The sequence below is a fragment of the Micrasema longulum genome, unplaced genomic scaffold, assembly GCF_059751315.1.
Source record: "Micrasema longulum isolate JH-2025_06_02 unplaced genomic scaffold, ASM5975131v1 h1tg000047l, whole genome shotgun sequence".
NCBI lineage: Eukaryota > Metazoa > Arthropoda > Insecta > Trichoptera > Brachycentridae > Micrasema > Micrasema longulum.
Genome location: NW_028277254.1, coordinates 429,746 through 660,210, shown reverse-complemented (window position 1 = coordinate 660,210; position 230,465 = coordinate 429,746). Strand labels below are relative to the sequence as shown.

Genomic DNA, 230,465 nt, shown 5'->3' with positions numbered 1-230,465 from the left:
AAACTAATATAGGTATACAGTAACTAACATAAACTATAAATTTGTGGAGCAGGTGATTTAATATTGGTTTAGGCGAATGAGACAATCCAATTAACTTCTACCCAGCTCCACTGTCCACTTTTTATAGCCTTTTTGAACATTTTCTTGTCACTAATTGTTTTAATGGACAGCGGAAGTAGGTTTTAGTTTTTAATTGCGTAATACTCAAAATTCTTTTGTCCGAAAGTGGTATTAGTTTGTATTTTTTTAAGTTGTCTTGTGTTGAGGATCTAATGATTATATTATTTGTATTTGTTATATTGTTGGGGTTTTGTCTTTCGTTCAAGTAATAATAGTTTTTGAATCTGCAAGCGAGTATTGTTATTGGTTAAGTTTATAGTTAAAAATTAGAATTAGAGATCAAGGATTGATTTCCATTTATCACTTAATAGAACTATTTGGATGTGTGCCATTCGATCAAACAGTTATGTGACATTTTTTATTAAAAGTTAAATATTTATACATATAAGGCAAAACAAAGGGCTGATTTGGATGTTATTTCAGCAGTTGGAAATAAATTCCGTGTTTTTTTAGAAAACATATTGTATCTTCCTAAATCTCTTTTATGTATATTTTTTAAGATATGTAAAAAATTGTGTGTTTTTAGACAATTATGATGTACTTATGTTTGGCTATCTATCTTCTTCTTCAGCCTTCTGTCCTCCACTGCTGGATATAGGCCTCTTCCATATCTTTATAAAGTATCCATATACGTGCGTATTTTTTTAATTAAAAAAAAGTAATAACTCGCTAAGCTTCTACTTTTAGAAGATTGTCAGCAGGTGGGAAAGAGAGGGTATGGAGGGAAGTACTGAAAAATACACCACAACCAACACCCAGATCAATTGAGAAAAAAATCTTTCATGGATTTTTTTTCTTGCAACTGGCAGGAATCGAACCCGCGCCGCTAGTTTCACAGTTGGCCGTCTAAACAACTGCGCTGCGGCGCCTGTCAAATAAATCATTATACTTGGGGTTTTTTGATATTTTTCAAAACTGTTTTCCTCTTTAAAAAAGGTTACAAACGAGGAAAAAAATGTTCGTTTCTTTTCAAAATTTGGAACAATTTTATACTTTTAATTTTACTCTTTAAATGAATGATATTGATCATTGATCGAAGCATTTTTTATGTAATATGTTCATTTTTATGAATTTACATAAATATTTACACGATAGTCTTAAAATGAAGGTCCTGCTGAATAGTAAGCGTACAACTCGTCAGTAGGTTCTTATATATCGCTTCGATTGTTTCACCCCCTAAATTATAATAATTTTATTTGAAAAACTTTACAAAATATTATATCATATTTTAATAATAAAATAAACTCAATGTTCGTATTATTATTAAATCGATTGGTGATAAGTACTTACTTAAGATTTCTATAGTAAAATAGTAGCTTTATATAGTCTATTTCACAAATTATTCACGGCCTATGTTTTATTTATCGATGTAATATTATATAATGAGGAGAACGTACATGATTAATACGCATAATTGTATTGTACCCCTATAAATACAATCAAAATCTCATTAAATCCTTCGAAGCGGCGCTTTCACGTGTGTATAAATCTACGGATTGTGGTGCTTTGTGAAAGTTTATAGTTTTCACAGCCGATTTTCGCAATTTCCACCGAAGAAAATGGCTGCAATAACTCCATACGTTTTCAGACACTATGATGTTTGCTTATGAATTCTCGTCGTATCTCGCCACTTGATAAACCTGCACAACACAATAAAAGTGTCCCTTGCACTAGGCACCGGGTACTAGGCGCTAGAGGAAACAAAACAATTCTTTGCTTCTAGTTCATTAAAATGGTTCTTGGTTTGATATAAAGTTCCAACTTAACGTCTTAAATCTTTTGTTGTTTGTTAAGTTATTTGGTGAATAAATAATTTGAATTTGAATTTAATTCATTTTATATTAACACTATAATCTGATTACTCGACGGCTAAGTGTTTATAGTACTGTTAATTGAATCGTCATTCACTTCGTAACACTTCATTATAAATTATTATGAAAGTAAAACTTTGTTATTAGTGTTACACAATTTTTATTATTTTACAAGAACACTACTACAGTTTCGGGGAGAGCACTCCTCCAATCGACGGGTGATATAAAACTAATAAATAGGGGCTAGATTTCTTATTGTCCATGCGCTCTGTAGCAGCAAGACGTTCTGTTATCTAGCTCATATATATCATAATTGTAATATATCATAATTGGAGACGAGGAACTAGAATCCCAACCGTCCATGCGCTCTGTAGCTGCAAGACGTGTTGGGATATTTATTTATTGTACAGCGCCCTTGAGGTGATTTTCACAAAAATGGCGCTATATAAATTATCCAAAAATTATCATTAGTAAACACAGAATATTGTTCACAATGTCATAGAATTTAAACAAAATATAAACAAATTAATCAGTGAAATTTCGAGCAGGGGGGTATTTGGTTATCTAAAGGTTGATGGTTATCTAAAGTACAGATATGAAAACATGATCAATGAGGGAAAGGACGTTAAGTAGAATTTATTTCTTAAAATTTGGCACATAAGTAGAAGTTACATTAATTTTATATCACCCGTCGATGGGAGGAGTGCTCTCCCGAACTGTAGTAGTGTTCTTGTAAAATAATTTAAAAAAATATGTAACTAATAACAAAGTTTTATTTCATAATAATTGTTTATAGTACTGATGTAATAACTTATATTTACACGTAAGTTATTAATTTAAAAGTACTTAGTACACTTCCACTTATTTATTTGACCAATTAGCGCTTTCACCCTCTAATGGGCATCTTCATGTTTATGTAAAACAATGTTGCATGCAGGTTTCTTCTTTCGAATGTAAAAATATTTAAGAATGGCAATGTGAGATCAATGCAATGCAATCTTCGAAGGTCACACATTAAAAGACAAACTAATTTCCTACACTTTTTAAAAAACTTGGTCGAATGTTTTTGATTTTCAGCTCTTTTTTTCGGAAAAGTCACAAATGACACATCTATTTTAATATTACCATTGACAAAGCTTTATCGTGTTTTTTATTCTAGTATTAAGATTTCACGTTGGATAAAAATACACAAATTCACAAATTGCTTCTAAATTTCTCTGTCAGCTGACAGCTCCTGTGTGCCCTCTCGCGCCAGGTCCAGCTTCCGTGGCTCGACGATATGAATTTCCGATGATCTGTAAGCAGCGGACTTCCAGGGCCCCGATTACAATGGGAAGTTAACAGAGATATCTTCGACTGTCTATAAAATAAAATAGAAATTTTCCTACATATACCAAAATGCATAAATTTGTGCGGCATGCAATTCTATTTTCAAACAGAAAAACTTAATTTTATAGCTAAAATTGAAGATAACTGTCAACTTCTCATTGTAGTACAGGCCCGAGGCTAAACATTGTTACGCGTCGAATAAAAAAAAATTGCGACGATGATCTTATTGAATCTTTTCGTAAAGATAATATTTGTAAAATGTTTTTATTTAGTAACAGAAAGAAGTATGCAATCTACCATACTATATTTTATGCATACTATTTCTTATAATGTGTATTATTGTTTTTTTTATTTTTTATTATTTTATTCAGAAAACACACAGTCATACATAAAAAAGTATTGAAAACAACGATTTCTAACATTAAATGTGACAAAAAATAAATAAATAAGAAACTGAAGTGAGAAAAGAATACTAATTATTTATACACACAGTGTATTACTAAGTTCCTCAATTATCTCACTAAACTTGGGTATGTTTAAGATAAACAATTTTTTTAAGTAATTGACGGAACATTTTCATGAAAGCTTATTTTACCCGATGAATTCCAGTTGATAAACTATCTACGTACTGAAAATGCGTATGTGTATGTAGTATGTACATACAGTGCTACATACATATTGCCTTCATTGTTAGTACATACTTTACATGAACCAATCCACGTGTAATATTCTCTCCTTTGTTATAGTACACAGAGAACATAATATTATTTTAAGTTTTTCCATAGAGCGTAAACGCATTATACATATTACACTTTCTTCTTTGTATTGTTTCGCATTTATGTGTTATTTTCTACAATGGTTTTTTAACGTAATCTAGTTTTTTCAACAGAATAACCTTATTAACACTGTAAACAATGACTGTAATTTTTAAACTAAAGTCCGTCCCATTTTAAAATATTATTTATAAACGGTTATAATTTATTATTCTTCGCGTGTCAGTCTAACACCCAAATATAATTTTCTGTTTAAGAATCACGTACAGATCATAAATTTATGTAGAGTTCACGGAAAAAACGATAATTAAAAACGTATATTCTGTGCCTTATTTATAACACGGTCACCTAAAATAAATAAAAGGTTTTAAGAGATGAGTATTTATTATTATTTATTTTTTTAAGTTAGTTAATTAACTATTACCATCTCTACAATCACCAAATTTCCTCGTAGAAGAAGGCAGAGAAGATGAAACGCCACACGCTTCTACATTGATATTTCTTGTTCAGTTTTCGTTATACCTTGGCTTTTAATTATGTAAACTCTTGGCATGACAAGACTTAATTATTTAAGATTTTGATTTATCCTATCTTGCTTTTCTTTCTTGGGCGTCCTCGTTTTACGTCCTATCCACACTGACCATTTACTACTTATTTAATTATTCCATCATCCATCTGTTCCAAACCATCTCGTTTGATACAGTGATACATATGCATTTATCTTTGCTTATCCGTGTCTAAAATTATCATATTTTCGCTTTTCATAACCCCGTTGTTATGCGTTGACTTTTCACGCAAAACATCCAAGAGATTTATATTTTTACGCCGTATAAAATATAAAAATCATTATGTCAATCCCACGGCGGCTCTATTAACGTTATATATATTTGTTTTTCTTGTAGTATCAACGTGTCGAGAGATATTATTTTATCGATTGTTGTCGTACTCTGTTGATACTAAGTCAAGTTATATTATTTCTCTCGTCTCGTTGTCGAGTGTCACTTTCTTGACTTAATTACATACGGCATCACTATATCATATCGACTTTCTTATTTATTATTTTCTCGTCTGTTATAAGGAAAACCTGTTTATTTAGAAACCATCTAAATTCATAATATTTATGAACATGTTTTTTCAAAGACCGTAATGATAAATATACATTTGTTTTTTTTGCTATTTTAGAATCGCAACAGGTCAAGAGTTTCAATTGTAGTGCCAAAATACAGTATAGAACACACTGATGAAAGACACGTTATCTTTTCCTAGCTCCGTCTTAGATATAGCAAATATTGCGTTGCCCTCACAATAAAAAAAAAAGATAATCATTATATCCATGCAAATATTTATTAACAGATTACAACAGAGATGAAGAACTTTTTAGAGATGGCAATATAGAAATCCAGGCATCTACAGGCCTTATGACCTGTCATTGGCTGATTTAAGTGGCCACTTTACACATGGTGTAATATTCACCATTCTGCCCACATTTGAACATCTATATTCCTTCGATTCTTTCATCTGTCGATGTTTGTGAAGTTAATTGAAATTAAAAAAATAAAATTTTCAGGCGTTGCCTAGTATGATGGTGAAATAATTCAATCACATGAATCTCACCCACATAAATAAAGGTTTCAGCTATTTACCTTCACAAACATCAACAGATGAAAGAATCGAAGGAATACAGATGTTCAAATATGGGCAGAATGACGAATGTTACACCGTGTGTAAAGTGCCCACTTAAACCAGCCAATGACAGGTCATAAGCCCTGTAGACGCCTGAACTTCTATATTGCCTTCTCTAAAATTTCTTCATCTCTGTTGTATATGTTAATATAAATAACTCCCCGGGGAATTGAATCCAGGCCATGTCTACAAAAATTTGGACAAACTCAAATATTGTTGGCAAATATTTTTGTTAGAAAAAGATACAACTACCTACGAATTGAAATGCCATCTGTAAGCGCTTGTAACGTGTATATTTAATTATTTATTTATTTATGTATTTCACAGTTTTATAATGTACAGAGTTTCTTTGATTCAGGTCCCGACTAGCTAGGAAATTCCTGTGTTTAGAAAGGACCTTATTTTTTACATGTGTTTTTTTAAATCTGTTATTTCATTAAATGATGCTTAATAAATTCAAAAAATAATAATAACATTAGAAAAAATCAATATAAATATAAATCAATATAATTATACGTCATTTACCCAGACTTGAGAAAATTTACAGCCGTAATTATTGCGATCTCGCGCTTAGCTTTAAAACTCATGTTACACCGAAAAGTCTATTGATTTAGTGGGTCACTATATTGATAGGTTACTTTAAAAATGACAAATTAGAGCTGTTCTGCAACACCGATACTTAATATTTCATGTCGAACCCGAGACCTCTTATGTATGCTAAGCAAACGCGCTGATGGCTAGATCACGAGGCGGACAAAAAGTTAGCATTCAGAATCCCCCAACGGCCCAGCGCAGATTCGCATTCAGTCGAAAGCAAGAAGCCGAAAATTGAAACTCGAGTTAACAAAAGATTCAAAGCTCGCTGAATAAAAGATTTGCTCGTTGGAATTTGTTTCTGAATTCAAAGTCTCTTGTTCCTTGTTTCTGGAAATACATTTTACCAAATGCCTTGGGGTAAATACAAACTACGTACAAATACCTGCATTCCGTAATAGTGAGGCTACACTTTTGCAGTTTTCCCATACTCAGGTGCTCTTATCAGAATGCTTACAGTTTGAACAGGTCCAAAAACTTAGATTTTACATCAGGGGACCAGTTTATACAACACATTATCATGAATCTGTATACCTGTGTCCAGGCGGATGAAGAATACAGTTCTGTGTGAAATAGAACCGGAATCGTCGACGAGTGTTTTTGACTCGATGGCTGCTCTGAGGTAAAAATCCTGAATAAGGAAATCGAGTAAAGATAAGCCCGCCTCGTTCCGCGCGTTCGCCTACCATTCTTAACCCTTCCCTTACTGCGCCAAAAACATCCACGCGTTACGATACTGTGTAAATGAGAAATTTTAAATCGGAAATATTGAATATTCACAGGCTATTGCTTAAATGATTGATAGTTGAAGTCAAAGGTGATAGTATTTTTGATCTAATTGCTTAAAAACATAAAATAAACCATTTACTGACGTTCGCAGCGCGGACAGAGAGACCGCTCCTCGCAAAGGCCCGAAAGCAACGCGCAAAACTAGTTTACTGGCCTGCGTGACGCGTGAATTTGTCTCTCTCGCTCTCGAATATACCTTTAGCATCGAGAGTGAGACGTAAAGTGCGTGTGAGACAACCGTATATTCGGTACTCTAATATACGATATACGTCCCATTGGTAAACTTTTGAATGTATTAGCGATTCATCTCTGATTCGTTACAAAATGCTTTTTCTTTGCTCAATAATTATTTATTCAGTTACAATAAATTATTTCAATCAATACGTAATTGTAGTGTAGTCGAAAATCTTAATCCAGTATTTATTATATTTATAGAGATATTAAAGTTATTAGATGCAATGAGTACTAGCTACACATCACCGGAAAGGGATGGTTATGGTCCTGTGCTCGATCCCTGACAGGGCGGACGGGAAATATTGGTTTTAAAGGTTGTTTAAACTGGAATATTTCATTGTTCCTGGATTGACACCTGAAGCGTAGGACTGATCATCTTACCTCCGTTTAAAAAAAATAAACGAATAACCCGCTAAGCCTCTATACAAAGGCTTGTCGGCAGGTGGGAAAGAGGGGATACGGAAGGACGTTATGAAAAATACACCACAACACCCAGACAAACTAAGAAAAAATATTTCTTGGATTTTTTCTTGACTGGCGGGAATCGACCCCGCGACGCCATGCGAGAGATGATCGAAATCTGTATTTGGTCTATAAATGCAGCGCTCTATGCACCACTGGGTGCGGATAGGGGAATGGTGATGATTATTATTTAAAAAATTATAACTTCCAGAATAATCGCGACCCCATTTTTGGGCTAATAGTATATTTCACAAATCGGGAATAACGTTGTAAGTGTTGTAAATATTTAGAGCGGATTTTAACGATTCTAATTATATAACTATCAACGGTTTTTCGTGTTTTAAAAACGAGCTCATACAAATATGTATTTATTTAAAACGGCTCGCGATTGGCGTCCCGTCGCTTTGACGGCCATGCCAGGAAAGTGCGCTTCTAACAAACATTGCGTACCCGTATGGCACGGTAACGTGGTAAGCGCTGTTTGTCCTGTGGTGCGAAACGTCTCACTTTCAGGACCCCGATTACAATGGGAAGTTAACAGAGTTATCTTCGACTGTCCATAAAGAAAAGTCGACGTTTGTGCACGAAAATGAGTACATTTGCATGAACATTTAAAGTATCTTCATCGGTAACCTATAATTGAACATGTTTTTAAAAAAATGTATGCATATTCTGCTTTTCATACAGAAAACTAAATTTTTCTTTGCATGTAAAATTGAAGATAAATGTTCATTTCCCATTGTAATCGGGACCCTGGTAGGTTAAAATATGTATATTTGAAAATTTATACGTCGCACGTAACAAATAATAATACCGTAACCATCGTATTTTCGAAAAAGTGAAAAGACCCTATCGCAATAGCCTATTACGAGTAGATAAAGTAATAATGATCACTTTATTTTTTTAATCGGCTTTCTCTACGTGACACGTCATATTTTTTTCTTTAAATCAAAAACTTTTATTTTTAGTATTATTCTATAGTATGAAAACAAAATGTTTCATTCCATAACATCTCTTGGAGTTTAAAAGTGTTTTCTTCAGATTGATATTTAAGTCTATTCATTTAAAGTGCTGTATGGCCTGTCATTGGCTGCTTTATGTGATCACTTTACGAACTGCATAGTATTCACCTTTCTACCTATGTTCAAACATTTATTTTCTCAAAATCATTTTTTCTGGGACATCAACAATATTTTAAGTGTGCCAAAATCTTTGCTCTGGATTTAATCCTTTAGGCAGTTAAGTAAAATTGACCGACTTCAACAGATTTTGTTTCAAGCTTGTTTTCAACAATTTTTAAATTGTTTGAAAAATATAACTATTTTTAAAGCATGTGTTCAAATTAAATTTATGGAAAATGTCTTAACTGTAAATAATTTAATTTTTATGTCATTATTTTTTTATTACTTTGTTCACTGAAACATGGTTTTACACGTTTTTTTACAGGGTTTCGAAATAACACGGTCCAAAAATTTAATAAAATAATTTTTTTAACATTATTTAAACACTGTGTAATAGTTATATAATTTTACTATTTATTTGACTTATTTGCCGTATAATATCGTCGCTGTTCAGGCAAAAGTCATTAACCCAAATAACATCATTTTGAGAAATCGCAATTTGTAAGTTTGGAGACCAAGGAAAAATCAGATTTTTGTGTTTTGAAGGTTTTATGTATACAACATAATTCATTCGTGTATTTTCAATAAATTCCATTTGTAACTTTTTCCTTCTGATAGATTAATCCAACATTTGGTAAAGTGGTTTTGGCTTGTTTGTAATCTGGACGATGCAAGCTGTAAAAGTCAGTGTTAGGAAGGAAATATTATAAATAATTATTATAATGTTTTGTTTAAAAACTTATTTTATTTTATTTGAAGAATTTATTTTTTTACTTGTTTGTTTGTGTTTTAGTATATACATAATAATATAAAGTCACGTAGTAAAAAAACAAATAATTCAGATTTGCGCTACTTTTTTCTAAGTTATACACCCTGGTGACGTTTTCAGTACAGTTGTGTGCCGAAATATGGCGTTTATTGTCAAAAATAAATAAAAGTACATACTCGCATTACAAAATAAGTGTTTAACATGTAAACATTGCAAGAATTGCCTCTTAAAGAACATAATTTTACGCTTCAAATGGGACATTTAACTGAAATCTCTGTCATTTTTAGTCCTGTGACTTTTGTCCGAAATGCGACTAATAATGATGGTGAATAATCTTTGTTACGGTTTTTAAAGCAATTTGATGTAATGTTTGTTATATTTAAGAATAAATTAAGCAATGTAATTTTTTTGAAATCCTAAATTGATTTTTGTACAAGGAAACCTATCCAGCATTTCTATTTTTTAGTATACTTTTTTACACAATACGTCGTCCATCTTTCAAAAAGGCGTATCTCGGTCTTTGTCGAAATTGAGTTATGAATATTTTAACAAAGGATAAGTTATATTTATGGAATAAATGGGCATCGTACTGTCCTAAAATAATATTATAATTGAATCGGGTTGTGGTCCCGTAGCTAGGTTGTGGACTCATGGATCAGAGGTCCGAGGTTCGAACCCCACTCTACCCCAACTTGATTTCCATTTTCTAATTGTGAGTTATTTACAACTCGTTGAAAATGGCCACCAAAATTGAAATATTTTGGTAAATCGCAAGAACGCTAACATTTTTTTTTGTTTTATAAAAAAGCAGCAAAATACAGTAAGATTATTTTTAAAGGCGAAAAATTTCCAAACAAAAAAAAGTCGTCTCAAAAATTAACAAATAATAGATGGACGACGAATATTGCGTGGAACGTATTCCCCGTGTAAAAAGAGGTTCGCAAACCGTAGAATAGTAATGTGCGCGCTACCGCTTATAGAGACGCCAAAAGCACAAACATTGAATTTGGCGCGGCGTGCTCATTATTACTTATTAAAGTGCAAACAAAATAAATATAAAAATTACGAAATCCGAAAACGTATATAAGAAGAAGGAAAATATAGAGTAATGTATAAATATTAGTTGTACATAGAATTGTTTTTGTTATAAATATGTGTACTGCATAGTGACCGACCGGAACAAGATTTTCAGCCGTAACTGAAACCAAATTTCGGCTTCTGTTCTAGTTTTGGCCGAAACCGAAAATAATTTAAAAATCACTTCAGAACGCCCAAAATTAACGTTTTTATTGTTAAACTTAACTTAAATAAAATACACAATGAAATAAAAGCTATAAAATTAATGAGTACATTTGTTTATTTTTAGCGCTTTTTGGTTCGTAGTTATGTTATATGTATAATTTACGAGTATATGTAACAGTTCTTCGATGTGCGCTATGGGAACTTTAACTTATCAACTATAAAGTCTTGGACGCGCATAGTCGCTCAATAGAAATTGCACAGAAAAATATAATTAAAATAATTTAAAAAAACTTAGACTATTTCCTAGTAATAAATTATACGTAGAGAGTGGACTCCTTAGTTTTAGGAAACTATATATATTTCAGTGCATAAAATATGTTTACTTGAATGGAGATTTGTTTAGTAATAATTTAAATCGTATTAGTAATAGATCCGATAGTGTACTGTCAGTTCCAGGATGCAGAATTAAGTTCGCACAGAGGCACTCCTCACATGTTGGTCCAAGATCCTTCAATTTTCTAACCAAGGAACTGCAAAACATCAAATCACTGGTACATTTTAAAGTAGGTTTGAGGTCTTGGATCAGCATGGAAGGAACAGATACACATTCTTTAAAAAAATAATTAAAATTAAAAATAAATGCATTCTGCAAATAAATCATATTTTCGTAATATCAGTGTATGTTAGTTTTTCTTTTCTTTTCTTTTTTTTCGTGTTCATGTCATACCATATATATATATATATATATATATATATATATATGCTATTAACTTTTAAATAATTAAAAAAGGAATGGCCCACGCTCAGACGCTGAAGTCTTTGTGAGCATTTTTTCCAATTCATGTTATAGCTTAATTTTAAGATGTATTTTTCTAAAATGTATTTTTGTAATTGTATTTCTTTGTAAATAATATGTGTATGAAAAAATAAACTAAAATAAATAAAAATATTAAAAAAATAAATTACAACAATAGAAATATTAAAGATCTTCGAACTACTAAATATATTGAACACATCACCAAATCAGTCGACTTTGTATTTTTATGTTAGACAATGACAATACAATAACTGATTATTATGGACAACAATCCAATATCTCTAATTCAGGACGTAATCTTTAAAAACGACAATGTCCACTTACGTTAAAATTGAGTAAATGTGACTTAGTTTCTGAAGTTTCTATATTGAAGCGAAACAGTGAGGGACTTGACCAAATTCGGAATTTAGCAATTTAAAAACTGTTCATTTTTATGCAAATAGAAGTAATATTGATATATTTAAAGCAAAAGCGATGCTTTAAAATAAATTTACTAATTTTTTTTTTTTGGACTAAACCATTTTTAAAGATTACCTCCTGAATTGTGCTATTTTTTAGAAATATGAACTAGAGTACAGCCGAACGTAATCCTACTCGTCCCGACCGCAGGTTTCGGCTGGGCCGAAGTTTCGAACAATTTTTGGCCGAAACCGTGGCCGAAACTGGCCGAAACCGAAACTGAAACTTCGGTCGGTCACCAGTACCAAATGAAGATTTTTATAATCAAATAATTGAAAGGGCTCAAATAGTTTAACTAAGCAAGTATAGCACTGTTTGTCGTGAATGTGAATTGCCTGAAAAAGTATAAATAAAATTCTGCTGTCTTGTGCTGTGCTATCCTGCGCTGTTCTACTATACTGTGCTTTATGTATTATTAAATACGGTTTTATCTCGGAACAGGCATACTTTCTTAGATGGGTAATTGACTAATTTAATAAAATAATGTATAATGAAATATTTGTATGTTTTTGTTCAGGTGATCGCGCTGATATGTGGCGTGCTGGTGGTGGTGCTCATGGCACTGGGGCTGGGCAGCGCTGACTGGCTCATGTCCACGGGCTGGCGCCAGGGTCTGTTCACACACTGCGTGAAGGAGAATGCACCCACGCCGCTGCCTTTCAACCTTGTGGAGCTCCCGGGCTGCTACCCTTCCAGGGATGTGGGTGAGTGTGGCCAGTGATAATCTTAATCCCCGTAAATGCCTTAGCTCGCATATTCCTCTCCGAAACAGGTTCTCAATCCCTGTTAAATTATAAGTTTACCTTAAAAGTTTTGTTTGACATAAATCATTCAGCATACGGTAGTAAATGAACATATGTAAGTTGTGTCTGTATTCTTCCAGCCTACATCAGGGCAGCGGCAGCACTGTGCATCCTCACCCTGTGTGCGGATGTGGTGGGCTCCATCCTCACAGCTCTCGGGCTGCACGCCACGGATCATCGTACCAAGTACAAGTACTACCGCATGGCTGTCCTTGCCATGGCGCTCGCACGTGAGTAACAAACGACTGTTTACGGCGTCATAGCTAGGGGGCCGACTCTCGGGGGGGCGCACTTTGCAGACCCTCAGCTTTCTTTTCTCATTCTCTTCCTAGATAATAAGTCTCGGGGGGCCTAAAATTCTAATTTCGCCGGGGGCTCTCATGACCCTAGCTACGACGCTGACCGTTTATCTTATCATCGTGTCGTCCATACCACCCGATCCGCGTCATTTGCATGTAAACATGCGAGCCCCTGCGAAGGTTCAGACCGTCATTCTGTGAAAGTGTGTTTCAAAAGCATAGTATGTGGGAAAGTTTTACTTCTTTTATAAAATATTTTTTTTTTTACTAAAATTTGTTATTAATTCCACACAATTTGTTTATTCCATAGTGGCACATTACATACTAAAGAACATATCTTTCGGAGCTGAAGTTTCACTTTTTGTAAAATGTTTCCCTCCTCACGGGACACCCCAGTGAGGGAACATTATTCTGTATAAAAAAAGAATACAAACATTGTAAAAGTATAAAATTAAAAATAAAAAAAAAAACAGGAGAATTGAGGATAATGTTACTCAAAATCATGCGGAACTTCAGCCCCACGGGATATTGGATACAGTAAATGTTTTCTTGCGCGCGGTAAAAATTAGAGCATAAAATTGTGCTGCAAAGTTTCTTGAAAATGTACAAAAAAAAAAGTAAAATAACGAAGATTTCCAGTTTACTTACCGTCAACGGACCAATCGGCAGAACTAATCGAGAAGAAGCGGAAGAGAACTTGAGACATCACACGTGGAGTAATTTCAGAAATCCAAAACTTTAAAAAATGATAACACAATGCATAAAAATTAAGAAAAAAAATTTGGCTTTGTTTAATAGTCCATTAAAAAATTTCAAAATGCTGAACTTAAGTTTTTATCACTTTCTAAATGGGAAAGAGATATCTTCAAATTGATTTGTAAGCACTAGTCTTACTTCTACGTATTAGAAAAAAAAAACTGATGAGAGTTTGTACTTCGGATATCAAACTTTAAACGATTATTAATATATCTAGGTTTTTTTTGTTTTTTTTTTTTTTAATAATTTTAATACGTTTTTTTATTTGTTTATAGACCATCAAACTAAGCCCAATTTTTTTTTATGTATCGTATTATCAGCGCTATGATTTTTTATAGTTTTGTAATTTTGAAATCACTCCGCAAGTGACGTCACAACTACTCATTGCAGAGTTCTGCGGATTGGTGAGTTGGTGTCCTGGAAATCGGAAATCTATCATAACACTATCATTGGTTTTCCGAGTGAACTTGTGACGTAGTCCTAAGTAGTTAATTTTTTTTGTACATTTTTAATAAACATTGCCGCACAATTAAGCACTCTAATTTTTATATCCAATTTCTAAACTTCCTCATTACTCAAATTTAATTAAAATTTCAAATTTATATGCATTTTTATTTGTGTGTGGATTTTTTTCAATTTTGTTTATTTTTATTTGAAATATTTATAAACCCTTACAGATTACATTTACTATTCTTAATAATATTTTTTACATCTTTTGTAAAGGCGGTCTGAGTCTCCTGTCCCCGGCTTATTAGTCTCGACTGTCCTTGTCTGGTTTTAGAGTCTTGTATATGATATTCTCGTATTGTGTCCATGTTTACTACAATTTTTTTCAAGTTTTAGTTCTCCGCCTACAATTACATCAGTTGCTTATTTATGAATAAATTTTAAGGGTTCTAGTTGAAAGAGTTCAGTTACATTTCATTTTGTTTGTTTGAAGAGTTCTCTAGTTGCTGTTAGATAAGCGAGGTCATATTCTAATTTTCATAATTTATTTTGCTGTCTTTGTAGTATATTTATGTCATTTTGATTTCCCGTTCCTCATAGTAAATAATATTTGCTTTAAATGAAACTTTTTTTACCGACCGTATTTCATTGTTTTCATATGTTTAATTTTTGTTTCCAGTGATCTCTATTCTTGTCGCACTCGTCATATATCCAGTATGCTTCGCTGCAGAACTTAATCTCGGTGAGCTGATTTCCTTTGTTACTGTTCGGATACATTGGGTGTTGTTATTTATATATATTTTATACAAAATTTACATTGTTGCAAAATACTGAAAGCCTGAAGTTCTCATTATTCACCCACCATTGTGTAACTTGTAACTTGCTTATGCATAGAATTATTTCTAAAGAACATTGTTGTTATTCATGGTTAAGAATATATAGATTTTAAACAAAACATTTTTGGAAATATGCTTTAGTAATATACATGTTTTAGTTTTTTTTACTATTTTAATTGCATCTCATTGCGTATATAGGTAGTTTGTTACATGAAGGTAAAAAGATCAGCCATCAATGACCTAACCCAGGCGGCTCCTGACCAAAAACACTGACAGTGCATTTCTCACAGATTTTAAAGGAAATGGCATTATCGTCATTTCCATTTCCGCACCCAGTAGTGCATAGGGCACTGAATTGGAATTCTAAATGCATTGTATTTTGAACATCTGTCAAGGTAGGGTGATTGATGTTACGCTTCGGGTGCCAGTCTAGGGACAGTGAAATATTGCATTATAAAACCACCCTACACACAAATATTCTATGTCTATCCTCTCAAGAATCGAACCTAGGACCTCGATCGCGGTAGGGGAATGTGCCACCCACCGCCCTGCCCCGTGAGGCGGACTTTTCTCCATTCGATTTCCTTTTACCTGAGAGTAGCTACCGATTCAAAAACATTTGTCCAGAATTCTGATTCTATTTCACAGTTTTCGCACACAGAGCTCTATACTTTATCCACCCGGACACGGACACTATATGGTGTTATATAAATGATCCTAAATAATAATTTGTGCCTACAGGTAACCGTACAGTGTGGGAGTTTGGGTGGGCGTACGGCGTGGGATGGGGCGCCGCCATCTTCCTGTTCGGGGCCGTGATCCTGCTCCTATGCGACAAGGAGAGCGAGGAGATCTACTACAAGGAGCGCAAGGTGCAGCGCCAGCCCCCGGGGGGCCCCTAGGGCTGCCGCCGCCTGCCCGACCTCGTGCCATAGAGCGCCGCGCATTCCCGCCACCTCCCCATACGTGTTTACTTTCTTCCCCATTGTTTGATCTTCTCTAATCGATCCCGGATTCCTGCAAAACCCCCCATTTAGTAATCACAACTGCTACTCTTGCACAAATTTATTTACGTTTTTTTTTGCACCACTCGATAGACACGAAGTTTGTATTCACTACATTGATTGCAAAATTCTAATTCAAACACTGAAAGATCAATTTGAATTATTTACATCACTGATGTATAATAAATAGACCCGTTACTGCTATACTAGCTACATCCAAAATATAGCAAACATTGCATTGCCCTCAACATAAAAAAATGGTGGCATATCACAATACACATGGAATCATTTATGGTAGAAAAAAATATACAGGTTTCTTTATTCGGTATTATTTTAGTGAAATTCGTAACGTAAGATATGACATTAGTTGACAACTGTCAACATTTTGAAAAATTTACCTGCTTAAAAATATAACTAATTATCTACTCATTCCACAAATTGTGTAAACACATTGGTAAACCAATGAAATTATATATCTGTTTTTTTTTCATAGTTGCAGTGCAATTAAAGCATTTTGTTATCATACACGATTGCATATTTCTGCGTGGTATCACGTCTGATCATGATGAAAGTCAGTTAAAGACTGAATTGAAATGCCATTTTCTTATTCTTGTAACGTGTCTATTTAATTATACATCATTGTTTTACATTAACACTTAGTTTGAAATTGCTACAGTATCTTTGTTAACATTTGACGAACAATTTCAAAACATGTCATGTTCCTTCTACAAGGCGTTATCAACGTAACATAATGCCTTGAAAAAGGAACAGGTATTTTGAACAATGTATTTATTATTTTTCATTGCTCGAAGTTTTCATTTGATCTAATGATTGCAAATTTCCTTTTTAAACAACTGAGAAATTATGATTACAATATTTTTTGTGCTCGAGTGCTGTTATGGGACTTTTTCATGTTGACAGATCATTATTTTTGTAACAACAGCTGTTCTATTTTTACTAGGGTATCAGGAGCTCAATCACAGATGGCTATCGACATGCTAAAAAACGTGCTAAGTATTTGAGCAATCACCACGAACAATCATGAACACGCTGAAGTTATCGCGGTCGCGTTGCAAAACGAAATTCAACTTCGGTCAGTTCAAGAGGATTGGTTGAATCTCGCACACGCCTTCTTTCAATTTTTCTCGATGCATTTAGCCGGCGGTCGGCAAGCCAAATAAATGTTAAGAAAAGCAGTCGCCATAGTAATTGTTTGTAACTTGAAAACGAAATAACAAACCGGCACGAGATTACACGCGTGTTGACTTTTTTGATTTGACGTTTGACCACGGACTACGGATACGGAACTTATCTATGGCGTTTTGCAACGCGACCGCTTTAACTTCAGCGTGTTCATGATTGTTCGTGGTGATTGCTCAAATACTTAGCACGTTTTTTAGCATGTCGATAGCCATCTGTGATTGAGCTCCTGGTCTGGCAAGACTTCCAAGAAAAAATTACATGGAAGAAAGCAGACATCATTATTTAAACACTACAAAATGTTACACAAATGTAATTTTAAAAATATTGTCCAAGCAATAATAACATTTCATGATTGTGTATCCTTTTACCAGAGATTTTAAAAATAAATGACAAGGAATGGAGCAGCTATTGTTGACAATTAAATGTGTAACATCATCTACCATTTTGAACCAGCGCGTTCAGATTAGTGTAGAGTTGCCAAGTCACACATCATATATTTCATATTTAATGATTCAAAGCTGAATTTCTATTGTTACTTGGCAATTCTATTTAAAATCGGATACGTAGTTTATTATTTTTAAGTTGACTTTTTCTCTTTTACTCTCCTTTTCGGGCTGTTTACTTTATTTTGCTTGCAAACTAAACCTTTCTGCTGCCATTAGAGGAATTATTCTTCTCTGTTGGCAGAAATGATTGGTTTGAGTTTTTTTGACACTGCATTTTTTATTAAGTAAAACGTACTACATTGTTCTTTACGTGCAGCTTTATTTATAATTTTGGTTAGGTATTTATTAATTTGGAGTGTTGCGATGTTACAAGTACAATAAATATTTGAAAATAATCCTTCCGAAATCGTTTGCTTAGTAATGTTAGTTTCTTGATCATCTCCATAATTTCTGTTTTTTTATTTTCACTTTGAGGGTCGCTCTATGTAAATATTTTCTTTTATTTGTGGAGATGGGTTAAATAATTGAAGCTAATCCAAAGCAGACTCGATATTAATTTAAGTAATAGTATTTATGTTTTAGTTTTTAACGCATTTTGTAATTTAAGTAATAATTAATTGATTTGATATGGTAGAGGTGGTGTTCTCCGGATACTCCTGTGCATATTCACTGATACTTTATATCAATCGATTCACTAAATATTTGTGTTTTATTTCAAGCTATAAATGTTGAATCGAGAGTTTTCACATTATATATAGCTAAATGTATTCGGTGTGTACTCGCTGTTAGATCAAATTAAATAAAAAACTTAGTATTAAAATAAGTATTGAACGGATAACCTCGGGAGAAACATTTCGTGCACAATATGAAGGTTTTGGAATTAGTTTTTTTTTTTATGGACTCTAATAAATATGCCAGATATTTCTTTCCTTATTATTTCCATTACATTTGCTGTTTATTATGTTAATATTTTAATTTGACATTGCATCGATAGAACATCATTTACTAGATCTCTCCAGATATTCAATTCATTTCACATCTCCTTTCATCCAAAGTTCCCTTCTCTTTAGTTTCACACCAACATTATCCAGAATTGGTGTGATCGCTCCATTAGCCGGGGAATATGTCGGTCGTGAAGAGAGAGCTAACACCGTCCACACATTATCCGGCTAGTGGCTGCGGTCGCAGAGTATGTTCCGGCGGTGGCGCGTGCGATAGGTTTAGTAAAGGGCAGGCGACTCCCACCGCCCCCAGACACTGTTGCCAGTGAAACAAACTGTCGAAAGACTTAGACTAAGTGACGAAGGACACGAGTGGAGTGCGGATACAATGACCGCCTTCCCGCGGAAGTTGGTGAGACAAAGTGCGACACGATTCCAGTGAGTGGTAGTTCAGACTATTCGGATGTGCGGAGAATCCTCGTCAGGTACTCCGTGAGAGAGTATCGCTATGTTGTATGTTAGAAACTGTGCCATTTATCTATTTTATCAATAACATGTTTCGCGATGTAAGTACGTATATATTTTTATCAACATTATATGAACCTCCCCCACATGGGGAATTTTCTTAAAAGCGTCAAATTTATTATAAAATTATGCCCACAGCTTGAGGTCATCTGGGGGTTCTTTTTACTATGTTTATGCAGTCCAGAAACTGATCTGTAGTTTTTGAACTCGATAAAAGAGAAAGTAGCGCTCCCAGATTGTTCCTAATTTAAATTTACATATATTTCGATGCACTTCCGGAGGCGAGTAGATTATTACTGTTTGCCTTTGGCCGGTATGCGTGATAATAAAAACGCTGTACAATTAATTATATGGTACATATTAGATTAGATGACATTTTCTAGCGGATACATTGTTATATCAATAGACTTAAGAATTTTAATAAATTTGCTTTATATGTACACCGATGCTTGCACCTTCAAAAGCAAAATACAAAAGGTATTATTTCGGACTGTTGACACGTCTCCGGGTACTGAGGGTACTCGTAACTAACGCAGTCGGTTATTAACTTTTCATATCATTAACGAGGTTTAAATAAAACCCAGATATGCGATTGTATCGCTACCATTGAAATCAAAATGCTACTTTACAATTATTTATACGATTTAAAAAAATATATTTATTATAATATTTGACCTCTTCCTATATTGTACATATTTACATAAATTATGTTACGTATTTATATTTTATTGGATTAATATATTTCATATAAAATGAGATTATTTTATGTAACACTAAAATTGACTGAATTTATTTATTATATTGCTTATTATTTTACTTCCAATAATCGCGTTAAACTTGAAATCAATCTTATTTCTCAAACCAACAGTAGTATCATCATATCAATAGATAGTGTGTGTGTGTGAGTACTTGAAACTTAAGTTTGGAATGAACAGAAATTAAGTCCAATGTTTTCTATCTTTGCTACTAAGTTTTAATGGCCTCAATCATCACAGGATTTAGTGCACATTCAATACTATCTCTATCGGGTATTTTATTTCATTCCAATCAAACTTTAATTACTTGGATATTTTTTAATTGAGTAATTTATAAGTTTACATATGTTAGGGTACTTATTTCGATGTAAGGAATTAGTTTTCGTTTCTATGTATTTACATGTTAATCAAGTTTTTTAAATCGTTACCAATTATTATACAATATTAGTGTTAGATATACATAAATGTAAAGTACTGACCTACTGATTTTAATACAAAAACACTGCCATTTTCAGTGATAAAAAGAAGTACACTTCAGCAAGTATAATTTGGTTTAGTTTTACGCATTTTGTATAATTTACTAAATAAATGCGTACACTTCAGAAACAGAGCTCACCATTAACTAAATACTTACTGCAAAAATTAATATCTAAAAATTAATACATTTTTAGATTTCTTTTGATATCCTTTGTAGCTTTTTTATATAAATATGTTTTACATACTTCTTTATATACATATAAAAATTTGGTATTCTGTTATTACTAAAATTTGTTTAAATAAGCGGAAATATTAATAATTTAATAGTGAATATGGATATATTTCTGTTCCATTAAAATAAACACCATATTTGTAATTCAGAATAAAACAGTCAAAAGTAAACAATATCCCCATTTCCATATTATTCCTCGCTTATTCAGTGATTCTGCAGACTTTGTATAAAAAAGATAAAATGCATATCTATGTTTAAGTGACTGGCTGTTGGCTGTAGATAAAGTAGATATTAAAACAAATCTGTTTGATATTACTATCTTATAAAATATATTTAACTATTTACCTTTTATTTTTAACCGAAATATAGGTTACGTAGGCTACTTTTAATGAAAATTTGGCAAAGTCTTGATTCTGGACCAAAATTAAACAGCTCAAGTTATTCAATTATTTGTGTATTACTAGCCATATTCAGTTTCATGGAATTCGACCGTTCATTAGAAATTTACAGTGTCACAACATTCTGAACATAGTATTCAATATTTTATGTATAAGAAAAGGAACTAATTATGTGTGAAGTTCAGAATGTTTTTACATAAAAAAATTACTTTGATATATTTTTAACATGAAAATATTTGTGTATTTACTTTAATACAAAATTATATAGAACCATTATACAATATTTTAGTGTGATTTATTTATATCTGTAATTAGTAATAGGATATTAAATAACTATCGCCGGTAATTGTTGGTTATTTTAACTGCTCTACTATTTTTACTCTCCCACATGACACAGCACAGACACAGACACAGACACGGGAAAGGTAATTACAATTAAAACAAATGTATTTGATAAAGAGAATGGTTTATTCTTCATGAATATAATTGCATACAAATAACTGTGAAAAATAAAACATTGACTAGAGATAAACAGTTTGAATGCATCTTATAAAGACAGATCAAATTATACAAGATATATATTTCTAATATAATAAAACTAAACATAAGTACACAAATGATATAAATACACGATGCAATATTTGGTGACTTCCTTAGCTCTCAATGTTCAATAATATTCTAGAAAAATACTATTTTCATCCATTCATCATGCTGTTAGTTACTATTTCCAATGAAAACCAAATACAAAACTAAATGTGCATTTTGAGATGAACTATTGATAATTTCCATTAATCACGATCCATTAGTAAGAAATCAATACCTAAAACAAAAGTAATGAAAATATCATTCTATTAGTAAAAGCTACTTATGTACAGCACTTTTGTGTTACAGAAAATAATATTTTAAAAGTTTAATTTCTTTCCATTAAATACAATAGTTTTCTTACAGTATTATGCTTGTTTTAGTGAGTAAAAAGGACGATTTTTTGAGATCAAAAGAAAAATGCGATATATTAGTATCTTATTGATTTTCAAATATTATGTTACAGGTCTCAACACGTGCCAAAGAACACTTCTTTACTGAAGGAATGTTAAAATAAAAATAGTGGAATATGAAACATATTATGCTTGTTCCTAAATTGAAATGCATTTTAATAAATAGTTAACAATTAATTAGTTTTTATATGGCAGTTTGTCGCAACAAATCTTAAGAAGTTGGACTGTTTTGAAGAGCAAACGTTGGATCTTAAAGATCGCTGATTCGTTGGGCCGACTAGACGGGTTATTTTATAAAAATAATGCTAACAATTCATACATATTACAATCTACGTACATTACAAGCAAATTTAAGATACCATACACAGTAAAAACAGAAAACAGAGATTTGTAACATCCATTAACATTCGGCTATTACTCGACATTTTACAAAACAAATATCTCAAAGTAACCGATGCAACATAATGCGTTAATTTCATCTTGTTTACTATTTTGCCATAAAAATGAAAGCTGTAGTCGGAACCTGTACCTGTCTTGCATTCAAATTTACCAAAAAAATGAGCTTAACTCTTTTAAATAACATACTAGATTGAAAGCAGTGGCTTTGTTTAAAATAATTTTAACTCATCAGTCTTGATTCAAATTAACAAAATCAGAAAAGACTTTGTCTAGAGATCTGATTCATAGTTTTTTTAGTGTCATAATTTTAAAATAGCCGGAGTTTTTAATAATAAAAATTAAAGTGCCGCATAAATGTGGTTACAATATTCAAATCAGATGGCACGGTTTTAAAACACATTGAAATTGCGAATTAACTGTTAAATTAAGAAAACGCTAAGTGACAATACCGTGATTGGATTATAGGATATTTATTACATGCACGCTTAGTCATTACTCGCTAAAGAGGATAAATAGTAGAAATTTTTCGCGCTTTGTACGACTAACTGATAATAAGATAATATCAATAAAAATGACATAATATCTACATATATATATACCTAATGTATTTTCAAAAATTAAATTTAATCTACACTTACTTCCAACTGAATGAGTTGTTTGTAGACCGTTGGAATATAATTATACCAGCATACATTGGTAAGATAGATATATGTAGCTAATTAAATCACAGAATTTTTACATACTATATAATATGAATATCACTGTTGAACAGTTAAAATGAAAAAAAAAACTGCAAGATCAGAGAGATCAAGTTTTGATGTTAAATACGCTAAAAAAATTATGCATTTTTTTTACCAACCCTTTCAGTGATGATTTCATAAACTTTATCTCAAAATTCTTTGCAGATAATCAATTTTAACTGTGTGGCAATGATATGTAATTAAACTATAAAATAATTCTTGTGACAGCAGGGTTCACATTACAAATATCTTAAATATTTTATTTTGATCGTTAATTACTCACATAAGTAATCGCACAGAAGCTATACTTAATTATAAGAACGGTATGAATACAGTAAAGAAAAAACTTTCCAAGGCTTAAGGTAATGTAATGATTTTTTTTCTATCTATGAACACAAATGAGTGGCCCAAAACATTGAAAAATCAACATTGTGTGTATTTTTTGTTGATAATTCCATCAACTAATAAAGAACTAAACAATTGTTTGTTAATTTAGTCATGGATTGTAAGCAAATTTTAGAAATCCACAATAGAGCTTAAACCGAAGGCACATAATCATTTTTTAATTCGGATTATTGTATATGCACTTCCTATGTAATAAAATTTAATAGTAATCGATATAAGTTTATCAGTGATAGATAATTGATAAGTTTAATCCTATTTTTTACAACCCTGAAGCATAGAATATTCAGTGCCTTCATTGCTAGAGAATCTTACATTTAAAATGTGTCTGTTTTTAAAGGAAATAAATCTTTACATTTCTTCAATATGTACATCAAGTGCTGGTAAAAATCGACTGACAGTGTTTAAAAAATACTGCGTGTTCATTCATAGTACCTACACATATTTTGTGGGATATTTTTCTTGCTACTCGTAAAAGCGAACTTCATTTAACATTATTAATTTGTAAGTCAAGCTTAAGACAATAAAACATAATATTTATTCTATCAATCCTATAATTTTTTTAAAGGTTATATAACGTGTACAGTATTTACAAAATTGAGTCTAAACTCCTCGTTTTGATATCGGGCACATACAAAAGTCTCGAGAACTTGTGTGTACCCAAAAAATATACCCATCAGCTTTTGTCAAAAAAATCCCAATTTATAGAAAATGAAGTCACAAAAAATTGTGACCTTACAAAATAGAATTTTAAAAATATGTACCATAGTAGTAAATGTTACAAATTTTTAGCTCCGTTAAATAAATGCTAGCCAAATATATTTGAATCCATTTTTGGAACATTACCTTCCCTATTTCAGTGTTAGAGGCTATGCTGCAAGCGATTAAGTTCATTAGAAACATATCAAATCAATATTTTATAAAATGTATCTATTGAAATACAGCTATTAAATGTGGATAAAAGAGCAGTTTAGAATCCGTCTTTAGGAAAAATTTGAATCCTAAACAATTACATATTACTGAGAACTTTAAGATAGTGATAAACAACTAGTGTACAGTAAGTCATGTTACTAACTCTTCTTCAGTTAGTTTCAGTTCTGTAAAGAGTCGATATGCCATAATCTCCACTCCAATTTCCTGTCATGCGGGTTCACTCGTCAGTAGAATAAAACGTAGTATGCGTTTTATTTAGTGTAAATTGAGCGATAGCACTCGAGTCATTGTATTGCAAAACCAGCTCTGGAAAAGTTTTAAGAACAAGGTAATTAAAGAGAGGCTTGTAAAATCAATCAGGATGATCGTGAGTCATGTATTGAAATATCACCGTTTCACTGGGTTGAAATAATAAAAATAATATCCCAGAAAGTTGCAAAATCTATTCGGAATCTCACATTTATTTAGAAATCATCGGGTGAATTTCCAATTCATGTCTACCAAAACACAATTTTGGGATGTTTAAGTCTGAAGTTCCAAACTAGTTTTATAGATCCTAATGAATTATACAAACTAGCTTCAAAACACAGTTAAATTTGGTCTCATTACATAGTGATAATAATTAATCGGTGGTTTGTATATGCAGTTTTCAAAAAATATATTTATTGTAATATAAAAATTACATAGGTATATAGAGGGAAATTAAAGAAAGTGTTTTAAAATAGTATGTAATTTTTTTAAAAATAATTTTGATGGCGTGTCAATATAAAGCTTTCTATATTGTGTATGTATTCTCAATTGTAAAGTGTCTTCAGCGTGGGTTACCGCAGCGAGGACACATTATGTCTACATGTCTAGTTTGTAAAAAATAAATAAATCGAACTCAGGACCTCAAGCACATTAGGCAAACGCGCCAACCACTATACTACGAGGCAGACTCATCTCCACTCAATTTCCCCTTTCAGAAAGCCATCAGGTCAAAAACACACAAATACATAGTATAATATCGTCATCTTAATTTGAATGCAACCTTAATAATTTAATAATAAAAAAAAATGTACTTGAGATTGTGATTGATTAATTTTCACCATAGAAAATAGAATCTGTCATTTGAATGAAGAAATTGTTGACTGAAAAGAGATAAAACACATTTTTCAAATATGTAATGCTGTCTCACGAAAAATACAAACACTCACTGAAAAAATACACATTCCTTGGAACAACAATAAGGCAGTAGTACAGTAGTTTACATTTTTTGTTTGGATAAAAGGCTTCATTCATTTCACAAATCATAAATACAAAAACAAAATATTTGGTAAAAAAAAACCACTAAAGTTTCATATAAAATTACCGATTTATAAAGTCTTTATTGTCTCCTGTAAAGTCATTGACTTATGTTGTATTCAAATTAAGGTGACGATGTTATACTTTTATAGGGACCATCGATGAGCAGAAAAATTTTCCAGGGCGGATTTTATAATGCTATGACTCAATTCGGTATACACGGTTCACCAGTAGCGGTACTTGCGGACGCAGTCTCCGGCGAGGTCGGTGATGACGGCCTCGCGGTCGGGCAGCACGGCGAGCGCCCCCGGGCGGCGCAGGCGGGCCCCCAACTGGCACGAGGTCAGCACCTCCCCGCCCACCAGCTCCACCACCACTAGCCGGGTGCGGTTCTTCTCCCACCGGAGGGCGATTATACGGCCTTCGCTGTCCACGTCGATGCCGCCGTATGATCCTTTCCCTGGAATAAAAACAAAAAATATTTATAATTGCGGTTGGTATTTAACTAACAATATTTTTAGTTTGTCAAAATATTTGTAGACAAATACTGAATATCATCCCGTACGGAGTAACTAAGATTAGAGAAGAAAACTACTACACGGTGTGTAAAGTGGTCACTTAAACCAGCCAATGCCCTGTAAATGCTTAGACTTCCATATTTTCTTCTCTAAAATGTTCTCCACCTCTGTTGTAATATGTTAAGCAATTTAATTAGTCTGTTCGGACCAGCTCTCAACAGCATTTATATTTTCCTTCCTTCTCATTTTCCTAGCGCAGCTCCACGCAACAATAAAAATGCGTGTAGTGTGCCTGCAAAATAAAATTAAAATTCGGTACTAAACTACCGTCAAACAATTGAAGTGAGCCCTAACACCAACTACAACAAACGAGCTGTGCCAGCGTCCACCCGGATCGCCAGTACCCAACACAAGCTGTGTCAGCGTCACGAGACCGCCAGCGTCTCCATTGGGTTCCAGCACCACGTCACGCCTCAACACGACACCAGGATAGTGGAGTTGCGCAACCTTCCCCTTCAACCATACAGTCCACTCCTCAACATAGTCTATAAAACAATTAAGTAATTCACCATCATCAACATCCCCTATCCACATCCAATTTAAAAGATATATGAATGTAGAGCAAGGAGGTCTGTTTGCAAGAACAGAGTGTGGAGGATTCTATCCTCTCTGCCTACCCCTGCGGAAATGGCTTGATGGTTTGTTTGATATTTCACTGAGGAATTATTAATGACAACTGTAAGTATTATTATAATTATTTATGCACTAGCAGCTTTATAAACTTAAGCGTCTTAACACACTTCATTTTAATAAATGGGTTTTTAAACTGTGGCATAACGTCGTCGATACTGCAATGTCACGTAACTATCGATTGATTTTTTTGGCAGGAGAACCTAGAAAGTGTTCTGTTAATATAAAACCTAAGGTTTCAATCAACCAAAAGTAGCGCTGGAGAACCAGAAAGACTATCATTATTTAGAGTAAAAATAGGAATAATTTAAAACTACGGCTCTAAGTCCCTATAACGAATTTATTGCAGTATCACCGACAATATGACAAAACAGAACACTTCAGCTGTCATCTACACTTCTGATACAACGAAGATGATAATTCACACCTTGCATGTCTCCTGTACCCTGCCGATATTGCTGTCTGTTCCTCTACGATCTGATTACTCGTAATGTAGATTGAGTACCTATGATATTTGAATAATTAATAAACCTTTACAATCAAGCGAGTACTTTTTAATTGCACATTTCTCACGGTAATTGATAGATGACAATAATTCCTACAGGACCATCAACATCACTTTCTACAGGAAAACTATTCTAATGGATCACAACTAAGTTGGTAGCATTTTCATTCAAAATAAATAAGATGGGGTTACCTTTGGGTATTTGGGCGTAGGTTGCAACAGGATCTCCCTTGGCGCTGAATACATGTATGGCGGAATCAGCTACCAATAGTTCTCCGCTAGGAGATACACACAATCCACCGATGAGGCCGAGTTCTGATGCATTTCCACCAACCTACAAATGTAAACAAAATATTTAGACATTATAAACATACTTTCAGAAAACATTAATTTTTACATTATATTTTTATTGAAAATGCAGTGTTTTAGTAAGCAGGAAGGAGGATTTGCAACAAATAGTCTCTAGAATGTATGATGTATGACGGGAGAGCGAATTGCTGATGAACGAAAGTAAAAAAATTATTTGGTGCATAATAAATGTGAAAAACGATTGTCTTGAACAAGAAGAATTTGTGTATCTGGGAAGCATGTTTATAAGTGATGGAAGAGTAGAACAATATGCTAAAACGGGAGTGAATGCAGGTGATAAAACAAACAGTGCACTAAGCACAGTAATTGTTAATAAAAACATGTCAATCGAAGCTGGACTGGCAGTGCACAGTGGAGTTTTAGTTCCAACACTTCAACATAGAAGTATAAGATAGAAATGGAAAAGGAAAGATAAAAGCAGAGTAAACGTATGGAAAATCAATATATGACAGGATTACGAATGATGAATTCAGGCGAGTGCTAATCTGTGACGGGTATAATTGATACATTTAAGAAAGATCACTAATATGGTTTGGTCATGTAGAACGAATGAACGGTGAAAGAATGGTCAAACAGATATATGGCGAGAACGAATGGTAACGTAAGACGAGGACGACCAAGAAAGACAAATCAAAATCTCAAATCTGGTCATGTCGAAAGCAGACAAAATAACCGAAGGGCATATACATGCCGTATAACAATCGACGAAATACGACAAGACGTATGAATGTGAAATAAGCTAGGAATATGCGGTCAGAGTAGTAGTAGTATATATTATATTGTAAAAATATTAATTTGCACCTGGAAGAGATATTTTCCCTCAGCGTCGAACACGAAGACACTCCTGGCGCCGTTGTCGGCCACCAGCACGTGTCCGTAGGTCGGGTCCACGGCCACCGCCACCGGTTCCTGGAAGGCCTCATGTCCCCAGCTGTGCAGTGTCTCCCCGTCCGTGGACATCTCCGTGACTCGCCGCGTGCGCCAGTTCACAGCCACCAGCCCTCGCTGCGTCACGGCTATCCCCGTGCAACTCCGACCCACTAGACCTGGGTTTTTGAAAGATCAATCCATTATTCCACAACTAAGCCTGCATTTTAAATTAATTCCGTTATAATTTATTACAGAGAGGGAAAACCTTTTAGAGGAGGGAATATGGAAGTCTAGGCATTTACAGGGCTTATGACCTGTCATTGACTGAGTTAAATGGGCACTTTACACACTGTGCAATATTCACTATTCTGGACTATTTTTAAAATACATTTTTCTTCAACTCTTTCATCTGTTGACTTTTGTGAAGTAAAAAAGCAAAAATTTTTTTCTTAATAATATCCGTAGGGAGTGAAATCCAGCCTGTCTTTAATTATTTGGACACACTCAAAGCACTGTTAATTTTTTACTGTCTATTTTAAGTGAACTATTTTTTGGATGAGATGGAAAATTAATGCTGTCCGTGATATCGCAATATATTAATATTATACAAATAGGGTTGTTTTTACGAAAAAAGCCATGCGTTGGTTTGGACATGTAGAGCGAATGAACAGCTAAAAATATTTATAATGCAAATGTTGATGGATGCAGAAATAGAAGAAGACCAAAAAAGACACGGCAAGACCAAATTTAACAAATACTTGAAGATGGACATGTCAAAAGTCAGAATCATCGGCGCGCGCGAGATTGCAAATATGCAAAGATACGAGCGATGTGGCATTACGTTATAGGGAAACGGCTTGGTAGTTTGTTTGTTTATTTTGTATATTTTTATACTAAAGCTTTCATTCAACGCAGCGTGTACTGAATTTTTGGAGTATGGTCTGTTTACCTTCGTTCTCGATGTACCCCTTGCTGTAGAGCCCCTCGTCGAGTACGTGCACACGTGAGTTTCCCGCGTCCAGCAGGTAGAGGGTGCCGTCGGCGCGCGCGGCAGCCAGCGCGGCGGGCTGCACGCAGGCAGTGGCGCCCGCACCGCGTCCGCCCCAGCGCGCGCGCGCCTCGGCGCCGCCCGCTACACCCACCTGCAGCGAGCCCCCGCCGCCCATCGCCCGCCCCACCACACTAACACTGAGCACGATCGTGCCAGCGTGCAGCGGCCGGAACGATATCCTAAAAGTAAATTTTCTCATTAATAAAATGTTTCGACAAGATGCTCGACTTTGAGGCTACTCTCAGGCTGGAGAAAACCAGATTTAACCTAAACCATTAAACCTGAAGCATTTTTTTAGCAATAGGGTTGTTGATAGTTGGAATAAGCCGCCACAAGAGCTGGTGTCAAAGTGTAGTCTCAATACATTCAAAAATGGGCTAAATTTGTTTTGGAAGAGTTAAAATATGCCAACAAGTAACTTTCGTCAAAAAATATTTGAACATATCAGCTCTTTTTTTCAATCTTTCTCAATACACATATATTAAGTATAATACCTTGTTATTAAGTATGGAGTGTCAAGACAATCGAAAATTGGGACATTATTACACTTTTACAACTATTGTAAACTATCTATTATATTGATGATTTATCTCGGATTTTTGGTAAAATGCTTTTTCTGTTCCCAATAAGCGTGAATTATTTAACAACAATATATTTAATTGATTCGTAATTGTATAATGGAGGAACACAAAAAATCTGAACCCCTTAATTGATTATATTTATGGAGTTATTACAGCTATTGGATGCAATGTGTACTAGCTACACATCACCAGGAAGGGAGAGATCAAAAGTTTACAGCAACAAAAAATAAAACAATTCATTGAGAAGTAGCAGTATGTTTGGCAAAGGTACATGACGCAATGGCACAAAAAGTAAACGGTAAAATACTATAGACATAAAACATGTCTCAACATATTATGGTTAACAAGATGACGAAACCGATAACAATAACTGAAGGGTAGGTATTGTAGGTGTCCAGCGTCAGTTGTCTTCTGCCTGGTAATTGTAAAACATTTCTTGATAGTGAGTATTTGGAGCCACTACTACACCTGACTAGAAAGGCTCGTGTCCAAACGAGGCTGGATTTCATTAGCTTTTTACAATCTCACGTGTGTTGATTAGCTAGCGACATATATTATTGAAAGGGCTAATGTTTTATAGACCTGAAATCTTTATATTGGATTGGTTTCAATGACAGACAACAGCAAGAATTTTAATCCTCAATTTTTTATTAGTTAGAATTATTTTTTCTTATTACTAATCTTATTATTTCCTGATAGTTTTTTTTCCAATGCTCTGATTTTCCGCATTGTTTCAACTCAGAATAATCTGTAAGTTCCATTGGTTTTCCCTTCCGTACCTGTAGGTGCCATCGTCCAGGTCGTGCACGTCGCAGGGGACAGTGGCGGGGGCCCCGGAGGGAGGAGGGGAGGTGTAGCGCGCGCACACGCTCACCGGGTCCCCCCCGGAGTCCCGGGGCTCCCCGTGGTAGTCCACAGTGCGCAGGAGGACGGTGCTCTCCAGCCCGGCCACCGATGCGCCCTCTGGGAATACGAACACAATTTTACATTTTACACTCCAGGAATAATCGTGGCTCAGTTCCAAAAACGCATTTTTACAAGAGACCAGTTTTATCCTCTCTATCAGTAAACTAACATTCAATCGCAAAACAAAGGCACAACTTAAATTTTCCTCACTTATGAGCTGTATAGTTTTAAATGGTTTAAAAAACAATGGCATAACAATCATCGTGCTAACCAATGCAGTGTCCTATGCTCCACTGGGCGTAGATAGGAAAATTATATTTAGTTAAATGGCGGACTTATTACAACTGACAATTTCTGACAGTCAAACCAAACATACAAATGTAAATTGTTTTAACATACCTAGTGCTTACAATATTCACTTTAAATATATTAAAATAACCTAGTTATGTTTTCACATAACAAAATATATAAAATATATTGTGTTTAAGACACATTTCACAAATTAATAAGACTACAAGCCAAAAGAAAAATAAAATTGAATTGAGTTGTGCTTCAGTGGTTAATGTTACGGACTTACGGATCAGAGGTCCGAGGTTCGAACCCCACTTTACCCATTTTCTGATAGTGAGGTATTTACAACTGGTTGAAAATGGCCCAAAAATTGAAATATTTGGGTAAATTTAAGAATGTTTCTAAAACAAAAAAATTAAATTAAAAAATACTATATTTACCTAAGGCAGCGTTACAGAGGGGCGGGTAAGTGGTGGTAGTTCTGACACGTCCTAGGGTGGGTAGCTCCGCCAGGATGGAGGGCAGAGCCTCGTTGTGGCGCACTTCGAGTGCCAAGAAGGCGTTCTCGCGCGGCTCTGCAAGGGCTGCAGCCCCCGCCAGGTGAGCCCCGAGGGCCGCCATCCGTGCTGACATGTCTCGCGCTTCCACCTGGCTCTGCAGACCCACACACTCTTGTTCTACCTGCAAAGGGTGTTAAAATCAATAAGAATTTTTCATAAGCGGTATTCCACAGGGATTCGTATTCGGTCCGGTTCTCTTCATACTTACATTTTAACAGTAACCATACAGTCAATGTCCAAAACTTTTGCAGATGATACAAAGCAGTATGCCCACCCACTTAATTACTCAATTCAACTACAGCAAGACCTGGACAGTATTCATGAATATACCAAGAAATGACTTCTCGTTAATAAATCCACAATTCTTCAGATAGGCCCGAAAAACCCCATTGTATAGTCTAAATGATATAGATTTGAAAGCTGGGAAACAAGAAAAAGACCTCAGAATAACAATAACAGATGTTTTAAAATGGGAATGTCACATACTAAACATAACAACAATAAAAAACCAATTCAATTATCAACTTGATTAAAAAAGCCTCGTCATATATAACATCAAAAATGCTACTGAAAATATACTAATCCTGTATTAGACTAACTCTCGATTACGGGTTTCAGTTTTCAGGAGCCACAAATAATTAAACAAACCAATATTTGTGGAAGAAATGATGAGTGATATCATTGTTTTTAAAACCAGCGCCGATTTATTGTAAATGTATTGAAATCATAAAACTTTAGTGCACATGAAAAAAAAAATACACAAATTATTATATAAAATGAGACACAAAGGGCTATGTAAAGGAGAATGCTGGGTACTTAGACAGGAGAACTAATGCATAAATAAGAGCGAGATCCAAGGTCACCGATGTGGTCCACGGAAATGCAAACCAGAAATTGAGCTCGACTATTCATATAGCCAGAACCGCAGACTTTAAATGGACTAGAAAACGTCCTGGAATGGAGAACTAGAACAGGCAGAAAAAGTTCTGATGACCAAAGACGGGTTGCAGGAAGTGGTTGGATTCGGTTCGCTCAGGATAGGATGATGTGGAGATCTAAGGGAGGAGAATCTGTTTACCATTGGACACGGCAGGGCTGATAATGATTAAATTGTAGCGCCTTTAAAATGACAGAAAAAAATTGAATATACATATCTAGTACAATTTAAAAAAAAAAAATCTAATGTAGGTCTCCGCGGCAATTTGTGTTTAACCAAATAAAAATTAGAGGGTTAATATTTAGTACTTGTTCAAAAATATATATCACTCACTCACTAATACATAATTTTTAGTAATAACATGGCAGCAGTAGCCTTTGCGCATTCCCGGTCGATTAGCGCGAGCTGGTGGGGCACCCCTGAGAGTCTCCCGTTTCTCAACCCGAGAGCTAATAAACAACATGGCGGCAGTTACCTTGGCGCGCTCCCGATCGATGAGCGTGAGCTGGTCCTCCAGCAGGCGGCGCTTGTGCTGCGCCGCGGCGGCCAGGGCGGCCAGCAGCTCCTTGTGGCGGCGCTCCACGGCCGCCGCCAGCTCGCGGGCGCACGCCCCCGCCGCCTCGGCCCCCGCCTCCCGAGCCAGCTCCAGCTTGCGCAGTTCGTCGGCCACGCCCTCCCGGGCTGAGCTCAGCTGAAAACAAATACAAACCGGTATCAACAAGCGGAAATTTCATATAGACAACATAAAAATATTTTCTAATAGTGTTGTAGAGGATCAGAACACGACCCAGTGATCGCTATCGACTGGCAATACTGGAAACGTTCCTCAGTTGGCAACATTGATTTTGACATCTTCGATACGACCCCGGACAACCGCTCCGTTTGCTTGTCGCATTTTCTATACATTCTGATGGCTGCATTCAAAACTCAGTTGGTGTTTTTGGTCTTATATGCGGGGTGCAGTATTTTGCTTACTAGGCCTCCGCAGTCACCGGAAAAGTGGCTTGTCTTGGCTAACTTCAAATTGAGTGCTACATCACAATTGTCTTCCAAAGTCGAGCAGAACAGCAGCCGAATTTATTTAAAAAAATTAAAATATAGACTAGCTAGGTGCCTTAATGTTCATCATCATCATGAATTATTTCCCTTTCCACGAAGGTAAGGTGATAAGTCTTACGCTTCAGGTACCAGTCAAAGAACAATAAAATATTGCGGTTCGAAAAACCTTCAAAATCAATATTTCATGTCCACTCAGCCAGGAATCGAACCTAAGACCTCAAGAATATGAGGCAAATGCGTTAACCAGTACACAGCGAGGCGAACGTATCTTCACTAGATTTTCCATTCAGGATTTTTACCTGAGAGCAGTCATCGAAAACACTCGTCCAGGATATTTACGACTCAGTTTGTGTATTTTGCTCAAATGCGGGACGCATAGACCTCCAGTCACCGCAAGAACTGCTTGTCTCAGTTACCTCTATCTTCCAAAGATAAACAGAACTGGCATCTTTTAATTTAAAAAAAACTAACCAGGCACAGATACCTAAATGTTCAAGGTATTGTTGATTAAAATATTATTGATTCATACCTTTGAAAGACACTCATTAGCTTTGTAGAGGAGGATTTCGGACATGCGCTTAATGGCTATGGAAAATGGTATGATGGTGTGGTCGCAAGGAGAGTCGCTGTGTGGGCCTCCAGTGCACAGGGCACAGAACACACAGTCACAGGTCTCACAAAACAGCAATTCCTGCAAAGGACAAAAATGTGGATATATCAAATAATATTTATTAATGACCTCTTATTGATTTCGATCTTTTACGGTTTTGACAGAGCAAGGACGAAAAAATTAACTCCAATATTAATTTCAATGGAGATAGGCGACTCTAGCGTTTCGAAATATTCCCAAAGTTTCATTGAATTACAGGGAAATTTAAATACTTTGAAGTGATTTGAAAGCATTTAGAGTATTGTTTAACTTATTTTATCTGGGATTATGGAAGGATGTTTATTTTAAATGTCTGTAACGAGCGAACGAAGCATGACAGAAAACAGATTTTTGCGAATTGTTATGTAAGTTCCGGCATTTGAGGGAATTGGAAGCAAGGATAGCAACATCCAAAAAAAATTTTTTTGGTAATGATGTCATTCTGTAGTTCATCAACTTTATTTTTATAAAAAATCGTGAGTTGAGTTGCAAATGTAGTTTAAAATCATACTTCTGATGGTTTGAAAATAAAGTAAAGCAAACATAGCAATATCCATCAGCCAATTAAATTTTCAAAATGGCCGTGCCATACAAATATTAAGAAAGTTTTTTGAATTTGTGTTTCTATTATAGCTAATTTATTAGTATCTTAAAGTAAAAGTTCAGTGAAAATAACATTTCTAACATATAAACTCTCTTTGGCATTAGTGTGGCAATTTTTGTTATTTTTCTCGAAAACACCAAAACAGGAGTTCACTATCTTTGCTTCCAATGCCCTCATTTATTTCCTACTGGATTTTTAAAAATTCCATTCGAGATTTCAATCCCTGTATATCTTAGATATTTACCTAACTATTCGTATAAAATTAACAGTTTCATCATCAGCGCCCTTGGGGTGAATTTCACAAAAATGGCGCTATATAAATTGTCCAACTATATATATCAGTAATATTGCTTCTGCTGGAATGATGCGAAGTGATGTTTCTAATATCCGACTCTTAAAATCATAGTGCTTTTTTCCGTTCTTTCACTCGGGTTCGCGAGGAGTGAGTGTCCCGTGCATACTGATGAATTCTTGTACAGCCAAATTGACCATCTAAAGATACAAAAATGCGAAATTGCATTCTTTGGTCGAAGCTCCCGATTTTGTGATGATGGCATCGATTTATGGCCGATGCACAAAATGAATGTTTGCGCAGTGGCAGACTTACCTGATTAGTGTGCGTGCTACATTTGGGTACAACTTCTCTTCTCTGCCGGGACATGAGATCTAGTAGTTGGTTCACGAGGAAGGAAGGAGGTAGAGCGGCCACACCACCTCGGGGGATGGTAATCAGCTCACGGCAAATCGGACATCTATAAACAGATGAAATACTATCATTTATACAAGTGGGTAACTACACTCAAATTTTCAATCTGTATTATAGACCATATGTACCGATCGCCGCCCAACGAATAGGCATAAAGTTAGCCAGGAGCCAGATTGGGAAAAGAAAGCTCCGTCTATAGAGGCCTCTCAGAAATATAATCAAACAGAATGCAGCTTTGCAAATCGCCGTCTTCTTCTACCACCTTCAGTTTTGACAATAGTAATGTATCCTTCAGTATAGTGTTTTCGATTCATAAATTCAAATCACTAGATATATGCTGTGATCATAGAATTAAGAATAGTCCAGAAGGAGCGTAGAACCATATTTGAATACATCGGACTGTGTCCAATAATTCCCCCTCTTAGACACACTTTCGCCGCGCGCATACTTGAAGTAACCGAGTATTATAGCCAGAATGCGAAGAATATAACCATAACACAAATGTAAGGTAAAAAAAACAATATGTTAATTTTTCTAAAATTTTACTGTGCACTCGGAAAAATTGATTGACACAACAGAGTAGATAAGTAAAGGGTCGTTTAATAAGAGTTATTGAATTAATGAACTTTGAACTTAGAATATTAAACAATTTTTTTTTACATAAAACGAATATTTTTATATCATGTTAAATAATATTTTATGTAACATTATTTTTTGGTATGTGTATTTTTGTACATACACAAATCTGGATTTCTCCCGAGGGGAAGTAGGTATATATTTTTAAAAATATTTTTTAATATATAAAATATTTTGTAAAATAAAGTAATATGCTAATTAAAAATACTTAACTTCAATATCAATACATAGATGGTGCTCCAACACGCTAGTGAAAGCTTTCTCATTTAATAAGATATATACAAGAATCAAAATGATACCATTGTCGATATTCGCTAATAAGCGGAATGGGGAATGTTGTACGTAAAGTGGCCACTCAACCCAGCCAATGACAGGTCATAAGCCCTGTAAACGCTCGAATATCGATAATCCTGAATTTGAAAAAAAATCTACCTCATCTCTGTAGGAATATTGATAAAAAAAAATATTTTATGTTTTAAAGATAATGTTGGCCAAATGTCCACCACGGCGTTGTTTAATCCGAGGTTCAATTTTCATTATTTCTCTTATTATATGAGCAAAGTAGGGTAAAATTTTTTACTACTCTGGCAACAATAATGAAATTTCCATTTTGTTTCTTCGACAATCTGACACATGGAAAAATTATTCAATTTTTAAGTAATGCATTTGTGACAAACACATTTATTTGATAATTACACATGAAATGTGATTGCACCCTGTTTCTTCAAGATCCTAGCAGTATTTCTACACTTTAAAAGGACATAACACGGCATGGTTAAATTCGAATCAGGATTTGCGTACTTAGCGACGTCTACAAAGAAACTAATGGGTCAAAACGTAAACCCTGTCACATCCGAAATCACAATGATCAGTATGGGCAAGAAGACATATTAGCATATTTAAAAAAATATTTAGAACCAAGAATTTTTTTAAAATAAAATATTTAAAAAAACAAATGGTTGCTTACTTCTGCAAGGGAGAAGTGAGGGGAGCGTGGCGCAGTATCAGATTCCCCCTCCCCTGCAGAAGTTAGCAACCATTTGCTTTTTTTTAAATTTTATGTTTTTAAATTTTATTATTTCTAAAAAAATAATTTAATGTGCCAATATGTCTTCTTGCTCATACTGATCATCGTGGTTTCGGATGTGACAGGGTTTAAAGAACACCTTGTATATAAATATATGTAAAGCATGTAAAACAAGGCGTTTAAATTAAAATATAAAAAATATATTTAGATGTCACTTCTATTTCTTCATTAATTCTTTGTTGTGAGCAGTTGCCATAATATAACCGACAAACATGAAGATAAGCATTTTGTTTTGCTGTAAATTAATTTTCTACTGAGCAGTACTTGTTTCTTTTCTTTCTATGCAAAATATAATCCACGAAAGGGCTGCTTAATTCACGGTCAATCATCATCATCCCAATAAGTTTACAGTTCAGACGATAAGACAACAAACCGAAAGCTGCCGACATCCCTCGTGTGCGCCGCGGCGATACGGCCGAGACAGTGGAGACACACGGAGTGGGAACACGGCAACAGCTTGGGGGTGTGTTCGCTGCCATCGTACGTGCCTGGGGACAAAAAACATACAATTTAACACGAGGATGCTTAGTGCTGTCCGAAACGGGCAATTATCATGGATTTTTTTATTAGCTAATAAATTAATCTAAAAAATCACAAGCCGATCGGTACTATTCTTATTAAAATCTGTTAAGAAATAAGGGATTGAATTCTAGTAATTTGAATGGTGCCAAAAACAAACAATTCGTGACGTCATCAAGTATGACGTCTTCGGATGTTTTGTGGCGTCATCGGATCAAAATGGTGAATGTTACACAGTGTGTAAAGTGGCCACTTAAACCAGCCAATGACAGGTCATAAGCCCTGTAAACGCCTTGACATCCATATTCCCTTATTTAAGGTATTCTCCATCCCTGTTGTAATCTTCACAACAATAAAGGTTTCAGCTTTTTAACTTCACTAAAATCAACAAATGGAACAATTGAAGAAATATGGATGTTCGAACATAGGCAAAATGGTGAATGTTACACAGTGTGTGTATAGTGATAATTCAAACCAGCCAATGACAGGTCATAAGCCCTGTAAACGCCTTGACATCCATATTCCCTTATTTATGGTATTCTCCATCCCTGTTGTAATTTGTTAATGTTGTACTTTCGTTTTTCCAGATGTAAGGCACTAAGTTATATAGCTTTGGTCCCGTAAAAATAAAAAATCTTTGAAACACCGCTACCCGAGCTCTAAGCATCATTAGGTCATTCCTCACAGAACCTCGTGTTTCGTGTGCATGGTGTACCCTGTACCCTGTACCCTGTACCCTGTACCCTGTCTGGGGTATCCCAGTGTTTATGGGTTTCAATCAATTTTTTTCTTATATAAGATTGCCTTATTGCACGGATCACGATATTTGTGCACCTGTCGTACATAGTTTTGCCATACATTCGCCTGAGACATCGCAAATTAGATTTTTTTTACTGAAAAACTAAATTATTTTGTGTATTTTAATGCTCCCAGTAACACAATGAGTACCTAATTAAAATCGGTGTGAAATGAGGTTTGACAAATATTCACGTAGAAAGGTAGGTCCACGGACCATAAATAAAATAATTTTATGGTTTTATTATTTTAAAAAAACTGGTGGTGATTTAAAAAATATTAAATGGATTTAAAAATAGTAGCGCTGCAGCTGAAATTGCGATTGAAATTAAATTATTTCTTGAAAGGCAGACAATTACCATTCAAAGTGGTTATAGAAACAGGTAGTGTGTGCATTGAAGTGAAAATTATATTCGTTTCCAGAAATAGGTTTATTTAAAGATTTACGTTGTACAGAGTCAAGGCTCCACCGCACTCGTAACGGATGCGGTCGATGTAATTATTATTATCAAACGAAATTATAACCATTCGATGTCATGACAAATTAACTGGAATCGTTCAATTATTTTTCATTTCGTGACCAAGTCAAATTAAATAATCATTCCAGTATTTTTATTATTTTGCATTTCGAACTGTAAACATAGTTTTAACTCTCCTCTTCCGGCGATTGGTAGCTAGTACACATTGCCTCTAATAACGTTAATATCTCCATAAATATAATAAGTTATGAGATTTTCGGTATTCCTCCGTTATACATTTACGTATCGGTTAAAATATTTTTTTTATTAAATAATTCATGCTTATTGCGTACGTAGTAAAAGAGTAATCCTAATATATATAATTGTCTCACACACTTTTTACGTCTCACTCTCGATAATACAGGTATATTCGGGACTGAGACAATTTCACGTGTCACACGCGCGAACAGGGAAGTTTCTCGTACTTACCTTACTATCCCAGACGCCCGTTAGTAGCTGTCCGATTTTCGTTAGGAGCGGTTCTTTTGCCCGCGATGAGAGCATTGAATAATGATTTTTTCATGTTTTTAGCAATTAGATTAAAAATATTATCACTCTTGACTTCATCTATAAATAATGTAATGAATTGCATGGGAACATATTTCCGAGGTTAAATCTCTCATTTTTGCATCTGTAATGACTACACAGTACCGTAACGCGCGTATGTTATTAGGACAGAAAGGGAAAGGTTCAATTGGGAGAAACGTTATGTCCATTTTTCAATTTGTATATTTGATTAAACTATTTATTTTATTTACCTCTCTGAATTTCTTGCAACTACATTTAAAAAAATATTTGATACTACTTTTGGCCCTCAACCAGAGCTTGAAGTTTTCGAAAAAATATTTTTTTTGCGCTAAACAGGCTGTCATTTCGTATTTAAGTAATAAAAAATCAGTCCAATGAACTTTTATAATGTGCATTAAACCTTATTAAATAAGCATCTAAGGGCGTAAGTTGTATTTTGTTTTGTAATAAATGGGTAGCATTGTTTTAATGAGCAATTGTGTTCGTCGATATTAGCCAGGCGCTCAACGGAATCAGTTCCGTGGAGTGTAAACTTTTTGCATTTCGGTAGTTTTAAAACGTGTTCGAATTTGTAGTGTGATTAAGTTATATCTTTACTAACAAAAAAATAATCTTATCAATATAGATAATTAATAAAATATTCAGACAGTTATAAACTTCGAACCTCGGTTGAGGGCCAAAAGTAGTATAGAATATTTTTTTAAATAATTTTTAGGTTCAATGTGATCCAAAATGAAACTTTTTAGACCCCTTTCACTTTGATGTCTAAAAAAATAAAAAACTTCATACATCATCGGCCCACTCTATTGTATAGCTTTGAAATCGGTCGGTAGAAAAAAAAGTGGTTAAAAACAAAGTTTTTTTTGTTATTTTATTATAATTCAATTGTAACTGGCCCTTATATTGTTTATTATACGTTGTGTACAACCTCGTCTTACTGTAAAAAGTTTAGTTAAATTTCAGTACTCAAAATTCAAACATTGTATAAAGCAAATACCCAGTAAGTGGCATGTTATGGCAGGGAGATAGACGCTAATGTGTTAGGTAGGAAATCGTTTGGCGGACTGTGCATATCTTGTAAATCGGATCTATTGTGATCGTTCTTTCAATAAGATAATATGACGAAGGGTTATATTAAGCTTGTGCAGTTACTTGATTAGATTTATGCATTATAACTATTTACAATTAGCGTCACACGAATCTCAAACCGTCGTGACCAACAAAAAATGTATAATATGTGAAGTAATTAAAAACAATATTTTTCTCACGGTACTGAATAGATCAAAAGATTCAGTTGTACGCAAAGAAATAGTAGATTAGTTAGTATGGTAATTAAAAAACTTCTGTCAATTTTACAGACAAAATTAATTTACTAGTACAGTAATAGAGTTTACTAGTAGAGGTATGTATGTAACGTGGGTATTTATTTATCTATTAATTACATATGTATATTATCTATTTCAAGGGAATCTATATAACACTAGAGCATTTTAACATCAATGTGGAGTGTTTTCTGGGCCCGTATTACAATGGGAAGTTATCAGAGTTATCTTCAATTGTCTGTAAAGAAAACACGATTTTTTTGTATGAAAACCTGTATAGGTATTTGTAAATGTATGAAGATTCGAAGTATTTTACCAACGACGCAGTAACCGGTAATTGAAAACGTTTTTGAAAAAAAAAACAAAAATATACACATTTTCGAACAGAAAAAATGATTTTACTTTATAGACAATAAATTTAAGTTAGCTCTGTTTACTTCCCATTGGAGTCGGGACCCTGGGTCCGTATTCTAATGGAGAGTTAAAATTTATCTTTAATTTTATCTACAAAGTAAAATTAAGTTTTCTGTATGAAAAATAGAATGTGTTAACATTTTTTTTTTATAAACATTTTCAATTACAGGTTACCGATAAGTATACTTTGAATTTATATACAAATATACACGTTTTCGTACATAAATATCGATGTTAGTTTATATCGTCTCGATATGTGCCGATGAAAATAGCGTTCATAATCGCGGCCCTGAGCCCGTATTCTAATGGATGTACTCGTATCTTCAATTTTATCTACAAAGTAAAATTAAGTTTTCTGTATGAAAAAAATTTTTTTTTCTTCTCTAAATATGTTCAATTACAGGTTACCGATTACGATACTTAGAATTTTCATACAAATATACACATTTTCGTACATAAACATCGATGTTATTTTATAACGTCTCGATATGTGCCGATGAAGATAGCGTTTGTAATCGCGGCCCTGGTTAGATTGGTCACCATGTAACAGCGTAGCCCGTTCTAAGGTGGATTTTTCTTTATGTAAATTCATTACACTTTTTAGGGTTTCTTTTTAAATATCGATTAATGGTAATGTACGTAAATGGTTTCTTTGTGGCTTTGATAAAAAAAATAAAGGCATATTTTGATTTAAATTCGAACTTAGACGTCGCACTTTTGAAAAATGCAATGCGACGCTTGATTTCTACTTCATATTTCCCTTCGTTGTCAATTTGAGATCCAAGGTGCAGGAACTCATTCACAACTTCTAGACCTTGGAATGAGTTTCCGAGATTACCAAACCTCTGAAACCGGTCAATGACCATTATTTTGAAATTGATTTTCCTAAGGGGTTCGATTGATTGAATCGTAAAATAAACCGATAGATGTAAAATTAGTCATTTAAAATATGCGAAAATGAAGAAATATTTGCGTTCGTACCCAAACATTTAATTTTGAGGGCCATTTTCAACGAGTTGTAAATAACTCACCATTAGAAAATGGAATCAAGTTGGGGTAGAGTGGGATTCGAACCACAGACCATTGGTCCGAGAGTCCGAGACACTAACCACAGGACCACAACCCGATTTTAACCACTTATTTTGTATTTTATCTACCAGTGATCAATCGATTCAGTAAACGCTGAAAAATTAATGTAGGATAGAATGCATTAGTTAAGTATACCTTGGTAAAGAAGCTTGCGTAGTTTTGAAACCGGTCTGTAGAAAAAATATATCACTTACTTTAATTTCTATGATAAATGATACCTTTGTTCGCATTTCGGTACGGCATTATTTATTCGGTGTATATTGAATTATTGTAGCTTCTTATTTAATATTCCTGTTGATCGTTATTTGAAACGAAAAATAAACAAACCATAATTACCCTCATCAACAAAAGGTATTATGGCTTAGAACTCTTGCTTTGTTGAACGTAGAAACAATTTTAATAAGCCGCATTAGAACGACGCAATACTTGCTAAAATATTAAATCGAGGGTAAATAAAGAGAAAAATAATAAACACACAACTTCAAATAAATTACGAAAACACTTATTTTTTATTAGTAAACATTATTTTTGAAAAAGAAATATAACGACCATCCACCCCATCCTATCGCCATATGACTCTTCATTTGCACACATTCATATTTATTTATTATGGATATCATAGTCATTTTAACAAATGTTTTTTGTATGTAGAACTGTTGGCTTCCCAAATAAAACAAAATAAAATAATAAACTTAATATACAAGAAAACAATTTTAAAAAGTAAGACAAATTACAGATGTCACATTAATTTATTATGAAAACAAAAGGAGAGGGGAAAAAATTATTACTAAAAAAAGAAATATTATAAAAATTACGTAAAAGGGAGAAGACATGGTATAGTCCCAACTCTAGTCCCTCTCTCTCTGCTTCCGTGAACATTTATGTGTGTTACTAAAAATTCACAACCAAAAATAATTCATTAGGTACAGGTAGTAGATATTTGTAAAAGTTAAAAGTTAAGCAGGAGATAAATTTAAAATTATAAAATAAAAGCTTTATAATTTGTAAGTCCAAACCTTGATCAACTTACATCAATCTGTTTTCGGTTGGTTGGAAGATAAGATTTTGGTAAATTATAGTAAAGTTTTTATTACTATCAGAGATATTTGGGGGCATTTTCAAAGAGTTGTAAATAACTCACTATTAAAAAATGGGAATCGAGTTGGGGTAGAGTATAGTTCGAACCTTGGACCTCTGATCAGTGAGTCCGCGACACTAGCCACGGGACCAAAACCGAATTTAAATATTGCAAAATAAGAGACCCGTTAATTTACATACATATGTACATAAAATATATATTTTACGAAAAGTTCAATAAAATAAATAAATAAAACCGCACTCCACATCTATAAATCGCGTGGGTATTGAAGGAACGTTAGAGAGTTAGTTCAGAAGACGCGTGTTATTACAGACGATAAAACTGAAGTATATCCGAGTTGTGGATAAAATCGTGATTCAATTAAAATGTCATGTGATTTGGTAAATAAGCCACATGAAAGGCTAGGTAAAAATCTGCGGCAAATCGCAAAAGGATGTAAGACGTGTGTGAAAATTAAATATTTACACAACAAATGCTTTGATAGCATATTTCCAGTGCAATTCGTATGATCTTGCCATGTGAACCGTTTAAGATTCATACATTACATATATGAAATAATCACAGATGCCAAGTATGTTATTGGTATTATCAAGTATGACTAAATCGACCATATTACAGGAGAGAAAAGGCAACCTTTTTTAAATTTATTCATAATCGTAACTCAATGCATGTTGACATTAAATTTGATATATGGAGAACATATAAAGGGGACAGTTAAGTAAAGCTTAGAAAACACCGGGCTTTAAACCTTTTAACGATACACAGACACTGAAACATTATATTTTGCATACATTCGCAGTATCCTTGAATGTAGTATGGTCTCCAAAAAATTTTTAAGCACTTAAATTATCGCAAAAATGTGCATTTTAATAACTATGAAGAAGCTGCACTACCTCACAAAATCGATACTTTGCAAATTAGAAGAACCACTACTGATACTCTTTTCCTTTACAAAATAGTCAATAACAACTTAGATTGCCCTAAACTCCTTGAGAAAACTAAAATTTGTATCCCTCAACGTACAATTCGGCTGCAATACAATTGTTGAAACAATTTTCATGTTACAATAATTGAGTTTGTCCAAATGTTTGTAGACAAAATACTGGATTTCACCCCCTCGGGAGTCATTAAGATCAACAAATTACAAAAGGGTTGGAGAATACCTTAAAGAAGGGAATATGGAAGTCTAGGCATTTACAGGGCTTATGACCTGTCATTGGCTGGTTTAAGTGGCCACTTTACACACTGCGCAACATTCACCATTAGTTAAATTAAATTAAAATAGCGTGAAATATAAATTTTAAAAGAGTAACTCGTTTATTGACAAAAGCAAAGCTTTTTGTAAGAGTGAAACCGATTCGAAAACCCACGGCCTTTAAAACGGTTTAGGGTATGTGGAGAAATGTACTTTCACTGAAGCATCGTAATTATTGCAGTGTTTTACTCGATATTTTACTGATTTCGAAGAATACAGAAGTTTGTGGTTATTACTTGCTAAAAAAAATCGTAGATATAAGAGTGTTCTTCTAAAAATATAAAAGTATGTGGCCATACTCATGTATTCATAGCTCATAACTCATAACTGTATTCATAACTCATATCAGACAGATTTAGATTTACGACAGTGTACTTCTGGGGAAGCGATAACGTATAGTAATATTATTATTTTATGCATTTATGTCGACCTCGTAGTGTAATGGTCAGCGCGTTTGCCTACCATGCAAGAGGTCTCTTTAACACTAGAATATTTCATAGTCCCTGGACTGGTACCTGCAGCGTAAGACTGATCAACTTACCTTCATGTAGCAAAAATGATCAAGATAAGCGGCGATTTATGTACCGATGCAATAGAAAGAGAATGAATGATAAGGTATTTTTCCATTTCCAGGCGGACGAAGAATACAGTTCTGCGTGTGAAATAGAACCAGAATCCTGGACGAGCGTTTTCGACTATTTGTTTACCAGGTAAAAATCCTAAAAAGGAAATCGAATGGGGTTCGCCAACCATTCATGAGGTACCGGGTTTGATTCCTGGCAGGGTCGACGTGAAATATTTGTTTTAATTGTGGTTTAAAATTGCAATATTTAATATATTAAAATAAAATAAAATAACTTTGTTTTTATGTACCAATTATATTTTTTATAATTTAACAACCAACTAGTTTTGGCAATACTACGCGTTTTAAAGGGTTAATTACAAACTAACATAACATATATAAATTTTTCACAGTGAAGGTAGAGTGGGCGTGGCTACGAAAGTAGAGAAAAATGTATATATGTTATGTTAGTTTGTAATCAACCCTGAAGAAGGCATAGTATTGCCGAAACTAGTTGGTTGTCAAATTATAAAAAATATAAGTGGTACATAAAAACAAAGTGATTTTATTTTAATATATTCAATAATAATGTTCCACAAAGTAAGTGCTTCGAACATCAAAAATATTGCAATATTTCACTGTCCTTAAGTACCTAAAGTGCAAGACTGATCACCTTACCTTGCAAGTAACAAAATGATCTAGATACACTGCGATTGGAGTGCTGGTGCGCCCTGTGCAGTCTGTGCACCACTGGGTGCGGATAGGGAAACGGAAATGATGACGATGAATGAAGGTATGGCTTAAGGACAGAGAGAGACTTTGCCAATAAATCGTGGAACGATATGGATTATAAATATAAGTTGAGTACATTACAAATAAATCTTCGTGTCAAGTTTGAAATTGGAAATATAATTTACCTCTGTTTATTTCAGTCCGAACCAGATGCAGCACATGTATAGTCGGGGTCTACGCTCAAGGCGTATTAAAAGTGTGCGGTAGTGAGTTGTGAAGCTGTGCGGTTGATTTTAGACAAAATTAAGCTGGTCGCAAATATTTTATATTCTTGAAAATCGAAGCGCCAATTTTCATCGAAACTCAATCGGGCAGCGTCAAAACACCTAACCGCATTCCTTTCGCGCGCCTTGAACGTAGACTCCGTATATACGCGGTCCTATTTTACAAGCTAAATAACAAGTTTCCTATCGCAAGTTACCATTTGCGGCCTATTTTCTCGGCTCGTTTAATTTTCCTCATTATGTGTTGCATGCTCGCGGTGACGGTGCATTATTCCGGCGGAGTTCAACTCGTATACTGTGTATTTATATACTACAGTACCTGTGGCTTTCAGTCTCGACACAATCTGAGTCTCGAGACCAAGACGAGACTCCGAGCCCAAGGCCTCGATTATGATGGGAAGATAAAGACATCATACCTTCGCCTTGACGGTATAGTTGAAGACAAATTCTCTCGGGCGATTACAAAGATACACTACCGACGCCCCACCTTCAAGTTTTGGGTAGATACATCGATATGAAACAAGGGAAAGCGTACGTCGCGGTACACATATCTACGAACTGAAACGACATAGCTTCAGTATGACGTTATAGTTGAAGATAAAATCTTAAGAACTAATATAAACTTATATTAAAATTACTTTTTTTTTTTTAAATTTCTCAAGAACATCATCATTCCCTTTCTGCACCTAATAGTGCATAGGGCACTGCATTGGTACACCAATCGCGGCGTATTTTGATCATTTTTTGTTTCATAAAGGCAAGATGATCAATCTTACGCTTCAAGTACCAGTCCAGGGACTATAAAATATTCTGGTGTGAAAACATATTTTTTCAAATTAATTTGAAATAATTCGATTCTTTCTTTTTCTTTTATCGCTTGAGGTAACTCATTGTACAGCTTCAATCCCTAGTACAATGAGTTTTGAGATTCTGATTTCTCCTCATTGGTAATCTTACACCTTTTTTTATCCCTTGTTTCATATGTACGATATTGTTGGTTAAATTGCATAATTTTTCATCCCCTTAATTTATGTAAAAAAACTGCTACATTATATTTTATTTGCTGCTTCACTGTGAGCAAGCCAATTTCTCTGTGCATTTGAACCAAACAAATACAGCTCAAATGTAATTTTTGCACATGCTCAAAATTAAAAATACTATTCATTTTTAATTGTGTGTAATGGACGTATTTCGCATTCTGGTAAATGCAATTAACTAACGGAGTCGCACCAAATTGCATCGTATTTATAAACAAAAAGAGATATGTACGAATTTCGTTTAGACTTATTATTTGTGATTCTCTGTAACGTCTGGAATTTGTCTGACAATTCGCTCCTTTCTTCTCGGTGTTGAAACATTTTGATTGCAGAGTTTAAAACGGGACATGTTTGCTTTTAGCTGGTGTATTTATTCATCTTGTGAATTTACAATGTAACGAGGATTGTTTACTTTCCGTTTATCGCAAGTTTGGACAACCTACGAATTAGGAGTAGCGTACTTTAAAAACGTGGCTAAAGCTCTCCGGAATACCGACTAATATTTATATAAACTATTGCATTTTTAGAATTTGTCCAGGTAATTTAATTTTGATGCCTTTTTAAATTGGTATTTAATAACAATGCCAGAAAATGATATAATTGTGATAGAGTAGGGACCAAGCCTTAACCCTCTATTTCAATACTACCAAAGTAACACACCCCAACCCAAATACTTTTGTTGGATAGGCGGAGTGATATATTTATTACGAGAATTATCTTATAAAGTTTGCTTGCTACCTTGTACATATTTTTATTTTATTTATTTTTTACACATAATAAACAATAATTAATAATGTGAACTCACAGGGGTCACCCGTGGCAAGGACACTTAACAAAATACTTTAAAAAAAAAATTACAAGTGAGAATATACAAAGACTTATTCAGAGATAATAAACAAAATGTTCCGACAGTTTCAAACCCTACATATTTATGTATATATTTCAATTTATATATATTTATATTGTAAAACGCACAATAAAAGAATAAAAACAAAACATAAACTATACATTTGTGGAACAGTTGATTCAATATTGGTTTGCGCGAATGAGACAATCCATTTCTACCCAGCTCCACGATACATTTTTTTATAGCCTTTTTGAACATATCTTCTCGTTCTTCACGTGTCGTGTCAGGTTCCCCCCTGACGTTGTCGACCACTTATGAGAGAGCTCTCCATAGTTATGTCTTGGGGAATTGTCGACCGAAGTGGTTTCCCGTTGCCTCCTTCGGTGGAATTTTCTGTCAGGGCTACCTACCCTTAGCTGGAGGGATCTGGTTTTATGGCGCCGGACAGTCGCCATTCATTCTCTCTGCTTTGGAAATGATGTTAATGCCAGTGGCCACCCTGATCAGGGCTCGCGGGGCCTAATATCCCACTCATGGACGCTAGGCAGTAGGACCAATGGTAGTATAGCTAGCAAATATTAACTTATTTTCGCACCTAACAATTTGAACATAACCAGAATATAAAGTATAATATTAATAAAATCATTACTAATAATTGGACGATTCATTGGCGTAGAAGACATTCATAGTAAATAACTTACAATATTATAGCAATTGGATAAATAAAAAAAACCTTAGTATCATTTACCGTTAGGTACGGCTGGGAATCTGTTGGGTCACATCGGCTCTACTGATCGCCAACAATAAATGCTACTGGGGTAAATGACGAAAATGGCAAAATCGTGAAAGTAATATATATGTATTTTATGTATTTATTTTTTTATTTAAGAAGGTAAACATGAACAGAAAGTATAAAAGGAAAAATTATGAAATACACTAAACCGCTAAACCGGCTTGTCTGCAAGTTTCGTATTTTTCCTTTACAAAGAAATTACATCAACTTAAAAAGTAATATGAACATTATTAAGAACTAAAAGCATACGTATTTTTTTAAATAGTTGACTGTTAACATAAAATACTAATCAATATAAACCTTGTTACATATTAGCCATTGAATTATTTTTTTCTTAAATGTTTTGTCAACATTTTCTTTTAAGATCTACTTAGGAATGTTATTGAAAATTTTAGGATTGTATAATAAAGTGTTCTTTGGCCACACTTGTTTTAAAACCTAGGTATAAGCCTTCACGTTGTGCTGTGCTAGCCTCGTATTATGTATATGTATATACCTTTTCTGGTAGGTACTATCAAACCGATAATTAAAACATTTTGAAACTGACCACAAACAAAACCCGTGAAGTACACCAGTGGTCTATGGTCTAGGTACATAAAAACATGATTCTACATGCGGTACCTGACTTGTGATGATTATTTCTCTATATGTTTCCATTCGCAAGCAACTTGCTTCATATTACTTTTCTATTATGTCTGCAGAATGGCCTTATGCGTATTATGGCACTATCTGCAATAAGAGCGCTGTGAACCTAGCAGGCAACATTCTCAGCGAGACTGGGTAAAAAAATAGCTCGCTCCTTGTATGAAATTACATCCGCGGAACGGCCGAGTCTAGTCTTTAGTCCATATTGGACTTGCCCAGTAAACAGTGTTGTAACTGGTAACGGATACGGTGCCGGGGCACAAAGCGAGCGTAAGGGGAAACTGAACAATCGGGCCGGGGTAGTGTCACTTTACCGAGGAAAATCGCCCACGCATAGTAGGCCGAGCACCCGAGAACGTATTACTAAATGCAATTCGAGTGAAAAACAAAAACAACGCATTTGGTTGAATTAGCAATGAAACAAAAAGGTGGAAATTAGAAACCGCGTACGGCAGAATGAAAAGCGGCGACGCGTAGGGTTTGTTTCTAATACAACCATTTTTTTGATGAGTTCGTTTTTCGTCACGTCATGTGAATTTTAAGTACCGCGAGAAATCGGATGTAAAAAAATGTTTTTTCACGTGATAAATATAAGAGCGTCTAATTATTGTAAGGAGAGTTTCTCGAAAACGTGTAAAAATTTAATTAAATCGCAGCGTATCTTGATCATTTTTGTTACATGAAGGTAAGATGATCAGTCTTACGCTTCCGGTACCAGTCCAGGGACTATACAATATTCTAGTGTAAAAATACCTTTCTAAATAAACGTTTAATGTCAACCATGTCGGGAATCGAACCCGAACCACGAACCTCTCGCATGGTAGGCAAACGCGCTGACCACTACGCCACGAGGCCTTGTATTATTAGCGCTATGTTTTTTTTAAGTTTTGTATTTTTGAAATAACTCCGCGTGTGGCGTCTCAAGTTCTCTTCCCCTTCTTTACGGTAAGTTCTGCTGGTTGGTCAGTTGACTTACCGTAAACCGGAAATCTATCTCAACTTTCTTATCATTGGTTGATTCGGAAGAACTAATGACGCCTTTAAAGTAGTTTATTTTCATTTGAATCTTTTTTTTTTATGCATTTTCAAGAAACCTCACTTTAATTTTTACCGCGCGTGAGAATACATTTTTTAAATCCAATTTCCCGTAGGGTGACCTTTTTGTCTTCTGATGTTTCTCAACTAGAATTTTCCACAAGAATTTTATAATGTTTGTACAAAAATTTTGTGTATTTTTGAATTACAAGAGACAATAGGGAAATATCACATACTACGCATACCGATAAAAAAATATATGAAATGGATTAAGAATGATTAATTGTATTTTCAAAATCAATATGGACATTGTGGAGAAAAGTTTTCATACATTAATGTAAAAAAGAAATTCAATACAAATACGTTCCTAGAAAAACGCGACGTGTTTGGCCTTGGTTGTTGTGACGTCAAGATTCGTGAAATTATTCTACACAAATTCAATGGCTAGGAACAAATAAACATGAATCGTAACGTATTAGGGGCGTCGCCAATGGAATCACCGTTTTTGTGGGAATTCAAAATTACAAATTTAAAAGTATTTTTAATGCTACTAATAATTAGCAAAAAAAAATTAGACAGTATTTCAAAGACCTTTTTAAAAATGTGTTTAAAAACCTGACGATTCCCTATTATTTCAGTGGAAAATTACATCACTATGCCACCGAGGCTTGAGAAAAATGTTGCACTCACAAAGCCCACTCCCATACCTACGCACCCTCAAATACATACACCCACATACCTATATTGTTATTTTTAGTGTGTTTTGTTTTCCATTTCCTAACTTCACTGGATTTTTAAAATTATATTTCTGCGGAATACTTTACCGGCTTTATTTTATGCTTTGATACAATACTGTACGTTAACAAATGAAAAAAAACACATTTAATTACAGTATAATACGCCATTTTCCCGTGGGGACAAGCTGACAGAATAAAACGACACACCACCACATCATTTTTACACACATACCATGCTTCCTCAACATCTATTTGTTTATGCACGCACGCCGAATAAAACGACTACTTACCTACGAACGAATTTTTTTTTTAAAAATGTATTTGTTTTTAAAAATTAAAATAATTTTCATTGGGGTGTCCCGTGCCGAGAGAAACATCATTTTGAAACGTACCCTAAATACACACTCAACAAAATTATATTAAAGAATTTATTAAATTTTATCATGTCATATTTTCCTTGTTTTCTGCATACATCAACATTCAAACCGTAAATATTTTAAGCAATTCTTTTGCAACATTATTTTGAGTATGTCCAAATGATTTAATGAACCACTTTACCTTTTGGGTTATACGTCGACCGGCTTCGAGGTTACTTCCTAATCATCAGGACTTAAACTAACCTAGAATTACTCGCGTTGCTATTTATACATATTATAAAAAAGAGTTAGAAAGAAACAGAAGAATAAAGGAAAAAGAGAGAGAAAGAAGATAGTGTCAATCAAAACGGGAATATTTTAAGAGGACGCGAAGTTTTAACTTGTTTAGACAATCTAGAAATATTAGATTAGAGATTAGTAAAGGCATTAAGCAAATTCTTCCTGTAATTAATAATTAATCTAATTTATTTGATTAAAGCCAGTACTTATCTCTAATCTAATATTTCTAGATTGTCTAAACAAAGACCTAAGAAGATCGAAGGCGAAGATTGTCCAGGCGGTCACCGCGGTAAAGTGGTTGAGACGTTTAACTAACGCATGGAATGCCCCGGGTTCGATTTTCGGTGAGAACACAAAAATTTAATGTGATTTTTCTCAAGCCTGGGTGTTATGTGCTGTAATTGCGCCTCCTGGCCTGTTGTGGTTTTAAAAAAAGGAATACTATGTCCATTAACATGTAAAATGTCTACACCCGTTCTTGACTAAAAGCGTGGCTGGTAGACAAGGCTGAATTTTGCTTTGAAACAGAGAGGGAAAACATTTTTGGAAATGGGAATGTGGAAAGTCTAGGCATTTACAGGGCTTATGATCTATTGGCTAGTTACATTCACCCACATCAATATATACTATTAAACGTGTTCAATTAAATTGTTGTCCAGGTATTTATTAAAATTTATGTTCATGATACAATTTTTATTTTTAGTATTTTTCAATAATATGCATGCTTCCACTTTCTTTCATGTTGTATCCAAACTCAACACAGGGCTATTGGCCTCATTGAGTTAGATTTATTAGAGTTAGAGTTATATTTTTTTGTAATATGTATCTTTGTATGAAAAAGGGAATGGCCCACGCTCAGAGGCTGAAGTCTTTGTGGGCATTTTTTCTAATTTATTTTATAGCTTAATTTTAAGATGTATTTTTTTAAAGTGTATTTTTGTAATTAAAATTCTATGTAAATATATAGATGGAAAAACAACTAATAAAAAATAAAGATTTCAGCTCTTGTGCTGCACTAAATCTATTTTATAATGAGGAACTTCAGCCCTACGGGAAATTGGATACAAAAAATGTTTTCTTGCGTGGGGTAAAAATTAGAACATTAAATTGTAGTGTAAAGTTTCTTGAAAATGTACGGAACAAATAATAAAAAATATTTTAATAAAAACGCACTACTTTGAATGACGTCACTGGTTCACGTGAATCAACCTATGATCCGAGAGCTAAGGAAGATTTTCGGTCTGTTTGTCGCTTCTGGACCAATGGAAAAAGCTGAATGAGAATAAGCGGAAATGAACCTCTGACGTTACACGCGGAGTTATTTCAGAAATACAAAACTTTTAAAAAATGTAGCGCTGATAATACGATATATAAAAATAAAAATTGACTTAGTTTAATAGTCTTTAAACAAATTTTATTCGCCTCTAACGCTTTACTGTATTAACGGGACTATGTTGCCTAACATGGGGAACAGGAGTTACGAGGCAACCTTTACGGACCGATTGATAGGTTTGGTCAAACCATATAAACAGGATTCTGCTTATAGTCAGTCGCTAGGACATGTTCAACATACGGAAGTATTGCGAACAAAACAGAAATGTCAATCAGATAAAAACAACGCCAAAACAATAGGGTATTGAGTACTTTGTGACGCAGCATTATTTACAACGGAGTATATTTTTCACTCAACTTTAATTTGTAAAAGATTTCCATTGTGATGTTAGTCCTCGTTTGCTCTGTCACGTTTGGAACAGTATTTTTAAGTTTTATGCAATTGAAGACCTCGTTCTAAAAATGTAAACTGTCCAAACTTTTCCAAAATGATATTTATTTATTATATATACGGCCTAAGCTAATTACAACAGTTACACGAGGAAACATAAATGCAAGAAACTGAACAAAAAGAACATAAAACTATTTAGCAAAGACAAACAAGGGCAAAACAATAATTGTTTACAATATATTCATAAAAACGAAAGACCTAAGACTTCGAGCTAAACCATGCCAATCCAACTTCATCCCACACTGTTTATTCGCGAAGAGATCTACGAAAGCCGGAAGATCTATCCCAAAGAATTCCAAGTCGTGTGATGAATTGACCAATCTACACATTCTAGACATTGGGGCATAAAAACCAAAGTTGCTCTTAGAAGATTTTATAAATAGCAGATTTTGACTTCTGGTGACACGGTTGGGAACATGAAAAGAAATTGATTGCAACAGAGATGGAACATCACTTAATGCCTTAAGTATTTTGAAAATGCATATAAGGCCCATCTCAGTTCTACGTCTCTCCAATAAAGACAGATTAAGAGATTGCTCTATTTCAAAATAGGAATAATTACCCCTTTGTAATCCGAGCAACCATGCCATTTTTCTTAGAAAACGGTGTTGGACAGACTCGATATGGTCAATATGAGTTCTGTAAAATGGAGACCTAACAGGAGAAGCGGTTATTGGATATTATCTTCATATGTCATCCACGGATCACATACGGAAAAAAAATATTTGACTCTTATCATTGCATAACGAAAATATATTTATTTACACATATAATATTTGAAAAGGCTTCAGAATCACAAATGAATATATATATTTTTTTTTAACAAATTACAACAGGTATGGAGAAGATTTAAGAGAAGGTAATATGGAAGTCTAGGCAGGGCTTGAGACCTGTCATTGGCTGGTTTAAGTGGCCACTTTACGCACTGCGTAATATTAACCTTTTTGGCTATATTTGAACATCCATACGTAATCAATTCCTTCATTTAAAAAAAAATATATATTTATATTATTTTCAAAAGGATTAACCCGATAAGCCTCTATTTATGGGCTTGTCATCAGGTGGGATAGAGGGGATATGGAAGCAGATAATGAAAAATATACCACAACACGCAGACCAATTGAGAAAAAATCTTTCTTGGATTTTTCTTGAGACTAGCGGGAATCGAACCCGCGACGCCAGTTTCACAGCTGGCCGTTTAACTAACTGCGCTACAGCGCCTGTCTGAACTGATTAACATCTGTGGATTTAATATTAGAAAACTATTCGATCATATTAGGAAACAAGTGGTAGAAATTAAGAATTATACTTATGCAGAACGAATATGTATTAGTGTCTAGTTCAAAATAAATTAAAAAAGAGAGAGCGTTTCGCCAAAATATAAATAAGGCAACCCTTAGATCTAATTGACGATGATTGACGAGAGTTTGTTAGTGGACTCGGGGAGAGTAGAACATGTTAAGAACGACAATGATGGATAGAGAAAAATAAAACCAAAGAGATACATCCTACATACACCCAGCTAACAAGGTTTTAGAAGAAGTGACAACTGAAATCTCTTGTTGATGGATCGAAAATTTCACAAAATATGTTACAATGTCGTTGCTTCGAGTATAGCCCGAGTCTAGTAACGAAGATGCCCGGAAAGAAGTACGATAGGGTGGTCAAATCTCCACAGAACTGCCTACAAAATAATATATATTGTGCATAGAGTGCGGTATAGCGGAATACTTGAGAGGATCAATCGGTTCCTATATAGGCAATGCCTGTTCTAAAGAAACGATATTTTGCGGCAAAAAAAATAATAATATAGTGTCGTATTTGCAAACGTGTACACAGAAATATATATTGTTTTGTAAATCTTTATAAGTGTTGTGAAATAAATTTATAAATAATAAGCCTGAAGTTTATTTTAACAGTTGTGGTGTGCATAATTTCCTTCTCGTGGTGCGTAAAATTGTGAACGTAGTCGAGAAACGTGGCACAATGAGAGAGTCAAACAAGGACACAATTATATTAACTCAGTAACAACTAGCCTAGCCGTATTGGTTACTAACTTTAGCCTAATCAGGATAGTGATTGTTTTGTATGACTGAGCCTTTTGTTCTAAAAGAACGGGTATATGTATTAAATGCCGTAACCGCGTATTCGATGGAGGGTATCAATTATCAATCACACTATCAATACGGATCGCGATACAAGTGGGTTTATATCGTATCACTTTATTATGATACTGTCAATATTACTTCAATTTGGACCGCGTGATAATATTGATAGATATAATATTAACTAAGAAAAGAACTATAGTGTAATTTAGTAATTTTTGGCGATGAATTTTCTAATGTTCGGCGACTCGTAATAAACATAAATATTATGAAAATAATTCATTTACTGGGCCCATTTTAAAATGCAAACTTAACATATATCTTTAATTTCATCTTTCGCTCAAAGATTTTTTTTTTTTTTAAATAAATAAAAAACATCTGCATTCTTATGATTTACCCAAATATTTAATTTTGAGGGCCATTTTCAACGAGTTGTAAATAACTCACTATTAGAAAACGGAAATCAGGTTAGGGTAGATTGGGATTCGAACCACGGACCTTTGAGCCGCGATACTGAGACGCTAGCCACGGGACCCAACCCGATTCTTCTGTGGCCCCAAGAGTGTTCAATCTCCGGAACGAAGTTCTCCCAGACGAAAACCATTTTCAGGAGAAGTGCACAAGTTTGGATTTTATCTAAGGGAAGATACCGCTGCAGGAGACAGCTGCGAGATATTGCATATTTTTATTTTTTAAATTTATTTTATTTTTTTTGGATAACCAACAGCTATAACTATCTTATACATGTATAACAAAACAAATAACAAATAAGCCAATTACAGGTTTTCACAAGTAGCATCACAGTAAGTTAAAAAAGATTCTCGAATATAAAATGAATAGTAATTAAATGTAAATTCAAAAGAAAAGAAAAAATACTACGAATTATTTCGAAAGCAAACGCCGTACGTCATTAAGATTATTTGCAAATAAATCTATGTTAAATGATTTATTTATTATTACATTAAAATTATTAAAAGTTCGCCACAAATATGAATTTTGCCTATAATTAGATGAAACAAGAGGTATGTTAAAAAGAGGGTTATTTCTTTGGAAGGAACATTGATAGAAAGTTTGCATAGTAGTTCAGGACAGTCAATTGAACCAGAGGCAATTTTTGGTAAATAAATTATATCCGCTATTTCAAGACGTTTTTGCAGAGGCAATAGGTGATATTTTTTACATATATGAATATACTGGTCGGATTTAAACTCAAGTTTCAACCGGAAACACATGAACTTCACGATTTTTTTTTTTGAATATTTTCAATGCGTGATATCTGCACATTGTACATAGGATTCCATATTTGTGATGCATATTCTAAGTTGCTTCGCACTAATGTACAGTAAAGGATTGTAAGTGTCTTTGCCATAGTGAACGACGTAGAGCTACGCATAACAAAGCCAAGCACACGCGATGACTTTTTTATGATGCTGTCAACATGGGCGTCGAAAAGTAATTTACTATCATGGAAGACACCTAGATCCTTTACACGTAATGAGCGTTGGAGGTTTTGACCCTTAAGCACATAGTTAGTACGTAAAAATTTTACTTTGCGACTGAATGTAATAACTGAACACTTAGAAGGATTAAGGTCCAAGCAGTTGGAGTTGCAGTAATCCTCTAGACGGTCGAGATCTGACTGCAGATCAAAGACATCAGCTGGGGTCTTGATTGTTGTTAAGCATTTATCAATGTCATTGCCAAAAATTTTGAAGAGCAAAGGTCCCAGAAGAGACCCTTGAGGCACCCCGCTGTGGACCCGTACCCAACTAGAATAACAACCAATCTGAAAAACTTATCATTGTTTTTTTTGTTTCGTGCGTCGTAGTTAATAACGCAAGAAAAGCATACGTACGACGTACGTGCCTTTGAAAAAGTTTCCAAACACAGTAGGTATTAGAAATTTTAGAAAAATATCAAAAATTTGGTTAATAGAGCTTTTTGCTCGGAAGCTTTTGCTATTGAATACAAAATTAAAAACTATTTCAATCACTATATCTGTATCTTAGGGGATAAAACACGGGAGTCCAGTTTTTGCTGTTTTGGAGTTAAAAATGCAGAAATGATCGTTAGCTATTTTATACTTTAATAAAACACCGAAATCCACTTTCGTCGTAAAAATGCTTTTTTAAGTTGAAATAAAAATCTGAAGCCCACAAGTCAAAAATTATCAGTAGTCCCAGACCGCTATTTTAATGTGTACTATAATTATAAACAAAATCATTGTTTAACATTGAAAGTTCTCTATAAGCTGAAATTATCTCATTTGGTTAAAAAATTCAGATGTTTTGAAAATTGTACAATCACAAAAACTAGCTTTCTGAACATTTGAATGTGACTTCCGTGGTTTATCCTTTTAATAGCACTATATAAGTTATGCATAATAACAATAATAAGTGCCATTGGCTGCACCCCGTGCCACTACCGATAGTTAAGAGCCACGGCTCGGCGCCTGTCATGAAATCAAATCTTAATTTAGTTATTTATTGGAAGAGAGGCGAGATTCATTTCCGGGTTCATTTGGAAACAGGAAATACACAAGCTCCCCCACTGTGCTAAATTGATTAGTCCCCCGGGAATACACAGAAATTAATCAAATAATACATAACGAAGGGATCGTTTATTTTGGGAGTTAAATTAGTCAAGTCAAACATAAAGAATAAAAAATATGTTGTCAAAAATAGTCGATGAATGCTGTGTCGATGTTTTTTGTATTCATTTTGAAAACGACACCATAGTTAAATAATATTGTCCGTGTACAGAGCAATTTATGTTTGACCAGTGCATCATTTGGCACCATAATACATCATATTGCCATTCAAATGCTAAGTTCCAATGTGATAAATGCCACTTTAAAAATAATTATGCCTCAGTTCATACCCAAGGACCAAGGCCCTGATTAGAATGGAAAGTTAACATTTGTCTTCAATTTTACCTACAAAGTAAAATTAAGTTTTCTGTATAAAACAAAGAATATGCATATATTTTTTTCTTCTAAACATGTTCAATTATAGGTTACCGACGAACAGACTTTAAATGTTCATGCAAATATACTCATTTTCGTACACAAATATCGGATTTTCTTTATAGACGCTCGAAAATAACTCTGTTAACTTCCCATTGTAATCGGGGCCCAGGGGGGCAATTACAAAGGCTATCTTCAGCGGTACATACTGAGACGATCTACCTCGGTATGCTCTCCCGAGTTGTCATCTCGATTTCATATTCGAATTCAACCAATAAATAACGCCGAAAATTTACTCCGCATTCCTTACGTAATTAAAATTTAAACTAGTTCTCTTTCATATTTAAAGTAGGCTTCTACGATAAAATGTGGCCACTTCAAAGTGATTTAAACTCAAATAAATCCTAATTAAAGCAAAAATGCTCGCTTGAACATGATTTTAATATGACTTTTGACAATTATTATCAAGATGGTATGCTTAACTTTCGTCAGTATTTATCTACCGGGGTATTGCAAAGCCGACTCTTTTGACATCTCGATACATACCTACACTTTGAAATATAGTTTTAAAAAAAGGTGGAAAGAACATAATAACTAAACATTTTATTTTTTATATTATTAGTTTTTATTTGCACCACGTTAAGCAAGAAGGCCGAATTACAGTGGTGAATTACAGCATAGAACACCAAGGCTTGAGAAAAATCACATTTAATATTTGTGTTCTCACCGGCAATCGACTCCGGAATGGTGGCGATGTTTTCACAGCTAGATATGCTCTTATATGTTAATAGGGTTAGCATCTAGCCACTGCATCCAGCTGTTCGAATTCAAAATGTATATTTTTTTCTCTCGTATCTTAAATAAGCTTTTAAGAAAAAACTGTCCACCTCAGAACGATTAAAAAAATTATTTGCATCTAAAGCAAAAATTGCTCTGTGGCACAAAAACTGTGTCACTTTCAATGAGTAGTAGATATGTATCCGTGGTGTACTGACCCGTCGGTACATATCGATGGACCTATCTCAAAACTTGTAGTGTATGTTCGTAATCGCTCGGGAGAATTTATCTTCAACTATACCGTCATGGTAAAGGTACGATATCCATTGTAATTTTTTTTAAATTGCGGGAGTGTTAAAAGTGTTTCTATTAAAATAAATTAATGTTTCTATCTTGTAAATAATTAAATATTTGGAAGATGCAAATTAATAAATATAAAATGTATTAAAAGTAATTAATGAAAGCAATGGACACCATAATCTTCTAAGTATATTGTTTTTAACCGTTCGTGTTTTCTTCACTTATTAACTATCTTTTTTTTTTTTTAAATAATTATTGTATTTTTTATTTGTTTTTGGTCAGGCTGTAAGAAATTGGTAGTGGCAATAAGTCCGCCATTATACTCTTGTTTTATTTTTGGATTTATCACATTGTATATTAATTATGGTTAGTAAAGATTTATTATTATTATTCATCAAACTGCTCTTTGACCGCACATCCTGGATGCTTTCAGACACATAGTTACAAGTAGGTATCTAAATTTTAATATCTAACATTGTATTATGTACCATCCGATGAGACCAATAATTCGAGGTCAATAGATGGTCAATATTCTTGCTCTTCGGGTGTGGAGAAGAGATCACGTGGCGTATTGCTATTCAAGCAAATGATTGGCCTCCGGAATACATACACAATATTACACACATAGCGTTATACAGACGAGGGTTGGCCAACCGGTCGATCGCAGCCATTAGAACTGTCCATCGCGACAGGGCGAAGAAAAAATAAACAGTTCACAAAAAGACTTTCGAGATTTTTTTAGCTATCTGGCTCATGTAACAGATGATCGAAGTACATTTGGTGTTCCAATGTAGTGCCCTATGCAACACTAGGTGCGAAAAAGGCAATGATAACGATGAGTTATTTGCATGCGTAAAGAAAAGATTTCAACAATGTTTGAGTATGTCCAAATGCTTGCAGACTGGCTGGATTTCCTCCCTAGGGAGTCGTTCATATTTAAATTTAAGTCATAAGCTCTGTAATTGCCTAGACTTCCATATTACTTTATCAAAAATGTTTTCCCTCTCTGTTGAAATAAATTTTAAAGATTTTTTAATTAAACGTATGGCAAAGTTAAAAAATTCAGTACTGAGGGTGAAATACAACAAGGATCCTTGATGAGAATTTTCGGCTCCTTGGGGTCCAAGGTTTGAATCCTGGCAAAGTCTATATAATTTAAAATAAAATAAATGTAAAGCAACTTTGTTTTTAACCACTTATTTTTATTTTTTCTACCGACCAGTTTCAAAGCTACACAAGGTTACGTAACTAATGCATCTTATCCTATTTTATTTTAACAGTGATTACTAAACATACGGAACTAATAAATCAAGTCGTTTTGTCATGCTGCTCTTGTAAAGATGGGAATTATAAAGTGAGATGGATACGATTTTACATCTATTTATTTTTTCACTGCAATGTCATAGTTTCTGGACTGAATCATAAAGCGTATGACATAAATTACTTTCTTATATGTAACAACAACGGACTAGATACGCTGCTATTGGAGTTCCAATGCAGTGCAGGTGGGGAAGTAATGATTGGTCGATCGCACGGACACTGGACAGTAACGAGCAGACCTCAGGTCGGATATAGTTGGCCACCCCTGATATAGATAATAGGTAGGTATTAGGTACTAGGTACTTGATACCGAACTTGTCTTTGTATTGGATGTGAAATATTCGGTAATAATTATCTACATGCATAGGTTTTATTCATTTGCGTTCCCAATTCAAAATAACAGATTGATCACTTTTAACCCTTTCGTGTAAAGGACTTTTTCAGTGTTTGAACTCAAGGAATAACAATACATAAATACATGCTTATAATTTTATTTTTATGTTTATTTAAAATAATGATACTCAGTCGATTATGTTTGTGTTATATTTTGTTATGATTTTTTAGACTATAAGTTTTATCTACCTATGAATGTATATTTATTTATCTATAAGTATCTCTTTTCTGTTAAATATGCACTGTCAGGTTTTTTGTGGGTTTTTTCTGAAAGTCCTTATTTTAATTTATGTTATTATTGTATATTATCATTATTTTTATGTTTGAGTGCATTTCTTTATTCTTTGTCTTTTCTATTTTTGTTTTTTATATCGACGTTGGAAAGGAAAATGTTACCAAGCGACATGTAGCAATTTTACAGATGGGCCAATTGAAGTTTTTTTTACTAGCAAAAAAATCTCATTTATACGTATTATTTTGGCGTGATTCCTAAAAAAATTAAATAAAATTTTAAAATACAAGATTCTTTATTAATAAAATATATATATAAATATGTATATATATATATATATATATATTATTATGCGTCGCTTGGTAACTTTTTCCTGTAAAGGACGCTGTAAGGCGTCGATATGGTTATTTTTTCATGTTTAAATGCATGTAACTTGTCTTTCATGTTTAAATGCATGTAACGTAATAAAGAAAAAAAATAATCTTCCACATTTTTATTTGACCAATAGAGAGATATCACGTTTTTATTTTTACATTTTTAAAGTAATAAAAGTCTATGAAATACTGTCCAATAAAAAAAAGCTAATTATTAGTAGCACCAAAAATACATTTAAATTTGTAATTTTGAATTCCAACAAAAACAGTCATTCTACGTCACGATTCATATTTATTTGTTCCTGCCATTGGAATTTGTGCATAACAATTTTATGAATCTTAACGTCACGACAGCCAAGGCCATTCGGGCGTTCAAGCTATAACTGATACTCGGTCGGTAGATCCATTAATTGTAGATATTCAGAGTAAAATTAAGCATATAAAAATAAGAGGGAAGATAATTAAAATATGCTGGAACAAGAGCCGCAACTTGTAAAAGAACGGCACATTTCTTCTCAGAATTTCCCTTAGCTTTGCTAAACGCTGTAAAAAACAAAATACGCAGCAGCGTTAGGAGGATCATTACCGCGCTTCTTCGACAAGTAAAATCACTAAAATGTTTTTTCCCAACGCTGGCTGATGCAGCAAACTTCCGTCATCAAAGTACTTTCGAAACGACCCAAATTTTTACCGGACACGGAGTTATGAGAAGTTATCTATATAGGTTTAAATTAAGGAATGATGACTATTGTCCATGCGATGATATTTCTTCGCAGAGTATCGAACATCTGTTATTTCAGTGCCGATTTTTTAGTTTACAACGCCATAATCTTGAAGCAGAATGCAGGAAAGATGGAATATCCGTAACAGATATCCGCACTGTAGTTTAAAGTAGTTATCACGAACGAATGATCAAACATCCCATTTCCAAGACAAACAAAAACGATTTTTTCCGAGTACCTTAGCCTTGTACATGACACGTAAGGCTACTAAATACAGGGGTCTAAATACATGTAAAAAAAAAAAAAACAACAACTAAGGGCAAACACGTTCTACTAAAATATTTTAATTGAATTTCTTTTTTACATTTATGCATGAAAACATTTCTCTACAATATCCATATTGATTTTGATATACAATTAATCATTCTAAATCCATTTCATATATTTTTATTGGTAATCGTAGTATGTGATATTTCTCTATTATCGCTTTCAAATTTTACCGAGGGATAGCGAGGAATTTCGTCCAAGACTGAAGGTATCTACTTAGGCGAATGCGCTTTTTGATAAATAAAGAAATAAGTCAAACTAAACCACGAAGTTTGATAAATTGTATTAAAACGATTTTCTGTTAAAGTTCCTCTAAAATAACATAAATGCGATTTTAAAGGTTATTTAAAGTACAGAGGATACAAGAGGGTTAAAGGACAGCTGATAAAAGGGCCACTAATGTGTTTATTGATAATATACTCACATACAAAAATACAAAGGAAATTGAAACTCAATGTCACAAATCACTAAGTGGTTTTTGTATTGTCCATAATTAAAGCGTGTAAAATGACGGTGAATAGAGACGGGTAGATTATTTTTTAATGATAATGTAAATTTAAACTGCAAATAGAAAAAGCTTTGTAAATGGTAGCAAATTAAATTTATAGATGTCGACTCACATCACATTGATACGTTTACAAGTTGAAAATTGTGGAATAATGGAAACGGTATGATTTACATAATATACTGTCGCCGTCCAGGCAAACGTCACTAACCCAAAAAACATCATTTGAGAAATAGCAATTTGAAAGTTTAGAGACCAAGGAAAAATCTGTCTTTTATATTTTAGAGGTTTTGTGTACACAATATAATTCATTCGTGTCTTTTTAATAAATTCCATTGATAACCTTTTCCTTTTGATACATTAAAAAATATCTGGATGGTTTTTAATGAGGCAAGGTGGTAAACATTTTACTAAATGTTATTAAATATTTGTATATAATCACTTACCGACTTTTCTATGTATACCGGTTTCGAAACGTACTTAATTCTTCTTAATGTGGAAATATTTCACATTAGGAAAGCTTTAAAAGATAATGTTCCTTCGATCAATAACCAAACAACCTTTCAATATAGTCCTTTATACGATATCCCACTGTAATGGTGACCCTAAATCTATTAATCTCACCCCCTCCCTCCAACCCCTCTTCCTTTTTTCAACTATTTCTTAAATAACACATAATATTTTCTTAATTTAATCAGTGCATGTTTGTCCTAATCAGTGCATGTGCTTATTAACATGCATGTCGTGTTGGCTTTATATTTTTGTGCAACAACTATGGTGAAGGTGTATAGTGGGTTTTGCATGTTGGTTAAATTGGTGTCCTGACGAAGAGACGGGTACGTTTCGAAACCGGCGGCGGCCTCCGTGGTGTAGTGGTCAAGACGCTTGACTCACGCTCGGAAGGTTCCGGGTTCGATTCCCGGTGAGAACACAAAAATCAAAATGAATTTTTCTCAAGCCTGGGTGTTCTGTGATGTAATTCACCACTGTAATTGGGCCTACTGGCCTGTAGTGGTGCAAAAATAAATGAAATAAATGAAATGAAATGAAATGACATAGAAAGGTCGGTAATTGGTTATATACAAATAGTTAATAACATTTAGTAAAACTTTTTTGAACTTGTTTATTTTTTTCGTGTTTTAACATACTATATATTAGTATAAAGTCACATGGTAAAAAACAAATAATTCAGATTTACGCATTTAAAAAAAACTTATTTATCTTGGTGACTTTTCCCTCTTAAAGAAGATAATTTGACACCTCGGATGGCATATTTAACTCAAAACTGAACTTTTTGGGGTTACTGACTTTTGCCTGAACGGCGACGATATAATGTTATATTTTCTCAATTTTTAAAATTGTTTAATTTTTTATTTATTTTATTATTTTGTTTTGCATTTTTTGTTTCTTTTTTATGTTATTTTGTAAACTTGCTAAGCACAAGAGCTAGACTCTTTTTTGGCAAGTTCAACCTTAAGTGTTCCATTTTTTTACTGAATGTATTGTTTATTTATGCTAATAAAGGTTTTTTATTAATAATAAAAATAAAAATAAATGAACATTTACATGATTATTATATTATACCTAATCTCCTCTAGGGATGCGAATCGTGGCACCTCACTAGTGCCAAAAACAACAAATTACCGAGTTTTGAGAATAAGTGTCTCGGAAGAATCTTGGGTGTGCGTTGGTTTGACTCGGTGGGGAATGAAGTCATAAGAAAAAGAGAACGGACGCAGCGAACTCCGGTGACAACTGTCATCAAGCGGAGGCGATACGGTTGGCTGGGTCATATTCTGCGAGTGCCTTCTGAGATCCTCAACCACTTTTGCCTACTTCACAAGGCATCAGGGCCTCGATTATGATGGGAAGTTAAAATTTATCTTCAATTTTATCTACAAAGTAAAATTAAGTTTTCTGTATGAAAAATGGAATATATTAAAAAAAAAATCTCAACATGTTCAATTACCGGTTGCCGACGAAGAAACTTTGAATTTTCATACAAATATACCCAATTTGGTACATAAATATCGATATTAGTTTATAACGTTTCAGTATATACCGATGAAGATAGCCGTTCATAATCGCGGCCCAGGTTCTCGACGTCCTGGACGTCCACTGCTGACTGTTCGTCGGCAGTTTATGTCAGAATTACGGGACGCGAACCTGACTTGAGAGGACGCACGGGAGCTGGCAGCTGATAGAGATGGATGAAGGCTCTTTGTGGACACCATATGCTCCAACGAGGGAGCAGACATAGAATGATTTTTATGTTAGGTACATTTGTTTTTATAAAGTAGATTTGTTGTCCGACATTTCGTAGGTTTCACTTGTTCTAAAACTCGACAGCTTTAGCGGCCCCTATTATTAAATTAATAGTAATAAAATGACATGTTTATTAATTATTATTATTTTTATTATGGATACGGCGCTGTATAAGTACAGCGCCATTTTCGGAATATAATACCTCAAGGGCGCTTTACAAAGTGATTATATAAAGATATAAATTTAATGTTAACTTTTTAATTTAAGAAAAATAATGTACTTTGTCACGACATGCTAAGAATTTATTCAAATGATTTATGGGACAAGTGGGTTTTAAGTTTTTTCCGAAACTTCACTTCACTCTCACATTTTCGGACCTCTGCCTGGGAGAGCATTCCATGCCGTAGGGCCTGCGACCGCAAATGCGCGTTCGCCGAATTTAGTGCGCTGTTTGCGTAGAGGTATAATAACTTCCTTTCGACGTAGATGTAGCTGATCTAAGCGTAAGACGTATGTCAGCTAGTTCATCTGGAATGCAGAGTTCCCTTAGATATTCTGGAGCAGAGTTGTGCAGTGACTTATACCTAAGCCAACAGAGTTTTTATTCCACCCTCTGTGGAAAACGTAGCCAGTGTAATTCCCGAAGTAGTGAAGTGATATGACTGAATTTAGAGATTCCAAAAATAAGTCTCGCTGCGGCATTCAATTCAGAGTGTAGGCGAGTCATTTTATTCATTGGTAGACCTGCGTAGATACCATTACAGTAATCGACTCTAGACACTACAAACGCATTTATTAATTGACGGGCGGCATCATATATATGTAAAGTCGGAATTATTTTACAGGTGAAACTCATATAACGCAGGTATATGGAATGATTAAGACAGAAACAAACTGCACTCTAAGATCGAAATCTAGTGACAAGTGACACATAAATAACATTTTGCCAAGTTTTTGCGCTGGATAGAAACGAGAATCCTAATCAGGTTATGACCATTATATTGGTAACAAGAGTTACATAGTATTATTGCATCAGTCGCGCGACTCGACTGTCGACTGTCGCATGAAGAGGACCGGTTCGATCACATACAAGAAGGATTGACAGAATAATAAAAAAAGATATAAAATTATCTGAGAGACATATCCATCACCGAAGAAAAATTAATTTTAGATTATTAATATTTTTTTGAAAAAAAGTCTCCGCGAGCAATGCCAGCATAGTAAGCCCACAATCATAATCATCAACCATTTATTAGTACCCGATGGTCTATAGGGTACAATATTGTTAAATCAAATGCAGAAAATCTTGATCATATTCCTACGCTCCAGGTGTCGGTTTAGGAACAATACAATATTTAAATGTACCACCTTTAAAAACGAATATTTTATGTCACTCTCCCCAGAAATCACACCCAGGACCTCAAGCATGGTATACGAACGCGCCAACCACCATACTACCTACATACCAGGCAGACTTTTATCTACTCGATTTCCCTTTTCAGGATTTTTACCGGAGAGCAGCGATCGAGTCAAAAACACTCGTCCAGGATTCTGGTTCTAGTTCACACACTTAGTAGTATTCTTTATCTGCTCAGACACTGAATGAATAGTCGAATTCCGAACGTGTTTAAACTATAATTTTGATTCTGGTTAATACAATCCTTTTAAATAACTTATCGTATTGTTGTCGAAAATCGAAGGAGTGAAAACCGTTCGCAGTGATTACTAAAACAGCGCCGAGATATGGATTTCATTTTGGCGAAAAAAATGAAATCCATATCTCGTGAAATCCGAAATCGATGTACCTAATATAAATTTGGGTAATATTTATGTAGACTTACAGAGGCAGGTTCCACAGGTGAGGAAGCTCTCATTGAAGTCCTCATAGTTGATGGAGACGGTCTCGACCAGCGTAGAGCTCATGCCGGCCATACCGCCCCCCCCGAGGCGGGCCCTGGGGAAAAAGAAAAACACAAGTTAATATCAACAGAACATGAGATTTACTGGAGATTAAATCAAAAAGTGAACATTTTTTTGTTGGATGATGTGTACCGGCAAAGCAAATTAATGAGGGACTTTGATCAAGCAATTAGAGAATTTGGATGGGTTTCTACATGCGCGAGTGGAGGGCGGAGGGCGGAGCTATCAGCGCATACTATCAGCGTTTCAATTTCAAGACTTCAGAACAGGGTTCGAAGGATACATTTGGTATCATCATATTAATTGATATCAATGATATTTATAATTAAGTCAGCGATTTTCTTTTTACGTGACATTCACGCGTTTCTCCGTGATTAACTTTACTAAAATTCCAGGGGCACCATAAAGTCACGTTTATTGCGTGTTGTAGACCAGAATGGGAATTCACCCGGAGTAGGGAAGCAGAAAGACATGGGATGACTAAATATCCAACAAATACTTGAAGACGGACATATGACATATCATAAATAGGCGGAAGAATCGGCGCGCCTACATGACAAAATGAATAAATGTAGCGGAAGCGAGTTATGGTATGCAAAGACAAAGTGATATGGCGTTCTATCCTCTTTGTCTATCCCCACGGAGAAACAGTATGAGGGTTTGAATGTTTATTTTGTTTAATGGCTATAAAGTTCAAAAATGTTTTGATCTCGTCGTCGTATGTAAATGCTCATAACATTTTGCTTCTAAACTAAATATATGAATCAATTATACGATACGCTATAACTTCCTGGGGGTTATCAAATGAAACTAATATTAATTTTATTCCAATTTTGCACAATTCTATGATCAAATTGCTACTACATAAAGATGTATACCGCCAGAGACACAATATTTCAATATCATTGATGTATAAATCTGTAAATAAATTATCTGTTAGGGCTCTACTTTGGTACAAATTAATTTGTCAGCATGCGTCGCACTTCGAGTATAAACACAAGTTGGTACATGATTACAACACCAGGTTTACTAGTATGGAAGGACTAGCTGTTCCTAGATATTGTAATAAATGTGGCAAAAGGACACTGCAATACAGTATACCTAAAATATTTAACATGTTACCAAACAATATTAAAAATACTAAGTTAAATACAGGAGTGAGACGTTTGCTCAAATTATGGTTATTAGAAAAAAGTTTTTTTGTATTAGTGATAGTTTTTAATTTTTCATAATGTAATATGTATTGTTTTTCAAGTAAAATTATTGTTAATGTAAGCTAAGTGTAAATAATCGATGTAATTTATAAGAACCTGCTGACGTGTTGTATGTATGCAACTCAGCAGGCCTTTAATTTAAGACTATTTTGTAAATATTATTTTTTTTAATAAAAAAATGTTATACACGTAGATCACCGAATGTCTCTCTCTTCGAGCTTTAATTTACACGGAAACATAAAAATCGCAATTGATTTCATTAAATTTAGCGCAAGCCATCATTGATTAACAGCTTTTCCAGCAAATTTACGCAACTTACACAATTTCGATTTGTTTATCGGTCACAGGATTAGAATTAGTACTCAGAAAGGGAATGCTAAAATAAATTACGCGAACACAAATGGCAAACAATAAAATTGCACTGGCACAAGAGCGCCGTTTAGTGGTTTGATTTAATATGGCGAATGTACATTGTGAGCCATAAATGATTCACATTCGTGCAAGAATCATAGTTGATATTTATACTTAACCAGGAAAACATACATGAATACAATACACAATTTTCTAAAGTACTAAGCAAGTTCAATCGCCATTATTTATCAAACAATGCTAGACATGTTGTGATTCCTAGAACAGTAGCTGAATAAAATATCAAACGATCCAACAATATAATGAAACTGGAGTCAAAAACAAACAATAGAAAGAGTAATGTGAGTCGATGGTAATGTAACTAAACGTATAAATATATCAAATAAAAAGGGGAGTAGATAAACATGCAAAGATCTGTGGCTTTTATTTTGCTGCGATGCATATTGAAAAATTGAATGTATAGTTTTTTATACAATTTTGAAAAATGCTAGTTGAATAATTAAAAACACCGTTGAAACACATGAGTTAGATTGTAGATTGATTTGTTTTATACATAGTCGAATTGATTATTGGTTGTGGTTTTTGTATTCAAAACGCATTTATTGTCATTTAACGACCATTTTGATGTCAGCAGTCAGTCACTCCCACCACAGTTAAATTATTAGTTAGTCAATTATTATCTTGGTAACAAAAGTCTACGATGTATGCAAGAAAAGCGACTTGCTTCTGAATGTTGATAAATCGAAAGTGATGAAAATATAACTAAATGTGAGATCAGTGTGAACGGAGATATTCTGACTCAGGTAGAAGAATTTGTGTATCTGGGAAGTATGTTTACTAGGGATGGAAAGGCCGAGAAATATATTGAAAGGAGGATGAGGGCCGGGAGCAGGGTAAACGGTGAACTGAAATCTACTTTGGCAAATAAATATTTATCGCAAGAGGCTAAACTAGCAGTTCACAATGGAGTTCTAGTGCCAACTCTAATGTATGGGAGCGAAGTATGGAATTGGAAAAATGATGATGAAAGAAGGTTAAATGCCGTCGAAGTGCGATCCCTCAGGCGAATGTGTGGTAAAATGATGCAGGATAGGTAAACAAATGTCGAGATCCGTGAACTGTGTAAGGCTGAGATATGCATTATCGACGGAATCAACAAAGGGGTGCTGCGTTGGTTTGGACATGTAGAGCGAATGTTGATGGATGCAGAAAACGAGGAAGGGCAAGAAAGACATGGCACGATCAAGTCTATCAAATACTAAAGATTTACATGTCAAAAGTAGGAATAATCGGCGTGCGTGTATGAAAAGATGTATGAATGTAAAGCAAGCGAGGTCTGTATGCAAAGATAGAGTGATATGGCGTTCTATCCTCTCTGCCTACCCCTACGGGTAAACGGCGTGATGGTTCGTTTGTTTGTCAATTATTTCAAAAATTTAATATTCTAAATACCCTCTCTACATTTTACGGTATTCAAAAGTAGGTTTATATATACTACGAAGTGATAGATTGTACAAAATAAACAAATACAAATGGGAAAAAAAGGAATAAATAAGACCAAAAAAAAAAGTGAGACTCGGTACACAAAATGATTTAATGAGTCAATAGCTTGGCGGCCTCCGTGGTGTAGTGGTCAAGACGCTTGATTCACGCACGGAAGGTTCCGGGTTCGATTCCCGGTGAGAACACAAAAATTAAAATGTGATTTTTCTCAAGCCTGGGTGCTCTGTGATGTAATTCACCACTGTAATTAGGCCTCCTGGCCTGTTGTGGTGCAAAAAAAATGTAAAAAAAAAAAAAAAAATATCATTTTACCTCAAGTATTTTTGTTTATTTATTTTGATTTTGAAAGGCAAAATATATCAATAGAGCTATATTCAATGTCAAATTTGTGTAGTCTCTGAATAGGCAAGTAAATATAAATAAAAAATAGTCCAAATTTGTTTAAGTACATAATATGCTTATGTTTGTCGCACAATTCAGGAAAAATTCAGTTATTTAAGAGAGATATTTCATAAAATTTTATTGTAAATGGTCATGTCAAATGAACAACACAAATTATTAATAAATAAAAAGAAGAAATATTTTCAGGTCCAGTAGATTTATGGATCCAAATATTGTATTTGACTTTTAAGTCTGATTTATCTAATATACACTAATTAATATCCAAAACTGTGTCATTATTATTAACATTAGTTGAGAATCAAAAGTACTAATATGGAACAACAATAATGTTGTAATATGTTAATATTAACAGCTTCCTAGGGAATTGAATCCAGTCCATGTCTACAAAAATTTGAACAAACTCAAAATGTTGTTGATAAATCCATCTGGTCCATGAAGAAGTATAAAAATTTAATAATAAATATTTCAGGCGTTGCCTAGTATGTAGGTGATATAATTCAGAATCTCACCCGCATAAATAAAGGTTTCATCTCTTTAACTTCAAAAACGTAAACAGATGAAAGAATTGAAGGAATATAGATGTTCAAATATGGGCAGAATGGTGAATGTTACGCATTGTGTAAAGTGACCACTTAAACCAGTCATTGACAGGTCATAGGCCCTTTAGATGCCTAGACTTCTATATTACCCTCTCTAAAATGTTGTTCATCTCTGTTGTAATATGTTACTTATATAAACTTTAGCAAAGCATTTAAAAGAGCTTCGATAGTGGAGTTTTGTGTCTTGCATGTTAAAAATACGTTCCGCAAACCATCGTAAAACATCCCTAAATACATGGAGAGGGCAGTGAAGTTATTTCATCACATTACACAAATGAAGGCATTAGCCCCAGTCAAACCAGAAAAAGTAATTGAGGGAGGTAGGGGTCATTCTGGTCGAAAACTTGGGGTGAATATACCAAACGTTATTATTATAGATACAACGAGTAGGTACTTCAGATAATTACATATTCGTTAAATCGTATCGATAAAATTATAAATATAATCAACCAACAAGTTTGTGTCTTGTTTACCTGATTTCAATTTAACGATAATTTAGTAGGTAATTGCGCTCGGTTCACACGATACAGAAAATTGAACCGAATAAATACAATATAAAGTCTGATTTGGGACAGATGTGACTATAATTGCAGTTTCCAATTAATTCAGTTTCCGCCTCATCAGGCAAGTGGGATGGCGTTCCTAGATCTAGTTCCCAGTTCCAAGCTGAATGGTTCTACTCTAAACTTGTTGAAAATTGAATCTCCGTCACGCCAGACCAATTAAATCTCCGGTCTTGTTATTCGATTTGAAATTCGATGACCGTCTGCCAATTGTAGAAAATCGCGCCAATTCAATTCAACATCTGCTTAATAGAGTCTGGTGGGAATGTGAGATTTAATATCGAGTACACCATCGGATCGTAACGTAAATATATACGGGTAAACCAGACTGAGGTAGTATCGGAGAAGCTGTGTGTGCTTAGATACTGTTCAAACTTAGATAGAAAAAATACAGTATTACATCACTACGCACGTGTAATTTTAAGTACCTACATAGTGCAAACGGTACGCACCGAATGCATTTAATATGGACTGAAACCTGTATTATGATCAGTTGAATTAATCAGACTGGTCTGTATTATTATTATACTAGCGAGTTAGTATTATACTGATTACTGATTAGATTGCGCAGTTACACTTAGCATAAAATCGCGCGACTAGACAAGATATTAGACACCACAAAGGACGCAAGACAGTTTCTGAAGCTAATTTGACCTATTTAATCCCATCGTTTAAAACTAAGATTTTCTGCGCCCAACTTGACCTAAAAAGCTTTTAAACGGAAACGAATACGCGTGTGTAAAAAGTAATATAGGTATATACAAACAAAATATTTACGCAATGGTGATGTAATATTGCCTACTTACTACTTATACTTGCCAAGGCCCATTTGAATAGATTTAGATGAATGTACTTCTAAATTGAATACTTGTTTATGTTGCGGAAGTGGAGGGTTCTAAATACAATTCTAGTAAAATAACATACAAAAAGTTGATGCATCAATAAAATTAATTAACTCACTTTAAAAAACATAACTTATTTTATTCCGAAAGATGTTATCAGTTGGGGGCGTCAAATTAAAACTATTATAGTCCTTAAAATGTAAGATGATTAGAGTGACAGTTGTCAGAAAAACTGACGACATAACTTTGTAGCAACGTCTAAGGAGTGATTTATATTGACACACGAAAAATCATTCGTATTTGGTAAGTTAATTTATTTTATTTACACAATTCTTGACTTATAAATCAACATAAATATATAAAATCAGGTTTAAAACTTAAAAAAAACTAAAATAAACCTAATTATTAACGATGTTCTTACAAGGATATATCATTTTGCAAAAACGTTAGATATGGAACAAATTGATCAATGTAAATTGATCGAATAAAAAAAAAATCGTTTGATAATGTTCACGAAAAAAGTAAAAATGTCTTATTTTTGGTGAATAATTGTATTCAACACACTATAATAGGCTTGTTTTTGCGTTTTTTCATCAATTTTCGGAAACAGGGTTTCATGTTTGCATGAAAAAACTGATAAAATCGATTTGATCGGTACATGATCAGTGATCAGTAATTTCTCATCACTATTGATTTGAGTTTAACAGCTGTCATTCTAATCATCTTACATTTTAAGGACTACAGAGACACAAAATTTACTCTCTACGCATAAATTTTAAAGGAAAGCTGAGTTCATATATTCATCGCCATCATCATCACGCAGTCATTTCTGTCCACTACCGAACATAAGCTTCCCCCATATTCTTACATATGTCCCTGTCTTACACTTTCTGTATCCAATCACCAGCCATTCTCTTTATATCATCTGACTATCGCGTAGGGGGTCTCCCTTTATTTATTTTGTCTTCACGAGGTCTTCACTCAACTACCCTTTTAGTCCATCTTTGGTCTTTTAATTTGGCAACTTAGCCTATTTTTCGACTACGTCCGTTACTCCCGACCTTATACGTATCTCGGTGATTCTTACCGGTCATAGTTTTATATGTAGCATGGCTCTTTCAAGTTTTCTCTGTGCTGCCTGGACCTTCCTTATAGTTGATTTGGTGAGTGTAAGCGTTTCGGCTACATATGCCATAACTGGAATTACACAGTGGTCATACATTCTGCGTTTAAGACTTTGAGGAATGTCGCTATCGAAAACTTCTTCAGATTGCCATATCCTGCCCACCGAAGACCGATTCTCATCTGAAACTCAGCGATCTGGTTATCTCCGGAGAGTAAATGTCGCGGCCGAGATACTTATATTCATTAGATACTTCTATTAGATGATTGTCAATATCTACGGCACCACCGAGGATTAGATTTGTCATTAATTTGGTATTGCCTGTGTCGATAAGGAGTCTCATGTATTGAATATGTATTCAAATAAGGTAAATACAATGTCTTTCCATATTTTTTGTTCGTGTTGAAAATAATTAAAAACTGTTTTATTTTGTGTTATTTTTTGACAACTTTGATTATTGAATTACTTGCAATTTTGATATTCTTGTTATAATTGTAGGGTTCTTTTCTAAAGTGGACTATTTCCAAAATACGGAAAAGTGAGTTTTACGTCACATCATATAGAATTGGGTACGCAAAACATGTTGATGTACTTAATTTTCGCCAAAACGCACAAAATTTTTAATGATTTTAGGTTTAATAATCAGTTATTTTTCAAAACGAACATTGAGAAAACAAATTTAAAAAATTGACGATTTCCAAGAATTAGTCGGAGAAAAATTCAAAACAATTTTTTTATGTATTTCGTAGAAAGGCCCAATTTTTTTAAGGTAATAAAAATATTCATTACAGCTTCTTAACTATATTCAAATATTATCATAACAGTCCATAATTAAAAATAACGATTTTTAATAAATATACAATTTGGAAATTGTTTTGGAAAATAATTGTTACGATTATTACTTGCGTAATTAATGTTACTTATCTTCGATTTTTTTGTTTAAACAGGCGTTCGTGGAGAACTAATCAGTAAATGATGAAGACATCGTCTTCATCATTCCCTTTCCGCAACTTATGATGCATAGGGATGCATTGGTACACCGATCACAGTGTATCTTGATCATTTTTGTTACATGAAGGTAAGATGATCAGTCTTACGCTTCAGGTACCAGTCCAGGGACTATGAAATATTCTAGTGTAAAAACACCCTTTTAAATAAATATTTCAAATCAACCATGTCGGCAAATCGAACGAAATTGCATGGTAAGCAAACGCGGTGACCACTACGCCACGAGGCCGAGGCAATAAGAAAATATATATTTTCATTTTTAAAGTAATAAAGGTCTATAAAATACTGTCCAATAAAAAAGTTATTTTTGTTACTTATTAGTAGCATAAAAAATATTTTTTAATTTGTAATTTTTAATTCCCGCAAAAACGGTCATTCCATTGGCCACGCCCCTAATACGTCACGATTGATGTTTATTTGTTTCTGACCATTCAAATTTGTTTAGAACATTGTCACGAATCTTGACGTCACAAATATCAAGACCAAACATGTCATGTTTTTCTAGTGACGCATTTATTAAAAATTTCCTTTTAAAATTTATAAATGAAAACATTTCTCCACAATTTACATATTGATTTTGAAAATACAATTAATTATTCTAAATGAATTTCATATATTTTAATCGGTATTTGTAGCATGTGATATTTCTCTATTAAAAAGAAACTAAATACAATGATTAATATCAAACTATGATTGGGTTCATTTAATCTATTACGAGCATATACTCAAATCTAGCAATAGAGAATCAATGCCGGGTTCAGCTCGTATAAAATGTTTTTTAAAACGGAAAAAGATAGTTAAAAAGTTTTAAGCATGTTCGTACAGAAAATATAATTTATTTTACAGACAGTTGAAGATAACTCTGTTAACTTCCTATTGTAATGTCTTTGTCGGTTTTCCTCGTTTTCTGCATCCATCAACATTTGCGTTGTGAATGCTTTAACCGTTCTTTCACCACCATTCGCTCTGCGTGTTCGAACCAACTCACTACTCCTTTCTTGACAGTGTATACATCTAATGCTTGTCTCAGCCTTACACAATGCACGGTTCTCGACATTTTTTGTGATTAATTTTATTTTTATTTTTTATATATTTTTTTTCCCCATCGTACATTAATTTGAAAAAAACTTTTTTATTGATGCATTATTTTTTTACATATTTATTATTTTTTAACATTTATATTTTTATATGTAATAAAACCAACTGGTCCAAGAAGTTAAAAATTGGATAATTGTTTTCAGGCGTTGGCATGTGAAATAATTCGATCAGATGAATCTCTTCACAACAATAAAGGTTTCAGCTCTTAAACTTCACTAAAATCAACATTGAAAGCATCCACCACATACCAAAATCTGTTTGAAAGACTAATGCCCGTATGCAGAGACAAAACTTAAGGTAAGGAAAGTACATTCTAATTTCAAATGCTGAGAATAACCCGAAGGTGAAGACAATAGAATGTACTTTCCTCACCTTAAGGTTTGTCTCTGCATACGGGTATAAATGTCTTTCTTCGGATTCATTAATACAAGCAAGCATTTTTTTTTTCATTACGAATTGATTATATTTCTTCCTCTACTACTGACGTCTGCTGAGAATCTTGCTTTTAGAACGTGGTTTTGTATACTAAATATTTTTTGGGTTTTTCGTTTTTATTTGGACTTTTTGTTTCCGATGCACATATTTTCTTTTTTTCCAAAGTAATAAGAGTTTTTATATGTTTATAGAATTTAAGAATGAGATTCTGTATATATATTAGAACTAAACTATAAGCAACTGCTGACGAACTGCATGTTATGCAATTCAGTAGGACTTAAATTTATATGTTAATTTTTGTATGCTTTTGATAAATAAATTTTCAAAAAACAAATTCAGTAAGGAAAAGCGCGAACAAATATTTACATTTACAACTTTCAATGACCCTTTCATTGTCGCCTCGCCTTCATCGTCTACAAGGTAGGGACAAGAGGAAGTATAAATAAAATAAATAAATAAATCCATCACCTAGTTCAAACCCCGTTATGTCGACAGTGATAGGAAACGTAAGTATCTACTCTTTGGAGCACCAGAACGCCCCCAGGTGACACTCAAGGCCGGTCACCGGCGGTGCACCCAAAAGCAGCAGACTTACCCAAAGACTACTGGTTGCAAAATAACTTTTGCCACCACTCATACCTACTCGACAGATGGAAGGATTGAAGGAATATGGATGTTCAAACATAGGCAAAATGGTGAATGTTACACAGTGTGTAAAGGGTCCACTTAAACCAGCAAATGATAGGTCATAAGCCCCGGGAACTGCCTAGATCATCCATCCCTGTTGCAATTTGTTAAATTTATATTTTTGTTGCAGTTTCCTAACACTTGATAAAAACTAAACACAATTACAATAATTCCATTAAAAATTATTCAATAATTATATGCATCAATTGCTAACCTAAAAACAGGTAATATTTTGTTTACGGAAGAGATTGAAGCGTCACGCTTCGCCAGGTACAAATGAGTTTTTATTGGTATAGTACTTACCTGTGCACCATTCCGACGAGTGAGGACGCGTGACATGACAACTTTATTAATTTATTCTGCCCTGCCGGAAATACCTGGAAACGGAGATTTAACATAGCATTTCTGTCCGTAAAATACCCCTCATTCTGAAAACTGTCGGGGTCGCACCCTCGTGAAACGTTACGTAAAAAAATCCACCCCATAATAATAATAATACCCGATATATTTTCTTCCATATTATATTTCACCCACCCACGCATGCACGTACGAATCGTAAATGTTGCGAATTTAAGCAACCTCTATCAAACGTATGTTTTCGATATACTTTGTTGGCTTTAATAATATCAATACTTGTGAGACTGGATTGTATGACGAATGGCTCTTAGAAGGACAATGTAAAAGATATTTATTAGTATTTAATCAAATTAAGTAGCTTCTCCGTAAATCGGAAATCGGCATTTATTATAAATTATCATGAAAACAAAACGTTGTTAATAGTATTACACTAATATTGAAATGGATTAAAATAAGAATTGTGTAACACTAATAACAAAGTTTTATTTTCATAATAATTTATTTTTGTAAATGTCAAACTCTGCTCTTTTTGCCAACAGGGTTGCTCTTAATATGGGAATATGATTTTTTTAAATGTATTCATTGTCAGTTGATATTATTTTAGTATTATCAAAACTCCAGTAAAAAAAATGCATAAAAATTGTAAGGAAATTAGAAACGAATCTGATGGGAATCCATGAAAAACGAATTTTGTTTATAAAGAGTCAAATACATTTTTTTAAATACGAAAAATAACATACTTCCATTTTTTTAGTATATGCATTTTCGTCGAATGCAACCCCGGTAGGACGATGAATAAAACATTTACGCTCCAAACTTTTTTCTACAAAACAGATTGAAGATTTTAAAAACTATAAATATACCCACGGCAAAGCTCTTCATTTTCCTAAAAACCGCACATAAATCAATCCAGTAGTAATTCAGTTTATCGAGAACACGCATACGAACATTGCCTTTTATATATATGTAGATGAATATTTGAAAAGATTATCTTCGAATATCTCGAGTATCGAGTATAGAGGATAGACAATACCTTAAGAGGATACGCGGTGGCAGAGCAGCTTGATGAATAATAATAATAATAATAATAATAATCAAAGTTTATTAAAAAAAATAACAACAACTTTATCTACCACATAAACACTTAGGTAATAGATTTCTCTGGATCATGTCTAGTCTGCCTAACTAGATACAACCTGTTTTAAGGCAGACATTTTTATGCAAAAATAAACAATAACATTTCTACCTACTTGTTAATATACTTAACAGTTATACAATATTAATTAATTAGGAATTTATTTTTAGTAAATTTTCCGATTTTTCTCGACCTAAATCCAGTAACCATTTTTTTACAAATTTGTTAAATTGAATCCGGGTCATGGTTTTGCAATCTTTGGGTAGCATATTTAATAGGTTTTGAACATAGTTTTTCTATGACTCTTTCGCAGATGCTTCCACCAATACTGAACGATGGTATTTGTATACCGTACGCTCAAAGCCGGCAGACATTAAAAATAACGTAAAAATTGAAAATAGAAGAAGGGAAAAAAGCAATAAGGAGTTTTTCTACCCTTAAAGGGGTATGCGGAGGTAAAGCGCATTGATAAATAAGTATTTGAACATAGTTTTCTGTCACTCAGCGCAAAAAAGACAACAACTGCACGTCGCCGTCGAGCTGATTATGCCTAGCTAAAATCGACAAAATAGAGGTCTCATAGTCCCGTTTTCCGCACTCCAAACTGAATCGATCTTAATTTTTTCAAATGGAAAAAGTATTAGAAAGAAATTTACGATGTCGACGTGTTATGCTTTTTTTTAATAGTTATTATATTTGAATACCGTACGTCCAAAAATGGCAGATAAACCTTGGCGCTTTTAAGGGTTTTTGGATGGTCCTAGCTTCCATAAGAAAAAAAAATCAAGTTTATCACTGCTCTAGTGTCATAATCCAGGGTGAAAATAGGGGAATACGTTTGTATGAAGAAAAGTCAGACCGCATTCCTCTTAATACGTATTTTTTAAATTATATTTTTTAATCTAAATTCGAATAACCAACAGCTACAATTAGCATATATTAAAAAAAACAAAACAAATAAGCCAATTACAGGTTTTCACAAACAGAACCACAGTGAGTTAAAATTTATTCTCAAAGTATTATTAATACTTTCTCTACAACGCGACCCACCCCTTTAAAAACACATAGCTTTTAAAAAAAACAATGTACAACAATAATTCCAATTACCACCCATGAAGCAAAGTCTTTTTTATTCAACACTAAGTAATATTATCCGTTATTATTACACCCTCGTGTGTGGCTTAATTGTTATTGCTTCGGTAATATTATAGCCATTGTTGGAAACACGGCCGTACCGCTGTGAAACGTAATGTTACGGAAATTTACAAATGGACGGTGTTATGGAAAATGTGTCAAGCCACAAAATAGAAAAAAAATTGATAGTGTCAGAATCACAATCCAACAAAGATATTCTTACATTGATAAAATAGTTGGATCAGTTAAACTTACAAATTCTCTGTAATACCTCGATGTGTTGAACAAAAACCATGAAACTGGACCGAAAAAATGTAACACTGCTTAAGGATGCTTAACGTATTGTTGCGAATTAAGATTAATATGTAAATGTAACTAACATGATGACAATATTGCGAAAATGTGTCGACTCCGCAATAGACACTTTCTTTGCTAGAATTGCTGACAAGTATTGTTAAATACAAACGGCAGCTATTTTTTTTTTGAAATTTAAGAATTCATATTAATAGTAAATCCCAAGGTCATTTTAGCGCCTGGTTTAGAACACGAAGCTTTAATTTCAATTATAATTATTTTTTTAATTTTATTTTTTTCTTCATTTTCTTATATTTAACTAAATCACAAAAAAATAGTTTTATGCCTACGATTTTTTTTGGAAGTAACATTTTTTAAAACGTTTTGGAGTTATTATTTTAATACGAATATGCGTTTTCCCACTATTTGTTAAATTTTTACAATAAAAAATAAATATAAAAAAAATTATCACCTTTCATTTTATTATTTAAAAAAAAATATTAGCATTCTTATAATTTACCCAGATATTTCAATTTTGGTGAAAATTTTCAACAAGTGGTAAATAACTCACTATTAGAAAATGGAAATCAAGTTGGGGTAGTAGGGTTTGAACCTCGGATCCGTGAGTCCGCAACACTAGCCACGGGACCACAACCCGATTCAGATTAATTTATAAACATGTGATCCCATGTAAGCCGGATTCGTTCCGACGTTTCGGCCACCATTACAGGAGCTATCTACAGGGTAAACTGTGTATTTTGTAGAAAGAAGTATTTATGTGCTAGCAATTAGTACCGTGTCGCAGTTGGCAGTTTTTTCCATCTTTTTTTGTTCTGTTAAGTACTTTGTACATTATAAACTTAACAGCTAATCGCGCCTGATGTTAAAAATAAATTATTTCAGTTTGAGATTGGTGTGGCTTAGAACAATTTTGCATACTTCCATCGAAATATGATACGTTAAGTTGACGAGTTAGGAATTTGTATATATTCATTTGCGCTTTATTTAGTTAGTTGATAAAATCAAAATTTACAAAAACACGTTAAAATTTAGGATACTTTTCAGCGCTCATTTTAAATATTGAGTTTAAAATCATTTTATTTGTTTTAATTTTACATATATACTGGGTGTTCATTAAACCCTGTCACATCCCAAACCATGATGATCAGTATGAGCAAGAAGACATATTGGCACATTAAAATATTTTTTTAGAATGAATAAGTTAAAAAAAAAAAAATATCTATTACGGGTTCAGAAACCGCACGAATTCAACTCAGAATTCACCCATTAACAGGACAATTCGCTAGCTGAATACGGCTTCTGCAGTCTGCACATGATAAGGACATATTTTTCTACACATATCGGTAGTTTAGGAGTTTAGCAGCTATCCTTGACTAGTATACAATGCATAATATAATGTGATTCTTCTTAAAACTTTTTATAATTGTTTTCATGTCCTTATGAAAAAAAAAAGATATACTTTAAGTGCACCGCATAGAAATTGCATTTTTGAAAAAAAAAATCTACGTATACTTAAATAGTCAATAAAATCTAAGTATGGTATTTGCTATTTTTAGACAGTATTTGAACCTTGGTTTTTAATGAAAACTAAACAAAAAATAGTATCAAGAGTTGACATAAAACGGTTTTTCAAAAATGTATATTTTAGTTACACTCTCTATATTTAGATATGTAAAAATATTCAGTAAACACTGCTAAAAACCTATATAAGAAAATCCAGAACACCTTTGAGCTAGCAAAGAATAAGTGACAGTGGTGTTGCAAAGTGGTAGAAATTCTAATTGAAGGATATTTTTTGTTAATTCATACAAATTTATGTGGACAATTGCTGCTGTACCCACGATTTTTTTTTATAAATATTTAGAAAGAACGATTGTATGGACGCGTAGACAGAGATTAATAAAATCGAATAATATCGTTTTTGAACATTTTGGGCGTTTGATGTTTATAAAACGAGGTCTTCAATTTTTAAATAGATAAGTAGTTAAATAGTAACCGTTAAAAGTAAAATTGTAAATACCTTTGTAAATATTGTTAAAATATTATGTTTGTTCCTAAATGAGTTATTATGTACATATTATGCTTCCTAAATAAATAAGTAACTAATATTAAAAAATATGCATAGTTATTTTTCAATTCTCCCCATGGGACAAATACATAAAATTTCATCATAATGATGCAAAATCAGTCGCTTGGCAACAGCGACACGAACGGTGGTAAAGGTTAGAGTAATTTGATTAGATTAACATTAAACAAGACTAATGGTATTTTTTAATCGTAATCATCCTCCGTATAAGGGACCACCATCTTTGGCCATGGCGTGTTGCAGAACTAAATACGGCCGTCACCATGACGTAGTCACTGCACTAGTACCTAGCCATGGAAATGGAAAATCATGGTGCTTAATCTTCCCTCGCATTATTTGCTTATGAGGGTAAGAGTATTTAGTAACCCGCGTGTCTGTGGAATGGAAGCATGCTGACGTGAATGGGAAGCGGGTGAAATGAATTATTTTTAATCCACTATGTTTTTGGTGTGCTCAAAAATTTTATGAAACGCATAGGGGACCTAGGTTGTTAGATTTCCATTTATGCATCTAAATAAAACAATGAAGGTAGTGTAGGAAGCTGAAAAAATAGTCCCGACTTAAAGCAGGAAAATCCCAGGAATATAAAGCGTCTTTTTATTTTTATTTGTAGTTTATTTTATTTTATTTATTTATTATGTACATACAATATTACATTTTAGTTATTTTAAGACATTTATGACATTTTTTTTTTTTTTTTACAGGACTCACCAAGCCAATGAATATGGCTTGTCGGTAATAGGTGATTTTCACGAATCGGAAATATGTAATACAATGTAATATAATTTTTAATGTATAAAAATAAGTTTTTAAGCGTCGCGTTTTCAGGTAATTAAAAATAATAAATAAGTAGTCTTTTATTTCATTTTTTACTTTTGGATTTAGATCATTATTTTTTTGTTTGAGAATATATTCTAACTTACTCTGGTGCTATTTGTAAGAATCTGTAGTTTGGCTTATTTGTTATTTGTTTTGTTTTTTATACACGAAAATAGTAGCTGTTGGTTATCCGAATAAAGAGTAAAGTAGAAAATTTAGCTGACGTAGGACGAAAAAAAAAATACCGTTACCGTAGTGTTTTATTACTTATTTAAAAAAAAAAAATTTTAAAAAACAAAAAAAAAACGTCATTTTTCGATCAACACAAAACATTTTTATTCGTCGAGACTTACAATGAAACTGACAAACGAAAAGTCGTGTTCTGAGCTCGGTCAGTATAATATACCATTTTTGTGGGCTATTTGATATTATTATTTCATCACAATATGATGCGAATCGTGAAAATAAGTGCGGTAAAATTTTTAGTATAATTTTTCATGATTTTATTAAAGAAAATGGCGTGTAAAAATGACTGTTCACATGATCGATAATTCACAATACTACCGGGTCTAATCGGACCCATCTTCGGTAGGTATAAGTGAACGTTTAATAATCCCCTCCCTCCCGCCTTTTCAAGTATAGGCGACATAAGACGATTAGGCAATAAGCCAGTGTTTGCATGTTGGAAAAGTTTATACCCGTGCAATATTATGATTTACGGGTGAAAACATGTTCCTGCGCCTTTTTCCTCGTAACAAAAAGCATAAAATCGCGACTCATGGAGCATTTACTACACAATGGAACGAGAAATTCCGCAAATACACGTATCCAGACGTCAAAACAATATTATTTATGAACTGAATAGAAAGGAAATAAACATATTTTAAGTAAATAAATAATACACGTTTAGTTCGGCGGCATACTATATCGATTTAAATGTCAAGGATTACGTAGTAAAATTATATATTTGTTTACATACTTATGAAATGTTTATGAATCTATTAGGCATTTATAATATTCATATGGTTTACATTAAATTTACGTAAATTTACTAAGATCAGCACCATTAATACCCATTTAAAACAAATGTGTAAATAAGAAAAAAAAGTTCATTCGTAAAATAGTGCGTACAATTAAAAAATGAACAGCTGAAAACGATATAAATCTACTAGAATGGGGCGACAAAACTTAGGAATTATATGAAAAATTGTAAAATTGATTACATGTTATTTTCTATAAAATATGAATGCACTTATTATGTGCGAGGTATATTCGAGTACCTACTATCAAAGTTGTCGAATAAAAATATGGGAATGTATTATTAAGTCCAAAATGAAAAAAAAAGTAGTTAGTACTCAACTAACGATAAAAAAAAATTGTTGGAAATAATGATTACTTTGTTAAAACAGTGTCATTTATTAATGAAAATAATAATAAAAAAAAAACACTTTTCTAAAAAAACTTCGAGTAAGATTACATTTTATTTGATTTACAGAATTCGTATTAAAAATGACAAATATTTTATCTCACTGGTTACCATTTCTGTGTATTCTTGATTATTGATATAATATAAAATGTTGATTGTATAATTCTGCTATCCACGTGTCGTGTGAGATAATTTATATAAAATGTCAATAGAAAGGTCACCAGTTTACCATAGTCGGTACCCGAGTTAAAAATTTCGCAACGGGGTCAGTCGAGATTACTTGTGTCAGATCCACGCGACCTTCGCGAAATATGTATCTATTAGCAGGTAATGAAATAATTATTGACTTTTGTTATGTGCGTTGGATGTTTTGAATAATGTTTACAATTAATAGGGATTCCGCATGTTACTTATTTGCTGGAAAACTATTGCATTTATAAGTAGCAATTCGTAACGTTAAGTAAGTGGGGAAATCACTGCTTTCAACATGTTTTTTTTCTTTTAAATTTTAAGTATGTGTGCCCACACAAACATATGTGTACTATAATAAGAGCGATGTACATAATATATTTTATTTGTAAATTGTTTAACACGTATTTCAACCTTAAGTTTGAATTTTGTTTTTTTTTTTCGTGAATGTTTTTTCCTAAATCATAATATTTTTTTAATGCCTTATATAAAATAGAATTTTGTTACTTCGACTTTTTTCTTAATAAGAGTCCGATTTTTACCTTTTCTCTGGTATTGTAATAATGATCATGTCGACTTTGATATATTTTTTTTCCTAAATTCTGTTTTTTTTAGAATTAAAAATATTATTCACAAACATCAAATATAGTACAAAAAAGTATAAAATTGTACGTATTTTTAAGTATAAAATAAGCAAATTTAAAGTATGTTAAAACTTTTTAAAAGTTTAACTCGCTTTGCTTAAGTTTAACTCTTGTCTGGCTAAAGTGTCACATAATTCTAAATATAATAAAAGACTTAAAATCTCTTTTATTTTATTTATAAATAACGAAGTCGTATTTTGCTATAACAGGCCTAAATTATATTATTATTTTTATAAATTATGGAAAATAGATTATAAAACAGTTTATACAATATTTCATGCATGTTAAATATGTCTTATTTTCGTATCTAGTCTTTTGCTTAAGGCTGACACGACGTTACAGCACCGTTTGCAAAGGATTTTTTTTAGCACAGTCTTTTAAGAGTTAAAAGGTGTGAAATTCACAAAACTCTAGATCAAGCACACGCGTTTTAAATACAATAAACATATCAATAAACTAATAGTTATTTTTTTCTTTAGTTTGCAATTTGCACGAAACTGCATCGCAACCAACGAAATCATATTCACATTCGTACAAAACAGAGAGCGAAAAAGAGATGTTGTTCTCAACCCCCGGGAGAAAGTTCAGAATAGCACTGCTGAGGTATTAAGAAAATATTACCTTTACGATGCGAAAAATAATGTTAAATAATAAATTTTAACTCGTTCTTCTAATCAGCAGCAAATCTCGTATGTCGTTTATTTTCGAATGCGACATTTTTGTCCATCATTCGAATTGTACTGTAGTCTGTGGGATTATCAACATCCACAGACTCGAGAGACGCTCTTGCCAGTTTCCGAAAGGATATTTTTATCTTCACCCAAGAAAGCCAGAAGTTCCTATTTTAAGACACGGGTACATAAAATGGACTTGTGCTTTTCTTATTTTCCATTGCTTGACTAAATGTACGGCTTGAGCGGAATTGTCACGCTATGCCCGAGCCATAAACAACTAATAATACGTTTTGACTTCATATTTAATAACACAGGAAGTAATCAGAAGTTATTCTACTTTTATTATTAATCTGCCTCCCTTAGCTGCTGAATTGGATTGTACTAAGTAATGAACTTTAGCGAAACTAATAATTGCACTAGATACATAAATATATTCATAATTACTTTTTCTACAGAGTTAAATTTAGTTTTATTGATGTATTATATATTTATTATTTTTAATTATTATGTTTCTGATCCTATATAATATTTGTTGAGATATAGTCGTATCAGGGGCGAACCGTGTATAGAAGCGATTATGCGCAGCTTACCATTATATTCGACTTACCATAATAATGTTTTATTTTAACTTTGTTTACAGAAAAACAAATAAATAATTACCATTTATTTTTAATCATTTCCACCGTTTGTATTTTTATCCTAATATAAATATAAATACTAATAAAGCGCGCCCAGCGCCTGCGGTGAGCCAAGAAACTAGCCGATTATTCCAGCTTCTTTTTTTATACAAATAAGTTTACTATATTTTGAATGTCTTAATCCCAGTGCGGGTTTTTTCTCCTAGATTAAACTTGCAGATTACACAAATTATTCGAAGAGTTTTGATTTGGAAAACAGCATTTCAAACATTGTTTCTTAAAAACTATTTTTCGTTGAGATTGTACTTTTGACAAAAGACTATAATTACTTTCATGCGTCATATTGCAGGACATATAGCGCTCCACGCGGCCGTTTTTAGTACTATTAATTACTAGAACAATTCGGCCAGTTGAAATTTCAATTGAATACCTATTATCGACTGAATTCATAGTTGTATTTTTTATTTATATTTTAATGAATTATATATTAAAGTAATGGATAATATATCTATATATTATAATATATCACGAAGTTACATCGCTTGAGTTGATTTCATGGATGAGAGTTGTTGTATCACGCAGAACCACAGAAAAATATCAATTTATAGTATATATTATGTACCTCCTATGTAGGTACAAATACATTGTAATCCCCCGGGGCCCAGGGGCCGTATTGCTATGCGAAACTAACATTTATCTTCAATTTTATCCACATAGTACAATTAAGGAAGATAACGTTTGCAATGTGTGGTCCAGGACCCCGATTACAATGGGAAGTTAACGGAGGTATCTTCGGCTGTCTATAAAGAAAAACTGATATTTGTGTATGAAAATGAGTATATTAACATAAAATTTTTAAGTATCTTCGTCGGTAACCTATAATTAAACATGTTTAGAAGAAAAAAATGTATGCATATTCTGCTTTTCATACTGAAAACTTATTTAAAAAAAAAAAAAAAAATATTTACAAAATATTCTTAAATTAAAGTCCTGCTGAGTTGCATACATACAACTCGTCAGCAGGTTCTTATAAATTACATTAATTATTTACACTTAGCTTACATTAAAAATAATTTTACTTGAAAAACAATTACAGGTTACATTTTGAAAAATTAAAAACTATCACTAATGCAAAAAACTTTTTTCTAATAATTTTCTAATATTTTGTAGATAAAATTGAAGATAAATGTTAACTCCCTCTTGTAATCGGGGCCCAGGGTTCGTATAAGTTTTCTGTATGAAAAATAGAATATGTTTTCATTTTTTTTTCTTAACATTTCAATTATAGCTTACCGACGAAGATATTTTATACTGTCTCGATACGTACCGATGAAGATAGCGTTTATAATTGCAGCTCATTAAGAGTAGCAGGTATTAAGAGTTTTTGTCTCTCTGTGTTTTGGGCGTAGTCGTACATAAAAAGATCGGGAAAAAAATCGTGAAGTCATCATGTCTCTACGTCCAAAGATTTCATTGCGCACAATATCTTTCAAGCATTGCTGTTATTGTTAAAATACTAGAGTGAAATTGAAAGCACTACAGTAAAATTACATGAATCATAGCGTATAACACGGTAACATTTCCATAAAAGCTGTGTTCCTAGAAGCCATCCAAGTAAATCACCCGTGAACCTAAGGATATTTATTTTTTATTTTTATTATATTAAAAACATATTATACATAATTATATACAATATTCCCAAGGAGTTTTTTAAAAAAAAAAACTCATTTAGGGACATACAGATAACAATTTTTTTAAAGACGTTTTTAAATTTTAAACTATTATATTATTTACAAAAGCAGAAAAATTAAAAATTATGATATACTACAAATGAAAAAGGGTATGAAAAATACTTGAAAATAACAAAATAAACAGAATACTAGGCATGGAAATAAATTCAAAATAATGTTTACATTATGCAATCTGGGAAAGAAAATTGAAAAAGTTTAAAAATTACATGCATGTATATATACATACTGAACTAGTACAAAATAAAATCATTTTTTTTAATTAACAAAATATGCGCACACCCAATACAGGTTAATTTTTTTTTTATCAAAAACGTATTGAAATTATGTATACAAGCCAAAAAAAGTATATAAAAAGAAAAAAACACAAATAACATTTAAATAGTATTAAAAATTACATATACAAGCAAAAACGGTGAAATATTAAAAGGTATATGTTCAAGATGCGCATTCTCTATAAACTAACATTATTTATTCAAAGTACTTCTGGAAAAAATAATTCTTCAATTCGCACGTCCTGTTTCTATATTTTGAAATAGGTACTTTAAATTTTTGTGGCAATTTATTAAATTCCTTGAAACCTATGTATTGTAAAGATCTAGTACCAAACTTCGTAGACTTCACAGATCCAATATATATATTGTTTTTTGATCGAGTACTGTACCGATGGATGTCTCCAATGAAAGCTGGCTTTATGTTACTGTGCATTGAGTCGAGAGTAGTATTAATGATAGTGTCAGTTATCTCGAAATAGGAAAGCATGCTAAAAGGCATGATTTTTGTTTCAAAATAAATGTCCCTTACATGTATGTAAATATTTCACACCCTTCGCTACAGCGCATAATATTAACCTTTGTCTTGGCAGAACGAAAACATATTTTTTCACAAATTTGATGGTAGGAAAAAGGCTTCAGAATCCCAAACAAAGTTTTTTTTTTAAATTAAAGTTTATTATGAATTGTGATAATTCAGTTAAGAATGAAAAATATGGTAAATCAGTTTTAACTGAATGCTGTTTTACCCGTGTTAGTTCACGAGAAATGAAATCACGTGTATCCTATAGGATACATTGCCAAAAAAAGAATTCATTTAGGCTCTAGGTATGAGCTTTATGAACCGCAAGTATAATGTACCTAACTCTTTATTATGGACTGCGCGAAACATGCTGTCAGTGCGGCGCAAACAGCTTCGTAAATATTAAGGTGATTTTAAATGAACATTTGAAACTTATTATTCCATAGATGACGCTTTTATAATTTTTTATTGAAAGATGCCATTTTTACGTTTATTTTCCATGGAAAAAAGATAAGTGGTTTTTTGTTTTGTACACCATTTTGTGAAAAGGACTTAAATTATATTGTTATGGTGTTTGTTACAATCAATATAGTGCAAAGTTTCCGCAAACCAAGTTTTGTAAAATTTCCATTGAAAATAAACGTAAAAATTGCATTTTTCAACAAAAAATTATAAAAGCGCTCTATATTAATAATTAGTTTCATATTTCTGTTTAGAATCGCCTTAATCCAACAGCTCCAGTATCGTTTCACCAGTTTTTTATTGCGGTGACCGATTGCCGAAGTTCAACATTTAACTACTACTACCATCACGCCATTTCCCCGTAGGGGTAGGCAGAGAGAATGGACCGCCACACACGTGCCAGGATAGCCTGGCATACAATCCTAGCCTCTTCCACATTCATACATCTTGTCATACATGCCCTTCGGTTCTGTCTGCTTTTGACATGACCAGACTTAAGATTTTGGTAAAAAAAAGTTAAATGATACACTTATTGCGTCATTTTGGGCGTCGCTCAAGAAACCAAAAAAAAATATTTATGTATATAATTTTAATTTTATAAAATCTTTTTTGTTATAATATTATAAAGTTGTGCAAAGTGGGAGAAGACCTTTGCTAAGGCTGACTAACATATACGTTTATTTCCATATTTCCATATACATATACACATACGTGTGTACACATATAAACATACAAACACATAATACTATAAAATAGATAAAAATATTGAAGTGTCATTAATTATCGAATTAGTAGTTGAATCGACTGCGCCTGCGCAGGATAATAATTATAAACTCGGGGAATAATTATAAACTTTTGACGTGGAAAAGAGCGCATTATTTAATAAAAGATTTCGGATTCAAATCCTAGGAAGGTCGACATAAAGTTAATATTGATTGAAAAGGTGCTAGCAATGCAATAATTCATATTCCAAGACTGGCAACTGAAGCGTAAGGCTTATCCCCTTACCTTCCCTATCCGCCATCGGGCGCGGACAAAGGCACGATAATTATGATTTCGCGGTACTTCTTTATAACCTAAGAAACAAATTTTACGTAATACCATATTTTATAGAAAAAAAAAAACAGAATTCCGATTTAAAATATTTTTTGTTGACTTGTATTAGATATAACTGTTCTGTAACATCGAATACAAGTCAAGATTGATGTGAATTGATTTAGTTTCAGGTCAACGATTTCATCACGTGGTATATTTTCCACCCGAGATTTTCATTAAACCCCATTTGCCGTTATTTACCATGGTTCGTCGACCCCTGTTTCAGTAGGTTTAACAAAAAAAGATTGATTGGCAAAAGATCGAATATCTACTTATGCTGAGCACACGCTTACTGGAACAAATCCCAGCGGGAAATGGATTCTGCGATAAACATTTTTTCTTCCGATTCATTTGAATTACAATAATGTATCCAACGCGAAATAATGCACGCTTCTTGTGGTATGACCAATAAATAAACGAGGGAGGTGAAATGTAAATGTGCACTTGAGTTGTTTATCGCCCCCTTGAACGGACCAATTATCGACCCCCTCCTTTACGAAAATAAATCTTTCGAAATGTAAGAAAACAGCGCAAATAAAACACATTGTTAAAAACGTGTAAACGACTGTTTTGTAAAAATCAAAATCATTTTTCAAATAGGGCGTTTTAGTCAGTAATTTTTTTTTCACTGATCATATAAAACAAAATATATTACAAAGTATAATACAAATTATGTATATTCCCAGGAGCAAAACAACAAAAAAATAGAGCAAGTTTTAACATATTTATAACTAAACATTTCACAAGAAAAAAAAAAGAAAAAACTTAAACAGTTTCATAGACTAACAAAATAAATAAATAAAAACGCTTTCAAGAATGGAGGAAAAGGCAAATCTAGGACTAAGGGAGATAAGGTCGTTTTTAGATTGTAAGCAAACAAGTAAACGAATAATCATCATCATCATTGGTAAACAAAATGCAGCGTATCTAAATCATCTGCTACATGAACGTAAAGTGTCCTATCTTACGCTTTAGGTGCCAGTCTAGGAACAATGAAATACGAATATTGCAGTTCAATAGGTTAAAATAACCTTTAAAATCAATATTTCACGTCCACACTGCTATGAATCGAACCCGGGGCTCGAAGAATGGTAGGCGAACGCGCCAACCACTACACAATGAGGCATATCTCTACTCGATTGAATTTTTCTGATTTTTTACCTGAAAGTAGTCTTCGAATCGTAAACGCGGGTCCAGGTTTCCGGTTCTATTTCACACACATAACTATTCTTCATCCGCCTGGACTAAGATCAACGTGTAGTAATATACGAATAATGCATATAAAGGTAAATTGAAGACCTCGTTCTAAAAACATCAAATGTCCAAAATTTTCCAAAACGAAATTATTGGATTTTATTATTCTGTCTATGAGAAAATCATAGGTACCTCAAAATTCATTATTGAATGTTTATTGTTTTGTGAAAACAGCAATTGTCCACATTAATTTGTATGAATGAACAAAAAATATTCTGTAATTTTAATTAGCAATTCTATCACTATGTAACGCCACTAACACTCATTCTTTGACAGTTCAAAGGTGTCCTGGATATTCTGGATTTTTAGCAGTGTTTACAAAAAAAATACAAATCTAAATATGGAGAGTTAAACTAATATAGATGTTTTTGAAAAAACTTTTTTAATTTCAACTACGCACACTATTTTTTGTTTAGTTTGCACTAAAATCCGAAAAGGTCCTTATATTTTCTAAAAATATTAAATATCACACTAAAATTTTATTTAATATTTAAAAATACATGCAAAATTGTTCATTCCAAATTGGGCTTAAAGTACAACTACGATTTTATTGCAATAAAAGACATAAAAACAATGGTAAAACCGTGGTATGCAGTTTAAACACTCTCCTGAAAAAATGTTGGTTAGTGACATTTGAGGTTTTTAAATAAAGACTTCAATTATAACATCAAACGAGTAGGTACGATGATATACCAATTAATAAATACACATCGATCAATGAATATAATACTTCATTTTAATTTACATAATGTACATAATACTTATTTACATCATGACAGGATTACAGCACGAAAATTAAAACCGGGATTCTAATTTTTATTTATTTATTTACTCATAAACAGTTTATTACACATTTTTTGAGACATAATTCTCAACTCCATGGGACTAAAAGTCCTGTGTTGAGTTGAGACGAGTAATTGAGGGGGTTAAATGCAAAACCGCCACTGTGCGTGAGCAGCAAAAATACTATATCTTTTAAATTCAATGTGCAACTTGTGCATGGTATAACAGGTAGCGAAAAGACTATTCATTATATGTTAATATATGTTATGAAAAGAAATAGTCATTTGGCTACTGGTTTTGTTGATCTTCTTATAAATAGTGATCATGCACAGTGGCAAAATATTGTACAGGTGTTCTTAAAACCCTGTCACATCCGAAACCACGATGATCAGAATATTAAAATTCTGAAAAAGAAAAAAAAAATTAAAAAATATATATATATATATTTAAAAAAAACAAATGGTTGCTTACTTCTGCAGGGGAGAAGCGAGGGGGGGCGCGGCCGTGCGGTTGACAGTGTGTCAGACTCCCCCCTTCCCCCTCCTCGTTTCTCCTCTGCAGAAGTAAGCAACCATTTGCTTTTTTTTTTTTATTTTTATTTTTTTAATTATATTTGTTCTAAAAATTATTTAAATGTGCCAATATGTCTTCTTACTCATACTGATCATCGTGGTTTCGGATGTGACAGGGTTTAATGAACACCTGTATATGTAGGATCAGAATATTTATAATAAATATTTCTCTTTATCATTTTTTTTACATCATTGTATATTTTTCTACATAAACATATACTATTTACCTAAATATTAGTTTTCAATAATAATACATATATATATATATTTTTTTTAATGTTATTCAAAATTGTCTTCTTTGTTATTTTTTTAACTGGTTCAAAGTATTTCTAATACCAAATTATCTTTTTTTATCGATAATTCTACAACTGGTAATATTTTATTCTTTTTATATAGTTTATATTTCTTAGACTTTCTAAATTAATAATATTGTTTTAAATGCTCTGTATTACTTAAATTAAGCTTACATGTATATATATTTAATTGTATTTGTAACTAATATGTAAAAGGCACTAAGTGCCGTTTATTTCAATAAAATAAAATAAAAAATAACAATAATTTAAAAAAACAAATATATATTATATTAATATGGTAAACAGCAAACTCGGAAAATTTAAAGGAAACGATGTCTGTATGCGACAACAGAGTGAGATTGAGTTCTATCCTCAACGTCGCCGTCGGCGTCGTAATGATTTGTTTGTTTGAATGAGGTTACTACTTCCCACTCATTAAAAACAAAGCATAAATATGTCGGTACAAGGCATAAGCGTCAAGTTTTTCAGAACTTTCACTGAATTTTCTTCAACGATGTATTAGCATTCCCGAGGTGCAGCGTGTAGGTGCCGCATTGTTTTGCGTTTTTGTCTAACACCTGTGCGCTTCGCATCGAATAGTCTCATTCTCAGCTTCTCCCTCTGCCTCTGCTATGCAGTATAGAGTATGCCTCGTGAATTTGTGACGGGATTTAAGTTCCACGCGGAGAAAACGACACTAGCAAGAAGCGTATGAGAACTTTTGACTCGAGAAATGCAGAAGATACACGATAAAAAAACATGTAAAAATATTTACGTTGGCAAAATTTTGACCCTAATAAATCTGGGAAATACAACGAGGAAGTGCAGTTTTTTTTTGTTAATAGACATCTAAACTAAGCCAAATTTAAAAAAAAATATGTATAGTATCGTAGTTTTTTTAAAGTTTTGTATTTCTGAAATCACTCCGCGTGTGACGTCTCAAGTTCTCTTCCGATTTTTCTCGGCCAGTTCTGCCAATTGGTATATTGACAGTGAGTAAACCGGAAATCTTTTACAGCTCTCTCATCATTGGTCGATTCGTAATATGAACTAGTGACGTCGTCTAAAGTAGTAAGTTTATATTCAAATATTTTGTATTATTTTTTTCGTACATTTTCGAGAAACTTTGCTATAAAATTAAATGCTTTAGTTTTTACCGCGCGTAAGACAACATATTTTGTATCCAATTTCCCGTAGAGCTGAAGTTCCTCATTAGAATCGTTGCCGAAGTGTGGTATTTATATCAGTTTTATTTTATAGTTTAAAACAAATTATTTCGATTGCACAATTAATTAAACGCCGCTAGATTACTGAAGTAAAATTAAAGAAAAGTTAAATTACATACTATTTTGTTTTTGCTTGAGTGAGGGTATACATTTTATTTTAAATTTCATTGAAGGCTTCTTTTATGTCAAGAAAAATGAGAAAATTATATTAAAAGTACATGCTATTCATTTAAAGAAAGAAGCTATTTAAATCGGCTTATTTTATCCATAACTTCAACAAAAATTTTAATCGAAACCAATTCAAATAATTAATCTCTATCATATTGTCCTTATGAAATGCATTGAACAGTTTTAGAGCTATGAAAAATATGTGTCTCTGCCCGAGTCTGGATTTATAAGGGATTACAAGTAAACTATTCAACCTTTGACTAGATCTATTAAAAATTTTAGGAAATAAATGTTGGCGTATAAAAACATATTTAAGACATTGCTGGCAATAGATTTCTCGTAGCTTCGAAAGTTCAGCTTCCTGAAATAATTCGTTGTCGGGATATTAATGGCTAGATTATTTTACAATTGAGCAGCTAGAGGTCGACCAGCCTTACGTGGCAGTTGACTTGACCTCCCTGACACCCCCCACCTTGCCGCTCCCCGCACCATTGAACTTAGTTGCAAGTTCGGGGTAAAAAGTTGTGCGTGATTTCTATATTTACTTCCTATTATTTATTAAATAATATGCCGCGATCATCAAAAGTAGCGCATGTTGATGTTAGAACAATTGCTTATGCACTTTTACATAATTTTGAAGCAGAAAAGTTGCAGAAAGGGCCAATCGCATTTGAAAATTCGATAAGACGAGCTTCCGCCATGACAGCTTTGTTATTGGATTATTTAACTGAGTGCTGCCAGGATAGTTATTTTAATTATCCCTTGTTAGTGATTTTTTTTGGGAAAAAATCTAAATCTGCCTCTACCATTTTTTATTTAATGTTTAAAAAAGGATTATTCAGTTTCTGTTAAATTAAGTATTTTTGTGTTTGTTTTATTAAAAATAAAACTATTTGACAGTTTTCATAATTTCATATTGTTCCGTTTTTCAGGTTTTCATTAAATTATTTTTTTAATGTATGAACTTTATCAGGTATATATAATGTACTTTTTTAATAGCAGTACATTGTTCAATCGTACAAAGCTTGTCGTTGTAATTCAATTCACATTTATTGAAAAACTACTATAGTAAATAATAATAATATAATAGTGAACGGGAATTTTAAAAAAAGGGTCGTAGTTTTGGAAATGTCGAACGAATAGATGGCGAGAGCACGGCTTAAAGGATTTACAATGTTAATATTGATGGATGCACAAAGCGAAAGACCGAGAATGACGACAATCAAATCCCATAATTACAATATTTCTTGAATTTGATTATGAATAGAATGCTTATTATGCATTCACATTAAAATTGTCACAATTAAATATTTTTGCTCAGAAAATTAAATAAACAAAACATTTCATTAGCAATTATTTCTACACCTGACAGCATTGTCCATATGTACTATACTAGCGCCCTTACCAAACTGCCAAGTAAGGCTGGTCTACCTATACTACACTGTGAAAGAGGAGACAAAAAAAAAATACTATGCCGCTAGTATAAATAATAAGATATTAAAAAAAATATTTCCAAGCTCTTATGATATTTCATGTACGTGGGTTGATAAGTCACATTTTTAGGTAACAGTCGTATGACAAAAAATGTTTATTTTGTTATTGACCACTGATAAAGAACTTAGTATTCAATTCACACTTGGCAATGGTCACTGAGTCACCGCACCATTGTTTATTCTCCTGTATCTGCACGCAGGTACTGTTAAAGTTAAGACAGGGTAAAAACACGTGAAACGTGACTGTTGCCTTCAATGGCCACGTCACGAGCGGGGTGATAAAGAGCACCCCGGCATCAGAGTAAGATAGTGTATTCGGGACTGCGAAACCCATTACCACGTTACAAATCTGCTAAATGGACACGAAGCAAATTCAAATATAAAATTACAAAGCAAGAAGGTAGGACGAAACTAAATAACTTGTAACACACGAATTTGTATCATATTTATGTATGTAGGAGTCAATATAGTGCGAATACTAACATATTCCTAACTCCATTATATCAAGAGCCCTGTGTTAAGTTGGGATACAACAAAATAGAAAGTGGAAGCATGCGCTTATTTAAAATACTACAAATAATAAATATAACAAACATAAAATTCAATAAACATCACTTAATAGTACCATATATAAATATATGCAATGTCTCGCAGCAGTCTCCTACAATGGTCTCTTCCCTTAGACAAAACCCACACTTCTAAAAATGGCCTTCGTTTTGGATAACTTAATATGTTCATCCAGGACATTGGGGCACTCTTGGGGCCACAAAAGAGAAATTTGTATGTGTTTTCGGTATTACATAATTCAAATTACAGGAAAACCTCGTATGAGCATTCTGCTGGGATCTGTTCTTGTGGCCACATGATCAGGAATGTGTCAATGACTCTTCTGACATTCTGTGTAAATGAACGAAACATTTGGATAGTTTTGAACACAATACTGTTAAAAATGTTTTACAATAATATTCTGTTCAAAATAATCCAAATATTTCATTGATTTATAATACGGAATTTTTTTTTTTAGCTAATGGAAAAATACTTAAATTTCAGTTATTTTAATTTTAATTTTATTTATTTAAACACCTTTTAGGCTTTTACATGTTTTACATACATATATACAGACAGACATCTATTTTACACAGAAGTAGCAAAAAATATATATAAATGATTTTTAGAAGAAAAAGAAAAATATAAAAAATATCATTTTTACATGTATAAAAGTGGAAAGAATAGAAGTGAATTTTTAAATATAAAGACAGAAATGCATTTTACACAAAAAAAGGAGCAAAACATAAAAATGAATTAAGAAGAGAAAGAAAAATAAAAAATAAAAATCATTACATATTAGTAGAAAATATATGGGGATGCATAATAATACATACCTATATTGCAGTAGAGAACCGGAGTAAATTTTTTCATATGGGATATATTAAAATAATCTTAAAATTAGAAGAAGTTAGAAAAATACTAATTTAGAATACAGATAATACAGTTAAAAAAACCCTTCAAATGTCTTTCTAGTTTTTATTTAACAAAAAAATATATTTTATTATAAAAATAATACATTTATAAATACAACATGGAAGTGGGGGTTTGGTGCGTTTCATATTTCTTTAGTTTGGCTTTAAATTCTCTTATATTTTCCATACTTTTTTATTCGTTAGGTAATTTTTTAAAATTATTTTAGTGAAGTGAGATTGAAGGATGTAATTCGTAAAATACGTTAAGCATCAAAAGTGATTATTAATTAAGCGCAATGAAACGAAGAGAAACTAAATGAGTAGGTAATTTGAAGAACAAAATCATTTACCTACTTTCGACTGATGCGAGGCGCGATTCGTTCAATCTCACGAGTGAATGACTTGTAATGTTTAAAAAAATAGATTATGCTGCTGTCAATATAACATGGTTCGCTAGAATACCTACTTTATAGCAGAAGCGAATCAGACACCTCATCAAAATAGCTATTGATTTTTATGGAACAGGCTCAACGAAAATAACGTGTGTTGAAACTTATCCAGTAGTTCACCAGACCAAAGGAAAAACAACTTGCGTAATGATTTTATTATTTGTGGTTCCGAGAAGTATTCGGCGAATTTCGCACGTAGGAATGTGCTGGTGATGCCGTAGGTGCACGTAGAAAACTTGTGGTGTATTCGTTGGATAAAAATATTTTTATGCTGTATTGCTACGAGATTTTCAATAAAAAAATCGTTTTCAGGATACTGTGATGTTTATTGTTAAGCTATTTTTTTTTAACAACTCACCGTCTTGTGATTAAAAACTTGAGACGTGGGTATCTTTTTACCAGATTCAAAATTACACTCATATATTATAATTCGGATTTTTTAATAAAAATAAATATTTGCGTTCTTATGTTTTACACAAATATTTAATTTTGAGGGCCATTTTTAACGATTTGTAAATAACTCACTATTAGAACATGGGAGTCAGGTTGGGGTAGAAAGGGATTCGAACCACGGACCTTTGAGCCGTGAGTCCGAGACGCTAGCCACGGGACCACAACCCGATTACAAAATTTTTAATTTTATAACACAAGATAGATCGGATTAAAATATTTTAATTTATCTTATTTTCTTTTTAACATCGTTTTTAAAATAATAACATAAGACTTCCTTTTTATACGACAAAATTAAAAATATGATAAAATAACATACGAGTATAAACTTTACTGGAACTATGGAAATATGTTTTTAATACAAAAATCTTCAATAATAAGCAATACAATACTGGTTTCAATCACCAAAACATTTGTGAAATAATATTTATGAATCAAACAATGAAATACAATGTATTATTTTAGATATAACTGTGTATGCTTAGAAAAAATCTTATTTACATATTAACAAAACATGTTATTTAAATGTTTTATTCGATTCAATAATCTAGCAACAAAAAAATACAAAACACACACTTTTTAAAGATTCACATTTTTTTGTATGCGTCCACCTTACTGGACCACAGGTACGTTCTAGAGTGACAAATTATTTTTTTTGTTTAAGTGTATCATCAATTGTAATCTAATTTTAGTATTGATACTAGTAACTATATAAGTTGAAATTATTCATTCGGACGATAAGTTACCATTCTTTCGAGGATACAGAAAAAATGAAAGTAAGAAGAATAAAATTGCCACAAATATTGCTGTTACAAGACAGATTTATAACATGGGGGTAAAAGTAATCGAGAGTTTTTATAGAATTGGTGGCGACTAACAACCAAATGTAAAAATGGATGCCGCAGTTTTTACCTCCATAAACGAGAGGAACGTGACCCTAATACTCTTACGTACATGGTGCTAGTGGTGTGGTGGTTTGAGGGAAGATCGGGCTTAATTATAAACAATATTTAGAGTTTGTCCAAATCTATATTGGATGACTGGATATATATACCTATATAAATTGGTGAAAACTTCAAAGAAGGCGGGAAACTTTTTTGAGAAAGTGGATATTTAATTATTTTATTCGGTGTCCGGGGAGATAAGGAAACCTTAACTTTAGTCGAGCCTTTGTGACTACAATCGAACCTGGATGTTAAATTCCGGGACATAAGAGAAACCTCTTTAAAAGAGCGCTGGCTTAAGGTCCCGTCATTTTACCCCCGAAAAACTCTGTAAAAGAGAGCGGGAAAAATTCTGTGTAAGAGAGTCGTTCTATCTGAACTGACCTCTATATAAGAGAGAGCCAAAACCGTGACCTCTATAAAAAAGCGTTTGGTTTGCAGATGTAGCCGCAGCGCCACTGCTTGTGCACGTGCTGAAAAGTTGACAATTTGTACAATATATGTTTGTGTATCTCTTTATCTAATACATACATACTCGTAATATGGCATGTACTCGTTTTTTTTGTACCTCCTGTATTTACCATATGATCAAAATAAACGGGAATTTCTAATTTGAATCCCCCCGCTGTATGTATACTGTATCACGTATTACACATTTTGTAGCCACGTTGACAGCAATTTTTTTGACAATCTGTCAAAATTTGACGGCGATCGGATGCTTAGTGTTCTGTCAGCGTCTGTTTGAGTGAGTCACAAAATTGCTGTGTGGAGATTTTTACAATATATACGAAATTGGCACAACGAGGGTGCCTCGAATTTTGTTACACTAATAAAATTTTGTAAGCCGAATCATTGAAAATTAAGAATAAAGCTTTCGGAGAATCGTGTATGTCGAAAATACGGGCATACGAATGGTATAAGAGGTTTAAAGACGTTTATGAATGCTTAGATGATAATAAACATACCGGACGTCCAGCAAAGTCAAGTACCGAAGAAAACATTGAATCGGCAAAGCAAACTCGTTGAAAAATCGATGTCTACCAATCCGAGAGCTTGCTGTATTATTGAGCATCTCATAATTGAGATGTTTTGGGTATGAAACACGTCACTGCTCCCCTCGTCCCAAAAACACTGGAAAGAATGTGGAAGGACAACTCGTGGATTTTGCACCACGATAAAACGCCGTCTCATACAGCGGTGATTCTTTCGGAGTTTTTGGACAAAATTTGACTAATCTCATCAGCTAAGCGCCGTATTCTCCAGACCAGGCCCTGTCTGACTTTTTTCTTTTCCCAAAACTTAAATTTTTATTAAAAGGAACGCGCTTTGAGACGATTGATGCCATAAGAGAATTCGCTGCGAGAGCTAAAGGCCATACCTTTGCAGACCTATGAAAAGTGCATGAACAATTGGATTAAGCATTGGTATCAATGTATCGTCGCAAATGGCGAACATTTTAAAGGGGATAGTAAAAAAAAATGAAAATGATTTTTTTGCGTTTTTTTGCCAAATTCCCGTATATTTTTTATAATAAGGTATGTATATATATATGTAGTAGTATATACATAATTGGAATAGGAAGCCCGGTTATGTTTGTAGACCTCTGTAAAAGAAAGCATGGATACAAGAGAGACCTCTTTATAAGAGAAAAATGTCCGGGTCCTTTGGGCTCTCTTATATCCTGGTTCGACTGCAGATGGCTACATATAAAAATATCGTCGTGATCATAGAACAACGACGAGGGACATTGACTTTCTTTCAAATTTGATCATGAAGAGGATATATAAAGGCTTTATATTCCGGGTTGAAAATAAATACAATATATATAGGTTGTTCTTTAAACCCTGTCACACAACAGTTAGGATGTTTTCGACTTTAACAAATGATAAACAATGAAAACATTATTTTTTATATGACAAACAAGAATCTAATTATGTACTTGACCAGATTTAATGATTTTTAAAGAACCGTAAGATTTTTCTAGTGTTGTTGGTGTTTTCTGAAAAATGAAATTTTTTAATCAACGCCATTTTCAAAAGGTGATTAATACAATTTTTTGTATGAAAGCGGTCTGGATGTTTTTAGCAGAACATTGAATTGACCTTACTGCACCCGATAACAACAATATCTAATTTTCTCAAAATTGTGGAATGGCTGCTTTCTGCATAACTACGTTCAATTGCAGTGGCCTATGCACGGCTGGGTGCGGAAAGGGAAATGTTGACGTTGACGATGACATACTTGACTTGAACCCATTTCCCCGTGAACCCAGAATGATGGGCAATCTCTTGACATGTTCCGAGATATTGTGCCTTTATTTATGTAGAGTCGAAGCCGCGCGGAGCGTACATTCTTCACCGCAAGAAGATAATAGGGATCGTACCAAATAACCGTTACGACTTTAGCAAATTGGCCGAAGGAATGCACCTCCGTACTTCATTTACATGCCCATTCTGTGTGCAAACATAGTCATGTAATAGATAATCACAACCAATGGGAGGGTATTTCATTAACCCCCTAACCATCGTTCGTGACTTAAAGCAGTATGACACGGGAAAACTGATCAGATTGTCTCGTGTAATATTATAATTATTATTATTAAATCATAAAAAAATAAAAATTGTACTCCCAGGGGTGATATTCAAAACGCTCTCGCGGCCGTAGAAAAAGCTTTTATCTCGCGTATTTTGTACGTAAATAATAATAACCTTTGAGATCAATATTTCACGTCCACCATGCTCAAAAATAGTAGACGAACGCGTCAACCACTAAACAACAACAACAAACCATCACGCCGTTTCCCCGTAAGGGTAGGCAGAGAGGATAGAACGCCACATCACTCTATCTTTGCATACAGATCTTGTTTCCTCTACATTAATACATCTTCTCATGCACGCGCGCCGATTATTCCGACTTTTGACATGTCCATCTTCAAGTATTTGTTGGATTTGGTCATGCCATGTCTTTCTCGGTCTTTCTCTATTTCTGCATCCATCAACATTCGCGTTGTAAATATTCTTAGCCGTTCTTTCGCTGTCCATTCGTTCTACATGTCCAAACCAGCGCAGAGCTCCTTTATTGATTTTATCACCAAACAACGAGACGGAATTATCTTTAATCGATTTCCTTATCCGGGACTTACCCGAGAGCAGCCTTTCAGTCGAAAACAGACGTCCAGGGTCCTGGTTATATTTCTCAAGCAGAACTGTATTCTTCATCAATCTGGGCACAGAGAAACATTAACAACTAACGCGATATTATTAACTTTGAACGAATATTTTATATAGGGTTAAAAAAAGACGGGTTTCTAAGAAACATTATCTTTTTCAAAAAATGCAGACTATACGAGTAAGAAAATCGCAAAGAAGGTATCCCTGTTAGGAAGGACAAGGAATAGATTAGACATTAAAACCTCTCTGCTGATATTTAAAAGTATTATCGTTCCTCACATTGATTATTGCTCCAGTATTTTATATTTAAGTAATGAAGGAGATCTAAAGAGACTCCAAATAATACAAAACAAAGCGATGAGGATAATATTTAGATGTGGGAGACGAACAAATGTTAAGAAAATGATTCAACTTCTAGATATCATGACAATTGATCAAAGAATCAAATTCAATGTTGCCAATGAAATAAACAAAATTATTAAAGGAATAGTTCCGAGATATTTTCAAAATAAACTAAAAAATAATGAGTTCTTTCATAACTATGCAACAAGAGGATCTAAAAATATAAGACTGGAAAAGAAATCAAAAGCAATGTCCCAGAACTGCCTTATGTACAAGGGAATACAACTATTTGAAGAAATGCCAGAAAGCATAAAAAATTAAATTAATGTAAATATATTTAAAATTAAATGTAAAAAGTATATATGTGAAAAATATTAGGTAGTATATAGTGTAAATAGTGAATATAATTAATGAAAATGTACATATGAAACAGTTAATATTATAAATTAGGATATTAAGTGTATAATAGTGATAAATAATGTTAGAATAAGTATAGATCTAAATATTGTGTTGTAAATATATATTAGGCTATGTTACATAGAACTAAATAAATAAATAAAAAATATAAAAAAAACAAAAAAAAAAAAAACAAACTGTTGTAAGATGAGACATTTAAGATATTTTTAGTGGCCATTAAAAAGCAAATGATATTCTAGTATTGCCCGTTATAAAGCACCCGGAATGGGCTAGTTTGGTAGCTTAGTGGTAACATTATACCAATAAGTCTTTTAACATGCTCATAATTACTCTATAATGACGTTTTTGTTCAAGCAGGGGAGGGCTTGGGAGTTTTATTTTACTTGTCGGGTTGTATTCTAATCCCACTGCCTGACTTCTAAAGCTCTCTTGTAAATCCTAAATCCCCGGGACATTAGAGGGAAATAAACGTGTGCAACCGAGCAAATAGAACAAACTAAATAAAAGAAATGACACCACGATGTCCGGTTCAATTTACAAAATATTATAGGCTAAAAATTTTAATTATCGTCAACAGATTTGTTCTCTATTACACTGGTTAATATGTTTTTGTCTCACGAGTACCAATCGGTGCACTCAATGGAGTTTTTTAACCCGTTTTTTAAAAAAAAAATTGTATTCGGAATTTCTCCACAAAATTTTGTCAAAGCCATGAACCATAGAATTAAGAATAGTCCAGAAGGAGCGTAGAATCATTTTTTAATACATCGGACTGTGTCCAATAATTCTGCCACTTAGACACACTTTCGCCGCGCGCATACTTGAAGTCACCGAGTAATATTGCCAGAATATAACCATAACACAAATGTAAGGTAAAAAAAAAACAATTTGTTAATTTTTCTAAAATTTTATTGTGCACACGGAAACATTGATTGACACAACAGATTAGATAAGTAAAGGGTCATTTAATAAGAGTAATTGAATTAATAAACTTTGAACTTAAAATACAAAACATTTTTTTTTACATAAAACTGATATTTTTATATCATGTTAAGATTTTTTTTGTTTTAAAGATAATGTTGGCCAAACGTCCACCACGGCATTGTTTTATCCGAGGTTCAATTTTCATTATTTCTCTTATTATATGAGCAAAGTAGGGTAAAAAAATTTACTACCCTGGCAACACTTACGAAATTTCCATTTTGTTTCTTGGACAATCTGACAGATGGAAAAATAATTCAATTTTTAAATAATGCATTTGAGACAAACACATTCATTTGATAATTACACATGAAATGTGATTGCATCCTGTTTCTTTAAGATCCTAGCGGTATTTCTACACTTTAAAAGGACACAACACGGCATGGTCAAATTCGAATCAGGAGTTGCGTACTAAGCGACGTCTACAAAGAAACTAATTGGGCGAAACGTAAACCTATTGATTTATGAGTAGTTGAGTCGCCTTCTGTTCGATGTGCGTATGCGGTTTCTGGATTATTCTTAATTCTATGCCATGGACAATACTCCTGGTAACATGTACCTCAAACAGAGGTTTCCTGAAATTAGTGATGCAAAAATTAAAGAGGGAATATTTGTGGGTCCACAAAAAAGATCACTAATGCATGATTTAAAGTTTGAGGAACTATTGAATCCACTTGGGAATGCAGTTTGGCAAGCATTAAAAAATGTTACTCACAGTTTCTAAGTAAATCTACATGAAACAAAAACTTTATGATTTTCTTTTATATACCTATATTAATCATTTAAAATATTTTATTATTTCATTCGATTTTTAAATTTATTTAAGCTTCTACTGAATGTGTTATTTAACTTTAAGGTTTAAATTTTGTTTCTTAATCTTGGGTAAAAAGAAATGTATGTTTTAAAAAAAATATTGCATTACCTTTGAGGTCAAACATTTTAATAAATGTTTTTAAATATTTGTGTATAACCACTTACCGCAAGTGGTTATATACAAATATTCGATAAATATGTTCATATTATAAGTTTCGTTAAAGGCAATTTTGGCATACATGTAAATAAAATAAAATAAAATCAGAATGTTTAAATATCATGCAGTTAAGAATGGAGAAAATATTGAAATGTTTGAAATTATAAATGCCAGTATCTTAGGAACCTTGTGTGATAGGGAAAAAATAATACCATATTTGAATTCAGGAGATTTATCTTTCTGAGACAAAAAAAGTTTTTTTGTTGCCCAGTGGCTTTAAATTAACGTAAATTAGGGAAAAAATTACGTAAAATCGAGATTAATCTGGTTCATAAAAATGCGTCCAATGATTCTAAGATTACTATGCACAACATATATTTTTTAAGTTTTTAGATTTTTAATAATAAATAACGATCAATAACCTGAAAAAGTTTAAAAACATTGTCGAAAGTAAAAAGTGAAACAAATAGATATATTTTTTGAGAAAAAAAATATTTGCGTTCTTATGATTTACCTAGATATTTCAATTTTGGGTACCATTTCCAACGAGCTGTAAATAACTCACTATTGGAAATCGTCAAGTTTTTGTAAAGTAAAGTTCGAACCTTGCACCACTGTATCTGTAAGTCCGCAACAGTAGCAACGGGACAGCAACCAATTTCAAGCTGTATTGACAGCTAATTATTATGTCAGAGCTTTAGAAAAATGATTTGACGATATTATGACAAGTTTATTATTATTTCTTAATCAGAAAAATGATACGATAATATTATCCTACTATAAAGGGAGGGAAAAGTAAACATATACAGCGCGGAAAAACTGATGGATCTATCAGGAAGAGCTTTATCGTGTAATCGGAAATGAATTTTTGATTGTGTATTCAACGTCGGAAAATGCATAGACATAAAATATCACATTTTCCGCTTCGATTTTAGGGCAGAATCTTTCATTAACTTTTCATTTGATGTATAGAAAAAACTTAAAGGGAATGGATCTATTTGAAAAACTAGAAATAAATCTAACTAGAAATAAATTCACAATTTCTATGTTACAAGCATTCGAATGAATCAACAGAGATGTATAACCTTTTTAAGATGGTAATATGAATATCTAGGCACATTAGAGGCATACAAGGATTGTGACCTGCTGATGGCTGATTTAAGTGATAAAAAGGTTTCGCTCTGCTCTTTACCTTTATAAAAATCACCAAACGGAATAATCGAATAAATGTGGATCTTTAAACAAAGTGGTGAATGTTACACTGGACGTAGTGTGATCACTTAAACTAGCCAATGACAGGTCAGAAATGAAATAAAAACCGAGACATTTATCATTTTTTCCCCTTCTTAAAAGTTTTTAAGCTCTCTAGAGGGTTTAATTAACGCCTTATTGATTCAAATAAGTTAAATTATAATACAAGTATTGCCCCGCTCTATTACAACCTGGACCTCGATTATGATGGGAAGATAAAGACGTCATACCTTGACGGTATAGTTGAAGATAAATTCCCTATAGCGATTATAAAGACATACCACCGACCCCCCACCTTAAGTTTTGGGTACACATATCACATATCTACGCTCTAAAATGACATAGCTTCAGTATGACGTCATATTTGAAGATAAAAGTCTCCTGACCGACTACAAACGTATAGTACAGATACCCCCACCATCAAGTTTTGATGCAAGTACATCATTTTATACCGACGGGTCTAGAACCCCTCGATACGTTTATCTACGCATTTAAAGTGTCAAAAATATTGTTCCACCGAGCAATTTTTCCTTTAATTATGATTTATTACAAATTTTAATCGTTTGAAGGTTGGCACTTTTTTTCTTAAAAGCCTATTAAAAATATGAGAGAGAAATAAGTCAGTTTTGAAGTTAAATTAAATTCCAACGTAACTGTCACTTTAATAAAACGAACGCATAGATGTGAAAATAATGTCGCTAGGTTCTGTCCTATTAACAAATAAGAGTATTTAGGCGTCGGACACAGATTATATGCGTCAGAAAGTTACCACTCTAAAAAAATAATTAATTTTTTATATTTTTTCCATCTGTTTTACTATCTTTCCGAGTGTATGCATCGAGACGTTACAGGAGCCGGCTTTGTAGTCGATCGGTAGATACATACAGACGATCGTTCAGCGTACAGTCTAGGTGATTTCCAAAAGTCATGCAAAATTCATGTTCAAGAAAGCATTTTTTGCTTGAATTGGGATTTATTGGAGTTTATAATCGCTTTGAAGTAAGCACTTTTTGTTACAGAAGCCTATTTAAAATATAAATCAGAACTATTTTTAATGTTAATGGCGTAAGGAACGCGGACTAATTGTTTGCGGTCATTCCATTGGCTTGTTTCGATCATATGGTGTCGATATGACAAGTAGGTAGAACATACCGAGGTTAGATATAGATAGTACAGAAGTTAAGTATACCGTCTCGATATATACACATGAAGATAGCGTTCATAATCGAGGCACTGAAAACAATTTTCTCACACGTCTATTTTTTATTTATTTACAACTAACAAAAAATAGCCATAAAACTAGAATATTTTGCGACTCCCAAGAACGTACGTAAACTTTATAAACATAGTTTCCCTTTATACTCAAGCCTTGGTAGTTTTCTTACCCGCTTGTCAAAGATTGGATGTAAAGATATCGCGATGTTTTATTATAACTGTGGGCTTTGTTTATGCGCCAGTCACCGTCACCGCGTTTCCTCCAGAAAAGGGCCCGCATAAAAAATAACAGTGACAGGAAATATGGCCACACGGGCACGTGTGGGAACAAAATACCGAATAATACGCAGAATGTTTTATGGGAAATGACAGGTGTCTATGAAATTTAACCGCTGTTGATCTCGAGAAGAAACATGTTAAAACTTTATTCAAAATTACAAATGCAATCAATTTCATGCGTAAGATATCATGTTCACGTTAAATTATGAATCAAAATAACTTCGTATAACTCTGTGGCACGAAGTAGGTATTAGGTGTCCAACTAATCAGATAAGAAAGATAATTTTGATTGAAATGTTAAGTCCCATAGCGAATATATTCTAGTAGTAATAAAATTATAGATTGAGTTTTTCTACTGACATTTCTCGGTGAAACTGCATTTTAATTATAATAACAAGTTTGATTATATAGTTTTATTACACTTGTATTAAATATAAAAAAAACAAAAGTGGAATAAAACTACATATATACGTATTTTTATTATTATAATAAAATTGTGTTCAACAAAAGCAAGAATAACTAAATAACACGTACATACTAGCACGTTGTCATTTTGAAATATTGTGAAATACTCTAATATGAATTACCTAATGTAGATATTTATTTTTTCTTTCTCTTTTTCTACTTAAATGCACTGCTTTAATCGTTATTTACATAAAATTTCTTAAAAGCGTTTTTTTTTTGTGTAAGATTTTAGGCGTATATATTGTTGTATATTTAGTTTTGTTTTGCTTCTTTGTTGTTCTCAATAAGTGTTATTTTCTAAATGCTAATATTATTAATGCCCGAATTGAGTTGTTGTAACTCCTGGGAATGTTATTCAACGTATTTTACTTGTAAAATACTCTGTGTTATATGATTTATAAATAAATAAATAAAAATGAAAAAAATCTATTCGTACATGCATAAAACTATAACAATCCACGGGGTGATTTTTACGAAAATGGCACTTTACAGATTATGAGGTAGGTATGATATTTTAGTTTACAGGCACATAGGCTCTTTTATCTCACTAGTTACATCTAACTTGAATAGGCTAACTGGTAACCACTGTCAAAAGACAAAAGGCCGCATGAATTGGCTACATATTCTGTGGGGAAAAATATGCCCTTCTACAGCTCATAGTGAAAGGGACGATAGAGGGTATGAGACGTAAACGAGCGTCGTCCCTCAGGAATCTTCGGCGGTGGTTCGGAATACAAGAAGCAGAAACGCTCATCAAAATGGCTGAGGAGCGATAGGAATTTCAACTGTTGGTCGCCAACCTCGTATAGGAGCGGCACGAGAAGAAAAACAAGAAGTTATGTAAATCTAATAGATCCACTGGCATTGCGGGAAATGGGGGTTTTCGGGTTATTGTGCCGTGTGTCGTTCGCACTCTCTGGCAAAGGCAGAGATTGGGAACGAAGAATAATACAGGAAAACTTCATTCGAACGGCTGTAAAAATCTAAGAAATTTAAGTTACGATACATTATTAAGAAGGTGATATAATTGGTTTTACGTTTAAAAAGAATATGTAATATATTTTTACAAGACTTCAATACAGCGAGTGACAAACAAGTTCTAAAATGACGAAACCAAGATGAATTGTAGGTTTAACTAATATTGTTGCACAATGGCCATAATCAAGATTTCTCGCTTCATAATAACCGTATCGAGGCAGTATTGAATTGTCAGGTAACTCAACATCCGAGCATACATATTTATATTAAACTCCATTAATCATAGCGGTCCATCAAAAGTCAAGGGGCGTAGTTGCGCGTGAGATTAATGTAACGAGGCGAAATAAATTAGCATTGTCTCTAAACACGTATTTTAGCAGTGTTTATATACAAATACTCGATAGAATAAATATTTTACTCACCTTGACGCACCTTCGACGCCACTTAGTCGAAAAATATCCGCTAGCCGCGAGGATTCCGCAACATTTTGTATTAATAAACGGGAATTACAATGGCGCTATTGGTATTCTAGCGACCTGGCGATGACGGTACACGATGCCGCCGTGCCACTGCACAGAATCATAACAAAATATACAATATTAACGAGCTTAATACGCGAAGACAAGACACCAACGAGATATCAAGGTTCTATGAAAGATTATTATGATTTATGGATTAATACTGTTCGATTGACCTTCTTTGTAAAATGCGTTAAATATTGAATAAATGATGCAATAAACTCATATGTACACCTTTGTATAATGTTGAAAAACAAATAAAATCCAGTCTTTTGTCTACAAACCTTTCGACAAACTTAAATATTGTAAATAATATACCTTTTAAATCAATCAAATTAGTTGTGCATTGTTCAAAAAATTAATTCACGATTATTATAATTTTTACAAAGTTAAACCCCAAAACTAATGCCATAAATTTTAATTCATATTAAAAAAGACTAAAGAAACAAATCATTTAAAAGATTAAAAAAAAAAAAACATTTAACCATTAAATTACTCAAACATAGACATTCGAACTCGAGACCTGAGTATCCAACTCGCTGCTTTTGATCAGTGAGATATCAAATATCAATCAACTTCTATATACTTTGGATTTTTTTATATCGAATACCAAGCATTTTTTATAAGATTGGAATTAATTAAATTTTTCATACTAACTAAATTAAAACATGATAGTTAGGTATTATTTAAACCGATATATATAGCGATTTTAAAATTTTGCTTCGCAAAGTAAGAATGAGGTAATTTTTTCAGTATTTGAAAAAACTCTTGTTGTTGTAAATGTATTATTAATTATAATGTTTTCACATTAGTCAGGTAAAGTAGCATTCGAATGAATTATCAAAATGTATAATATCGCTGTTACACAATACGATATCGTATCGTATTAAAAAAAATGGAATCTAATTAAAATAATAGTTACAAAAGCGCAATTACATCGAATATAAGATAACGAATGAATCTCTTCACAACAATAAAGGTTTCAGCTCTTTACCATCATTAAAATCAACAGATGGAGGAATTGAATTAGTAAGGATGTTTAAACGTTGGCAAAATGGTGAATATTACACAATGTGTAAAAGGGGCCACTTAAATAAGCCAATGACAGATCAAAAGCCTTGTAAATGCCTAGACTAAATATTCCCTTCCCTAAGACGTTCTCCATCTCTGTCGTAATTTGTTAATGAATATAAGCTAAGTAAGCACTTAAAAACTTCGTACTAGCTGTTATCTTATCGGCGCAATGTCAATCAAAAATCAATAACGCCGCATTCATTTGTATAATATCATCAGACAAATGTATCTGATACGCGGTGATGCGGATTTAATCACTTTAATATGCGTTTAAGGCTCAATAAACTACCGCGCGCCGCGAGGCTAACGAGCTACTGAACACTGAACACTGAACTCGACAGTACAGAATACAGATGGTAATAGTATGGAAAATGTGACGAAAAATTGTAAGCGGATGGCTCGAGTAGTGAAACCTACGCAGGCGGGAGTGCGGGTTTAGTTTACACAGGGAATAGAGGACGGATATTACTGAATGCTGAATGAGGAAACACCATTATTAAGGTGCGATATCCCGCGTCATTAAGATTAAAAAATCATAAACGTCCCTTGTTAGACGAGATTCAATATTTGAACAAGGTTTTCGTTAGATTTTAAAGTAGGGAAACGGGAACGTCACGAGGACAAGTTAGGAGATAAGCTGTGTACTTGTTGGAAAAGTAACTTCACTCATTTATTGTATTTTATTTATTTATTTATTTAAGAAAACAACAGCCATTACAACTAAAAAATAAATATTTACAAATAAACCAAAATTATAGGTCAATTATAGTTTTCTATACATTACTGGATACAATGCCAAAAAAAGAAGAATAAAAGCGTACATTGAAATAGCCACTCCGCATCATTCTACACGTAAAAAATAAATAAAATATTACAATAATAATTAAATAATAAAAAAAATAAAAGAAAAGGTTTTTTGTTTACTCGGACTTAAAAATCCTTTCGCCGGCGGATCCATACGGAGTACTACGGAACTATCAGTCCTCCTTTTTTTCCAGTGGCGAATGGTGATTTTTTTTACAGGTAAGATATAAAAAAATCATATATTTGTACCTACATAGAAGGTAAATAATATAATGTAAGTAATATATACTATAAATTGATATTTTTCTGAGGTTCTGTGTGATACAACAATTCTCATCCATGAAATCAACTCAAACGATGTAACTTCGTGATGTATTATATTATATGTATATATATTTTTCATTACTTCAATACATAACTCGAATTCAGTCGATATTAGGTATTCAATTGAACTGGAAATTAATAGTGCGAAAAACGGCCGCGTCGAGCGCCATACGTCCTGCAATATGACGCATGAAAGTAATTATGGTCTTATGTCAAAAGAGCCATCTCAAAGAAAAATAGCCCTTAAGAAGTAACGTTCGAAATACTGTTTTCCAAATCAAGAATCTTAAAATAATTTGTGTAATCTGCAAGTTTATTTAAGGAAAACAAACCTGCACTGGGGTTAAGACATTCAAAATATAGTATACTTATTTGTATGAAAAAATAAGCTGGAATAATCGGATAGTTTCTTGGCTCACCGCAGGCGCTTGACGCGCTTTATTAATATTAATAATTATATTAGGATAAAAATACGAACGGTGGAAATGATTTAAAATAAATGGTAATTATTTATTTGTTTTCTGTAAATAAAGTTACAATAAAACATTATAATGGTTAGTCAAATATAATGCTAAGCTGCGCATAATCGCTTCTATACACGGTTCGCCCCTGCTTTTTTCTTCTTTCAAACAAGAGAAAATAATGACAATATTAAAGTGTACAAAAAAAATATATTAGGTAGGTACAGTTAAATTAAATTATAATTATTATTTTTAATTAGGGTTCTAGCATTTTCTTTAAATTTGCTTAAAGTTAGGAAATATATATCTATTTCAGCAAAAAACGTGTTGTAATTATTTAGAATTCTGGGCAAAGATGCATTCTTATTATTATTCGTGCTTGAAATACCAACATGAAATAATTGTTGCAGCCGAGTTGTACGTTGAGGGATACGAATTTTAATTTTCTCAAGCAGTTGAGGGCAATCTAAGTAGTTATTGCTTATTTTGTAAAGGAAAGCGGTATCATTGATGATTCTTCTAGATTGTAAGGAATCGATTTTGTGATGTACTGCAGCTTCTTAATAGTTATTGAAATGTAAATGATGACGATAGTTTAGGTGATTCAATTATTTTTTTTAATTCTTGAAATATATTTGGAATATTAAGGAGACCAGACAGTGGAACAATATTCAAGGATACTGCGTACATGTGCAAAATATAGTATTTAAATGTCTGTGGATTGTCAAAAGGCTTACAGACTCTTATTATAAAGTAAGTATTAAGTATAAAAATAATAGTGTAAGTCCTACGTGCATTGTTTTAGAAACGTGGTTCTGTGCACTTACGCGTTTTAAGGTGCAAATAGTTTTATTGATATTGTACATAATATTATATCTGCTGTGCCAAAAAGCACGTCAGTTACCTAAGTGAAAAATCGAATATCGACCTACGCGAAAAAATAGTACTGTGCTGGTATTCCAAACGCTCTTGCGGCCGTATTATCTCGTGAATTTACATGCAAAATACATGAGAAAAACTGTTTTCTCGTGCCGCGAGTGGTTCAGAATAGCCCCCTTGCAGTGCCATTCTGAACACGCTCTCCCTAGAGAGAACGCTACCCCATGTTAGAGGAAGCGTTGCTAGCACGTTATTAGTACGTAAATTAGGTGCTTGCAAAGCGTTATCTACCTCCTAGAGTGTTCAGAATCACACTGCTATATTGTTAGAATTCATCATTGAAACATAAAAGTTATGTTCATTTTTGATCAGCGGATTCATAATGTATGATCATTATTATTTTGCAGAACGCCAGTATTCTATATGGGTGCGAATCCCTCCACCTTACCCAAACTAAAAACACGAAACTTCTGAATTTTGAGAGTAACTCTTAGATGTGAATATTAAGTGGTTCGATTTCATTACTAATATTAAAGTCCGAGAACGGACGCAGCAGCATCCTATAACGAACGTTTTGAAGGTGTACCTGGCTTGCACACGTGCTGCGGATGCCTCAGGAAAGCCTCAACTCAAGTTGCCTCTTCTTCACACCCGCGGGCTCCCGCCGTCCGTGAAGGCCGTCGATGAAGATCTTTCGGCTTTATTTGGCGGAACTAAATTACGCGGGATTAATGTGGGAGGAGGAGAGAGTCCCGGCTGACGATTCCTGCAAACTTCTGGTCATGCCCCATACTCCATTTAGGAGCAAATTTGAAAAAAAAATGTTTAACGCCATTTTTGTGATAAGCCTTAAGGGCACTTTACAAAAATGATTATATTTGAGTATTTAAAAAAAATATTTTGTCAATAGAATCGTATATGCCTTACGGATGGTAAGAATTTATTTGAATTATTTAGAAAACAAGCAGGCTTAAATATTTAACTCTTAAGAATGTTAGACAAGCGCTGCGCCGTGGCACAGTTGGTTAGACGACTAGCTGTGAAACTGGCGTCGCGGGTTCAATTCCCGCTGTTGCAACAAAGAAGTCCAAGAAGGATTTTTTTATTAATTGGTCAGGGTGCTGTGATGTGTTTTTCGTAAATTCCTTACATATCTTGTCGTTACCACCTGCTGACAAGCCTCTTAAATATAGGCATAGCGGGTGATTCTTTTTATTTAAATTCTGAAAATAGTTTACATTCTACATACAATTTTAAATTCTACATAACAGTAAGGAAAACGAAATAAAAACGTATATATGTACTAGTTGCGTATGTATATAACACATTTTTTTAAATACCTAATACGCATGTAAATATCTTTATTAATCTCGTAATTCTAAGAACTCCCAAGAAAGGACAACCCTACCATACAAATATGCTAGAGCCGATAATAGCCTACGGAAAATCGTTACATAAAGGAGGGAAGATCCAAAAATAGTATCTGCTTTACATAAAAAGCCAATTCGTGAAGAGAATTTTGCAAGGTCATCGCTTTCATAACTGTTTCAATAACATTATATTTGTATTAAAATTAGACCTTATGTAGGTATGCGTAGGTTATGTAAACTTTTAGTACATAAATGCAACTAAAAAAAGAGCATGAGATTTTTCGAGTTTACCTTCCCTAAAATTGTAGGTTTTTATGGACTTGAATCATCTACAGTATATTCAAATCTTTAATAATTCTTTGCTAATGTGTGCTTGACAGACCTTTCAAAATAAAATATTTTAGTGTGCCTGCTAACATACGAAATGTGTATGTTTACAAAGATCGCAACTGATTAAAAAAACTCTAGCACAATTACTTCTTTAAAAAATCATCACGAAAATGAGCGGTAACGTAGGACGAGGAAGACCAAGAAAGACGTGGTATGACCAGATACACGAAAATAATAAGACTGGTTATGTTAAAAGCAGACGCAACCGAAGGGCATGTATGCCAAGATGTATGAATGTGGAAGAAGCTTCGAATGTATGTCAGGATAGACGTGTGTGGCGGTCCATCCTCTCTGACCACACCTATGGGAAAATGGCGTGATGGTAGTAGTAGTAGTAGTAGTAGTAGACATGCTAGTAGAAATCAACGTGTAGATTTTTCTATACTAATAAGCATACATATTCAGGTTCCAAAAATATAACAGACCTAGCATATATGGAGATTTAAACATGTGCAAATTGGTCAATCATCATTATTGTCAATTCACTATCGGCACCCAGTGGTGCATAAGGCACTGCATTGGTACTTCGATAGCAGCGTTTTAGCATTTTTTGGTACCTAATATACATGAAGGCAAGATTTATCAGTCTCACGGTTCAGGCGCTAGTCCAGGGCTGCGATTATGGACGGCTAACTTTATCGGTATAAACTAATATCGATATTTATGTACGAAAGTGTGTATATTTCTATAAAAATTCAAAGTGTCTTCGTCGGTAACCGGTAATTGACATGTTTAGAAAAAAATTGTAAACATATTCTATTTTTAATACAGAAAACCTAATTTTACTTTGTAGATAAAATTAAAGATAAATTTTATATTCCCATCATAATTGACGCCCTGTGCATCGATTATGAACGCTATCTTCATCTGTATATATCGAGACGGTATACTTAACTTCTGTACTATCCATATCTTACCTCGGTATGTTCTACCTACTTGCTATATCAACATCATATGACCGAAATATAAGCCAATGAATGACCGCGAAAAATTAGTCCGCGTTCCTTACGTCATTAACATTTAAAATAGTTCTCATTTATATTTTAAATGGGCTTCTTTGATAGAAAGTGCCCACTTTAAAGCGATTATAAACTCCAATAAAATCCCAATTCAAGCAAAAAATGCTCACTTGAACATGATTGTTAAATGACTTTTAACCATTGCCAAAACGATATGCTTAACGATTGTCTGCATCAATCTGCTGAGGTAGTACGTAGCGATTACAAAGCCGGCTCTCGATACACGTCGATCCTGCAAAGAATTGAACTCCGGACCTCAGACATGGCAGGCAAAGGGGCGATATTTTGATTTTGGAACATTTGGACAAACACAAAATATTGTCTACAAAATATCATAACTGGTCCAAGGAGGATAAAAAACGATTTCCTTTTCAGACGTTGCCTAGTAAAGTAGAACTCCAACTATCCGAATCAATAGAAACCGGACCCAATTCGGATAGTTGGATTTTTTCGGAAAAAAGAGTCTAATTCAAATAATTACTGTATGTATGTTGAAAATAAAATGAATGATTAAAATGAAAAATGAGCTTTTGATTAATTGAATGAAAAGGCAACACTTTTTCATGTTAAGCGTAGTTACAAGTGCTGTACACTAGTACAGTACGTACGTACCGTACTGTAAATGAAAGTCATTGCTTGCTGAACACCTCGGTCAAAGACAGCCATGTCGTTGTTTTGCGAATCGCAGTACGTTTCCGTCTTTATTTATTTTTTTCTGAAATTCTGAAAGCGATTTGGATGATCGCAGTTCGGATAATTGGAGTTCTACAGCATGTAGGTTAAATGATTCAGTCAGATGAATCACACCCGCATCAATAAAGGTTTTAGCTCTTTAACTTCGCAAAAAATAACAGGTGGAAGAATTGAAGAAATATGGATGTTTGAAGATAGGCAGAATGGTAAATGTTACATAGTGTGTAAAGTTGCCATGACAGGTCATTATCCCTATAAATGCCTAGACTTCCATATTCCCTCAATCTTAAAAAGATGTAATAATCATGAATTTTCTAGTTCGCTGACAACAAAACAGGCGAATGTGTTAAGGTTTGGGTGGTGTATATTGATTTTTAAGTTCATCACCCTCTTGGGAAGTTAAAAGCCTGAACGTACCTCCATTTCAGTTCATCGAATGCACATGCATCACATCAATAATTTATTAAAATCTGACCACTATTGATCGTGCTTTTTATTTATTTTCGGGATATTTTTTCACTCCGAAAAACATACAGCTACTAATTCCGGTTTTTAAAATTTATTATAAAATAAATCGTTGCGTTTTTATGATTTACCCAAACAAATAAATTTTAGGGGCCATTTTTAACGAGCTGTAAATAACTCACTATTACAAAATGTAAATCAAGTTGGAGTAGAGTGGGGTTCGAACCTCGGACCTCTGATCCGTGAGTCCGCAATACTAGAAACGGGACCACAGCACGATTCATTTTCATCATCGTCATTCCCTTTCTGCATCTGATGGTGCATAGGGCACTGCAGTAAACCGTAACCGAATATCGCACGCAACTACACTGGCTCAGTATCAGGCATAGAAGAAACATTCACATTCTATCACTTCTTCATAATATTTTAAATAACCCCGATTCGCCTGTTTATCTGAGAGAGCTCTTCCAACCTCTATCACAGCATGGGCTAACTCTTCGTTCCGGTAATGAGAAAACCCTTTCAATACTCATACACAGCTCTATTTTTTTTGCCTCTTCTTTCACAGTAGTTGCTACTCGATTGTGGAATAATCTACCCACTGATGTCAGAGACGCAGACATTTAAACCACGTATGAAATGACACTAAGCTTTTCCTCTTTCTTCCCCCTTTCCTTCCCTCGTTACCCCTTCTTCTCTTCATAGTATAGTGTAGATATTTAGTCAATTTTGACATCTTAAAAAAATAAAAATCAATATTTTGTTCTATAAAGAAATTATTACAAAACCAACAATATGATAATTTACCACTGATTTTCTCAAATTGAACGATTTAGGTAGGTAGGAAGAAATTGCCGTAAGGCAATATGCCCACCCTTATGCATATGTATGTAAACTGTATATGTATGTAAACTGTATATGTATATAAAGTGTTTAAATAAATAAATTGACATAAACTCTCAATATTTCCGTTACGTACGTGTGTAAATATAAATATATTTATTTTAAGAAAACAGCAGCTCAAACAGCTCATAAAAATACAATATGCAATAATAAACTAAAATTATATGCCAATAATTATAGCTTTCATCATTCCCCTTTCCGCACCTAATGGTAAATAGGGCACTGCATCGGTAGACCAATCGCAGCGTATCCTAATATTATTTTGTTACATAAAGGTAAGATGATCAGACTAACGCTTCGGGAGGCAGTCCAGGGATTAAGAAATATTCAAATGTAAAAACACACCTTTGCAAATAAATATTTCATGTCAATCATTTCAGGAATCGAACGCGAGACTTTTTGCCTGGTAGGCAAACGCGTTTACCATTACACCACGAGGCAGACAGAATTACGGTTTTACTCATCTTTACTCAGAATCCGCAGTTTTGCAAAACAATGTCGATTATTTTGGCGACAAATTATTTTCGCGCTTTCACTGAATAAAATTAAAATATAATTTATTTTATTTATATTTTATTTTACGTCTCTACTGTTACACCATGCCATGCCTGTGGGATTTTGTTACAATAAATATATTTATCAATGGAATAAAAAATGTACTTAAATGTCAACAAAAATATTATAAATAAATCACTATTACTTGTTACTTTATTACTATTTGTTGCTATATTATTGTTGTTAACATACCTATGTGTGAATATTTTTCTGTCCCAAAATGAGTTTGTTGTAACTCCTGGGAGTACAAAAAAATTTTTTGTATGATTTAATAAAAAATAAAAAAAAAAACAATAATGCTCCTTTTGTAATAAATCTATCTTTTCAGTTCTGGCATTTGAAAAAAACCGATAAATTCTTATTTTGTTTTTTTTCTATGCACGTCCTTTTTCGATAATACTGAAGGTATATAACAATTTTTTTATATATTTTTTTAATAGGTCGACAGCGAACAAAATAATAATTATCAATAACGTCGTGAAAAAAAACTTTTAAAAAAATATTTCGACATGTATTTTAATGATTGCACATTATGCCTGTGTCGAGGCAGATGAAAAATACAGTTCTGCGTGTGAAATAGAACCGGAATCCTAGACGTGTGTTTTCGACTCAATGGTTGCTCTCTGACAAAAATCCTGAATCAAGGAGAGAAAAGTCCGCGTATCGAAGTGATTGGCGTGTTCACCAACCATGCTTGAGGTCCTGGGATCGATCCCAGGGGAGGTTGCCACGAAACATTTGTTTTTAAGGTGGTTTTAGACAAGGATGTCATCTTCCTTGAACAGATGATCGAAATACGCTGCATTTTGTTAAAAAGTGCAGTGCCACATGCACCATTGTATGCGGATAAGAGTTTGATGACGATGATGATTTCAATGGGTGTGGTGAACCTCTCATCTAGGTATTCATAGGACTAATGAAGTAATCAATTTGAACCTTGTAATAACTGAACATTAAAATTTTAACTTTCATTGGATACTTGTATTTTTAATCTTGTATCAAGGTAGAAATTTCCTTTTTGAAAAATGATTTGATAAATAATTTATATTCTGTAATTTGTTTTTTTTATTTTTTTAATAAATATTTGCGTTCTTATGATTTAACCAAATATTTAATTTTGAGGTCCATTTTCAACGAGTTGTAAATAACTTACTATTAGAAAATGGAATCAAGTTGGGGTAGAGTGGGATTCGAACCACAGACCTTTGGTCCATGAGTCCGAGAGACTAGCCACAGGACCACAACCCGATAAGTTGATTTTACTCTTTGTAGAACAAATATTTTGTGATAATTTACGTCTTACAAACCTAATAAAATATGTTCTTTTTTGAGATATTAAAACTATTGCATTTAAAAAGCTGAGTGGAAGACTGATTTACCAGTGTACGCTATTACGATACTCATGTGACATAAGACTTATAATTAATTTGAAATATTAGAAAATAAATACCTCAATTCTGGTGGTATGTGTATATATGTACCACTTAATTCTAGGTGTCCTATAAAGGTTAAGCAAAATAAATACGCTGAGACCGTAATTATTGTGAATATGAATGTGTCGTTCGATCTACTAGTTTGCATAGCGGAATTTAGATTTTTATTAAAATATGTGTACGAAAAACTATACGATATGTCATAAATAATCGATTTAGGTTGAATGTTAAGTGAGATAACATAAAATTTAACTTTTTACTAGGTAGCTAAAAATTATTAAATAAATGTAGAGTACATTTATTTTACATGTAATGTACAGAAGAATTGTTTTGATTCCTGAATTTTTCAAAATTTCCCTTAAGTTACTCTTCTCTCTTCCTTAAAGTTTCAGTGGCAGCGGGCCCCGCACACGCGCACGAATCAGTACAGTCGTAACCGAGCTCAGCAAGGAGTAAGGATGTCGTAATCCAATATAAACTCATGCATTATGAGTACACATTATTAACGAGCCCGGTAAGGGCACACGGGTACACAAAGGAATTCTTCAGCTGGCTCGTGAATAATGAAGAGGAAATGAATCCTTGTGTGGCGCTTGGTAAACGAGCGCGAGTCGTTGCCACGGGACACGGCGAATAACCACCACAACTGGCACGGACGTTGCGAACACCACCGATCAATTCTTGTCGCTTATTATACTTGCACGCAGTGCCTACTGCTGTTGCAGGCAGATATTGATTAAGGCCCTGCATTTAAAGCGGGTATTGACCGAACGAAGTTTCAGTTCCGGCCGAAAATTCGGTTCAGCCGAAACCCGCGGTCGGGATTTATCGGATTACGTTTGGCTGCACTCGGGTGCATCTCGTGGCTGGTGACTCTTCAAGTTTTCGTGAGTTCTAAAATCTCTCATATTTATATTTTTGTAATGAGTAACTTCAGCCCTACGGGAAATTGGATACAAAAAATGATATCTAACGCGCGGTAAAAATTAGAGCATTAAATTATACGGCTAAGTTTCTTGAAAATGTACTACTTTGAACGACGCCGACGTCACTAGTTTATATGAACCCACCAATGATAAGAGAGTTGTGGAAGATTTCCGTCACTGGACCAATCGGCAGAACTAGCCGAGAAGAAGCGGAACAGAACTTGAGACGTCACACGCGGAGTGATTTCAGAAATACAAAACTTTACAAAAATCATAGCGCTGATAATGCGATACATAAAAATAATGTTTTTTTAGCTTAGTTTAAAAGTATTTTATTTTTTTTAATAAAGGAGTTGCATATGTTTTGCCTTGCTTATTATGTACATGGCTTAAAGTAACTGCAAAAGGTATGTTCCTTCTAATTTTTTTGACTATAGTGTGAGGATCTGGAGGTGGAAACTCATACAGGAGAATATAGTTTAATAGTCTATTAACAAGTAAAAAAAACCATTGAACTTCCACAATCCTTTAAAGTTAATAAGTTTAAGTTCCTATAGCGTACATTGAAGAACTGTTACATATAAGTTGCGAGGAAGATGGAACCAACTGAGTTTGCTCGTCATAAGCATTACTCGTTACACCAGAGAGGTTTTTTTTAATCCAATCGCCATTGCATATTGTCACTAAGTTAACAAATATATATGTATATTTCATACAGTTAATTAAAAAATAAAACTGTTAAGGAAAATTATTATAAAAGCTTACAAACATACCATTTTCTAAACATCAAATGCAGATAAAAAGCATCCTATTTTTTTCACAATGTTCAAACCGAGGATAGAGAAAACTTTTTACACACTTCAACATTTTTACGCCACGTTCTATTTAAAAAATAATTGCTATTTTTTCACGAATTCAGAGACACTTTCTTTTGTTAGTAGACACGTTTAAAATTCAAGGGTTAGTTTTCAAGTGATCTGATATCACCCACTCGTAATGTTTATTATGTATTGACCATAAGACAATTGGAATAACGGGAAAACATTGTAAAACCCCCCGAAACAAGGGTATCATTCATAAACTACAAAATAAGTTGTAAATTGTAACGAGGTACCGAGCTGGTACTTACTGAGCTTGGATTTTTAATACGCAATTTCAGACATGTGTTTGATGCTTTTTCTATATTTTTTATTGTCAGCGAAATCACCAATCAGGTAATTAAGACACTTAAATAGTGTCATAACCGTAAACCGATCGCGGTACCCGGCGGTGTCGGTCTCAGGTTGGATGTCATTACTTGGGTTCTTATTTATATAATGATGTTTTAAGGGATTAAAGAGTTTTTGGTCAACTGATGAAAATATTTCAGCACCTCAGAGGCAGACGGATGCAAATCCAAACGTCAAATGTTCAACAATAGCCTAAAAAATCTGCTTTCTCTAAGTGATTTCAAATAATTCAGTAAATTAATTTGTATGTTCAGTACCTTAATACATTGGTTCTTTCATATAAGACTTACATTTCTTCCAAATCAATGGACACGATCATAAACTAGATACGGAAAACTAAATGTCGCTTACTCAAATTCTGGATTTGCATCCGTCTGCCTCTGAGGTACAGATTTTTGTTCGGTATGTCCGAGAAGCCTTTTATTCCATTATGTCATTTATTTAACACTCATTTTTAAGAAGTCGTTTAGGTTTCAAAATAGAACAGAAGTCAAAATTTGGTATCGGTTTCGTCTGAAAATATTATTTCAATTGGTCATCAGTAGCGGGCCGCCGAAGCTAGCTATTTTAGGTACTTACACAGTCATATTTCCCCTTATACTTTTCAAAAAAATTACAATTCAAACCGACGTGTGCCCAGCTTAAAGCATTTCTCAGAACTGACAAATAAATTAATATATCGTTAGAATTACTTCGGCGCGCTGCCGTCGGCTTTGTTAATTAAAATTAGAAATTCTATGGAGACAGGCAATTTCAGCGAAATACTCTCAAAGTTTGATTGAATTACGGATAAAATTTAACTACTTTAAAATGGTTTTATGGATTTAGTGTATTGATTTTTAACTTATTTTATCTTGAATTACGAAAGGACTTTTTAATCAAATGTCAGGCGCACGGATCATGACAGAAAAGGCATTTCCACGAGTTTTTACGTAAGTTCCAGCATTTATTTCTATGGAATTTTAAAAATTTCAATTTGAGATTTCAATCACTGTATACCTTAAATATTAAAAGCGCTATTTTCGAAATATAATACTCGAGACATTATTGGCGCTATATAAATTAATAATATCCGTATATAATTAACCGTTAAATCGTCAGTAATACTGCTTTCGTTGGAATGATGCGAAGTAATGTTTCTAATAATATCTTACCTTTAATGTGAGAATCTCAAATGGCAAATACACGGTTTGTGATTTCGTCAATCGATATCCTCGAGTGCCTTGGGGGAATTTCAATAGGTCATAAATACAGAAAATTTCCCGGAGTCTTTTCCCAGAATTCAACTTTGCAAGATGCGATACGGCTGGCTGGAAATACTGCGAATGTCTCCCGAGGGCCTTAGCCACGCTTTTCTACTTTACAAGGCATCAGATTCTCGACGTCCTGGACGTCCACGACTGAAAGTTCGTCGGCAGTTCTCTTCTGAACTGCGGGACGCGGATCTGATTTATTTAAATTTTGAATCGTTCTGAGGTAGCCACTTTTTTCTCAAACCATAGATAAAATACGAAAGAGAAATAAGTCAATTTTGAAAGCCAAATAAATTCTAACATAACTGTCAGTTTTTAAACCGAACGGTTAGTTCAGAATTTCACAGGCTAGATCAACGCTGATCTACCTCGGTGTTGGCTAGATGCTGCTATATTAACATATATTGTCGGCCTCGTGGTGGTCAGCGCGTTTGCCTACCAAGCAAATGGTTTCGGATTTAAGCCCCGACACGGTTGATATGAAATATTTATTTAAAAAGGGATGTTTTCGCACCAGAATATTTCAGTCCCTGGATTGGCACCTGAAGCGTAAGACTGATCATCTTATCTTCGTGTAATAAAAATTATCAAGATACGCTGCGATTGGTGTACCAATGCAGTGCCCAATGCACCATTAGGTGCGGAAAGTAAATGATGATGATGATGAGCATCTAGCCATTCGGTTTGAAAACTCAAAAACTCGAGCTAATTATAGCGCATGCGAAAGGCCACGAGACGAACGAGAAATACTCAAATTTTCATTGAAGTTTCGGTGACACTCATTGGTTGAATTTGGTCATATGACGTAATGAAAACACGTATCGACAGCGCGGTAAAGCATACCAGGGTGGATACTAAAAAATTTAAATATACCGACTCGATATGAACCGATGAAGATAGAAGTTTGTAATAATTGCGGCCCTGGGCAGCGAATACAAACGCTATCTTCATCAGTACATATCAAGACGGTAAAATTGATATTTATGCACGAAAATATGTATATTTGTAAGAAAATTTAAAGCATCTCTATCGGTAACCTGTAACTGAACATACATATTTTATTTTTTATACAAAAAACTTAATTTTACTTTGTAGATAAAATTAAAGATAAATGTTAACTTTCCATTGTAATACGGACCCTAGTATTCAAAACGTTTAAATAAGCACGCAGATATAATATGAAACCGCAATAATATATCGTAAATAAAAGCGAACAAAAGGCAATCATAATAATTATTTGCCTTGCGTGAAAATACCATGAGTATGAGAATGAACTTGTTTGAACTTTGACCATTTAAAATGTTTAGCACTAAAACGCTTTTATCGCAGATTCAAATAAAAAAAAAAAGAAAATGCCTGGTATTCAAAGCTTTGAAATAAGCACATAGATGATGTAAAACCGCAATAACAGATCGTAAATAAAAGCGAACAAAAGGCAATCATATTTATTTGCCTTGCATCAAAATATGTCGCCTCAGTTAAGAAATGAAAACACAGAACACATTCGGTTTATCCGCACAAAGGCGATTCCAGCCACAAAGGCAATGCTAAAAGAATGTACTTTGAAGTAAAAGATAAAATCAATAATCATACTTTGACTTTAAACAATGAGAGGAAACGCAAACCAAACAATCGGACACAGACACTCAGATAAAGTCTTGCGAAATAGTGTGATCCCATCCACTAAACTAAAAGGCTGATGGAGTTTAGTCACTAACTCGGCATGGATAAAAAAATCATCAAATACAAATCAACATGAATACTAATCAAAATAAATAACTTTTATATTGTAAGCATTTTCATTGCACCACAACAGGACAGGTGAATATGAAATTAGAATTAGAGAAAAATTATTAAGAATTATTTTATTCTCACCGGGCAAGTTAAGTATCAAAAGTATAAAATTTGTATTTGAAGCGCTAACTTTGTAACTCATTATAATTACAATTAAAATTAAATTAAACAACTTTGACCACATATTTTTTTTTACTGACTGGTTTCGAAGCTTTACAGGTTTCCTTATCAAGGTATAATCTAGTAATAAACATTATTCTATTTTATAATTTTAACAGTGTCAAGTAAATATTAAATCTAAACATACGGAGGTAAAAGTCAAGTCTTGTGTTATGGGTCTTGTATTTTGATTTAAAAGGTGGAGGGGGGAGTTGGGGTTAAAATTCGATTATTTCTATTTCTGTTTCTAAAACAGGAGTGGACTACAGGAAATATAGTTTATTCGATTATTAACAACAACAAAAAAATCAAAAGATTGATTAATAATTTAGTGTCCTGCACGGTCGAGGCTGTTCACGGAGCTGGGACAAGACAAAATTGTACTGTCTATTGTATTGCCATTTGACACTACACATTGGGAGGCAGTGTAAACATTGTGGTAAAATATAAAGTAACTAAAGTTATTAGTTTTTAAATTGCTTTGTTAACACCACAGATTTGTTTTGATATATATTAAGAACGAATCATAATATTAATTTACAATTTATGCGCCTACATCTGAGACAGGAAATGATATTATTATATATCTTCAGAATCCTGAACTCCCTGAATTTTGATGTTTTTTTTTATTACTGTTAATCCCTTTTTTACCCTGAATTCCTCTGTATCTATCCTTCTAAACTCATTACCTGATTCCACATTCTTCATCATTTAATATGTGTACATAATGTACTTTAACAAAAAGTTTATAGTGCAATCCTTATCTCCCAATTAAAAAACAGCTTTTATTTTATTCATGAATTTTTATGTACGAGTATATTTATGATTTGTTAGTACAAATTTTTGAACACTCTTCTTTTGACCAGTCTGATTTTTGTTGGCTGGAAGATATTGCTTTTAGAGATAAGTCCACGAAAGTACTCATTCTTTGTACTTAAAGTTTTAAATAAATAAATATATTTTAGTGAAACGGTGAATACAAATGCTTCTTGTAAAAATTCATTATAATTACGCTGTTTTTAATAAGCAGATTTTTTTTAATAAGCTATGTGGATTTGATAAGAAAGTAGGAAATAACATATTATCTACATACATGCGTTTTTCTGCTTGAAAACACATTTTTATATTTAATTAATGCATCTAGAGCGGATATACATAAATAATAGCAAATATGGACAGGCATGAGAAACATTCAGAAAATCTAAAAAACCTCGTATCAGAATGTAGACGACGTATTTACATATTATTATGATTCTGTTGACATAACACAGCGCCATGCCAGCGGTATGCATTATGTAGACGCTGGCGGTAGTAAGTAGCAAGTGTCTCCTTACATCGTCCATTGTGTAACGTCTTCGTGCACATGGAGTATTGAATAATCATGACTAACGCTGATTACAGAGCCCATAATAGTGTGAGATACAATCGTCCTGCACTATCACACTCCTGTTTACAAAGTATGTAATAAGTTTATCTATGCATCCCGTCGAGATGCATTGAAATAAACATTTTAAAAAATATTTTTTATAATAGTTTGAGTTTGTTCAAAATTTTGTAGACAAGGACTGGATTCAACTCCCTGGGAAGCTGTTTATATTAACATATTACAACAGAGATGAAGAACATTTAAGAGAAGGTAATATAGAAGTCTGTGCATCTACAGCGCTTATGACCTGTCAATGGCTGGTTTAAGTGGCCACTTTACACACTGTGTAACATTCATCATTCTGCCCATATTTGAACATCTATATTCCTTCAATTCTTTAATCTGTTGATGTTTGTGAAGTTAAAGAGCTGAAACCTTTATTTAGTGAGATTCATCTAATTGAATTATTTCACCTACATACTAGGCAACGCCAGAAAATGTTATTTTTTCAATTTCTATATTTCTTCATGGACCAGGTGGATTTATCAAGTCCTTGTCTACAAAAATTTGGACAAACTCAAAATATTGTTGATAAATCACGATTTGCTACCGCATAATATAGTCGCCGTTCAGGCAGAAGTCACTAACCCAAAAAACTCATTTTGAGAAATCGCAATTTGTAAGTTTGGAGACTAAGGAATAATCAGATTTTTGTTTTTTTCGAGGTTTTATGTACTTAACATAACTCATTCGTGCGTTTTTTATAATTTCCATTGGTAACTTTTTTCTTCTGATACAATAAAAAATATCTGGAAGGTTTTTAATGAGACAAGGTGGCTAAAATTTGGTTAAGTGAGCTTCGCTGATTTATAATCTGGATAATGCAAGACAAAAGAGTTAGTGAAAGAAAAATTAGCATATAATCAAATATTTTTGAAGATGGTTTTGTTTGTTTTAATATATAACGATATAAAGCCACCTAGTAAAAAACAAATAATTCGGATTTACGCAACTCTTTTTCGAGTAAGTTACCTTGGTGATCTTTGCCTCTTAAGGAACATAATTTTACACTTCGAATGGCATATTTTACAAATTGTTATTTTTAGAGTCAGTGACTTTTGCTTAAACGGCGACGATATTATGTTAGTGAAAATGGTACGGTAGCATGTTGCAATACTTACCTCCTGCCGTGGTCTAATTACGTTCGCGTACCACGCCAGAGGTCTTGGGTTCGATTCCCGAGATTGTTAACATGAAACATTTATTTAAAATTGTGTTTTTACACTACAATATTCTATAGTGTAAGATTGATAATCTTTCCAAATATCAAAATTGTTTTTGGTGTAATAATACAGTGTCCCATGCACCATTAAATGCCAATAGAAAAAGTGTAAAAAAAACTCGCATTACACATGTACAACACTTCTCTTTGCAGTGGGTAATTGTTGATTATAAAATACATAGCTACTGATATAAAAGTAAGAATTCGCTAGCTCCTTTTACAGCTTAATCAGTGCACTTGTGATACAATATATTCCTGCAGCAAATGTATTTTATTACACAGCCTGAGACGGGTATTAAATCAGAAACTGGTCTTTTAGTAGGTAGAGAAGGGCAGAACGTAACAATTTATTTATTTATTTATTCAAAATTACAAAATTAAATATTTATGAACTTATTAAGGCTTTTTAGGCTATGCCCGTGTCAAGCCACAATAAATAACAATAAAAATACAGAGTAAAATTAATTAGATCAAATTGTAATGACAGAACAATAAAAATAAAAATATACTATTTAAAATAATTACTAATTGACGTTTAATCGCGCAATAATTGGATATTTTAATTGTGTTTTCTTACAAAACGCAGAAATTTCTTCATTTTCCAAGTAAATTTTTATTGGTACATTTTTATTTTGACTTTTTAAATGGGTTGCCTGGTAAGCAAAAAAGATTACTAATTTATGTGATCTGTTTTCAGTATCTTTCAGTATTTTCAGGTCGATAGAATTTAACCTTATATTAATAAAAAAGTGTTTGAAATAATAATCAATCGGCCAATTAAATTGAATACCCAAAGATCGGCCTTTACCAGCCCCTTTTCCTCTAGTTTTCATCGAAAATATTTTATTTAGATACGTCCTGATTTTGAGTCAGCGCTGCATTTAACTCTCGAGCATTTAATTACTAAAACGGTAAGCCGAGAAAAATGGATGTCTAGGTGTTTAAAGAGTATTTTTATTTACCTATGACGGATCTAGAAAGACATCTTTGTTTGGACAATTTTCTTCTTTGATTTATTCATCACGTTTATGAATAATGGAAACAAGTCATTATCGTAAGTCTCATGAAGGTAGCTTGATTAATTGTGTAATAATAACCAATAATTTGCACCGTCACTAGAATTATTTTCTCGCAATATTCCCTGGTAGAGCGTTCGTTCCTCCATTGGCCCTCCACCCATGGTTCAGTGCCGGCTGGCGCTGCTTGATGGCGCAATGGCACGCATTCCCAGAATAAAGTGGCTCGGTTCGATCCCAGGTAGGTACGGCTCACGAGAGATAAATGCCTCTTAATACCCGCCCGCGAGATTGGGAAACCGATGATTTGTGTCCCCGATATGTTCGAAGAGGAAATCTGAACGTATGATTCATGGCGAATTGGGAAATCGTGCGACGGTGTTCATATATTGGTATTACGCGGGATTCGACCCTTTGTTTAGGTATCAACTGCGAATGATTTAATTGTTGACGTTAATCAGGGATAATTTACTCTTTTATGAGATAAAAAATGCATTTAGATTAGAATGATTTGTATTAGGAGAGTGGGTAGTAGGGAGACAATAAATTACGCGGAAAATATTAAAAATCAATTTCACATCAAAATTATTTGTATTTTGTAACAAAAAGACGCGCATAAACCTAGTAAGTTACTCAAAAGTTTTGAGAGAGCACTTAAAAATTAAATTAATATTTATTATTTCTAATGTTATTGCTACAATGTTATTGCTTCGAACATAAGGATAATTTATAACATCATAACGTACATTTGAATATAAGTTACACATTTTTAAAAATCGTTACATTTCCACTTATTTGTTTGACCAATAAGCACTTTCACCCTCTAAAGGGCATCTTCAGACAAGTAAATATTGCATAGTGTTGAGATCGTCTCAAAGTGATTTTAAAATGTAAGTTATATTCAAATATAAGTTATCATATAATTACAACGGAATTCAAAACAGAATTGACAATAAATAACATAAATCAAATTAAATAAATATATTTTCAAAAATTTATAACATTTTGGAAACACTAATCTTTCAAATTAAAATAAAACAAAAGAAAATGATGTTTTATTTTAATTTTCAATAAATTTTCACTTAAAATACTTCTATAAAAATGAATGGTTTAATATTGGTAATATACTTGCGGACGGACAAAAACGCGACTTAAAATAGTTTTGCATCCAGCCAACTGTTTATGTCGATTTAAAAAAATAAACTAACGTAAAGTAAAAGCTTTTGGTTCCGTAGCATAAAGATTAATGATATCTGAAATTTATTGAAAGGGGTAAAGCTTTATTGAATGTTTAAATTTCACACTTACAGCATAATATTCAAGATAATAATTTGTTATAACCTGTTAGTATAATTTACTGTCATAACTTTCATAAAATTAATAGAATTTAATTAAGATAGTTAATTAAAATATATATACATATATGCATGTGTGAATTATCGGTTACCCATACCTATATTATTATTTTGACATATTCAAAATACTGTTGATCAAACTAACCGTTATAAGAAGTATAAAAAATAAAAAGTATTTTCAGGCGTTGTTTAGTAGGTAAAGTAAATTCAGCCAGATGAATCTCACCCACATTTATAAAGGTTTCAGCTCTTTTACTTCACAAAAGTCAACAGAAGAAAGAATTAAGAAAATATGAATGTTTAAACAAAGACAGAATGATTCACCATTCATGTTACACAGAGTGTAAAGTGGTCACTTAAACCAGCCAATGACAAGGTCATAAGCCATGTAAATAACTAGACTTCCAAATTTAGTTCCCAAAAATCTTTTCCCCTTCTGTTCAAATAAAATAAGTCGATTCGCATTTACGGTTGGATCGGCATTTCAGTCGGACGAGTCACTTACCTTAATCCGAAACTAAAACAGACACTTAGTACTTACAAGAACATAATGAGACCCAAAATGCATTCACGTCCCGCTATGCATAAAAATAGGCATTTTCGTAGGTATGCAACTATATCATGTAAACTGTACCATAAATCACGTGGACGAAGCACGTTAAACCTCGGATTAGCTAACTAATTTATGATACACAATACACATTCACTGTAGCTGTTGCCTAATTCTCGGTTACATTAACTGGCAGGTAACACGGCATACCAACTACCAACCGAAATTCTCATTTTTTTAGAGATAATGTCATAAACTAAAGGTACAGATAATACCAGTAGACAGATACAACACCACAGCCATTCTAATGAATATTTCATCATGTTTATTTATATATGCGCCCAGTGGGCAGTTACAAGGACGAAATACATAATAACAAATGATAGAAATAAAAAAAAGAAATTATATTACATAGTAAAAGTACAAGAATATAGACAAAATCATAAATATGTGGCGTAGGGAAGAGAGAGAAAAAATTGGACAAGGTAGCTATATTCGTTGGCAGACATAAAACTGAGGAAGTTCAGTGGTTTTTAAATTTTTTTTGTTTGTTAAACAAAGCTAATAAAAAAAATATTTTTTAATGTATCGTATTATGAGCGTTATGATTTTTATGTTTTGTTATTTTGAAATTACTCCGCCCGTGACGTCTTAAGTTCTCTGCGGTGAGTTATCCTGATTGGTGGTTTGGCTTCCGGGCAACCGGAAATGTATCAAAACACTATGCTATTGGTTGATTTCGGAAAACTAGTGATGTCGTTCAACGTAGTTCATTTTCATCAAAATAATTTTTGCGAATATTTTCAAACATTTTCTAGAAACTCCACCGTACAATTAAATGCTCCAATTTTTACTGCGCGTAAGGAAACATTTTTTACATCTAATTTCTTACTGCCCTAAACTTACTCATTCTAGGCAAGGCATCATTATTTCAACTGTAATAGAGAATATTTGAAAGGAATATGGAATTCTAGGCATGTACAGGGCTCATGACCGCTCATTGACAGTTTTAAGTGGTAACATTACAAACTGTTTAATATTTACCATTCTGCCTATGTTTGAATATCCACATTTCTTTCATTCTTCTATCTCAGCCATCAACATTTAATACGGAAAGTCTATATAAAATATTTAAGGTTCATACAGAAGACACTCTTTATAAAATAAATTCTATTATACAATATAGATGAATAAGTCATTCAGATACCAACATAATATTAAAATTGTAAAAAATTATAATAAACTTCCGAACGAACTAAGAAATATTAAAAATAATATTTCAATAAATAAATTTAAAGGAAATCTAAAGAAATTTTTTGAACACGTGTAAAAACTACATTAAATTTTAATTAGTATGAATGTATTATTGTTATATGTTTTTTTTTTTATTTATCCTATGTTTTTTTTTCTCATGTACTCGTATTTAAAATTATATAAACTCTAATAAATAAACAACTACAACAGTGTAAGTCACTCTCCAAGCACAAGAGTTAGTCTCTTTTTTTGGAGAGTTACTGTGATGACATTTACTAGATGTGTAAAAGTAGATATGTATAGAATTCAAAAAAACATGTACCTTTTATGAAATTTATTAAAAAAAAAATTATTTTTATATCTGTTGATTTTTGTGAAGTTAAAGAGCTGAAACCTTTATTGATGCGGGTGAGATTTATCCAATAGAAATATTTAATTTTGTAAATATTGTTTTTTTTTAATGGCAGTTGTTTTCTTCAAATAAATAAATTTATGTTTGCACACGTATTTCATTTTTTTTAATGGCAGTTGTTTTCTTCAAATAAATAAATTTATGTTTGCACACGTATTTCATGGAAATTCATTGAGAGTTTATTTTTACTAAAATACAATAAAAATTAAGTGTATAAAATTGAACATTAGGTATAAGAAGTACCGAAATGCGAAAGTTAAGAAATCATCTAAGCCCTGAGCACATCTTTGACCGAAGAAGTACCAATTACTCAAATAATTTAATCGACACGTACGAGGCATAATCCATTATTTATGGTCATTATCATTATGATTACATGCGGGTGAGTATGAATACATTACATATTCCCAGTACTGAGTGGGAATGGACTATCCATAAAGAATAAACTATTCATTTAACGTGAGTCGATCATTAAAAAAAGAATATACATTTTTAATGAACTAAAAAGACGATTCCAGAAACGAGTCAGCATTTTACCATATAGGCTTACATTAAATAGTTATTGAAGGAGTACGTAAGTAAGAAATCATTAAATTTACATAAAATGAGCCCCTTTAACGAATAAAAGGTAAAAATACTGCATTGTTTTGGTTATCAAACAATATGTACATTTTGTGGAACATTAGAATGTTTAAACGTTTGGTAATGCTGTTAATTGAATCGGCATTCACTTCGTAACACTTCATTATAAATTATTATGAAAATAAAACTTTGTTATCAGTGTTCCACAATTTTTATTATTTTACAAGAACACTACTACAGTTTCGGGAGAGCACTCCTCCCATCGACGGGAGATATAAAACTAATATAGTAAACACAGAATATTGTTCGCAATGTCATAGAATTTAAACAAAAAATAAACAAGGTGTTAGCATATAAATGGATAGTTATAGATAAGTGGAAAAAAACCCCCCTGCTATAAAATTCACTGATTAATTTGTTTATTTTTTGTTTAAATTCTATGACATTGTGAACAATATTCTGTGTTTACTATATTAGTTTTATATCATCCGTCGATGGGAGGAGGGCTCTCCCGAAACTGTAGTATTGTTCTTGTAAAATAATAACAATTGTGTAAAGTTTTATTTTTAAAATAATTTCGTTTGATAATGCTTATTTTTTGTTTAAATTCTGTGACATTGTGAACAATATTTTGTGTTTACTTTATTAGTTTTATATCTCCCGTCGATGGGAGGAGTGCTCTCCCGAAACTGTAGTATTGTTCTTGTAAAAAATAAAACTTGTGTTAAGTTTTATTTTCATGATAATTTAGTTTGATAGTGCCCTTGTAAGGCGAAATGGCCATCACAAAAAGTTAAAAAATATAAGTGGAAAAAACCAGCTTGTTTTTATTTTATAAAAATATTGAAATTCAATGTATTTTTTAATCAAATTATAATAATATATCGTCGATGTCTATAGATTTCTAATTCAGAAACTTTTTTTGGTCAAATAATAATTAAAATTACAATATTACTAGGCAGTTTTCCAAATATGACAGACAATAAATACCTACATTTAATATCTCTAATAGCATGATAAATAAATCATTTTAATGCGTATAAAATAGATGGGATGTATATTTTTAGTATTACATATTAGTATTAGTCGATTTAAAAAAAACCTCAACAATGTTTTGAGTAAGCACAAATTTTTGCAGACAGGCTGGATTTCCTCCCTAGGGAGTTATCTAGATCTAAATTTGTTGCGTAATGCCTAGACTTCCATATTTCCTTCTCAAAAATGTTTTCCCTCTCTGTTGCGACAAATTTAGATCTAAAAAAACCTGTTTATACTATTACCTAATATCTAACTCTCTAATCCCTGTTTTGAGAAATCAAGCATTTAAGTTTTGTTCCAATTTTAATGTTTTATATCTTTTTTGAACATAGTAAGATGTTAAGTGCTCATTTAAGAACATGTTCTTAATTTATCTGTATCTTAATTTTATATTAAGCTGTTTAAAGCCTTTAGCCTGAATAAAATACCGGGTATTCGACTTAACCTTAAATTTATTTTGAAAACTACAGATATGTTCAATATGACTAAGTGTATTTTGCCAGTTTGTAGAGCGTTAAAAACTTTACAAAACTGCATCATTAAGTCAAATCCGCATATTTTCGAGTTAACGTTTTTTGCCAGTATACCCACGATATATATAAAAAAAGCTTTCAAAGTATCGACACTCACATTATAATATATGTAAATTATGTATATTATTGCTGAAATAATATTAAACAAGCTGACAAAAATGTCGCGTCAGTTTCACAACTCCGAGCTTGTAGAATATTGGCCAATTATCAAACCAATATTTTATTTCGGTACCAAGTTAAGGTACCTACCTTTAAGAAAGGGAAAGGATGTTATATCTCTCACAGATCTGCAACTACTCGACCTAATATCCTCGACCCTCCCAAACTAGGTCACCTCACTGCGCTTTTGGTCCGAAATCGATATTCCCCTCGGTACCGCGCCATCTTTATTTAATAACGTGGAAGGTCTTATTTATTATTTGGTTGAAGCGGACAAAATTAATTTTGTAAACCCAGTGGTGATTAGTTTCGAGTTTCGGGTGTAAACTGTTTAGTAGTAACATGGTTTTATTGATTTGGAATATTTAATAAATCGTTAACAATAATTGTTGTATGTTAAAATGTATATAAACAAACAAATTCCTAACTTTATTCGCACCTAATGTTGCATAAGCCACTGCATTAGTTCCGCAATTGGATATCAATGATCAGACCTTTATCTGATAGAGTTAGATAATACGAATATTACTAAATTAAACTAAAATACTTTTGGAGCGTGTCAAAATTTAAGGATTTTACACTCCGGGGATTTTAATTAAGTACGGTAAATAAATAGCTTAACAGATTCAAAGAAATCCGCTGAGAAATATAAACAGAAATTTAGGTTTTACAAAGTTACCTTTTTTTGTTGGTAATTTGTGATTTTAATAACCCGCTTGGGTTATTAGTGCATATAAGGATAAATCTTATAGGCGGTTCGTAGAGTAATCATGTGCTTTTAATACAAATTATTAATTAATCATGTAAGTCAAAGCAACGTTTTATTGTGTAGTATTTTTAACTGTCCTTCACAAATGCAGAACAAATCCCTGCTTTTGTCATTGGCTCGTTTTCCTCAAATGTTCATCCAGTACTTTTTTTAAAGTCCAGTACAGTATTAATCCAGTACCTACTTAAATATTGATAATAATAATGTATCTTATTTATTAATAATTTTATATGTATTATATACAAACTTGAAGTTTGAAAAACTATCAAAATGGATAAAAATGATTTATTTATTTATTAGTAAATGACATCTATGACAAAAATCACTTTAAAAAATACATTATTTACTGCCTTAGAACGGAGAAGCTATCCCTAGATCGGCAGTTTAGATGACTCACCAGCAAAAAAACAAAAATATATGTATGTGTACTTATACTACTCAATTAAGCTACTGTGTAAATAATCAAATGTAAATTGCTGCAATAAATATGTAACAATTAAACAAAATTTTAAATATATATATATTTATATATACGTATTTACTAAGTCCATGTCGGGATCGAATCCGAGACCTCTTTCATAGGAGGCAAATACGCTGGCTATTTGACCACTAGATGGACGATATTAGGATTGATTAAAAATGTGTTATTAAACTGGAATATTTTATAGTCTCTGGACTAGCACCCCAAACGTAAGATTGATCACCTTACCTTCGTGTAACAAAAATGATCAAGATACGCTGCGGTTAATGTACGTAATGCACTGTTATGTGTAATAATGCACTATTATGTGCGGAAAGGGACAGTGAATGAAAGATTGACTAAGTATTGACGATTTGAATACGAATGGTATTTTACTAGTCAATGCTTAATATTAACGATAATGACGATATAGTTTATTGACTTCTACCGAAGAAATGAAATTAATTGACGAGAAGAAAGCTTCAGGCTCGGGACAAACACTGACTTAACAGGGTTAATAAAAATATTATGATGTCTTAAATGAAATGGTTTAAGGAAATGGATATGGGTCGACCAGTTTAGCACGTGCGCTGTTCGCTCCATCTCCACGGGGCACTGCACGAATGCCATAAGTCCAAAATTTCAGGTACTTCATTTCAACTAATTAAAATTTAAATCTAAACACGTAGCCACCTAGTGTATTAATAGATTTATTCGCCTCGCAATTATTTGGAACGGTGTTTTTCACTGCAATATTTCATAACCGCCTAGTAGGATCTTTTTATTTATTTTTTGCACAAATAGGAACAAAAGGCCTAATTCCAAAGACACGTGATTATTCTTCTTTTGCACATTCGCTCCAAAGTGGAGCACGTGGACAGCACAAGGCACCTTCGGCGGACCCTCAATCAGTGCCTGATACATCATTACGTCGTTTACCAAAGCAAAAAATATTAATAAAATCATATCCGACCAATTCATTATAGTGGGTGGAGGGGTTGAACATTACGCGTAGATTGATAATTCAGTAGGGTTAAGAATCAGAGTGGGAATATTGAAATCAGCGTTAAGTTAATTTGATAACAAATATTGTCAATTCATAAATGAATATGCAGTTGATTTATACTACTTAATGAATGAGCAGTAGAACTACCCGGTGTTAACAATCAAATATATTAAAAATAAAAAAAACATACGTTTTCTAAGTAAAAGAGAAGTGTTTGCCTTATTTTCTAAAATTTGGTATTCGCACCCGAACCGACATCGGCGCGCTAATATCAGCAAGGACGGAGATCCCAGGTGGGAAGGTAGTATTCTTTTTCCAAATCAAAGAACCGGGAAACATTGATTTAAACACTTTATAATACTCTCAGAATAATAACGCACTATCACTTAGGCAGCGCATACGCACAAAAATTAATATATTTATAATCACGAAGTTAACTAGAGTTTGCAGCAAAACAATGGGCTGTAGGTACTCGAGAATTCCAAAATCGATATCAATTTGCATTATAATTACTTTTAAAAATACTTGGTTGCGAATTATGTGGAAACGTATTGTTAAAATATTGTCACACTCCAACATCCCTTTTACCCACAACAACCGTTCACTTCCTACACTAAGACCTCGGGTAGTGAATCGCGCGTTTGTTTTGTTAAACGTGTGCCGCATCATATACTTTGTTTCCACCGAGGATATTAACTTATCTTATTAAAATAAAAATATAGTCTACTCCGCTAAATAATATCGTAGAAGCCCTAGGGCTTCACCCTCCGCAATTCTCGAACCGTTCCTAGCGTAGAAATTCGTTTTCCCACCAATACTAATGAATTTATTTTCTTAAAAAGCAGGTTGGTATAATATATGTATTACTGCAGGGTTATTCCAATTTACATTTCTATAATTTTTCGTTTGTTGTTATTGTAGGTAAATTTACACGTTTTTTATGAGCAAAAGCCAAACACAGCGATGAAAGCGTCCGTTACACGTCTTTTGGTGAACCCAAAACCAAATCGAAAATTAGCAACACTTCTGTTCTGTGCAACAGGGCGAAATGGCATCTCTATAAGCGGACAGCGCGTCATTACTCTGTGATTTAACCCAACAAATATTGTTAAAAATAAATGGGTTAAGACCTGAATCTCCGGCCTGTATCTGGGCTGTTCAGATTCCTAACTTACGTATTGCGGTATTTTGGAAGCAACAGCTGTAAAATTGTCATGTTGGAGATATAGCAGTTGGGCGGTCACCCGATGCTCCTATGGCAGATGGATCTATTCCGAGACAAGACAGTTCTACAGTTAACTGCATTAACTTCGTATGGCTGCGGCAGCACCGAAAGTGACTGACCGATAATACAATTAATTCACTTTGATGGATTTTTTATTACCGCGAAGCGACGCTGACGAAGGAAATCAAGGATGTTTAAATCTAATGGATACGGTTTAAACTCGTTTAATCTATGAAATTCAGGAAGCCAATATGTTTTCTCTTTTTGATCTCACTTGACTAATCGCCGGCAGCTGATGGCCCAAACTTGCATTGTCGATTTTATATTACACTACCTATGTTCATAGACTATTGAATTAATTAGCACTGTCTACTTTAAAAAATTCGAGATTTTAATAGAAATAGAAAAAAAATATACAAAATAAATAATTATTTTTGTTTAATTTTTGTTTTGGATGAATTTTTACTGGATTTCATGGGAAAAAAGGGGTTTTTAAAGTCATATTCTTAATGAACCACACATCAAAAAAGCAATTAATCAGATTACGGCTCTTCAAAGTAAAAAAAGGTCGACGAAAAGCTTGGCTCACATTCTGAGAAACACCCTGAAAAATCGGTGGCGAAAAAACGGCAAAAAAAGTTAGGGGAAAATTATTTCAAGTTGCGAATCAATGAAGATTTTGAATTAAAGATATTAAATTTGTAATATATTTTATTTCCGCGATCAATTAATTTTTGTGACAGATTAATTATAAACAGTACTATTTTATTACAGTTTTATTAGAAAATATCAGATACCTACATTTATTATGGCCTTATTTTTACTTTTAAATTTAGGGCTATTTAAAAATATATTTTAATCAAAGAAGAATTAATGAATGTCACGTAGAATGATTTAAAAAAACAATTTAAGAAAATTAAGAAAAATATTTACATGGCTAAAGATAAGGTAGGCATAAATTTTAAAAATCTCAAGAGTGAGAAATAACATTATAGTCCGTTTGCTCAACACACGAGACACGAGTCGAGAATGTCGAGAAGCGTCGAGCCGCATAATTTGAGACACCACACAGTATCGCGTATTGTGTACCTACTGTGGTGGAGCGGCGTTTTTTGTAGTTCTTAGACCTGGAGCAGCGATGTCAAACAAAAAACAATAAGCAAGTTGAACAATTTAAAAAATATATTTTGCCTGTTAATAGACTATCAAACCAAGATTTTTTTATTTGAATTTTCGTGTCAGTTTTGTAATTTTGAAATAACACCGCCTGCGACGTCACGGGGAAGTCGGTGAGTTTTGTTGACATTTTAAAGTAGAACCCCGTACCCGACAAAATACGCTAAACGTCGAAAAACATGGCATCCCGGAAACCGGAAATCTATCACGAATTTATTGGTTATTGTTAAAACTTGTTCACGTGAACCTGTGGTGTTTTAAAGTAGTTAATTTTCATTATAACAATTTATTTTTTTAATTCATACATTTTCGAGGAAAATTACCGTACTACTCTAATTTTTACCGCGTGTAAGAAAACATTTATACATTCAATTTCCTGTACCACTGACCTTCCTTATTCAGCTAGAAATTTATTGTATCTAAGTAAACACATACAACATAAATTATTGTAAAGCAAAAGTATCATCAAAGAAAAAAATACATTTATAAATTATTAATATACGAGTAAGTACCTACATTACTTTGGATTCGAACAGGCCAACAAGATGAGCAGATAGCAAAACTTAAACATTAAAGCGATTTTGTTTGATTAAATTTCCGTGAACTATCTTTAAAATTAAAATACAGTTGTAATTACAACGTAATTTATGAGCACTTCTTGTTGAAATCAAATTGTAATTAGATAATAACGTATATTTTCATTATAACTTATAGCTAGTGGAGATGAACCGAGTATTTTAAATAACACATTTTTAACTAATTGTGACAGCCGTTTCCCCTTGTTACTTTTTAAAATTAAAACAAATACATCGAGTGTCACTCAAAGTAAACAATATACAGTTAAAAATAAAAAGTGTTTTTATTTAATTTGATCTGCAATTATTACAAGTTATCGTCCAATTAAAAATTTTAAAAATGAACTACTCACTTAGAAGGCTACAAAATTTCTTACCCATTAACCAAAAACATTCACTCAAGCAAGCACAAGCATTATTAAAACCTTAGAGTAAATAACACAGCACTGGCTAATAGAGTCGCCTATACGGACAAAAACTATTCTATGATTATCAACCACGAAGGCAGCTACAATTTACAGCAATACAACGAGACGTAGGTACTAAGGTCAAGAATTGCAAGCGCAAATCTAAATCACTCGTTACACGTTTGTTGTTAAATTAAAAACCGAATTAATAATTTGAAACGCTTTTGTTCAATGCAATAGAGCCAAAGGGCTTATCTAGTGAATTATTACTGGAAGATTAAAACCCATACTGGATAGTGCTGATGTTTCTATGACTGGTTTAACTAGTGAATTGATTGATAAACTCCAAGGACTTCAGAATACATGCATTTAGTATATATTTGGTATTGGGAAATGTGACCACTTATTTTATTATTATCGTAGGCAAGTAAATTGGCTCAAAATTAGACAGCGGAGAGACTATCACCCCCTCTCACTTCTATTCACTGTGCTTCATAATCCTAACGCTCCAATACACCCCCGTTAAAAATATGGAAACTTTTCAGTTCATTGTTCACCTCTTCGTTCTTATTCTCAAAGCATCCCCTTAATTTATATCTACAATTCATTCTTCTTCAACTTATAGTGTCCATGCGGCTCGACTGTGGAATCATCTTCCATCCACTATAAAAGATGTTATGTTTTAATCACGCTTAAAGAAAAATATCCTTTCTCTTACTTAATCTCCCCTCTTTTCCTTTCCCATTCCCTTTTTCCTATTAAAGACTAGGTAGTATCGATATGAATTAATTTATATGGCCGTTTTGCTAGTACTATTAAAAAATAAAATAAAAAAACTATGAATATTATTCACGCATGTATACTCGTACTTGGCAAGTCTATGAATGGTTTAAAAATTGTAATTTTTTTGGTAAAATTTCAAATTGTTTGCCCATTTTTAACCGTATTTCCGCTATTCGAAGAAGCTATTTTTGCACAGAAGTTTCTAGGAATGAACGTCTGGGAGTCTTATAATAAACAACAAAGTAAACTTGTGCATTTAATTAACTTTTTTTTAATATAAAGCCATTAATTCAAATGGTAAAATTATATGCACTTCGAATAAATGTTTTAATTAGTTACAGTTGATGATATTATCTAATTGGGAAAAAAACAACACCTGCTATAAAATAAAAACAAACAAAATATATATATATGTATATATATATAGTTTTTTTTTATAAATCATATTGCACAAAGTATTTTACAAGTATAATACGTTGAATTACATTCCCAGGAGTTACAACAACTCAAATTTGGGACATAAATAATATTACATTTAGAAAATAACACATATTGAGAACAACAAAGAAAAAAAGCTAGTTTAGCACCTTTATAACTAAATTATAGCACAACAATATATACGCCAAAAACCTTTTCTTACACACGCAGAATAAATATATATAAAAAAACACTTTTAAGAATAAAAAAAAGTAGTGAATCTACTAAGGGAGATAAGGTCATTAACATCACATGCCATGCAGATGATGCTGCCATAGTGCTGATGAGAACATACCCATCTCAGTTAGTAAACAACTGGATGCCTAAGAAATGTCGTCCATAAATTATCATTCTGATAAGGCATTAACAATTTTCTGCATCAAATAAATAAAATTAAAATATAAAAAAACGGATAATCTACTAAATAATATGCACTTCTGCGTATTGAAAAATGATGAAACTGAGTTTTTAGTGGTGCCGTCCGCACTCTATCAACGTTTCGGATCGAATTGCAGATTCCGCCGTTAGGGTTGAATAAACTAGAAGCAAAAATACAATGTGCTGACAGGACACATGTCGTTAGTGGCCAACGCCAGCGTGCACGTGCGTTTAGATGTTTGCGAGTTCGGTGAATTATTAGTGGATGGACGCTTTAGTTGTTGTTATTGCGGCGGAATTATCGGTGATGCTGAAGCTGTAATTTATCATTCGTTACTATTGTTCTTTTGCTTATGGTTTGTTATCTTTTGGTGCCAACAATTTTAAGTAAAGTTATTGGCTACTGCCTTAGTTTTTCTTTCTCCTCAAATAAATAATTAAAAAACACCTAGTGAAGACGACAATATATAATGACATTGAATGGTTCAGTATCACTTAAAAGATGAGATATGTATATTATCATGTCCCACTTCAATAGTCGACAAAGAAGTCAGTTCTTGGGCCGTGTTTGCCGAGCACTCTACGCGTGTCAATACGGAAACTCTGTTTCGGGTTCAAGTTACACACGGCTACAATGTCGAGTGGAGGTGCTGTACAGTACAGATACAGCGAGCAATCCACAATCCGGGTGTTTCATTATCAAATCCACCTGAGCAAGCCGTGTACAAGTGTACTAGCGACACGTGTGAATAGGTAATGGCGGTTACAAAAGAGATGGTCCACACGTGCGGCGTTCGTTGGTCACATGAGAGAAAATATGTAAATGAAAACATTCAAAGATATCAGCAATATTTTGAGCTTGTCCAAAAGTTTTTAGAAAAATATTAAATTTCACCCCCTGGGGTGTATAAGGATTAACATAATATTACAATAGAGACGGAGAACATTTTAGAGAAGATAATATAGAAGTCTAGGCCTTTACAAGGCGTATGACCTGTCATCGGCTGGTTTTAGTGACCACTATACACACTGTGTAAAATTCACCATTTTACCTATTTTTACTCGTAAAGGTCCGTATTTTTTTTGTGACTCTTCTATTTGTTCATAAAAATCAAAAATGGAGGAAATGAAGAAATATGAGTATTAATGTTATTCGTCTGTGTTGTAATATGTTAATTCGAAGATATAATTAACATAAGCCAGGGAATTAATTAAACAGGGAGTTGGTTACACGGCCAACTGTGAAACTGAAAATGGCTCGATTTCCGCTAGTTGCAAGAAAAACATGAAGAAATATTTTTTCAATTGGTCGTTGGGGTGTATTTTTCATAACTTCATTCAATATCCTCTCTTTGCCACCTGCTGACAAATCTCTACAAATAGAAACTAAGCGCGTTATTTATTTAAAAAAAATATATAATAAGTAAAAATACAAAAAGTATGTAATACTTCCCTCATAAGCGAAACGGCCGCTTTTTGACAAAAATCACAAAATTGATCAAATGAGGTAAGAAATTTCGAACCATTCAATATATTATAGCAGAAAGCAGTTTAAAAAAATTGATATAAAATCGTTTCTTCAAGTTTTTTAGTATTTTAAGCAATAACACAGTATATACAGGTGTTCATTAAACCCTGTCACATCCGAAACCACGATGAGCAAGAAGACATTGGCACATGAAAATAAATTTTTAGAACGAATAATTTTTTTTTAAAAAAAATATCAAAAAAAGCAAATGATTGCTGATTTCTGCATGGGAAAAAATAGGAGAGGGGAGGGGGAGTCTGATACGCCGACAACCGCGGGTCCGCGCTCCCCTTGCTTCTCCCCTGCAGAAGTAAGCAACCATTTGTTTTTTTTAATATTTAAAAAAAAAATCTTTGTTAAGAAAGCTAGCCATTTGGTTAGTAAAAAAACTATTTTTCTTATTGTTAAACTTAACCCAGCCTGTTCTCTAAACCGGACCTAATTTCACATAACATAATAAATTTAAAAAAAACAAAACAATTATTACTGTTTTATTAAAATGAAAGAGGCTAAGCGACGTTCAACCTTTTCGTTAAACAGTCATTCAGCGAACGACCTAACCATTCAGTTGAATGCCGGCGTTTAATGAACAGCCTAGCCGCTCAGTGGAGCGGATGATTGAACTATTTGGCTGCGACATAATATGTATATAACATAAGAATTGGTTAAGTCTCCCGACAGTATGATGATATGGGTCACGTGGAAACCCGGTTACCGATGAAAATTATAAATAAAAGTGGAAAAAACGAAGTAAATAATATAATAATTCTTATCATCAGATATGGAATTGGCAAAACCATTTAAAATTAAAATATTCGTATTTACCGAGTTACTTGTGTTGGAACTTAGCGATAAAACGCAATTAAATCGTCGTAATTATTCTACGCAGCAAAAAAATAATTAGAGAACATAATAACAAGAAAAATAACTCAAATTTTATCGACACAAAGAATGCTGAAAAAAAAAAAAGAGAAAACATGGTACCATCTATTACGGAACATAATGCAGGTTCGGTAGGTAGGTAAACAATAAACGCTTAAGCTAGGGTTTCCTAGGACAGCGGTGCCCGTATTTTAACGGCCGTAGTGAACGGTGATGCAGTGGACAGCCATCGTAAAGGTGATTAGAGAGCGGTTTCCTAGGAAAACGGTGTTAAATGGTGTTGATAACACCGTTTTCCTAGAAAACCACACTCTAGTCACCTTTACGACGGCTGTCCACTGCATCACCGTTCACTACGGCCGTTAAAATACGGGCACCGCTGTCCTAGGAAACCCTAGCTTTACAATATCGATGATTTGTTTTGCACCTTTTATCATTTCTACCTACGACCTATATAGGCGAAGGACTAGGGCAGGATTGCCCAAACCTTTTCAGCAATATTCAGCAAAACAGAAAATTATAACGGAACACGTATCTAATCTAATTAAATTTAGTATAATTATTATCGCAACGCATAAAAATACATAAATAATTGTTTTAAATATCAGGTACAATATTGGCGAGTTGAATTATATCTGTTGTGCCTGTTGCGCTTTGATTTTGTTGCAGTACAATTGAGGACCGTTTTCACAAAGTGAAATTTCTACAAAAAAACCAAATGCGTTTTTTTATTGAAATGGGTTCTTCCATGTGAACTTTATCGATTGGTGAAAAAAAACTTTAACAAAACGATATATATGCGAAGTAGTGGCGGTTCAAATATCGTGATTTTTTACTAAACGAAATAACTACACTAGGTACATAGAGTTTTCACAAAGCGAAATATCTACAATCTACATATTTTTTTGGGGTGTTAGGTTTTTTAAAATCGAAAAAAAATCACAAACAAAACATGATTTCGGCCAAGAAAAAAGAAATGTAATAATAATAACAAAAATAAAATAATAGTATTTAAAATATATTTTGTTATTACTTTATTTGAGCTATTATGTATGTAAAAAATATATAGGAGGTAAATACTTATTTGTGTATATTTACATAGGTACTTAAATATGTCAGTAGACGTATAATTTTCCGAAAAAATCAGTTTAAAATGATTTCATGCAAACGTAAACTTATTTAATTCCCAACATAAATCAATTTTCCATACATTCCTATCACAAAAATACGCAGATATTCATTTTTTGAGAAAATTCGTGAATTTAGAACATTTTTATAAAAAATTTTACTGATTCTACATTGTTGATTTTTAGTACATTTTATATATCTATAAAATGACATTTTTATTTTATATAAAATCCCAATAGTTTTATTTTTAACATGAAAAAACTTTCTCCTGAAAAATTTACATTTTGTAGATATTTTTCGTTGTTAAAACGGTCCACAATTAGAAAATCCTGCTTTGTATAAATAAGTGGGTAGTAAATATGGAAATAAAACAACGATAGCTTGTTTCGACACACGGTAGGAATTCCTCTGACAAACTCTCCTAGAAATCATTTATTGATTTATTAATATAACTAACGGCCGTAGCCCATTTGTACAAAATTAAAGTTATATAATAGAAATAAAACATAGTTAATTATTATGGTTAAACTCAATAAAAGTAATGTATAGTAAAAAAATAATAAAAGATTTATAGTAAAACAGTGAAGTATAGTATTGATGGCTGATCTTTGCATTTTTTGTGTCAAATTATTTACTGTTTAAATCAATAAGATTTTTATAATTACTTACACGTAAGCCTATTTGAAGTCAACAAAAATGGATTACAAACTCAGAAATCGTCCTTATTTACTACTTTTTTGGAAAATATTGCAAAAAAATGTTTTCAAGTTATGTATAGTGTAAATAATTATGTATACGTCATAAACATCAGTAGAAGATCTCCTTTCCCTATTAGAATAACTCTATTTTTTTGTGTGTGGAAAACCTATTCAGGCTCCGCAAACGCCAGTAATCCGCGGAACATTGCTTGGGAAACCCTATACTAGACTATATCCTATAATTCTTATGGTATGGTGTGTTGTACCTAAATGCCGCCAGCGTTCGCTTTGCCCAACCACATGCCATAATTTGTTCAAACTGACATCACACCTCAGCCGCTTATATTGTGAAATACATACATAAATCAAACTGTACACTATGCGAATACGTTCTGAGTTCGGATAATCCGTAGATACGAGTATCATTAGAACAAGGCAACGCAAACCGCATATATTTTATACGTTCAATTTGGCTCAAGTATCATAATATACAATATGGTAACCATATTGCATGAATTGCGAATTATTATAGAACTAATTTGCCATATTTCAAATACAATCTAAAACAACACGGAGACCACCACGAAGGAACCTTAATACGAATGTAGATGTTTATATTGAGATATTTACAAGCGTTTATTATACTTAGATTAGCGGACCCGACAGACGTTGTCCTGCCCGAACTTTGGCAAAACACTTTTCATTAATAAGTAGGTACCTAGATACTTGTTTGTGATTGAATTCCAAAACTAAAAATGGTTAACATTCAAATATTGAATTCAAGTAGGTACCTTGGTACTTGTTTATGGTTGAATTCCAAAACATAAAATAAATATTTTTTCAAATATGACATTCTTTTTGCAAACGTCAAACTCTGGTCTTCTCACCAACTGAAAGGCGTACTTATGTAGGAATACGATTTTAAAAATTTATTGAATTGAATATTATTTTAGTATTGACAAAAATCCAGTATAAAGGAATAAATAGGTAGAAATTATAAGGGATTTAAGGAAAGAATCTGATTGAGACCCACAAAAAACAAATGCTGTTTGTAAACATTCAAAAACAAACTTTTTTTATACACAAAAAACCAACATCTTTTTTGTAAATGCATTCTCCTCGAACGAAACCCTGGTAGATCGATGAATAAAACATTTATGCTCCTTACATCTCTTTCACATATTAGATTGAAGATTTTAATATCTACGAACACGCACAGCGACAAGATCTATGTTTTCTGAAAACTGCACGTAAATCGGTTAAGCCGTTAAGAAGGAGTTCAGTGACATCACACGTACAGAAGAATTATAGAATATATTTATTTATTTATTTGACACCTTATATACATATACAATAAATATACATATAAGGGCGGGCATATTGCCTTAAGGTAATTTCTTCCTACCTACCCAAACCGTTCAGTTTGAGAAAATTATAAATACATGGACATATTGAATCTTACAATTTTATACAAAAATTAAAAGCAAAGATTAACAAAAATAAATATAAATATAAAAAAAAAAACACTATGAAGAGAGGAGAGGGGATGGGAAGGAAAGAAGAAGGATAAAGGAACAATTTAAATATTTAGATAGTGACATTTCAATCTTGACTTAAATGTAAATAAAGAAGGGGCGTCTCTAACATTAGTGGGTAGATATATATATATATATATATATAATATGTTCCGGTATAATAAACGAGGATACTTCTTACAAATAAATCTAAGTAATGTAAGTATTTACAATCATCGAGAAAGGCTCAACCGATTGAAAGAGACAATCTAATACAGGCAAAGCAGACCAAAACTTTTCTCATTGTAGAAAATTATTTTCGAAAATCTCATCAAAATTATGTTTCTATTGTTTTTCTGTTAAAGAACGTTACACCACTTCCGTCTTTCGATACAGACCTAGCTTTCCTTTTATTTATACATCTTTTAATGGACACACGCCAATTTTTTCGAGTTTTGACATGTTCATCTTCAATTTGTAGGATTTAATCATACCATATCTTTATCGGTCTTCCTCGTTTTCTGCATTCATCAACATTCGCATGGTTTATCTTTTTAGCCGTACTTTCACCGTCCATTCGCTCTACATGTCCAAACCAACACAGCACACCTTTTTTACATATTTTTTATTTGCATTTTTTCCAACTCAAGTTTGTAATGATAAACATAGATGTAATCAGTGATTATGCCGCCTAAGTCTCTAGGTCTACGACCCTGATTACAATGGGAAGTTAATAGGGTGTCTTAAAAAAACAGGTATGCACATTTTCGTACAGAAAATTCTAAATGACTTTATAGACAATTGAAGATAAAACAATCCGTACACTTCCTAATGTAATCGGGGCCCAGGACTCATATTGCAATGTAATGATTGTAAATAAAATAAACTTGAATGGTGAAAGCAACTTCGAAATGACAAATATCTGTAAATCTTTCACCGTTCTTTTAAAATCGATGGCCTAAGGATCTGTACCTCTGCTGTATCTCTTTGCCTTTGTATTTATATTTTAAGTATTACAACTATCACGCCATCTTCTTGAGCCGGTCAACCCTTTGTTGAGTCTCCATGAATCAGAACAAAGACAATCACCGAGCTCTTCCTGGATAATAAAAAAGCCATTCTGTCGTTGCCGGCAATAATAATGACTCTTCCTCAATCATAACGCATTTAGCATTGGTTTTGGTTAGCAACAAGCAATTGGGTACGTTAGAACTGTAAAACTGTTGTGTCAAGTTTTCTAACTCTGCTCGAATCCTAGTGAAACAAATAGAGAACAAATCGATGAATATTTTTTTATTACAAATGTTTTTTTTTCTAATTTTCATCCGAAATATAATCTTGCAATTTAAAAAAAATATAATCATAATAACAAGGCAACAGATGAGTTGGTACGCGTATGTCTTGATAAGTTTAATCAGTTGACTGTTGTCATTAAAAAAAGCTCCCTATGCACCACTGGCTGCGAAAGGGAGATGATGATGATTTTTTTTATCCATTTATCGACGGACATCAATCCGAACGGCACAATAAAATAACATAGGGTGTATTGATATTTATTGAATTACAATTATATTAATTTACTTAATGCCAGGCAACGCAATAACCAGTACACCATGAGGCCGACTACTCTCCACTCGATTTCCTTTTGCATTATTTTACCTTCTTTTTTTAAATGTACTCGATGAAAACTTGCGGACGATTCTGATATAGGCTACAGTATCGAGCTTATTGTACACGAGCTAATATGCTAGCACGAATATTTTAATAATGTAATTTTATCGGTAGACGCGAAGAACAGGTTGTTTCAGGCGCTATGCACGCAGCAATACACCAGTGAGCTGTGGTGTAAATACAACTAACAGAGTGTTAGGGACATGGAAGTGTGCCTTAACAATGGTTATAGAACCCCACACGAGCTTTCCCGACTTTGTAACGCGAGTGGGATGTTTGCTGCTGCTAGACAGCCTAAACATCATAATCAGCCGGAACACTGCTGGGAATCGAGGTAATGGCAGCATTTGAGCAGGACGCTGAAGTGGCATTCTTCCGAATTTAGTTGCCTATACTCCTTTTTTTATTTAAGTTTATTTTCTTTGAATTCTTATGGGTTTTCTCTTGAATATTTTATATTGCTTACATATGTTTAATTTTCACAATAATTTTGTTATTCTTAAGCATTTTTTTGATACTTTATAATAATTATATGGCTGGTTGGGTATTATAATACCCGCCCAATAGGTACTAAATACCACATAGGTACTAAACATTAGGTAATAAAACGATAAAGTTTTATAACTGATGCAATGTTATATTAATTTATTATAGATGCGTAAATGGTATATAGAACATATAAATTTACTATCATTAAAGCACTCATACAATATAGACGACAATAATTATGCATTAAGTACTGTCTGAAGCAATTAAGTTTAATGTTTAAAAGATAACGAGAAAAGGGAGAACCCCTAATAGGGAATCATATTACAATGAAGAAGTTCAGTGATACGGGAAATTGTGTATAAAATAAGTTTTCTTACACGTAGTAAAAATTAGAGCATTTAATACAATTGTACAGCGAAATTTCTAAACAAAATGCATGAAAAAATAATAAAAGTTATTTTAATAAAAGTTAACTAAATGACGGCCTCATGGTGTAATTAATGGTCAGCGCGTTTGCCTATCATGCAAGAGGTCTCGGGTTTGATTCCCGACGTGGTAGATATAAAATATTTATTGAAAACGGTGTTTTACACTAGAATATATTCATAGTCCTAAAGCATAAGACTGATCATCTTACTTTCATGTAACAAAAATATCAAGATACACTGCGATTGGTGTACCAATTAAATGATTACGATATTCGAATCGATATTTGGCTTGATTTGGTAGGATACTAGAAACATCATTTAGCATTATTCCAACAGCAGCAATATTACTGGTGATTAAAATGTTTATTCTGTACGGATAGTTCGGTAAACATATGATAAAAATCTCAAATAAAAATGCAAGAAAATAAATAAATGCAGGAACTTACATAAGAATACACGAAAATGCGTTTTCTGTCATGCTCCGTGCGCCTGTTACAGACATTTTATTAATAATTATTTTCATAATCCCAGTTAAAAAAGTTGAATAATATTCTAAATGCATTAAAACCACTTTAATGTTAAACTTTCACGGTAATTTAATCAAACTTTAAAAATATTTAGGCTAGAATCGCTAGAATCGCCGGTCTCCATATAAATATATATTGACACGGCCGGCGGCAGCGCGCCGAAATAATTCAAACTGTGTACTAACTTACTTGTCAGTTTGTAAAAATACTTTGAGTTGGACGCACGTCAGTTTAAATTGTATCAAACAAAATATAAGGTGAGATGAGGGTCTGTGAAAATATATAAAATACGTTTAATAAAATAGTAAGCGGCCCGCTGAGTTGTGTTATGGGACTTAACGAAATCTGATCGAAATTGGGCACAATTTAAATAATATTCTAGGGAAATCAGATGACCTCAAGCGATACATTAATATGCATGATACGCCTTTTTGAAAATGGAATTCCCATGACAATGAACTTTGAGATTCATAAAAAAATTAGAAATACATACGAGTACCTATACATACATACGTAATTTAATACTAAAGTAAAAAATAAATGTGCTCCTTTAATATTATAACTAAGCGAGTATTATGTTGTATGTACGTAAATAACAGTATGTTTAAATGTGTGTGATAATTATTTTGACACGCACCTCACGGGTTCGATAACTTTCCATAAACGGTTTTGAAAATCGATAAATAATTTCAGCTGGAAACCCGTTTCAACACACGTGCAAGCTTTGAATTATTTGCGTATTCAAATTTTCAACGAATGTCAGATGTTAAAGTGGTAATCCTTTGGAATTCAACCAAATTAGCGTCTGTAGATTAGAAGTGGTAAAACAATACGAAATTGATTACCCTAATCGCTTAGGGCCGGAAGCGTTTAGGTTGAAAAAAGGCAAGAGACTATAAACAGTTTATTCAATTTACATCGCATCAGCCACAGTAGTCGGCAACATTGTTTTTTAATCTGCTTAGGATCATTATGTAGAACCTCGAAGGTACTTGAAAAGGATTTATGATAATATTTCAAATTTATAAATGCACGCCAAAAGTAAAACAAATTGGTAAAAGTAAAACACAACTGTATAACCCCAAAAATAAACTTATTGATGACAGTGACCGTGAAAACCTTCGCACCTATTTAAATTGGTAAGGGTTAGTCATTCGTAACTCTTAAAATTATTTATTTTTCTTTAGTAGAATCAATAATAAGATATGGTATAAAGTCGTGGGGACATTCGACTAAAACTAATATTAAAATGATCCAGGGTCTACAGTATTCTATAGTTAAGCGAATTGTACCTGCAGAGATTTACGAACAAAGAAGTAATAATGATCTCCTGTACAAAACAATCAAAACTCTGCCTGTTCGAGGACTACTGTGGCTTTGCATCATTTTGGAACAATTTCATAGTAATACATTCAAGTTTCCTCTCAAACATAACCATAATACACGCTTCACGTCTAATGATGGCTTGGTAGTACCAAAAGTATGTAATAAATATTGAAATAGAACTCTTAAATATTTAGTACCTAGAATTTTTAATTTATTACCAAAAGAACTTAAATTTAACTCACATTGTAACAAGAGCAAAATAAGAGAGTGGCTACTCGATCAAGAGTTTATATATGAATAGTAGCTTAGGTGTAAATATTTTATTTTTTCATATATATTTTCTTGTATTTAAAAAATAAATTTGTATATTATTATTTGTATAAACATGTTTATTCTGATCTTTCCGGCTGTTAATTTTTATATGTTATTCATTGTTTTTATAAATGTAAATAATATTATAAGTCAGTATTAATATAATCTTCACCAACAAGCTACAAAAAGTGGCTTGGTGGGATTTTAGTTTTAGTAAAAATATAACAAGTGAAATTTTTTTAAATTGTAAAAATGTATAATTATGCTATTAAATCAAAAATAAAGTGGTAAGAAGATTTTCTTCTCTACAAGATATTGTGTTTGCTTTTACGTTACATATATTATTTTATTTGATTACAAGCCTTCAAAATGGAATGTCAGCCGCCGTGGCGCAGTTGGTTAGACGGCCAACTGTGAAACTGGCGTCGCGGGTTCGAATCCCGCCAGTTGCAAGAAAGAAATCCAAGAAAGATTTTTTTCTCATTTGGTCTGGGTGTTGCGGTGTATTTTTCATTACCTCCTTTCAATTCCCTCTATCCCACCTGCTGACAAGCCTCAAAATAGAGGCTTAGCGGGTTATTCCTTTAATTTTTTTTAAACATTTTAAATAACTTCACTTTAAAGTTTAGTTTACCGGTGTAATTTTTTTTTTTTTTTTAAATATATAATTATGTTTTATTTGAATCCTGTTATGCCTTATATTATAAACATAATATAATGTATGTATTATGTCTTATAGTGTATTATGTTAACTATGTAACTTTATTTTTAAATTTTAATAATATTTTTTATTTTTTATTTTTATATTTGAAAAAATGTTAATTATGTTTAATGTGTAACTTTTTCTTATGATATAGTATGTATAATGTAAAAGCCCCATGGGCGTTAACAGAAAGAAAAAAGAAAAAAATAATAATAAAATAAATAAAAGTAGTCGAAAGTGAGCATTTTCGACACCTCCTTCGGGACACACCTATATCTTTTATTTTATATTTGTTCGAAAGGGATGTAAGTATAACTAAATGTGAGATCAGTGTGAACGGATATAAGTATGTTTACTAGGGATGGAAAGACTGAGAAAGATATTATGAGGAGGGTGAGTGCCGAGAACAGGGTGAACGGTGCATTAAAATTTACCTTGGCAAACAAATGTTTATCGCAGGAGGCAAATCTAGCAGTTCAAAATAGAGTTCTAGTGCCAACCCTAATGCATGGGAGCGAAGTATGGAATTGGAAAAATAATGATGAAAGTAGGTTAAATCTTGGGGAAATGTGATCCCTCAGGCGAATGTGTGGTAAAACGATGTATGATAGGTGCACAAATGTCGAGATCCGTGAACTATATAAGGCTGACATATGCATTATTGACAGAATCAAGAAAAGGGTGCTGCGTTGGTTTGGACATGTAGAGCGAATGGATAGCGCAAGAACGGCTAAAAGGATCTACGACGCGAATGTTGATGGATGCAGAAAATGAGGAAGACCGAGAAAGACATGGGACGATCAAGTCCATCAAATACTTGAAGATGAACATGTCAAGAGTAGGAATAATCGGCGGGCGCGCATGAGAAACGAAGTCTGTATGCAAAGACTGAGTGATGTGACGTTCTATCTTCTCTGTCTACCCCTACGGGGAAAAGACGTGATGGTTTGTTTGTTTACTTAAATACATTACTTAAATATGAGTTTGAATTCAGTTTATATGACCAATGAGATCATTTTTTAATCGGTGTAAGAGTGACGATTAATGCAATTACTTTGGCAAAAGGTTGTTGTGTACAGTGATGTGCCATTATTTATTATCATTGTCTCTCAGACGGAAGATGCAGTCGACGACCGTTGGTTGATCTCCGGGGGCAATAGACCGCGCTAGTTGCTAGTCAGCTGGTAGCGGCCGCGACCGAACGAGCGCGTATTCACAATCCTCGGCACTTCAACATGGGGGATTGTTCACCACCTGACTTCGTTGGTACTTTTTACACGTGATGCCGTGATTCGTAAGAATATTTCACGATAGCAATAAAGAACATATCTGCAAAATAAGATCTTTGAATAATATTAAAAAATATGTCTATATTAATATCTTATAAAAGAATATGAAGAAAAGTAAAAGTCCTACCTAATAGAGTATTTTCACAAATCTGAAATAACATTGAAAGTATTTTGTATTTTAAGATCGGATTTTACGATTCTAATGATATAAATATCAATGTATTAAAAACTAAAACATTTAAGTTTGTAAGTGAAAATTCTTGATGGAAGTTCATTGTAATTTATTATATAAATAAAACACGAGTGATACTTTCATTCCAAATTTGTGGATTAAAGTATCACTCGTGTTTTATTTATATAATAAATATTAAAAACTAGTTTTAATTTTTAATTTTCGAGTTTAAAAATGAGCACATTCTGTAAAAAGCTATTCAAGTAAAAAAAAAACAAGTGTTGATTAACTGTGAATAAAATAAATTTTAAATAACGTAATTGCGTATCTCTTTTGTGTAAAATCACTGAAATCTTTTAGTGTAATCGAATGGAGATAAGCCCGCCTCGTAATGTAGTGGTTGGCGCGTCCTCCTACAATGCTTGAAGTCTTGGGTTCAATTCCTTGCAGGGTGGATGAGAAGTATTGGATTTGAAGGTGGTTCTACACTGCAGTATTTCATTATTCCTAAACAGGCACCTGAAGCGTAAGACTGATCGCCTTCACAAATAGGATCTAGATACGCTGCAATCCGAGGGGTAATGTAGAGCTTGGTTCGGATAAGAAAAATGATGATGATGATTTTTATAATGTTGTAGGCTTTAAAACTAGCGATTAGAGTTTAAATACAATGTATTGGGTGTTAAGATAAGTTTTGTCCGCTTTTTTCCAAATGAACAAAATTAACTCAGGTCACCCGGACATAATTCGGGATACGGGCTGTTGAGAGACAGCGGCGTCAGACAAGACGTTTTGTTGACGATGGCAGCGGAGGAACAATAGTCAACGGTGGCATCCTAAGCCCCAGTTAGCAAGTAGGATTACGGTCTTGGCGTCAGATGGCAACCGGCCGTAAAAAATAATCTAAACAACAAATCTTCTAGTCCGACGTGTATATTGAGGAGTAGGAGGGCTGACACCACATAAATGGGACTTACAGCCAGGAGGAATAAGAAGAAAACAAGAGGACACAAAAAAAAACAACTTATTATTTAATAACGTATTTTTCTTAACGAAGGACGATTAAAATAACGATTTTGCAACAATTCAGTCAAAGACGTATCTTCCCTTTTTGTTTTCGCCTCCATTCCTTGGATTGAACGCGAACAGAAGGTGTAGAAAATGATCACCTTCGTCTGCACGAAGGCTTGTAATCAAAAATAATACCTTGTAATATCTTGTAGAGCAGAAAATTTTCTTTCGAATGACGCATAACCTTTACCATTTTGTTTTACTTTTGGTGCTCATTTTCAAATTTGAAAAAAAACGGACAAAACTCATGTAAGCACATCTAATTTATTAAAATATTATATTCTTTTCAAGTACCTTCAAGGTAAATTAAACTAATGTGAACACCTAATAATGGAAAAAAAGTTGAAAAATTGTTTTCAGGCGTTGCCTAGTATGTGAAATTATTGAATCAGATGAATCTATTCACAACAATAAAGGTTTCAGCTCTTTAACTTCACTTAAATCAACAAATGGAAGAATTGAAGAAATATGGATGTTCAAACATAGGCAAATGGTGAATGTTACACAGTGTGTAAAGTGGCCACTTAAACCAGCCAATGACAGCTCATAAGCCCTGTAAATGCCTAGACTTCCATATTCCCTTATTTAAGGTATTCTCCATCCCTGTTGTAATTTGTTAACCTGATAATAGGATAATTGACAACAATAAACCTCGAGGCTGCTAATTAATTTACGTAATAAACATTAAAAAAATTTTTAAACAACAAACTTTATATTATATAACGAAAAATTACGGATAAAATTCTAAGGATACAGATAAAATTCTATAAGCATTGAAACCCTGCGCTTGTGCATAAGACGATTGTGAATAAGGGGCCCAAACGGGCGACCTTTACCCGTGACAAGGTCGGCGGCCACTGAACGCGTCCCCCCAGATATTCGAGATTCGAGACAGGTCGGAAAATTTCCCTGCCCGCCTATCTGTCATTTTTCTATGCAAAGTTAAGTTTATACGTGTGCTTATTTACACTTATCGGTTGACGGTGGTAAGGGTAGTAAAACTCTACATGATGTAAAAATAAAAAGCGAAAAAAAGCACGAGCAATGAGGCGTTTTAGTACCTTCAAGAGGACCGTTTTCCGCACTCCAAAACTGAGCTGATTTTGATTTTTGAGAGTATCAGAAAGAAATTTTCTGTGTTAGCACGTTTTGCTTTTTTCAAAAATAGTTACTATATTTTTATACTGTAAGTCCAAAAATGGCGGAAAAAAAAAATGCACTTTTAATGATTTTATGGTCCTAGCTCTTATCTTCACATATATAATTCCTCTGTACGCGTGATGTCACTGAACTCCTCCTAAACGGCTTAACCGATTTACGTGCGGTGTTCAGAGAAATATAGGTCTTTGCGCTGTGCGTGTTCGTAGATATTAAAATCTTCAATCTAATATGTAAAAATGAAGTAAGGAGCATAAATGTGTTATTCATTGATCTACCAGGGTTGCATTCGAGGAGAATGCATTTACAAAAAAATTGAAGATGTTGTTTTTTTGTGCATAAAAAAGTTTGTTTTTGAATGTTTACAAACAGCATTTGTTTTTTGTGGATCTCTATCAGTTTCTTTCCTTAAATTCATATAATTTCTACCGATTTATTTATTTTTATTGGATTTTTGGCAACACTAAAATAATGTTAAATTCAATACATTTTCAAGAATCGTATTCCTACATAAGTACACCCCTTTTTTGGTGAGACGACCGCAGTTTGAAGTTTGCCAAAAGAATGCCACTTTTGAAAATATTTATTTATAGTACCTAGGTACCTACTTAAATTCAATATTTGAATATTAACAATTTTTAGTTTTGGAATTTAATCACAAACAAGTACCCAGGTACCTGCTTATCAATTAAAGTCTTTTCCCTAGCTTATCGCAGGCAACCCAACGTTCGGGCAGGACAACGTCTGTTGGGTCCGCTAGTAAAATATATATATAGTGTGTAAAAAAAATCATCGCTCTAGAACTTTAATCCAGGGAAAAAATACGGGAATACTTTTTTATGAAGAAAGACTAGACAGCGTATCCTCTTAATAATACACATATTTTTAAAACATAAACTTATTAATTGTTCAGGATTGAAGAATAGATTTGGACATTTTTTCTATCAATATTGTCAATTGGTGTTTTGTCGGTAAGGATTTTGACAAGCACATTTTTTACTCATTCGTTGCAATTTACGTGCGAAATAGATACATCTAGATTTGGAGGGTAAATATCAGTTTTATAAAACTAAAAAATCTTATCGTCGTGATCGTTGAACAACAACGGATGTGCGAAAAATGCGGCATTGACGTTCTTTTATATTTGATGCTGAAAAGGTAATATTCCAACTTAGAAAAAAACAAAATAGCTAACTCAAGTATCAAAGGATATAATTTGTACTTCTCGAGTTGTGAGATAATGTGTCAATTTTTTTTTTAAACCACTCTCATGTAAAGTTGAAGAAAATCACATACGTCTTTGTTCTACGATCATGACGTTATGTACAAGGAGTTCTACCTATGCAAGAGTTCTCGGGTTAGATTCCCAACATGGTTGATATGAAATATATATTTAAAATAGTGTTTTTACACTAGAGTATTTCATAGTTCCTGAAGTGGCTCCTGAAGCGTAAGACCGATTATCGACTGAATTTCATGTAATAAAAACGATCTAAGTACACTGCGGCTGGGCTACCAATGCAGTGAGGAAAAGGAACTATGATAATCATGATAAAGATTTTTTTACTATTTTTTCATTAATAACAAAATAAAATATATAAGTATGTAAGTATTTTTACACAAAAAGAAACTTTATTTCGTTAATTTAAAGCAATAATTTAAGGGTAAAAGTATTTTATTTTTTTAGAGATTAGCTAACCTCTCAACAATGTTTTCCCTGTTGAAATAAATATAAATATGAATAACTCCCTAGGGAGGAAATCCAGCCAGTCTGCAAGCATTTGGACATACTCAAACATTGATGAATTAGCTAATAATAGCTTAATAATAATGAATACTTAATAAATAAAATAATCTAAAAGAGATAAATAGATGGCAAAAAATTGAAAGGTAAAAAAGAGACCTCCGTGAAATTAAGGCATGAATCAAATGGACCCTAATTTAGGGCCGAGTAGGATTATTTACAGTTACCTAAGTTAATTGAAAGCCATAAAAATGAATAATTTACCGACATTTCGATACACTTCTGTAGCTGGAAAATCGGGTAATTACTACCCGGAAGGGTTTCAGTAAATTGCTTTTTTCTCGTTAAATATTTGCAACAAATGTGGTTCGACATGCTTTATGCGTTATGTCGTGAGTCAGGCTATTAGGACCTCGAATAACTAATTGGTACAATATGTTTGTATTGCAGTATGCCTTTGGTCAACTCGATGGTCAGCTGCAGGCTGCTTAACGGTAGAGCAAAGATGGAAAATGTTCACAGTTAGCACAACACGAAGTGAAATTAAATATTTAAACGTACTCAAAATAGTAGTTACAATAATTGTCAATGGTGAACGTGTTTGTTTGTTTGTCCCACTTAAAATAACGAACGCAAATGAGCCATTCGCAAAAATATTTTTTTTTTGTTGCTACGGCTTATAAAGTGACGTTGCCTTCTCTAACATCAGTTTCAGCTACCGACTTCAGAGCCCCGATTACAATGGGCGCTATTGGGTTATTAACCCCTTACCGCATACAGAGTCATATCAGGCTTAAAGTTTAAAAGTGAATATGTATTTTTCTCAGAGTAATAATTATCTAAAGAAGCCTTTAAGCTCTATTGCATAAAACAAAAGTGTTCAAAATTATTGTTTTGATTTTAGTTTGATTTTTAGTTTAACAACAAACGTGTAACGGGCGGTTTCGGTTAGCGCTTGCACGTCTCAATCCAAGTACCTACGGCCCGTTGTATTGCACAAAAAGCTTTAATAAAAATTATCTTAAGAGTTCCAATTAGAACTGGCTCCCTCGGTATATTTGAATATCTTTATGTAAAATCTATAAAATAACTTTATGTAAAAGCTTTGTTACTATACGCACATTAACACTATTCTCTACCTTCCGTTACAAACACAAGAGTTACTAGATACTCCACCCTGATGCTGCAAAAAAAAAAAAATAATAATAAATACAACCTTCGGTCAAAGAGGATTGGCCTACTACTCGGTTAAAGTGTATAATCTACTTTCATTATCCATAAGGATAATTAGTAAGTTCTCACAATATAAAATTGCTATTAAGAAATGGATAGTGGAGGTGGGTTGCGCACGGATCGATGAGTGGATCAAGTCAAATAGGTAAAATGTGTGTACTGTTTGCGAAATTTGTTCTATTGGTCTATATAAATTGGTTATGTTTTTTATGATTATTTTAGTTTTTATTGTTTATTATGTTAATGATAATTAGGTGAATTGGATTATTAACGTTTTTTTATTGTTATTATTGTGTTAACTTTGTTAAATAGCTAATCTTGGGCATGTTACCCTCTGCACGAGACACCCCAGTGAGGGAACATTATTATGTACAAAAAAAATAATACAATGTAAAACTATAAATAAATAAATCTGTAGCTAACTTTGGGGCCAATAATCATAGAATGGTTTTTCATGTGGGCGACTCTATTAGGTTATTTACTCAAAGATTTTTGCTCGATTCTCAAGAAAGCTATCGCGTAAAAACGTTGAAAGTGCATGAAGTGCCGAATATGGCCAAGTTATACTTTGAGTTCTTTATGCATGTATGCCCCGATTTATTTTACTTAACATTTATTTAAAATGTTTTTTTTTAAATTTATTTTTCCAAGATCATTACAAGCGTCCTACATAAAATATTTTTTCCAAACCGAAGAAAAAACCTTCGGTAACGGGTTATCAACTTCCAATTGTAATCGGAATGGAACTTTAAGTCTAAAATATCGAACCCAGAACTTAATGAATAGTAAGTAGTTTTAACTCCGGAAAATTAATTTATCACAAAAAATATCCACTACGAAAGGAAATAAAAAGAAACCGAAGGCAAAAAATTAACTTTTTCCTCCAACAAAGTTTACTGTGTATATTTGCAGGATAGAGAGGAGTGATCGAGTGACGATACATTTACGAAGGAAGAATACAAATGATATCCCATATCGGAAAACCGGAAACTATGTGGTCTGGGGATACAAGGTCAAGAGTCAAGACCACATTTACACCGTGGACTTCCCAGCACATTTATTTAGAATTTATAGTAGTTAAACACGCTAAAATACACCGTGGGGCTCGTAAACCAAATTCAAATCGGTGCCGGTGAACGGACGATAAATTACAACGTGCCGAATGACCGTTTCATTTTTTTAAACAAGAAATCCTCGTATAACTGGTGGCCTAAAACCTAAAATGTATTATTTAAAGTTTTATGATTTTCTTATAGATAGACTTTAGGCGGATAAGGTGAATTTAAAGGAATTCTTGCCTAGTAGGTGAAATAATTCAGCCAGACGAATCTCACTCACCCCAATAAAAGTTGCATCTTTTTAACTTCACAAAAATAAACAGACGAAAGAGTGGAGGGAATAGTGAATGTTACACAGTTTGTAAAGTGGCCACTTAAACCAGCCGACGACAGGTCATAAGTCCTGTAAATACCTAGGATTCCATATTCCTCTCTTAAAAATATTTCACCCTTTTGTTGCAATAAATTCAATTCTAATAGAAGTTACCTGACATAAAGCTTACCAATGGTTAATGGTGGCAGTGGGAACTAACATTTTTAAAGTACATAAATAAATAATCTTCTTTTACAAAAATCATTGAAATTATTCACTGTCAAGTCTATTGAGGTAACTGAACGATTTGAGATAGTTAAAGTTAGTTAATATTATATTCGCGGTACCTGTTCCAAGAACCTCATTCAGATTCAGAATACAGATAGTAAAGAGGATATGCGGTATCAGAATAGGTATTTGAACCTAGCTTTTCTGCCACTCTTTCGCAGATGCCTCCTTGATATTGTGCAAAAAAGACAACAGCACGTCGGATTGATTGTGCCTAAATAAAATCGACGGAACGCTGTCGCGTTTTTAGCACCTCAAAACTGAAAGGAAATTCTTTTTTAGAAAAAGTATCAGTATGAAATTTTCTGTGTCGGCATCTTTTCCGTTTTTCAAAATTATCATATTTGTATACCGTACGCTCGAAGACGGCAGATAAAACTGGGCGCTTTTTGGAGGGAGGGTCCTAGCTCCCATAATAAATAATTTATCAAAAAAGCAAAACAGAGACACACCAATAGTAAATATCTCAATTTATTGCAACAGAGGGGGAAAATATTTCTGAGAAGGGAATATGGAAGTCGAGACATTTACAGCGCTTATGATCCGCCATCAGCTGGTTTAAGTGGCCACGTTACACACACCGAGTAACATTCACCATTCTGCTTATGGTTAAACTACCACATTCCCTCAACTCTTCCATCTGTCGACTTATCTTAAGTAAAAGAGCTGGAACCTTTATCAAGTGGGTAAGATTTATCCCCTAGTAGGTGAAACGGTTCAGCCGGATAGAAGAGGAGAGGAAATGTGGATGCTTAAACATAGACATAATGGTGAATGTTACACAGTGTGTAAAGTGGCCACTTAAACCAGCCAATGTCAGGTCATAAGCCCTGTAAATATATGGACTTCCATACACGTTTCACAAAAAATCCCTATTTGTTACAACATATTTAGATCCAAATAATTCCCTAGAAATCCAAATCCAGCCCGTCTACAAACATTTGGATACACTCAAAATAAAAAAAGTATATTCTGTTAAAAAACACCGCTCTAGTGTTGTAATCCAGGAATACGTTTTTACGAAGAAATATCTGACCGCGTTTCCTCTTAAGTTTGTTCCGAAAATGATATATATAAATACCAACTACCTTTTCCAAACATTAGCAGAACACAAATACACGACGGAATTATTATATATTTATGTATAATAACACGAAATGCACTGCCTTGGGTATTTCAAGTTACACGGTACAGTCGTACATTCAACCCGCAGAGAGCAAATTAAGAGCTTTCAACAATAATAACGTATTTTGCGTTCTTCCGGAAGATAATTCATGAATACAACCGCTAACCTTATGTTTGTGTATGTTAAATACATTTTTTTAATGATTAGTGGGTTCAGACACGCAGGTTTATGCATAATTTTTAATCTTAGGCAAATAGAACTCGTTTATTTGCCATGGCATGAATAATGCATATGGATAAACAGCTAAACACGTCACGGTGCGTTAGTACCCGGTACCTAGCTACTGTAGCTAAAAGGAAAAACCCACGTTAAACCTTAATATCAATAAACGTACGAGGTAGGATATATTTTTTCCAGGGGGTTTTATTTTATTTTACATTTCACCCATAGCCCACAGGGATATGATACAAAAGTTTAGTTACTAAATCCACAGTTGTATATTTTTTCCATAAAAGACGCAAAATTTATGTTAAGGTATTGTACTCGTATAAATAATGAAATATTAACAAAAAGATTATAATAGAAATAACGGTAATCGACAAATACATTACTTGATATAATAAGAATACGATGTGTTTGAGATTTTTAAAACATTTTACTAAATGTTTTATAAACAGATAATTTTTTTACCATAAGTAAATAACCTTGTAAAGAACGTCGGCCTTGTGGTGTAATGGTCATCGCGTTTGCCTGCCATACAAGAGGTCTCGGGTTCGATTTATTTTTAAATGTTTTTTTTCACTAGAATACCCTTAAGCGTAAGACTGATCATCTAACCTTCATGTAACAAAAATGACCAAGATACGCTGCGATTGGTGTACCAATGTAGTGCTATGTGTACCATTGGGTGCCGAAAGGGAATGATGAAATAACTTTGGAGTAATAACTCGCTACCGCTTATAGAGAGACCATTTCGCTCTATTGCATAGAATACAAGCGTTGCAGACTTTGTTTCGGTTATAAAACATGTTAACAAAAACACAATATGAATATTTAAACAAAGATTTTAAATAAATCTTGCGGATTTATGGTGTTAGTTAAGAAAATATTACATAAAATAAATAATTAATAATGATATACATATTATATGAACGAGCGCCAATGTGATATTTCTATAATCTATAATAATTTATATTATATATTATCATTTCTATAAAAAACTATCAATCTTGGAATGAATAACTATTAGGGGTTTAAACTGTCAGTAGGGTCGCAGTGAGTCACATCTTGCTGAAGGGTGTGATTTTATAAAATGCTGCTTCTCTTCTAAGAATCTTTTCTTTTCACGGTCATGTCATACCATATTTATATGCTTTAACCTTTTAATCATCAAAAAAGGAATGGCCCACGCTTAGACGCTTTTCTCTTCTCTCTTTGTGGGCATTTTTTCCAAATTATGTTATACTCGTAGCTTAATTTTAAGATATATTTTTTTAAAGTGTATTTTTGCAAATAAAATTCTATGTTTATGTAAATATATATGGAAAAAAAAAACAAATAATTGAAATAAAAAAAAAGCCGGAATTTGTTTTCGGCTAAAAATCTTGTTTCGGTCGGTCGCTATAAATAATATACTAGGTATATTGATTGAACTAAAGTCATGTGAAAATTTTCACAAATAAAAAAAAAACAATTTTAGGCAATGTGCGTCAAATTACTGTATACCTTAATTTGACTTTATATGGTTATTCGTGTGCTTTTATTGAGGAATGGAATCGATACCTAGATCAATCTCCTATATATAAAAAGGTCAAACTCGTTGACTCCAAACTCAACTCGCCCTGAATATTGAATATCCATGATAAGGCTAGTTTCTAATCTACATTTTCAATTAAAATTAAAACATTATAAATGAAATAGTAGCAACGTGCTATCAAGTTCCATAATATATGTACATACCTCATATTGGTGGGATCAAAAGATAAGTAATTACTATGCTTGTTTGATTTATGAAGTTTTTTTACCCAGGCTGAGATTCATTTAAACTATACAGAGAAAGAACGCACCTAACATACGCTTCAATAGTGAATATACCTATGACACGATTTAAACATATTATTGGAGTTATTTATTGATATTAGAGATTATAAAACAATTCTGAGAACATTTGCAATAATTATTAAAAACGTATTTTAAACATACAGTACAGAAGTGATGGATGTATGTGAAAAAAAAACAGTCCGATCGGAGGGGAAGGAAATGCGGTGGCAATGAGCCGCGTGTTTTAGATTTTATCATGTTACGGAAAATGTAAACTGCGCGTAAGAAAAACATTTACCTACTCAGTATAAGTTAAACTTTATTTAAATTTACTTTTTAAAACATAATAAAAAAATATATCGAATCCTCTTTTTTTATTTAATGAATTTCGCCATAGTAGCCGAGAAATTGTTCATTTTGGAGAAAATCTCTATAATATCTGCAGGTATTAAATATGCACTAGGCACTTACATTAGATATGCATACTGACACGATTTAAAAAAATCTTACAGCGCGAAGATTGAGAATTTTAGAACAGAGCGGGTCATTTCGTCTTCCACAAGCATTTTAATGCATTTTAGTTTTTTAAGTACTGTCCGATCATATTAATATCTACCTAAGATATCTACGTGGATAAATGTAAAATCTTGGGAACGTATCTGAAATTAGAGGAAAATATACATAAAAATATCAATGGCCGTGAGGTATCGACAGTTGCGGGAGTGCAAAACAAAAGCGATAGGTTCAAGATTATTATTGTAATAAAAACTGGACCAGTCTGACGATGTCGGTCACGACGAAACCCGGTCACTGGTAATAAAAATATTAACAAAATATATATTAAATATTTTAACTTTTAATTTAAACTTTTAACTTAATTTTAATTTAAACTTTTCATTTTAATTTTAACTTTTACTTTTAATTGTAATAATTTGATTTCAACTCTTAATTTATACTTACCTACATCTACTACCTGCATCGAATAATTTATTGTTAGTTGTGATTTTTTTTACAATTAAATTGAAATGTTCATGGAAGCAGAGAGAGAGGGAGGAAAGTAGAGTAGCTTTACAGTGTCTTCTCCTTTTTATGAACTTTTTATGTAATATTTTTATTTTTACTTTTTTGGAATAAAATTATTTTTCCCCTCTCCTCCTGCATTCATTAGTGTGAAATCTGTAATTGGTCTTACTTTTTAAAATTGTTCTTTTGTACCTTGTTTTTTATATAAAGACTGTATGATTTCATTAATAAATAAATAAATAAATATAAATAAAAGTGGAATAAAACTATAAAGTAATTTTATTACTATAATTAAAATGCAGTTCCACCAAGAAATGTCAGTAGAAAAACTCAATATATTTGAAGATTATTAACGATTGTATCGAAATAAGCCATTAGAAAGGCCTGTGACCATTTTTCAATTATTCCCATTTTCACTTAAATACAATATAGAGCATCCACGAAAGGCTGCAGTATTCTCTTATCGCGCTATTAAACGACTCTGTAGAGTTAGAGTGGACCCTGAGGACCGATCCTGTCAAAACCCATCAAAATGCCTGTCGATGAATTGTCGAGATAAATCCAGCGGACTAGACCGTGCGGGGAAGGAGATTTATTGTTCGCACAATCTGTTGGACGCGGGACCACCCGGCCTTATCCTCAATCTCTCTTATGTTGAGACAGGATGAGGGATGTTAAATAATGTTCACATCGTGTCCTCGAAACGAGAAACTACACACGTTTAGGTCCTACACATCGCAAAAGGTACGCTGTATTTCTACTTTACCGTGCACAGTACCATGGAAAGAGTTTAGCCTTTTATACTTGTTTCGCGTGTCTATTTAATGATTGTAAAGAGTAGAAATTCTATAGGAAATAGGGTAGGTTCAAAGGAACCTGCTTAAGCCAGTGGATACGTACGTTTTTGTTAAACTTCTATCAGCAGTACGATAGAAGACTTTTCTAAAGCATTCTTGGCTAGTTAAAGTTAACGATGATTCAAGCCATAAGGAGTGAGTTTTATTCACAGTATATGTATCGAGCACCGTCTGAAAGATTTATTATGTAAACATACTTTAAATACGTGTTAATAGGGGTTATAAGGTTTGTATATCGGAAGATGTATTCAGGTCCTATGGAAGTTTAAACGCAAAACGATAATCTTGCATTGTTATGTTACACAATTATTATATTGACGAATAAATAATTTATTAGATTAATAATGATGTTAAATTATATGGTTTTAGCAATTATAATAAAACTAAGTGACTTAATACGAGTGTCGGTAGAACCGAGTTTTAATCGGATATAACAATATACAACAATACAGTATTGTGGGAATTTTTTTCCCAGCTATTTATGTATAATGTATAATACTTTACGCATGAGTTATTTGGTGCACAGGAATGGCAAGACTACTTAATTGAAACCATTATATGGCAGGACAACATCCATTTTCATTACCCCTTAAAAAATATGGATTGTATATTAATCTCAATATTTAAAGCATCAACTTTGCGGTCAAACATTTGACTAAATGTTATTAAATATTTGTGTATAACCACTTACCAACTTTTCTATGTCTTCCGATTTGATATTCGTGTTAAAGAACATATGAGGTGTCTTCACAATAATAATTTCTCCGAATTCGCGAATCACCCGATAAATTTTTATAATGACTTTAATAAAAATACAGAAGTTAAAATCTTGAATACAAATAATAATGGGCTAAAAGTAAATATGGAAATATTTTACATTAAGAAAGCTTTAAAAAATAATGTTCCTTTGATCAATTATCAAACAACTTTTCGATGTAGCCCGTTATAAGATGTTCCATTGTAATGGTCACCCTAAACTTATTAAACTCAAGCCCCTCCCTCCACCCCCTCCACCTTTTTTCAACTATTTCTCAAACAACGTAAAATATTTTCATAATCTAATCAATGCATGTTTGTCCTAATCAGTGCATGTGCTTATTAAAATGCATATTGTGTAGGTTTTGCATTTAAAAAAAAAAATAAAATTAAAAGAAATATTAGCGTTCTTATGATTAACCCAAATATTTCAATTTTGGTGGCCATTTTTAACGAGTTGTAAATAACTCACTATTAGAAAATGGAAATCAAGTTGGGGTAGAGTGGGGTTCGAACCTCGGACCTCTGATCCGCGAGTCCGCAACACTAGCCACGGGACCACAACCTGATTCGATTTTGGTTTAATTGGTGTTCTGGCGAAGAGACGGGTACGTCTCGAAACCGGTAGACATAGAAAAGTTGGTAAGTGGTTATATCCAAATATTTAATAACATTTAGTATATTATTATTTTATCTTCTTTGGTAATTTTTTTCGAAAGGGCGAAATGCTCGGAAAGGGATCTAGACTGGGTTGAAACAATAATCAAAGAACCAGGTTTAGACCGCATATTCGATAGACTGATCAAATCAAGAATACTGAACTGTTACAGGCGGCGGCGATGTACCTAACCCTAAATATCCCGGGGCCAGAGAAGATAATATTGTGAAGCATATTGCAGCACAAAACAAAGAACATTGTGGTATTTATGTCAAGAATATTACCGCGTTTGGCGCTTTATATTTCAACAAAAAGAATGGTGATAAAAAACCTTACAATATAAATCAACTTACGGAACGAGCGAACAAAGAAAAATAATTCAATTCCATTAAAAAACACAAAAAATACATACTTGCAGAGCGAATGCGTAACTCTGAAGCGCAGAAAAAACGATTTCACAAAAAATCTGCTCAGACGGCAACCCTCCCATACGAACGAATATTAAACAGCGTCATTTGTGCGTGTAAACGTACCGGAAAAATTCGTCATGGTACGCTAACATCTGCAGGCCGATATTTTTTTCTTTATCGCTTGTATTTTCATATAAGTTCATACTTATCAAATCTGCTAGGGCAAGGGATATTTTCTTTCGTCCGCTGGTCGAAGCTACGATGTTATTTCACGAAGCGCTAGGAAAATGCAACACCTGTATGCAATGAAAATTGTTTTTATATAATCTTTCATTTTATTACATTGTTTTTTGCTACAAAAACAAAAGAACGAGACATTAGTGGTGATGGAAAAATAGCTATTATGAATGATTTAAATCTGCATGAAGCTATTTAAATCTGCACAGCTGCTGTAATTATTTTTTTGAATTAATCGAAACAAACTCAAATAATAATATCCATCATATTATCATTCTGCGTTGCTATTCCAAACGCTTTCGCGGACGTAGAAAAAGCTTTTATAGCGCATATTTACATACTTAATACGGAGCAGCCCTTGAATACGTTGAACAATGAGGAAGTTGTTTTTTATTTTTATTTTTATTTATTTGTTAATATACTATTGGCTAAAAAATTTTACTATAATTTTTTTTCTATCGTATTATCAGCTTTATGATATTTAAAGTTTTGTATTTCTGAAATAACTCCGCGTGTGACGTCAGAGGTTCTCTTCCGCTTATTATCGATCAGTTCTGCCTGTTGGTCCATTGATGGCAAGCAAACCGGAAATATTTCATAACTCTCTTCATAATTGGTTAAATCGTATGAACTAGTGACGTCGTTTAAAGTAGTTTTTATTTAAAAAAATATTTTTTTTCATAATTTTATGGGAACTTTGCCGTACAATTGAATGCTCCAATTTTTACCGCGCGCAAGAAAACATTTCTGTATCTAATTTCCTGTAGGGCTGAAGTTCCTCACTAGGCGATCTTGATTTACAATTTAGAAATTTGAATACACTATTCATTCTTTTGGTAGATCTATTACTATTTTTCAGAAGTAAGTGTTGGCACATAAAAACATATTTTAGACACAGCTGGCAATGAATTTTTCTTAGCTCCAAAATTTTAGCTTTATGAAATAATGGGCAAAGAGTTTTTTTGTGTAATTTAAAAGCATAGTTTATGTTATCACATTTTTCGTTTCTTTATAAAAATAAGATATTAAAGTGTCGTTGATTGACGCATATTGCTTATTTTTATTTTTGCGCAGCTACGAATGGAATTTCAGCCGTCATGTAAGTTACATAAAAAATATTAGCATTATTGCCGATTACTGGGCAGCGCGGTCTTCATGGAGTCGCGATTTGGCAAGCCGAGAGAGAGAAAAAAGTGCCAAAATGTCTGACGCCTCTTCGTGTTTTCTCGAAAAAAGATTAATATTATCCAAACGAACACAAAGATTTTGTGCTTTAAACGCGAGTTTAAACATCACGATATACTTATTTTTTTAGTTTATTTTACTAAAAAAATTAATCATCTTTCCAATCCAAAAAAAGATTGCAACTCATTATTTATGCTTTGAAATTTATTTATAATCGTTCTTTTTTGCTAATAATTTCATTGAATTTAATGCCTTGCAAAACGTAGAACTGATCTTCTTGTCATAAAAACAATAAATTAAACACCGAAATTTGCCATAGCTTTAGACGATTGGATGTATACATTTTCATTTAATAAATTAAATTATGTAATATAAAAAATCTTTCATGGATAAATACTGCGAAATACAAGGATCATTGGCAAAACATCAGCTAAATAAAAAAATTTGAATGTGAAGTAAATTTGATAATCATTTTTCCACTCATAAACGATATTTCACTTTTAAATATCTAAAAAGACAGCAAGTTTTTTAAATTGTTTGAATTCGAGACAAATCCAATTAATTTTACTACTGAAAATGAAAATGTGACAGATGACGGTCGCAGGCTTGTTCCAGTGATATACAACGTTGGACGCACGTGTAAGCATGGAACAAGTTCATATGGTCGCTATTCCAGCTCTATACCGGGTATAACTTTATGCTAGGTTTACAAGATTTTTTACTATACCATCCTTATTCTATCACTATGTCCAGGCGTACTTTTATACCAAGTTCATAAGTAAGGCCCATTATGTTGTATCTATGCATCAAGCCATTATAAATTACTATAAAATGACTAATTTTCTACTTAAGTTATTGTATGGGTGTTAATATTACAATTTGATATATGATGTAACAGGTTTTATCAGTTAACGTTACCGGCATAACACGTTTGGTTGAGATCAGTCATCCGTCGAATCAACTATCTTACATAGGTAATACTTAATTTTAACAATTCGGCATTTTATTGTTATTATTTAATCGAATAAAAATTTCATTATTAAACCTCACCAGATTATAACGTCTCAATGACTGATTTAAGTAGGTCTCAAATTACAAATTTTAAAAGTAAGTACATATCGCACCCTGGCAATAACAATGACATAATTCACAAAATTCATTCATACACGAGAGCAGTTACAAAAATACCCGCGCTATTGCTAAACTAACATTCATTCGCAAAGACAACAAAGGAACAAAATTATTTCCCTTCTGCCATCTAATTTTAAATTTTTTCAAAGATAACAATGGCATAATGATAATTATGCCACTATTTTTCCCTGAATTTAATAAAAACCTAATAATATCATACATTATTTTTGCTTTTAAATTCATACATATTTTTAAAAGAATCATGCCGTTAATTGTGTCGATAGTAAATAATATACTTAATACATTGTTTTAATTTATGAAGGTACTTGATATTATTGTTTAAAAAAAAATGTTTAATATCAAAAACACGCGCGACTTTTGCTCAGAGAAATTTCTCGTTTGTGGCCCTAAGAGTGTTCAATGTCCTTAGTAAACATATTAAGTTCTCCAAAACGAAAGCCATTTTCAAGAGAAGTGTACAAATTTGGATATGGTCTAAGGTAATAGATCATTGCAGGAGACTGCTGAGAGATATTGCATAGATTTTTAAACTATTGTTATCCAGATGTTTATTAAAATACATGTTTATGTAATCATTTTTATTTTTGGTATTGTTTAATAAATAATGAAAATGCTTCTACTATCCATTTTGTTAAATCCCAACTCTTTGTGATAAATAAGTAACAAAAAAATAATATTCAGAGACATTTTTGCATACTTAACTAAAAAACGTCAATTTTGGACTTGTGCCATTATTATCGCACAGGTGTGATATACATAATACATAGTATACATACGTAAGTAATAAAAAATAATCAAACTTCTTGCATTACAGTATTTTGAGTTTGTTCAAATGTTTGTAGACAAAGAACTGGATTTAACTCCCTAGGGAGTCATTAAGATTATATTTATATTTCTTTCTCTAAAATGTTCTCCATCCCTGTTGTAATTTGTAATTTTTGCAATACCACAAAATACTGGACATTCCAAACGTATTATTGATATGATAAACATAATTTTATTTGTTGAAAGTTTTAGGAACAAACCGAGTCCAATATTAAAGATGGATTTTTTAAACTCACATACGAGTAATTTTCTTATATTTAAGCAGTAATTAAGGACAAATATACATGTCACGTAGCTGTAAAAAGGAAAATAAAAGTCTTTGAAAAAATGTGGCTTACGACCATCAACTGTTCATACCAACATTCACACTTTACACACACATTTACGAAAGAAACCAGAAAGTTTTCTTTGCCAAATAGCAGCTTTTTAAAGTTCTTTCTAAAAAATACACACATGAGTATTTATAAACCTTTTACATTTTAAAATTTAGAAATTGAGTGAAATTAATTTTATAAGAATTTAAACGATGTTTTGAGTACTGTGATCTAAATATAGTATAACAACAAATACGAAGAACTTTCTAGAGAAGTGAATATGAAAGTTGAGGCATTTAAAGGGCCACTTTACACATTGTGTAACATTCACCATTCAGCCTTTTTCAACAATTTTGAAACATCCATTTTTTTCCGATTCTTCAATCTGTTGATTTTATACCTTTGCTGATTTCGCTTACATACTGGGCAATGCCTGAAAATATTTTTCCATTTCACAAAAGTCAACAGATGGAAGAGTTGAGGAAGTGTGGATGTTCGAACATGGACAGAATGGTGAATGTTACACAGTGTGTAAAGTGGCCACTTAAATCAGCCAATGACAGATCATAAGCCCTGCAAATGCCTGGACTTCCATATTCCCTTCTCAAAAATGTTTTCCCTCTCTGTTGAAATAAATTTAAATATGAATAGCTCTTTAGGGAGGAAATCCAGCCAGTCTGCAAGCATTAGGACATACTCAAACATTGTTGGTTTAAGAAATATATGTTAAATATGATGAAATATACTTACATTGTTATCAAAGAATATGTTTATGTGGGCCCTATTTCAAAATTAAAAATGTACAAATTTTTTTTTTAAATACACACAGAGTAAATGACAAGTGCTCTCTCATTACAAACTCATAAATTTGTTTGTTAATTTCAAGTTTGTTTAAAAAAACTTTGTGATTTTTCAAAAATGTGTGTAATAGCGCCCCTTTTCAAACTTATTTGTCCAAAGTGATTTATTGAGGTTATTATTATTATTATGGATAACTTATATAGCGCCATTTTCGTAATATAATACCTCAAGGGCGCTTTACATTTCGGCGGATTTTAAATTTGTAATTTAATTAAAACAATTTATTCTGTTGTCACATGCTACGGATTTATTCAAATGATTTAGAGAACAAGTGGGTTTTAAGTTTTTTCCGAAACATCACTTCACTTTCACAGTCTCGCACCTCTGCTGGGAGAGCATTCCATGCAATGGGACCTGCGAGCGCAAATGCGCGTTCACTAAATTTAGTGCACTGTTTGCGTAGAGGTATAATAACTTTTCCTCTCGCCGTAGACGTAGCTGATCTGAGCGTGAGACGCGTGTCAGCTAGTTCATCTGGAATACATAGTTCCTTTAGATATTCCGGAGCAGAGTTGTACAGTGTGGTTATTTAAAATATTTATACAAATCGACATGGATTTGTTGAGCAAAAAATATTAGATAGGTAAAGGTAGGATGACATTGTCCTCGTGTGTTCCACAAAACACACTAGAGCAATGTACGCCCATATAATATCCATACAAGCAATACACGCCAGATGGCTCCCCAACATATTACTCCACAACACACGAGAACAATGTAATCCTACCTTAAGCACTACGAGTATGTTTGTTTAACAAGATTGATAAACTAATCGATTAAAAAAATACGTTTTGTACAGCTTTCTAAGAGGTAATGTATTGATCGTTGTAGGATTACATTGTTTTGGCGTGTTGTGGAGTGTTGTGGCGTGGTGTGTTGGGGAGTTATCTGGCGATTATTGATTATATGGATATTGTGTGGGCAGAATTACATTGCTCTGGTGTGTTTTATCGAACACGGTAGAGCAGTGTACTTCTGCCCATATAACATCCATATAAGCGATACACGCCAAACGGCTCCCCAACACACGAGAACAGTGCTATCCCACCTTTACATATCTAATTATTTTTATTTAACAAAGCCATGTCAATTTGTATAAATAAATCAAATAACCTGATGGCCATAATTATATTATTTATTGTTTTAGCATTTACTTTGTGGAAAAACATTTTGAATTTATTTAAAATAAAACACTTTGTAAATTTACCACTCAAGAGTTTAATACATAAAACACGAGTAGTTTCGGGTAATCAGTATTACCTATCCTAAGGTGTAAATATAAACTAAACTAAAATACATACACAGATTAATACTTAGGTACTGATAGGGTCGGTCGGAAGGGGGAAGGCAATGTGAGGTGGAGGGGGTGGGGTTTTCCTAATTATAGGGAATATTGATAGCAGGGGTGATGCATTTTGAAATATAAAATTATTAATTAAAGTTTTCTCTGAATTTAAATAATGATCATAATAAACAATTTAGAAAATATTGAAATACAAAAAAATTTAAATTCAGAGAAAACTTTCATTAATATTTTATATTTCAAAATGCATCACCACTGCTATCAATATTCCCCATAATTAAGAAACCCCCCCCACCACACATTGCCTTCCCCCTACCGCCTGACCCTATCAGTACCTAAGTATTAATCTGTGTATGTATTTTAGTTTAGTTTATATTTACACCTTAGGATGGGTAATACTGATTACCCGAAACTAGTCGTGTTTTATGTATTAAACTCTTGAGTGGTAAATTTACAAAGTGTTTTATTTTAAATAAATTATATGGACATACTCACATTGCTCTAGTGTGGTGTGTCGAGCTCGTAGCGCCACATACCTTCACACACGAATACAATGGCCCATTTGTGATCGACAAAATTAACACGATACGATAAAATTACATAGGGTGGATTGATATTTATTGTATTCGTTTTTTTTTATATTTTTTTTTTTATAAAAATAAATATTTGCGTTCTTATGATTTACCCAAATATTTAATTTTGAGGGCCATTCTCAACGAGTTGTAAATAACTCACTATTAGAAAATGGAATCAAATTGGGGTAGAGTGGGATTCGAACGACGGACCTTTGGTCCGTGAGTCCGAGACACTAGCCACGGGACCACAACCCGATATATTGGCAGGCAAGCGCACTAACCACTATACGGGATGCCGACTTATCTCCACTCGATTTCCTTTTGCAGGATTTTTATATTGCCACCAACGAAATTGAAAAAAATGTAATGTAATATAAATCAATCCACTTTGATTTAACTGTGTCGTGTGGATTCGACCGAACGGTATGAAACCAGCCAATTAATAGTGTGCAGGGGATTTCATAAAGCTAATCCCGCTAACGAGGGTACAGATCTATGGTGAATATTCTACAATTGCATTATCCGTTCATTATTGAGGAATTAGGCCGTCTACTTTAGTTCTAATCACCCGTAACTATTTTATTCAATTCGTGAACAAACGTCCGATGAATGTAAAGTCTAATGGCCGACATACAATGTGTTGAATGTATAATAAGTAGAAGTCCCTTTGAAATAATAACGCGGAAGCCGACTGTTGAAGCGTGACAAATAATAGTACCTAACGACGCCGACGCGCGCAGGTTTTTAATGTTGATCTCTATCAAAGTCAGGCGAGAGGAATAAGTAGTATTTAGAATGGGATTTGGATTTGTATGGGACAATACACCTGCGGTGGATCGATGGACGGGATGCGGACGCGGACGGTCAAACGGAATAACAACAAATCCGATGCACGAGACGTAAAGCGTGTGAACGAACTAATTCCACCCACACACAAAACGACTTCTTCTAGTAGCAAAGGTTCCGAGGAGCGTTTAACGCCTCCGACGAAGTGTTTACAGAAGATTGTTCTACATTCTCGACTATAAACTAAAAACTATAAAAGGGTACAATAGGGAAATATTCTTCTTCTTCGTTTTTTCGTGGTCTTTTCACATCTCTACTCGGGTGTTCTGGCCAGTGTCGAGTATTTTTGTTTTGTTTTTATTTTTTTACATATTTACACATGTGTTAGTAATATAATTCCTGGCCTGTTGTGGTGCAAAAAATGAAATGAAATAATATATACAAGTTAGTATGTTAGTATTCAATATAATATATACATATAATAATATAACATATTTACAGCTTTACACCATTTATAACTAGATATTTACAGAGAATATGAATAGGAAATGGGATATTAATATCTGAGAGGTCGGATAGGAAATCAGGATAACGATCATTTATGGGGCATCCAAAAAAAATATGGTTTAAATCTTCTTCATCTAGCTGACATTCGCAAATGGGAGAGTCCCGGACATGGTTTTGAACAGGTGAATAGGGAAATATCACATACTACGAATAGTGATAAAAGTATATGAACTGGATTTAAAATAATTAATTGTATTTTCAAAATCAATATGAATATTGTGGAGAAATGTTTTTATACATAAATGTGAAAAAGAAATTCAATAAAAATACGTCGCAAGAAAAACGCGACGTGTTTGGCCTTGGTTGTTGTGACGTCAAGATTCGTGTTAATGTTCTAAACAACTTTCATTAGCCAGGAAAAATAAACATGAATCGTGACGTATGAGGGGCGTGGCTAATGGAATGACCGTTTTTGCGGGAAGTCAAATTTACACATTTAAAAATATTTTTTATGCTTCTAATAATTAGCTATATTATTATCGACGGTAACGGGGCAGCTGATGAATTGGCAAGGCTGGGAGCTGAGACAGCCCCGATAGGACCTGACCCCTTCTGTGGGTTGCCCAAGTGTGCTTCTCGTAACGAGTTTAGGTTATGGCCCGGGAAGCAGAGCGTTATGCTCTGGCAAAAAGTACCTAGTCAGCACCATGCGAAGGAACTGATAAAAGGGTACTCGCAAAGGTTTGCCTTCGACCTAATAAAGCTCAGCCGAAATCAAGTGAGGGTTATCACCAGAGCCCGCCCAGGGCACTGCAGATTTAACAAACACCTTGCTAGAATAAACCTTTCCAGAACTTCTAGATGTAGGTTCTGCAGTGCAGACGAGGAAACACCTATACACATTCTATGTAAATGTGATGCTTTACATCATAAAAGGAGCCTCATCCTCGTGGGATCACTGGTTACACCTGAGGATATTAAAGAGTTCGTCCCCTACCTAATAGCCCGATACTTATCTGGAACGGATCTGGGATTGAACGGGGAGATTTAGAAAAAAATAAACTCTCGCCTTCCGCACTGTAGCCAGGCTCTTTATAGACCTGGGCTTGGAGGGCGAGAACTATTCACGGGGACCCGTCACAATAGATCTTCACAGGTCGCAGTGACGTCAGGAGCTTGAATAGCACTGACCCTCACCTCCAAGAATAAGAATAATTAGTAAAAAATAAATATTAGACAGTATTTCATAGACCTTTATTACTTCAAAAGTGTAAAAAAAAGTGATATTTCCCTATTATCTATGGCAGGAAAACATCGGAGCACCTATTTGTATAAGAGGAAAATAATCTAAAAGCTTTACAAACTAATAAAAACAATGTTTGATAGTGAGCGGGCGATTTTTAATTATAGAAAACAGTAAAGTGAATATTGTAGTTATAGAGAGAGGTACCTAAGTATTTAATGAAGTTAACATATTACAACAGAGATGGAGCACATTATAGAGAAGGGAAGGGAATTATAGAAGTCTATGCATCTACAGGCCTTATGACCTGTCATTGGTTGATTTAAGTGGCCACTTTACACACCGTGTAACATTCATCATTCTGCTTATATTTGAACATCAATATTCCTTCCATTCTTCCATCTGTTGATGTTTATGAGGTTAAATAATTCAATCAGATGAATCTCACCCTCATCAAGATGTAGATGCCTAGACTTCTATATTCCCTTCTCTAAAATGTTGTCCGTCTCTGTTGTAATATGTTAATATTAACAACTCCCTAGCGGGTTGAATCCAGTTCTTGTTTACAAAAATTTGGACAAACTCAAAACATTGTTAATGAGGTTAGTAAACATCAACGTTGACTGATACCCGTATGCAGACACAAAACTTAAGGTGAGGAAAGTACATTCTATTGTCTTCACCTTCCGGTTATTCTCCGCATTTAAGATTAGAATGTACTTTCCTCACCTTAAGTTAGAGTGCTACACATTTCAGTAATATTTTTTACGAAATGGTATTTTGTGATTCACGTGGACCGAAAATCTACGAGTATAACGTGAGCTATAAATAAATTTGTAGAAATTGTCTTGATTAATGGATGTTCTAATTAATACAAAAATAGGTTTATGTATAGCTATAATTGGTGGAAAAAAATTTACAATGATTTCATCATATATTTCGTTAGTTTTGATGTCATAGTTAAAAGTTTTGATTTTCTGATCAAAATGTTGAAATAAAAGTACATATATTAAATAAAAAATACATATCGAAGGCACGAGCACAAAATCAATAATCAAAATGTATTTGTTGAATTCAATAAATGTGTTAATGAAACCACAGTAGAAATAGAGAGACAGATACACAACTTATAGTGACACACCAGGTAGGACCCATCCCTGCGAACTTCCCTAAAACGCTAGAAAATCCGTGTTTAGGGAAAAATTATAAATTATTATCATATTATTATTGTATTATTTATAAATTTAGTAATAAGGAAGGTGCGTTCACAATTTATTTAAGAAACGTATTTTCAATAGGCACATAATTTGTCTGATAATTTAAAATCGAAGGCATATTTGAATCTCGGACATTACTTAGTACAAGGTACCAGGTACCAGGCGCGTGCGGTGAATATTATCAGGAGGGATGCTGACAAAAAAACTTTCTTACTTATAGTAGATATAAGTAGAAGCTGTAAACATTAGGTGAGATATTCTTAAATTTTGGCCAAATTTCAATAATACGCTATTTCAAACTTTATGCAATACGTTATTAGAATCGTTTTTTCTTCGCATTACACACGTTGGATGCTCTTATCTCTACGAGTCTCGTAGAACAATACGACAACGTTATGAACCTTAATGTGCACGCGCGGAAATTCAAACATTTTCAATAGGATTGGACTCAAAATTAATAGTAGTATGCATATTCCAGCGTATTTAACGTTTACTACCGAGGCCAAGGTATCTTGATACTTAATATTCAGCACGTACGCAAATACGCATGCGTAGTAGGTATGTGTACTGAAAATATTGTTTGAATTTGTAAATCGCGGGCGGTCGAACATGTTCTGCGGTACCCAACTTTAGGAATGTCTGTAGATTTTTTTTTTCGTATTTATAATTTTTAATAATAAAAAAACGTATTATTTTTTAATTTTTAACGGAATGCGCCTGCTGGGTACTCGTGATAAAATGTATTGATATCAAACAAGTCGTGAATGTGGTGGTGTGATTGAAATTATAATATTAAAAACAATTGCTGGCATAAAATAAAGTGCATTCATTTATATACACAGGATAAAGAATCTTGCCTTTACCTCACCTGTAATACGATGTAAAAATCGTTCTCAGTTTTCTGACGGATAAACTAGGTACCTTTTTACGTATGTCGTCATCCTTATAGTACGATAATACACCTACCAAAAATATTTTGAAAAATCAAAGAATGGATATGTACAAGTAGTTTAGTGGTGTTAAAATATAAATAGATTCCAAATTCCAACTACTACTGCAAAAGTGATTTTGAAATGTGCAAAATGACGATGAATGGTTCTCTCAACAATTTGACATAAACATTTAGATAAAATTTTCTAGCAACTAGCTATTACACCCACATGTGAATACTAGCGATGATATTGGAAATATACGAAAATACTTGTTGGATTGGTGAAGTGGTGAATTGAAAAAACAAATTAGAAAAAGAAACGGGAAAACAACCAAAACGTACCTACTTAAACTCAGGGGACTCCATTTATCATCCAACTGGAAAAAATACACACAAATCCTAGGTTATTCATGTCATATAATATATTTATAAATATATGAAAGGTCGGAAAACAGACAACATGAAAATATTGAAATTCATTCAACTTCCGCGAAATAGACAAGCAAAGAAACGACGAACAAACCAAAATTCTAAAGTTTTGAAATACATAATACGTTTTTATACTCGTAGATAATTATTGAAAAGGAAAATTACGGTGTTTTGATGATACTTTCGTGTAATGTTGAAGTACATAAATAAACAACAATTATTAGATAATCGTACCTTTATTTGATTAAATTATTTGGTTATATTTTAATCGTTTATAAAAATGTTGTATTCTTCAAATTATGAAAACGACAGGAAGATATCGTCGGGTTCTCGCGAATGTTACGAATCCGTCAATTTCGAAAAAAATATTTACTTTATGAAGAATGTATGAATTATGAATATCATCATCGTAGAAAAATCGAAGATGTAAGTTATATAATAACATCATTATCTATTCATTTTGCAAATATACAATATTTAATATATCTCAAACTTATACTAAATTTACGAAATGTATATAAAAGTTTTTCATAATTGGTTCAAATCAGATAAACAGTTATTCTAAGTTGGTACGTAGACATTTATAAAATATCAATATTTACTGATTTAACTTATTTGAAAAAACATTTAAAGTTTTGGCCCACATTCAATGACCTGTCATAGAACCTGACAATGTCTATACTTACATATTATTTTAGCAAAAAGGTTATCAATCGCAGAGAAAATATCTATCTTTCCTGTAATGTTTACTTTTAGCAGATTTGCAACTTTCGTACGGCTCTGACACTTGACGATAAACATACATAAATATATACATATAAATGTCCGAAAATCAAATTCACCGAAGCCTCTTTTTTCGCGGCAGATAGGTTCCACGCAGCACCGTGTAAAAAAATAACAATGGTAGATATATTTACTTGCATAAAAAAATTATTTCGGAATTAAAAAAAAACGCAATTGTGTACTATTTATTGTACCTTAATTTTATTAATAAATATAACATGACAGCTAAATATCGTAACTCGGTATCATTTTTGCGCCTAGTAAGCAAAATAGCGATGTAGGGAATGAGGAAATTCAGTGTTTTAAAAATAATATTTGTTAATGGACGCTATCAAACTAGTCCCATTTTTTTTAAAAATAAAATTTGTATCGTATTATCAGCGCTGCTGATTGGTGAGATGGCTTTTTGGAAACCGAAAATCTATCTATCACAAAGCTCGGTTGATGTATTCCTACAGCAAAGACTACAAAAGAGAAATAAATAATAAACTCACCGACAGAGCAATGTCTGGTCTCTCTGAGATAGCAATTAATTCTTAGTATAATTTTTGTTGTAGGTATTTAGTTAACATTATATAAATTATTATGACTTCGAACATACTTTTTATACCTTAAATGAATGAACTGTTTATATACCAATCCATAGGGGTTTATTTAATAACCTGTCGATTGGTTTTTTTTTTAATATTGTAAAAAAAACACTATCATTGGTTGATTTGGAAGAACCTGTTCCATAGTTCTAAGTAGTTCATTTTTATGTCATATATATTTTTTTAAATTATTCGTACATTTTCGAGAAACTTCGCCGTACGATAAAAATAAATGTTCTTTTTTTTACCGCGTGAAGTATTTTATATCCAATCTCCCGTTGCAGTGAATTTTCTCATTCCAAATACGATTGCATAATAATATTACTATTGCGCATTGTTAAACTAATGTATTTAAAAAACATTTATTTTCGTATCATGTTATTTCGAAACCGTGTTAAGAGAGGTTCCAGTGTAAATATGAAATATATAATATGTATCGATAGTTATTGGTAGATTAATACAATAAATTAATATTATTCACGTGTCAGTGTGTGTTTGAGTTATTTGTATTTAAGAGGTGTTTTGCGCGCAATGGATCCGATAACATAACAGTAAATAAACCACTATTAGGTAATCAATTTAGTTTGTTTATCACACTAGCCATGTGCCTCACTGGCGGTTCAGCGGTCAAAGAAAGATAAGGAACTGAAACTAGGTCAGGGGGATTTAGGGATGCATACGATCTATCGATATTTGAAATATCGACTCATTGTTCGCTAAACATCGATTTCACAAATTATTGTAAAATAATAGCCTTTATTATGAGCGTTACCTGCTATATATTTTATATACTTGCAACCGTCCATGGAAACAGTAGATAGTGAAACTAATAGTCGTGTAATTATTTAAATACAAGAAAATAGATGTTTTAAATGAATTTATCGTCAGAGTTATGAATGCATATTCGATCAATAAAAACGACGCGAGTGTTTAAACAAATCAATGATTTATTAAATGTATATTTCCGAAGATGCCCAGCTATTATTCTTAACCCCTTTTCACCCAGAGTTGTTTTAAAACAATACAAACATGAAAATTATTTTCAGTGCAAGTACTGATCGTATTTGCTAATGACTATCTTAGAATTTATTTAATGAATCTTTCCGGCCAAAACTGTTATTTTTTTAAACCAATTAACAGGCTTAAGTAAACCCTAAAAGATTGGCATTAATGGGTAATACTTAATCTAAACAGTCTTAAAATCTACTTTAATTTACAAAAGGTATACATATGACATAATTTAGGCGGAAATGGCAAGTGTGACATCGTGATTCAGGAGAGACAACATCGCTTGCTTCTTAAATGTCTGCCCTTGCTGTAGGAACACATCGACAGTACCGTTTAGTGAGATTTCGTTCACTGTTCTGAGGATCCTTGGGAGAGGGGAAAAGAATCCGATGTTAGTTTTATAATTTCCCACAGCAAAGACAGGATTGGTACGCAAGTTACGGTTTTGTTGGGTTTATACCGTAAAGAAACGGCCGTGTTTGCGTTATTCAAAATTCTGTAGTCGAGGAGCTGTTTTCACCAAACATAAAAAGTGTTTGTTTCGGTTTCATTCCTTTTTTTGTTAGAATATTTATATAAATGTTTGAATAATAATAATTATCGTTCATTTCCGTTTTTTAAATGTATTATGTAAATACAAAATATATTTTATGAGATTACAAAAAAAAATCATGGCATAAATGTAACATAAATACGTACATACTATATTAGGCGAGGAATAATGGCCTAGGACAAGGCTTAAACAATTATTACATTTTTTAAAACGTGGAAGAATTTAAAAAAATCTAATTTTGGTAGAGGTTTTTGTTCCATTCTGAATTTCAGTTTAAATAGTGTACGAAAGTGGTCAAATATTTATAGCAATGCCAAAAATATCATTTAAAATATTTATATTAATGTATTATGAACTTAGTTTGTTTTTTACCTGCGTGTGTAATGTAGGATACTAGTAAAAATAAAATTTGAACACCTAGTTATACCTTAACTGTAAACAATATACATACAAAATATGGAATTGCACATTAATAAATCAAAACATGTGACGTTTTTAAAGGCAATTTTGATACAACATACATCGATAAATCGATGTTGAGATAAGCGACGCTGCATCCCTATTCAGGGGTATTTTGGCTTCGGCCCAGTGGAGCTGCTAAATGTGCCGATAGTCGCTCTGACATAAACAGTAACAGCAAAAACAACATTAAGCAGGCCGCTGGCACTGCGGCCGCGATGGTGATGAGGGAAGACATTGGGTTTAGCGAATACTCGTTGAGGATGTTGCTCCGAGAGAATTCTGAAGTAAACAGAAACCTGTCGGCGGATTGGGATAAACATTTTACTCAGTGACCGAAAAAGAAACGAAATGAAAGCTGATTTCTCGAATGCTTATGGCGCTCGGTCTCGCTCAATTCAATAGGGAATCGTCAAACGGATTCAATTATTACAATGGGAAGTTAAAATTTATCTTTAAAGTGAAATGAAGTTTTCTGTGTGAAAAATATAAAAAAAACCATGTTTACATTTTCTCTTCTAAACATGTTACCGACGAAGATACTTAGAATTTTCATACAAATATACACATTTTCGCACATAAATATCGATTTTACTTTATACAGTCTCGATATGTACCGATGAAGATAGCATTTATAATCGAGACTAATAATCTTACCTTTATGTAACATAAAATGATCGAGATACTTAACGATTTTTAGTGGAGTGCCTGTTTTGTTAAAATAAAATCAAACGATTTTTTATTTGTATGGAAAAAAATAGAACTTAATAGGCAAGTTCATTTTCCCTCACAAAACACATTTTTTCTTGCTAATATAATTATGAAGCAGTATTTTATAAAAATTGCATCAATAAACGAAGTAAAAAACGATTAACTTAATTTAAATGATTGATTTTAAAACGATTCTCATTGCTTCATTGATTATTATTTTATATGTATTTTTTTACGGAGTTATAAGTGCATATATATAATTGATAAGTATATTGCGAACAAAATTAAAGGGTAAAAAAGCTTGTTCTAAATATCAGCAAAACTATAGGGGGAATTTCAATAAAGTTTTTGATCGTTTAACTATTACCAAATAAATTCCATACCAACTTATCCGAAACCGATCAGTGAAAGGGCCAATATTAGAATGGCAGTTGGTAGGTGTACATTATTAATCGAATGCGTCCTTCGAATTTGTTGAAATATTAGGAAACTTTTTCTTACGATAGGCAAGCCAAAACGTTTGTTCTAAAATATTTGCTTACAACGGAAGCCAATGTTAACTTATATCTTGTATGTGTGATGACTGATGACTCGAGGTTATTAAAAAATGCAACAGGAAAAGTAGCGATCGACCGGGAACGGGGGACGTGAGTCAAAATTTCTGGGAATAAAACCTAAAGACGTGGAAACTAAGCATTTTAATATTCCTTTCCTTCTGATATACCTATTCTAGGAGGCGAAAACTTTAAGTTTTATTAAAAAGGATTGTTTAGCAATAATACTAATTTTAACCCATAAGATCGATTTATTGAAGCAACGATTTCTAAACCGAATCATCTCCCGAAATTCCAATGTCAATTGGCCGCCAAGATCTTGCGATTTAACGCCGTGCGGTTTCTTTCTTAGGGGTTTTTCGAAATCTAAGGTCTTTTGAATAAACCACAAACAATTCCTGAGCTCAAGGCCGAGATCCAACGCGTCATCAGTGAGATAGAGCCACATCTTTGTCAAAGTGTCATCGAAAATTTCATGAAAAGAGCAAGCGCCTGTATATTTAGTATACTGAATATTTTATTCCATACATAATCGGAACATGTCTACTTTACAATGCAATAAAAATATCATCACTTGCTCAAAAAAAGATACGTTTTTTTAACAAATTAAATCTTGCAGTCTTATTGGGTCACCCTATATAATCCAAAAATATGTAATAAAAACTTAAATATTTCATTACATGACATCTTTATTAACGCAATTTGTACCAATTATGGAGTTTCATCTGGATGACAAAATAACCGTTGTATTAACGAATGTTTCATTTATGGGGGTAAAAATGGCTAACTTTAAAAAGTTAATCAAATAGAGGCACGCGATATTTCGATATGCTCACTTCAAGATTAAAAGGGCGAAGCGAAGGAAGGGGTTGGCGGTTGATTCGACCAAGTGACAGTATATCCGTTCGGCGTAAAATGTATGCCGTGTGCACCTGCCTTACGGAGTGCATAGTCTCAACAACAGGTGGCAGAGGAATGTGGCCAGTGCAAACAACAGTAGATACTAAATATTTGACCAGTGAGTACAATGGAGGAATGAAATAATAATAACACTATACGGAAAATATTATGGCTTTAAAAATAAATCATCGGCCATTAACCTTCCTACACTGCCAAAAATAGACGATCTGCTAAATACCGATAATCATAATATAAAAGTGATTTTAAACACTTTTATCACTCGGCGACTAGACTTTGCTTCAGTTCGTTTTTGTCCAACAGACCAAAACACAAATCTGCAGAAATAGAGCTTTATTTTTTTTCGAAATAGGCATAAATATAAATATACCATAACTTTAATACAAAATTCGTTAAAAAAAACCCTTAAACACTTTTTTAAATAAGTTTTTTTCAATTAAATTTTATAAATAAAGGCTTTCTCAGAACTCCTGTTAACTTAACACAATTTCGTTAAAAATGGTATGTTTAGACAAAAACGAAATAAAGCGAAGTTGAGTTTTATATTGTATACCATATTAGCCTTTATAATTGAAAAATCGCCACCAAAGGAAATTGTTAGATAAAATTTGAAACAAAAAGTTAGTTGCACGTGTTCTGCAAAAGTGTAATTTAGTTGCTTTAAAGTTCAAATTGTGTTAAAGATTTGAAGTTATAATTATTGTTTCCGCAACTTTCATTATGAGATAAAAAATGTTAATAAAAAACGTAATTTCTTGTTTTCCTTATATTCTTGTATTATTAATATTTTAATGCCCGGTGAAGCATATTGCCCACACAACTAAAATATGACAAAAAAAATAATGAATTAAAAAAAAGGTATTTTCATTATTTTTCGCAGTACCTACATAAAAAAACATACACAAATATACCTATATGTTTAGTTAGAATTAGAAAAATTGGGCAGTGAAGGGTTGAACACTGTTTTACTATAATTTTAAAACAAAACATATCGATTAAATCTAGATTGGCATAGAAGTTTTAGTTCCAACACTTATGTATGGAAGTAAAGCGTGGAACTGGCATAGACATGCTGAAAGCAGAATAAATGCGGGTAAAATGCAACATCTTTGAGGGGAAATCGATATTTATAGGGTTTCGAATGATGCAATCAGACAAAAATGCAAATGCAAATCTGGAAATATGTATTTGATAAGATGAGAATGTATGATAAGATGAGAATGTATGACAAGATTTGTGAAAGTGGAAAAAGCTGCGATTGTACGTCAAGATAGGGACGTTTTTTAAGGATTTGTGCCTGCTTAATAATAAACTATTAGATTAGGTTTCAGGAATAGCGGAGGATAGTGGTGGTATAAGATGGGCTGGAATAAGGAAAATAATAAGACAATAAGTTCTACAGAGAAGAATCTATGCTATTGGCTTCACTGATAGTGACAAGTTATTACAATTAAAAATACCACAAATCGGTACGTACTTATGAAACTCATTTACTAAAAATCCAAACTAAGTGTATCTAAAAAAAAATGATAATTTATTATTAACATAATTACACGAGGAATAAGATAATTTATATGAAAATACGAACTTTGTTCATGCGGGTGTGAGACTAAGGTCTGAAATTTTTCTGCTTATGAGTATTAATCTACCTGGGTATAATAATTAATCTACCTGTATGTATCATTACAAAATAAAGGTTTAAAACAAGCGTAATAAACGTTGTCGTTGGAATGATCGGGATCAAAGTTTGGTCACAAAATACGTTTCAACTAAAAAAACTCGTAACTTTCAATTAAATGTCTTTTTTATGGGCTTGATGACCCCTCCTTAGTTGCATCGTGCAGGCGAAAACAATGGTTGTCTTATTAAGGCCAATTTAAACTAAAATCAGGAAAATTAATTTTCCTCCACATAAACGTAATGTTAGTAATAAACTGGCATTCAATTTACTGGCTAATTTAGAAAACACGGCGTGGCTAAAATCAAATTTAGCCATTGATAAGAGAAAATAAAAGAGAATCACGATAATATTAGGGGGTTAAGTATGTCGACCTTTTCTGTTACACATTTATTCTAAAATAGATTACCAGCAATATTATGAACTTTTCACTAATAACGTGGGAAACGTGAATATTTTCAGGGTTTTAATTAAAACATTGTAAATTTAGGAAAACTCAGATATGTAAAAAAAATAATTGAGACCGCTTTAACAGTAGTATTATTTTCTATATCGTTTCCTTGTTCTGTAGTTGCTTTGTTTTATTTAGATCAGACAGATATTGAAATAATGTGACGCTTTTCTTTGGGATTGTTTGTTTTACTTGCTTCACTTTTTTACGCGTGACGTTTTATACCTTTGTTTTAATATCTAATTTTTTTACGTAATAAATTGAAAATTTTGATGAGCTTCAGAAACATATTATGATAAAAATATTTTTGATAGTATATGGCAGATACTTGATATAGCTACCGCATATATGTACCTTGGATAGAATCGACTTAATAAGCAACAGCTGTGAATCTGATCTGAAAGAATGTACTATGACAATGAAAATGATAAAAATGATACAAAAAAGGATCACATTACTCAAACTATTTTTTCAACTATTTTAAGTCAAAATCATACTGTCGTACAAAAGGTAAATTTAATTTCTTTACGAATTTAAATACAGCGCAGATTGATTGATTAAGGAAATAATCAATTATTTATTTATTATTTGAATTTTTCATAATTTTGACATCATGTGTCATCAGTACATCATGTACATAAATCTCCGACAGCATCAGCAAAGACCGTTTTACCTCCAGAACCAACCTGTCTCTGGTTATGCCGATTGGAAGAGCAGTCAGGCAGCTGAACGTCACTTTGAAGATCGACATTTTTCACATCAGTAAAACTATGTTTCAGAGGCAAATAATCTCGCTATTGGAGAGTATTATACCTTAATAATGTCGAACCATTGCTCAAGGGTTCCTGGGCCCCGATTACAATGGGAAGTTAATAGAGTTATCTTCGACTGTCTATAAAGAAAACCCGATGTTTGCGTACGAAAATGAGTATATTTGCACCAACATTTAAAGTATTTTCGTCAGTCAGTTATAATTGAACATGTTTAGAGGAAAAAATTGTATTCTGCTTTTCATACAGAAAACTTAGTTTTACTTAGTAGATAAAATTGAAAATACATTTTAACTTCCCATTGTAATCGTGGCCCTGGTCTGATATGTGTTCCCAATATAACGACTTAAATATTTTGTTTTATTTGTAATGTTATTTTGGTAAAATAAATTAATATGAATTTAAAATTTTCAATTTGAATCAGTGCAAAAGAAGAAGATAAAGCCGGCAAGTTTAGTTGAACTACAAAATACTAAAAAGTTGTTTTTTAAAGACCAAATGTATGTTTTTGAGAACACTATAGCTAATGGATAGGACGCCGAACGAAATGTGTGTGGGTATTTAATTGCACTGTCTTGTTAGACAAAACCATTACTTTATAAAAAGCTGAAAGAATAAAAGCCTATCGAAGATAAAGTTTGAAAGTGTTCACCATCGTTGGTTTTTATTAGGTACCATTTGAGCGTAAGACAATATACTGGAACCTCTTTTTACACGGGGATATGCTCCACGCAGTACCGTGTAAAAAAAACTTCAAAGCATACTAAAAAAATAACAATAGTAGATAGGTTTCCCTGCATAAAAATCATTTCTAGATTTAAAAAAAAAAAAAAACTATTTATTGTACCTTAATTTTATTTAAAAATATAACATGACAATAAAATCCTTAAAAAATCGTAACAAAGATAATTCACTATAATAATAAGATTAATAAATTTTATTCCAGTAAAATGGCTAAATAGTTCAGAGCCAATTCTACCATAAAAAAACAAAAACTTATTTAGTTTTAATATAATAATGTAGGTAGAGATAACTTATAAAATATGTACAACATATTCATAAAAAAATTAAAAGATAAAAACTTCCTAAAAATTTAAACTAAGGTAAACAAAAACGAATGAAAAAAAAACTTGTGAGGAGAGAAATAAAAAATATATAATTTTAAAAAAATAAAATAATGATGTTTTGCATAAGCGAGAACAAATAAAATAAATTATCTTATATTATGTCCTTATGGTGGTCTTAGCATTTCCAGCTATCGCTCGAACAGGGGTGAATGGATCCACCCTGCAATGGCTTAGAGAAGCGGGTTGTTGGAGCTTTTCAGGCGTTCCCATGGGCTCCAGGCTCTTTGACGAAGTGTTCCATAGTTCCGCTGTATACATGGACGTCAAATACGACGTAAAGATGATTTTCTTCACTTCGTCACTGCATTGAAAAAAGCGTCTTGCAAGCCATATACATGGCTATGCCATGGTGATACCACTCTCATATTATGTATATTATATGCCTAGTAAGTAATAGCAATGTAGGGAATTCTAAAAATGAATAGTATAATTCGGTTGTCAGATGGCAGAAGGCACCATCTGATAAATAAGACCTCGATTCAATCTACAAACTGAAATATTTAAGTGTTTTATCCAGTTTTCAATAATTAATCACCTTTTTTAAATACAGGAGTAGTTGACTACCAAATTATTTAAATGACTATTAGGTACGCATTGTTAAATGAAAAATAAATTTTTCTTTTCAATTCATATTTGTACCGTGTAAAAAGAGGTTCCAGTAAATTTATGTTTTTTGTAGATATTTGTAACGGCATAGTATTGATACTTGTTTTACTTATTTCTTTATTGATCAACTAAAGCTTTCGCCGAAGTACGCGGAATACCTAGTTATCTTCAAGACTGGCCTTGGTCAAAAAAGAAATAAGTAAAACCAAACCAAGATGTTAGATTGATAATTTTAATCCAACTTATTAGTAAATAAGGTTTGTCGCATTAACACGTTGTACATAAAAAAGTATTTTATTGTAACTTAATGGACGGTATTGTCCATGAATAAATAAAGAAAATTTTAGGGAAAAGTAGAACGTTATTCGATCCGCGAGTCTGCTACACCACAGTACCAACTTTTTCATTAACATTTTACACTTTTATAAACATCCCCCAGTTTCAAGTAGACACCTGTTTTACAGATGTTCAAATTACATCGGTGTTTTAAATGACGCCATTTTGAAAAGCCAACGCGAAATAAGGGGAGTTAGCTAAACATACAAGATTAAAATAGTGTTCGTTGCCATATTGAAATACCTAAATGTTATCAGGGGGTGGGAGCAATGACGTCAATTACACACCTTCAGAAATTAATAATATTGCACAGTGAAAACATCAGCTGAAGGTGTTGGCTGAAGTATGCCTAAAATACATGCACACATTACAAGAGTGAGAGGGTAGGAACTTTATATTTATATAAAATATTATGGTTTATTTTTTGCACTAAAGAACCTCCCTATTTAGATTTCTGATGGGATTATACTGAAAACAATTTAGGTAGAAATTAAAATATGTGAGCAACCATAAATTAATAATATTCAAATTTAAAACATGTCAATTTTATTTTAATTCGAATAGGTATGCATAGTTGTGGGAATTTTGGTATCCGAAAGTCTTTTATTTTGTCCAAAATAACATTTATAAACTTTTGTACGCAAAATATAAGCAATATTTAAGTATTGCAAGTAATTTATTAATGGGGGAAGTCTTTAGCATCCAAAAATAATTAGGCAATCTGTTGAATTTAATTACGAAGAAATGAATGAAATCGTAGTAATATTTTGTGTATATATTTCATCAGCTGTTTGATTTACAAATATAATAAATATATTACAAAGTAAGTAGGATTACCCAAAAATGGTTTACCTTTTAAAACAATAATATTATCTTAGTATTGTGCAAAACTGAATTACGAACATTTCTACTGTAAAACCGTTATTTTTGCTTATAAACATAAACTTTTTATCCAACCATAAAATAATATTAAAATATGAAAAAGCCGAGTCCCCGGCACTAGCGTAGAAGGTTATAGAATGTTTGTTTATTATAATATACGTCCATAAAAACAGTTTGCCACAATATTTCGATTCCTATGCGAGTGAGGTATTTTATACGCTTTACTCGTGAATTACTAAGATAATATGAAAGAGAATGGTATTAATTTTACTGTATTATTAAAACCAAAAAATAATTTATGTATTAAGTAAAGTTATAATAAATAAAAACTTACTGAATGGCCCTACGAAGTTCCTCCATTCCTTGCAAAAACGCACGAAGACAGATTTAGGCCTGGCATGCCAAATCTCGCATCTTATGTCTAATTTACACTTCCAGTAATTAGTAACCGGTTCAATGCACACGTGCTGCGTGTTTATTTATAACGCAAATAACACTTATCAATAATATTGCGTTAAAACATAGTCTCCGCGGCGTAAATAACAATTGATAACGCGAAAATGTTTTGCGAGCGCGCTTTGTTTTGGTCAAATGACAGCGGACGCGCTACAGATACAAAACACTAAAAAACTTTTAGAAAAACACAAATAGTACGAATAATATATACAACGTTTATTTAAAACACCCGAGTAGCACGAATTGCAGGTAAAATGTTTCAAAACACTCGACAAACGACGAATTCGCAGACCTTTATCAAAATGTCAAAGACGCCACACAAAAACAAAACATGAGTGAAGTTGGCGTCGGACGAAGAATTGATCGCGAATTTTGAGTGAATTACTAGCTCGGAATTACCAGAATAGAGTAGTTCTCATGGCACATGGGATAATACGTCCTTTGATGGGAAATCTTTAATCTGGATACATAACGCACAGGAGGAAGCGATGCGAGAACCGACCGGCGCGCGCAGCGACAGCTGATGACTGCAGCGGGTCGGAGACGGTCGGTTACAGCTCCCCGCCCCCCCCCGTTCGCCATACATTGACTTGTAAAGGCGCGTTCACTCGTGTTCTATTCTATCCTTATTATTTAATATATAATTTTATGAATCTTTAAACGAACTGCAATATTATTATGATGTTATTTTGTTCCTCATAACCTAATAGAAATAGATGTTAAATTTCTGAGTCATAAATAAATTAATGGAATTTGTTCAATTAAAAAACAAATTGGTATTTCGGTTTAATATGTAGTATTATCAAAAATGGAAACATAATACCTACTTGATACTTGAATATATCATAATTTTCTTTGTGTCCAACCGGTTAAGAATACAGTTCTGTGTGTGAAATGAAACCTGGACGAGTGCTTACGTTCGGTGGCTGCTCTCAGGTGAAAATCCTAAATAAGGAAATCGGGTGAAGGTAAGTCTGCCTTATTTGTAGTGGTTGACGTGTTCGCCTACCATGCTTAAGCTCCTTGGTTCGATTCCTGGAAGTATATCCAATAAATATTGATGAAAAAAGTGGTTGCCCGCTGCAGTATTTTATTATCCTGGACTGGCACCTGAAGTGTAAGGCTGATCACCTTACCTGTATGAAACAGATAATCAATATGCACCGCGTTGGATGTACCAATCCAGTGCCCTATGCACATGATAGATTATTTAAATTTGCGCAGTTAAGAAAAATGTATTACCTACTTGTTTTTCATATTATTAATTTTTTTTAAACTATCGCTTGATACGTTCATATATAATCATACACATAGTTTTTTCGTACCTGGTCAATGTTGATATTCTGTAGACAGAGTGGTATGATGTTATTATTACTATTATAGATAATGCATATAGCGCCATTTTTGTAATATAATACCCCAAAGATGCTTTACAGAAGTAATTCTACGCAGTTTTGAATTTGATTTGACATACATTTGAATAAAACTTTTCAGCAAAATAATAGTTTATACACTCTTCTCTTTCACGAGGAAACGACTGATGCAATAAAATCCTAAATTTGGCACCCGCCTAATTATAAAAACACGAAAGTTCGCATGAAAATAGTCCATTAATGTCTGAAATATATTTTCTTGAGTTCAGAAATAATATTAACCTTTCCCTTACTGTCCTTAAAACACCAGCGCATTACGGAACTGTGTAGTCACTACACATTAAAAAAATAAGAAATTTAAAAAGGGAAAAATTGAATATTTATAGAGAATGGCTTTAATTAACCATAATTTAATTCAAAGATGATAATATTTCAAATCTAACTGCTGAAAAGATGAAAAAACCATTGGGTATCGCTAACGTCTCGGGCGAAACGTGCACCCTTGCCGACTTCCCGAGAGCTACTTAGTATAAGTAGCTAGTACTGGACTACGTGACTGACTCCGTGACGGGCGTAAATTCTTTACTCTTTTCTTCATACGCAACAATGCGAAACATTGGTTTACTGTGAGTATAATTTATCCCCGATTTCCGATAAAATGCTTTTTTTGTGCCTAATAAGTACTTATTATTTTATAACAAATTATTTCAGTTGATACGTAAATGTGTAACGGAGGAATACTGAAAATCTAAACCCAATATTTGTATATTTATAAAAATATTATAGTAATTAGACGCAATGTGTACTAGCTGCACATCACCGGGGGGGAGGGTTAACATGATGTTCAGAATTTCAGAATACATACATCATCATCATTCCCTTTCTGCACCAAATGGTGCATAGGGCGCTGCCTTGGTACACCAATCGTGGCATATCAAGATGATTTTTGTTACGTTAAGGTAAGATGATCAGTCTTACGGTTCAGGTGCCTGTCTAGGGACAACGAAATATTACAGTGTAAAAACTTATTGTTTTAGCAAATATTTTACGTCAACCATGTCGGGAATTGAACCCGAGGACTCTCGCATGGTAGGCAAACGCGCTGACAAATACTCCACGAGGCCAACACTGTACTGGTAGATGTAGGTACTGATGTCAAATATTTTTAATTATTGAATGCCCTAGCAATTTAAACTTTAGATTTAAAACACGAAGATGTTATTTCAGGAAGTGTGAACGGAGCTTATAGTAGGGTAGTCCAAGAATAAAATAAGTACTTACCTATAAATAATAATATACCTACCTACCTGATATACCTTCTCTCAATCGAACCTCGCGCAGCTTGCTATTTTGGTGCGAACTTAGGAAGCAGGAAGCAGGGAGGCACCGTATAAGTTTTTATTTAGCCGTTTCTTATTTCTTCATTATGTATTACTATCTATCATTATAAAAATGTAATTTGTAGTCTCCAAAATTAAAATACACTATCGTCGCCGGAAATTTGACGATAGTAATTATAGTAATTAGTTTCTTTGTAGACGTCGCTCTGTACGCAATTCCTGATTTGAATTCAACTATGCCGTGTTGTGTCCTTTTGAAGTGTATAAGTACTGCTAGAATCTTAAAGGTATAGGGTGGGATCACATTTCACGTGTAATTAGCTAATGAATGTATAAGTAGCAAATACATGACTTGAAATTGAATTGTTTTTCCGTCTTGTCAGATTTTCAAAGAAATCAAAATGGACATTTCGTAAGTGTTGCCAGGGTAGAAATTTTTATTACCCTACTTTGCTCATCTAATGAGATAACTAATGAAAATTGGATCTCGGATTAAACAACTCTGTGGTGGACATTTGACCGACATTATCTTTAAAACATCAAATATTATTTAACATGATAGAAACATATCCGTTTTATGTAAAATACAATTTGTTTTATATTTTAAGTTCAAAGTTCGTTAATTCAATTACTCTTATTAAATGACCCTTTACTCTTCTACTCTGTTGTGTCAATCAATATTTCCGCGTGCACAATAAAATTTTAGAGAAATTAACTGATTGCTTTTTTTTTACCTTACATTTGTGTTATGATTATATTTTTTCCCATCGTGCCACATTACGCGCCGACATCACGAATGCGCGCGGTGAAAGTGGGACATAGTGAGGGAATTTTTGGACACAGTCCGATGTATTCTAATATGATTCTACGCTCCTTCTGGACTATTCTTAATTCTATGAATTCTATGGTTTTGAAGTTATCACACATTTTTCACATAATTCTAAATAAACCAGGATTCATTTTTTTTAATGCTGATTAAAATATACAAAAAATTGTATTTTTTCTGTGTACATGGTACTGTGTGTATAAATAAATTGTATTAAATATATGCACGCGCCTATTATGCAAGTAGATTATTGATAATGTCTACTAGCAGTGATTGAATTAACGTCATTTAGATCTAATTAAAATAATGTACGCAATTCATAAAATTCGAACAGCGCAGCGTCGCGTTCATAATTTATAGTCTAGATGTATATATCTGTTTTAATATTAATTTAATCTAGGGCTGGTAATAAAATTAATTCACGTTTATGCATTCAGGCAATGTCTCTTTGGGACCGACGTAATCAACTTAATAAAATTACTTACTTTCAGACATTTTAAATAAAATAATAGTGCATACTAATTTAAAGCATAAAAACATTATTGTGATCCTACGATATATTTTTTCAAATAATGTTTTTTTTTACCTTTTATAGTGTATATACAGGGTGTTCTTTAAACCCTGTCACATCTGAAACCACGATGATCAGTATGAGCAAGAAGACATATTGGCACATTAAAATAAATTTTTGGAACGAATAAAATTTACCAAAATAAAATATTTAAAAAAAACAAACGGTTGCTTACTTCTGCATGGAGAAACGAGGAGGGGGGAGGGGGAGTCCCCTCACTTCTCCCCTGCAGACGTACGAAACCATTTGTTTTTTAAATATTTTCTTTAAACAATTTTTTTTGTTCTAAATATTTTTTACATATTCTAATATGTCTTCTTGCCCATACTGATCATTGTGGTTTCGGATCTGACAGGGTTTAAAGAACAACCTGTGTAATATTATTTTATGTTGATGGATGCAGAAGATAAAATAGAGTTATTTTTTTATTTATTTTATTTTGGGGCGATCTATTTCTTATACTTATTTCAAAATAGAAACAGAGAAACCGTATATTGTCTACGTAGATATTTTTTTAATTCTCACAAAAAAGATAATTTTTCTCTCAATGAAGAAGTTCAGTGCTACTGGAAATTGGATATAAAAAATGTGTTCTTAATCGCGGTAAAAATTAGAGCATGTAATTGTAGGGCAAAGGTTCCTCTAAAATATATGAAAAAAATAATTAAAATGATTTTTGTTAAAATAAACTACTCAGAATGACGTCACAAGTTCTTCTAAATCAACTAATGATGTGATAGGTTTCCGGTTTCTGGAAACCAACCAACCAATCAGAACAACTCACCGAATAGAACTAGTGACGTCACACGTGGAGTAATTTAAAAAAAACTTTAAAAATCGTAGCGATGATAATACTTAGAGTATATATACCTTTACTCTAAGTGATAATACGATAGCTTGGCGTACTTTTATAATCTATATGTAAATATTAGATTTAAAATATTTAAAGAACTCTGAAATTCCTTTGTCTAAGGATAGTGAAAATATTACGAACTTTCGCTCGTTGATACTAGAAACTTACAATACTAGGCGATAGGTTATAGCCATTTTATTCAATAAGTTTATTCGACCGTGGACAACTTTAAGAAATCTGGAACGTCGTTTATAAAATGCTTTAATTAAAAGGTTTAAGAATTGCTGTGAACAAAAAATAGATGCAAAATATCCTTTTTTTTATTCTCTCAGTGTTCAACATTTTGCATTGTAGAACAACAAATCTTTCGCCAATGTTTCAGTGATAATGTTTTAAAATTCTTTATGGTAGAGAGAAATTCTATTTTGAAAAAAATACCTAATAATTTATTAAATTGTCAAACAGCGTAAGATAAAGGAACATTCACAAAGGAAATTTTTGTATTTTATTTGTCTTGGACAAAATGAAGTCCCGGAGAACCCTCCAGGGAAAGTATACAATATTATAATAGATATAGGGGAAGACTTAAAAGAAAAAGGTCAACAAAAGTAAGAGTAGGGAGTAAAGGAAGAAAATGGGGAAACGATTCCTTGCCCTATTTAATTGCAAGTGTATTTTTTATTCCGTAAAATAATTTTAAAATAATTTAACAATTGAAAATATTATTTACAATAACTAAAAAGGTCTTAAACGAACCAATGCGATGTACGGACAAGAAAAAAACTATTTATTTTCGTTTTTTAACATACTGAGTTTTATAATATTAAATAATTTGTGTATTATTATTAGAGCACACATAAGAGTATGTTAATGAGTGCCCTATTTCAAGATTCAAAATAAAATAATAAAAATATTGATAATCTATTAAATACAGAGAAAGTCCAAACTTGAATTGTATCATAACCGCAGAAACAGTAATTTATTTATTTATATATACGCCCAATGGGCATTTTTATGGACACATTTATACATAGAAAATTATTATAAAAAATTAGAAAGACTCAATGGTTTATAGTAGACTTTGTGGGAGTGGAAGCGGGAGAGAGGTGTTTATAACTGAATTTGATTCAGTGATCGTTTGAAAGAAGACAGCTTGTTATCAAAGAAATCAAGACTGGTATGTTTGTTGGCAGACCTAAGAATTCTGGGCATAGGGAAATGAAAACCATAGTTAGTTCTATGGTTATCGGTATGAAAGAGTAAGTTTTGTCTGCGGTTTTTAGTTGGGATATTTAATTTTATTGAGCTCAGTAGTTCAGGCGCATCAAAGAGTGAGTTGAGAATTTTAAATAGGGCCATAATGTCGGATTTATTTCGACGGTCTTAAATAGTTCGTAATGTCGCAGATATATGATAAATCTGTAAATGTAAATATTTAAAATTATATTTTTTGAAATTAGTATTTTTTCCAGTGTTATGATAAAATTAAAATCATGTTCTTTTTTGTTTTTATGCGGATTTTATGCGCGTCGTTTATGGAGTTCAGTATAGATTTTTTATGCGTAGTTGATAGTACAGGCTTTTGACCTCGTAATATGTCACACTAAACAATTTTTATCGCGTTTGAATGTGTTGATAAACTCGATTATGAAGGCGGCATGCGGCAGTCTGCAAAAATCGTAATATGCAAAACTCGTTTTGCTTCCTCAGTCGCGACTAGTCGTACGCGACGATAAATATTACCTTTTAGTTTTAGTATACTGAAAAGTGGTTTTTGTGATTGGTGTTTCTTTCCCACCGAATCACAAAGGGGGCTATGAAAATATTTTCTCAAACAATTATTTCGGTGTTCGAGTTGCTATCGAGGGACATGTTTCCTTTAGGAAGTAACGCGGTTTGCTTGAAAAAAGAGGGAAAATGATTACAGTCCTTGTAATGGGCAGGATTCTCATAACTGTCATATTATATTTGAAATATACTGTAGTCATGTGCAATAATTGTGCATGCACTTGAAGTTCCGGAGGAAGTATTGGGTAATCCGAAATAAGCTTACTGAGGGGTGGTATATTGCCTATTGAAAATTCCTAGGGTTTAAAAAAAAAACAGAAAAGTTGACAGTTTTTTTTTTACCTACACTAAACTCTTGATAAGCAAATAATGAAAAAGCATCAACGAGAAAATTCGATAACATGGTTCTAGTCGTCCAATCGTTATTCAGAAATAATCGTTTACTTCAAATATACAGGGTGTTCATTAAACCCCGTCACATCCGAAACCACGATGATCAGTATGAGCAAGAAGACATATTGGCACATTAAAATATTTTTTTAGAACGAAAAAAGAGCAAATGGTTGCTTACTTTTGCAGGGGAGAAACGAGGAGGGGGGGGGGAGTCCGATACTGCGCCGCACTCCCCTCACTTCTCACCTGCAGAAGTAAGCAACCATTTGTTTTTTTAGATATCTTTTTTTTTTTTTTAATTGTTCGTTCTATTTTTTTTTTATTATGCTTAAATGTCTTCTTGCCCATACTGATCATCGTGGTGTCGGAAGTGACAGGGTTTAAAGAATATCCCTTATAAAGACCATATACCAAGTTTTTGTGCTTCACGAAATTTATATAGATATGATACCTAGAAGGTTTGCTTATATCTTCATCCCTAAATAAGTTAAATTTATTGAAATAAAAAACTTGTACTCAGAATATTGCGATGCTCGGGTTCGGCAACCCTACAGCATTGTCCCTAAAAGTAAGAAGTAGATAAATAATGTATAAAGAGAGATACTTACAGAAATGAGCAGCAATTCATGCAGACTAGATTCCGGGGCGCCTGGTGGCGCCTGGCGTCTTCACCATAGAATGCACGTAGTTCTTATAGATATATGATCTTCACGATGTTATTTGCATATTATACATCATTCTATGTTATGTTCATAGTTCATACTACCCTCGACACAGAGAAGCGTATTTTCATTCAAAAATACGTATTACATGTATATAGTATTTAAAAAAAAAATCAATTAACTTATTTAACAACTTGCCTCCTTAACTCAAAAATATTTTTTAATTAACGCTGAAGTTAAAAATATTTATCCATCAACTACCTCTTTTTAGCATATTTTAATATTTTATTTAAAAAATGTGTTTTGATTGCAATGTTTTACGTGAATGTCTTCAAAATATTCTTTTGGTTAGCAACTTTTTCAATTATTTTATTTTCATTAGGAATTTTTTTATTAAATTGAATTATAGAATTATTAAATAAATTTAAAAAGAAAATTGTTACGTGATTTTAATATTAATAGTATTTTTTTTATGTTCATATGTATGTATGCTGATGATGCCGTGCGTCTTGTTAGCAGCAAAGAAGACCGGCAATTCTTGGTGACAAAAGTCTACGATGGATGTATCATCGTCTATAAAAGTGGAAAAGTGTATCGTCATAAAAAGCAATTTGCTTATGAATGTTGATAAATCGAAAGTAATGGTTTTTGAAAGGGATGAAAATATAACTAAATGTGAGATCAGTGTGAACGGAGATATTCTGAACCAGGTAGAAGAATTTGTGTATCTGGGAAGTATGTTTACTAGGGATGGAAAGACCGAGAAAGATATTGAAAGGAGGGTGAGTGCCGGGAACAGGGTGAACGGTGCACTGAAATCTACTTTGGCGAACAAATGTTTGTCGCAGGAGGCAAAACTAGCAGTGCCGACCCTAATGTATGAGAGCGATATATGGAATTAGAAAAATAATTATAAAACATTTTTTTTTTTTTTTAAAACATTTTTTTTTTTGCACCACAACAGGCCAGGAGGCCTAATTACAGTGGTGAATTACATCACAGAGCACCCAGGCTTGAGAAAAATCACATTTTAATTTTTGTGTTCTCACCGGGAATCGAACCCGGAACCTTCCGTGTGTGAGTCAAGCGTCTTGACCACTACACCACGGAGGCCGCCAAGTAAAAGTAGGTTAAATCCCTCAAGCGATCCCTCAGGTGAATGTGTGTTAAACGATGTATGATAGGTGCACAAATGTCGAGATCCGAGAACTATGTAAGGCTGAGACAAACATTATCGGCTGAATCAAGAAAGGGGTGCTGCGCTGGTTTAGACATGTAGAGCGAATGGACAGCGAAAGAACGGCTAAAAGGATCTATGATGCGAATATTGATGGATGCAGAAAACGAGGAAGACCGAGAAAGACATGCCGCGATCAAGTCCATCAAATACTTAAAGATGGACATGTCAAGAGTAGGAATAATCAGCGTGCGTGTTTGAGAAGATGTATGAATGTAGAGCAAGCGAGGTCTGTATGCAAAGACAGAGTGATGTGGCGTTCTATCATCTATGCCTATCCCTTCGGGGAAACGGTGTGATGGTTTGTTTGTTTGATTGTTTGATGATTTATTTAAAAATGTGCTTTTATGTTGTATTATTCATATCTGGCATATTTCTTGGACGAACAATTTAAGTTGTGTGAACACATTTGTAGCAACGAAAACATTATAAAAAAATATTTTAACCTCAATTTAATTTGATTTGTGGACTCAAAAAAAATGATACAAAATGTATTATGGAGAAATTAGTTCATTAATTAATAAATATTCGTCGTTTAACCATAAGGATTTTCCTATGGAATTATAAAAAGTGATGCGTATCAATTGCCGGTCTTCCAAATATAGCTAAGCAAAAAATATGACGGTCCAGTAGTCTATGGCGACATAGCATCGTTATTCTGTTTTAATATTAATGATTTTTTCACTAAGAATTTTGCCGAGGGAGTGATATTTTTTTGAGGATCAAAAATAGTTTATGACACATGTCAGCTCTCCGGCTTTTCCTATGAAATTTCCTTTTCCCAAAAATCACATCGATCGGCCGCTCCGTTGCGACGTAAAAGAAAAAAAACAGAAAAACACATTTTATTATTTATAATATTGGTACAGATATAAATGGACGTATGGGTATTTGAATGGTACTCGTACCTTAAGAGTTAAGACAAAAAATGTTCGGTCTTTAAAACAAAATATCCTTTTGAGGAAGGCAATTAAATTTGTAGTATTTTGTATGGTTATTATAAAAACCACAGTAATTTGCAAAAAAATATTAGGTAGGCACCCTTAATCTGCACCTAACGGTGTACATTGTATTATTAAGTACCAATAGCAGCGTATGTAGATAAATTTTAGGGAAAAGGAAGTTAAAATTATCAGTGTCTAAATTGTTTTTACCAAAAGATTTACCCAAACATTTCGATTTTGGGGTTATTTTCAAAGAGTTGTAAATAACACACTTTTAAAAAATGGGAATCAAGTCGTGTTAGAGCGCAGTTCAAATTTTAGACCTTACTTCAGTAAAACTAGACAGGAGACCACAACCTGGTTAGAATAAAGAGATTTTTTAATTTATTATAATGCTGACATCATGTCTTCCGCCTCGGCGTAGTTGCTGGCTCGTTCTCTAACCATACTTGCGGTCCCGGGTCGGATTCCTGGCAGAATCAACGTAAAATGTTTATTTAAAAGGTGATTCACTGCAATATTTCACTGTCTCTGGACTGGTACCTGAAGCGTAAGACTGATCATTTGATCATTTGATGCATTTGATGCACTCATGGAGTGCGCCAATGCAGTGCCCTATGTACTAATGTATGCGGAAAGGGAAATGATGATGATCATAGGTAAATCCAATTATTTTTTACTGTTTTGAGAGATAAAAAAGAGGCCATTTAATCATGCCATAAAGCATTTTAAATTATTTTTTTTATCATACCCACAAGTCTGTTTTTTTCGTTAAAATTATCAATGAAAAGATAAAAAAAACTAAATTCAGAATGATAACAATGACTAAAATATCAATGACACTTAAACAATTTAACTGTGCTGAAAAACCACTAATTTATTATTTATTACTGAACCAATACTTCAAAACTCTGGTAAAAACTCATAATTGAAAAGTTACGTCACAACTCTAAAATAACCTAATCAATTCACTGTGTTTACGAAACAATACGCAAATAACTCACGTTATTATTTCATCGTATTATATTTGAAAGGTTTTTTAATTTTATTTTGGTTGTTAAAACTTTTGTTCAATTGAAACTTAATCCCAAGCTTAAAAATAAAACACTTTCTTTTGTTTTTTATTTTCACAAAACGTCCACACAGCGAACAGCTGAGCTTGGTTACTGAAAACTGAAAACACCCTTCCAATATAATGCGGTCGGGATGGCGGGGAGGGGTGTTAACGTACAAGAGGGAAAACTGCCATCGATCGTCCAATGGGTTTCATGACTCACCAAGTATAATTTACAAAGGTATTATTGTAACTAAAGCACAAATAAGGTCGGATCGATGTTAAAATTAATTAAATTGTGTTATTTTCAATCAAATACGTCGTGTTGAATCTTGTAAATTTTCGTGTGTTTGCATAATGGAGGGTTTTGACGTTTACAATTTTCATTACTACTAGCGACATCTATTGACATAACTGCCTTTTAAATATTGGTGTTCTTTAAAAAAAAAAAAAGAAAATCTACAAATCCTACATTTTTTGTGTGCGACTTGTATTATTGACGATTTTTATTGCTATGGGAATAAATAAAAATTAGTGTATCCAAATTTTTAGGCTATTCGTAAAGCGGATAATTAAAACTTTATTTATTGCGCCTGTTGATGCAATCATGTTAGCATACTTTAAATCACATTCACATTATATTGTTTATTAATATATTTATTATATTTATATTTTTAACATATTTTGTACAGGTTGTCTAAGTCCTTTGTTTAAGGTGACCTTTGGTCAATCTTTCTTATTATTTAAAATACTTTACATAAAAGTGTTATTATTATCGGAAGAAAATAATAGAAAAAAACATACTTTTACCATATCTAATTCTGCGAGAGTTTTGAAAAATGAAAAAAATATTCTGTGCGGAAACCTTAAATGATTGAAATTATTATTACAATGAACTTAGATTTTATTATATTTACCACGGCATTTTTTACCTCAAAGTGACATTACGTATTCTTTGTATACTCGTATATTCATAATTTTAAATATTGGTTTATGTTTATTTAGTTATTTGTTTATAATTAAGTGGTTTTAGTAATCTTCATTGTCTTTCAATATTGGTAAGCAACTACTTTTTTTAATTTTTAAGACGTTTAATCTCAATCTCAATCTCAATCTCAACAGACTGAGTCATGTTGAATAGAGACTAAACTAATCAAAGAACACTTCATATTTATGTTCAAATTATCTATATAGATTCCTGGGTAATAAATATGTATATGGAAAAAATATATAAATAAGTAAATTATTATGTTGAGTATTAACTTTTTATTTATTTACATTATACGGACACAAGTCGCAACTCAATGATACTGAAGTACTGTATTGACTAAACCCACTTACCGACTTTTCTATCTCTACCGGTTTCGAGACGTACCCGTCTCTTCGTCAGAACACCAATCTAACCAACATGCAAAACCTACTATACAACTTCGCCATTGTTATTACACAGAAATATAAAACCAACTTAACATGCATTTTAATAAGCACATACGCTGATTAGGACAAATATGTTAATGATGGAGGGAAGGGGTAAGTTTAATAGGTTCAGGGTGACCATTACAATGGAACATCATGTAAAGGACTATATGGAAAGGTTGTTTGATTATTGATCAAAGAAACATTATTTTTTAAAGCTTTTTTTTTTCGTATTATTTACTTTTAACCCTTTATGTCATGATTTAAATTGATTAGGTGATTTGCGAATTCGGAGAAATTATAATTGTGAAGACACCTCATATGTTCTTTAACACGAATATCAAATTTTTTTCTTGATGTTCTTCCAACGTAAGCTGAAGGACAATAATTGCATTTAAATTTGTAAAAACCTATTTTTATCTTTATTACTAAGCAAAATTTTACCAATATTGTTATTTGTATAAAAAGCAGTTATTTAAAGACATAGAAAAGTCGGTAAGTGGTTATATACAAATATTTAATAACATTTAGTAAAATGTTTGACCACAAAGTTAATGCTTTAAATATTGATAGTACTGTGCTGACTTTTGACTTATAGGGTATACAGTACTTAAGAAAACAACAAACATTATTTCAAATATAAAATAATGTAACATATATTTGAAATATAAAATAATGTACAAATGCACCTACTTAAGTGTCCATTGACGCATGCATACGTCAAGAGGTGTAGGTAGGTACCTAAAAATTGAAACAGGAAACCAAGGACATCAATTCATTAAACTGATGATGCCCAAAATGTTAAATCTGTTATAATTTATTTTGCCGGAGAAATGCACATACGCAATAAAGCAATAACACGTCGTTTATCGTTCATTTATATTGTTTGAGATAGTGTGACAGTGTGACAGATAAAACGTGCTCCTTCGGGTTAAAATAAATAGAGATCTTTGAACTATATTATTTTATACCAATTTGCAGGAAATAAATATGCCAAATTCAGTAAATAGACGACTATTTTTTTATTTTATTGAAAAGTACTAATACCTACTATAAAAAAATATAAACTTTCCCAACAAATATGTCGGAAAGTAATAGAAAAATATCACATACTACGAATACTAATAAAAATATATGAAATAGAAATACAATAATTAATAGTATTTTCAAAATCAATATGGATATTGTGGAGAAATGTTTTCATTTATTTAGTATTTTTTTCAATACGTCACTAGAAAAACGCGGCATGTTTGGCCATGACGTGACGTCAAGATTCGTGACAATGTTCTAAACGAATGTGAATAGTCAGGAACAAATAAACATGCATCGTGACGTATTAGGGGCGTGGCCAATAGAATGACCGTTTTTGCGGGATTTCAAAATTACAAATTTAAAAATATTTTTTATGCTTCTAATAAGTAAAATTATTTATTACTTACTTTATTACTTAAAAATGTTTTTTAAAAGGTGATATTGTTCCATTATCGTACGAAATGATTACTTAAACTAGCTTATGACAGGTCATCAACTTTATACATGACCAAATATCCAAATTGTCTTAAAATAAGTTATTTTATCAAGCATAGAAATATAAAAATATATATTACTACGCCAATGAGCCGGGAACCTACGGGAATGCCTGAAAAGCTCCAACAACACGCTTTTCCTAGCCACTGCAGGGTGGATTCACCCCTGTTCGAGCGATGGCTGCAAATTTTGAGACTGCCATAAGGACATAATACAAAATAATTAATTTTATTTTATCTCAATTGACCAAAAAATCATTTTTTTCTTTCTTTCTTTCCTTGCAAGTCGATTATTTTAAGTAATTTTTATTTTGTATTTTAGGCCAAATTTCTTAGGAAATTTTTATTTAAAAAAAATAAATTGATATGTATTATGCATGTTTTGTAAGCTATCTCTACATCGTTAAATTAAAACGAAATATGTTTTTTTTTATTACACCATGTTTTTATTTTATACGTTAGATTTGGCTCTGCAGTATTTAAACATGTAACTGGAATAAAAATGATTATATTATTATTTTATGGTTAAATTATGCCTACCATCACTAAATAATATTTTGATCCAGGGAATATCACATATTTTACCACTAAATTAGTTTATTGTAATTATTTTATTATTTAAAACCTTTGAGAAACTATATTTTTAAGATCGCGTTCCTACCTACATAGCTTCATAACTCGCAGTTTGATTTGCTATTTGTAGCTAAGCCCATACCTACTGGCTTGGCCTCTGCTTTGCCGCTTTGTGTAAGCGTAAAGTAATCATTAAACACAATTATTTCAACCGCGCCGGTCGCTTGGTCCACGTTTTTTGCGCAGTTAAAACATTTTTTGTACATTCCAGCGTAAGTCAATTTAGTTTTATATACCTTAAATACAAAATTTACATTTTCATGGTTTAATTTCCCGCTCAGAAAATCGATAGTTTACTTTTTCCGGTTTCCATAGAGATAAGAATCTCCTGTCAATTAATGTTTCTCACTTCCGGTATTATCTAATATCTATTCTTCAATCTCTATAATCTATTGTTTTTGTAAACAATATCACATGTCATTGTTGTCAATGTCAAGTTTTAATAATTGCATAATACATTTGGTGAGTACATAATATATTATAATAACATTACAGTATTTATCTAAAATATTGTATGATTAATTCGTTGTCATGTCACCCGCTTTAAAACAGATTTAACAGAATATATTTGATCGGTAAAACGCAATACTCTACCGGCAAACTCGCACGCGAATTTTTGTATAATAAAACCAGTTTTTGTACAAAAATAAAGCTAACGAGGTCGCGCTTTACTAATAAAAATAAGTATTTATGTTCTTCAAGTAAACATAATATTTTCATACCGTTTTCATTTAAAGAATTTTTTTTCCTGGTAGTAAAATATTTTTTATTTATAAATAAAATATATTTAATCTTGTAAACAAAATGACAATTGCTTTTAACTTTTCATATAAATAACTTCAAACCCATTTTAACATTAAATGATTTACTCAATATATGAGTTAAAAGCAAGTTATTTTGTTTGTTCCTGTAATCACAGTGACATATTTTCATTGTTTGTTTTGTTTATTATACTCTTTGTTACTTACGTTTGTTTACTTTTGTTATCATTTAAGCAGAAACATTTTCATATAAACAGGAATAGAAAATTGCCAACGCACACAATGGAGTTTCTCAGTGTTGAATATTTTTTAAGCAAAATCTATAATAATTTAACTCTCATCACACTGCTGATGATTGTGTTATTTTTATATTACCACTATACAAAAACATATGACCACTTCATCAAGTTAGGTGTACCACATCTTAAACCAACTATAATTCTTGGTAATATTGGACCCCGCTTGATGTTAAAAATATCATTCCATGATTTTAATGTTCAAGTTTATGAACATTTTAAAGGATTACCTTATGGAGGTGAGTGTGTTTTTTTACTATTTAATTACTGCTTAAAGTTCCCAAAAAATATTATGTATTTAAACAATAGGGAAATATAACTTTTTTTACATTTTCAAAGTAATAAAGGTCTGTGAAATACTGTCTAGTAAAAAAAAAAAATTTTTGCTACTTATTACCTTATTAGTAGCATAAAAAATATTTTTAAATTTGTAATTTTCAATTCCGTCACGATTCATGTTTATTTGTTCCTGACCATTCAAATTTGTTTACAACATTGTCACGAATCTTGACGTCACAATTATAAAGAAAAAAACATGTCGCGTTTTTCTAGAGAGGTATTTATTTATATATATTTTTATTTTTTTTTTTAATATGAAAGTATGTACTATTCTGTATAACATAAATATTACACTGACACTCCGGAACGTGCCTGTGGGTCAGTGGAGTGGCTACATCCACAAATAAAAAGGAAATGTTATTGAATGTACCTATAGTGTAAACATTTTTTTTGTAAACTATGTATTTGTTTATATATTGGATTAAATAAATAAATATTTATAAATGAAAACATTTCTCCACAATGTCCATATTGATTTTGAAAACACAATCAATTATTCTAAATCCATTTTATATATTTTTATCCGTATTCGTAGTATTTGATATTTCCCTATTGTGTCATTCAAACAGTAATAAACTTAGAAAATATAATAATGTAAGACCACAAAACCAAGCAAAATAACTGTATTTATTAATTTTGTATTTGAAACACTAACTTTGTGGTTATTCATTATTATAAAATAAATAAAAATGATTTTGTTTTTAATCACTTTTATTTTCTGCCGATCGGTTTCAAAGCTTTGAAAATAAGTGGATAAAAACAAAGTTGTTTTATTTATTTTATTAACTGTGTTAACTTCAGAGTAAAACATTTAAATAATTTTCTAAAAAAATTACTTGTCTTCAAATAAACTTCAAATTGAACCGGGTTGTGGTCCCGTGGCTAGTGTCACGTATTTGACGTCCAAAGTTCGAATCCCACTCTACCACAAATTGATTTCCATTTTCATATAGTGAGTTATTTACAACTCGTTGAAAATTTCCCCCTAAATTTAAATATTTTTTATTCATTATAAAAAAAAAAACAATGCAATTGAAATAAAATAATTACAATACTTTTAAATGTACGAATATAACTTCAACAGTTAAAATTATTTTCAGGGTATTTTGAAGGTCGGCGGCCATTACTAATGTTAAGAGATCCCGAACTTATAAAAACAGTAATGATCAAAGATTTTGATCATTTTACAGACCGAAACTCTTTGAATACTAGCTCACCAATATACATGAAGAAGATGCTTATAAACCTCAAGGTAAATATTATATAAATGGCATTATGTTCATCTCCTGTGATGTTTTTTTAATGAATTTATTTAATACGAAAATATCTTATTCTAGGATGGTAGAGATTAGTGCAAAAAAAAAATAGAGCTTGTTCAAATAATTTTATAGGCTAAATTTTTTTTTCAAGTAAGCTTGTTCAAATACTTTTTTAGGCTAAATGTCTAAAAAATAATATTTGCTACTTAAAAAAAAAACTTTTTGGCAGTAAAAAAGGATGTCCCAAATTTTGATTATTATTTTTCAGGGCAAAGAATGGAAAAGTGTCCGCGCAATTTTAACTCCTACATTCAGCTCTGGTAAATTACGAGCCATGGAAAATTTAGTCCAGCAGTGCGGTAAACAAATGGTAGAGTTTCTGAAACAAAGAAAAGGTATCACTCCTTTCTATTTTGGCAAATAAATTTATCTTATTCAAATAAAATATATTTTCAGAAAATCCATTAGTCAACCGAAATATTTTGCAAGAAACTATCTAATGACTTTTTTTATATGAAAGTGCTCATTGTTTTACATCACGATTTAATAAATGTGTGTAATAGGTGTTACGACTTTATCATAAACTTAGACAGTCTAGGACTTACATAATTGGAAGAACAAGGAAAGAGAGTGGACTTGATAGAAACTTATGAGATACTTAATAATTACTATGACTGCCCCCTGCATGAGATGTACCTATTAAATCCCAAAACAAATTTACGGGGTCATAACTGGAAGCTCTCTCATCCCCAATTTTACCTCAACCCCAAGAAAAACTTCCTTTCTAGCAGGGTAGTTTCAGACCGGAATAAATTGCCAAGTTTAGTTGTCCATTCCATTTCAGTCAGCCAGTTCAAAAATCATTTGGATGCTTTTTTGAAGGAAGAAGAACGCCGACAAAAAGCAGTACACGAGATATAGGCGCATCAGCTAAGGTTGCCTGCGTATAATGAATAATAATAATTTTAAAAAGGTGTTACAAATATGTTTATGTGATGAAATCATTTTGGCCAAATATGGGGTTTCCTAAAATAACAGTTATATTTATATATCTGATAGTTTCCTTTTAAATTTGTGAAATTATATAAATTTAGGAAATTTGGAGAAGTAGGTTCCAAAAAAATATTATAAAAATATTTCAAAAATATTCAATTAAAGTATGCATTTTAACTCTAAATCCTTTTAAATAAAATACATGACATAGGTGCCATATGACATGAACATATTTTTTTTAGCTTATTGTTTTGTTACTTTTATTTCCCACGAGATTTTGCTTGTAACAATGAACCTAACATAAAAAAGCAATCGATTGTTCATTACATGTAATTTACAATGATTTGATTTCAGCCACTGACACAGATATTGAGATGAAAGAATTCTCAGGCCGTTATACTCTGGAAGTTATCGGAAGTTGTGCTTTTGGATTGGATTGTGCCTCTTTAAAAGACCCTGAAGCCGAATTTGTTAAGGTAATAAAGTTATATTATTTCTTCTTTGATGTATAATTCTTCAGAAAAAACTTTTTTTTCTTGTCTCCTATTTTCTTTACTTTATGATCAGCATAATCTTTTACTATAAACAATATTTTAAGTATATTCAAATTATTGTAGACATGTTTTGGATTTTACTCACTAAGGAGTTTATCAAAATTGATGTTTATTATTACAACAGAGATAGAAAACATTTTTGAAAAAGCAATATGTGCAATATATGGGATTCTGTACATTTCCCCTCTCAAAAATGTTCTCTGTCTCTGTTGTAATACTACATAAATTTGATACAATCCAATACTTGTATGGAAACAGGCAGCTACAGCCTTTTGAAATATTTCCAAAGTTTGTTGTAAAAATATAGACAGTATAGTAGTAGGATAGTACTTCAGGTTTAATTATGAAAAATATTTTAAAAGAATGAATTATTTTATAAAAACCTGCTGTCAAGCTGTTCTCGCGGTTAAGTGGGTTTTTAAAAATATGTTTTTGTATCTTTTTAATTTATGTAGAATAATAATAAAAAAATATTGTAAAAATTTAAAACAGGTAAAATCCCAAATAAAAATCTATTTTGATATTTATTGTTTTAGGATTTTTTTGTACCTCCCAAATAAATCTGGAATACTTTCTATTATATTTTTCATTATAAGTTACAAGCTTTTACCTGCAGCTTCACTCACGTCGTATTAGGGAGAAATTATTTCGGTAAATAATTAGTTGTGTCGTTTATAAATATGAGTTTTTGTTTATTAATAAGAATTTTCCCTATGGAATGATATATTTTATTGGGATTGAAAGAGTAGCATGGTCTTCCAACTATCACTATGAAAAAATATGATAATCCGTTAGTCTATGGCCATGTACCATGGTTATTCTGTTCACAAATCCAAAATCCTATGACAGAATCAAAACAAAAAGCAATGCAAACTAACCATAGATAAAGCAAGTAAATTATAAAAATTTATAGAATTCATTTCAAATTTATTCTTTTCGACATCCCACCATACCGCCTACTGATTTTCAAATCCAAATGCCAAAAATTATGTCAATCGATCGCTCCGTTGGGACGTGAAGGAAATACAAACAAACACATACTTTCGCATTTATAATATTACTATAGATTTTCAAATTGCCATGAAATGTTTTTTTTCAGATTGCAGCAAAATTCACAGATGTTCCTCTGTACCAGCGTTTTATATTCTTTGTAGTGTTGCTAATGTGCCCCACAGCACTAAAATATGTTCCAGTAAACATGCTCAACCCGGCAACTATCAGTCACCTCAGGGATGTGGTGGTCAATACTAAAGCTGAAAGGGAAAATGATCACTCTAAAAGGTAAAGTGGATAATTGTCAAAATATTCTAATTCTAATCTGATTAACAAATTAGAAGCAAATATCCAGGTCTAGGCATTTACATGGCTTATGATCTGTCATTGGCTGGGTTAAGTGGCCACTTAACAAACCGTGTAAAATTCACAATTTTGCCCATGTTTGAACACTCGTATTTCTTTAATTCTTCCATTTGTTGATAAAGGTCCAGCATTTTGTGTAGACATGCTTGTAGAAGCATTTTGACAAACTCTGACATTTAAAAAAATAAAATAAATGTCAGAATTCAGATCTAATATGGTTTGCGAAGTATAAATGAATTACCATTTTTTAATATTTTTTTGAAGAAATAATCCGCTAAGCTTCTATTTAGAGGCTTATCAGCAGGTGAGATAGAAGGGATATGAAAGGAGGTAATGAAAACTTCACTAAAACACCCAGACCAATTGAGAAAAAATCTTTCAAGGATTTTTTTTCTTGCAACTGGCGGGAATCGAACCCGTGACGCCAGTTTCACAGTCGGGCGTCTAACCAACTGCGCCACGGCGCCTGTCAAATTTTTGCCTTTCATGAAACTATCATGTCCGTCATTAGAATTATTTTTGAGCAATATGAGTTTGTTAACTGTGTTTAAAAATATTCTTACATTGTAAATAAATAAAATAATATTAAAATCGTAAAACATCACCTCAATTTATGTCTTTAAGACATTTTCTGTCATATGTTTTGGTCAAATTTTTGGTGGCACATTGAAAAATACAGATATGTACTAACATTAGTTTTAATCAACAAAATTTGAAATATGTCCAAATATCTGGACAGAAATTATGAATCCCTTTGAGAAGGGAATGTATTGGCCGGTTTGTGTGACACAATGGTATTTTTTTGTCCCGTTGGTGGGATCAGATGCGAAAGTGAAAAAAAAAGTTACAAAAATTGCTTATTAATTGACAACATAAAAAGCGAATTGTTTAGATACAAAAGTATTTTCTTTTAGGCGTAATGATTTTATGCAACTTATGGTGGATGCTGCTAAAAAGGAATTAGCTGAAAGTTCCGAAGAAAAAGGTAAACTATAATTTTTTTAGACATCGTTCTATTCAAAATTCAAACTATAATTAATATGAATATTTATCTTATTTACTTCAACCATTTTTGTTTTCCAGTAATGAGTGATGTGATGATCCAGGGCCAGGCTATACTGTTCCTTATTGCTGGTTTTGAGACTTCAAGTACTCTGTTGAGCTTTGCTTGCGCCATGTTGGCCACCAACCCTGATATACAGGAGAGGCTCCGGAAGGATATTAAGGCCGCAGCTGATACAAATGGAAAGGAATGCACATATGACCTCGTCAATGAAATACCACTTCTCGAACAAGTGCTATTGGGTAAATATTACTTTATATTTTTATTGCTGAAAAATGGGGGTCAGTGCTATACACCGTGTTTCAGGGCCAGACCGCGAAACTTCAGAAGAACATTCCTCATGGTCAACTTTTTGAAAAAATTCAAAAAAAAATATTTTAAAAAAAAGTTTTTTCAATGACAAAAATATAATTATAATAATCAAATACGTTTTCAAGTACATCATAAAAAATGTTCCTCTGAAGTTTTGCGGTATGGCTCTGAAAATATATATATATATAAGCTCCTGATGTCATTGCAACCTGTGTAAATCTATTGTAACGGGTCCCTGTAAACAAGTTCTCGCCTTCCAAGCCTTGAGAGCCTGGCTACTTTGTGGCTTTAAGCCCAGGTCCCCAAACCAGTGGTCCTCTGAGGATGTGGTTTCTTTTGTGATATAAAGCATCACATTCAAATATAATATCTATAGATGTTTCCTCATCTCCACTGCTGAACCGGCATCTAGAAGTTACAGAATTATAGATATACTACCTTTCTTATTTTAATATTAGAGTGCAACTGTAAGAACGGATAGTAAAGTAAACTTTCAAATTGAAAGGTTCTTTTTAATTGTTACTTGAATTTGATATTTCAAAAGATGTGTCTAATTTTTTTCTTTACTTACCCTATGTTGCACATGCAAAGCGGCAGAGAGATTTATCTCATATATTATTTATATAATTTATTTATAATTTATGTATTATTACTAAAATAAATGGACCTCTAAATTAATTTTCAATATAATACTTTTCATTTCCTTTAAACTTTTCATTTTCAAATATTATTTATAAAATATGGTATTTATTATTTGCTGGCAAAATTAGAGTGACTTGGAGATATTTATAGATTCCCGTCAAATAGGGTTATTCTGCCTAGTTTTTTATTTAATATTTCATAAAAATATTGTTGTATTTATCTGTGGTATACTCGGTATAATAGTGAGTATTCTTTTAATTGTTGAAATGAATGTAAGTATACATCATTGAAATTTCTACTTTGTTTTACATTTTTGCAAAATATTGAGAAATGACATGCCAAAAAAATTAAGATAATAAATTTTTTTTCAATCCAATCTTCGCAGCAAATAAAAACTACATGTATCTCCAAAATAACAACTGAGTTAATCTAAACAATCATTAAAAATAGGGAAAATAACTTACGACAGTAGCAATATCTCCAATTTTAACACTAGCACCGCAGTTAAGCTTCTTCAAAAATGTGTTCCACATGTATCCGATAGATACAAATTACACCAAGTTTTTTTTTTTATAAAAAAGGAAATATTTGCATTCTTACTATTTACCCAAATATTTCGATTTTGGGGCCATTTTTAACGAGTTGTAAATAACTTACTATTAAGATATGAAAATCAAGTTGGAGTAGATTGGGGTTCAAACCTCGGACCTCTGATCTGCGAGTCCGCAACACTAACACAACATGATTCTTAGATTAACCCGATAAATAAAGAGCCTAAAAAGGTTCTTATCATTTGTAAAATTAATCTCATTGTTACTATTTATAATTCTGCTGTAGGGAATCGAAACTGTTTTAATTTATTTATTTAAGGTGATATTAAATTTCGGAAAACTGTCAGAAGCTCTTAAAAATGTTTTGTTGATAATTCAAAAAATTAAATGAACCGAAAATGACCACTCTCCATTGTTCACATCAATTATAGCTGGAAATTTTTATGCCTGTTTATGCATATGCATCATGGTAAAACTGTAGTTTTTTTTTTGTAATTATTTGCCTTCATTTTATATATGAATAATCTTCTTAAAGCTCATCAGAATTTTGTGTTTTCGGATTATTTAGAAAACAAAACAAATAAAAATAAATTCTCTACAATTCAATTTTCATGAAGTAAAATTGTTTATTCTCTTTAATTGTTTATTTTTAGAAACTCTGCGAATGTTTCCACCGGTGTCAAGAGTGGACAGAACCTGCACCAAACCTTACACTCTTCCTGGGACTAATTTGAACATCAATGTGGGAGATGTGATGGTCATTCCGATAGCCGGAATAATGCATGACCCAGAATACTATCCAAAGCCGGATGTATTTGATCCGGATAGATTTTCTCCCGAAGAAAAAAGTCAAAGACCCAATCAATTGTTCCTTCCTTTTGGGATGGGACCGAGAAATTGTATCGGTAATTATGTCTTTATATTAATGATAAGTATCCATTATTCATTATCCATTGTTATTATTATATGTTGTAAAACTCCCTTTAAAAAAAAATCTAACTGTTAGGTCATCATTATCAAATTCTCACCCAATAGTGCACTGCATTAGTATAGTAAATGCAGCGTATCTCGATTATCTGTTACAAGAGGGCAAGGTGATCGGTCTTACGATTCAAGTGCCAGTCCAGGGACAATATAATATTACAGTGTAAGACCACCCTATAAACAAATTCATGTTGATTTTCCCAGGAATCAGGTAGGTGAATGCGCCATCCACTACACTACTATATGGAATTTATTCCACTTGATTTCCTTAATCAGGATTTTACCTGAGAGCAGTCATCAAGTTGAAAACACTTATCCGGGATCCTGGTTCTATTTCACATGCAGAACCGTCTTCTTCATCGTCACAGACAAATTACTCTATAATTACAGTGGGAGATAAATATTTCAATTATTACTCTCAGTTAATTATATTTTCATATTTATTGTAAATTTTATGTGAGCACGGAGAAGACAAATATGTTTTTTTCCATTATATACTCATTATAAAATCAAGCAAAGAAATCTACAAGTGAACTTGAACTTATATAATAAAAAGTAACATATGAAAGAAAATTACAGTAATAAATCAATTTGTCTTTATATGTTTTAGGTTTGCGATTTGCAATGATGACTGCAAAGTTTTACTTGTTTTATATTCTCAAGGAGTTTAAATTGAGTCCCTGTAATAAAACTCAAGTGCCATTTACATTTGACCGTCGTGCGATGCTTCTTAAGGCTGAAAAGGGAGCCTGGATCAATATAGAGCCCTTGAATGCTACAATTTAGTTTATAAAGTTATTTATTAAACATTTTATTCTTTGATAAATAATTTCAATGAACTTTAACCAAGAACTAACACAGACTTATATTTTCTAAAATAAATATGCGTAATTGCCAATATTATAATGAGTAGTATTGAATTAGTCGATTTAATATTATACAATTTTTGTGGTTGGCGTATTTTAAAAAAGGAGTGTTTTGCAGTTTATGCAAAATTACCTCTCCGGGCAGAAAAGTTATATTCCGCTGAAATGGCTTTTAAGCTTTGTGATTTTAATTTTAAGAAATAAAAAAAACTTATTTTGTATGTACGAAAAAGAGATTATGAAATAGAAATGTATTTATTAGATAAACATCACAAATAAAATACTAAACAACATAATTTAAGTTTCATTTTTAATCTTGCAAATATAATTTTATATTTATATAAACAAGCAAGCGTGTGAGGAATGTTATTAAGTAAAATTAGATTAGATAAAAGTATTACTAAAATTCCTTATTATAATTAATACCAAGTGGAATTATTTAGAAAATATATATTTTTAGGAATATTAAAGCAGTTTTTACTAATGTAGAAAGTGCATGCAGCAAAGAAGTAAAAAAAAATAATACTACAGTAGAACTACGTTTATCCAAACTCCATTCAGATTGCCAAATATCAGGATATAAAAAATGAAGGAAATGTTATAATAACAAATAAAAATGGGTACTGGCGGTTGGCGCTTTTTTTCATCAAAGCAATTGACTTTGCCGAACATGTTTAAGTAAGTTATTATGTGGCACTCATTAATCCGGATAATTGGAGGTTTACTGTATTACTTACTATGAGATATTTTCTTTATTCTAAAAACATTTTTTTAGTAAATTACTCCATACATTTGAAATATTTGAAGAGTTTATTCAATAAAGGATTTGTTTAAATTTTCCAAGCTTTAGGATAAGGTAATGATGCTTTTACTGTAAAAATTATGCTAAGGTACTTTGTACAGGTTTGTTATTATTTGTTCAATTATGAATTCACATTTAAGAAACAATTAAGATACGATAACATTACTGGGAGCATTTATATTTAAACTTATTCCCGATTGCATTTTGAAGAATTTAAATTAGTTCTTATTAGGAATGATTTATATTGTTTGTATCGAAATCGTAAGGATTATCAAATAACAAACAGTTGTATGCATATGTTGTACTAATTGTGCACCCCCTTACAAAATTTACCATATACTTACTAAAATGATTATGATATAAATATTTATTAAAAAATAGGGAACTGATAATAATTATTATAGCTTGAAAATAATTTGAATCAATAAACACAAAAACTGTTTGCAAAAAAATCATATAAATGCTACATTGTCATGGGTAAACTATAAAAACAATATGTCTTTTTGGTCACAACCATAATATTATCATCTACTTCTATCACATAACATTATTCAATTAATAAACTATTGGAGCCATATTTGTTATCATTATTGTATACAATTTTTGCATACCTGTTGCTTTTTTAATAACATACTTAGATATTTTTTTTAATCATAAAAAATACTCGAAATTTGCAGATCTGTATTCCACAATAACATATTAAGTAAATGCTAATGAATGATAATTGAAGGGCGCAGGCGCCGTAGCCGTTAGACGGCCAACTGTGAAACTGGCGTCGCGGGTTCGATTCTCGTTAGTTGCAAGAAAAAAATCCAAGAAAGATTTTTTTTCTCAATTGGTCTGGGTGTTGTGGTATATTTTTCATTACCTCCTTCCATATCCTTTCTATCCCACCTGCTGAAAAGCCTCAAAATAGAAGCTTAGCGGGTTGTTCCTTTAAAAAAAAAAAAGTTAAAAGTGTCATGAATAGTGGCTTTCTAAAAATAGATCACACCACTGCCTACAGGATTAAAATTTGTCAATTTCGTTACATATATTTGTTTTCAGAAAAATATATACACATAAATTGCACACGCAAAATAATTTACATTGATATGAGAAAAAATAAGTTTTTTTATTATTCCATTTTGATTGAATTTTTTTATTTATTTACACCACCAAAAAAATTTATTGATGTAGTCAAAGAAAAAGTGTTTTGTTTACCGTAAAAATCCGTATTCTCTTAAATTGTTTGATATGTGTAGTTTAGTTTAGACATATATAAATAAAAATGAGTATTTTTGAAGTAAATAAATAAATAAAAAATAGTTTTTGTTTGTGTAAATAAATAAAGAAACTTCACTGCTAGCAAAAAAAATAACTCATTCTAATTTATATAATTATTTGATGTACTGATGTATAATTATATAATTTACGTTTTTAATAAATTTGACCATAAATCTTTGAAACTTAAAATTTGGTCAATGTTCCTCATTCTATTGGAACAATTTTACTGCTATAACGGAAGTCTTCTCCCTCTCGACCATTTGGCCAGGAGTGGCGCTATGAGGGAACCCAGTAACAGCTGGCACGGGTGGTACACCAGGAGGGGCAGACCGGTCTGAGACGCGTGAGACAAGCCGTGATACATGATGCGGAGTATGGGTATACCTGAAATAGAAGATTGGTGTTAGAAATTCGAAAATAGTATGACGTTATTATTACCCTTGGTTAGAGTTCTATCTTCGTATTTACATTTTTTAAATATGATTTTACTAACACAACCTAAGTTCATTAGGAGAAGCACTCACAGTAGGGCTCTGGGCCTATCGGGATGTCTCGACTCCCAGCCTCGCCAATTCATCATCGCCTCGTTATTGTCGATGTTTGAGTCTCTAGGTACCCAATAAATTATTATTAGTTGTATAGCGTCGTTTTTGTAATATAATAAATACCCCAAGGGCGCTTTACAAAGATTTTATGAATATCAATCTTAATTTGTTAATTGAAATGTAATACTGTTTCACTCCCTGGCACAATTAAGCGCTTGTCAGCATCTCAAGGTTGATAAAGCATTGAGAAATTGTGTTTTTCTGGATATAACAGTACTATCTATATTGGACATATTTTATAAATATATGATACCAACATAAATATTATCACCCTCACATAAAATATATGTATGTACATATAATTTTTGAAAATGTCCTAATTAAATTTTTCCCCTTAGAAAGTTTATCAAGATTGATATATTATCAAAACCGAGATAAATAACACATTTGAGAAAGAAACATGGAAGTTTAGGCAGGGTTTATGACCTGTCATTGGATGATTGGAATAATCTCACACACACACAGTTTTCTGTCTGTGTTAAAATATATATATAAATACATATTTTGTTACATCTTCAAAAAAATATTATTTTAAGATCTGTATTAGCGGTATAATCTTTTGTAATGTTACAATGGTACAGCTTTGATTGCAGACATAATGATATCTGACAATAATTATCGAAAAAAATAGTTTAAAGGACAGGTATTCTTTAAATAATGTTTTACAATATGATCAATAAATGTTACAAAAAAAAAAACAGTTTCATAACTGTAGAAGTACATACAGATGTAAAACAAATGCTGAAATTGGTATTAAAATATAAATATTGTTTTTTTAAAAATGTATTTAATAAAAAAACTTACCCAACGTGAGTGATTTGTGTGTTGAACAGAAAACTACTGCAACTGTATCTTGCGGACTAAATTGCCGACGTCCTAATACAAAGCTGAGGATACTGAAAACCGCCTGCATAATTACCACTGAAAGAACATTAAACAATTTACATCATATTTGTTGTGAAATATGAAGGAGCATAACATTTCTGTTTGACATAATAATAAGATGAATTTGTGCAAAGTTCTACGAGGAATAATGAGGTATCAGATCTGTCTGAAGGTAAAGTAAGAAAAATATGGCAGTATGTTTAGGTTTATACATTCTTTGATAAATTATACAAGCTATGTAAATCAATTTATTTTAAAATCTCAGATAAGCTCGATAGTTTTTAAAGAATGATGGTGATCGAATTATGAGTTTACCTATTGGAAATCAAACAAACAGCAATAAGGCAACGAATGTTTTGAAAAAAGAAATACATGATTCTAGGTACCAAAAAAGAGTAAACAGTATACATATTATATATCTCGGTGTATTTACTTACCAAATACGACAGTGAGTAGTACGTCCATAGCACTTAAAGCCATATCGTGTTCATAGAAAGCATCACAAAATGTTGTGTAAATAATGAGCAAGAGCGCCATTTGTCCTAAAATAGAAGGAGTGGAGGAGGATGGAGAGTGTACAGGCGAGGGCTTTGGAGGGGAGTGCAGCTGACCAAGCATATGACCGATAACAAGTGGCAACAGAACTGTGACTGACAGCTGCAGAACTGACTGAGTTAAGGGGACCACTGTCGTCGAACCCAACTGTAAATATAAATCATTTCATTAATTAAGATGGCATTTTTATTTTTAAATATATACATTACATATATTATAACGAGATAAATAATATGGGACCACTAATCGACAGATTGATCATTAAAATAATTAATAATATTATGGAAGAGTGCTAAAATAATTTTTACATATTGTAGGATATGTAGAGTGGGTTTGAATGTTTAGTAGCCTATATATATAGGCTACTAAATACTATATATATGTGTTCATGCTGGTCAGTGAACCACGTGAACATACAATTTTACAAATACATATATTCAAAAACTTTCTGTTACGCACACATAAGCAAAGAATTTCAAAGATTTGAATGGATTGTACTTGTGACATTGATAATTTTTGCTGTGATTTTTAAAGTTCATGATAATAATATTTGTTTAACTCTTCAAGTACGAGCGTGATCAAATGGTAACAGTGGACATTGTCGCGAAACGCTAATTTCATTTACTTATTTAAACCCTAAAAGGTATGTTCTTTAGTTTGTGGTGTGCCACCAGTTGGGGAATTAATAGGCAAATTTTTAGTAAAAAAAATAATTGTAAAAGAAACAAAATCCTCGTCCTTGAAGGGTTAAATTCAAAATGTATATTTTTATTTATTGGATATAAAAATAGTAAAACAACAATTAAATGACATGAAAATATACATAAAAACCAAAGCGGCACCTAACAGATATCTACAATAAAGAATTTCAATTTACGCATCAGAAAATGTTTGGAAATTATATAAAGCATAATTTATATAATATAAATGCAATAAAAATTTTAATTCACTAGTAATTAGAAGTGAGATAAAACCAAAAGTATAGTTACAGAAAACAGTAATATGATTGGTGTAATCACAACTCCTAATAATGATCCCACAACGCTGTTAAATATGGCGGCTGCTTCATTTCCCCCGGCAGATCTTGTTAGTATAACTGCAGAGGACACGGGAGGGGGCATACAGCTCACTGTTATGAGACTGAAAACCAATTTTATAATAGAAGAATAATCTGTAATAATAATAAAAATTTTAATCTATATACAATCCCTACTTTTAAACATCTAAGAATATTTTTTGAATAAATTCTTTCTTTCTTTTTTCATATCTGCGACTGAGTTAAGCATGTGAACATGACCAGACGCATCCGGGAGACCCTATCGCTAGCAAGCACCTCCACCTCCTCCCACGTCCCTTAGTTCCGCCGAATAAGGCCGAAAGATCGTCATCGACGGTCTTCCAGGACGGCGGGAGCCTGTAGGTCTGAAGAAGAGGCGACTTGGGTTAAGGCTCTCCCGAGGCATCTGCAGCACGGGTCCAAGCTAGATCCAGCGCCGCACTTTCAAATCGTTAGTTAAAAGAGGCTGCTGCATCCGTTCTCGGACTTCAAATTATGAAATCGAACCACCTTATACCTAATATTCTCCTCAAGCACTCACTCTCAAAACTTAGAAGTTTGGTGCTTAGAGTTTTAGTAAGGTGCCAGGATTCTCACCCATACGGGAGTACTGGCATTATACAAGAGTTTAATAATCGGCAATTCAATTTTACCGAGGATAGAGTAGAGTTCTAGACAGTACGCATCGTGTTAAAAGTTTTTCCAGAAATTCCTGTGCTCCAGCAAAGCTGTGAGCTGTTTGTGCATGCCACCATCCTTAGTTGCGTGAACGTCCAGGTTTTTTAATTTATTGGATAAATAATACAATTAAAATCGACGATTGATAAAGATTGATATAAATAATAATATCCTTCATACATTCTAATATCCAAATGCCATTAAATAAATTATTTTCTAAATTTGAGGCACCAATGTACTCTTATAATTTTATAATTTTCATAGGACTAGAAACATAATATAGGTTTTTTTTAGTGTCAAGGATTTTAGAGTGTATATACATACATAAAAAAGAAAGTTATTTGTGAGTACCCTTGTTTTTTATATTAGGTAAATAAACTAAACGAGTTATAAATAAAATACTAACCCTCTTAATATCCAAACGTTGACACTAAAATACCACAAAGCAAGGGTGAAAAATTGTACCAGTAGAGGAATTATTACAAATGTAAAAAATTGAATAAACATGTGCAATTTGTACTGTCGAAGTACCAAATGGAGCGACTCAGTTTTCAGGCTAAGGCCAGAAAGTAAGAATATGACAGATACAGCTCCATACTTCACAGTGTATTCTGGTTTCAAGGGACCTATAATAAAAAAAATAAAAGCATTTATTCAATCCTTGTTTAAATTGTAACACAGATGTAGGGTCAGATCTTTACCTCCTCTAGAACCCAAATATGGATTAAGCACAGCTAACAATATGCTAAACAATATCCCAATTAAGAACCAATGCGCTTTTAGGTGATCACTTATATGTGTTCTATTTTTATGTGCCATTTTCATCATAGTTTAATGTGTATTCTTATAAAAAAATGAGATTCCATAAGTGAAATATGAGGTTAAAAGTTATCAACATAAACGCCACTTGTCATTATTGTTTGTCAACTGTCAACATAATTTTTGACAGTATATTCAAATGTTGCCATGCAAATAATTAATTAAAAAACAGGACGCAGATTTTATTTACACGGACTCTCAACCTAAGGGTCGCATATAATAAGCGCTTATTTCTGATCATTTGTAATAAAAATATTCCAATAATTTAGGCAGATATCGGCCCCAAATATTTTTCGTTACTAAAATTTAGTATTAAATATTTCATATAAAAAATAATCACACTACAATTGATTTATAAAAATCTATAACTAATTGCTTTTTTTTTTGGCAGATTGGTATGCTTAAATATATTTATAATTTAACAAATGCTGTTTTTTTTTTTTTAATGTGTTATTGTGTCCTCGTTCGCTTCATTTAGAAAAAAAATAGACACAAGTTTTGTTTAAATATTTGTTTTTTTTTATTGCTGAAATGCTTAATTTAACAGCTTTTTGATTTTTCTGTGTTTTTTATACTTACCTTTTTGGTTTTAAATCCTCATGCCATCATTTGAATTTTATTACGTGTAAATGAATTTTGTGTTTTAATAATATTATGTGAGGTGGAAATTTCCATGGTGAGAAGGGAAAGCAAGAAATTGTTACCCAAATATCAACTTTATGTATTTTAAAAAATAAAAAACTCATTTGGTTTTTTCATACTTGTATTTGTAATTTTTTACAAGTCTACACAATTTAAAATTTAATTGCCTTATATAATATAAAACGTATATATTAGATGTATAACTATAATATAAATAATAATGAAGCACTTTTTTGGAATTGTGAATTCTATAATTTCACCGAATTATTATTAACCATGTATCATACATACATTATATCTAGGTTTATTACATAACATATTATTACCATACTGCAAATGAGCACATTTAGAATGTTGGCCCCAGTAACATATTATTATTCAATTAACTTTACGCTGATAACAGATTGATATTTTCTTGGAAAATTTATATTTTTATCAAAAGGATTTTAAAGTGATCAGTCTCTGTTTTGTTTGTATTGATATTTTATATGAAAGTAAATTTGAGCATTTAATTGGCGTCAAATAACTGCGAATGGAAACTTAACAATGATTTAACAATTCTTATTCATAAACAAAATCTGAAATCATTTGCCACAGGGCTTACAAATTAATAATTGACTTTGCTACAATGATCAATACATAAAAAAAAAAACACACAAGTAATATTGACTACATACTTTAGCAGCATAAGAAATATCGAGATAAAATTATATATCTACACGTTACAGTTATATAAAATTTTGCTGCTCTGTAATAAGAGTCGTTGAGTTAGCCAACTCTGTTCCATATCACGAAATGACATTTACACTAAGACTTCTAAAAATTAGATGGAAAAAGATCGCAGTACATTAAATATTCGACTACATTACAAAAAAGCAATAATAAGCCACTAAACACACTAATGGGTACACATTTATATGCTATTTTTTTTTCAATGAATAAATGTGATAGTTAAATTAAAAGATGTGTAGTGCTTAATTGCATAAATCTAGATTGTAATTGCAAAAATACTTACGCACTTTTGTATGATACAGAATCATCTTATCTCGTAATTTTAAATATCCCTAACTTTAGAAAGATAATATGAAAATAATACTATACAAGTAAATCAAATACATACACTTTACCAATTCACAAATGAATCCGTATTAAACTGACAATGTGACTAGAAGAAAGTACTTTGTTTTTTAATATCATTTCACTGTAAATATTTGATCAAGTGAAATGGAATTTAAAAAAGGACATTTGAGGCGAAACTGTTTCTCTGTCTGCAAGAAGCCTTTGTAAGGTCAGATATACAAAGCAGTTTGAACTTGAAATATAAACAGTATAAAAGGCTATCTTTAAAGATCTATTAGTAAAAATAAACTATGATATTTACTAGGTTTTAAAGAATATTGTAATTCAGTTTGTGTAAAATCGTGACAGAGCCGGACTACTAAAGGCTCAGTTGGCACAAATAACCATACTTTGTAATTGTTTTAGAGAAATCAATTTGATGGTTCATAACATGTGTAGGTACATGTAAATGTAAACAATACTTAATAATTACACTGTTCAATTAGTAACGGCTCACATCAAAATCTTAATTTTGTGATCTTAAAAACAAGACAAAATGTTTTTATCAAATGATTCCATATTTCATACAATATTATGTAGTATGAATCCATTTTCAATTCAGTTCTGAATCATTTAAAAGAGAGTTTAAATAGTAGTCACATACTCGCTGGATTAAATTTGCAAGATCTATTTAATAATTTCAGATTTAACCTTTCATACCGTAAAAAAAAACACAAATTAATTTATAATAAAGACAAATTCTATGTGCATTAAGTTAGAATAATTTGTTAGTAAATATTTAATTCATAAAATTAATGTCAGGTATATTGAATAAATTAACAACTAAGGACATTTAAGAACTCAAATAGCATTACATAATACGCATATAATATAAATTATTTATTAAGTTGATAATTAAATATTGCATTTTTAATGATAAAAAATGAAATGAATGTAATTTGAAGGTTTTAAAAATCTTATTTGAATACGATCTGTTTCTTTTTTTTCAAAACCTTAATTAAAAATCACGGATTTTAAAAATATGAGTATTTAATGAATTCAATTTAAAGATACTAAATTATAAGAGTTTGATATAGTTCTATAGAAAGATAGAGCTTAACTGCAAAAGAAATTAATGAATGTATCCAAGCTGAGATTATTTTTCAGAATATTGTCATCATTTTATCAAATTCTTCAACTTTAATTTTCATTAGAAGAATTGATTTTCACTTTGAAAATAATGCAAACATAGTTGTTATAAACATAGTCATGAGAGCACACACCATTAAAAACTAAAACTACATTTTCTTGTGAAATTGTGGATTTCAAATAATATTATTGCTCCTTCAGGAGTCAAATCGACAAAAATTAATCTCATAATTTTCGTTAAGCTGCATAAGAAAAATAAATAAAGAAAAGAAAATACATCATTTATGCATTTATCACGTTTGTTAATACAAATATTAAATAAATATTAGAAAATAAATGCATTACATTACATAACTTAAATCCATAAAGCGTGTGCACAGAAAAGCACCAAAACATTATGCATCACTGTATGATGAACCTAATGTATATAGGTATATTTACAACAAAAAATATAATGCAAAGATTAAAAGCATTAAAATTTTATGCAATAAAGGTGTATTCAAAGGGGAACCTTACACTTAAATTTAAAAAGTTTTTCCACAGACATGTGAATACCTCGTGTAATATTTATTTAGAAGCCAGAATTATTGACCGGGTGGAAATATATTTTGAAAAATAGAAGGGTCCCCTTACTACATTAAAACAAATTTAAAGGTTAGGTACATAAAATAGTTAGATTTATAAAATAATCTTTACATCGAAGACAATGAAAAACAAGAAAAAGTCATGTCTAAAATATTATCATTTGAGTTTGCCACAGACAAAATTCAATCAATTTAAGAATTGACCCCCCTTTTTTAGTACACTTGAAAGTGATGCATCATAATACTTTAAACGGTCAGTTTCGATTCCATTTCAATATTTTTCATACCTAATTTATAAATCAATTAGGTTTGTTCGTATAAATTGGAGTCGAAAAAACCAAAATATTTTTCTAGTTGGCAACTTATGCATGGCATAACTAAAATCTATTATCTAAGTGTATGACATATATAGATTTGTTTGGATTTCAGTTACATGCATTATACATAAAGATTTTCAATGAAATTGTAAGATACACTAACACGTAAATTGACATTTCTGAGATGTGTCATAATCTAACAATAGCACTTTAAGTACACATAAAAATATTATGCATATTGTTTATATTTAAAAAATACATAGGAAACCATAGGTATAGTTTTACAAAGACTTACTATGTAGGGTTGGGTGGTGGAGAAAAGTGGTGCGGGTAGGAAGTGCCATCTGCTGTATTTCAGACTATTTATTTATTTATTTAATAAACGCCCAGAGGGCTCTTACAATACAGCTTGCATTTTTATTTTGTCGCCATTTATCAGTTCTAGCGGTCACACAAGCGTAAAGATTTCGGATAGATTCTAACTTTGAAGATATTATCTCACCCCGTTGGAATAATTTATTTAGTTATATTTAAGCCAGTACATACTACTTTGAATACTTCAAATTAAGAAAATGTTGATTTTATTAAATGTTTATGCATATAGTCCCCCTTGGGTGAAAAGCGGCATTCGGCACTCGGCACCTATCACCCCCGCACCTAATAAATTTACTTTAGTAAAATTTTAAATGCTTAGTACATTCACATAAAATAATCAGTTTTCTAACGAGGAAGTGAAATCCCTACCTTAAGCTGGTCTTAACTAGAGGAAGAAAGCGTTGTCAAACGGTTATCTTAATTAATACTCCCGAAAAAAAGAAAGCCCTCAAAAAGTCAGAGTCAAAGAATAGACAATCTGGGAACCAGAATAAGAAAAACCTGCTGGTGAAGAAAGAAAGCTTTCCTCCAGCGTCGAAGATAAAGAATACTTATATCATGTTGAGTCTTATTACGAGTTTTCCAGGAGAAAAGTGGTCCCATGTAAACAATGATCCTACGAAAAATGCATTACAAGGGAACTTCTAATTTCGTTTGTCAAAATTGTGATTTTGATGACAATTAATAATCATGTAATTTTGTTT

General features: G+C 32.5%; 4 protein-coding genes across 10 annotated transcripts; 2 read left to right on the top strand and 2 right to left on the bottom strand.

Annotated features, from left to right (window-relative positions):
• Positions 1 to 12,720: 12,720 nt before the first annotated feature.
• LOC148285217 (p53 apoptosis effector related to PMP-22) lies at positions 12,721 to 18,926 on the top strand (the record flags this gene model as incomplete). The annotated part of the gene is made up of 5 exons (XM_088228508.1): positions 12,721 to 12,907; positions 13,087 to 13,236; positions 15,188 to 15,250; positions 16,086 to 17,310; positions 17,775 to 18,926. Coding segments are annotated over 4 exons (561 nt in total), but the record flags the coding sequence as incomplete, so codon positions are not given.
• A 7,058-nt stretch (positions 18,927 to 25,984) lies between these two features.
• On the bottom strand, positions 25,985 to 202,135 carry LOC148285216 (tripartite motif-containing protein 3-like). 3 transcript variants are annotated; one of them, XM_088228843.1, is made up of 13 exons: positions 194,252 to 194,904; positions 182,405 to 182,439; positions 68,874 to 68,986; positions 38,471 to 38,585; positions 36,276 to 36,420; positions 34,945 to 35,106; positions 33,832 to 34,047; positions 32,300 to 32,540; positions 31,442 to 31,625; positions 29,980 to 30,260; positions 28,962 to 29,206; positions 27,984 to 28,125; positions 25,985 to 26,538 (listed from the first exon to the last, which is right to left on the bottom strand). In XM_088228843.1, the coding sequence occupies exons 3-13, from the start codon at positions 68,962 to 68,964 to the stop codon at positions 26,303 to 26,305; spliced, it is 2,058 nt and encodes a 685-aa protein (XP_088084969.1). In that variant the 5' UTR covers positions 68,965 to 68,986; positions 182,405 to 182,439; positions 194,252 to 194,904; the 3' UTR covers positions 25,985 to 26,302. The 3 variants fall into 3 exon arrangements, with proteins under 3 accessions (XP_088084969.1, XP_088084979.1, XP_088084961.1); XM_088228853.1 differs by lacking the exons at positions 182,405 to 182,439; positions 194,252 to 194,904 and adding an exon at positions 202,126 to 202,135; XM_088228835.1 differs by lacking the exon at positions 182,405 to 182,439.
• Positions 202,136 to 209,120: 6,985 nt separating this feature from the next.
• Positions 209,121 to 219,264, top strand: LOC148285215 (cytochrome P450 9e2-like). Of its 5 annotated transcripts, none has more exons than XM_088228689.1 (10): positions 209,121 to 209,201; positions 210,008 to 210,285; positions 211,486 to 211,637; positions 211,913 to 212,039; positions 212,992 to 213,113; positions 214,291 to 214,472; positions 215,465 to 215,535; positions 215,634 to 215,855; positions 217,772 to 218,023; positions 218,713 to 219,264. In XM_088228689.1, exons 2-10 carry the CDS (start codon positions 210,033 to 210,035, stop codon positions 218,886 to 218,888), a joined length of 1,557 nt encoding a protein of 518 aa, XP_088084815.1. In that variant the 5' UTR covers positions 209,121 to 209,201; positions 210,008 to 210,032; the 3' UTR covers positions 218,889 to 219,264. The 5 variants fall into 5 exon arrangements, with proteins under 5 accessions (XP_088084815.1, XP_088084799.1, XP_088084808.1 ...); XM_088228673.1 differs by having other exon boundaries at positions 209,988 to 210,285; XM_088228682.1 differs by having other exon boundaries at positions 209,985 to 210,285.
• A 1,642-nt stretch (positions 219,265 to 220,906) lies between these two features.
• On the bottom strand, positions 220,907 to 225,766 carry LOC148285214 (sodium/bile acid cotransporter 7-B-like). The gene is made up of 6 exons (XM_088228791.1): positions 225,518 to 225,766; positions 225,223 to 225,442; positions 224,071 to 224,221; positions 222,964 to 223,228; positions 222,446 to 222,562; positions 220,907 to 221,420 (listed from the first exon to the last, which is right to left on the bottom strand). The coding sequence occupies exons 1-6, from the start codon at positions 225,642 to 225,644 to the stop codon at positions 221,266 to 221,268; spliced, it is 1,035 nt and encodes a 344-aa protein (XP_088084917.1). The 5' UTR covers positions 225,645 to 225,766; the 3' UTR covers positions 220,907 to 221,265.
• Positions 225,767 to 230,465: the final 4,699 nt, after the last annotated feature.

Bases quoted from the DNA above. Each gene is read 5' to 3' on its own strand.
- LOC148285216 (XM_088228835.1), bottom strand. From the start codon at position 194,277: ATGGAGGAACTTCGTAGGGCCATTCA. The intron at 31,626-32,299 runs GTAAATATAGTA...TCGTATTCCCAG, and splicing joins CCTCTGTAACGCTGCCTTAG to AGGGCGCATCGGTGGCCGGG. The intron at 30,261-31,441 runs GTACGGAAGGGA...ATTTACTTTTAG, and splicing joins CTGGACGATGGCACCTACAG to GATATCGTTCCGGCCGCTGC.
- LOC148285215 (XM_088228665.1), top strand. From the start codon at position 209,404: ATGTCATTGTTGTCAATGTCAAGTTTTAATAATTGCATAATACATTTG. The intron at 211,638-211,912 runs GTAAATATTATA...ATTATTTTTCAG, and splicing joins AGATGCTTATAAACCTCAAG to GGCAAAGAATGGAAAAGTGT. The intron at 218,024-218,712 runs GTAATTATGTCT...TATATGTTTTAG, and splicing joins GGGACCGAGAAATTGTATCG to GTTTGCGATTTGCAATGATG.
- LOC148285214 (XM_088228791.1), bottom strand. From the start codon at position 225,644: ATGATGAAAATGGCACATAAAAATAGAACACATATAAGTGATCACCTA. The intron at 225,443-225,517 runs GTAAAGATCTGA...TTTTTATTATAG, and splicing joins ATATTTGGGTTCTAGAGGAG to GTCCCTTGAAACCAGAATAC. The intron at 222,563-222,963 runs GTAAGTAAATAC...ATGTTCTTTCAG, and splicing joins ACTACTCACTGTCGTATTTG to TGGTAATTATGCAGGCGGTT.